The sequence below is a fragment of the Uranotaenia lowii genome, chromosome 3 (genome assembly GCF_029784155.1).
Source record: "Uranotaenia lowii strain MFRU-FL chromosome 3, ASM2978415v1, whole genome shotgun sequence".
NCBI lineage: Eukaryota > Metazoa > Arthropoda > Insecta > Diptera > Culicidae > Uranotaenia > Uranotaenia lowii.
Genome location: NC_073693.1, coordinates 185,435,062 through 185,686,235, shown reverse-complemented (window position 1 = coordinate 185,686,235; position 251,174 = coordinate 185,435,062). Strand labels below are relative to the sequence as shown.

General features: G+C 36.3%; 8 protein-coding genes across 10 annotated transcripts; 3 read left to right on the top strand and 5 right to left on the bottom strand.

Moving 5' to 3' along the window:
• Positions 1 to 25,404: 25,404 nt before the first annotated feature.
• On the bottom strand, positions 25,405 to 26,382 carry LOC129752917 (uncharacterized). Its single transcript, XM_055748707.1, has one exon. The coding sequence runs from the start codon at positions 26,380 to 26,382 to the stop codon at positions 25,405 to 25,407; it is 978 nt and encodes a 325-aa protein (XP_055604682.1).
• A 7,117-nt stretch (positions 26,383 to 33,499) lies between these two features.
• Positions 33,500 to 165,072, bottom strand: LOC129752916 (uncharacterized). Its single transcript, XM_055748706.1, has 20 exons — positions 164,833 to 165,072; positions 159,119 to 159,168; positions 158,485 to 159,057; positions 152,628 to 154,016; positions 151,611 to 151,929; positions 148,752 to 151,412; positions 148,466 to 148,552; positions 99,864 to 100,400; positions 83,773 to 83,919; positions 83,531 to 83,707; positions 83,368 to 83,469; positions 42,538 to 43,392; positions 42,144 to 42,453; positions 40,103 to 41,281; positions 39,788 to 39,939; positions 39,578 to 39,721; positions 35,611 to 35,719; positions 34,457 to 34,705; positions 34,043 to 34,317; positions 33,500 to 33,800 (listed from the first exon to the last, which is right to left on the bottom strand). The coding sequence occupies exons 1-20, from the start codon at positions 164,998 to 165,000 to the stop codon at positions 33,711 to 33,713; spliced, it is 9,573 nt and encodes a 3,190-aa protein (XP_055604681.1). The 5' UTR covers positions 165,001 to 165,072; the 3' UTR covers positions 33,500 to 33,710.
• LOC129758405 (heat shock protein DDB_G0288861) lies at positions 59,219 to 66,783 on the bottom strand. 2 transcript variants are annotated; one of them, XM_055755904.1, is made up of 2 exons: positions 65,010 to 66,783; positions 59,219 to 59,438 (listed from the first exon to the last, which is right to left on the bottom strand). In XM_055755904.1, the coding sequence occupies exons 1-2, from the start codon at positions 66,565 to 66,567 to the stop codon at positions 59,224 to 59,226; spliced, it is 1,773 nt and encodes a 590-aa protein (XP_055611879.1). In that variant the 5' UTR covers positions 66,568 to 66,783; the 3' UTR covers positions 59,219 to 59,223. The 2 variants fall into 2 exon arrangements, with proteins under 2 accessions (XP_055611879.1, XP_055611880.1); XM_055755905.1 differs by having other exon boundaries at positions 59,219 to 59,426; positions 65,010 to 66,778.
• Positions 165,073 to 186,767: 21,695 nt separating the features above from the next.
• On the top strand, positions 186,768 to 187,659 carry LOC129758156 (cysteine protease ATG4C-like). The gene is made up of 3 exons (XM_055755617.1): positions 186,768 to 186,834; positions 186,900 to 187,528; positions 187,592 to 187,659. Exons 1-2 carry the CDS (start codon positions 186,807 to 186,809, stop codon positions 187,412 to 187,414), a joined length of 543 nt encoding a protein of 180 aa, XP_055611592.1. The 5' UTR covers positions 186,768 to 186,806; the 3' UTR covers positions 187,415 to 187,528; positions 187,592 to 187,659.
• Positions 187,660 to 201,216: 13,557 nt separating this feature from the next.
• Positions 201,217 to 208,540, bottom strand: LOC129755668 (lysine-specific demethylase 3A). Of its 2 annotated transcripts, none has more exons than XM_055752283.1 (11): positions 208,302 to 208,540; positions 207,844 to 208,251; positions 207,481 to 207,759; positions 207,034 to 207,273; positions 205,440 to 206,337; positions 205,269 to 205,376; positions 205,152 to 205,207; positions 204,836 to 205,086; positions 204,536 to 204,750; positions 204,069 to 204,199; positions 201,217 to 204,007 (listed from the first exon to the last, which is right to left on the bottom strand). In XM_055752283.1, the coding sequence occupies exons 1-11, from the start codon at positions 208,317 to 208,319 to the stop codon at positions 201,689 to 201,691; spliced, it is 4,923 nt and encodes a 1,640-aa protein (XP_055608258.1). In that variant the 5' UTR covers positions 208,320 to 208,540; the 3' UTR covers positions 201,217 to 201,688. The 2 variants fall into 2 exon arrangements, with proteins under 2 accessions (XP_055608258.1, XP_055608259.1); XM_055752284.1 differs by having other exon boundaries at positions 207,844 to 208,224.
• Positions 208,541 to 209,820: 1,280 nt separating this feature from the next.
• Positions 209,821 to 215,581, top strand: LOC129756124 (uncharacterized). The gene is made up of 3 exons (XM_055752897.1): positions 209,821 to 210,219; positions 212,154 to 212,616; positions 212,691 to 215,581. The coding sequence occupies exons 1-3, from the start codon at positions 209,922 to 209,924 to the stop codon at positions 214,612 to 214,614; spliced, it is 2,685 nt and encodes an 894-aa protein (XP_055608872.1). The 5' UTR covers positions 209,821 to 209,921; the 3' UTR covers positions 214,615 to 215,581.
• A 413-nt stretch (positions 215,582 to 215,994) lies between these two features.
• Positions 215,995 to 220,656, bottom strand: LOC129757129 (uncharacterized). Its single transcript, XM_055754254.1, has 2 exons — positions 220,484 to 220,656; positions 215,995 to 220,412 (listed from the first exon to the last, which is right to left on the bottom strand). The coding sequence occupies exons 1-2, from the start codon at positions 220,517 to 220,519 to the stop codon at positions 220,023 to 220,025; spliced, it is 426 nt and encodes a 141-aa protein (XP_055610229.1). The 5' UTR covers positions 220,520 to 220,656; the 3' UTR covers positions 215,995 to 220,022.
• A 1,990-nt stretch (positions 220,657 to 222,646) lies between these two features.
• Positions 222,647 to 226,127, top strand: LOC129752890 (ubiquilin-1). The gene is made up of 5 exons (XM_055748677.1): positions 222,647 to 222,806; positions 223,105 to 223,774; positions 224,806 to 225,041; positions 225,105 to 225,546; positions 225,607 to 226,127. Exons 1-5 carry the CDS (start codon positions 222,708 to 222,710, stop codon positions 225,681 to 225,683), a joined length of 1,524 nt encoding a protein of 507 aa, XP_055604652.1. The 5' UTR covers positions 222,647 to 222,707; the 3' UTR covers positions 225,684 to 226,127.
• Positions 226,128 to 251,174: the final 25,047 nt, after the last annotated feature.

Here is a 251,174-nt window from a genome sequence, read left to right as displayed (position 1 = left end):
ACGACCCCCGACCAGAAAAAATTGAAAAAAATTATTTTTTCCCAAAAATTTTCAAGTTGAAAATTTTGCGTGATTCAAAATATTCAAGGTTTTTCGCACGACCCCCGACCAGAAAAAATCGAAAAAAATGATTTTTTTCCCGTAAAATTTTCAAGTTGAAAATTTTGCGTGATTTAAATAGTTCAAGTTTTTTCGCAAGACCCTCGACCAGAAAAAATCGAAAAAAAAATGATTTTTTTCCGAAAAATTTTCAAGTTGAAAAATTTGCGAGTTTCAAAAAATTCAAGGGTTTTCGCACGACCAAGGACGCAATTCAAGGTTTTTCACGCGACCCCAAACCAGAAAAATTTTATGTTTTAACAAAAAATTTTCATGTTTAAAAATTTGCAAGATTCAAAAAATTCAAGGTATTTTACGCAACCCCCGACCACAAAAAATTGGAAAAAAAGATTTTTTTCACGAAAAATTCTCATGTTAAAAATTTTGCGTGATTAAAAAAATTCAAGGTTTTTCGCGCGCCCCCCGACCGGAAAAATCGAAAAAAATGATTTTTTGCCGAAAAATTTTCGAGTTTAAAATTTTGCAAGATTCAAAAAATTCAAGGATTTTCGCGCGCCCCCCGACCGGAAAAAATCGAAAAAAATGATTTTTTGCCGAAAAATTTTCGAGTTTACAATTTTGCAAGATTCAAAAAATTCAGGGTTTTTCGCGCGCCCCCCTATAAATTGTCTGTTAATCTTCGCGCACTAGATTTTATATTAGACTGATAACGGTCCAGCGGATTCGACAGGTCCCATCAATGGGAATCGCACGGCGCGCACAACATAAGGATGTGATATGGTAGCCAACTGGAAGCGAACCAGTTGGGCCAAGGAAAAGATATTCTTGTATCGTTAGAGTAGTCGGTGGTTCTGACTGGAGAGTTCCAGCAGGGTCGAGCTCTAAAATCAGAACTAATTGTTTTATTGATTCCTTCAGTTTATATAGTCTTCTTCAGTTTTACAAATTGTATGGTCATCAAAAATGAGTTTATAGTAAATCCCTTTGGAGGAGTGAAACGACTGGAGTGACAAAAGAGTTCATTCAGCAGCATCGATAATTTGTTTTGATCGATGCCGTTCGATTCTGCTCAACTGCGTGCGCGGGGAGATAAGGAAGATGAAAATAATGCGCTGTCGATCTAGTCACGAGTGGCTACTGTATGTGCCGTTACGATCATTGGCTATAAGATGCTTATGTTTATATTTTGATTAATTGGTAATTAGGGATGCTACATCTTCCCCCTTTTGGAGAATAATGTAATGAAATGAAGTTATTCAAAATTATTGTCTCTCTCCAGTTGTCCCTTACATTGTACGTTTATTTGGGATTTTGTGTTTATTATTTATTTTACTTATTTATTGGTAGTTCTAACCGAATTTCGCACTCCTCAGCATTAGCTGGGAACTTTCACCTACCTCTTCGTTTTACTTATTTTTTGAGTTTATTATTTTTTGTGAGAGGTTAGGCTCGGTGGAACTCTACTTAAGATTTTTTTTTTTCTGAGTTTAGCCTTTGATAATCTTATTCTTGTGTATTACAACTGATTTTCCTGTTTGTAAGTGTTCGATTTCACAATTTGGTTCGTTTACAGATATTATTTTATATGGTCCAACATAGTATGAATCCAACTTCCTTCTATTTTCATTTTTTAAATAGACTATATCATTAATTTTGAAACTTATACTGTTTATACCTTTAGAATTGAGTTGATCTTGCCTTTGACGTTTGTGCTCTATTAATTTAAATTTGGCTATTTCATAAGATTTCTGTAATTTGTACTGTAGTTCATTTTTGAAGGTGTCAAAATTGTATATTAGTTCATTTTTTAATTCAATGCTGTCTTGTGGTAAATTTGCTTTTCTTCCGAATACGAGTTCAAAAGGTGTAAAATTATGATCTGTATGCGGGGTTGTATTGTATGTGAATTCATAGTATTTAATCCAATCATCCCAATCTGATTGGTGCTCGTTAGTGAATGATCGCAGGTATTCATTTAGACACCTGTGATTTCTCTCTAATGATCCAATTGTTTCAGGATGATAAGGTGTTGAGAAATTTTGTCTGATCTGTAATAGATTACATATCTGGTCAAGTACTTCATTTTTATATTCGGTTCCTTGATCAGATCGCATTTCTAGGAAGTTTCCATAAATAAGAATAAAGTTTTCAACTAAAGCTTTCGCAATAGTTTTAGCTTCTTTGTTTGATGTTGGTATAATTACTATGTATTTTGTTAAATCGCACTGAACTGTAATGCAGTAACGATTGTTGTTAAAAGTAATAGGTAATGGTCCTACAGTGTCTATGGAAATAACTTCGAAAGGTTTTGATGGGGTTGTAGTTATCATTATTGGTTCTTTTGTGTGTTTGATAATTTTGTTTCTTCTGCACAATTCGCAGGCCTTGACGAATTGGGCAATAGATCCTTTCATATCACGCCATTTATATTTTTCCCGAACACGTAAGTACAAACGATGTTGTCCTACATGTCCTCCTGTTGGGGTATTATGATGATTGTGTAAAATCATCTGTATTTCATTTATGTTATCTATAAATTTGGGTTCCTTATATATAATAATTTGCAAAAAATTGAGTAATTTGTTTGCAATTATTTTAAAATAGTTCATTGGTACCATTTTGAATATTAAATCGTCTGCAGACAGCGCTAATTTCTTTGTATTATTAATTTTTGCGTATTTTTCAATTTCTGGAAGAGCATTCTCTAAAGCATGACTTCCATTTCTAACATCTTGATGCACTTGTGCAACTAGTGTTTTGTTATTATTCTTCATCATCATGAATTTGAACTTGTTGTCTACTACGGCTGTCGACAGTTTTATCATTTTTCTTGTTTCCGTAGGACTCTCTGTTTCGTATACTGAGAGGTGATCAATCTCTCTTTTTTCAATTTTATTTTCTTTTTTTCTTTTCTGTTGCTTGCTTTATTTTTCTAGTCATAGACCTAGTATTTACAAATAATATACTAGATTTTTTCAATTCTTCAGATGTAGTAACGATACGCGATAATGCGTCTGCAGCCACATTATCCTTACCTTTAATATAGACAATATCGAAATCAAAACCTTCAAGATCGACACGCATTCTTGTCAGTTTTGATGTTGGATTTTTTATATTAAACAGATAGACTAATGGTCTGTGATCTGTTCTTATAGTAAAACGTCTACCATACAAATACGATTCAAAATAATTGATCGCCCAATGTATGGCTGTTAGTTCTTTTAGTATAGTTGGTTTATTTTTTTCAGCTGGAGTAAAAGTTTTACTCGCAAATGCTACCGGTTGGTCTCCACTATTTGTAACCTGCGACAAAACTGCTCCACATCCAATATCGGAAGCGTCTGTCGTCAGTATAAACTGCTTTGTAAAGTCTGGGTATTGAAGTAATATTGGTGACATCAACTGATGTCTTAAAAAATCAAATGCGTACTGGCATTCTTCTGTCCATTTAAAAATTACGTTTTTCTTCATTAATTGGTTTAATGGATAAGCTATCTTAGCAAAATTTTCGACAAACCTACGATAATAATTGCAGAAAGCTACAAATCTTCGTACGTCGTCTGAGTTTTTCGGTATAGGATAGTTTTTGATAGCTTGAAATTTAGACTCATCTGGTAATATTCCTTTGTCAGTTATTTTATGACCGAGATAAGTTACCTCAGTCCTAAGAAATTTACATTTTGATAAATTTAGTTTAAGATTATAATGTCTTAAACGTTCGAAAACAGTTTCCAAGTTTTCCAAGTGATGCTTCAAAGAACATCCGATGACTACAATATCATCTATATAAATAAATGCACGTTCTGGTGTTAAACCAGCCATCGAAATCGCCATCATTCTCTGAAAACTATTTGGACTGATATTTAATCCAAACGGTAATCTTTTGAATTGATAGTGATAGTGAAAAAGCTGTGTATTTTTTAGAATTTTCATCTAATGGTATTTGATGAAAACCTGACATCAAATCTAATGTGCTGAAATATTTTGCTCTACCAAGTTGGTCTAATATACTTTCAATTCTTGGTAAAGGAAATTTATCAGGCATAATCTTCTTATTAAGTTGGCGAAAATCTACAACTAGTCGCCACTTTTTATCTTGATTCTCCGATTTTTTTGGAACTAGAAGAATCGGTGAATTATAAGATGAAATTGAAGGTTCAATTATCTCTTCATTTAACATCTTCTGAATTTGTCTTTCAATTTCTTCGCTCTGGGCGTGAATTGTTTTGTAATTTGGAATATACACAGGAACATTGTCAGTTAAACTAATGTTCTGTGTGTAAAAATTATTAATTGTTAAAATATCATCATCCATGCTAAAAATATCTTCGTATTTAGTAATTAATTTTTCCAAGCCCCTCTTAGCAGAGGGAGTCATTTGTTGAATATTAATCTGATTTAGTATCTCTTTATTTCTTTTTGCTTTACTTTCAGAATAACCATTAGATGAGACTATATCAAAAAATTTTAATGGTTCCATTTTGGGCCTAAAGTTTGAATATGTTAATAACACTGACTGATTAGTGGTGTTAATAAATTTAAATATTGGTTGTTTAGAAGATATGATGGTATTTCCACAAAAAACTCCAGATTGAATTTCCTGAGAACAAACAACCATATCTTCTTTCAAATCTTGCATTGGTATGTATCGAACTACTTCATGTCTTGGAGGTAGGAATATTGAGTTTCTGAAATTATCCTCTATGGGTATTGATATTTCGTTTTGATTTATTGTAAACGAAAGTATCCATGGTTCATAATTTATGTTGCATTTATATTTTGTTAAGAAGTCCCTACCTATGATTCCATCTGTCGGTATTGGGAACTCATTATTGACTATGTGAAATTTATGTTCGATTTGAGTGGTTTCAAATTTTATTTGTGTGAATGTACTACCTAAGGAATTAATGCCATCTTGACCAATTCCAGATATAATACATTTTTCGTCTGGATAATAAATTTGCGTCGCTTTAACTTTATTTGCCTTTACAATAGAAATATCAGACCCAGTATCTACTATAAAAGTACATTTTGAATCCGATAAGTCTATATCTAAACATACATAGTTAGAGATGGACGCGTTTATTGTGTACGCGGTCCAAATTGGGATTCTAAAAAATTAGGGTTAATTGGCTGTTGTGAATTCATATTTTGTTGTTGTACATTAGCATTTTGACATTGTTGTACTGGTTGTATGTGCTGTTGCATCCCCGGTTGAGGTTGTGATTGTGCGAAATATGTCGCTTGTTGTTGTTGAGGATTATACATAGAAGGTCCATACCTTCCCCTTCCTCGATTTCCTTGGCCTCTTTGATGATAAAATCTGTATTGTTGTTGGTGTTGATAATTTGAGTTTTGTGATTGTTGATTATTTCGCCAATCATTGTACCGTCTGTAGTGAGAATTGTTGTATGCTCTCCCACTGTTGAATCTACCACGTCCACGACCACGGCTACGCTGTGGGTGGTTGCCTCTAGCTACTAAAACTTGAGCTTGTGTGGTTTTAGTTTGATCACATTCCTGAACCTTTTGTGTTGCGTCGTTTATATTTTCGAACTTTCCGGCTCTAAGTATAATTTTTGTATCATTATTATTTAGACCGTTAATAAGTGTTTCAACACCTTGCCTCGTAGCCATTTGTTTTGCTTTATTGGCTGGGATGTCTTCGTTGATATATGCTGCTGCGAGGCGCAGAGTTAAATTCTCTACTTGATCGCAAAAATCGTCCAACGACCCTTTTTGCTTAAAAGTTCCAAGCTTAGCTTTAATGTTATCTGAATTTATTTTGGAGGTACATTGCTCCTTGAGTTTATCCAAAATTTCATCCAGGGTTTGTGCTCCCGATATAGATTGGCGAGCATTTCCCGTAAGCCTAGTTTTAATAAATTTTAATGTTATTTCTGTTGCTGTTGCTTTTTCAGCTGGGGTTGCTGCATCAAATTCTTCCAAGACGGTGTCGTTAAAAAGAGCAACCGCGTCAAGAAATGAATTTAAGTTATCAGGGGTCCCATCGTACATCTGTACGAGGGTTGTCCCCAGTTTTATGTCCACTTTCGGCATTGTGTTTTGTAAAGTTTTATGATTTTTGTGTTTACTAGATTTGTGCACTATGCTTGAACTACTTGAAGTTGTTCTGATTATAACTTTTGGACTCTTTATCCCTGTTTTTCTATGTTTATTTTGATTATGTTTTAATTTTATAATTTCATTTATCTCAAAGTGCCAGAGTCTGGCTTGTTTACAAATTTTATTAAATTCTGGTGCTGCTAGCTGTTCACTATTTTCAGCTAGGAAATCTTCTAAGGATTTATGTAGTTGGTCATTAAGTACTTGTTTTTTCAATAAAGTTTCCTCACTTATATTATTATTTATAGATTTTCTTAAGTTGTTATAAAGTTTTTTCAAAGTTTCATAGTCATTCATATCCAATAATACACATTAAAATTATATAGCTTCTCGTTTTGGTTACACAACATGGGTTATTACTTGTTTGCAGACAACATAGTTTCTTAATATTCTTGAAAATACATATATATATATATGTATATATAATTTTTTTTACCTTATATGGATATTTCTGGTTAGTATGCTACTCCGATTAATCGTCCTCCGATTCCTTGTTGCATGGCCTTGTGGTGGGTCATCAATCCCTTTTTCGTAGTAAGTATCACATGACCAGTGATGGAAGGTAACAACTTAGCTGCTACCGTTGTTAACTGCTTCTTACTGACGTTCCACAAGCCAATAATTGGGCTGAATCCTACTGCTTCCTTTGCTGGTTCCACTGTAATCTCTTATCCAATACACTAATGTAATCAATTGCACACACACAAAAAAAAGGAATAAGTCTTGCTATGAACAACATTGTCTCATTTTTATTCACATTTTGGGAAATTTAACTATTTCTTCCGGCATGTTGAAAACCTCACGCTTCGAGCACTTTTTTTTTTTTTTTTAGCCGATGCTTTTGATTTATTTTTCAGTTAGGACTGACGTCATTGACATTGATTGTTTAATAGCTTCTGTTGTTTTTAGCCGTTCGTATTTGATGATGGCACGTATAACAGCGTATGCTGTAACTACTATAATTGTCGCGATAACAACGTATGCCAATACCGTTGTTGCATTAGCAGTTTTGTCTAAATGTGCCGTTTGTTGCACATTAGAATTTATTATTTTAATAATGTCTTCATGACTTTGAGGTGGTTTGGGCGTAGTGTTCTGATTACCCATTTTGAACACTTTTACACTTAATTAGCAGACTAATTAGCTTTGGATTTGACTAAACACTTTGCTTTACTCTCTTCTGATAGAATACGATCCCATCTCTTTCGCTCTTCTTCACGAAAACGACGTTTTTGCGTTTTTGTTAATTTCGGTGGCACTTTTCTAATAATCTTCATGTTTTCCACTTGCGGAATATATGGTGGGTGATTGTAATCATCCCAACACTCTTCTTCCATTTTCATTCGAATACACAAATGTGTTCAGTATTTCCACTAATTTTTCAACAGTCCATTAATTTATCGCACAATATCACTTTTTTCGAACATACAAATGTGTTCAGTATTTTCACTAATTTTCCAGCAGTCCATTAATTTATCGCACAATAACACTTTCTTCGAACATACAAATGTGTTCAGTATTTTCACTAATTTTCCAGCAGTCCATTAATTTATCGCACAATATCACTTTTTTCGATTCTCAATCTCGAAGATTGCAAATATATTCACGGTCGCCATATAAATTGTCTGTTAATCTTCGCGCACTAGATTTTATATTAGACTGATAACGGTCCAGCGGATTCGACAGGTCCCATCAATGGGAATCGCACGGCGCGCACAACATAAGGATGTGATATGGTAGCCAACTGGAAGCGAACCAGTTGGGCCAAGGAAAAGATATTCTTGTATCGTTAGAGTAGTCGGTGGTTCTGACTGGAGAGTTCCAGCAGGGTCGAGCTCTAAAATCAGAACTAATTGTTTTATTGATTCCTTCAGTTTATATAGTCTTCTTCAGTTTTACAAATTGTATGGTCATCAAAAATGAGTTTATAGTAAATCCCTTTGGAGGAGTGAAACGACTGGAGTGACAAAAGAGTTCATTCAGCAGCATCGATAATTTGTTTTGATCGATGCCGTTCGATTCTGCTCAACTGCGTGCGCGGGGAGATAAGGAAGATGAAAATAATGCGCTGTCGATCTAGTCACGAGTGGCTACTGTATGTGCCGTTACGATCATTGGCTATAAGATGCTTATGTTTATATTTTGATTAATTGGTAATTAGGGATGCTACACCCCGACCGGAAAAAATCGAAAAAAATGATTTTTTGCCGAAAAATTTTCGAGTTTAAAATTTTGCAAGATTCAAAAAATTCAAGGTTTTTCGCGCGCCCCCCGACCGGAAAAAATCGAAAAAAATGATTTTTTGCCGAAAAATTTTCGAGTTTAAAATTTAGCAAGATTAAAAAAATTCAAGGTTTTTCGCGCGCCCCCCGAACGGAAAAAATCGAAAAAAATGATTTTTTACCGAAAAATTTTCGAGTTAAAAATTTTGCAAGATTTAAAAAATTCAAGGTTTTTCGCGCGCCCCCCGACCGGAAAAAATCAAAAAAAAATGATTTTTTGCCGAAAAATTTTCGAGTTTAAAATTTTGCAAGATTCAAAAAATTCAAGGTTTTTCGCGCGCCCCCCGACCGGAAAAAATCGAAAAAAATGATTTTTTGCCGAAAAATTTTCGAGTTTAAAATTTTGCAAGATTCAAAAAATTCAAGATTTTTCGCGCGCCCCCCGACCGGAAAAAATCGAAAAAAATGATTTTTTGCCGAAAAATTTTCGAGTTTAAAATTTTGCAAGATTCAAAAAATTCAAGGTTTTTCGCGCGCCCCCCGACCGGAAAAAATCGAAAAAAATGATTTTTTGCCGAAAAATTTTCGAGTTTAAAATTTTGCAAGATTCAAAAAATTCAAGGTTTTTCGCGCGCCCCCCGACCGGAAAAAATCTAAAAAAATGATTTTTTGCCGAAAAATTTTCGAGTTTAAAATTTTGCAAGATTCAAAAAATTCAAGGTTTTTCGCGCGCCCCCCGACCGGAAAAAATCGAAAAAAATGATTTTTTGCCGAAAAATTTTCGAGTTTAAAATTTTGCAAGATTCAAAAAATTCAAGGTTTTTCGCGCGCCCCCGACCGGAAAAAATCGAAAAAAATGATTTTTTGCCGAACAATTTTCGAGTTTAAAATTTTGCAAGATTCAAAAAATTCAAGGTTTTTCGCGCGCCCCCCGACCGGGAAAAATCGAAAAAAATGATTTTTTGCCGAAAAATTTTCGAGTTTAAAATTTTGCAAGATTCAAAAAATTCAAGGTTTTTCGCGCGCCTCCCGACCGGAAAAAATCGAAAAAAATGATTTTTTGCCGAAAAATTTTCGAGTTTAAAATTTTGCAAGATTCAAAAAATTCAAGGTTTTTCGCGCGCCCCCCGACCGGAAAAAATCGAAAAAAATGTTTTTTTGCCGAAAAATTTTCGAGTTTAAAATTTTGCAAGATTCAAAAAATTCAAGGATTTTCGCGCGCCCCCCGACCGGAAAAAATCGAAAAAAATGATTTTTTGCCGAAAAATTTTCGAGTTTTAAATTTTGCAAGATTCAAAAAATTCAAGGTTTTTCGCGCGCCCCCCGACCGGAAAAAATCGAAAAAAATGATTTTTTGCCGAAAAATTTTCGAGTTTAAAATTTTGCAAGATTCAAAAAATTCAAAGTTTGTCGCGCGCCCCCCGACCGGAAAAAATCGAAAAAAATGATTTTTTGCCGAAAAATTTTCGAGTTTAAAATTTTGCAAGATTAAAAACATTCAAGGTTTTTCGCGCGCCCCCCGACCGGAAAAAATCGAAAAAAATGATTTTTTGCCGAAAAATTTTCGAGTTCAAAATTTTGCAAGATTCAAAAAATTCAAGGTTTTTCGCGCGCCCCCCGACCGGAAAAAATCGAAAAAAATGATTTTTTGCCGAAAAATTTTCGAGTTTAAAATTTTGCAAAATTCAAAAAATTCAAGGTTTTTCGCGCGCCCCTCGACCAGAAAAATCGAAAAAAATGATTTCGCCGAAAAATGTTCAAGTTGAAAATTTTGCGTGATTCAAAAAATTCAAGGTTCTTCACGCGACCTCCGACCAGAAAAAATCGAAAAAAATGATTTTCTCCGAAAAATTTTCATTTGCGTGATTCAAAAAATTCAAGGTTTTTCGCGCGCCCCCCGACCGGAAAAAATCGAAAAAAATGATTTTTTGCCGAAAAATTTTCGAGTTTAAAATTTTGCAAGATTCAAAAAATTCAAGGTTTTTCGCGCGCCCCCCGACCGGAAAAATCGAAAAAAATGATTTTTTGCCGAAAAATTTTCGAGTTAAAAATTTTGCAAGATTCAAAAAATTCAAGGTTTTTCGCGCGCCCCCCGACCGGAAAAAATCGAAAAAAATGATTTTTTGCCGAAAAATTTTCGACTTTAAAATTTTGCAAGATTCAAAAAATTCAAGGTTTTTCGCGCGCCCCCCGACCGGAAAAATCGAAAAAAATGATTTTTTGCCGAAAAATTTTCGAGTTTAAAATTTTGCAAGATTCAAAAAATTCAAGGTTTTTCGCGCGCCCCCCGACCGGAAAAAATCGAAAAAAATGATTTTTTGCCGAAAAATTTTCGAGTTTAAAATTTTGCAAGATTCAAAAAATTCAAGGTTTTTCGCGCGCCCCCCGACCGGAAAAAATCGAAAAAAATGATTTTTTGCCGAAAAATTTTCGAGTTTAAAATTTTGCAAGATTCAAAAAATTCAAGGTTTTTCGCGCGCCCCCCGACCGGAAAAAATCGAAAAAAATGATTTTTTGCCGAAAAATTTTCGAGTTTAAAATTTTGCAAAATTCAAAAAATTCAAGGTTTTTCGCGCGCCCCCCGACCGGAAAAAATCGAAAAAAATGATTTTTTGCCGAAAAATTTTCGAGTTTAAAATTTTGCAAGATTCAAAAAATTCAAGGTTTTTCGCGCGCCCCCGACCGGAAAAAATCGAAAAAAATGATTTTTTGCCGAAAAATTTTCGAGTTTAAAATTTTGCAAGATTCAAAAAATTCAAGGTTTTTCGCGCGCCCCCCGACCGGGAAAAATCGAAAAAAATGATTTTTTGCCGAAAAATTTTCGAGTTTAAAATTTTGCAAGATTCAAAAAATTCAAGGTTTTTCGCGCGCCTCCCGACCGGAAAAAATCGAAAAAAATGATTTTTTGCCGAAAAATTTTCGAGTTTAAAATTTTGCAAGATTCAAAAAATTCAAGGATTTTCGCGCGCCCCCCGACCGGAAAAAATCGAAAAAAATGATTTTTTGCCGAAAAATTTTCGAGTTTACAATTTTGCAAGATTCAAAAAATTCAAGGTTTTTCGCGCGCCCCCCGACCGGAAAAAATCGAAAAAAATGATTTTTTGCCGAAAAATTTTCGAGTTTAAAATTCTGCAAGATTCAAAAAATTCAAAGTTTGTCGCGCGCCCCCCGACCGGAAAAAATCGAAAAAAATGATTTTTTGCCGAAAAATTTTCGAGTTTAAAATTTTGCAAGATTAAAAACATTCAAGGTTTTTCGCGCGCCCCCCGACCGGAAAAAATCGAAAAAAATGATTTTTTGCCGAAAAATTTTCGAGTTCAAAATTTTGCAAGATTCAAAAAATTCAAGGTTTTTCGCGCGCCCCCCGACCGGAAAAAATCGAAAAAAATGATTTTTTGCCGAAAAATTTTCGAGTTTAAAATTTTGCAAGATTCAAAAAATTCAAGGTTTTTCGCGCGCCCCCCGACCGGAAAAATCGAAAAAAATGATTTTTTGCCGAAAAATTTTCGAGTTAAAAATTTTGCAAGATTCAAAAAATTCAAGGTTTTTCGCGCGCCCCCCGACCGGAAAAAATCGAAAAAAATGATTTTTTGCCGAAAAATTTTCGACTTTAAAATTTTGCAAGATTCAAAAAATTCAAGGTTTTTCGCGCGCCCCCCGACCGGAAAAAATCGAAAAAAATGATTTTTTGCCGAAAAATTTTCGAGTTTAAAATTTTGCAAGATTCAAAAAATTCAAAGTTTGTCGCGCGCCCCCCGACCGGAAAAAATCGAAAAAAATGATTTTTTGCCGAAAAATTTTCGAGTTTAAAATTTTGCAAGATTAAAAACATTCAAGGTTTTTCGCGCGCCCCCCGACCGGAAAAAATCGAAAAAAATGATTTTTTGCCGAAAAATTTTCGAGTTCAAAATTTTGCAAGATTCAAAAAATTCAAGGTTTTTCGCGCGCCCCCCGACCGGAAAAAATCGAAAAAAATGATTTTTTGCCGAAAAATTTTCGAGTTTAAAATTTTGCAAGATTCAAAAAATTCAAGGTTTTTCGCGCGCCCCCCGACCGGAAAAATCGAAAAAAATGATTTTTTGCCGAAAAATTTTCGAGTTAAAAATTTTGCAAGATTCAAAAAATTCAAGGTTTTTCGCGCGCCCCCCGACCGGAAAAAATCGAAAAAAATGATTTTTTGCCGAAAAATTTTCGACTTTAAAATTTTGCAAGATTCAAAAAATTCAAGGTTTTTCGCGCGCCCCCCGACCGGAAAAAATCGAAAAAAATGATTTTTTGCCGAAAAATTTTCGAGTTTAAAATTTTGCAAGAATCAAAAAATTCAAGGTTTTTCGCGCGCCCCCTGACCGGAAAAAATCGAAAAAAATGATTTTTTGCCGAAAAATTTTCGAGTTTAAAATTTTGCAAGATTAAAAAAAATTCAAGGTTTTTCGCGCGCCCCCCGACCGGAAAAAATCGAAAAAAATGATTTTTTGCCGAAAAATTTTCGAGTTTAAAATTTTGCAAGATTCAAAAAATTCAAGGTTTTTCGCGCGCCCCCCGACCGGAAAAAATCGAAAAAAATGATTTTTTGCCGAAAAATTTTCGAGTTTAAAATTTTGCAAGATTCAAAAAATTCAAGGTTTTTCGCGCGCCCCCCGACCGGAAAAATCGAAAAAAATGATTTTTTGCCGAAAAATTTTCGAGTTTAAAATTTTGCAAGATTCAAAAAATTCAAGGTTTTTCGCGCGCCCCCCGACCGGGAAAAATCGAAAAAAATGATTTTTTGCCGAAAAATTTTCGAGTTTAAAATTTTGCAAGATTCAAAAAATTCAAGGTTTTTCGCGCGCCTCCCGACCAGAAAAAATCGAAAAAAATGATTTTTTGCCGAAAAATTTTCGAGTTTAAAATTTTGCAAGATTCAAAAAATTCAAGGTTTTTCGCGCGCCCCCCGACCGGAAAAAATCGAAAAAAATGTTTTTTTGCCGAAAAATTTTCGAGTTTAAAATTTTGCAAGATTCAAAAAATTCAAGGATTTTCGCGCGCCCCCCGACCGGAAAAAATCGAAAAAAATGATTTTTTGCCGAAAAATTTTCGAGTTTACAATTTTGCAAGATTCAAAAAATTCAAGGTTTTTCGCGCGCCCCCCGACCGGAAAAAATCGAAAAAAATGATTTTTTGCCGAAAAATTTTCGAGTTTAAAATTTTGCAAGATTCAAAAAATTCAAAGTTTGTCGCGCGCCCCCCGACCGGAAAAAATCGAAAAAAATGATTTTTTGCCGAAAAATTTTCGAGTTTAAAATTTTGCAAGATTAAAAACATTCAAGGTTTTTCGCGCGCCCCCCGACCGGAAAAAATCGAAAAAAATGATTTTTTGCCGAAAAATTTTCGAGTTCAAAATTTTGCAAGATTCAAAAAATTCAAGGTTTTTCGCGCGCCCCCCGACCGGAAAAAATCGAAAAAAATGATTTTTTGCCGAAAAATTTTCGAGTTTAAAATTTTGCAAGATTCAAAAAATTCAAGGTTTTTCGCGCGCCCCCCGACCGGAAAAATCGAAAAAAATGATTTTTTGCCGAAAAATTTTCGAGTTAAAAATTTTGCAAGATTCAAAAAATTCAAGGTTTTTCGCGCGCCCCCCGACCGGAAAAAATCGAAAAAAATGATTTTTTGCCGAAAAATTTTCGACTTTAAAATTTTGCAAGATTCAAAAAATTCAAGGTTTTTCGCGCGCCCCCCGACCGGAAAAAATCGAAAAAAATGATTTTTTGCCGAAAAATTTTCGAGTTTAAAATTTTGCAAGATTCAAAAAATTCAAAGTTTGTCGCGCGCCCCCCGACCGGAAAAAATCGAAAAAAATGATTTTTTGCCGAAAAATTTTCGAGTTTAAAATTTTGCAAGATTAAAAACATTCAAGGTTTTTCGCGCGCCCCCCGACCGGAAAAAATCGAAAAAAATGATTTTTTGCCGAAAAATTTTCGAGTTCAAAATTTTGCAAGATTCAAAAAATTCAAGGTTTTTCGCGCGCCCCCCGACCGGAAAAAATCGAAAAAAATGATTTTTTGCCGAAAAATTTTCGAGTTTAAAATTTTGCAAGATTCAAAAAATTCAAGGTTTTTCGCGCGCCCCCCGACCGGAAAAATCGAAAAAAATGATTTTTTGCCGAAAAATTTTCGAGTTAAAAATTTTGCAAGATTCAAAAAATTCAAGGTTTTTCGCGCGCCCCCCGACCGGAAAAAATCGAAAAAAATGATTTTTTGCCGAAAAATTTTCGACTTTAAAATTTTGCAAGATTCAAAAAATTCAAGGTTTTTCGCGCGCCCCCCGACCGGAAAAAATCGAAAAAAATGATTTTTTGCCGAAAAATTTTCGAGTTTAAAATTTTGCAAGAATCAAAAAATTCAAGGTTTTTCGCGCGCCCCCTGACCGGAAAAAATCGAAAAAAATGATTTTTTGCCGAAAAATTTTCGAGTTTAAAATTTTGCAAGATTAAAAAAAATTCAAGGTTTTTCGCGCGCCCCCCGACCGGAAAAAATCGAAAAAAATGATTTTTTGCCGAAAAATTTTCGAGTTTAAAATTTTGCAAGATTCCAAAAATTCAAGGTTTTTTGCGCGCCCCCCGACCGGAAAAAATCGAAAAAAATGATTTTTTGCCGAAAAATTTTCGAGTTTGAAATTTTGCAAGATTCAAAAAATTCAAGGTTGTTCGCGCGCCCCCCGACCGGAAAAAATCGAAAAAAAATGATTTTTTGCCGAAAAATTTTCGAGTTTAAAATTTTGCAAGATTCAAAAAATTCAAGGTTTTTCGCAAGACCCCCGAACAGAAAAAATCGAAAAAAATGACTTTTTCCCAAAAATTTTCAAGTTGAAAATTTTGCGTGATTCAAAATATTCAAGGTTTTTCGCACGACCCCCGACCAGAAAAAAATCGAAAAAAATTATTTTTTCCCGTAAAATTTTCAAGTTGAAAATTTTGCGTGATTTAAATAGTTCAAATTTTTCGCAAGACCCTCGACCAGAAAAAATCGAAAAAAAAATGATTTTTTCCCGAAAAATTTTCAAGTTGAAAAATTTGCGAGTTTCAAAAAATTCAAGGGTTTTCGCACGACCAAGGACGCAATTCAAGGTTTTTCACGCGACCCCAAACCAGAAAAATTTTATGTTTTAACAAAAAATTTTCATGTTTAAAAATTTGCAAGATTCAAAAAATTCAAGGTATTTTACGCGACCCCCGACCACAAAAAATTGGAAAAAAAGATTTTTTTCACGAAAAATTCTCATGTTAAAAATTTTGCGTGATTAAAAAAATTCAAGGTTTTTCGCGCGCCCCCCGACCGGAAAAATCGAAAAAAATGATTTTTTGCCGAAAAATTTTCGAGTTTAAAATTTTGCAAGATTAAAAAAATTCAAGGTTTTTCGCGCGCCCCCCGACCGGAAAAAATCGAAAAAAATGATTTTTTGCCGAAAAATTTTCGAGTTTAAAATTTTGCAAGATTCAAAAAATTCAAGATTTTTCGCGCGCCCCCCGACCGGAAAAAATCGAAAAAAATGATTTTTTGCCGAAAAATTTTCGAGTTTACAATTTTGCAAGATTCAAAAAATTCAAGGTTTTTCGCGCGCCCCCCGACCGGAAAAAATCGAAAAAAATGATTTTTTGCCGAAAAATTTTCGAGTTTAAAATTTTGCAAGATTCAAAAAATTCAAGGTTTTTCGCGCGCCCCCCGACCGGAAAAAATCGAAAAAAAATGATTTTTTGCCGAAAAATTTTCGAGTTTAAAATTTTGCAAGATTCAAAAAATTCAAGGTTTTTCGCGCGCCCCCCGACCGGGAAAAATCGAAAAAAAATGATTTTTTGCCGAAAAATTTTCGAGTTTAAAATTTTGCAAGATTCAAAAAATTCAAGGTTTTTCGCGCGCCTCCCGACCGGAAAAAATCGAAAAAAATGATTTTTTGCCGAAAAATTTTCGAGTTTAAAATTTTGCAAGATTCAAAAAATTCAAGGTTTTTCGCGCGCCCCCCGACCGGAAAAAATCGAAAAAAATGTTTTTTTGCCGAAAAATTTTCGAGTTTAAAATTTTGCAAGATTCAAAAAATTCAAGGATTTTCGCGCGCCCCCCGACCGGAAAAAATCGAAAAAAATTATTTTTTGCCGAAAAATTTTCGAGTTTACAATTTTGCAAGATTCAAAAAATTCAAGGTTTTTCGCGCGCCCCCCGACCGGAAAAAATCGAAAAAAATGATTTTTTGCCGAAAAATTTTCGAGTTTAAAATTTTGCAAGATTCAAAAAATTCAAAGTTTGTCGCGCGCCCCCCGACCGGAAAAAATCGAAAAAAATGATTTTTTGCCGAAAAATTTTCGAGTTTAAAATTTTGCAAGATTAAAAAAATTCAAGGTTTTTCGCGCGCCCCCCGACCGGAAAAAATCGAAAAAAATGATTTTTTGCCGAAAAATTTTCGAGTTTAAAATTTTGCAAGATTCAAAAAATTCAAGGTTTTTCGCGCGCCCCCCGACCGGAAAAAATCGAAAAAATTGATTTTTTGCCGAAAAATTTTCGAGTTTAAAATTTTGCAAGATTCAAAAAATTCAAGGTTTTTCGCGCGCCCCCCGACCGGAAAAATCGAAAAAAATGATTTTTTGCCGAAAAATTTTCGAGTTAAAAATTTTGCAAGATTCAAAAAATTCAAGGTTTTTCGCGCGCCCCCCGACCGGAAAAAATCGAAAAAAATGATTTTTTGCCGAAAAATTTTCGAGTTTAAAATTTTGCAAGATTCAAAAAATTCAAGGTTTTTCGCGCGCCCCCCCGACCGGAAAAAATCGAAAAAAATGATTTTTTGCCGAAAAATTTTCAAGTTTAAAATTTTGCAAGATTCAAAAAATTCAAGGTTTTTCGCGCGCCCCCCGACCGGAAAAAATCGAAAAAAAATGATTTTTTGCCGAAAAATTTTCGAGTTTACAATTTTGCAAGATTCAAAAAATTCAATGTTTTTCGCGCGCCCCCCGACCGGAAAAAATCGAAAAAAATGATTTTTTGCCGAAAAATTTTCGAGTTTAAAATTTTGCAAGAATCAAAAAATTCAAGGTTTTTCGCGCGCCCCCTGACCGGAAAAAATCGAAAAAAATGATTTTTTGCCGAAAAATTTTCGAGTTTAAAATTTTGCAAGATTAAAAAAAATTCAAGGTTTTTCGCGCGCCCCCCGACCGGAAAAAATCGAAAAAAATGATTTTTTGCCGAAAAATTTTGAAGTTGAAAATTTTGCGTGATTAAAAACACTCCAGGTTTTTCGCACGACCCCCGACCAGAAAAAAACGAAAAAAATGATTTTTTCCCCAAAAATTTTCAAGTTGAAAATTTTGCGTGATTCAAAAAATTCAAGTTTTTTCACCCGACCTCCGACCAGAAAAATCGAAAAAAATTATTTCGCCGAAAAATGTTCAAGTTGAAAATTTTGCGTGATTCAAAAAATTCAAGGTTCTTCACGCGACCTCCGACCAGAAAAAATCGAAAAAAAATGATTTTTTCCGAAAAATTTTCATTTGCGTGATTCCAAAAATTCAAGGTTTTTCAAGCGACCCACGACCAGAAAAAATCGAAAAAAATGATTTTTTGCCGAAAAATTTTCGAGTTTAAAATTTTGCAAGATTCCAAAAATTCAAGGTTTTTTGCGCGCCCCCCGACCGGAAAAAATCGAAAAAAATGATTTTTTGCCGAAAAATTTTCGAGTTTGAAATTTTGCAAGATTCAAAAAATTCAAGGTTGTTCGCGCGCCCCCCGACCGGAAAAAATCGAAAAAAAATGATTTTTTGCCGAAAAATTTTCGAGTTTAAAATTTTGCAAGATTCAAAAAATTCAAGGTTTTTCGCAAGACCCCCGAACAGAAAAAATCGAAAAAAATGACTTTTTCCCAAAAATTTTCAAGTTGAAAATTTTGCGTGATTCAAAATATTCAAGGTTTTTCGCATGACCCCCGACCAGAAAAAATCGAAAAAAATGATTTTTTCCCGTAAAATTTTCAAGTTGAAAATTTTGCGTGATTTAAATAGTTCAAATTTTTCGCAAGACCCTCGACCAGAAAAAATCGAAAAAAAAATGATTTTTTCCCGAAAAATTTTCAAGTTGAAAAATTTGCGAGTTTCAAAAAATTCAAGGGTTTTCGCACGACCAAGGACGCAATTCAAGGTTTTTCACGCGACCCCAAACCAGAAAAATTTTATGTTTTAACAAAAAATTTTCATGTTTAAAAATTTGCAAGATTCAAAAAATTCAAGGTATTTTACGCGACCCCCGACCACAAAAAATTGGAAAAAAAGATTTTTTTCACGAAAAATTCTCATGTTAAAAATTTTGCGTGATTAAAAAAATTCAAGGTTTTTCGCGCGCCCCCCGACCGGAAAAATCGAAAAAAATGATTTTTTGCCGAAAAATTTTCGAGTTTAAAATTTTGCAAGATTAAAAAAATTCAAGGTTTTTCGCGCGCCCCCCGACCGGAAAAAATCGAAAAAAATGATTTTTTGCCGAAAAATTTTCGAGTTTAAAATTTTGCAAGATTCAAAAAATTCAAGATTTTTCGCGCGCCCCCCGACCGGAAAAAATCGAAAAAAATGATTTTTTGCCGAAAAATTTTCGAGTTTACAATTTTGCAAGATTCAAAAAATTCAAGGTTTTTCGCGCGCCCCCCGACCGGAAAAAATCTAAAAAAATGATTTTTTGCCGAAAAATTTTCGAGTTTAAAATTTTGCAAGATTCAAAAAATTCAAGGTTTTTCGCGCGCCCCCCGACCGGAAAAAATCGAAAAAAATGATTTTTTGCCGAAAAATTTTCGAGTTTAAAATTTAGCAAGATTCAAAAAATTCAAGGTTTTTCGCGCGCCCCCCGACCGGAAAAATCGAAAAAAATGATTTTTTGCCGAAAAATTTTCGAGTTTAAAATTTTGCAAGATTCAAAAAATTCAAGGTTTTTCGCGCGCCCCCCGACCGGAAAAATCGAAAAAAATGATTTTTTGCCGAAAAATTTTCGAGTTTAAAATTTTGCAAGATTCAAAAAATTCAAGGTTTTTCGCGCGCCCCCCGACCGGAAAAAATCGAAAAAAATGATTTTTTGCCGAAAAATTTTCGAGTTTAAAATTTTGCAAGATTCAAAAAATTCAAGGTTTTTCGCGCGCCCCCCGACCGGAAAAAATCGAAAAAAATGATTTTTTGCCGAAAAATTTTCGAGTTTAAAATTTTGCAAGATTCAAAAAATTCAAGGTTTTTCGCGCGCCCCCCGACCGGAAAAAATCGAAAAAAATGATTTTTTGCCGAAAAATTTTCGAGTTTAAAATTTTGCAAGATTAAAAAAATTCAAGGTTTTTCGCGCGCCCCCCGAACGGAAAAAATCGAAAAAAATGATTTTTTACCGAAAAATTTTCGAGTTTAAAATTTTGCAAGATTAAAAAAATTCAAGGTTTTTCGCGCGCCCCCCGACCGGAAAAAATCGAAAAAAATGATTTTTTGCCGAAAAATTTTCGAGTTTAAAATTTTGCAAGATTAAAAAAATTCAAGGTTTTTCGCGCGCCCCCCGACCGGAAAAAATCGAAAAAAATGATTTTTTGCCGAAAAATTTTCGAGTTTAAAATTTTGCAAGATTCAAAAAATTCAAGGTTTTTCGCGCGCCCCCCGACCGGAAAAAATCGAAAAAAATGATTTTTTGCCGAAAAATTTTCGAGTTTAAAATTTTGCAAGATTAAAAAAATTCAAGGTTTTTCGCGCGCCCCCCGACCGGAAAAAATCGAAAAAAATGATTTTTTGCCGAAAAATTTTCGAGTTTAAAATTTTGCAAGATTCAAAAAATTCAAGGTTTTTCGCGCGCCCCCCGACCGGAAAAAATCGAAAAAAAAGATTTTTTGCCGAAAAATTTTCGAGTTTAAAATTTTGCAAGATTCAAAAAATTCAAGGTTTTTCGCGCGCCCCCCGACCGGAAAAAATCGAAAAAAATGATTTTTTGCCGAAAAATTTTCGAGTTTAAAATTTTGCAAGATTCAAAAAATTCAAGGTTTTTCGCGCGCCCCCCGACCGGAAAAAATCGAAAAAAATGATTTTTTGCCGAAAAATTTTCGAGTTTAAAATTTTGCAAGATTCAAAAAATTCAAGGTTTTTCGCGCGCCCCCCGACCGGAAAAAATCGAAAAAAATGATTTTTTGCCGAAAAATTTTCGAGTTTAAAATTCTGCAAGATTCAAAAAATTCAAGGCTTTTCGCGCGCCCCCCGACCGGTAAAAATCGAAAAAAATGATTTTTGCCGAAAAATTTTCGAGTTTAAAATTTTGCAAGATTCAAAAAATTCAAGGTTTTTCGCGCGCCCCCCGACCGGAAAAATTGAAAAAAATGATTTTTTGCCGAAAAATTTTCGAGTTAAAAATTTTGCAAGATTCAAAAAATTCAAGGTTTTTCGCGCGCCCCCCGACCGGAAAAAATCGAAAAAAATGATTTTTTGCCGAAAAATTTTCGACTTTAAAATTTTGCAAGATTCAAAAAATTCAAGGTTTTTCGCGCGCCCCCCGACCGGAAAAAATCGAAAAAAATGATTTTTTGCCGAAAAATTTTCGAGTTTAAAATTTTGCAAGATTCAAAAAATTCAAGGTTTTTCGCGCGCCCCCCGACCGGAAAAAATCGAAAAAAATGATTTTTTGCCGAAAAATTTTCGAGTTTAAAATTTTGCAAGATTCAAAAAATTCAAGGTTTTTCGCGCGCCCCCCGACCGGAAAAAATCGAAAAAAATGATTTTTTGCCGAAAAATTTTCAAGTTTAAAATTTTGCAAGATTCAAAAAATTCAAGGTTTTTCGCGCGCCCCCCGACCGGAAAAAATCGAAAAAAATGATTTTTTGCCGAAAAATTTTCGAGTTTTAAATTTTGCAAGATTTAAAAAATTCAAGGTTTTTCGCGCGCCCCCCGACCGGAAAAAATCGAAAAAAATGATTTTTTGCCGAAAAATTTTCGAGTTTAAAATTTTGCAAGATTCCAAAAATTCAAGGTTTTTCGCGCGCCCCCCGACCGGAAAAATCGAAAAAAATGATTTTTTGCCGAAAAATTTTCGAGTTTTAAATTTTGCAAGATTAAAAAAATTCAAGGTTTTTCGCGCGCCCCCCGACCGGAAAAAATCGAAAAAAATGATTTTTTGCCGAAAAATTTTCGAGTTTAAAATTTTGCAAGATTCCAAAAATTCAAGGTTTTTCGCGCGCCCCCCGACCGGAAAAATCGAAAAAAATGATTTTTTGCCGAAAAATTTTCGAGTTTTAAATTTTGCAAGATTAAAAAAATTCAAGGTTTTTCGCGCGCCCCCGACCGGAAAAATCGAAAAAAATGATTTTTTGCCGAAAAATTTTGAAGTTGAAAATTTTGCGTGATTAAAAACACTCCAGGTTTTCCGCACGACCCCCGACCAGAAAAAAACGAAAAAAATGATTTTTTCCCCAAAAATTTTCAAGTTGAAAATTTTGCGTGATTCAAAAAATTCAAGTTTTTTCACCCGACCTCCGACCAGAAAAATCGAAAAAAATGATTTTTGCCGAAAAATGTTCAAGTTGAAAATTTTGCGTGATTCAAAAAATTCAAGGTTCTTCACGCGACCTCCGACCAGAAAAAATCGAAAAAAATGATTTTCTCCGAAAAATTTTCATTTGCGTGATTCAAAAAATTCAAGGTTTTTCAAGCGACCCACGACCAGAAAAAATCGAAAAAATGAATTTTTCCCGAAAATTTTTCAAGTTGAAAATTTTGCGTGATTCAAAATATTCAAGGTTTTTCACGCGACCCCTCGATCAGAAAATTCGAAAAAATAATTTTTTCCGGAAAAATTTTCAAGTTGAAAATTTTGCGTGGTTAAAAAAATTCAAGGTTTTTCGCACGACCCCCGACCAGAAAAAATCGAAAAAAATGATTTTTTGCCGAAAAATTTTCGAGTTTAAAATTTTGCAAGATTCCAAAAATTCAAGGTTTTTCGCGCGCCCCCCGACCGGAAAAAATCGAAAAAAATGATTTTTTGCCGAAAAATTTTCGAGTTTGAAATTTTGCAAGATTCAAAAAATTCAAGGTTTTTCGCGCGCCCCCCGACCGGAAAAAATCGAAAAAAATGATTTTTTGCCGAAAAATTTTCGAGTTTAAAATTTTGCAAGATTCAAAAAATTCAAGGTTTTTCGCAAGACCCCCGAACAGAAAAAATCGAAAAAAATGATTTTTTGCCGAAAAATTTTCGAGTTTAAAATTTTGCAAGATTCAAAAAATTCAAGGTTTATCGCGCGCCCCCCGACCGGAAAAAATCGAAAAAAATGATTTTTTGCCGAAAAATTTTCGAGTTTAAAATTTTGCAAGATTCAAAAAATTCAAGGTTTTTCGCACGACCCCCGACCAGAAAAAATCGAAAAAAATGATTTTTTGCCGAAAAATTTTCGACTTTAAAATTTTGCAAGATTCCAAAAATTCAAGGTTTTTCGCGCGCCCCCCGACCGGAAAAAATAAAAAAAAATGATTTTTTGCCGAAAAATTTTTGAGTTTGAAATTTTGCAAGATTAAAAAAATTCAAGGTTTTTCGCGCGCCCCCCGACCGGAAAAAATCGAAAAAAATGATTTTTTGCCGAAAAATTTTCGAGTTTAAAATTTTGCAAGATTCAAAAAATTCAAGGTTTTTCGCAAGAACCCCGAACAGAAAAAAAACGAAAAAAAATGATTTTTTCCCCAAAAATTTTCAAGTTGAAAATTTTGCGTGATTAAAAAAATTCAAGGTTTTTCGCACGACCTCCGACCAGAAACAATCGAAAATAATGATTTTTTCCGGAAAATTTTCACGTTGAAAATTTTGAGTGATTCAAAAAATTCAAGGTTTCGCACGACCCCCGACCAGAAAAAATCGAAAAAAAAATATTTTTTCCCGAAAATTTTTCAAGTTGAAAATTTTTCGTGATTCAAAAAATTCAAGGTTTTTCGCACGACCCACGACCAGAAAAAATCGAAAAAAAATGATTTTTTCCCGAAAAATTTTCAAGTTGAAAATTTTGCGTGATTAAAAAAACTCAAGGTTTTTCGCACGACCCCCGACCAGAAAAAATCGAAAAAAATGATTTTTTCCCGAAAATTTTACAAGTTGAAAATTTTGCGTGATTCAAAAAATTCAAGGTTTTTCGAACGACCCCCGACCAGAAAAAATTGAAAAAAATGATTTTTTCCCAAAAATTTTCAAGTTGAAAATTTTGCGTGATTCAAAAAATTCAAGGTTTTTCGCACGACCCCCGACCAGAAAAAATCGAAAAAAATGATTTTTTCCCGTAAAATTTTCAAGTTGAAAATTTTGCGTAATTAAAAAAACTCAAGGTTTTTCACGCGACCCCCGATCCGAAAAATTCGAAAAAATATATTTTTTGCCGAAAAATTTTCAAGTTTATAATTACAGCAATCCGCGAATCGACACTAGCAGAAGAAATAACTTGTCAAGTTCGACTCTACGAAACCTGCCATTCGTTCGCGTCCCAGTGTCGCTGTTAACAAAGGAGGCAGGAATTTAGGTCTGTTTATGGTGGCTTTAAGGCTAGAAGGCTTTAGGGTGAGAACATTTGATTAACCTTGCTGATTCGGAAACAATCAGACGTCTCTATATCAACTCTTAGGCATCTGGAGACGAACCCAGCGAAAGCGCAGACGGAGGACAGCGCCGAGCTCGAAGGAAATAACAGTAAAAAGAAGACAATAGAAATTAATCGTACAGTAGAGTGAGTAAATGAAATTTTCGTTGTTCGGGAGCTAAAGGCACTCAGTCGGTCGGACCAAGCCGGAACAAATCCAGCCGGAAGCAGTCAGCGGAGGTGTTCCGGGCCTTCACCATGCGCCCGTTGAGCAGTGCAACTAGGCAGGGTTGACAGAAACCGTGATATTCAGCTGGGATAAACCTGTGCCGTCCGAGCTGTGATATGATTGTTGCTATTGTTTGGATGTTATGGTAGGAAACGGGCCCATGAGCATATCAGCACATCCAGTGCAATTTTGCATTAGAACATCCCTTCGAGTGCATTAGCCTGAGTCGATTTGGGGTCATTTTTTTATTTTCCCAAACCCTGGGGTCTTAAAAGCTCCGTTTTGTAAAAAAAAAAACTTTTCCATAAATTGAACATTTTGTACTGAAAAATCAATATCATTTTTGTTTCTTCTGTGTAACAGAGCCTTTCAGAGCTTTCAGTTTTTGCGCCAATTTATAAATTTCCTAATGGAAATTTTCCGCAGAACAGCTTTGTCGAAGACCGTAACTTCGTATTTATTACACAAAAAAGTTATTAGGTGTTAAATGGGGATATGTCTTTTGGCATTGAAAAATAACGAATTCAATTGACATCACTGCTGGAGCCTAGCGAGGTAATGCATGACTAATTTTCATGCAATACTTAGCGAGGCTCCAGCAGTGATGTCAATTGAATTTATTGTTTATGAATGCGAAAAGACATTCCCCTGTTAAACAGCTTATAACTTTAATGCCTTATGAGATACAAAGTTACGGTCTTGAACAAAGATGTTCAGCGGAAAATTGTCTTTAGGAAGTTTACAGAAGAAACAAAAAAGATGTTGATTTTTTAGTACAAAATATTCTATTTTGCCATACAAACCTAAAAGTTCAAATTTATTCATGTAAACGTTACTGAAAATTCTGCTAAAAATCATGAATGAGTTTTAGACCAAGACAAAGCTTTTTAAACCCCAGGGTTTGAGAAATTTAAAAATGACCCCAAATCGACTCAGTCTATTGTGGTGGTAATTTTTTGCCAATCCGGAAAAGCTTTCTGCAGGGTGAACTCCAACAAAACTGTGTTGGAAAACTACTTCGAAATGATGAATATGAGCCTAATCAAATCTGGAAAATCAATATTGAGCTTTAATTTGGTGTTAACTGTAGGTTTTTTTTAATTCTTTTTTCTCAGGGATTTTAAATCAAGTAGGTTTATTCATCCCGAAGTGGAGCGTTTCAAGTAGTTTTTGGACTTTTGAGTTTCTGGTTTCTGTTTTCAGTTATAGTTGATGGATGAAGTTCGATGCTTTGAGAAAGCTGATCAATTTTTTCTCCTCGTCGGGGCAAGGGGCGAGGATTTGGCGGAGTGATGTAGGTAGGGAGCAAGATGATCTGAGAGATTGGTATGTCGAACAGGAAGTAAGTATATGTTTGATCGTGATTTGCACGTTGCATGATGGACATGTGTGTCGGGTATGTCCGATCCTGATTCTGGTTAGTGCTCTCCTTTCTGTTGGGCTGGGTCGGTCATTCCAAGTCTCCGTTGTATTCTTGATTTCCCGAAGTTTGGCTTGCAAATTCTCAGACCACTCGATGGCCCAAGCGTTGAGTATTTTGCTTTTCATGTGGAGCATTGCGTCCGATTGGGATAAGTTGATTGAAGATGGGAGGTTGGTGCCTTCGGAAGCTAAGCGATCAGCTACTTCGTTACCCGGTATCCCCGTGTGTCCAGGTATCACGCAGAAAGTAATGTTTCGGTGGGGGGCTTTATTGGAAATGGCATAGATCCATGGGTGTTTGACGTTGCCAGCGGCTATGGCTGATAGAACGCTTGCGGAGTCAAAGAAGATGACTGAGTCAGACTCCGATCTTTCGGTGACTTCAAGTAGAGCAAATGCTTCTGCACTGAAAACGGTACATGCTTCGGGGAGGCCATGACTCCTACTAGAGACTCCGTCGTAGATGCCGCAACCGACTTTCCCAGAGTTACTTTTGGACCCATCGATGTAGACGTGTGGTTGGCGGTTGTATTTGGTATGTATAAGTTGATTGACGTGTGGTAGGACCGTTGTTCTGGGGTCACCTGCTCGGATGTGTTGTTTAAGTGACATGTCGACTTTGGGTGGTTCGTCGTTCCAGTCTCGGACCTTGGGCCCCGGCCTGATGCATACGGTGGGAAGAGTGTAACCAACAGTTTGGAGCAGAAAGCTGTTAGTTCTTTTCACCATTAGTGAGTCGTTGTTCCGTCCATTTGCCATTGAGCGAATGGCTTTGGATGATAGGTGCTTTGCCACGAGGGATCGGAAAGGAACCTGCCCGCTCTCTGCCATGAGTGAGGGTATTGGGCTCGTGCGAAAAGCAGAGCTTATGAGTCGTACGCAGTTATTGAAGAGTGGCTCCAATTTGGTTTTCATTACTTCAGATGCCCTACTTACAAAACCAATGCCGTACAGCATGGATGGTATCAGCCATCCATGCAGGAAACGGAAAAGTGATTCGCGGTGGGCGAGGCTGGTCTTGTTGGTAAGTATTCGCAGGATGTTGATTTTGTTGTTGGTATTTTTTCTAACTTGGTTCAGATGGCACTTAAAGTTGAGTCGGTCGTCTAACCAAATACCGAGTAGACGAGTAGAGTGGGCAAGGGGAACAGTCTTGTTGAGCATGACCAGAGGGGGCAGGTTTCGGAGTTTTTTCCGGTTGGGCTCAAGATGTAAAAGGCTTGAGTTGTCGGGAGAAAACTGGAAGCCAACTGTGGGAGCCCATTTTTCAACCAGTTGGACTGCAGCTTGCAGCCATCGGCGCTCCACGGTAGCAAAAGGTGAAGAGGAGATGAGAAGGATATCGTCGACGTAAATGAAAGTTGAGATATTGGTGGGGATGGTCCGGAAAAGGGAGTTGATGGCTATAAGGAAAAGGGTGGGGGCGATGACTGAGCCTCCGGAACTCCGCCGTGGACGGGTTTGATTTGTGATCGGATTCCATTGATGAGTACGTGTATAGATCGGTCAGTTTGAAAGTTTTTTATGTAGTGCAGCATCCGGCCTCCGATGTTCCATTTGATCAGTTGGTTCAGTATGGCGATACGATCGACTCTATCGAAGGCTTTCGAAAAATCGAGGGAGAGGCATTCTAGGTGGTGTTGCTGGTTCAGGTGAGTGTCGAACAGGTATTCCAGATTATCGAAATAATCGTCGGTCGATTTGCCGGCTCGAAAGGCATACTGCCGAGGGTCCAGGAGTTGTTGTTTATCTATGTAGGTATGTAGACGGCGGTTGACTATTCTCTCCATTATCTTCCCCGTGCAGTCGAGAAGGGTAATGGGGCGGAAGTTGTCAATGAGATTTGGGTTCAGTTTGGGTTTCTGTATAGGGATTACAAGAACGATTTTCCAGCTGTTAGGTAGGGATCCTGCTGACCAGATGTTGTTGAGTATGTCTACGAATGTCATTTTCCCGAGTATGGATAAGTTTTTGAGGCAGGGGTATCCGATATCGTCTGGACCGGCTGAGAGTTCCTTGACTCTTCTGAGGGCGAACTCTAATTCGTTCATAGTTAGACTACTGTTGTAGTCTGCGTCATTGTTGTTTAGGTCATAATAAATTGGAAGCAACGTAGACTGTGATGGTGCTGAGATGGATGAGAAATGTTCGCAGAAGGAGTCGGCTAGTATAAGGGGGTCATTGGCGTATTGTTGGTTAAGTAATATGTGATAGGCTTCGTTACGGGATCCTCCGTTAAGGGTCTTGATTTTGGACCATAGGACTGTTGATGAAGTGTTGGGATGGATCTCCTCGGTGAACTGTTGCCAACATCTTGATTTCGCATCCCTGACAGTCAGTCTTCACGAAAACATGTACCGAGTTCAACTTGAGTGCGGAAATCCAGGCGCAAGTTTTTTCTGAACTTGCACACAAGCTTGTACTTGGGTTTAGTTCGAACCTGAACTCGAGCACATTTATTGTACTCGAGTGCGCGCCCCGATGTTCGTACCCTGGTTCGCTTCGGGTTCGTACCGAGTTTTGTACTCACAGTGGCTGGCTGAACTGAGATTGAATGTGTCTGCCTGTGTATGCCTGGGTGTTGAATGTGGTATGAATTATTTTCTTCAGTTAGTTTTTCTATCGTTTGTGCGTATGTAAATCAACTTAAATGCTGTTTTTTTAACATTTTTGGAGTTATGTATGGGGTGGTAAAACCGATTCAAATATATATGGTTGATTCTTAAAAATTGTTATGAAATTTTTTTGTCTGTCTGCCAAAAAAAAAGAAGAAAAAAATTTTACCGAAAATTTGTTTTTCTGGAACTAGGTTGTTTTTCAGAAAACCGGTGATTTGATAAAATGTTTGGAAATTACCATTGCAACTCTCGCTCCGCAAATCTCATAAAACAATGTTTATATTTCTGAGGCATTAAAAAATGCAATCATAAAATGGATAAATCATCGTAGGCGAGTAGAAAAAATGTAAAATTTTGAAAAAATTAAAGGAAAAAAAATGAAAAAATTATCAAAATGACACAAATGGAAAAACGACCAAACATTCAATATTCAAAATAGCTAAATTGACAAAAAAAGATGAAAATTAAAAAATGGCAAAAATATAACAAATGACATAAATGAGCAAAATATTAACCTTCCAAAGCTGTTCGCAAAACATCCGTTTCTGGGAAATTTGAGTTGCAGTTTGATGACGTTCCCCCGGCCGTAAATGTTATCCGATTTTTATGATATTATATTCATTATGTAGGTTATAATTTATTCAAGCTACTCAACATTCCAAAATCAAGGCGATATGTATTACAAGCTTTTAAGAAACTGGTTCAGAAAAAAGATAAAAAAAAACTATATTTTTAAAATACTCATAACTTGTGACAGCTTTTCTGTATTTGAATGTTTAATTGATGTTTGGACTTAACAAGAGTGTACATCTATCCGACGATGTTTAGATATGTTGGGATGCAATGAATGTTTTGACCGCCATTTAGAATCTTCCGCTTGAAAAAAGTCTTACTTTAAAAAACGACATCCAATTTTGGCTTTGCGTAGCTGTATTTCTTTTTTGAATGAACCGATTTTGATAAATTAAATTTTAGTTTTTTGTCGTTAATTTGGTTATCATTTTGATAGAACATAGTTGGTCTTTCAATAATCCCAGTTTTTCAGTATATTGGCATGATGTTCATATTGACCCGAACAACTTTGGAGGGTTAAAAATGACAACAAATATTTTCACTATGAAACTGACAAACTAGGAAAATAAATAAAACTCATAATTATTTAGAAGATTCGTTGGATGGATTTCATTGTGCTAACTTACCACTGGTAAGATGTTAGAAAATTGAAATACCTCATTTAATTGAATACCTACCAAATTGAGAATTACTTATATTTTTTTTATTTGTTCTATAATAAATTTGTTATATGAACTTTATAGGCCCTTTTAATACAATTTTTATAAATTGGTTTTTCAGTTGTATTTCGCATCATTTATTTATTATATTGATTTTTTACACAATTTCTTTATAGAAAAAATATGTTCATCATACTCAAAAGCTCATAACAGGCCGTACTAGATAATTCGAGTGTTTGTAGACTGAATTAGTCGTACGTGAAAAAATGTTTTTATCGTTCGTCTTTAAAACTTCGTTTAAGTTTTTAATCGTTTCATTTATAATTGATCATGATTCCATTTATTTTTAACTAATTCACATAAAAATGAAATCAATCATTTCAATGTGTTGCTCAGTTATATGGAAGTTGAAAGAAAATTATTGAAATAAACATCGAAACTATGCAAATTTTATAATCATTTTTCAAATGAACGATTGAAACTATTTTCATTTTGTTAAATTTTGAGATACAACAAACAGCGAATTGAAAAGCGAATTTTGAAAATAAAAAAAAAACGATTTATTTGTAATCAAATTTTTAAAAATTTCGGACTGCAAAACATTATTTTTGAACTTCTGTTTTGTACGTTGAAGGTGAACAAACTTGTACTGATCATCTGAACATCATTTTAGCGTGTTGATTTTTTTTTGTAAATTATTTATTGGAAACGGTAGGTGTTGATGATAATGATGAATTTATGAACGAAAAAACGATAAAAACCGGATTTTATTTCATCGACAGAAATTTTATTGATGGTTTTAGATTTGGATGGTAACATTATAAAATTGTTTGTTTTATACGGAACTCGAATGTTGTTATAAAACAAAGATTTCAAGTGATTATTTATCATAATCGGTTGAAAATTGTAGAAGTTATGGCCAAGGTTGCCAAAATCACAGAGTAATTTATAATTTCCGAGCTTTTCGAGCATATTTTCGTCACAGATAAAATGCAGTATTCACAGATTTTTGAAATTTGATATGTCTTTCAAAAAAAAAATTAAATCCATATTTACTTTGGGATGCTGACTCAAATTCATGAAAATGTTGTAAAGTTAACATTTTCGATATTTATTGTAAAAATAAGCATATAGGACTTTTTTTCAGGGAAAATCGTATTAAAACATTACAAAATCGTATTCAAACATTACTTTACGATAATAATAATAATATTAGCAATTTCAAATGATTTAACAAACCACAGCGAAAAATAGAGTTACTAATCTTAGTATAGGAAGAATAAAATATGGTAAATCTAACCCGCTTCGAACTTAAATTAATCATTGGCTTACCAGAAGGTCACTATTTTAACTAAGCAAAATCTGACCATCGGAAGGGGTTGAGATTGAGCCTCAAGCGTGAATGAGATAAAAAAATATTTTGCTCGGAAGATGCACAAAAAACAAATTTTTCATTAATAACTTTTTTCCCCACTAGCCGATTGATTATTTTAAATAATTTTCTCAAAGCCTAAATCAAGACAAATATTTTACCCGAAGACAACATCATGATTGGAATTGAAACAAAAAAGTTACCTAAGATGGTCAAGCGCTTACACTTTCCGCATTTCTTTTCCTTAATTCTGAACATGGATGCGCGCACACGGGTTCGCACCCGGGTTCGAACACGAGCTCGAACTTGTACCCTGCACTTTGAGTGCGGTGAGTTTAAATGGGTGCGTGTTGAACTTGCGCCTCGAAAGTTGTGTGCAAGTAAGTGCAAAAACTTGCGTGCACTTCGAACTCAAGTTGTACCGTGAAGACTGCTGACAGTACATCTGGTCAGTGATCGTGCTGTTTTGAACTCGTCCAAGGCGGTCAGTTTGAGGGGGCTGTCATTGGGGATTCTTTTGAGGGCTCGCAATTTTTTTCGCCGGTTCTTCAGGACGTCGCGCACCATCAGACCACCATGGGACGGAACATTTTCCGGGGATTCCACTGGTGCGGAGGATACATTTTGTGGCAGCTTCGATGATGATTTGCGAGAAGCATGACAGGGTGGTTGGTTTCTTCTGGGAGACGAATTTGTCTACGAAGAGTTGGTACTCAGGCCAGTCGGCTTCGGTGTATTTCCACCTTGGTCTGGTTGTAACTTTAGGGGACGGGTGTTGAATTTTTATGATGATAGGGAAGTGGTCACTTCCGTGAGAGTCCTCTAATACTTTCCAGTTAAATTTCGGTCCAAGTTCCCAAGAAACAAGTGAGATGTCTAGGGCAGACATTTCTCCAATTGTAGGGTCAATACGTGTGGGGTGGCAGTTATTGAGAAAGGTTAAATTTTTGGTGATTGCAAGGTTTTCCAGAAAAAATTCCCTTGTTGGAAGTGTAGGTGCTCCCCCATGAGGTGGAGTGGGCATTCGGGTCTGACATTACTACAAGCGGTGGTGGAAGCTGGGAGAAGAAATTCTCTAGTCTGTCGACAAAATCGTGGTAGAGCATTTGCGGGGGTATGTATAGGGAGACTGTAGGATAGTGCTGCCATCTATGAATTGAAACTGGAAAAAAGTGTGCTTTACTGAAAAAAAACTAAGTTTTTGAATTCCAACCTGTTTTTATCTGGTTCAAAATAAACCCAGAATATTTGTTTAATCATTTCACGTCATTTTGATGAAGAAAGTAAGTAGATTGGTAAAGAATTACAGCTCAAATTTCTTAATTCTAGAAGAGCTTCTTTAATCTCTTTAATCACACTTTTAATACCCTTGAAAACCTTTAGAATTCTGGAAAAAACCTTAAAATGCAGTTATCTATTCAAATAATTCGTATAAGCATTATTATTCACTTTTACACAGTAAACTTTTAGAAATAATCTTTTTTGGTTGAAAAACACAAGTGGTACTATTCTTATTTGGCAACCTTTTTTTCATATTTTTGGTTCCCAACGCCAATTGCTACGTCCGAAAAAGTATGCTTATGCTTGATTTAACCGTTAAAAAATTCAAAACAAACTGTAGAAGAAAATTTTGATGATTTACAGTCATTCATATTTTAACAAGCAAAACACATAGTGGTACTATTCTTATTTCGCTCACTGTATACAGTGCGTCCAGTTTTAAGATGAACTATGCTTTACCATGTTATTCGATTATCAAGATTCGATCTCAAGACAGTTGGGATAGAAAACAAAGATGCTTCGACTACGCTAAGGCTTGCTGGCTAATAAGGCACTAGGATTATAGGGTGAGCTCAACTTTTTATAATTGTCGTGGAAATGAGAACCATTTCCTCGGAAAAGCAAAAAAACATATCGTGCGCAAATGGTGTTCTGGATGTGACAAAAAAAAGTGGAATCCCCTCGCAGTATCGTCCATCGTGCCAAGGTAAGAATGCGTCTAATAACATATAAGAAGCAGAAAAAGTTGAAGCTTAGTCAAAACCAAGAGATCGTAAATTATATGATCAACTACTGTGTGGCAAAATCATCGACGACGAAACCTATTACAAGTTTGATTAAAAAACACTTCCAAGACCGACCGAGCCCGCTTGTCTAGTAAAAACAAGATTGACGGCGAAGAGCTGGAGATAGTCGAAGACTTTGTCTATCTCGGCTCACTTGAGACCGCAGACAATGACACCAGCCGTGAGACCCGGCGGCGAATTATCAGCGGAAGTCGTGCATACTAAGGACTCCATAAGCAACTGCGGTCGAGAAGACAGCCCTCGCACGAAGTGTAACCAATACATGACGCTCATTAAACCGGATAGGGGTTCGCTACGAATCCTGCAGGAACGAAACAAGCAGGGGTACAACGAGCGTGGTGGTTGGACCAAGTGGAGCGTAATCTGGCGAATGTGGGATGTCCGAGAAATTGGAAAACGGTTGCCAAGGACCGAAACTGTCGTGCGAATACATCTTTTTACAGTAACCAAAGTTTTTACAAATTTCTCAAAATTTTATTCATGTTTGGCTTTGATTCCACCCAATATAATATTCCACATATGGTCTTGTGATATCCTACGTAATTTAAAAAAAAACTAAACTTTTGTAATTTTCTCGTTTATGTTTAGTTATGGTACAGTATATCGTGCTTGTATCAGGTAATCAACAACTCAATTTTTTTTCTCTCCGTAAATAAATAACCGTTGAGTAACGTAGATAAAATCAACATATAGTTGCCGAATTGGAAGTCGTTATATTAGAATTGTTGTAGGAGTAAAATATAACCTATTTATATATATATGTACACAAACATACTTTTCACGTTTCGAAGTGCTTGTAAATGGCTGTAACATAGCCCATTACCTGTTGCCAATCTGGTCGTTCCATCTGACACATTTCATCAATACTCTGTGAAAAACAATAAAAAAAAGTATACATCAATTATATGAAAAACAAAACACAACTATTGAAAAAATGAGTCTATCAGGAAGGAAAATCTACAGAGAAACGAAAAATGTTTCTACAGATAAAAAGAATTTGACGAAATGCCAACTAGAGATTTTGTTCTCAAAATTTATTCTCATTTTTTTCAATAAAAACATCAAGGGCGATATCAAATTGATATTTTTTTAAAATAAATAACAACTTACTAAAGATGTTGCAATCCCGACACTCTCAGCCGCGGCAAATGCTAGGCTAAAGTTTTGCCGTTTGTCACTGGGACTAAGTTTGTCGTATGGAATCCGATCGGGTAGATAAGAATGCATAATTGCACAAAGAGCGAGACCATCGTTCCATGACGAGCTAAAATTGGTTATGTCAATATTCCGATAACCAACTGATTTGTTCTGACACCACTTCAATAAAGCGTTGCGTTTCGAGCCTCCATTTTTCACGAGAGCATTTAATGGATCTTTCCTATCACCTGAAAAGAGATGGAAATATTTATATATCTAAAAACACAACAAATAACGTAACATCAATACTACATAGTGACAATCAAATGATTAAAGTTAATCTGCAATTAAATAAATAATATAGGATAAACAGATACTAAAACATACTTATATCGCCGTAGCTGTTCCGTCGAACGTAGTCCATTGCTTTGTGGGATAATATCGAAGCAGTAACATGATCGTCGGTTTGTTGTTTGAATAGTTTTCCATGGGAATAATTATTACTTATCAGGGTGGAAGATTTGTTGCAATTTATATTATTATTATTGTAATTACTATTGTTATTATTGCTACTGTCAACATTATTACAGCTGCTGTTTGCGATGAGGCTTTGATTTTTTTTCAACAAAACTGAATCTATAAGTGAAATAAACGAAAAAAAAACAGTAGAAATCAAAACAGAGAAATAAATTTAAAAAAAAACACTCAACACAGACGATATTAAACTAATAATAGAGTTAAAAAAAAAGTACAATAACGAACATAGGAAATTAAAACTATTGTTACTCACATGCAATGCCGTAACTAAAAGAAAGATTAAGTTACTCAATATCAGGACTTGAGGTTATAGACTGTGCTCGAAATACGCCCAATAGACTATCTTTCCTATCACCATCACAAAGGCCTGTGAACATAACAGCAAATAGTGCATCGAATCCTGACCTCTTTCTGCCCCATCATTGGTTGGTGTGTCTTACAAGTCAAAGTTGAAAAATTGGACGCCAGTGGAGATCGAAAACATATCTTAGGAAAATAACGACGAACTGTACCCATGTCAAAATACACCAACTAGCAATTACCAAAGTCTGCATTAATGTACGTATTGTGGTGCAATCCATTCTTTCATAAGGAAAATTCTTTACTGGTGAATACCAAAAACTTCTTTTTCTCAGATGGGGGATAAAAAAATTACTAAACATAGAAAGGATCGATGACATTGTGTTTTTGCTTGATAAACGAAAATGATTGTCTAAACACAAGTTGATAAAGCCAATACTGAAAATTTAATTATGGACGTTTATAAAGGATATGGAGATTCTTTTATAACAAAAATTCTGACTTAAAAAATTTAGTTTTCAGCTACGTTTTAAGAGAAACACTATACAGGAAATCACATGGATGGGGGTTCTAAATGTTTATTTATTTGTTTATTCGAATAAAATACAAAGTTAGTATGTTGTTAACCAAACTCGAAAATAATACATCAAATTTATCTACAATCTAACTACGTTAAAATTTCTCGAAATCAAACACTCGCTTACCTGTAACATTGTTTTTAATATTGCTGGTAATGTTGCTATTCGTTGTTGGTTGTTGCTGCTCTCGCAATGGGCTCTTAGCGGTGACCGACGATATCAGTGTAAGGTTCAACTATAAAAAAAAAAAGTGAGGTGATGAAAGATTCATGAGTTTGGATATATTTTCTAATTAGAACCGAAACGAAGAAAATCATAAGCCTCAGGGTGCTGGTATTAAGTTGTTTTTGCCAATTTGCATTCGCAATCCTATTCTTACAATTCGATTGGTGAACTGCTTTTGAAAAAGCTTTCATGTTTCGAATTTGTGTACGCATGCGCACGTAGGTCTATCATGTTTTCATTCGCAAAAAAATCGTAGTCTCACGTTTTGACACCACAAACCTTAGCTTTCAAAACTTAAACAAAAATATTACCTATTTAAAAAAAAATCCCATTATCCTCTCAATAAAGTTTGTGGAAGAAAAAGAGAATGGATGTCTGATGAAACTTGGAGAATGGTCGATGATCGGAGAAAGGCAAAGTCGGAATTGAGCAGACATGTACCGGGTCAGCCAAAGCAGCCGCCCGCTTACAATAAGCGGAGCTGGAAAAGGCAGTTAAACGAGCTTGTAGACGAGACATAAGAGCCTGGACAAACTCCCAAGCCGAAGAGGGAGAAAGAGCCGCCGCCAGTCGAGATATCCGATTATTTTAAGACATTTCTCACCGCCTTGCTCCACACTAATGCTAGAATGCCGCTAAAAGACCGAGCAGGTCAATTATTGACCGGTGAAACAGATCACCTCAAACGTTGGACTGAGCATTTTGAACAACTCTTTCGAGTCACAAATAGCGATGGCCAACAGAACCCGCAGCTCGAGGCGCCAACAATAAATAGCATTAATGACGTCAACTCGAAAGAACTTTCGCTAGCTGGAACAGAAGCGGTAATCAAAAACATGACATCCAACAAAGCGCCTGGGATCGATTGCATCCCTGCTGAAATTCTGAAAGCCAACCCTGCCTTGTCAGTACAAATGTCGCACCGTCTTTCCGCTGACATCTGGTATATTGCAACATTCCCGGCCGACTGGATGCAGGCTATCCTCGTAAAGGTCCCGAAGAAAGGAGACCTGACACGACACAGTGCAGTAACTGGCGAGGCATAACGTTGATCTGTACAACCCCTCAAAGTACTCTGCAAAGCAGTGGTTGTTTTTGCATGAGTATGAGTTGATGAACCTTAAACCTCGTTCAACGCTTTAATCGAAAGCAAAGGTTGCTTTGAGGCAACGAAAACGATGAAAACCGCCGAAGCAAAACTCCTCAACATGACCCTTCTTCATGAAGCAATATTCATTCGAGACAGCGAAACCGAAAAACAATTTCAATGACAATCACTAATCTCCTATTACAAGCTTGAGGTAACCGAATTCAAAAGGCATAGCATACGTCTTGCTCCCTTGTTTGTCCCTGGATCGAATGCCCGAGGATTTTGCTATTGCTGTTATTGCACAGCAATCGCAGGCAGGCGGCTCGTTTTGCGTTTCTTTTTCTTCCCTTCTCTTTGCATCTTAAGTTGCGCGAGCTTTTGCAATGCGAATAGTTCGGATGTTGTTGTTGTTCCCTCAACCTTCGCGGCTAGCTTGAAGATGTTTTCCTCAACACCAGTGTCATGAATCGTGTAGCAACCGAATGTTGAGGGAGTCTGTTCGCAGCAACAAACGAATAGTGTCCGTCGGAGAAGATACTCCTCATGATGGGAGGTTTGAAAGAATGTATAGGTATCGTTTCCCGTTTGCTATGCGAGGCCTCGGAGCGTGGTTTTTGAATACCTCTGAGGAGAAAATGATTTATAATTTCAATAACTGCTGCAAAGTGATCCTGGAGAAAATTGACGCTACCCTCCGACGACAACAAGATGGATTCTGATCCGGACGACCACATCACAACTCTATGAATAATACTGGAACAAATCAATTTCGAAAAAGCACCGACTGCACCACGAAAACATCTGAGCTGCGCTAAGACGACGAAGGGTCCCAGAGAAACTAGTGATGAGATATCATAGCACAGTACAAGGCATTTTCGTGCAAGGTCTTGCACGACGGTGTCTTGTCCGAATTAATCCCGGTAACTGCTGGAGTGAGACAAGGATGTATCTTATCACCGCTACTTTTTCTAATCGTAATGGATGAGATTCTGACTGGATCGATCGACAGTGCACCGAACCGAGGATTACCGTGGAATCCTTCAACAATGGAGCAACTGAACGACCTTGACCTGGCTGACGATATTGTTTTGCTCGCCCAAACACAACCGGATATGCAGAGCAAACTCTAGGACCTCACCGAAAGATCCAAGGCAGCAGGTCTCAAAGTCAATGTCGGAAAGTCCAAGTCGATGGAAATCAACACAGGAAATCCTTCCAGTTTCAAGGTAGCTGGGCAACAAGTTGAGAAAGTGGAGTGCTTCCAGTATCTTGGTAGCCAGATAACGCCTGATGGTGGTACCTGGAAAGACATCGAAACCCGGATCAGAAAGGCCCGATTTGCGTTTGCGAGTCTCCGAAATCGAGATCGATTTGCGAGATCTCTATACGAACGAAAATCCGAATCTTCAACTCAAACGTCAAATCCGTATTGCTGTACGGGTGCGAAACTTGGTGCACATATGCCGTAACGACGCGAAAACTTCAAGTATTTGTAAACCGCTGCCTGCTGAATATCATCCGCGCTTGGTGCCTGGCAACTGGATCTCGAATGAGAAATTACATCGCCGGTGTCATCAAAGGGCGCTAGAAATCGAAATTCGAGAACGTATGTAAGTGGAGATGGATTGGGCACACGCTGCGAAAGGATGAAAACGAGATTAGCAGAGAGGGGTTAGATTGGAATCCACAAGGTCATCGAAGAAAAGGCAGACCCAGAAACTCGTGGCGGCGAAGCCTAGCCGCTGAAATCCGAACTGTCGACGAGAATCTTGACTGGGACCAGGCGAAGACGCTGGCTCCGGATCGTCAGCAGTGGAGGTCTTTCACTACGGCCCTATGCACCGGAGGATCGGCGCGGGATCATTAAGTAAGAAAGGGCATTAAAAATGGTTTATGAACATACTCCGCATGTTGAGAATTGGTACAAAAAAGGCGTCGTACACAAATTACGTAACGCATGAAGGGGGGGGGGGAGGGGGGTTGAGTCTGCGTTACTTGTTGTTACATAGGGGGGGAGGGGGGTAATTGGTTCAGTTACGTAACAAATTAAGGGAAAAAACATAAATAAAAGAATTGTAATTTTCTTTTATTGGCGAGCCCCAAAATCTACGATCGCAAGACGAGGAAATGAGATGCTGATGGAGGAGAATGATGAACTTGTTTGGACCGATTATGACTCCAACGTAGAATAATGCATTACAGTTCCTGTCATCACAGTTGATCAACACATAAATCCAACTTGGACCGATGCTGTTATTTAATATTTTTTTCTTTTGATATTTTTCACTGTAGTATAAGAACGTTTCAGAATAAAAATGCATCAAATAAACTTTTGTGTACTTTTACTTTTAATTTCAAAATTGAATATGGGGGGGGGGGGGTATTTGGCGTTACGTAACTATAGAAGGGGGGTCCTATCAAACGTTACTTATTGTTACAAAGGGGGGGGGAGGGGGTCTAAATTCTAGATTTTTTGCGTTACGTAATTTGCGTACGACGCCAAACAAGCAGTTTCGTTGTTTCCCGTTCATTTTGTGTGACACTGTTGTACTTCCACACAAAATTATTCCAAGGGTTAACTTATTCTAACATAACCGATGATGTTCTGAAACCACAGATTTGAATTTCGGTTGTTGAGCATTGAAGATGGTGAAAATTTTCTATCTCTATCGAAAAAAAAACGAAAAACCTGCCTTTCCTGGGCATTTAAAATTGGATGGAACATGCTAAATGAGACAAACAAAATTCCGATACACACAAGTTGGTTCAAATACATACCGTGTTGTTGGATTCGTTCCCGCTGTGAACGTTTGGTGTTTTTGGAACATTGTTTACTGGAATTGATGAGTTCATAATAGTATCCTGTGGAATGCTATTGATGCTGGAATTGGAACTGCATCGCGAGTCTGCTGTTACCTTCGCCTGTGTATCGAAAAAAAAATTAGAATTAGAACGGACAACCAATAGACGCATCAGCGTGAATCATACCTGCTTCGCAGAATTTTCAATACTTTCGATAAGACTTTTTACGGATAGCCGGGAATCTTGTCTCTGAATGCTGGACTTTTGCTGCCGCCGGACAGCCATCTCTTGTTGCACAGTGTTGAAAATCGATTGGTGTGATTCAGTGGATGCGACTACTAAAATGACAAAACCTTGAGTCAGTAACAATTTCACGCATTCACGTTTGATATGTTCAAACACACATGAACAAACAGTAAGCTTATAAAAACGCTGACCAGTTTAAGCAGCACAGACGAAGGAAACCCCAATGAAACGAAGTCACGCTTAAATTTCACTTACAAGTGTTACTAGAATCATTGCATCCCTTTGTCATCGTGCGGTTCTTGATTCCATTTTCATGTTTGTTCAGTACGAATGACGTTCTCTTCAACTCTTCCCATTTTGCATCATCATAGACGTTAACGCTATTCTCGTTCTTCCCACGCAGCTTCACAGAAGGGTTTGGTTGAAATGATTCCGATGAACATTCTTCGCTAAGTACGAACTCATTGGTGGATTTATCAATAACATACACCAATGTTTTTGTGGACCCTCTGTTCTCGCTATCGGTACGTGGTAATGGTAAAGGTTTCTTGCTCGTATTCGAAAGTTGTTTCAAATTGTCAGCTTTACCGGGTTTGAATTCTATGTTCGCATATATCGATTCCTGATCATCTTTCAAGCAGATGTTTGATAAACTTGTACTTCCGGATCTATTGTAACGGTATTTTTTAAATTTTGACAAATTTGTGGTTCGGCTCATCCCATCTATATCAGGGAGAATTAAATCATCCGTGCTTTTAGATTGAAACAAGCTGTCCAAACTATTCTGCTTCTCAAAGCTCACAGTGCGCAAGTCTTGAATGCTTTTTGATTTCAAAGGCACAGGTTTCACAACTTCGAACCCATGAAGACTCAAATTTTCATTGCTTCTGCTGACAACTATTGGTCGGAATATCGGATCTGGTGATACTCCATTTTTCGAATCAGAATCTTCATCATAAGATTCTTCAGAATTTATCACGGTTTGGTTCCACTTATCGCTGAAAGCTGGTGTAACCTTGCGAACCGTTTGTTCTTTCTGCCAGGGCAGAGCATTTATTTTTTCTATTTCGTACGAACACCGATCAGCTTCTCTTAAACCGGAGTTTGTATCTTCATCCACATTTTCCTGATCTAGGAAGCGAACAGTCATTTTTGGAGGTTTTGAAACAGGAAGTGGGGGTATTCCTTCACCTTTTTGTTCTTGTTGGGGAATATAATCATCTAATCGATCATCATTTTTGTCAATGGATTTCCCAAGAGCGAATGAATTCATTTGATGACGCAGAAGGTTGACTTGATTTGAGAACTCATCAACGTTTCTATCATACGTATCTAAACTGTCTATAGATGCAGTTAGATCTTTTTTTATATCAAGAATTTTGTCATAGTTTATGAAAAGAGGACTTTGCTTATCCACCAAGTTTATATGATTTGCTGTGAAAATTGCGTATAAACTAAATTACCGTTTGTTGAATTTATTGAAAAACAAATTGTGTTCATAATGATGAATTTATAATAATGACTGTATATCCCTATGAACCACCTTCTGAATCAGGTTTCGCGATCTGCAAGCTAGGAATGTCAAGTACAGCATTTCTGGCTCCAAACCAAATACGAAGGCAAAAAGTAAAAACTTAATAGAACAGTGGCATAATATTTCGTTATAAAGACCATACGGTGTTTGATGTACAAGGATTCGTTGTATGTGCTACTAAACATAGATTGTTTAGTTTGGACACTCAGTCCCCTCTGACTAAAATCCAATGCATAACACAATTTGTGAATAGGAAAGGAAAAGGTGTTGCCTAAATGTATTAAAACCAAACTAAATATTTACAAATCATTTCTTCAAAGCTTGAGATGTGAAAAATTCAATTGCATTCCGTTCGATACTAGAACAGTGATTTCCAAAGTAATCTCTACCATCCCTGGGGGGGTTTTGAGAGCCTACAAGGGGGTGGTAAAAGAGGCTACCAATTTGTGTTATACAAATTGTTATAAAATACTCCTAGGGGAGTGCTGAAAAAAAAATGTTTGGAAACCACTGTTCTAAAAGAATGTAAGTTCAAACAAAGGCTTAATATACAGAAAAAATAGTTTTAATAACAAACATCTTAGAGAGGCTGCTCTCATTGGACATCATTGTAATGGAAAAATGATCGATTCCAACAAATCGCGAAAAACTAGAAAAAAACTGAAAAACAACAATTCATAATTCAACATAACCAAATTTTATATTAAATGCTATTGTACCTATTAAAGATGACCAGTGGAAAGAAACTTATGATTTACTTACGTTTGTTAAGTTTCTCTACTTGTTGCTCCATGACGCGTATTCGTTCTCGCAACGCCTTGTTATCTAATGCTAGCTGCTCCCTGGCGTTGTGAGCCTCCGTTTTAAAATCGTTAGCTACCCGTACAGTCATCAATAGGTCAGATTGGAAACGTTCCCATTCTTCGCTCTCTTGCTTTCTTAAATTAGTCTGTTGGTTTAATTCATCAGTCTTTTCCGCAAGCAGTCTTTCGGTTTCTCCCAGATGTCTCTGGGTTTCCGACAAAAGAGCTTCCAATTGGGCTTTGTCCTCGGTTAAGCATTTGTTTTGAACCTGTGACAATGTGATTCGAAGATGACCATGAAATAAAAAAAGGCTTTTCTCTATTATACCCGTGTAAATAGCTGGTTAACTTACCTGCAATTCACTCACGCTTTCTTGCAATTGCTGGCAATCTCCAGCCATTTTAACTTTTTCCTGTTTTATTGTTTCGTGTTTGTATTCCAAGTCGGAAATCACACATTTGGCATTATTGCGCACAACCTTACATTCTTCACTCATTCGTGCAAGTTGATCCTTGAGCTTTTGAATCTCACATTGACTAATAGAAAGTTGTTCTTGGAGCGAAGCCACTTGAATTTCAAGAGCATCCTTCTCTTTTCTTGCTGTATCCAAAAGTTCATCTAAATCGGACTTATCGCCCAAGGCCCGGTCTTGCTCCAGTTCCTCGATTTTTGCCCGAGCATTTTCTAAAAGTGTCGTCAAACGACTGATCTCAATCTGCTTGACAGATCCGTCTTCTTTGGACTGTAAAAGCTGCGAATCAGTTTCAGTTCTTTCGGCATTCATGGCATCGATGGTCGAATCCAATACTCCGATTCGTTCTACCAGTCTCATATTTTTATTCGTTGTTTCCTCTAAGGCCACTTTGAGTTCATTCATTTCCGAGTTTAATTCCTCCTGTTTCAACATCAAAGATTCTCTCTCATCTTGAGCACTTTTCAATAGCTCTACCAGTTTTTGTTCACGCTCAGTCGAAACACTGTCCTGTTGATCGGGCTCACGCAAAAGCAATTTCTGCAGTGTCCCAATTTGCGTACGAGAATCTTCGAGTTTTTCGGTTTGTCGGCAGAGTGATTGAAAGATGACATCTTTTTCCTCTGCCAAACGTTCGTTATCGCTCTGAAGCTCAATGATTTGAGTTTGGAGATCAGCTAATTCTTGGAGAGTAGCTTGAAGTTCTTCGTTGGTTGAGTAATGGGTCTCTTCCATCTAAAATCATGTCTATATTACTCTATGCGCTTTAACAAATGATGTGGAAATGATGTTTTACTAAAATGCATACGCTATAAGGGTCAAATTACTTAAATTGGTGTTGTAATGTGTACTTCATGTCAAGCTTCGATGTATGAGTTTTACATCGCAAATTATTATTAGTATTCATAGTTTCACCGCGATCTACAAATCATAAGTGATCGAACACTGAAGTTGAAGAATTATCACATAGCTACAGGTTTTGTTTTTCCTTCATTTTTTTTTATTAAACACACGTACTTTGAGAACCTAGGATTACACGAGCTACAACCAAAAATTTGTAGAGGTTAAAACGACCTCTTGACCTCGTGGCCTAACTTATATACGAAATAGATAAGAAGACACCACAGTGCAATGTCAGTAAGCCAAGAAAGAGATTCTCCAACTCATGTTGGCGAGGGTTTCGATGGTCTTAAGGAAGATGGAAGATAAAGGACAACTATCTGTGAAATAATTTCTCATCTCATCTCAAACATTGTGTTTTTTGTAAAAGTTTTTCCCACTGAGTCATAACACCCATTATTCTTCTTTTTTTCTGAATGATAACACTAGGCAACCTAAGAGTTAAGAGCTGACTTTGACTAGAAGTTTCCTTATTATTTATTTTTCCGAATTCTGCAAAATACGGGAATTTCGACAAAATTTTTAAAAGCTTTTAAACCAAATTCAATCTTAGATATCTCATAAAGCATAAGTTAAGACGGTTTACAATCTTCAACAAAGTTCTTAAATGAATTCAAAACTTCAATATCAAATACTCAAAGACTTTCATCAGCGATGTCAGAAATAGTTGGAAAGTAATCTATTCAAATTAAAAAAAAAAGAACTTGATTTTTTTTAATGTGTTGTATCTCTGAAAATGGAATATCTAGGCAAAATCCGAATCCTTGAATCTGAAAGGAAGATAACTTGAATCTGAATGGAAGATAATAAATAGGTTCAAAATCAATTTTTGTTTTCCATGAAGGTTTGTTGGTTCATCAATTATAATTGATAATGATTAATTGATTACTTATAATGATCGGTTTTACAAAAAATCGATCAATTTATAAGTTTCTCACCAAAACAAGAGCTAATAGACAAAAGCAAACAAATGATTCAAAATCAGGACGCCAAAATCTTCCAAAAGCAGTTTTCACAACATAGGCATCAGTATAGTGTAATGCTGTCGATAAAAACAATGCGATAACACATCTTCAAACATCTTTTCGTTTCTTCTACCCGAAGCGCTCTAGCTTTGACCACCTAGTAGTTTCATCATCTTTAAAAAAAATAGTTTTACTTAGTTTCTATAAATTTGTTGAAATGTCAACTTAGATTAAAATTAAATAATATTTCCGCGGCGATCAAAATAAGATTACAACATAGGCACCAAGTATGCTGTTCCCTATTTTAATAATACTTTTGAGATGCATGGTATAGGGCTCTTGCTACACACACTTACAAGAGTAAGGTTGCCAGATTGCCCGGTTTTATCCGGGTTTGCCCGGATATTTAATAATAAATTTAAGAACAGTCCGGCCCGGCCCGGTTGCCCGGATTTCATTGAAAAATGCCCGGATTTTGCTAGGATTTTTTTCACTTTATTTGGAAAATTAAACAAAAAAAAACAACAAACACCTCAAAATCATGAAAGGTTTTTTGGAAGCTTAAAATACGGTTCAAAATCAAACGATGTTTTGATGAGAAAAAAAAATTGTTTTTTCATATTTTTTTCTTGATTTTTGTTGAGGAATTTCTGAGTTTTGACAAATTTTTCCCGGATTTATGGTCGTCAATTTGTTGAAATCGAATGCCTTGATTTTGCCAGGTTTTTATATAAAAACTGCCCGGTTTGTCCGGCCCGGATAGGTGCTGAAAAAATTTTGGCAATTTTATACAAGAGGTCTGTTGGGCACTCATCTGCTTAACAAGTGGAAATTATTATGTGGATATTTAATTGAAGATTAGTCCGGAAAGAAGCAAAGCAAAATTGAAAAAAAAAACTCCGATCATGTATAAAGCGCAAAGTCTAAATTTACTCATGTAAACGTTACTTAAAAATTCTGCAAAAAATCATGGATAATTTTTTTCCCTGTTCTCTTAAAAAAGTGAAAAAGGGATGATCTAGACCTAAGTAAAGAATTCTAAACATACAAAACGAGTTTGGCTGGTTTGAGACGTTTATTATTTTTTTTTTTTTTGGATTTAAACTTCTTCAAGATGAGCCGTTTCAAATAAAGTATTTACAAAAAAAATTTATAAGCTTTAAATCGAAGCGAAGCTTTTAAAACCCCAGTGTTTGAGAAATTCAAAAATGTCTCCAAATCGACTCAGTCTGTATGTATGTATTTAAAGCCACCAATCTCTGATAGGTCGTCTGACCCGTGTCGGTATCTTTAGTCTCACTAAAGATGACCAATTCCTCAATGCTTAACTCATTGACCAATACGCATCCTTGTGAGTGATCCGTTATCACTGGCTTGGGACAAGAGGTGACCATTAGACTGAGTCGATTTGGGGTCATTTTCGAATTTCTCAAACCCTGGGATCTAAAAAGCTTCGTTTTGGTTCAAAACTCATCGAGGATTTTTTGCAGAATTTTTGAGTAACGTTTACATGAGTAAATTTGAACTTTTAGGTTTGTATGGGAAAAATAAACATTTTGTACTGAAAAATCAACATCATTTTTGTTTCTTCTGTAGAACCGAGCCTACTAGGTTTTTGTACAAATTTATAAATTTACTGAAGGAAATTTTCCGCTGAACAACTCCGTTAAAGACTGTAACTTCGTATCTTATTAGGCATAAAAGTTATTTGCTGTTTAACAGGGGTATGTATTTTCGCATTGATTAACAATAAATTTAATTGACATCGCTGCTGAGCCTCGCGAAGCTTTGCATGAAAAGTAGTCATGCAATACCTCGCTAGGCATCAGGTAGTGATGTCTATTGAATTTATTGTTTATCAATGCCAAAAGACATGCTCCTATTCAACACTTCGACAAAGTTGTATGCGGAAAATTTACTTCAGGAAATTTATAAATTGGCACAAAAATTATCAGCCGACACAATTCTACAGAAGAAACAAAAATGATGTTGATTTTTTAGTACAAAATATTCTATTTTCCCATACAAGGCCTAAAAATTGAAATTTAATCAGGTAAACGTTACTTCAAAATTCTGCAAAAAAAATTATGGATGAGTTTTTGACCAAAACGAAGCTTTTAAGACCCCAGGGTTTAAGAAATTCAAAAATGACCTCAAATCGACTCAGTCTAGTGACCATTAAATTTTAGTTTAATCAATCAGTTCATGCTCGATGTCAATTTCGTTATTTACTCAAGAAATTCTGAAAAATTCTAAATTCTTCTTCTCATGGCGGATATTTGAAATTTTTGGAGTTTTGTATTGGCGATTTGCAGCTCGAAACGACACTCAGAAGGCGCTGCGATCAAAAGGATGATATTATCGTTCGAAACGCCAGTAGTAATTTTCCAAAACAAAAGAGAAATTTTTGAAATTTCGGAGTTAAAATGAAAATTATTGACGATTGGATTATAGAATAAGGTAAGAAAAAGTGAGCTAGGCAATTTTTCATACCTTTAAAACCCGGGTAGGATTGTTTGATATATGTATATTATTTTTCAGTTTGCCAACCGAAATCAGCTTCTAATGCAGAAAATACCTACTGAATTTTTAGAAATGATCAAGAAATAACTCGTAAGATGACATTCTTCAACACTAATTTATTGAATAAATATGTTTATAAAACATTTTTAGATATGCGCCGATTTTGCATCAAATGTTTCTGATCAAATAATTAAAATTAAGCATTCTCATTATAAAGACTAAAGATTGTTTACGGAACTGGCAGTCGCTTCCCAGCTTTCAAAAAGTAATAAGAATATTGGGAAAGTGCGAAAAATTCAGCAGTTCGATCGATAGCAGGTCCATGATCTTTACTTCTCCAGCAATGTAATAAATTAACGACTCGAAATGTTATGTAGTATTTTTATACGAAGAAGTTCCCAGCAAAGCGATCAAAGAAATAAAATTGTAACATTGAATAATGAATCCAGGTCTGAGATGTAAAATGATTTATAATAGTTCAAGATATGAAAATTGAATTTCAAAATGGAAATATCCAAAAATAATCCGACAGAGAAATTGGAAAAAAGTCTTCTCAGAGTAGGAATGGAAAAAAAAATTAGGAGAACAAACTCATAATAATGCAAATTTTTGTACAGTTTGTGTTCCAAATTGTTAATAATAAATTTTCAAATCTTTAACTTAAATATTTCAAGTATTAAACGCAATATTAAGAACTTTACCGGGAAATCACCATGCATCTAAGCCTTTTAATTCCCGATGACTTGTTGAGCCCTCCAATTCATATGAGTTTGAATAATCGTTATCAATAATTATCAGACAAGAGAGCTGAACCGCTGGAGATGTGAATAGCTTCGTAATGGGCATCGGGTGAAAGCAAATTTCAGGTTTAAAATATCAATGTAATGATTTTGTTTTATTAAAGACCTTTTTTAATATTCGGGTTCATGTCATGATTTAATAATGTCTCAAAAATCGATCTCAATTGATGCTGCGTTTTCATAGTTTGAAACTAATTATTTTCCTAATCTAATTTTATTAGAAAAAAACATGGAAAACTCTACTTGTTTCAACAGAAAGCATTGCAACCAGTAAATTTCATGTTTTCTTACAAAATTCAGTCATTGTTAGTGTCTGAAATTTCGTTATTTCCGTACAAATCATAAATTTACGAACAATTCGTACTCACTGCCGTGTTGAAAATCAGCTATCATCACCTTTTTGTTAGTTCCGTATGTGAAAATCAGTTGGCGCTGCATGTCAAAAAGTTTTGCTGCAAATCGCCAATAACAATTACTAAGTTGGGTTAGAAAATCTCCTTTCTACTAATTTTAATGATTTTCGCAAAAGCGAATACAATTTTTATGGTTTTGCCTTTCTTTCAGAAAGGTATAGTTATCGGTCGATTTGGGAGATCATTAATTATGGGTCTTAGATATACCTTTATAGGTACCTATCGAATCAGCTCGTCGAGTTCAGACGATGTCTGTGTATTTGTGTGTATTGGTGTGATTTTTTGTAAACTTATTTTGCACGTTTTTGCGAAACTGGGCAGTACAATAAAAATGATTTTTAGCTTAAAAAATTTGATTTTTTTTCTTCTTCGTCCTATAAAAGAAAGAAAAAAAAACAAAATAGTTTGAAAAATAAATTTTCATAGTAATTATCATCAAATCATCACTCCAAAAAACGTGTCAATTTGGCTTGCTAGCCTCAACCAGCAATCACTAAAATCAAGATTATCGTGTCTATGACGTCAAATTATACGTGACGTCATAGATAGGCGCATGCTATCTACAAGTATGGATCTGTCGATGTGTGGAAGGGAGAACAGACAGGCTTCACTCCCACTCAGGTTTGATGTCACCGTGACAAAAACCGTGTGGGAGGAAGACGACAGTTTAAATTTTCCCGGCCAACGGATGTAATTAATTAATTTTAATGGTTCAGTTTGAAACCGAACCATTCCAAAAAAAAAACTGATGTACCATATATAAACATAAAAATGGTTTTCACCAAGGGGTACGACCCCGAAATTTATGAAGTCGTTGATGAGTACGTCATGCCCACACTGCATGGTACGAAAGTGATTGTAACTTTGAGACTTAAGCACGAACGACAGGAGAGAATTTCGCCCGTGGAAGCAAATTGAATCCAATAAGACAAAGGCTTCTCAATCCTCTCGAGCTTTAAGCTCTCGGGCTGGTTTTTTTGTTCCCTTTTCTCTTTCCTCTTAGATCTAACGTTGCGCGATGAAAGCTTTTCGTTCGCATTTAAAAACCCTGTGCAATTGTTGCGTTGCTGTTGTTGGGGTTGGTGTCTAGGGATAGCGGCTTGGGAGTCAATCCGAACTCTCACTTGCTGAAGTCAATGGAAGATATTAACCTAACAGTAGCGCCACCAAGTCCTCCATAGTAGAGTTTAAAGCATTTGGGATTGATGACCAAAAACAAAATTGACGAAATTGACAAAATTGATAAAATTGACGAGATAACAAAATCGACAAAATTGACAAAATCGACAAAATTCACAAAATGGGCAGAATTGACAAAATTGAAAAAACTAACAAAATTGACAAAATTTACAAGATTTACAAAATTGACAAAACTAACCAAATAGACAAGATTCACAAACATGGCAAAATTGACAAAACTGACAAAATAACCAAAAGTGACAAAATTGGCAAAACTGACAAAATTCCCAAAATGGACAAGATTGAAAAAAAAAATGACAAAAAAGACAAAACTGAAAAAATTGAAAGCAGTGACAGAATTGACCAAACTGACAGATCTCACAAAATTGACAAGATTGACAAAACTGTCATAATATACAAAATTTACAAAATCTACAATTTCAGTAAAATTGACAAAATTGAAAAAATTGACAAGATTGACATAATTGACACATTGACAAAATTGCAAAATTGACAAGATTGAAAAAATTGACAAAATTGACTAGATGAACATAATTGACAAAATTGGGAAAATTGACAAAATTAACAATCTTCACAAAATTGAAAAATTGACAAATCGGACAAAATTGACAAAAAAGACAAAATAGACGAAAATTACAAAAATGACAAAATAAACTAAATTGACAAAACTGACAAAAATTATAAGAGTGATAATGATGACAAAAATGATAAAATGGACCAAACTTACAAACTTGATAAGATTGAAAAAAAATGGAAAAAATTGACAAAACTGACTCATTCGACAAAATTGACGAAATTGCCCAAATTGACAGAAGTTGACAAAACTGAAAAGATAAATAAAATCGACAAAATAGAAAAAAATCACAAAAAGACAAAATTGACAAAACAGACAAAATTTAAAAAATAGACACAACTGACCAAAATTGACAAAAATTACAAAACTGACAAAATTGGCAGAATTGAAAAAATTTACAATATTGATAAGATTAAAAAAATTAAAAAAAAAACTGACAAAGTAAATAAGATTGACAAAATTGACAAGAATAACAAAACTGACAAAACTGACCAAATCGAAAAATTGACGCATTTCACAAAAATTACAAAACGAAAAAAAATTAACAAAATGGACAAAAGTAACAAACATGAAAAAATTGACAAAATCCACAAATTCATTGATTAAGATAGATTAAACATAGAAATTTAACAAAATTAACAAGATTGACAAAATTGAAAAAGTTTGACAATATTGACAAATTCAAACAAAAATGACAAATTCGGCAAAATTGACAAATCTGACAGAATTGATGAAATTGACAAGATTAGCAAGATTGACAACTTCACTAAATTTAGAAGATTTACAAAATTGAGAAAATTGACAAAACTGATAAAATTGACTAAATTGTTAAAATTGGCAAGATTGTGAAAGCTGACAAAAGTTATAGAAATGACAAAATTGATAAAATATAAAACCGTCAGAATACATAAAATTGACAAATTTGAAAAAAATTACTATTTTGACAAATCTTCCCAACTTGACAAAAATTAAAACTGACAATTTGACCGAATTTGACGAATTAGGCAAATCATTCCTATCATTAGGCAGTGATGGCAAAATTGGCCAGGGAATTTTTATCCAGTCCAACCATTGTTCGAACCGAAAACTAAATAATTCAAGCATAGATTAATTCAAGCATAGGGACCTGACCCTCACATCGTCAATTTCGATAGTGGTAGCAAGTCCCACCCTGCGCCCAACGGTAGATTCTCAATCACAAATGATCTCTTTTTTTCCTAAGCACGAACGACAGGAGAGAATTTCGCTCGTGGAAGCAAATTGAATCCAATAAGACAAAGGCTTCTCAATCCTCTCGAGCTTTAAGCTCTCGGGCTGGTTTTTTTGTTCCCTTTTCTCTTTCCTCTTAGATCTAACGTTGCGCGATGAAAGCTTTTCGTTCGCATTTAAAAACCCTGTGCAATTGTTGCGTTGTTGTTGTTGGGGTTGGGGTCTGAAGCCAATGGAAGATAATAACCTAACAGTAGCGCCACCAAGTCCTCCATAGTAGAGTTTAAAGCATTCGGGATTTTTTTTGGAATATGCATATAAATCCGAATGAACCATTTTAACCAGGATGACCAAAAACAAAATTGACAAAATTGACGAAATTGACAAAATTGACAAAATCGACAAAATTGACTAAATCGACAGAATTGACCTAATTGACAAAATCGACAAAATTCACAAAATTGGCAAAATTGACAAAATTGAAAAAATAACAAAATTGACTAAATTTACAAGATCGACAAAATTGTAAAACCCGATTTAATACACTTAACAGTGGATTGTAGCCTTTCTTACAGTTTATAAATTATATTTGGATACACATGACACAAAGTAGGTAATAAATAAATGATAGATTTATAAATTCTGAGTAATGATTTAAGTATTTCGAACGTAGTAAATCCTAAATGAATTTAAGAAATTAAGATTCAAAATTTTTCAAAGGATAAAGTATTTTGAAATAATTATAATTTTCTCATAAAGAATAACATAATTTTAAACTAATTGATTATTTTTGAATGATTGAATTCTGGCATATCTGGTATGATCCCGTTTCTATGACATTATAATATTTGAATTAATTCAAAGGAGACCAGTATATGCAACAGCAAATGGAACTGAATTTTATTCAACTATGGCAAGATTGACAATTTTTTATTTTTCAAAAATTAATAAATTTCCATTTATTTATTTTTGAAAAAGAAAAACTGACCAAAGCGACATAATCGACAAAAATTAAAATTATACTCTTAATTTTTAGACCTCTTCTAATTTATAGATATAAGATCACAATGTTTTAAAAACCGGATCATAAAAGATATTCCAGAATTCAATCATTCAAAAATATTCAATTAGTTTACAATTATGCTATTTTTTATGTGAAAATTATAATAATTTTAAAATACTTTTATCTTATAAAAAATTTTCAATCTTAATTTCTTAAATTCATCAAGAATTTACTACGTTCGAAAAACTTAAATCATTACTCAGAATTTATAAATCTATCATTTATTTATTATTTTGTGTCATGTGTATCCATATATAGTTAATAAACTGTAAGAAAGGCTACAATCCACTGTACAGTGTATTAAACCGGGTTTTTTCTTATAAAAACTTATTTAAAAATTTGAATCACCAATTCCAAAGCTGGAAGAAAACTACAATTGAAGGAAATGTATCAAAAAATCTGGTAGGCATATTCTAAAACCGAAATTTGCTTCCAAGGTATGTAATTAATAAATTAGTAGATAGTAGTTTATAAGTTTTATTCATTAAACTTTTTATCGATGTCAATTTTCTAAGTTGAACAACTATTCGTTTATTTCTGGGGAAAGAGAATTTTCTTTTCCTTCAAATAGGAAATTTTCTTTGAAACTCCTATTAGAAACTATTTGTTCTTGTAAAATGGCTAAATATATAAATATTCAGACGCAAATTCTTTGGATATTCAATTAATGTTTATTTCAAATATCGATCAGAAATGAAGTTTTTCTAACATGCTTTTTTTTTTGTCTATTTGAATAACTTCCGTCACTTGAAAAACTATCAGTTGATCGTTGAAAGCACCTACGTTCGAACCAAACCTTCCCCGTTTTTTTATCTGACATTGTTCATATCGCACTGGGATTCTTCTGATCCTCAAAGAGTGGTAACATTGATATGCTTCAGCTACTGGAGTTGGAATACTAGGTGATTTGTGGAATCACTGACGAAATTTCTCAACCAAGTACATTTGTATCCGAAAAAATGATTGATTCCGGGTTCTGGATCTTGGTTCCACTACAAGATATTCCGAAGTAGCTGGATAAACACTTGGCCCTCCAGATTTCAAAGAGAGAGCATTTGGATGGATTTGGTTTCAGCGTCATGTTAACTCCGAATAGGTCTTCCGCGCTGTTGCATGTTAGCAAAACACAGCTTTTTCCGCAAAACTAAAAATTAATATATATTGAGCCATAAACGGGTTTTAAAAACATAGACGATTGTGAAGTTCACTTTTTCTTACCATATTCGCCAATAAAACCTTGAATAATATTTCAATAAACACTGAAATTTTAAAATTTTCCGTTCTGTTTTGGAAAAGTTGTACGCACAATGACATTTTCAACCATAATATCATCATTTTGATCGCAGCGCCTTCTGAGTGTCGTTTCGAGCTGCAAATCGCCAATTGGATTGATCTCATCGAAACTTCCGAATGGAAGCAGCTTTGCTACACACAAAATTTCCGAGGCCGGAATTTAGCAAAATTTTGCTCAAATTTGACCAGCTAGAAATTTAGCAATCAATTTAGCAATATTTTTCTGCTGAAATTTTAGCAAACATGCGAAAAATTAGCCGCCGGAATATTTCACTAAAATTTTAGCAAAAACGGGTGAAAAATACCGCGCAGAATTTGAACCTACAAAATTTATTACTTTTTCTCTGAAACACAGGGAGGGTATCAGATTACCAATAATATACACAATTTGTTTCACCTTCACTTATTTATTATTATTTTTTCTAAATGTACACACTTTGTTACTTCAATTTTTAAAACTTTTCTACGGTGGGTGGACCGGGTTGCTCTGGATGTGAAATTCTGCCGTCAATTTCCGGATGTTCCTATTCGCCGCGAAAGTTCCGTTCTGCTAGGACTTGACAACCGCCCCAGACATTTTGTGGCATTGATGCTTTTCCTTACTGCAGCGGCAACCTGGTAAAATAATAAATAATTTTACAAATTAAAACCGTAAAATATGTCTGCTTCCAGATTTATTCTTACCTGTATGCTTTAATTGTCGATGAGGCCACCACTCCGTTGTCCATTTGATCAAAGGCTCCGCCGGAATCGATTTTTTTATTAAAAACACTGATTGTTTTCTTAGCGGCGGCAAATACGGCTGCCACCAGGAAAAGAAAGCGGCTAATAAACTTAGTTTTTACTAAAATCAAGCAAAATACGCTTTTTGCTATCGTGTTAGTAAAACGAGCTCAATTGCTAATCGAAAGTAAACGATAATTTTTGCTAAGTTGAGGCTCAGAAATTTTGTGTCTATAGTGTTCATTTCAGGCTTTCAGAATTTTTCATCGCTTAGTGAAATTCCTAAAGCATGGATCACGACAAATCTGGACGCACTGTTTATTATACCATAGCGCTCCTAGTTGTCGAATCTGGAATGTTTTGACAGTACTTTTTTTAGAAATGTTTCCTCTATCACTGCTGAAAATTTCATTACGATTCGTTTTGTTTCAAAAAAGTTACACGTTATGCAAACCACGAGACGAAAATTATTGTTGGACACTCACGTCAAAAACCCGACGTGATCGGGTTCAAAAATCGAGAAATCTTTAAAAATGGTCAAATCAACCGTGTGCAGCGTTCTCAAACGTTTCCGTGAGATGCATACTATCGATCGGCAGGTCCATACCAAGCGTCATAGTGGTGCATGGTTCACGTTTTTTGGTACGTTAGATCTCACAAAGGACTAGTAAAGTTTTCACCAGATTTGGCAAGCTTCCACTACAGCAAAGAGGTACTACAGTGGTTTCGGGCCAACAGGTGGATTTTGTCGAAAAGGACATCAACCCACCCAACTGCACTCAATTTCGCCCTGTGGAAAAATTTTGGGTAATTGTCAAGCAGAAGATGAAGAAGAATGGCAGGACGACTCGGGATGCAACAGAGATGAAGAGATTGTGGAACAAAATGGCCGTTGAGGACAGCGAATAGGGTGTCCAAACTATGATGAGTGGTACCGACGAAAAGTTCGAAAATTCATCAAAACAACATCGGCATAATTTTTTTTTATATTTTTCCTTTAAAGTGCAAAAAAACCCTACATTTTAAGTACAAGACATTTTTATTTTGTTTACATAGCTCCGAGATAGACCCGTTTTAATGCGTCCAGATTTGTAGTGATCCATGCTGTATAACATCCTCCAGCTGTTTTCTGAACACTTGTTTACTTTATTCTAGCACTGACACTCAACATTGTTAAATAAGTGTCCAAATGAATATTAAAATTAAAATTTTCTTACAAACCAAACTTTTGGGAAAATTTTCAGAGGAGCCTTGTCATGGATGAGTTGTTCATTACTTCATAAATTATTGAAGAAAATTGCACTAATGAGTGTCCTTAAAATCCTAGTAGTTACAATTTAATGAATAAATCACTAGAAATGTTATCAAGGGCTATCTTCCTAGATGCTGTTATCATTCATTGCTGTTGGGCATGTGATATAGCTCAGTTGGCAAGTCTGTTGCTTCCTAAGCCGATGTCCGCGAGTTCGAACCCAAGAGTAAATATCGAACACAGTTGTACCGGATAAGTTTTTCAACATTTGTCCGCCAACTGCAACGTTGATAAAGTCGCGAATGCCATAAAAAGATGGTAAAACGACTATAATCAAAACAAAAAAAAAATCATTGCTGTTGCAGATTATGTTTTTTATTGACATCTTTAGAACTTTGGAATGTCTTTTGTGTTCAACGATTTAAGTTACTGCAAGTAGAATTTGTTAAACGGTTTACATATGTCATTGTCATTGAAAATGAAACTCGCATATACTTTACATTAAGAGACGTATACCAAAGTAAGTGTATGCGTGATTTGTTTTAGGACATATTTATTATTATAGATTTTACCTAATTGTTTGACGCATTGAATTAGCTGAATTATCTCATTTGATGTTAATAAAAAAAATAAAACTTCGTTGAAATGATGTACGGGATTCAAATAGTTTGAAATTCGAATTGATAAAAAAAAATAGATAATTTAATCTCGAATGTTTACCCTTTATAACTTACCTCTTTCAGATACACGACTCGTTGAGTTCGGATTTGAAAAATGAAACACTTTATGCATATTTAATTGTAATGTTTTGTAAAAATCTTGGTTTTTATTGTCCCGTGATATCACGGCTAACATTTGGATCTATGATTGATCAATTGAAGAGAAAAGCAGAAAGATACATATCTTTTTCTGCGAATTTTTGGTGAATACGGTATTGGTTATTCGATGAGGTTTGTAATAATTTAATATAACTATTAAAGATTCCTTACCTAGCTTTGTATCCTTATCACACCCGCAAAAATGATGTGCTGAATGGTCTCTTATAACGCATGTAGCAATTTGACTGAATCATGGGGAAATATATATATATGACCCATTCCAAGCACCCCTCAACTGGAGAACCGATTTTTATTTTTCATTATCCAAAAATAAATTACATAGCGTTAGAAAGGTTATTTCTTGAGTGTCATTTTCCATTAAAAGATTTTCAGCTACCTTTTTTTAGAATTGAGTATGTTTACGTTGAAATTTAAAAATTTTAGTATGAAATTAAATTGATTTTTGCAAATATTCTTTATTTATAACATAACTTTGTCGAAAATCTAGCTATGTCAAAAAAAAACTACTGCAAAATGATGGTAGAAAAGCCATCTTCTAAGCATGATATAAGATAAATAACAGCTACAGCAAGTTTACGCTCTAGAATCGTTGATAAAGGTATCTATTTTTAAGCGTTGTGACGTCACGAAAATTCTACTGTTTTTAAATTTATGATTTACTGAAATTTCACATATTGTCGAAAATTGGAGATCTCTTCAAACTTTTTGAGTGGAATTTAATGCAATTTTTGGATTGAAAATCGGTTCAGCAGATTGTGAGTTGCACCCGGGTAAATAATGCGTTGTGACGTCACGAAAATTTATTTACTTTTTTTCGAAAACGTTCAAGACTTTTTACTTCAACACTATGATAGTATTTCTTCAATACAAGTTCAACACAACAATGTGCTTCAATAAACGAATTCTATTATCAAGTTTTTAAAGAAACTAATTTTTTTTTGCATTAATTAAGTTGTTTTTTAACATTTCTAATAAAACATATAAAACAGCGCTTAAAAACGCTTGATTTAAGAATAAACAAACTACCAAACAAATGAAATCCTCATCGATTTTGTAAAAGAATATTTGTGAATCATAAAGCAGATAGTTATCTGTGATTTGAATAAAAATCTTGCAAAAGATCAAGTTCTTCATATATCTATGTTAGAATGAAAAACACCGCTAGTAGCTTCTATTTCTTTCTGGCATTATGTTTAAACAAAATAAGTTCCATGAAATAAATGTAATGAGATTCAAAAAATCTGTGAACGTGGTTAACTTAATAGATTAACTTTTTTTATTCAAAATTTCATAAGATTTTCATAGAAAATTATTTAATAAAACTGCCTTTATTGAAATTTCCACATCAAAGAATGTAACTAGAAAATCCAAATCGAACCCCGTGTTCACATGAAATCTCACAAAAGAGATTTTGAACTGTATTACAAAATTAAATAAATTCAAATATGTACTAGCACAAGGTCTCATGCAAAATTTGGGTCAGATTATTCTAAGTGAAGGGGTTTTCTTTGAATTTGAGTATTTTAAAGCTTTAAAGCTGACAATATTTCATCTGTGGAACGCGTTCCGATTAGAGCTATCATAAAACAGCTATAACGTTCAAAATTAGAGTCGATTAACGATCATTCAGGTATTTTTTGTATTTGACCCATCAGAAGCTAATTTTTGAAACTCAAAAACCTTTTTAACTAAACCATTGTCGAAATGGAATCTTGAGATAAACTATTTGTCATAATGAAAGTTTTGTGAATGACTATAATTAAAACAAATCAGCCGATAGGGACTTCAGAAATTGGTGCATAACTTGGTTTTAATGTCCTTCCAAACCCAATTTCTCATAATTCCATACAAATTTTAGGCTCATTGGGCCCTCTATTTCCGTGGGCCAATCCCCGAATTTGGCACTGGACTTTGTGTTATTAGGATCTATTTGAGCTTGCAACTTATAAGATTTTCATTAGATGGCTGATTTAGGCACTCAAGTGTCGATTAACTATCTTTGAAAAGATCGAAAGCTTTGAAATTATCATTTATTTTTCCTTTCCTTTGCAATTAAAGATTAAAAAGATTCAGAAACACATTTCAACGCTTTTACGAATAAATATTTCCTAGTTTAAGTTTTGTACTATATAATATTCACATGATCGCACAAAAAAACTTCGAATAAAATTGATGTGAGCAGTGTTGCAAAGCTTATCTGCTTATATGGGCCTTTGAGATTTAATTCCTTTCAATTTTTGGGAATAAATGGATCGATTTCATCACCAAACCAAATTATTTATTAAGTTTTTACGCATTTTAACTAAATTAGGCATTCATTTTAAGATTATACTTTGATTTATTTCATGTAGCTAACCATAAAATTTCGTGACGTCACAACGCTTTGCAAAACCCTGCTTTAAAAAAATGGTGCGTTGTGACGTCACGAAACTGATTCGCTCTAAAATAAATTGAAATCAAAATTTGAAAAAATCAAAAACAGCGATTTGTTGGTTGTAATGAATCGATACTTTCCTGAAATTTTCATAAAATTTGGTCAAATAGAAGAGCAGAAAATTGCGGCGTTGTAAAAAAAACTGAAAAGTGGGAAAAGAGGCGCGTTGTGACGTCACGATTCCTTGTGCTTATATTTTGTTAACTATTTATTCTATACATATACTTTTGGTTTCAAATTGTAGAGAATTAAATTTTGACCTTATAATGTACAATTTTTAACAATGTGCGATATGACCTGTAGAACTTACATACAATATACCAAAAAATTGTTTTGCAAACGTTGTGACGTCACGCTGGAATGGGTCATATATATTGATCAACAAACATCAACACGATTGTCCGGTGGCGGCGAGCGACACCAGCGGGATGTTACGATTCCCAAACTGATCAGCAACAGCGTCAACGATGAAAGCCCCAGAATGATTCCGGTCGTCACATCGTGCAGCGGCGTACCCGGAAACGGATGAAGTGTCATCAGTATAAGTTGAGCACAGCAGTTTAGCAACGAGAAAACGGTGACTAGGATATAACCTGATTAATGAGAATTGTCTTTGTGTTTTTCTTCTGTTCAACAATGTTTAACTTTTAAAGTGGGATAGGGAAACCATTCGTTGATACAAATTAAATACATCGTTCATAAACTTATAATTTTTTTTTAAATTGCTTCACTTGAATAATTTATTACGACACAGAACTTTTTTTCAACGCCCAAAGGCTTTTCATTTCGAAAAAAAGGACTAACAACAAATAAAAAAAAGAGCAGAGAAATAAGTTCTCTAAGTATTCGAACCTGCACCCACCCAGAATCGAAAAAAAAATGACATTTATAAAACCTAGATATCTGATGCTATTTCAAAATTGCCCTAAAACAAAATTGAAATAAATTATGGGGAAAAGTGAGGAGATTTGATCCCTGGGGTGACTTGATTCCTGAGCTATATCTCGTAGGCGGATTCTTTTACAAAGATCACATGTTCTAGAAAATTGTATCAAATTGAGCAAAACAGTTACGCTGTAACCTCGTAAAATTTCAATAATATATTATTTGAGTTAAAAAACTTTGTTTGAAAAAGTTAACAAAATGTGACTTGAAGTTATTTTTTCATCATTTTCAAATGTTTCTAAATTGCAAAAATAATAACCACAATATTTATTCCAATAAGTTAATCTTTGGAATATAATATGAACTCGATCATACCAGTTTTTTCAAAGTATTTTTGCAAGTTTTTGATAGCTTAAAAATAAACGGGCTTTTTGGTGAAAACATTTTTTAAGTAAAAGTTTGTTTTATTTTTTCCAATAAATAATCGATGACAAAAGTTGGTAACCAAAAACAATTTCTAACATCATTTTGTTTTTTTTTTTTTTTCATTTATTTACAAGGTCGAAATTCGACATCACCATCTTAGCCAACGTTATACGAATATACATTTTTTTCTAATCAATGATAAAATAATGTCCAAGCCGATAGGCTCTCGATGTTCACTGGGCCATCGTACTTTAGACACATTGTGACTAAATGAAATATAAGTTAAATATCTTAGACATCTTGAGATAAATATACAAAACCGTTCCTAGTTCTTCAGAAATGAGATGCACGCACATAGCCAATTCAAATAAGAACTTTTAAATCTGATAATTTTTTAGTTTAAATTTTATATTAAAAATATATCAACTATCACACTCTCACGAAATTTGGCGTTTTCTTAACATATTAAGGACCACAAAGAAATCTTAACCGAGAAAAACCAAAATTCGGCAATCAATATCTGGAAAGTCACTGGACAAAATTTTTCAAGTTTAGTATCCTTAGGTTACCGAAAGTTAAGAATAAAACATTCGTGAGGAAGCGTCGATGTGGTCTAGCGGATAGGCTGGCGCGGGTTTGGTTATTTATATGCCAGGCGTACTGGGTTCAATTCCCGGTATCGGCAAGAAAACTTCTGGGCTCAAATCCCATAACTGGCCGACAGGTAAATATGTGTTTTCTCCTCTAACTGACTATATAATAAGAATGTTCAATCAGTTGCCACCTGGCCAGGTATATACACGAGTGCGGAATACCTGTCGTAGATTCGTAACACTGCGCACACTTTGGCAAAACTGCGGTGAATCCGTGCTCCCATGGTGGATTATCTACATACATACATACATATACATACACCGCCGGCACACATATATATATATACATACACCGCCGGCCAAAAGTTTGGGATCGCCCGCTAAAAAACATACAAATTTTTATCGTTCATATCTCAGCCGTCTTGGGATATATTGCAAATTCTCTGATCTCATTTAAAAGATAATGAGCAATAGCTATTTCGTAGGTATTTTGCCAAGAAATAATGTTTGAGTTTTGCATCTTAAACCTAACCCAAAGTTAGAACGTTTTCAAAAAATCGCACTCAATGTTCAAAGCCAATCATCTCGGGATAGGGTGGACCAAATTTCAAAATTTGAGTATCATTAGAATCCTTATTCCTTTCTTCTTAATATGCAATAAAAAAAATTGTGCAAAAATTTAAAAATGAACTTTTAATAAATAAAATAGATACTTAATTTATCGTCCAAAAGTTTGGGATCACCCCTTAAGTATGGTGTATCGATCAAAAGTTTAGGATCATTCTTTTAAAAACATGCAAATTTATCTCATTCATATCTTTCTCATCTAACATCGTATTGCAGATCTGAAGGGCTCAGCTGGAAGCTTAGAAATTGTTGTTTTTTCATAAATTTATTCAAAAATTATATTTCAAAGTGATGACCATAAAAAATTCAGAATCATAAGTGTGAACTTCCAAAAAACAATTAATTTCAGGTAATTTTTTTATGGTTATCACTTTGAAATATAGTTTTTGAATGAATTTATGAAAAAAACAACAATTCCTAAGCTTCCAAATCTGCAGTACGATGTTAGGTGAGGAAGATATGAATGAAATAAATTTGCATGTTTTTAAAGGAATATTCCCAAACTTTTGACCGATACACCATACTAAGTGGTGATCCCAAACTTTTGGACGATAACTAAAGTGTCTATTTTATTAAATAAAAGTTCATTCTTAAATTTTTGCACAAAGTTTTTTTTTTGTGTTTTGAGAAGTAAAGTATAAGGATTCTAATACAACTCAAATTTTGAAATTTGGTTCAACCTATCCCGAGATGATTGTCTTTGAACATTTAGTGCGATTTTTTTGAAAATGTTCTAACTTTTGGTTTAGTTTGAGGTATAAAACTAAAACACTATTTCTGGACAAAATACCTCCGAAATAGCTATTGTTCATTATCTTTCAAAAGAGATCAGAAGATTTGCAATATATCCTAAGACGGCTGAGATATGACCGATCAAAATTTGCATGTTTTTAGCGGGTGATCCCAAACTTTTGGCCGGCAGTGTACTTCTAAGAGTAAAACATTCGTGGCAAGCGAGAGACCTAAATTTCTCGTATTTTGTCCGCAATGTTTTAACATGTTAGAACCTGAGATTTAGTAATTCTACGAAAATTGAACTTTTTGGTAAAAGTCCAATTTTCGCATTGGAATGTATCAGAAGTTATGCATCGTTTTTCTTTGAAATTTTGCAGGAAGATATTTGAAAAATGAAGAATGAAGGTAAGAAGCTGGTTCAAATGTTAGCTGAAGAACACTCTTTTTAGGGTTGAACTGAAAAATGCGATTTTTTTAAATTGTGGACGGTTCACTGGAACAATATATTTTCCATTTCCTAATCAGTCAATAATTTCATGTAAAAAGTAGTAACGAAAAAAAAAAGCACGAATGACATATCAGCGGTTCTTATTATTGTATTTTTGATTGACATTAATTCACAAGGTCTTGGATCGAAAAATCGATTTTTATGTGCCAATACTAGTCCAAAACTCCGTAGTAGTAATTGCATTTCTTGGTCCAAACCTAAAACATTGAATCTCGCGATATGTTTATTAACCTTTTTTCCGAAAAAAAATTCCAAAGTTTCTGAGGTGAAGGTCCAAAAGTTTGATTTTCTCATTTTTATAGAATGTTGTTGCGCACAGTCAAACTAGAATTACTTTTTTGTATGCATTAAATTTGCATGAAATATGATTAAATTTTGGTAAAATAAAAAAAAAATTACTAGAAAATTGAATTCACTTTAACTAATTCATACAATTTCGTTCAATAATTTCACTTCTAACTTACTTTAATATTTCAATTCAAATACATGCTGAAGCAATGTAAGAGTTAATGTTTGAAAATGTTTTTCTAACGCAAACACGGCAAAGTTGTCGCCTTTCCAAAATTTGATTTATTTTTCTTCCAACAATTTAGAAATTTTTAAACGAACACAAACACGCATTGGATCTCAATGAATTTTATGGTTCCTCGAAGAGAATCCAATAACTTCCCGAACTTCTATAGCTAAATTATACCTAATTTTTCTATCAGTAAAACGAGGTATCATTCTGCCCAAAAAAAGGTGGTACAATGCTAACATTTTGTCTCACTTTTCATACATGGATACCTTAATCATGTCAAGTGTAACCACAGTCCAAAACGCGTTTTGAGAGCACAATGATGCCACTTTTTGACACCGATTGGATCCAAAATTTGGCATCGGTGTGCTTTTAAAATTTCTTTCAAACGGCTGGCAAAACGAGGTATCACTTTCCTGTCGAGGAAACCAAAATATGGCATAAATATGCTATCTGCAAGTGAAATTCAGAGACCCAAATTTTGGCAGTGTACTACCTACATAGGGGCAAAATGATCCCAAATCTTGCTAACAAGGCATGATAGCAAAAATTAACATAATTCAACTATTAAAGTTTGTTTTGTGAGGTAAATCGCAATGAATTACTGAAATCATCTGTATTGGGATGAATCATCCAATAAGATGAAAATCTCTGGAAAAATCGCCTGTATTTGAGCAATCGTCCGACATTACACTAGCTATATGGGATAAGTATGCATCCCTAGCAAAAATCGCCATCACTTATGCATTGTGTATGATACTTATCATGAGAAGATAGTTTCAGATAAATTTCTACCTAATGTGTTGATATTATAAGCAAATTTTTAGGAGTCCACAAATCTTCTGAGATTTCAGTTTATCGACAAATTAAAAATCAGAAAATCTTGTAAAGCAGAAATATTGAAATTGGAAATATGTTTTTTTAATGAAAAATCCATTACATTATTTACTATGTCTGGCTACGCTTGAATTTATATTTTGAAAATCTTATTGTGTTTAAAGTTCTCGTATTACATTTACGTTTCTGTACAAAAAACGTGATGATTATTGATGGAAACAAATTATTAAACATTATTTTTTCCTCGTCCAAATCATTGTGCAGGGATTTAAAATGTGTTTTAAAGTGATGAACCTAGTTGCAAAATCAGATTTATACTTTTTTAACTGTTGTTTCTAATGGATTTGGAATTAAATCATTTAATTTTGTATTAATATGATTAACACTAATTCGTATATCTTTCGAGGATATGCTGGCAAGCATCTTACAATTTTTTTATATCTTACAAGTGCTAACACCACCAACCCACACCGTTGGCTTAGAGAACTTGAAGGTTCCTCTACGTCACGAGCGGCGGCGGCAAACTCCCAGGATTTATAAAAAAAAAGCACAAAAATGTTTGTCATAAAACAAAGATTTCCCAATACAACAGAGCTTATCAGAGCTTACCCGAGGTGACGCTGATTTTTTAATAGTTATTTATGCAACAAGTTACAAAAAGTGGATTTTTCAACACGAGTTGTAAATTTATTAACGAGGCTTGCCGAGTTGGATAAAAACGTCGAATGCTAAAAGATCGAGTTTTGAAACGAGTTACATACACAATTTTGCTGAGTTTTCTATGCAACTCGTTGCAAAACTCATTTTTTTCAGCACTCGGCAAGCCTCGTTGGATAAATTTACGACTCGTGCTGATAAAATCCACTTCATACAACTTCTTAGATAAATAATTATTGCAAATCATTTATGAATTTATTATTTTGTTTCAAGTTATTTCAGATGGTTCAACGATATGTGGGTAGTGATAAAGTGCCTTATCTTACAACGAATGGTTTCCCTAGTCACCAGGCAGGATCGATCATGGTTCCAATTTTACCTGATATGTAGTTCCGATTCGGCAACCAGTCGCAGCGGCGTGACTTGAACCCCAAAATACCGAGCGCAATTGCCGCAAACCCGGCGAAGATGGTAGCATCCAAATAGTACTCGCGGCCGACCTTCGAGGTGAAGTACAAACTTAAGCCCGAGTTCATAAAACCGCACAGGATCAGCATGAGCGAGACGGCTCCGATTGTTGCAGTAGCATGTGCTACCTTGTGGAAACTCGCATTCTGCCAGGACTTGTTTGTGTGTTGGTCTGAAGTTGTTGTCTCCCCGTAGATGCCATTCCCGACATTGAGCCGTGGCATAATAACAGCTGTCGTTCGTGCAGCTGCCTCTAGTTGATGTTGAGTTTGCCGCTGTTGTTGTTGTTGTTGCTGCTGCTGCTGCTGTTGGGTTGGCTGGTGAGCGCGTGCCGGTTGTCCGGCAAAAAATGCCTGCTGCTGCTGCTGGGCGACCTGATAATGATGATCGTACTGCAATTTTTGTGGCTTAAATTCACTTCTTTTAGGGGTGCTGCATACAATTCTTGGTTGGGGAGAATTTTTCGGTGTCAACTCTTGCCCTTTTGGGGTGCTAAGAATTTCATGCAGCATCTGGGTGGCAGCATTGTGTTGATGATTCCTCTTTGGAGTGGATGCAGGGGTTTGAATTTTGTGCGGTGTGAGGTTGCGCTGTGAATCCCGTAAGTTCTCACGGGAGAAATCTTTTTTCGGAGGAGGCGGAGGCGGTTTTCTAATGGTTTCTTCTGTTTCGTCATTAAGGCAGGTTTCGTCATCTTCCGAGGGAATTACCGCGTAACGATGTGCTTTTCCGTTGTGCATTTGGATAATTTCGTGGTTTGGGTCTACCAACTCTTCGTCGTCTTCCGTTGGTACCACTTCATATCGCTGATTACTTTTTTGGTCGTACAATATAAATGATTTACTGCCAAAGTCAGAAGAAAACGCATTTTTCAGTCTGTTCTGAGTGATTGCTGCGGGAGGTGAAGAAAGTGGCGGCAGACTGCAAAATTGATCAGACAAATTGGCAGGTTCATCGTTTAAGTCGCACGTACTTGAGTAACGGTCTAAATTGTCCTGACTTTTTACTATTCTGGTAGGAGTTTGTTTTACAACAGGATGTTCCACGGGCAGAATGGCGTATCTTCCTTTGTCTGTGGTAGGAATTTCTTCAACCGGAACCAATGCGTAACGGCCACTTGATTGTTTGCTACTGAATGATGTATCCAACGCTGATGCAACGGATCCGTAACGTGCGCCCACAATCGATGTATTTGAAGCATATTGATCAATCAATCTAGCTCCTCCTGGTTTAGGTCCTGGTTTTGGGAACACGACACTGCTATTTGATCTGTCCGGTCCATGGCACGCGAAACTGTTCTGTCGCACAATCGTAGAATTGATACGATTGTAAGATCTCGTCAATTCACTTCTCGTTATCTTAGCCGGGGAATTGTAAGCACTTTTTGATACATTCTGGTTAAGTCTTGCTGAATGCTGAAATTCACTTTGTTGACAAAACGCGGGATTTGTGTAGTTATGGCGCGACATTATGATTCGTACACCGTTTTAATCAATTGGTAATGATAATCAGGGATACAAATACAACATAAACGCACACTATCAGTAACATCAGATCCGATCAACGGAAAACGTTTCAAGCTGCTCGCACGACCGATTCGTTGGAAGTTTCGACTGCATCTGCGCGGCAGTTTCAAACCGACAAAGTTTTCTCCCCCTTTCCACATTCATTTTTACGAAAACCCAGCCTACAGTCGAACACAACCACTATATATGTAGGAAGGTGCAAACGGATGGGAAGCTTTCCTCAATGTGATTGCAAACAGCAAGGGGGAAAAGTCCGTTAAAATTCGTCGCGTGCTCAGGAGCATAGTTTAATGGTAAAATGGATCAATTCGGTAGCGTTGCACCAACATCAGTGTTTTGAATAAACGTCGTTTTAAGTTTACCGGCTCCTTCATCGATAAAAAAAATCCCACGAGAAAATCAATGAACTTATGATGTTTTATTGATTGAAAAAAACCATAAAACTACTTGATCATATTTCTTTGAAGAATTCTAATTAACTGTACTCTAAGGCGTACATCTTTCAAGGATATGATGGCTAGAAAGAGTAGGTACTATATATGCCGTGATAAAGATAAAATCTAATGTTTTTACAATGGTTGCCTGCTGATGGTGATCATAAAGTAATTTTAAACAAATTACCCAGAAAATAAACTGAACTTTTTTATCAATTATCTTGATATTTTCAAATCAAACGTGAAATTTTCTGTTTCCATAAGACACTCTTATGAAAAGCAATAAATTCCCATTGAAGCAGGTGTTCATCTGAAGAATTCATTCGCTTCATTAGGCTACCTCGTGAATTATCACTTTTCTTATGGCATCTCTTCATAAGAGAATCTTATGGTATACATAATAGTATTTTTCTGAGTGTATTGTCGACAAACTTTTAGAATTCTCTATATCTGAAGCTCGGTTTACAGTTCGAGTGAAAATGAACGTGAAAAAATATTATTTTATCAATAAACACATTTTTATTTTATTATATCTCGCGTGCGCTTCCGTTATGGCGTATGAAATGAAATGTAAACAAATAGTTTTATTACGAAAAAGTACAAAAACTTACATAAACTAGTTGCAACTTCTTTTCATCTAAACAACATATTCTTTATGTGAAATACAAATTTTAAAGTTTTTTTCCTATTTTTAACAGCAATTTTTTCTGAATTCTTAAGACTTTTCATACGACGTAATGAAAGCTCACCCGAGATATTTCAAATTTATCATGAAATTTGATCCAAATTTAAAAAAAAGGCCAGAACATGCGCTTTTTAAAAATTTAAGTCCTTTTTTACATATTTAAACCGATTACAAACATGGAAAAGTCACTCATTGATAAATCCCAGGAAAAAATGAAGAAAATTTACACTTGTTTGGATAACTTGCAACTACAAAGTATAACCCCTTTTCTGATATCTGTTGACCCATCAAAGCCAAACGTTAAGTTGAAAATGTTTCTGAACGATCTATAAACCCATCTATTTTTATTTTGTTTATTCAGATTGATTTGTACTATTTATGAAACACATTTAGACTTAACACAAAGATCATAAAAAATTCAAAAGAAACTCCATATGAAATACAATAATAATCTGCTAATAAATGTTAGAATTAAAAAATAGTTGTTTCAAATTACTTTATCAAATTGTTCCCAAAGTTCTGTCCAAATTCCGAAAAATGCATAGATATATTCAATTTTTTGAAGTCATCCTGGAATCCGGACCAAAATTTAAAAAAGCGCAATCAGGGCTAAAAATTCGTTTTTAATTTTATCCTAATCCCAAACAAATGTTTAAGGTAAGTGATTTTTATTTTTTTTTTAAGTTATCCTGAATTTCAGTTTATATTCCGAAAAACGCAATTCAAAATCCTAACATTCATTTTTATCATTTTATTGAAATGATACAATCCCAATTCCAAAAAAAAGCTGATTAATGCTAGAAAGGTTACTTTTGATTTGTTTTGAAGCGATCCTGAAATTTGGCTCAAATCTCTTAAAATAGCATAGAAAATAATGTTTGTGAAAATTAAGGAAACGAGTTCTTCATTCTCCTGGATGCATAAAACTTTTGGCCATGTTGATTTAAGGAAAAAGAAGAAGATGAAGAAATAGAAGAAGAAAAGGAAGAAGAAGGTCAATCCAACTTTCTAGGACAAGGGTTTTAAGTATCATTAATTTTTTTTTATTGAATTTACCTCAAATGAACCTGAAATCTGGTCCAAATACCGAAACAACTTTTTCTGGCTGAAAAACGCCTTATATTTTTTTTTTACGTGATCCCAAGATTTGGGATCCGTAACGTAAATATAATCTTTCAGTGACATTTCTGTCGCAATTGCGGCTTCAAGGAAATTAATTTAAAAAAAAAAACAGTAGAGTATCATCAAGAAAATGGATTGATTGTTGTTATGAAAATCTAGGTGAAACTTTTGGAAGAGCCATTACACATTCAATTTTTTTTTTCATAAAAAATGCTAAATATTAACTGGACATATTTAACTTGCGAAAGATTATGAGAACTTTTTAAAAGTTTAGTTTTATTTTGCTGATGATCAAATAGGTTACCAAACACTAGACCGCTCTTCTTCTGAGCCCTTCATCAGATATATTTTTCCAGATAGTATTTAAATGCTCGACGTACCTATACGGGAAGGAAAAGGGAAGTAACGAAAAAGTTGAACGAAAGCAAAGAACGAGCTGAATGAGAGAAACAACTTAGGGGCAGGAAAATTACCAACACTAGTTAAACGAAAACAAGTAAACGGAGGCGCTGCGCTACACCGGAGACGGTCGCATATCCTGCTCATGTTTAAATATCCTAGACTAGGACTCCTGCCGAATAGAACAGACATGTGGGAGGGATAATGAAAGGTGATCAGAGACGAATCGGAAACGGAATTCAAAGGATATTTCTAACGGCCTTTCTGAAGTGATGAATATGGAACATATGTTTTCCAACAAGGCACGTGCGAAATGAAAAAAGGGAGAAAATATCAATACATAAAATACAAATGCATAGCTGTATTATTTATGTATACCCATCCATTTATTATTGTTGTGCATATTTAATATCTGATTGTGCATATTTAATATCTGATAAACTTTTCAGTTTGGTGTATACTTTTCATTGTAGAAAAGATCAATCCAAAGCTTCTATGGAATGTGTGATAGAGAATTTTACCAGATAAGCACAACATCATCTTATCAGTTTTCGAAAAATGTGCGCATGGATAATCAAAATATATACATATCACACGGCATTAGTTTTGCAAACACAAAACACCCTTTGATTACATAGAACACCAATAGTGTTTAAAGCTATGATCATTTAATATCTGGCCACTTTATTTCAGTGATAGCTACGTTACTAGAGCTTGGATATGCAAAAAATTAGCAGCGTTGTGTTGGTTATAAAAAGGACTATCTTGCCTACTTTTTTTAGATTTTTAAGTTTAAGTTCTGTCAGGCAAAAAGTGTTACCTGTCTAGTAGACACCCAGAAAATAACTAAAAATGAGCAGTTCCATGGATCGCAATCTGTGCGACCAGTTTTTACGCAATGTGACAGATATGTTCTGATGGACAAAGAAATTCATGTTAAAATCGAATTTAAAAGGTCAAATTCTTCAAGATGCCTACTCATGGAAAGGTTCCAACCAGATTCCAATTGGGTTTTCCAGGTGAATTTGTGTAAAATATCATGATTTGTGTAAAATATCATGATTTGGCAAAGGTTTTGCTTTTGTGGTAAAAATAATAGATCAATACATGACTGAAAAAACTATGCGAAAATAAAAAGCAGTGCAAAAAGTGTGCAAAAGAGATTTTATGATAAAGTAAGAGTATTTCTTGAAATCATCTGTAAATTATTTCTAAATATTTTTACATTAAATATCATATTAACACCTTCATTTCCTTAATAGAAAGTTTTTCGATCAAATCAATAGTTTTTAAAATACACACGTTTATAACTGCCCGGATTCTAAATGATCATAACCTTAGCTTTTCGAGTACGTTGATGATCAGCATTTCCGATAATGTCAAAATGAAATGATTATGAAATCTCCTCAAGATTTTTATAAAACGTGACAATTACATTTATAAAACATCTAAGGAGTGTACTCGAAAAAATGCAACACTTTCTTTTGTGGATAACTTTTGAACGCATGGATGGACGATATGAACTAGTTTTAGAGATTTTTGAGAAGTTCATTGACAAAATTTTTGGGCAGAATCGTGGAAAAATTTGGAAAAATCCTAGTAGAGGACACATAAAAAGCTGGAAATCGACTATTCGACCAAATCCATGTGGCAAATCGTTCGAAGAGACCTAGAGGATCTAACTGTGAGTTAAAATTTGAATTAATTTGAAGATGAGCACTGGTGGTAACAGAGGGTGCAATTTTTTGTCTGGTACCTTTAGCTGACAAAAAAGTGGGGTGAAATTTTGAAAAAAATAGCATTCGACTGCTAAACCAAACTTTTAAGCGGGTACCTGACAGAACGTCACTTCGAAATTTAGTTTTGACAAGTCCCGCTCAGATGTTCTGGAGAAGAACAAGGACAAAAAGTTGAAAAAAATGGCCGATGATCTGTGGAAGCTGCAAAACAGTAATTGGTACACAAAGATTGACACAATTAACGGTCAAATACACAGAAGGATGCCTTTTAAAGCAACCTCTTTCCTTCCATAGCACTTGCATAGGTTCCCACAACGTTGATACTCTGTTTTGGTTGGATCTGGTGTTGGCCATTACGCGAAAACCGTGGTAGCCTAAAAAAAAATCTACGGTTTGGGTTTAGTGCAGAAGGTGGAAATCTGCTATCTTCGTCATATTTTCGATGAAATAGAAAATTTTTAGTAATATGGAGCTTCAACTTATTATAAAAGATAAAAAGAAAAAAATAAATGGAAAGGTTTTCTACATTTTTATGGTATCATAAGGATGTTTTTTAATTTTTAAGTAGATACATTAATTTCTCGAGTTCTGACTGTTTTAAAAAAAGGTTTTTTTTTTATTTTGAAAAACTGTGGGGAAACGTGGGCCACCAAATCTAAATTGACTAGATATCGTTCAAAGTTTATAAGTCGATCCAAAACTGAAACTTCATAATTCATTTAGTTATTTTAAAGCAATTTCAGATGTGGAAATAAAAAAGAGAGTTGTGAATGATTGAATAGTTCCTAAAACCTGGCTCGCGAACGGCAAAATTCCTTATATAAGATTTATGTTCGTCTCTATCGCATTAGAAAAGATGGACAACACATTTTCAATAACTTTTCATTTGGCATAAGAAAACTCTACAGATAGTTATAACGTATTTTAAGTTCTGAATATGTATAAAAACACCAAAATATCCCACAAAGTGTGGCCCACGATTCCCCACAAGCAATGATTTGCAAATTGGTTGCGTTTGTGTGTCTTATTGATGTTTCATCAAAAATTCCTTTTCCACATGAAAGAACATAACAAGATCATAAGCGTATGAGCATATTTTTGTTATGTACTTTAGATCTCCCACGGATGCAATTTTGCGGGTGGTTGGTTAATTATGTAAGTACATTTTTCTAGGCTAGTTAAATAAAAGAAGGGGATGATACGTACATAAGTCAACAACATATCGAAAAACATGCTTACGCAAAGCGACAACGATGACAGTTGGATTGAGATTTTTATCTCAACACACAGCTGAGATATTTAGAGTGGCTCACGTTTCCCCATAGCCCACGTTACCCCATTCTCCCCTACAAAAAAGAATTAAATAAAAAAATAAAAATTATTTGAAAATATTTGGAAAAACTTACAACTCACTTCGATTTTTCTTTGAACGATCATATTTCAGAAAACCCCTACAAAATGTATATTGGCGTTAACAACAAATTTCAAAGAATGCAATAATATATTCAAGCTCGAGGAAATTTGAGGCCAAGTTGTGAAATTCGGATCAGTGGTTCAAAAGTGGTTGCTGTTTGAATTTCTATATTACCGCCTTTTTTGACGTTAGGCTTTAAGAGTAAAAACGTACAAATTTGTTCATGAGAGTTGAAAAGTTCAATTTAAACGTTTGGCTCTTTACATATTTTAATTATTATTACTACACGGAAAAAAATTGCATGGGCTTTTCAAATACAGAGTCATGATAATTTTACTATATCCATCATTTAGTATTTTCAACCATGATTTAGAATTTTTTACCTAAAATCTGGGCGATAATACTATGACGTAGTATTTTTACTATGCAAACTTTGACAGCTCATAGTAATTTTCTCGTGTCTTAATTACCATGCGCATGATATTTTGATATTACACAATTCGTGTTCTTGAAATTACTATCCCCATGGTAATGTTGAAACACCGTCATTTGTGTTGTCAAAAATACTATGCGCATTATAATTCATAGTAATTTTACTATGTGCTTCGTTCGAGTGTTTATTTTGTACGGGTCAGCCGTTCGCGATTTCGGAACGCGAACAAAAATTATCGGATTTTCGGTTTGTCGGATCGGGAAATGTATTCTCTCAGGTGAGTAAATTGTGTTTTTTTGTTACTTCTAATTAATTGCTTATGAAATATGCTAACAGAACAATTTTCCTATATTGTTGACGAAAGATTTCCCTGATTGTGTCGTCGACCAGCTGGAAAGGGCCTCAACGAGCCTTTGAACCCGCACCCGGAGCGGCACAGCAGATTAGTCTGTCGGCGAATGCGCTCGTGTTCCTCAACCTCCCTCGATTTCGGATATTGGACAACGTCGGAGGACATTGTGACGATAGCTGCTAACCGGTGAGCTGGCGTACTGTTTGCGGAACGCAATTTCAGCACATCTGCCGGGCCGTTAAATGCAGGCTTTCAGGTGAGTGAAATTGTGTTTTTATTTTCTAATTATTTTACTGCTTGTTGAACAAGCAAACTGAACAGTTATTGTACGTTTTCGTATTTCTTATAATTAATTGTTTCCCGTTTTTTTCATTTTCATTTCAGACGCTAAGTGTGAAGCCTGTGCCCCATTCGTGGGTGGTGTACCATAAATTGAAGTTTTAAGAAAAATAATTTAAATAAATAAAAATTTCAATTTGTAACAAATGAATTTTATTTCGAGGTCTTTATACAATGCCGCATGGTAATTTTGTGATGTATATCATGATAGGGTACTCATTTTAATGTGTTATTACGATAATGGAAAATTGCAATTTTACAATGCTCGAAGTAAAAGAGCTCATTCTATCATTGACAATTTTACTATGAACGTAGTCAAAATTACTATGCGCAGTCAAAATTAACACAAAGTAAAATTACTATGTGCATGGTAATATCAAGAACAAAACATTATTGACTCAAAAATATGGTTGCGTGTTGTTCATTTAAACCACGGATCTAGTAATTTTACTATGCTTTTTTTTTGTGTGTAGGATATGTATTGTTGGAGAAGGGCGCCTTCAGCATGCGCTTTACTGTAAATAAGTTTTATTCTACAGAAAAGATAAATTCTGTAAATGATTTAAAAAAATCACCTTAAAAGCGTTAACCTTCAGTGTTGCCTTGTGCCGTATGTTCACATTTTTGTCTTTCTAAACCACTGTACAAACGTTCAACATTAAAAAAAACCCTTATTTTTTGATTCATATTGAACAATTCAACCTCGTGTTCCGTAATTTCAGAGTTATTACGGTTTGAATGGAGAATGTCAAAACTTTAATTCGAACTTAAGAATAAGAATTTGTACAAGAAATCACTTAACCCTTTGTTTCAGATAGTGTATATCACATGCAGTTGATGTAGGATCTAGTTTTGTGATAGTTGTTAAACAAAGTTTACACTTGCGATATTTCTTTGAATTCTTTCAAATAATAAGAAAATTTGACAGAAGCCATTTTGATTTATTTTTAATTTTAATTTTGACCGACCGAGTCCGCTTGTCCAGAAATAACATGGTCCCGATCGACGGCGACGAGCTGGAGATAGTCGATGACTTTGTCTATCTCGGTTCACTGGTGACCGCAGATAATGACACCAGCCAGACCGACCGGGATTCGATCTCATGAACGTTGGCTTAGAAGACAAGGATGCTATCCTCTAGGCCACGATCTGCTGGCTTATAGACGGATAGAATGTTAGAAGAAATTAATGATGGTGAAAATGAGCGGATAGAGTTTAAAAAAATTTAAACTTTGGATCAAATAAAAAACACGGCAACATAGCATCGGTCGTAGTCCTCTACTATACTATTGACCGTCACGTTTCGCAACCAAACTCCGGTTGTAACGAACGCGATGATAACAAACTGAGAAGGCTACACATCGATAGATCCATTTCTGAGTTAAGGGAGCTTATCTGAGCGATCACATACCGTCTTTTTGTTCGATTCCGCTTCCGCTTATGGGGCGAACCACGCTTGGCCTACTAATGTGTGGTGGTAGATGAAACTCTATCTGTATTGAGTAGTTGACCCGTGCTGAACAAAAAATCGGTATGTGATGATAATGCTTCTAAATAAAATTCTACCCGCTCATTTTCAACATCTTTCATTTCTTCTAACTTCTAACAAATTCTTAAGATGTACTTACTAGAAATGACATAACTTTTCACCGATAAAAACTAGAATTCAACATTTTATACTGCCTTAACGTATAAATTAACCTTCCTAGGCCGTTCGCAAAATTTTGAACAAATTATTTTTCGCTGGTTTTGACTAGTAAATTGATTTCGTTCCACTGGTCACATATCTTGACCGATATTTAAGAATTTAGATTCATTGTTTAGGTAATTTATTCAAGATTTTAAATATATAAAATTTAAATCGATTTGACTTAGCAGATGACCTATAGAACGCTTTGAACAGAAAAAAGACATCATTTTAAAATTCTTATATCTGCAGTATAGGTTTGTGTAAAAATTTTTTTTATATGTTTTAAAATTGTGAAAAATAAATCTTTTTAAACATATATAAAAATTTTAGGGTCCCATGGTAGTTTTGGTCGAGATCTTGGAATTACCGGAAAAAAAAAATCTCACTTTTCAAAAGAGGTAACATTTTTTCTTAGCAGCGCTGTATCTCATTCATAAGAGCAAGTTCACTGGTTGAGATGGAGTTGGAAATTTCGAAGGTTTACATCACATCACAACACATTTGCCGTCCATCGGTGTTGGGAAAATCTGATATTCGAACAGTTTCGCGCTGCAAAATTTGTATCGTATAACACTTTTTGGCGGAGGGTGATAGAAAAACATGATGTTTTGCAACACCGAACCGAGTGATAGAGTCGGCGTTGCAATACAGTATTCGTGCATGAAACGCTTCGGTGCTGCCATCTAACTTATGCTCAAAACATCAGTTGAGGGGAAAATAAAGAAAATTGAGCAATTTCAGGATTTAAATATAAAGTGATATTTTCTTTTTTTTTTTTATCTTTTATCATTTAAATTGATACGAATTGCAATGAAGTTAACCAACTCTTTCAAACTTACAGCCAATTTTTTTCATGCCCTTGCCAATCGAATACATTTTGAGGCGCAGAGATGCCAGATAGCTGGGTGAATAAATAAATTCTGTTTGTTTGTTTTGTTTGAGCGGTTTTCGGGAGTAGGAAATTGTTTCGTTTTTTTATTTGAAAAAGATATTCCGTCGGAATGTCCGATAACAAATTCGGAACGCCGCCTTTAATGGGTCCATCATCTTTAGAAAACGGAACCCTCGCTGTTAATTCGACAAGTGTCAATCAGATCAAACGTAGGCGTCGAATCGGGAGTAAAATTCAGCTTGTGTCTGAATTACCTATACTTTTTATACGTCACTTGCTTAATTATCACTTTGAAAATGATTTAGGAAGAGTTCAAAAACTTTACATATAATATACATATAAATAATAATCGGGATGAATAAGCCACAAAGATGCTTAAAATCCCTCGAGAAAAAAAATATATATAAATAATAAAATTTTCATATTGACACTAGGTACTATATTTCAAGTTAATGATCAAGTAAAATGAATTTGATTTCAATTTTCAAACGGTGAATTCAAAATTAAAAAAGTCAGTAAAATTACTGAAAAGCAAATTCAGTTGGCATCGCTGGTTGCTTTCGATGTTATATCTTCGTATTCTATCACACCGGTGGACGGCCAACATTTTTGGTCTATATTTCACGATAGAAAAATTCCCATCTGTGCTACAGACGTCAAAATTCCTACCACTTTTTCCCAACACCATTGGACTTGCTCTAATTGGACCGATTTTCAAAATTTAAATTTTAGTTTTATTTTGATAATATGATTATCATTTTCACTGAATACACTTAGTATCTCAAATATTACTGTTGTTCGTAATACGACAATGAAAACAAGAAAAAAAAATCGTGGTTTTCGAACCCGTCTGTTATGATGCGCACATTTCTCATTTTGTTATCGTGATTTCTCAAAACTTTTCATCAAACCTGCCCATTTTTTATATACCCAATGATAGATTTTAATCTCTACAATCGATTGATATGCTGTTTATGTAGTTTTTCAAAAAATCGTAGCAACGTTTTCCGAATTTACTAAAAGATATCGGAATTCGTCCAGATTTTCAAAAGTTTTGTAGCAAGCAAGCACAACCCCCCGGGAGAGCGTAAATCGAACAAAATCCATGGCTCTCCCGGTCGTGCTCTCAAAATCTGCCGTCCTATAGCAGACTGAAGGAATCGCCCGCATGGTTACTTAGGGTGGTTTGTGCTGATACGTATGAATATTTTTACGTACCTAATTCATAGCTAAGTCATTGTCTTCATCATTTTGATTGTTTTTCAGCTTTTCAAAGTTACAGAGACCTAGTTCAGAAATGTTTTGGAATTCTCATTTGGCAAAATAATTTCGGTGGCATCTTCTTTGATTTTTATTTGTAACATAAAATTTACATACATACATAAGACTTTTACACAAGTGTGAATGATTTCGATGTTAATTTTTGAATTATTTCAAAACAATACGTATTAAAATAAGATTTGCTGTTTATATTTCAGATTACAAATCTGAACTTCAAATCCGAATGAAGAATAAAATTTTAGAATAAATAATTCAATATTCATGATTAATTTTTCTATGTTCACAATTTTTTTTTCTGAATTCAAAACTCTTAAATCGAAATTATAAAATTGTTCACAATACTAAGCTTCTAATGGTGAATTTTGAATAAAAAGTCCACAATTTTCAATTCTTTTTTAAACCCTTATTTAAAAAATAAAACAAACTCACGATTGAAAACTCGTACTATAAAATTGTAAGTTTCATATTTATGATACTAAAATCGAAACTATCAAATTTAAATTTGAATTCTAATTTTTGTTGGGTTATGAATTTGAAATTAAGAATAAGCAATTCTTTTGTCTTAGTTTTCAATTACTTATTTATCCATTATCCATCAAAATTCATATTTGGGAATTCAAAAATTAAAATAATAAAATCCGAAAAACTGGTTTAGATCTCACAATTCGAAGCACAGCATTATGAATCCATAAAACTATTTCTGAAGTTTTAATCATAAATTATTTATAATTTATTTGGAGTTTTTTTTTAATCCTAATAATAAGTTCAAATTATGAATCTTTTTGAAGAAAACATGAGTAAAATCATAAAAATCACACTTATGTAAATGAAGAATATCTATTTAAAAAAATATCACTGAAACAAAAGATTTCGCTGACAATTTTCTGGAACATAATGTCTTAACCTTTTTAAACACGACTGTTTTTAAATTGATATAGCAATCACTAATTCATTCAAAGCTTCTTTTAATTCTCATAACACCACGATGAGTTCAAATTATGATTTAAATCACTTTTATGAATATTTTGTCTTATATTTCACATGTAAATTAAAACTCGATATTTATAGTATTATAAACTTAAAGATTTAAATCGTTGTAATATTGGTTGTGATTGTTTTTAATATAACAATATCCACGCGCTTCCGAAAAAATTTAAATAAAGTGTCGTTTTGAAACCACACTATGCATTAAAGATAAAATAAATTCTGAACTAGGTCTCTGTAACTTTGAAAAGCTGAAAAACAATCAAAATGATGAAGACAATCCCCCTTATTCTGCGCCGCGCGTGAGGTGACGATAGTCGAGTCATCCGATTCCAGTAGTCGCTTGAGGCGACAAACGTCTTTGAGAATGAACTTTTTGAGTTCTTATCCTAATCTAGTAGTCACCGTGAGTGACAAATCGTATGCTCTGTCACATCGGCCTCGGAAATAAGGTGACAAGACTCACGTGACTCCGACTCGACTCGACTATCGTCACCTCACGCGCGGCGCAGAATAAGGGGGAATGACTAAGCTATGAATTAGGTACGTAAAAATATTCATACGTATCAGCACAAACCACCCTACGTAACCATGCGGGCGATTCCTTCAGTCTGCTATAGGACGGCAGATTTTGAGAGCACGACCGGGAGAGCCATGGATTTTGTTCGATTTACGCTCTCCCGGGGGGTTGTGCTTGCTTGCTACAAAACTTTTGAAAATCTGGACGAATTCCGATATCTTCTAGTAAATTCGGAAAACGTTGCTACAATTTTTTGAAAAACTACATAAACAGCATATCAATCGATTGTAGAGATTAAAATCTATCATTGGGTATATAAAAAATGGGCAGGTTTGATGAAAAGTTTTAAGAAATCACGATAACAAAATGAGAAATGTGCGCACCATAACAGACGGGTTCGAAAATCACGATTTTTATCTTGTTTTCATTGTCGTATTACGAACAACAGTAATATTTGAGATACTAAGTGTATTCAGTGAAAATGATTATCATGTTATCAAAATAAAACTAAAATTTGAATTTTGGAAATCGGTTCAGTTAAGAATGAGATACAACACTGCAAAGCAAAAGTTCATAAAAAGAACCTTTTTTTCAGAAATTCCACGCTAGCGACCAAAAATTCCATACGACCATCAATTTTTCTATATGTTTAAAAAGATTTATTTTTCATAATTTCAAAACTTATTAAATAATTTCAATACGTCAAAGCAATTATAAGATATGGGAATTCTGAGAAGACATTATTTTCGGAGTTTTTTCCATTCGGAGCAGAATCCAGACGTTCGGATAAGTTACATCAACTGAAATTTTATACATTCAGAAACTAGAATAAATTTCCTAACTAATGAATGTAAAATCATGAAAATCGGTTAACATATATCATCAGCGGAATGCGCGCAAACTCTCGGGTCATATTGACCCGAACGGCTTTTGTGTAACTTTTTTTTTCGGCTTGCCAGTTGTGGCATTTCCGGTGGTCATAGGAAGTCGCTTTTTCTACAGGTTATGTATCTCGTGGTTTTAGTAATATGTTCCAAATTTCATATTTTTCCGATTTTTTTCAAAAGAGTTATGATGATTTTAAAGTTCGCTTCGGGTCATATTGACCCGAACGGCCTAGGAAGGTTAAATGAAACAACTAAACCCAGTCCAATAGTAAGTGTAAACAATAAAGTAACAACGAAAAATCGTTCGAACATACATACAATATGATGGACTATCGAAAAGCGCTTAAATAGCGATATACAATTATTACAATGAAATACAGATAGAAAATTGGGAAAATGAAAAAGTTTTGAAAATGGGCGGAGAGACATTTTCTTACATGTTGGTTTTTTCAACAACCAACTACATATTCTAAAATGGAACCGTAGAGTAGACTGACTATTCTACCGGGCTAATTTATTTTAATTTAAGTGAAATTAGACTTCCATTTTTCGAAGGAGTGTTTTTCTTAATCATTCGGAATTATGAAAACTTTACTCATAGAAATGCTACATCTTCGTTGTCGTTTTTTACCTTTACGATAGGTTGTCGGGCCAACAAAAATTAAATGTTTTAATTATTTTTCAGAAAAATATGACCCATTCCAGCGTGACGTCACAACGTTTGCAAAAATTTTTTTTGGTATATTGTATGTAAGTATTACAGGTCATGTCGCACATTGAACAAAATTATACCATCTATGCTCAAAATCTAATTCTCTACACTTTGAAACCAAAAATATTTTTATAGAACAAATAGTCAACAAAATATAAGCAAAAGGAATCGTGACGTCACAACGCGCTTTTTTTTAACTTTTCAGTTTTTTTTACAACACCGCATTTTTCTGCTCTTCTATTCGATCAAATTTTATGAAAATTTCAGGAAAGTATCGATTTATTACAACCATTAAATTGCTGTTTTCGATTTTTTCAAATTTTGATTTCAATTTATTCTAGAGCGATTCAGTTTCGTGACGTCACAAAGCAGAGTTTTGCAAAGCGTTGTGACGTCACGAAATTTTATGGTCAGCGACATGGTTTATTTAAACCAAAGTATAATCATAAAATTAATGCTGAATTTACTAAAAATGCTTAAAAACTTAAAAAATAATGTGATTTGTTGATGAAATCGATCCATTTGTTCCCAAAAAATAAGGGGAATTAATTCTCAAAGGCCCATATAAGCAGATAAGGTTTGCAACACTGCTCACATCAATTTTATTCGAAGTTTTTATGTGCGATCATGTGAATATTATTTAGAAAAAAAACTAATACTAGGAAGTAATTATTCATAAAAGCGTTGAAATGTGTTTCTGAATCTTTTTAATCTTTAATTGCAAATGAAAGAAAAAATAAATGATAATTTCAAAAGCCTTCGATCTTTTAAAGTTAGTTAATGGACACTAGAGTACCTAAATCAGCCGACTTATGAAAATCTTATAAGTTGCAAGCTAAAATAGATCCTAGGCCTAGCACAAAGTCCAGTGCCAAATTCGGGGATTGGACCACGGAAAAATATGGAACCATGAGCCTAAAATTTGTATGGAATTATGAGAAATTGGTTTGGAAGAAACATGAAAACCAAGTTTTGCACCAATTTCTGAAGTTCCTATCGGCTGATTTGATCTCATTAAAGTCATTCACAAAACTTTCGTTATGACAAATAGTTTATCTCAAGGTCCCTTTCAGACAATGGTTTGGTAAAAAAGATATTGAGTTTCAAACATTAGCTTCTGATAGGTCAATTACAAAAAATTCTTGAATTTTTTTTTTTTTTTCAGGGATTTTCATCCTGTTGGATGATTCATCCCATAAAATTCTTGAATGATCGTTAATCGACGCTTAAATACCCGTTTCGAACGTTATAGCTGTTTTATGATAACTCTAATCGAAATGCGTTCTTCAGATGAAATATTGTCATAATTAAAGCTTTAAAATACTCAAATTAAAAGAAAAATTGGTTGAAAAAGACCTAAACTGTTTTCTTTGGTCATACCGACAAAATCCACATAATTCCATACAAACTTCAGGTGTGTTGCACAACAAGGTTCCTCAGAATAATCTGGCATAAATTTTGCATGAGACCGTGTGCTAGTGCATATTTTAATTTATTTAATTTTGCAATTCAGTTAAAAGTCTCTCTGAGATTTTAAGTGAATACGGGGCTCGATTTGGATTTTCTAGTAACATTCTTTGAGGTGGAAATATCAATTAAGGAAGGTTTTTATTAGAATAATTTAATTAATTTTATTTATTAATTTCTATGAAAGTCTTATGAATTTTTTCATATAAAAAGTTAATCTATTGAGATTACCTTGTTCAAAGATTTTTTAAATCTCATTACATTTATTCCATTGAACTTATTTTGTTTGAACATAATGCCAGAAAGAAATAGAAGCTACTAGCAGTGTTTTTCATTGTAACTTAGATATATGAAGAACTTGATCATTTTGCAAGATTTTTATTCAAATCACAGATAACTACCTGATTTATGATTCACAAATATTCTTTTACGAAATCGATGAAGATTTCATTGGTTTGATAGTTTGTTAGTTCTCGAATCAAGTGTTTTTAAGCGTGATTTTATTTTTTTTATCAGAAATGTTTAAAAACAACCGAGTTAACGCCAAAAACTTAGTTTCTTTAAAAACTTGATAATAGAATTCGTTTTTTGAAGCGCATTGTTGTGTTGAGCTTGTATTGAAGAAATACTATAATAGTGTTGAAGTAAAAAGTCTTGAACGTTTAAAAAAAAAGAAAATAAAGTTACGTGACGTCACAACGCATTCTTTACCCAGGTGCAACTCACAACCTTCTAAACCGATTTTCAATCTAAAAATTGCATTAAATTCCACTCAAAAAGTTTGAAGAGACCTCCAATTTTCGACAATATGTGAAATTTCAGTAAATCATAAATTGAAAAACAGAGGTATTTTCGTGACGTCACAACGCATAAAAATAGATACCTTTATAAACGATTGTAGGGCATAAACTTGTAGTGACTGTTATTTATCTCATATCATGCTTAAAAGATGGCTTTTTTACCATCATTTTGCGATTATTTTTTTCAACATAGCTAGGCTTTTAACAAAGTTATGTTATAAATAAAGAATAATTGCAAAAATCAATTTAATTTCCTACTAAAATTTTTAAATTTCAACGATGACATACTCAATTCTAAAAAAGGTAAGTGAAAAAAAACAAAAATATATTTTCAAATTTTTTATCATTATCATGATCCCCCAGCTTTAACTATATGAATGAATATTTGTTATACCTAAATTCTTTTTGACAAATTTTGAAAGTTGAAAAACTGCTTATTTTTACGGAAGATGACAAGTAAATGGTATACTCACAAAATTTGTTCTGATATCAAATTCAATTAAATGAGATCATTATTGATTTGATTAGTGTTTACATTATTTCCAACATCATTTACACATCGTTCAATGCTTATCGAGTAGAAATTTACTTACCTGAGTTATCTTATCTTGCAGACATGCTACCGCTATTTCACTGCTAGAAGACTGCTTGTCCCAATCTGGGGTGACGCATGGTGTGCCTTCCATATCCAAATTCTAGAAACAAAAAATGTAAGGTAATTTTTTTGGAACTATCTCTTAACTTCGATTTTCTTACATTAGGAAGTGCTATCGACGCCGGAGCTGAACTGTGTAATCGTTGTGAATCTTTGATTATCTGTTGTTTCTCTGAGTCGGAGAGTGGCGAGTGAACAACAGTTTTCAAACGATTTCGTAAACTTTCATTTTCTTCCAGCAGCCGTTGTATCTCACTACTGCCCATTTCTTGTGACGACTGCAATAAAAAAATAAATGTAAAGATCACATTGGTTATAACATCTATCTTAACTTTCTAGTTACCTGTAATTTGGATATTTCCTCCCGCAGAGCCTCCACTTCATTTTGATAAACAGACATTTCGAAGACTTTTTCTTCTAAGGCGGCATTATCTTGGCAAAGTTGTTCTAGTCGAGCTTTAAGCTCATGCGATCTGTTTGGTTTTACCGCCTGTAATGTTAAAAAAAAAGAAAGAAAATAACATTTTTTTAGTAAAGTTCATATTTGTTGATAGAGTGATATGGGTACAAAAATTTTGATATAAAATCTAATTCTTCCGTCAGTTAAAATTTACTACTAATGAAATAAAGAGCCGTCTGTTAGTAACTGAGGAATAGATGACATTATAATTCTAAAAACGTAGAGTCTGAGACAGATTTTTAATGCCAGGCAGTGATGCCACATTTCTATCGGTATTTTGAAACCCAAAAAAATCTTTTATCGGTATGTAAATCCTAAAAATCGGTATGAAAATCGGTATTTGAGGTGGATTTTCAAAAATGCTTACATTTTCAACTTCCTAACGTATTTTTCTTTAAATAGATGCTTGCAATAAACAGCAAGTCTAAGAACTCTTATGAATGTTCATTTTTAGTTCAAAACTAGCTGACTAAATGTGTTTTAGCATATATTATTGCATTTTCTCCGTAACTTGGTTCTAGGTAACACTAGATTACACAAAATGACGGTTTTGAAATTTTAACAGAACTTTGTGTTTGTTATGACTTGTACATTTTTTTTAAATTTTCAAACTATCTGCTTTTGCTGACGAAAGCAAAAATCACAAATGAAAATTCAGCAGAAAATCCGAAATAAGTGTTTCTTTCCAGTACTCAAAACTGAATGAAAATTTATTTTAAAAGTTACTGTTTAATAAGAAATATAGGGGCATGGCGAGCAACTTCAGGTTACACGTTGGTTAGGCATATAAATGAAGTAAAAACTTGAGACTTTGATGTTTGGCTAAAGTGGGACGTAAATTTGATAAATTCGATAAGGCAATAATAGAACCAGTTCAACCTAAAGGAAATTTTAATTTGGTAAGCACTTACAAATCCAATGGCTTTTTGACGTTCGAGGTGAATATGGGCCAAAGTTGATGGTATTCGTTTTATTGATGGATTTTCGCCAATCTGGCCAATTCAGCTTTTAGTATTAGATATGAGTTCTAGCGATTAGAAAAAGAAATGATTGCAGAAAGTTGAGAGAGTTATTGCTTCATTTATAGCCAATAAAAAATTAATTTTATTTTATGAAAAATCACGCATTAGCGAAATGAAAATCCAAGAATTTGATGCGAAAATTAATGAGAGATGTGCTCTAAAAGAAGGTATTCTTCCGAAAAAGATTAAAAAACACATAGTTTTACTATGTTTTGCCTGGCGTGTTCTTTTATTCTGCGATCTCTGCAGTTTAGGTACTTATGAGTTATGATATAATTTATTTGGCTAACAAGATGTAGAAGGATTAAAGATTATACCGATGATATTACCCAAGCAACATTTTAAACTCTGAATGGTTTTATAAACAAAATTAGTTGTTGTATAAGGGATTTATAAAGTGTTGTTTGCTTTGTAGCGTTATTTATTAAGAACTCTATATGAATGCCCTTTAAGATAGCTTAAAAGCCACTAAATAATCTGTTTATAGAACTCCTGTCAAATTTTGTGTTGGTTTTATAACCATTAATTTTTTTTGGTTTAGAAGAGCTCTAAAAAGCAATTATTAAACCTCTCTAGAAAACCAACCTTGAAGAAAACCACAAAAAAGAATGTTTTATAACCATCAATTTTTTTGGTTTAGTAGAGCACTACAAAGCAATTATAAAACCTCTCTAGAAAACCAACAAAGAATGACAGTTCAAATCCGATCAAAATATGAACAAAAATGTGTGTGTGTGGAGTATTTGAATAAAATTATTTTCCCCCGGTGAAGGAAAAAGCTGTTTCGGGAGACGACTAAGATCAATCTTTTTTCACCAGGTACTACAAGTAATATCCTAATATCATCGAGTTTTCTCCTGGAAGTAGCTTCATCATCAACCCCATCGAGTGCCACTTTGTTTGGGAATCAATCATTCCATCGCAAAACAGAATGGATCAGATACTAAGTCAGCGAAAGTTAATTTCTCAAATAGTGTGGCGCCTACCTATTGAAACAAACATGTACATATCTGATTAAAATTTTGCTAGCAAACTTGCAATTTACGTTATCGCTACAGAGATTACAAAATTGCAAGAAAAACTGTCACTAACCACCCACCGAATCCCGTCAATTATCATCATCGGGAATTAATCAATTCTTTGCTAACCAGAATGGATGCGGTACCACAGCCAGCGAGAATACGTTCCAAGTTGCGTTTCATCAGGGACCCCTCCCGGACCGACTCTTCCCAACAAACCATACAAGACATTATGTAATGCTGATGAATGGTTCAGGGATATAATATAAGGATTTTGAATTTTATTACAAACTCAATCTCCCGGATATGCTCCCGCATTACACAAAAGAAAAAGCAGATTGTACAATTCATTGCATATTATTTCACTACATTTTATAATCACTATCAAGATTACAGTATTATTTCACAAAAAAACTTCACTTTGGTTTTCGTAAAAACTCATTACGTCCTTCTTTTGGGCCTGCCGGATTCGGAACATGTAGAAAGACTTTCCTTTCGTTTCCAGCTGCGTAAATGCGTTCGTGTTGTATATTGAAATTTCACTTATCGCTCGTAATCAGCCGTAGCCTGGGAATACATGGGACGTTCCTTCGATCGATTTCGTGTCGTGACGAAATGATGCAGTGTCCTCCTAGTCGCTTTGAGTTTAAGCGCCTCCCGGTGGGCGTTTCGTTTTTCCAACATTCTATATAAAACTGAATCTCGAGTAAAATATTGCAGGCCAACCTAAGATACAGAGATTCTGTTACTGCGGTTCCTGTATTTTGAATATAGAACAAATAGAATATTTACCTGGACAGTCTTCTTCTTCTTCTTCTTTCTTTTAAATGGCCAGTTCGTGTGTTTGTTTACGAACTATACTGCCAAGTTTTGTCAAACGTGAATGTGGAAGTGTTGTTGGGCTACATTGTTGCCTCTTTTTTTATTTTCTCGAAAGTTGTTGGATTTTAGTGTTGAAATGGCAGTTGCATATTTATTATTGGTTGATTATCAATAAAAGATTTTGAATCGGCACTGGCTCAAGTGACTCAGAGCGAGATATTATTAAGCTTAATGAATCTTGTTACTTCTAGGTAAGTTTTTCTGTTTTTATTAGTTAATAGTGATTGTAGATTGTCGTTGAGTATAAGACTTGGGAAGTTATTTCTTGATAACGTATATTTAAAACATGTAAAAAGTATATGTTCGTTATTTTCAGTCGTATTGCAGATTTCGCATTTGTCATTTTCGGTCATTTTCCAAAGGAAAAGTTTCTGTTTGTTTAGTGTGTGGAAAGTTCTTAATCTTCCCATCGTGACTATTTGTTGTGTTCCCAAATTTAAATCCGAGAACCAAGGCTTTAGTATCGGCATTTTTAGTATTTCAAAGTGGTTTTTCCCTTTATTACGTGAGATTTCTTTATATTCTTCTTGCCATTCTAACAAGGATTCTTTTTTTGCCAGGTTAAGTGCGTCCATCAGGGGTATTTTTGTGTATATTATTTGTTGTGCATTGCAGCCTTGTTTCGAGAGTTGGTCAGCGATTTCGTTCCCAGAGATGTTGCAGTGTCCTGGGACCCACTGAAGTTTAATTATTTTATCGGTGATTTCTAGTTTATTTAATATTTCGTTAATTATAAAGTTATCTTTAACGTAACCATTTTTTAATGATTGAAGCCCTGATTTAGAATCGGTGCATATCACGAACTTATTTTCTGTGCTGGAAATGATTTTATCAATGGCTGTATTGATTGCTAATAGTTCTATGTTCATTATAGATAGTTCTTTGTTTACTCTAGAGTTAAATTTATCTTGATTGTGTTCAATGTATATTCCTATGCCGCTACTTTCACTTGTTTTTGAACCATCTGTATATATTTTTTGATAATTAGCGTATTTGTTTCGGAGAATTTCGTTTACTATGATCTTAATTGATTTTTTGTTTAAATCTTTTTTATTTAGATCTTTGATGCTATCATCTATGTTTTTATTTAAATTAAATTGTTTGATTGAGTTAGGGTTATAATTTAGATTGTTGGCAGTTTGTACTATGAGATAGTTGTTTTGATACGTTGTTATTTCTAATAATGTAGCTTTTTTAGGAAGGATATCAATTTCTAGAAATTCTTTTAGGTATTCGATAATAGGTTTGTTGTTGGAGAATGCTTTGATTGTCTCTTTTTTCGCTAACCATTGTGCCCTCTTTTTTATAGGCATTTCTCCTGCTTCTGCGTATAGCACGTTAATCGGGGTAGATTTCAAAAGCCTTAAGCAGGTTCGAATAGAGTCATTGAATGTAGTGTTTAATTTGATAAGGTTAGATTTTGCTGTACCACCATAAATAGTTATACCATAGTCCAATTGTGACCTGATGATAGCCTTATTTATTTTTAGAGCGGTTTGTGGATGTGCTCCTTCATTTTTCTTACATATTACTTTTAGGACATTGATACGCTTTTTAATTTTATTGTTGAGGTAATTTATATGTGTCTTGTTTGAATTTTTGGGGTCAATCATGTATCCTAAGTATTTATGATTGTTCACCTGTTTTATCGTTGTGTCATTAATTTTTATGTTGATTTGTTCATTTATTTTAGCGTCGAACAATATTGCAGCAGTTTTATCAATATTTATTTCTATTTCTAGATCTTTTAGTTTTTCTGTGAGGTCTATTAAGGTGTTATTGCATTCCTCTTCGGCTGCTTCTTTCGTTTTATTTGAAATGGTCAGTACGAAATCATCCGCGAATTGTAGGATATTTTTGTTTGAATCGTTAATGTTGTGAAGTTCTTTTGTATAAAAATTGAACAGGATAGGAGATAACGGACAGCCTTGAGGTAGTCCTTGATTATTTTCTCTGATTATAGTGTTGCTATTGGTTTGTAGTAAAATTTTTCTAGATTTTAAATATTGTTCTAGCCAAAGTATAATTTTGATAGGTATTTTATTATTATCTAAGATTTTTAATAGTTTGTTTGTTTCGACAGAGTCGAAAGCTTTCGACAGGTCTAGAAAAATAGATATTGTTCTCATTTTTTTTCTTTTGGATTCCATGATGATCGAATTCAAGTGGTTTATGCAATCTATCGAAGAATATCCTGCTCGAAACCCATATGAATATTTTGGAATTAGTTCATTTTCGTTTGCAAATTTTTCAATTCGGTTTTTGATTTCCGAATTAATTATTTTCAAGTTGGTATTGATTAGCGCTATTGGCCTGTATGATGTTTCTAATGTTTTGTCTTTATTCAATTTGTGAATAGGGATGACTTTAATTTTCAGCCACTCTTCTGGGATACTCCCCTCCATCCAAACTTTATTTGTTAGTTCTAGTATTCTTATTAGAAGATCTTTATTAATTCTTTTTAGGAGAAAATATGAAAGTTTGTTTTCTCCTGCTGCTGAACGGTCCTTTTTCTTTTTAATATTATTTATCATTTTTATAATCGGTATATTCCCGGTATATTTCTCTTCTGCCGTTTCAAAATTATTCGATTGAAATCTTTCTATATTAACTTTGTTGAAATTAATTTCCATGAACTTATTTGCTAATAATTCATCTGTCATGATTTCTAAGTTATCTTTGTGTTTGAAGTTTCCCTCAATAGATTTAACAATTTTCCACATTTCATTTACAGGTGTGTTATCGTTTATTTTCTCTAGCATTTCTGTCCTATAATTTTTAATTTCTTTCTTAAATTCTCTCTTGAAATTGGTTTCTGCTTTTTTGTATTCTTTTTTATTTTCTAATGTTAAATTGTTTCTAAAGATGATATGTTTTTTGTTTTTGATTTCATATAGTTCCTTAATTTTATCGTTCCAATACGGTCTTATTTTCTTGTTTGCATCAGGTTTTAATTTATAAGTGGCATTTGAGATTGCCTCCGAAATTTTAGAGTTCATTTCTTCTACATCTTGTAAACTATTTGGATCAATTTCATTTAAATATTGAATGGCTTTGTTTTTGTTTATTAAATTTAGTGTACTGTTATTATCAAATTTGTTATACTCTATCAGATTGCATTCGATAAGTTTGTGATCTGAGTCGAAATCTGTATCTTTTATCTCCCAGTTTATTTTTGCTGCTAATTCTATCGTGGATAAAGTTAGGTCAATTGCTGAAGAAGAATGATTGATGTCAGCCCATGTGGTATGTTTTCCATTATTGAGAAAAATTAAATTATTATTCGCTAAGAGATCGCTTATGATTGTTCCTCTTCTATTGAGCTTATTCGAAATAGAGTCCCATGTGGGGTGGTACGCATTGAGGTCACCTCCTATCAATACTTGAGTTGGGCAATTTTGTATAAAATTGAATAGGTTGTTAATTTGCTGTTCAAAGTGTGTATTCGTTATTTCAGGGGGTATATAAATTGACATAAAGATTGTTGGGTTCTTAATGTTCTTAATTTTGATTGCAATTATTTCTAAATCAATGAAATTTAGATTGATTTCTTCTAGAATGAGTGAGGGATGGACTAATATTCCAACTCCGCCGTATCCTTCTGGGCGACATTTTTTTATGAACTTGTAATTTAAAAATTTGTAATTCTCCGAGTCCTTAATCCATGTTTCTTGGAGTAAAAAAATATGGATTTGATTCTGTACTAAGTATTTTTTGATCATTTCTCTTTTTTGTAAAGGTCGTAAACTGCGTATATTTATTTGTGAAATATTTAGATTATGTTTAAAAATATCCATTTTTGAAGTGTATATGTATTAGTATTTTGTTGAGGGATAAGATGAAAAATATGCCTTTAAATAATTGTTTTTTTTTTATGTTTGTATTTCTGAGTCAGATGTATCTTTGTGTTTTTGGTTAATTATATTGTTGATTATTGTTCCTATTTTAATTTCTAACAAGTCTGTTTCAATGTTGGTTATATTTTTGTTTAATGATGTTACTACATTCATCACTTGTTTTGTTGCTTGATTAATGATTTCAGTTGTGACTTTTTCGAATTCAGTTGTCTTGTAGGGGTTATTTTGAATTGGTTCTGACGGAAATTCAAAATTTTGAACTTTTTCAATTCGTTTTGGAATTGGTTTTTCAGTATGATAAGTTTTTTGTTTTTGTGTTTTATAGTTTTTGATTATGTTTTGATATTGAATTGTTGTGTTCCGATCTACTTGTCTGAATCCTTTTTGTGTCGTACCTAAGCGTTCCAACTCAGGGAATTCGCCAGTAGACTGCAGTAAGGAAAAACGGTTTGCTGTTTTGGGGTAGTGCTCTTGTGCTTCAAGGAATGTTAATTTGTTAATAGTCATCATGTTACTTATATTTTGTCTCCTGATTTTTTCCGGACATTCTTTAAAACTTGGGAGATGTTCTCCTCCACAATTTTTGCATTTAGGTTTTTTGTTTTCGCAATTTGTATGTTTTTCGTCTAGTATATTACCGCAGTTTTGACAACTCTTTTTACTTTTACAGGCTTTATCCTTATGGCCAATTCTCCAGCAATTTTGACAAATTCTTATAGGAAATAAATAAATTTCAGGTTTGTTATTGACGCCGAATATCTGAATGTTCCTAGGAAGTTCAGAACCTTCGACAGTAATTTTTACCGAATTAGTATCAATAAGTGATTTTCCATTTTTCCTTTTAATTCTATCAACGTTAATAATTTTTTTGTCCGCGATAGCAAATTTGAAGATTTCATCATCGGTAATTGAAGTTGGTATATTTCTGATTACGCCTATGGTCTCTTTCAACATTTTAGGAATCATTGCCCTATAGTTATTAGCTTTAAGAATCTGGGTCGCGTTTAAAATAGGTTCGGCATCTTTGGGTGATTTATAGGTTAGCTTGTATCTGAATTTACCCGCTTTCTTGATTTCAGCGAATTGATTGAGGTTAAGTCCAAAAAGAAATTTACCGATCTCCATTGCTTCCAGAAGATTTTCTTCGGGTTTTGTGGAGATTGGTTCGATAAAAATGATGTTGTATAAATTATTTTTGATCCAAATCTTTTCTTCAGGTGAAGATTTTTTGTTTGGATCGATTTGGTTCATTTTTGGTTTTATGGGGTTCATGATGGGGGAATTTTCTTCTGTTTCCGATTCGCCGTTTTTGTATTTTTTATTAGTTTCTTCGCCTTTTTCCAATTGCCTTTTCCTGGATTTTGATGTATTGGATGGTCCTTCTTCTGGGAACCCTTGAAAATCCGATTCATCGTCAGTTGTGGAAAGGTCTGGTAGCGTTATTTTGTCGGGTGGTATTTCTGGTTTTTGTATGTCGTCGTCCATTTTGTTTTTAAGTCATCTAAATTATGAACCTAACCTAACTTACCTAGTTTCTCTCTGATCATTAATCTTAATAAATCCCTTCCTTTTTTTTAAGTTCAGGCTTTTTCTCTATCTTATTCTAATTAATTATTTTTACTTATCTTTAATTTGTATTATCACTGGCACTGCCAAATCAGTTTTAACTAAAATCCGAAAACTTTATATCGCGCGTTTATAAAGAAAAACTTCCACTTCCACTTATATGACCGTCTGGCTTCACGGCTTGGCGTCGTATGACCTGGACAGTCAAATGCGTAGAGAATCTTTGCTGCATTCTTTCTGCTCTGGTCCCGATCGGCAGTAGTGCAGTCTTCAAATCACCGCAGATCATCGTAAAACTATTATAATCGATCACAATTACGATCCGAGCGCAGGAGACTAAGAAAAACTAACTTGTTGGGCAATATAATTCGTTTTCGGAGAAGAAACTTTCCATTTCAATCAAGTTCTGATTTTGACTTTTTTTTTCTTTTGTTTTGGCTACGACTGTCAACTGCACTGAAATAAATATTATTTATTTATTTATTTATTGCAAACAGATACATAAAATTAATACATTTTAGATAGTACTCCAATGGCTTCGCCGTTTAAGGAGTTGTTATTGATCTTAAATTCTATAGTCTATGATCTAATCAATAATAAAGCGATAAAAAAAAAAAATATGTACACAAATCATGAAATTAAACTCAGCAATGAAAATAACTTAAAACTAAATGAACAATAACATAAATTCGAATATATACATGATGCAGGTTAATTTTGATATAATGAAAAAATATTGCACGATTTTAAAAGTGTTGATGATACATTGGAATTAAGAAGAAACTGCTTTATAGAATTTTTGAAATGACCATTATTGCGAAACGGACCACACTTTTCTTCAAGAAAATTAAAAAGTTGTACGCCTCTGAAGGCTAAAGAACGTTCTCCAATAGTTGTACTGACCGAAGGGCGGGTTAACATATTTCTATTACGGGTTAAGTATTGATGATTGGTACGATCAAAATATACATTGCAGTGTGTGCTATTTGTAATGCTCAGATAAATAAAACAACAAATTTGAAATATGTACAGGCCTCTTACAGGAATTAAGTTATTATTTACATTGTAAAGTTCAGCAGAACGACTGCGATATGGAAGATTATTGATAAGACGTAGTATTTTATTTTGTGCTACTTGAAGTTTATTAATTCGAGTATTACAAGCATTGCCCCAAGAAGAAATAAGGTACATTAATAAAGACTGAAAAAGTGAATGATAAATTATATGAAGAATATTAGACGGAATCCTATGTTTGACTTTACAAACTAGACCTGTTACTTTGTTAAGTTTTTGTAATAAGTTATCGATATGTAAGTTCCAATTCAAACAGTCATCTAAAATAACTCCTAAATATTTACAGTCAGTTACAACTTTCAAACTAGGAAAAACAGATTTAGTAAGAATTAAGGGATTAGAATTTTGCCGTTGAGAAGTTTTGAAAGCTATGATGTTAGATTTATCTATATTTAAAGTTAATTTATTTATACGAAAAAAATCGATCAATAATGTCATATCGGAACACAGGTTATTGTCATTTTCTTCTGAGCTGTTATTGTTATAAAATAATGCAGAGTCATCTGCAAATAACCGGAGAACTCCTTTAAGTGGCAAAGCAGCCATATCGTTTAAATAAACTATAAAAAACAATGGTCCAAGTACAGAACCCTGGGGAACTCCAATATCAATTGATGATAAACTACTGCGACAACTATTTACATTAACATATTGAAATCGGTTCGTAAGGTAGCTATTGATCAAGGCTAATGGAGCTCCACGTACTCCAGCAAAATTAAGTTTTTCAAGAAGGATTTTCCTGTCAACCGTGTCAAACGCTTTGGATAAATCCAAAAATAGGCCAAGAACGTCTTCTTTTTTATCGAGGTTCAATTGGATGTTATTAATAAGCTCAATAACTGCATTATTTGTGGAAGATTTTTCTCTAAAGCCATATTGCATGGAATAGAAAAAATTGTTGCTGTTTAAAAAGGATTGTAATCTTTTCGCTAATATTTTTTCTAATATTTTGTTAACTACTGATAATATTGAAATAGGACGATAATTATTGCAAAATGAAGGATTTCCGGATTTAAAAATGGGTGTTACTTTTGCTATTTTGAGACTATTAGGATAAATACTACGTTCAAAACAAAAATTAAAAATATCAGATAGAACAGGACTTATGATGTCACTAACGGACTTTAGGACATAGACACTAATATTATCATGACCTGAACTAGTGTGATTGCAAAATGATTTAATTAGGGAGGATATTTCTATTTCATCTGTAGGTGAGAGGAAAAATGTGCTGGCAGAACTGGATAGAGTATTATACTTGTTAATTGTATCATTACTATTTAAGATAATTTTGGATGCCATATTTTTTCCGATGGTTGAAAAATAACTATTGAAATTATTAGCTATGGATTGTTTGTCTGAGATAATTTGCATATTGTTGTCATGAAGTTCATGTACTAATGTGATGGAATTCGAACGACCTAGAACTTCGTTGATTGTATTCCACGTTTGCTTAGAATTTCGGGAATTAGCAAATTTATTTTCATAATATTTATTCCTTAAGGTTTGAGAATAAAGTTTGATTCTATTTTCAAGATCACGTATTTTACTATCAATTTCATTAACAAATCTACCCAATCTTAACAGTTTTCTTTTTTTATTTCTCAAATTCCTATTAGATTTTATTAATGTAAGAAGTTGATCGGTCATCCATGGGTTGATCTTGTATTCATGAGATTTAATTTGAACTTGTTCTGTGCATTCGGCTAAAGTTTTAGTTAATGTATTGTGAAAGTAATTATAAAAATTATCAGGATTATCAAAGGTACCCATATATGATGGAGAGAAACGCATGGTAAGAAGTTGATTGAGTCTCGGAAAATCTGTTTTATGTCTAAATTTAGGCGTATTTTGAGGTCTTTTGATGTTATACGGAAAATGTGTTAGGATAAAATTATGATCGCTTCCGGAGAAAAATATTGTATCATTCAATATGGGATATTGCTCGAAGCTGTTAAAAAGAACACTTATAAAGATCTGTGACAGGATCTTTTGGTTTTATAAGGAGCAAAACTGATGTTCAGAAGGAAAGATAGCTCCTAAAATGACATTCGTCCAGAACATTCGGACTCATTATGGGTTTCTTCAAGTGAGAGAGGCATTTCCAATTATCGCCATTTTGTTCATGCAATGATGGAAATTTTAATTCTTTTACCGTCGAATATTGTAATATATCTCATTATTTATCATAAATTACTCCAAATAAAACTTTTTGAACTGAATACTACATCGAGTACTGACTTTATGAACTAAATATGGACAATAAAATCATCCAGACTCATCTAATATTTAAAAAAAAATTATAACAATCTTCTATTTTAGAAAATATTGGAGGTAAGTAAAAGTAAGTAAAGTAAATTATGAGTTTTTTGAAAAAATAATCGATAAAATTAATAGCGCATAAACATCTGTCATGAAGGTAACGAAAAAACCGATCATGATATTTGAAAGATTAACATCATATCTTGGTAGAAAAAAAGTAAATTAGATTTTTTTGAGTCAGATAATTTTATTTTATTTAATGCTATTTCAAAACCCTTTTACGAAAAAAATATTTCATGAACATTTTTGTTTGCTGCATTAAGAACTCGTTATCTAGAACAAGCTTTCGGGAAAGAACTTTTGAGCCCATCTGGTTGTATAAGGTCATTATAAAGTATTCTCCAGAACCTCCTGTAGGTGGGCCTTTTTACACTTGTAAGTGTTTTAAAGATGTTTTAATGGGGGTTATAAAACTAAACGTTGTTTTATAGCGCAGTTTGGGAGTACCCTTCCAGTTTCTTATAAAACTAAAATTGTTACTTGGGTTACATACCGTGTATCCCATTGTGGCGACAAGTTGAACAAGGATTATGATTATATTCAAACGGTGTATGTATTTCCTTAAAAAGTAAGCATCTCACGAGACAAGAGCATTAATGCGATCGTCAATTGAGATTGACCTTGAGGAACTTCTATTGGCAGTCGCAGAAGGTCAAATATCAGCCTTGAGCTTAGTCCATTGGCTTTGAGGTTGAGTACCATAATAGTGCATCATTTGACAGAACAAAGGAACAAAACAGCACGAACAACTGAACGAATTATGAGAGTGAGCCGTGGAGATCTTTGCAGAATACTTTAAAAGTTGTACAGATCAAAGTTACGCCACGCCAGCTACCGAACTGTCTTCTTTCTACGGGATTTTTACGAGGATAGCTTGAATGAAGTGGAAATGTTGAAGTGGAATGAATTTTGAGTTCAAATCTTAAAAATCGGTATGAAATCGGTATGTTTTGCCAAAAATCGGTAATCGGTATATACCGATTCTTGGTCAAAATTTTGTTAAAAAATCGGTATAAATACCGGAAAATCGGTATGTGTGGCATCGCTGATGCCAGGTAAAGCAGCAACCAGATTAACCCGGGTTACTGTGATCAGGGATGTTATTTTGTCCAGTCATGTGGAAATTTGAAAAAAGTTTTTCGCATATCGTGGTTTTCAGATTTTATTGCGATTAGAGCAAGTTGTCACTTTTTACACATTTTGAAAATTTTGCCATACAAAAACATTTTCAAGATCTGTGGCCTTCAAGTTTTTCTACAACACGTGTTGTATTTTCGCATGCTGTGATGCAAAAATAGCAATATATCTATCACATACGGCTGAAATAGAAAACAGTGCTGTAAAAAAATACAACACCCAGAGATCTTGAAAACATTTTTGCATGGTAAAATTTTCAAAACGTCAAAATTTCTACCACTTTTTCCCAACACCAGTGAACTTGCTTTTAGTGTGGTATATCGATAACGATGTTTGTTGCTTAATTTGTAAAATAAACGATATAATATTAATATTTATATGGAGAAAATGATCCATTAATATTTTTCCCGAGTTTACTTAAAAACTACAGTTTTTCTTGTCAACCTGGTTCAAATATCATACAAGGATTTTTTCCTTCTTTCATAGCTTATATTCCCAGCTATGAAAGAAGGAAAAAATTATTGTATGATATTTGTTATGGAACTGATGCTGAAACCAAATATTAGTTCTTACTTTATCACACTTTTCATCAAAAGAAAGTTTGATGAATTTTATGTCTGAATTAATGCTGGATTCAGAATTATGAATTGATTTACAATGTGGAATCTTTATTCCAGAACTCGAATATGGATTTGAACTTTATTTGGATAAGAAAGTGGATTACAAATTAAAATTTTGCTTCGGTATTTTTGAATTCAGTAAAATTTAACAAATTCTATATCCCGATCCTTACTTTGAGTCTAAATCCTGAGTATGAATAGGGATGAATTCAACCCCTGACCATGAATAATCATTTTAATATTTATTGTTTTGGTTTTTTTTATGTGGCTTCTCCGGAACTTGTCCTTCTATAAAGATTTTATGGGAAAACTGAATAACGAAAAATTCGTGTGATCAAAAAAACATATTGTAATACTGATTCTTATGATTTTATTCATGATTGAGTGTCGGTTTGGTCCTTCATAGAGCAATAAAAAGGTAGGAAGGAGAGATAAGAGCATGATAGCCACCTTAAGAAGAACGCTTATTTAACCACAGAAAACAGCTAAAATATGTAAGTCACATCATTGCTTCGTGTTTAGACACTTCAAAAGTCTACTTCATAACTGGCTGAAACTTGAAAAAGTAGATCAAAACGTTTAAAAATGCATTATAATTTTTTTTGCCGAAAGCTGAAAAACAGTCACTGTGGGGACATAAAGAGAACCCCCCTCCCTGGGGCAGTACAAGCATCATTAATCGGGGCACGATGAGCGTTTTTTTTTGCCGTACAATCTTGTAGCGAATTCAATTCGATGAAGTCAACTGTAATATAGAGCTACAGCTTGACTATTTTCATCTGACGATTTGACCTATTGGTAAGATGTCGGAGGGACATTCAGTTAACTCGAGTTCGATTCCTAGCCAAGGCGATTTTTTTTCATTTTCATCCGGCAAACATTCCTTTTCATCATTTTCAATTGAAGGCTTGATTGAAAAATTACGCTGTAATATTTTGAATTTAAGGAAATATTTACTTAAAAACGCTTTGAACTGTGGATTCCTGATTAGGAAAAATACCATTTTGAACTTGGGAGGATTTATTTTAAACATATGGGTACAATAGAGTGCCCCAAACGACCCGACATTTGAAAAAATTATACGCTGGAGGCTTAAATTGATCCTAGGCCTAGTACGAGGTCTCATGCCAAATTTGGGCCAGATCGGATCACGGGAAGGGGTCGCGTAACGAGCCTAAATTTTGTATGGGATTTTGAGACATTTTGTTCGCCAGGAACATGAAAATCCAGTTTTTCATGAATAACTTTGGCCCCCTTCGGCCGATTTCTTTTGAAAACGGTTTTTCTTAAAGCTTAAACTATGACAAATATTTCATGTCAATACTGCATTTCAATTCAAGTTGAGACACAAAAGTTATAAAGCTTCAAAAAATAGTTATCTTTTTTAAGGGTGATATTGATCACTATTAATGAATGATAGACACTACATCGAGCATTTGGCGCAGCATTGACAGTGATGAATATCTCCCTGAAAAAAGTTCCCCCATTTTTTTAGTTTAATAACTTTTTTATCATAAGACTCGAAATGCAATCTTCGGATGAAATATTTGTCATAGTTCAGGCTTTAAGAAAAACCGTTTTTAAAAGAAATCGGCCGAAGGGGACCAAAGTTATTCATGAAAAACTGGATTTTCCTGTTCCTCCCAAAAAAAATGTCTCAAAATCCTATACAAATTCGGCATGAGACCTTGTCCTATCAATTTAAGCTTGCAGCGCATAACATTTCCCTAGCTTGAAATTTCTCAACCAAATTTGGGGCAGTTTAGGGTACAAGGATTTAATTTAATTTGATCAAAAGAAGAAAATCAATTTTATTTCAGGAGTTCCAGTAATTTTTCAGGTTGAAAATTCTTTTAGTTATTAAAATAAAGGCTAAAAAAATTCATTTCACTATAATAATAACCTCAGATATCTATAAAACAACATGTTCAATTCATCGTTGAAAGCTTATTAATACTTACAGGTTGGGAAATGAGTGATTTCTTGAATCATGAATAAGAAACTAATAACAATAAGAAATTTTAAAATTTGTTGTAAATATTGAAAGCATAAAGGAAATACAAATTTAAATTAAATTTTCTATAGATTAAAAAAAACGAACGAAACGAACAAAAAAGGATAATTTTAAAGTAAAAAAGTGAGTGAAACGTTAATAAATTTTCAAGCGCGGGTTTTATGTTTTTTATTTCCTTTCATTTTCACTCCGGTCACCATGAAAACGTTATTCTCAAATATTCATTTTCAGTGAAAACGGTATACGAATGAGTGTGGAGGAAACTGAAAAAAGAAATTTCGAATTGGAATAGAGTGTGATTTTCATGAACGCACCTCTAGTTTGTTTATCATAAACCGCGGGAAAAAAACTGGGTGACTGAGGTGTTATTTCAAAATTCGGCGTTGTCAGGTAAATGAAAACGAAAATTTTCAAGACTGCTCCCCAATACCAAAAAAAAAACTACAAAAAAATATACATACCTCCATAGGTCCATCAAAGTTTATGGCCGTCAGGTCCTTAGGAAGTACTATCTCCTCAGTAGCACTCGAATAGGCATCATCGTCTCGTTGATCCAAATCGCTCCGATGAAGCGGTTGAGTGGCCGCCCCTTGAAACGATTCTAGCGGCGAGTGCGGTTGCACGAGAGGCATTTGATTACACGATTTGGAAATGATTCGAGCGCCACTGCCCTTTTCTTTGCCGAAACCTTTAAAATCGTTCAGCTTTTCTTTCGAGCCTTTGGAATGTGGTAGGTGGTGGTGCAGATTCGGACCACCGTACTGGTCGAGCTTGTCCTTGGACCCGTGGAATGCACGATTATTTTTGCCGTTTGATTTCGGCGCTGCAGCTACGCCCACGCAATCGAGGCTCGAAACCGATGAAGCGCCCTTGATGGTGGCGCCATTGGCCGACGCGATGTTGTTAGCCGATTGCGATGAATGCTTCGATCCCGAAGGACCTTGACCTCTACGGAATAATGATTTCAGTTTGATCATGATACCGACCGGATACACTTCCTAAACATATACACGCACACACACACACAACTAAACTAGAATTATTCTGCTGGAATGGCAACAACAGTGCAATCACTGCGAAATTCTTCGAGGCGAACTTGAGTTTTTCATAATTTCAAAATATATGAATCATTGCACACTGAAAGCGTAGCTTATTTAGCGCTAGAAAGATAAACAGAGATAATTTTCATTGGCCTGTCTTATGTCTTCACAGCGCGAGACGTAGATTAGCTGTATAGCATTTAGCATCGATGGGTTAACGATTGTTTTCGTGAATTAAATAGTCTTCGCGAGGGAGCAGGAACCGGGGAAGCTATAGAGTTTTTATGCAGTGTATATTTTTAAAATATGGTTTTGGTATTACAGATGAATAGAGTGCTCAAACGGTTATTTATGCAATTCAGTGCTAAACAATGAAATTTTCGACACTGAAAACAACACTATCGAAAAATGGTTTTGCTTAGAACTTGGAATGCTTAGAACTTTTCGATACTGTCCCCCTCCTTTCCAATAAAATTCTTTAAATTTTAATCTTCCTCACTTCTGATTTTTGGAAAATTTAGGGGGAGGGGGGTTTGCCAAAAGAATAATTTGTAATTTGTTCCTGCCTTATTGAAAAAAATTGTATGTTTTAGATGAAATCTCAGTAAACCATCATTGGATTCTGCTTATCATCTTTCTGCACGTCAGTGTTTTTATTTGAGAATACATAATTATGAACACATGTTAAATTATTGAACATCGAATAACCACAAATAAAATATTTTATTTTAAAAAATTACGAGTTTTGTGCAGATCTACCGAGCAAAAACTAGTGAATGGATTTTCTTCAAATATTGAACAAATTGTCAATGCATCTTCATTAGAGTGCCCCAAATGACCCGACTTTTGAAAAAGTTATACGCTGCAACCTAAAATTGATCCTTGGCCTAGTACAAGATCTCATGCCAAATTTGGGCCAGATCGGATCACGTTTAGGGGTCGCTCAACGAGCCTGAAGTTTGTATGGGATTTAAAGACATTTTGTTCGGAAGAAACATGAAAATCCAGTTTTTCATCAATAACTTTGGTTCCCGTCGGCCGATTTCTTTCAAAAACGGGTTTTCTTAAAGCCTAAACTATGAAAAGTATTTCATCCGAAGACTCTATTTCGATAAAAGTTAAGATAAAAAAGTTATAAGGCTTCAAAAATGGGCTAACTTTTTTAACGGTGGTATTCAGCACTGTTAATGAGGCGTCAATATGTTCGACCGCCTCGACTCATTAACAGTGATGAATACCATCCTTAAAAAAGTTAACCCATTTTTGAAGCCTTATAACTTTCTTATCTTAACTCTAATTGAAATGCAGTCTTTGGATAAAATACTTTTCATAATTTAACCTTTAAGAAAACCCGTTTTTGAAAGAAATCGGCCAACGGGAACCAAAGTTATTGATGAAAAACTGGTTTTTCATGTTTCGCCCGAACAAAATGTCTCAAAATCCCATACAAACTTCAGGCTCGTTGAGCGACCCCTAAACGTGATCCGATCTGGCCCAAATTTGGCATGAGATCTTGTACTAGGCCTAGGATCAATTTTAACCTGCAGCGCATAACATTTCACAGGTTTTGAATTTCCCATACAAATTTGGGGCAGTCTAATCTTCATTCATATATTGTCTATGCAGTTGGAATCCGAAGTTTTCGCGCTGGGGATTGGCGACCTTGCGAACCAGCGACCATGAAAAATTCATCAGACACCTTGGCAATCGGCAAACCTTTCTTTTGGTTTGGTTCCGACTAGAGATGTTCCAAATAGTGGTATTCGGCGAACGGCCAAATACCGAATATTGACCGTTTCAACTATTCGGCCAAACGAATATTCGGTCGAATTCAAATATTTAATTGAGTTTTGAATGAAAAAAAATTTAAGCGATTATTTCAATGCTTTCTATTTCTTCCATATCAATGCCTCTCATGTTTTTGAGTCGATTAATTTCAACTAGATGATATTATTACAAGATAGTTTTTAAGTAGGGGTCTTTCTGATTTTTAAAATGTTACCAATAACTGGAAAGACATCAGATGACTAGTCGCTTCTAGGGCGTTTATCACCAAAGAGATTGTGTTCCTGTGAAATCTGGGACAAAATGTGTTGAAACAGGTTCTATTTGAAATTGCTTCTTTGATAATGAATTAGAATTTGAGTAAGATATCTTCAAAATAGTTGTTAAAAAGAAAAATTATATTCAACCTTAAGAACACACATACTTTTAACCACACGGTCAGGCATTCAGGACGATTTTTGAAAAAAAAATTAAAAAAGGGCAAAGTTTATGTTTATTGTAAAAAAATTGAAAAATCGTTATTGAACGCTAAATCTATTTTTTTTATTTGAGTTTTTTATTTGATTTAGCAAATAACCTGAATAAACCCGAGCGAAATTCGGGATGTTTTGAACAATATCTGGACACTCCGGCCAGATTTGACTTATCTGGAATCTAAACTGGATTTATGAACAAGCTTGAATATATCCAGAAAATCTGGAATAAACTATAATCAATGTATAAAGCGATACTTGTCAACATTTTCCTGCACGATCTACAGTGAAAGATACACCTTAGATGTTTTGCTGAAACCATAAGTTTTAATTATTGTGTAGCTTTTACAACATTACTTTTGGATATTTTGTAAATTATCCCAAATCATTTGAAAAATTTTAGTACACTCAGAATCAAAACAACCCAAAATTAAGAATGCCCGGGCATCAAAACAAAGTTTAGCTGCCGTTCTTAATTTTGGGCTGCTGTCAACACCCCAAAATCAAAGTTCACAGTTTGAACTGATGCCCCCAAAAACTTATCGTTCAGAATTTGTTTCGTTTCTTGCCGCCGCGCTGTTTGTTTTTGTATAATTTTTTTTTCCAATGAAAAAAGCGTAAGTATACTTATAAAACATTGAATACAGTCATTAATTAGTAAAAAGTGTAATTCAAAACCATTTTTCTCTATTTCCAGCAACATCAATTGTTAAAATTTGGAAAGAATTGTAGGAAATTGGAGGAACGGACCAACAAATTGAACGGGGATATCACCCAAAATACAGATAGGTAAGTCTAGAAAAAATTGTTAACAGAAGATTTGTAAGTAAGAATATATAATCGATTTTTATCAATATTTTATATTATCAATTTCTTTAACAACTCAATGAATATCGCATACTTTTGTTTTGTACTTAATCATTATATTTTTTTATAGATTTATCTTTTTCATTCTAATATTTTCTTTTTTCTTTGTTTTCCATTCTCATTACAGAGCTCGAAAAATTTCACCATGATAACACACAATTAAACACAAAGTGGTAAAAACTAAATGAAATAAGAATTAAAAAAACCTTCAAGCAACGCATTTGTCTTTTTTGAATAAATATATGTCCATTTGAAATGCTATGAGCGGCAAATAAATATCGTTTTCTCGTCAGAATGGCTTTCTCGATTTTGGGGTGTGAGAAAGAGCTCGATTCTCAAGTTTGGGAAAACCCCTCCAAACTTATTTTCGTCGGGAGCCAGTTTCATCCGATTTTGCGGCATTACAACTTGGTTTTGGGTTGTATCCGCTTAGAGTGTAGATATTTGATCTGTACTAGATATTCGGCCTATTCGGCCGAATACTTAGCTCAACTATTCGGTGAGCCGAATATTTGGCTTAACGGTTTTTCGGTGGTATTCGGCCGACAGAATATTCGATACATCTCTAGTTCCGACACTTGGAAGATGTTTTGATAGATGTCTGGTCAACATGAAATGTCGTTAGTGATGTCGTTGATGTTGATGAAAACTCTGGTTTGGGGATTCAGCACCCAAAATAATTTTAAAATAGTGAGCGACAATATGTACACTGGGAATGGTGTTGATCCGAAATGCCCACTACAAATGCGAGCTTTGCAAAGTTGTGGATCACTTGCGCTAACATGGTAACGAAAGGGTTAAGATGCTTTCTAAATAAGTCAAGGATCAAGTCATAACTTATACCTACTGACATTGTTTCTGATTATAGACCTCCAATATGAAACCTTGTGTTTCGCTTAGCAAGTTTAGAGCAGGAGTGAGCAACCTTTTGAACCATGGGGCCAATTTAAATTTGAAATCTTGCCGGCGGGCCGCACTTAAAATAATTTTTTTGTGATAATTATCAGAGAGCTGTTTGTAGAATTTTGTGGCAACAACAACATGGTGATCGGTGGATCGCTCTTCCCCCATCGACCAGCACATAAGGTCACTTGGGTATCCCGAGATGGCCGAACAGAAAATCAAATTGACCACATCTGCATCAGTCGAAAATGGAGAAGGAGCCTTCTTGATGTCCGCAACAAACGAAGCGCAGACATTGCATCTGACCATCACCTCGTCCTTGGCGAGATACGACTGAGAGTTGCGCGTGTCCAACGGCGCGAGCAGAAAGTCGGGTGTCGATACGACGTCCGCCGGTTGGAGAATCCAGAGGTGAAAAGGGCATAGGTTGAACAGCTAGAATCCCGAGCCTCGGAGTTGCCGACAGACGGAACAGTCGAAGAACAGTGGTGTGGAATCAAGAATGCCTTTATCACGACGAGCCATGGTACTCTCGGTAAAGTTTGTGGAAGACGAAGTGAATGGATGTCGGATGAAACCTGGAGGATGATCGATGATCGGAGAAAGGCGAAAGTCGGAATTGAGCAGGCATGTACCGGGTCAGCCAAAGCAGCCACCCGCTTACGATATGCGGAGCTGGAAAAGGTAGTTAAACGAGCTTGTAGACGAGACAAGAGAGCCTGGACAAACTCCCTAGCCGAAGAGGGAGAAAGAGCCGCCGCCATTGGAGATATCCGATTATCATATGATATCTCTCGCCGCCTTAGTGGTGCAAGGACTAATGCAAGAATGCCGCTGAAAAACCGAGCAGGCCAGCTGCTGACAGATCGAACAGATCAGCTCAAGCGTTGGACTGAGCATTTTGATCAACTTTTCCGAGTTACAAATAGCGGTGGCCAACAGAACCCGCAGCTCGAGGCGCCCACAGTAAGTCGCATTAATGGCGTCAACTCGGAAGCGCCCTCGCTGGCTGAAATAGAAGCGGCAATCAAGGACATGAAATCCAACAAAGCGCCTGGAATCGATTGCATTCCTGCTGAAATGCTCAAAGCCGACCCTGCCTTGTCAGCACAAATGTTGCACCGTCTTTTCGCTGACATTTGGGATACTGCAACATTCCCGGCCGACTGGATGCAGGGTACCCTCGTAAAGGTCCCAAAGAAAGGAGACCTAACAGAGTGCGGTAACTGGCGTGGCATAACTTTGATCTGTACAACCCTCAAAGTACTCTGTAAAGTGATCCTGAACAGGATCCAGGAAAAAATCGACGCTACACTCCGACGGCAACAAGCTGGATTCCGATCCGGACGATCATGTGTGGACCACATCACAACGCTACGAATAATACTGGAACAAATCAACGAATTCCAGGACTCTCTTCTGCTGGTGTTCGTTGATTTCGAAAAAGCATTTGACAGACTGAACCACGAAAACATCTGGGCTGCTCTTAGACGACGAGGGGTCCCAGAGAAACTAGTCCATCTCATCGAAGCACTGTACGAGGCATTTTCGTACAAGGTCTTGCACAACGGTGTCTTGTCCGAACCAATCCCGGTAACTGCTGGAGTGAGACAAGGATGTATTTTGTCACCGCTGCTTTTTCTAATCGTAATGGATGAGATCTTGACTGGATCGATTGACTGTAGACCAAACCGAGGATTGCCGTGGAATCCTTCAACAATGGAGCAACTGAACGACCTTGACTTGGCAGACGATATTGTTTTGCTCGCCCAAACACAACAGAGGCAGAGCAAACTCGACGACCTCACCGAAAGCTCCAAGGCAGCAGGTCTCAAAATTAATGTCGGAAAGACCAAGTCGATGGAAATCAATACAGAAAATCGTTCCAATTTCGTGGTAGCTGGACAACAGGTTGAGACAGTGGAGTGCTTCCAGTATCTTGGTAGCCAGATTACGCCTGATGGTGGTACCAAGAAGGACATCGAAACCCGGATCAGAAAAGCCCGATTTGCGTTTGCGAGTCTCCGAAACATCTGGCGGTCACGCCAGATCTCTCTACGAACTAAGATCCGAATCTTCAACTCAAACGTCAAATCCGTATTGCTGTACGGGTGTGAAACTTGGTGCACATATGCGGTGACGACGCGAAAACTGCAAGTTTTTGTGAATCGCTGCCTGCGGAACATCATCCGCGCTTGGTGGCCTGGCAACTGGATCTCAAACGTTGAACTTCATCGCCGGTGTCATCAAAAGGCGCTAGAAATCGAGATTCGGGAACGTAAGTGGAGATGGATTGGGCACACGCTGCGAAGAGATGAAAACGAGATTTGCAGAGAGGCGCTTGACTGGAATCCAGATGGGCATCGAAGAAGAGGCAGGCCCAAAAGCTCGTGGCGGCGAAGTCTAGCCGCTGAAATCCGCACAGTTGACGAGAACCTTGGCTGGCAGCAAGTGAAGACGCTGGCTCCGGATAGCCAGCAGTGGAGATCTTTTATCTCAGCCCTATGCGCCGGTCAATCGGCGCTGGACCCTTAGGTTAGGTTAGGTAGGATTCACCCAGACTCTATTATTTAATTTTCGTAATTTTCGTCAATATTCAGAAATAAAAAATATACCTCAAGTTTTTGGTTTAATTTTGAATGCTATCAGCACAAGCCTTTTAAAAAAAAAATCTTCATGAGCATGAGCATTAGCATATTTTTTATCATTCAACTTTATTTATGCTTGAAATGCAAATAGTGATTTTACTAAACGGGCTTCGAAATTCCTTTCATGATCATGTGTAGGTTCCGATTTTTGGCTGTTCTTTCGACAATGGATTTTGCTTTCAACGTGGAAGGAGTTAAATTATAAGGAAAAAGTATGCTGAGTAAAAAAAACACTCCAATATTACGTTATGCCAATAAACAATATTGCATTTATGCATTGAACAGAACATAATAGGGGAACTGGGTATAAAATGCGCAGTCGGGACATGATGCGCCACCATCAGTATTTCACTAAACAAACATTGTTCAACATTTCTGAAAATGCCAGTTTGTTCTATTTACATTTCTATGCGTTTATAAACATTTGTGGACCTTCTAAGTTTTCTATGTTGCGTAAATTTGACGAAAAACAAAACCAATTTTTTAAGGAATTTTTCTTGCATTTTTTCAACTTTTCTCGTAAGGAATAAAGGAATCTAACAGCAAAACATTTACCTGGCATCTGGTCCAATGATGAACATTGGTCTTGACAATCATCACACAACGAAAAATTTCTTTATTAATTTTTTTCCTGTTATTTTAAACAATTTTTAATGAACATGTCTAAGCAGGACAAAACGCGCCATGTCTGCTTATCTTTAACCATGTTTCATGTTTGTTTAAATTTATATGCAGTTTTCATCACAACAATTTTAAAGATATTTATATGTTGAATATAAATATGTTGAATAACATAACTTGAATATAAACCAATATATTAAAAATTCCTTAATTTAATATAGATTTCATTAACCATTCACAAGAACGTCAGTAATGGAAAACTGATATCGAAGAATATATCCCTTCCTTTTCCCTTATTTAATTTTTTTTAACTGTTGAGTCGCCGCGACTATTACGGCCCCCTCCCTACTAACCAGTGATACAAAGACCCTCGGCACATTTAAACTTTGTAAAAGTAAAAGGCCTTTAATAAACTAGTTGTAAATAAAAAAAAAAGAAAATCAGTATATCTGGCAGCACTGCGCGTAGCAATACATTTTACCATCTGTGAAGTAGAAAAGAAGTGTTTTTACCTGGCAAACACTTTCGGAAGCCCTTGAATTAATAAACACTTATTAAACGTTAAACGGCTCGTTTGGGTACACACATATGCGCACTTTGCCCCAAACGAAATGGAAGTCATACTTTAGAAAGCCTTTCAAAATTTTGCTTAGCTTAGCTTAGCTTGAATGACTACTCACATCCACCTTTCAACATCGAACCCGAAATGCTTTATTAAAATTTCCTAGTACTAAATTATAAATGAACAATTCCGTTCAATTTCTTCAATAGGCTTTCTAACTCTTTATTGGTTAAATGCATTTCGAATCCCATGATCGCAGGCGTGGCTCAGTAGAACAAATTCCACATCGCCAATGGTTGCTACTCCGTGGTTGACCGAGGCCACCAATTTTGTTCAAAGGTCAAATGAAAGGTGTCTGGGATTGACAGCACATTCACAATGCCCAAAACTGATGCACTCTCTTTAATCATCAATAACGGCGCCAGCCACGTCCTAGTAGTCAATAGATAGATTGGAAAAGAGAGAAAGGGATGAAAGAACAATGTTGCGCTTTAGGACCGAGGTCACCTCTGCATCCTAGCAAAAAAAAATTGGGTTGGAGCGTTGGGTGAAAGGATATGATCAGGAGACACTTTTGACTAGTGTAACGATTTAAGTTTTCTATAATTTAGAAAGCCTTTCAAAGTTTAACGATTAAGACGTAAATAATTGGTAAAGTTGTTCCTGTTTGTATATTTCTGGTGAAGAATAGTCCCCTTTTTAAAACTATTGTCGAATTTACTGGATTGCGTTCTTCATTTACGAGTAATGAAAGATTCTTCTTAACGCGGGCGTCTTACCCCCAGCTCCTCTAAATGCCAGAGTTATTGTAAAAAAAGTTAAGGCATAAAAATTTGAAAAAACCTTCGCGGGCCGCACACAAAGGTCTCGCGGGCCACATGCGGCCCGCGGGCCGCGGATTGCTCACCCCTGGTTTAGAGCATAGTTTTCTGCGCACGTACATACATGCAGCTTTCAGAATCTTCATCAAATTCGTTGTTACATAAAGCTTCTATTTGAAAGAGTTTATCAAATAATGCTTCTTCGATAGTAATAATATCACGCTCTCAAGGGTAACCTGTTGTGCACAATTAATATCACAACAAATCGCCGTCGATTCATCTTTTATAACTCAAAAACATACTTCGTCAATCAAAACTATCAGCTACGCCTAAACTAATAGCCACAGGCTCTTGAAACTGTAAATCAATTTTATAGCTCAAATGAAGCCGGTTCAGGCGCCCATAAGCGACGGAAATGTAAAACCTGTTTTTTTTTACTTTTGTTCTCGGTTTTTGCCGGCTAAATCGTTGAGTTTGTGTTGGTCGCCTAGTAGCGCAAATGGCGAGGCGCTCGGATAGTTGTCATTGCACTTAAATAGAAGATTTTATATCTCGTTTGGTGCACTTGTTACACCTTTAAGGGTCGTTGTTGATCAATCATACGCATGTTAAAAAACCATGACGGCAATACGATACCAAGTAAGGACGAACTGTTGCGAAAGCAATTATGAGCACTTTGCTTTACTACATTATGATGATTCTTTTTATAAGTTTTATTCTCATAGGGAATTTGATCATTTGTACAAAACCAAGTTCAAAGTACATATGTGAATAGCCTAATTTTGCCCCGTTAACATTCGTTGCGGCCTTGCAGTGCTAATCTAACTAAACTAACAAACTTCATTCTAGCATCAGTATTTGCTTTCTGATAATGCGATAACATTTAATTACCAAATTGGACCAATTTGACTGTATTGAAGACAGTACTGGGTTTTATCATTTAGATATTAGGTGTTCAAACCGACGGAATGCACACGTTCGCTGGCGACTTAAAAAGGTTGGAAAGGCCTTTCATGAAGCCGTACTTCATTGTTATCGATAAAATGACGGGATTCACAGGTCACGGGATTTCTGACGATAACACAAGGCCGGGTGCTCTTGCGTAGTGGTAAAATTAACTGTCTGTTTAATATTATCAAATAAGTTCTGAATACATAATACCAATATCAATCGACTTTTGTCGATCTGTTTATTAACCTTTTAATGCATGACTTTTCTTAACCCTCATCCGCATTAGAGTGTCATTTTGACACTATTGCAAGTTTGAATGCTTGTAACTTTTTTCAGAAGCTTCAAAAAAGAAAAAAAATCTTCGGGGACCCTAAATGAATTCAAAAGTTCTTTAATATTGCATCTTTACTTTATTTATGGACGAACCCTGGAAGCCTGGACAAAAAAACTCCCTTTTCCGACTTAGAGTGTCATTTTGACACTCCAAAAGTAAAATCTATTTTATTCGTTTTAATTATTTTGAACTTCATACGAAACTTATATCAATAGAAACCTTGTAATATCAGTAAAATATGTTTAGAACATTATATAAAGCTAAGGCTTCTAGTTTTCTCGTTATTCAGCATGAAAGAAAAAAAATCCGAAAACATGCCTCAGGAAAACTGCTGTAGTTCATATATTACACGTCCAAAAAAATATTTGTCTTATGCATATGAAAGCTGAAGTTAATGTCTACATCATGAAGCCAAGAAATATTTTTTTAAATTTTTTTTAATGAAATGGTCGCAAAAAGTTACAAAAAAAGGGGTCTGAAAAACCTACTTTTCATTCGATTGCTTGTAAATACTGTTTGAGCGATAGTAGAGTTTTTTTTTAATATGACTACAAAATCTATTAAAATTCTAACATTTTGCTGTCTTTAGATTTTCCATGCAACAAAAATTGAATTTACTGGAATTTTTCAAAGTTCACTACTTTGCGCGATTTTTTTACAAATTGAAATTTCATCTGTTTTTGTGGTCCACCGTCAGGTTGTACCCGGATTTTCAGTGCTTTTACTTTGTTTAGACCAAAAAAAAAGAATGTTCATTGGAAAGCACATTTAATCTATATTCTAGTGAGGTGCAACAATGGTTGCTCTCCGAGTAGGTACGGTGGGTGGTGATTTGATCAGAGAGCGAAGCCGACAGAGGAAATAATGATGCGTGTCGTGACAAGCAAACGTGAACTACTATCAATAGAAAATTGCGTAATAAAATGCATATAAACAAATTAATTTGAATTTCAAGTTGAAGGACAAGAAAAAGTGGCGACTTTAAACACTGTTGAAGATTTTACCCAATATTGTCGTTTACCCAATATTGTCGAAAAAATGTACAACGATTTCAATATACTAAACTTCACGTATTGATGATTGAAGGCGAAACGAAGTTCGTACGGGATCAGCTAGTATTATATAAAAAACTGCCCACGGTTTAACACAGGGATGAGCAACCTTTCGAACCAACGGGCCAATTTGAATTCAAAATCTTTTCGACGGGCCGCACTCAGAATAACACTTATTTCAAAGCTTCATGGACAGCTTTAGACAAGTAGGTATTGATATTCAATACATTATTTACTTTTGACGGAAAAAAATGAAAAAGATTAAACGAAGATTCATTTTTTCTTGGAATCTTTGAAGAAAACTTTATCACTGTTTTTAAATGCAATGTGGACAATACCAGTGAAATCGATTAGGCATATCATAGAATCATAGTCAATAGTCAATTCTGAATAATATAAGAATTTCTTGCAAACATTCCTTTTTCCAAACAAAGCCGTCATTTGCTACGCTTTTTTCTATCAAAAATAAAAATTTTGCAAGGCCTCTAAAAGGATCATAAAAGAGAAATTAGGAAAACTTCTTTCTTATTTAAACCGGTGGTACCATCCATCATCCTTTTGTCTTTTGGAGCTATACAGCAATAAAAAAAATACAAAAAACCCAACTTTTCACTATATTACTGTATTTTTTCGTTTTTTTTAATCACTTTCTTTTCAGCATTGGGCATTACTAAAATTGTTGACTGAAATTTCTTTTTGCTTTGCATGTTTTTATAATTTGTATTCTACCATTTTAATTTGTCCTCGAAGCCTTGACAATCCTTCCCTACAAACGGTGAAAAACTATTTTTTTTTATTCGAAATTTCTCATAAAACCATTTCATTGACATCATGGGTAAGGATATCAAAGTATCAGAAAAATTCAAAATTGTACAGATTTTTAAGCGAATTTCACCAAAGTTACAGTTTTTTTTTTTTTTTGTAAAATTCATAAATTTTTGTGATTTAAATTGGATACCGACCACTGGGATAGGATTTCTAGAGCTGTTTTATGGAAATCTTATGAGATTGGTTATGTGAATTTCAAATTTTCAAGTAAAATTACTCATTTTATCGAATATTGAAATTACTTTTTAATGGCTTTTATAAAAATAGTATCACAGATAACCGTTATTGACTTAATATCAGATCACAAAATAACAGATATTGTTTTTGCCTAACCTTTTTCTCCTCAACTTTGATGCTGAAATCTTAAATCGCTCACTAAGGCTTCATAACAGTTTTCCCGTGCTAACGGAACTTGGCTTTCAATCAAATTCGATAAAATAATGAAATTTTCAAAAAAATATCTGCTGACAACTTTCTCCACTGGATTTAGAAATGGCTGTGATCATATGAAGCCTTTCGATTTTTTATTTGCTCTTCCGACCAGCATAATGGATTTCGTATCTCAAAGTGGTAATAAAAATTTCAATTTTTCACAATAATATTGCCTTTAAAAGAATACAATAGATGCAAAAAATGCTAGAAAAAAAGGTAAAAAATCTGAACAATCAAGGGAGAAATAAAAATAGACACAAATAATGTGCTTATTTGTTGAAATCACCGACATATATATTTTTTTGTTTAATATGCACTCGTATTTCATTATAATTGACAACACATCGTAGAACAAGTCGAAAGATAAATTCGTTTTGAGAAAAGCTTCGCAGGCCGCAGAAAAGGGGCTTCGAGGCTCATCCCTGGTTTAACAAATTGTTTTCGTTAAATTCGCAAGACGTAAACCGCACCTCAGACAGTTCATATACTAGCTGATGTGATAAAAAAAATAAGGGGAAATACCAATGTTAATGTTATGGAATACAGTTGATAGGATAGATACATTCTTTTTTGGGACTTTTATCCTATTCTCCTTCACAACTTTCCCAAGTACATTTGTGTCCACCTCTCATGAACTCAAAGGCGTGGTCGGCATCGTTATTGATTGTTGGAAACAAAGCCCCTTTTAATCAATAATTTATTAATGATTTTTATGAACTTGCACAAAAAAAATAAATCTGTTCATCATAACCTTTTGAGATTGTTCTAAAAATGTTTTAAAAAAACTTTTGAGGTATTATGACCTAAAATCACTGATTCTTCGACATTCGTTCAGACATTGCTGAGGCACAGATATTCATTGAAACAACACAAATATTACAGACGTCAATGCTACGTTATTTCTAAGTCCTGTGAAGGTTTTATAAAAGGTGTTTTTGCATAAATTATTCTCCATAATGATCGTTGTTGTTGTTGTTGCTCTTGGGAAGTAGCTGTTGTTTACATAGTTCCGCAAAACATTCGATAATTTTGTGCAAACAAGAACTGTTTATCTAATAAAAAGTGCGAATCCCGTCAAGTAGCGCCGGATGTATCCGTGAAGTTACGATCCCGAAGGAATATTACTCGGATTAAAAGAATATTGTGCATACAAATTTTTACAACCAGCATCGCGTTATCCCCAAAATCCATTTTGTTTTCCCTCGCGATCCCGTACTGAGTTGTTCGGAAAAGCTCAATATAAGCTTTTTTCAAGTGTGAATGTTCACATCTCGTCAGCTGTTCGGACTGTGTTGAAAAAAAAAACAGCATAAGTAAACTCTTGCGTCGCCAAAATGGATGTGGATGCAATTATATGTGCAATTTGTGAAAAACACGAGAAAGATCCGACCAAGGTGTTAGAGTGCGTGCAGTGTTATAAGAGCCACCACTTCAGGTGCAAAAATATCCTCGGAAACGCCATCGGAAAGATGAAGAAAAGGGACTACTTTTGCTCTGCTGATTGCCAGGCGATGCACTACAGAAATAACGGAGCAAAAATTGCCGAAGAACGGGTGGTTGCAGAGATGCAGAAAATCATAGGAGAGATAAAAGAACTCAAATTGTCTAATATCAACATGCAGGATGCTCTTAAAAATACAGTCATCGAAATTGAAAAGAGCCAAGATTATTTGGCGAACAAATTCGATACCATCATGAACGATTTCGGCGAGTTGAAATCGAACCAAATTTCGATGAAAAACGATATCAACGATGTCCAGGAAAACTGCGCCGAATTGCGTGAAACTGTGGAAAATTTGGAAAAGGAAGTGGATCGTCTGAGCCGGAAGGCACTGGACAAAAACGCAGTAGTACTTGGTGTTCCGGTGAAAGGTAATGAGTCCCCGAAAAGTGTGTTCACCGCGATAACAAAGTTACTAGGCTGCGAGCTTCCGGATGATGCCGTAGTGGACGCAAAAAGACTGCATGAACCGAAACCGAACGCAAAAAATCCGCCGATGAAAGTTGTCTTCAGGAACGAGGAATATAAGGAAGCTGTTTTTAGCAAGAAAAGGGAATATGGTCCAATGACAGTCTCGGCTTTAGGCGGCAACTACGATGGATCAGGGAAAATTGTTATACGGGATGAAATGACATCGAACGGACTAGCCCTCTTGCGCGAAGTAAAAAGTGCACAGGAACAGCTAGATGTGGAATTTGTCTGGCCCGGCAGAGATGGAGTCATCTTGATCAAAAAACGTCAGACTTCAAAAATCCAAAAAATTAGGGACATAAGCGATCTTCGAAAGCTACTCCAATCAGGCACCAAACGTCCTATGGCCTTTTCTGTTTCGGATTCCTCGATTCTGTCCTCGTCGGTTATTGAGCCTCCAGCCAAGCGTCGCTGAAATAAAATGCGAACTTTTTCAGTAACCTGTAAACACAAACATCTTCACACCTAATTTTAAGAATATAGTTTATGAAAGCCAAAGCGATTGTTTTATTAATAAAAATATAAGGAACAAATGTGGTCTTAAACTTTTGCAGTGGAATATCCGGGGTATGAATAACATGGATAAATTCGACACCCTCAAACATTTCCTCGATCTTTATCACAGCCAAATTGATGTTCTAGTCATAAGCGAGACTTGGGTAAAACAGGGAGACACGGATATTTTTAAAATCCGTGGTTACGATAGCTTCTTTTCTTGTCGTTCTACCTCGCATGGAGGCTTAGCTGTTTACGTCCGCCTCGATAAAAAATGTTGTCTGGAAAAGATCGATTCTGACGACGGCTTCCATTATATTCAATTAAAAATACATATGTACGGCAAACAAATCCAATTGCACGCTGTATATCGCCCTCCATCTTATCGCTTCGCTGACTTCGCTGAAAAATTGGAAACAAATCTTAGCAGCAACAGTACTAGCCAGAAAGAATGTGAACATAAGTTGTTACTGGGTGACACAAACGTTCCAGTGAATACGCCAAATCACAATACCGTCGGGGAATACCTGCGCATTCTCGAGTCCTGCAACATGTTTGTAACAAACAATGCTATAACACGACCATCTAGTGGTAATATATTAGATCACGTAGTCTGCTCGGGTAGTCTCCATTCATCAGTCTGCAATGAAACGATTCCCACAGAAGCAAGTGACCATTCAATAATTGTCACCACACTGTACTTCAATCAACCACGTTCCATCCAAACTCTCAGTAAGCAAATAATAAATCAGCAGCAATTGAATACTGAACTAGCAGCGGCTCTGGAAAGTATACCTTCAGGAGCTGACGCAAATAGAAAAATAAATTACATTATTGAAAAGTATAATGATATCAAGAATAGAGCTAGCAATACGGTAACCATTGAAGCCAAGGTAAAGGCCCATTGTCCATGGATGACTTTAGACGTTTGGCATCTCATGTCCGCTAAGGACAATCTGCTGAAAGCAAGTAGGCGAAACCCCACAGATCAACGACTAAAAGAACTATTAAAACAGGCTTCCAAGAAGCTCAATGATAAAAAGAGGCAGTGCAAACAAAGATATTATCTTAAAATTTTGCAAACTGCTACCCCAAAAAAGTCTTGGGAAGTTCTAAATGAGGTCATGGGCCGTAAAGGCAAAAACTCGCGAAATGTGTCTCTAATAGTAGACGGAAACATCATAACCGACCAAGCGCAAGCGGCAAATAGCCTTAATGACTTTTTCTGCAACATTGGGCATAACCTAGCCTCGGAAATTGATGGCGACAAGGACATCTACAAATTTGGCACGTTAAGACCGCATCACTCGTCGCTGTTCATGCGACCTGCATCGCTTGAGGAAATTATCGTCCTGATCAACAATCTGAACACCAACAAGGCATCGGGGCCAGACAACATTCCTGCATCCATTATTAAAACCCATCATCTCGCCTTCGCAAAAATCCTGAGAGATGTCTTCAACGAGATTATCGAGACCGGAGCCTATCCAGAAGCTCTTAAGCTAGCACGGGTAACACCAATCTTCAAAACGGGTGATAGAACGATCTTGTCCAACTATCGTCCCATCTCAACACTGTCTACTATAAATAAAATATTGGAACAGCTGATATCTAGCAGGTTGAGCAACTTCCTAGAATCTCAAAATCTTCTAAGCGACAGACAATACGGATTTCGGAAGGGATGTGACACACTTACAGCGACCGGAGAACTGTTGGAGGAGGTCTACAATGACCTCGACAATCGGCGCTACACTGGGGTATTATTCTTGGACCTCAAAAAAGCATTCGATACGATCAACCACGAGTTGCTGTTGAAGAAACTGGATGCTCATGGCATACGTGGACCAGCTCTCAAGCTGCTAGAGAACTACCTCTCAAATCGGCTGCAATTTGTATCCTGGTGCGGTAAAAACAGCGACAGGAAATCCCTCACCATCGGAGTTCCGCAAGGAAGCAACCTGGGGCCTCTAATGTTTCTCATCTTTATTAACGACCTATCAAAACTGCAACTCAATGGGACACCGCGCATGTTTGCTGACGACACCTTGATCTCCTACAGTAGCCCTGATCCCGTTCAAATCGTCCACTGGATTAGTAGAGACCTGGTAGCTTTGAATGAGTTCTTCAACTGTAATTTGCTTTCGTTGAACACAACAAAAACAACATACATGCTATTCAATTCCGGACGTCGCGTCATTCCTGAATTGCCAACGATCAACCTTGTTAACACCGAAATACATCGAGTCAGGGATTACAAATACCTGGGATTAACACTCGATGAAAATCTAACCTGGAGTGTGCACATCGAGCAGTTAAAAAAAAAGTTAGCACCAGTCTGCGGCGCACTGTGGAAAATGTCCTCCTTCATTCCAACTGCATGGCTCAAGAAACTTTACTTCGCGCTCTTCCACTCGAGACTGCAATACATGGTATCACTGTGGGGAAGCTCAGCTCGGAGTCGTATTAGGGAATTGCAGTGCTTGCAGAACCGTGCGTTAAAGGCTGTATTCAGGAAACCCTTCCTGTACCCTTCAGTATCGCTGTACAATGACCCCGAGGATTCAATCCTACCAATCCGCGGTTTACGGGAGTTCCAGAGTGTCACGTTTATACACAAACTTTTGACGAGCCCAAACACGCATCGCAATACAGTGCTGAACAGAGTGACATCGGCTCGAGCGTCACGGCAGATCAACAACATTCGGTTACCCAGGGTCAACACCGAATTCGGTAAAAGGAAGCTGAGTTACTTTGGTAGCATGATGTACAACAGCCTGCCGGAAACAATGAAACAAGCCTCAACAATCCATAACTTCAAAATACAGTTGACCTCAACCTGCAAACAACATATCAGTCGCTACCTCCGCTGAAATAACAGCCATACTAATACCTCTGTATACCTCTTTTTATTTACCACCTCTCCGCCTAGACCACCGCCGCCTCAACACACCACCGCCTCAACACGCCACCGCCGCAGCATACCGCCATACCACCAAACCTCCACACACCGATACCTTCACTGCAAAATCTATGTCATCGCTTCATCGTCATGTATCCAGCTATACACGAACTATGTAAACTCATCCGAATAATATAGTAACATAACAACGTTACATTCCTTTAAAAGAGCAATCACTTGCTCGCTAGGAATGCTATATCATGAATTCACTACCGATGCCTACAAATAAATCTAATTCTAATCTGAATGATTACATGGAACATTACAGAATTTCTCACACTTTTTTTCTAGTTTGTAAATATATCTTCTAATATATAAAGATGAGTTGGACTATATATGTTTGTTTGTATGCACCTTATACAAAGCCACACCGCCTAACCGATCAGCCTGAAATTTGGTACAGTTATGTGTTTGGACCATGGTAAGGTTTTAGTAATAGTTTTGAGCCCCTCTCACCTAAGAAAAGGGACCCTCCCATAAAACTTTCGTTTTTATTCACACGAATCAAAAGTCATGGCACCCATTTTGCCAACCGTTTTTAGTTTCCTTTGGCGAGGTTGTTTTCACCATCACCATGGGCTGGGCATTAGAAACGACCATCCAGAGTTCACGTGTACTGGATAGCAAATCAAAGCCTGCTAGCGATTTAAAAATTCATAGCGAAGTTTTTGGCGGGTTTTTTTCCTTCTACTGTTCTAAGCACGTGGTACTGGTACGAGGTATTTGATTGCAATAATGAGCCTTAATTAAGGATTGAAAAATACAATTACCCTTTTAGGAATATATTGACTAGAATTTCAGTGGTTTTCAAGTGTTCCCTACCGCCGCCCGGGGGCTTTGAGTGTCTACAAGGATACACAGTGAACTGAAAATTGAACAGTGAATAACTATTTGGACTGGAGGCTGAAAAACTAATGAACAGCGTTTTCATAGATCCCAGCTTTTAAGAACCAACCATTTTCATATTTTTAGGACTCCTTATAAAAAAAGAAAAATTAATAAGATTCAGAGTTATACGTTGAAGGCTGCAATTTCAATGCTTTGATAGCCACCGGGAAATTTAAACGGGGGAGTAGAAATTTTATTAGATGATTAAATCTGAGGTTTTAAGCTTTATACAATTCTATTTCATTGACCAATTTTAACTTTTGATTTATTTTTGGCCATCAATGTATTCAATTCTACCATCCAATTTGGAAAAAAAAATCGTTTGGTAATGCGAGTTCAAACAAATGATATCAAAGAATTTTAACATTGATCACTCTTCAAAATAATAATTAGAATGATTGTGTCCGAGGATAAAAAAAAACTTGAATAGAACTCAAATAAGACCATTTCCATAACATTAAAATGGTTATTTCGGTTCAGAGATGATTTATTTTTGATAACTTCAAGAAACTTTTAGTAAAACTTTCTACATTTAAGAAAAACTAATCATAAAACAGTGTTCAATTAAAAAGCGAAAAAAGCACACATACAATTGAAAACATGCAAAATGAGCCTTAAACATAGTTCAACAAGGTTCGGAAGTGTTTTCTGGAAATTTTTAAGTGAATAAAACGTAAATATACCATTGTACAAGTAGATCATCCATCTTGAAAAGTGGGATAATCTCCAAAAGAGATTTTCATCGAATGGAGGATGGGAAAGATAGAAAATTATTTTATCATTTGCATTTAAAAAATTAAAGGCCAAATCTATTCGAGCAACTTAGAAAAAAGGTGGGTTAAAAAAAAGTTTTTCGTGATAGGGAAAGGGAAAAAAAATTATATTGAAATGCTATTGATAATCCTCAAAACTATATGCTTCTTCAAAAAAAAAAAAATCGATAAACACAGTGAATAATCTCAATAAAAACTTTCAAAAGACTTACAAAACATACGTGGCCAAACATGAGCCAAATTTCTTAAAATGATGAATATAAAGCTTCCAACATTTCGAAAAATCAAACGACTCATTTTGATTTATATTTTTTGTGAACCCGAGCAAGGCCGGGTAAAATAAGCTAGTAATATATAGTTTCGAAGTTATGATTGAACCATAACCAAAATTCTAACAATCCGGTTCAATAGTTTAAAAAGGAACAGTCGGTCCAAACCTTTCGTAAAATATTGGCCACTCCAGCCGAGATTGAATTGCATTTGATACCTACACGTTTTTTTTTCATACTATGCTTATGCAGTCACAGAAATGCATTGCCATCAGGTATATCTTCTTAGACGAACGTATCATTAGATACCGTTGACGGCAAACAGTGCGACGTGCTTCTGCCTTAGTATTGTTTAATCAGATAAATTAATGTGATTCACGGAGGCCCTTGGACCTCTCCTTGTAGATATATGCGAACCACCCACTAGACAAATGCATTTACAGTTCAGTATCTTAATGCAGCGTTGACTCAAAAGTAGTAGTAGCTCCACAAACAGGTCGTAAATTGTTTTCACGCTCTACACACCACTCTAGAGAGCATCTGATGCAATTTTCTTCACAACTGAACAGATGGATGAATGAGACACATTTTTAGCCATCATATGTAGTAGAAAAAAAAATGAATGTTTTAATATTGTTTAAGCAAAAAAAAAGATCAATCAATGAATTGGTAATATACGACTTGTTTGATAAAAACATACTGCGTATGTTAGAGTACTTTAGCAGACGATGACATTTAGAAAGCTATTCTATAAATTCATCGATTTATTTTTGCTCGGAAAGTGATCTTATATCAATACTCGACACAAATAGCCTGTGCAAATGTTATCAAAAGCTAAAAAAATACATTTTTTTTAAACTTTTTTCAACATTAGAACATTCTCAGTTCCATAATAAACTGATAAATTTAGCAAATCCATTAATTTGGACGGCGCGTCAGAAAAAAAACCTGCAAACGTATATGTGTTTAGTTTTGATATGCTCCTGATCGTTTTTTTTTTTTTGTAACCTGTTATCAAGTTTCAGTCCAATTCATGAACCTGTTCTTCCTCCACGAGTGGTACCTACATACATACGTATGCATTATTACGATTCAGTAGAACGAGATGAGAAGTACAAAAGAGAAAAGATCGAAAGAAAACCTGTTTTTTGCACCAGCTTAATTTATTAAGTCTCGATATAAAAATAGAGAATAAACTTCGCCTGTCAAATTGCAGAAACAAAACCAAGGTTAAAGCACTGTACTAAGCGTCGTAGGATCGAACTGGAAATGTAGGTGGAGAAAAATCACGTCTATCCCAAGTCTCCTATGAGCTAAAAAAAACTTCCCTGAATGTGGAGCTCCACGAGGAAATTACACTTTGTTAGCTAATCGGCGCAAAAGAATAGTTTCTCGTTTCCATCGAGTTATTGGTATTGCAATTTCACCGACACTTCATAGAGGAAGTTTTGGCACTGACAAACATGAGACTGAAACTTGAGACAAATTGTTGTCAAAGATCGTAACTAAATTGACAGAATTGAAGCATCCCGAGTTCCAGAAAATAATAAAAGGTGCAATTTTGAATACGAACGTTCAAAAATGGCAAGATGTTACCAGAGAGCTGATTTGATGCTATCTTATTTGATTTTCTTGCACCTAAAAATAGGGGGAAGTGTTCGTAAATGCGCATATTGGGTAATATGCGTATTAGACCGCTGCAAAAAATGACTTTTTGCTCCCATTTTTTTTTCGATGCCTTTTGGGGCACCAAGCATCAGGGCAAAATTTGAGATGATTTGGTTGATTTTTCAATCAGCGCAACGCGTTTCAATTTTGTATGGAAATTGGTATGGAAGAAGAAATTTTTGCACATTTAATCGTCAAGAAAATTTAAATAAGCTTGAAATGAAGTTGGTCATTGATTTTTGGTTTTGACTATTCTTATGCTTCATTTTTTGCTAACATGATAAGCAGCTAAGCATTTCATGAAAAAAGTAATAAACATTTCAAAATAAAAAATCTGGATTCAATGAAAAGCATTTAGAAAGGGCAGACTTCGCCTTTGGCTTGCTAAAGCCTTTAATAATTTCATGAAATGTTTTTTCAAAGGTCATATAAATTATTAAAAATTTTGGCTATGCAAAGCAGTTTTTTGAGAATTTTCATTCTCATGCTACGGTTACACAGCTTTCAATTAAGCAGTCAAAAAGGCTAAAATTCAATAAAATAATTTTGAATTATTTTTTCGTATAACATTGAATATCTTTTCTGGGGTATAAGTTAGGTTTGTGCTTTGTTCACATGAATTGTACTGCAAGAATCATGGAATCATGGAATATTTTTCATCCAAAGTTATATTTTTAGGAACTTTTATTACATCTCTGGCGATTTTTGAATGAAAATTATTGTTTTCCCATATAAATTCCCATACAAAATTAAAACTCATTGCGCTAATTCAGGACTGGATGGATCGCTTCCGAAAATTTTATTGCTATTTCTGGCAGCAAAAACAACCAAAAAAAGGTATGGGAGGAGTAAAAATTTAAGAATTTGAAGTTTCCATACAAAGCTTGCAGCGGCCTAATGCGCGTACAGCCGATTGACGATACGGCTGGAGATTCCACATATCTAATCAGTGTAGTTTGCGGGTAATACGCTTTTGACACATGGCATAAAAAAAAATTATGGTTGTATTAAATAAAATTTAAAAATTCAAAAAAGATTGTCAACAAAAATGTTAATGGTTTTTTTATTATTCATCTGGAAATCGGAAATTCAACAAATTGAAGCTTTTGTCAAAGTTGTAATTGATAAGATATTTGAATAAGAGACAGGTTTTGAACGCCCGTATCAGGCAGATTAAATGCCTATATCAAGAAAAAATAGATTAGTCTAATAAATTTTTGACTTTCAGCCTTGACTTATGCTTAACATCCGTTTCTACCATTTTCAATTGAATTAAGGTACACCGGGGTAAGTGTGGACGCGGGGTAAGTGTGGACGATGGCTATTAAAACAGTACTGTGCACTATTTTCTTAAACTTTTAATGCAGAATGTTCAATTTACTTGTAATCTATCCGATAACTGTAAAAAAGATAGATTCAGACAATAACGGATGTTTACAGCGACCTTTTCGGAATTTTCTATTTTCAACTACGATGTCGAGTTGATGCGCATCTTTTTCAATTGCAAATTTCTCGTAAACTAGCTGGCTCTCGATGAAAAACTCTACATTAAAACAATCCTTACATTCAAATAACCAGTTAGGAAAAGAAAAGGCGGTTAAAAATGAAGAAAAAAGAGTTTATTTACAAAAAACTGAAATTTTGTCTCCAACCCCTGCCTGGGGTAAGTGTGGACGGCTTTAATAAGACTTGATGTTTACACATTTTTTTTTCAATTTTCTGTCCTTCATCCTTCATGAATTGTATTATTTAGCTATATTTAGCATTCGGACCATAAAAAGTTGGGTAAAGTACTTGTTTGTTCTGTGTTTTTGATAAAATCGGATCTCGTGTGTTGCAACATAAATTACACACAATAATTATTGAAAGATGCCTTACTTACAGTATCATTAACTTATTTTCAAAATTTTGGACGGTTCGAGCAATAAAATAACGTATTCAACCAAGAAAACAATTTTTTTTTGAAAATTTCCTGAGAAATCTAATGGAAAATCTACCGTCCACACTTACCCCATAAAGCGGGGTAAGTGAAGACACCAGCAGTCCATTACAATTTACGTGATACCTTTTCTCGCTTTGCTACTATCGAGCTCATCTCTTCAGCGTTTGTAAACAACATGTTCTGCATCACATTGAATGTAATTTTATGAAAATTGCTCCACTGCTGATTTTTCAATGATTTTTTAAAGTTGAACTATACGAAAAACCGTCCACACTTACCCCGGTGTACCTTATATGAAAATATTGCAAGTGGAACTGAAATATAGCTTTAAAAATAAATATGTGCATTTAGCCGGTTTCAGAAATCGGCTATTTTTGACTACTTTTATTATAAAATTGTTTTCACATAAACTGTTAGAGATTTTAACAGAAAAACTGCTATAACGTATAAAGAATGGATCACTACAAATCTGGACGCACTATTTATTTTACCATAGTGCTCCTAGTTGTCGGATCTGGAATGTTTTGGCAGCACTTTGTAGAGGAATGTTTCTTATACCAGTGCTGAAAATTTCATTACGATTCGTTTTGTTTCAAAAAAGTTACACGTGATGGAAGCCGCGAGATGAAAATAAATTTTGAACACCCACGTCAAAAACCCGACGTGGTCGGGTTCAAAAATCGCAAAATCGTTAAAAATGGTCAAATCAACCGTGTGTAGCGTTCTCAAACGTTTTCGTGAGATGCGTACTATAGATCGGCAGGTTCATACCAAGCGTCATAGTGGAATTAAGGATCAGAAACTGCATTTGAAGGTGTTGAGAACGATCAAGGAAAACACAGGGTAGTCGGACTGTGACATTGCCAAGAAATTCAACGCCGACCGGTGCACCGTCAGCAGAATTCGTCTACGCGAAGGAATACGATCCTATCGGACCAGTAAGCAACCAAACCGGACATTGAAGCAGAATTTAGTAGCCAAAGGACGTGCCCGCAAGTTATACAAGAAGATTCCAACGAAGTTCGACGGATGCATCCTCATGGATGACGAAACGTACGTGAAGATGGATTTTGGGCAGCTTTCTGGCCAAAAATTATGTAAAGCCACTGCAGTGGTGCACTGCACTGGTCATGGTGATGTCCCCGGCAACTTCAAATTCGTTTTTGCTGATAAGTTTGCAAGAAAGTGTTTGATCTGGCAAGGTATTTGCAGCTGCGGACGAAAAATTCCGGTTTTTGTGAAAAACAAGACCATGGACTCCGAAATTTACAAGGAGGAATGCCTGAAAAACTTTTTTTTGTACATTAGATCTCACAAAGGACTAGTTAAGTTTTCGCCAGATTTGGCAAGCTGCCACTACAGCTAGGAGGTTCTACAGTGGTATTGGGTCAACGGGTGGATTTTGTCGAAAAGGACATCAACCCACCCAACTGCCCTCAATTCCGCTCTATCGAAAAATTTTGGGCAATTGTCAAGCAGAAGATGAAGAAGAATGGTAGGACGACTCGGGAAGCAACAGAGATGAAGAGATTGTGGAACAAAATGGCCGCTGAGGTCAGCGAATAGGGTGTTCAAACTATAATGAGTGATACTCAACCAAAAGTTCGAAAATTCATCAAAGCAACATCGGAATAATTTTTTTATTATTTTTCCTTTAAAGTGCAATAAAAACCCTACATTTCAAGTACAAAACATTTTTATTTGGTTTATATAGCTCCGAGATAGACCCGTTTTAATGCGTCCAGATTTGTAGTGATCCATGCTTTACAAAATAGATGTCCGCTCATGTGCATATAGTTTTCATATTTCTATCTATTGTAATATGGGAGAAAATGAGTACTGTTCTTAATATGGGCATTTAGCCCGCCTCTCCCCTAATCCGGCAGTTAGTCTCTAAAACAAAGTCAAAAATTGCTTAACACTTTTAATACCGATCATACATCGATATTCCTCTGTTTTTGCTTTATAATACTCGTCACGAAAGGTTTTTTGTTTGCGTTTGTTAAGAGATTTCAGCCCAGCTGCTATAAAAATATTTAAAGGCCAAAAGGATAACCAAGGTTCGGTAAAAAAAATTACGTGTCACTGTATCAGAATGGAGGTAGGCTTAATAGCGGCAACTTATCCAAACATACGGGAAAATTGTGCCTTTCCTTTTTTTATCCAAGATTTCATCATTCATGTGAGAAACCTGAAAAACATATAAAAAAAGAAATAAATTCAATCTATATCTATGGCATAAAGCCTATCCACTTAAGAATTTTTAGCAATAAAGCTCTACATTCGACATTCGGTAAGGCAATGATAGTATGTATTTCAAGTTTAATTTCCTAAACTCAGACTCGCCTCTAGCGTAAGATCCCAGAGTACGAAAACGTAGTAAGATGGAAGGGATCTTACACATCCGATTCACAACTACCACATTCTGAAGATTCATCACACTGAATGTTGTGCGTGTGATAGTTGAGTTTACAATGACCGGAGAGTGCTCTGATCAAGATGCTGCAATGAGATTTACTTGAAGTTAACAGATAGGAGATGGTTTTTCTGAAAATAATTTAGTTTGACACTATCCCAGTATCCAACACTTCCCAGTATCGTTCATGCTGGTTAGAGGATTAAGTTTGGATTTGGTTTCGGAACCTACATGGCGATATTGGGACAGCCGGCTCTGGCCCGCAAAATTCCTTTTCCGGTCCAGCTGTCGCGAGTTCATCGGCGCACTCGTTTCCAAAAATTTCCTTATGTTCGGGTACCCATAGTAGCTTTAATCCGTTGCCTTCAGCAAGTTCTTCGATTGCTTTGCGGCATGAGATTACCAGTTTTGACCTAGAACTAGAAGCACTAAGTGATTTGATAGGAGCTTGGCTATCTGAACAGAAATAAATTGTTTAGAACATAATTTTCTTTTGGAGTGCAATTTGCACTCCATGTCTAATAGTATATCGCTCAGCCTGGAAAACTGTACAATACCTACCTAGAGGTTGAGCATATTCTGTGTTCAACTCGTGACAGTAAATTCCTGCACATGCACGGGCGTTTGATTATGAACCGCCAGTATAGAATACAATATAAGAGGACATTTGGTCCTCTACGAAACCTGATAACCATTCTTGAGGAGAAGGAAATTTGACTTTAAAGCCCATGTAGGGAAAACTACCTGAGAGTTTGGAATCGTTGGCACTAAATTAAACTCGTTTAATCTAACTAATTCAGGCCACACATTTGTATGAATCGTTGATCTTTCAATATTTCCTGACAGCCAGAGACAGAAAGCACACGAGAAGGGGTCCTGTTTTAGGGATCGGTATGAAATTGGCTTTCTGATGTATATAATTTTTTTCATGGTTAGCAGAAGATAATGATTTAATAATGAAATAATGGTCCTCTGAAAAACTTTAAATTTTGCTGTCCGGCCATAGACAATTTTTCTCTAGTTTTTTCGAAACAAATATTTTATTGTGGATTGTCAAAAAAACTTTTATGAAAGGCTTCATAGAATGTTCAGTATTCAAAAACCCGTACTCACAAGACCTATGTAAGTGATTTGAGCCATTTTGCTACGTTTTTCTGGGATTGGTGATAACTTTGGTCTAGTAATTCTTAGTGTCACATACACAACACTTTTGGAAATGTGTAAAAACTAACATAAATTTATTTCTCTTATCACATGAATATGTTGTAAATTATTTTTTTTTCTAATATTGTTTAGTGATCATAATATTAATACTCTTCAAATCAGTAGAGGAACCAATATTTACAAAAATAAATTTTTGAAGATATTGCTAAAAAACCTGAAGTGTCCGGTAGTATACAAGTGCCTCCTCTAATGCATCTATAAACCAAAAATAGCTATGTAATTCTGTTTCTTTAAACTAGAAAACTGTTATGAAAAGGGCCAAATTTTTATATCAATTCCAGTTCTTCAGATTAAATATTCAAGATTTTGAACATCGATAAACTAAACTGAACTGATTTTTAAATGAAAGCAACTGGGAAGCTACAAATATAGAGACAAATGAATGTTATTCGTGTATTCTTTCATACGTTTTTAATTTATTTAATTTATTTTTGTGTTTAAAGCGGAATTGCAACTTTTGATGTCGCTAACTAAATATAAATGTCGAAAACAAGATAATCTAGAACCTTTAGGAAAATGTTGATAAAATTTACTGATCAGACTTCTGGCCAATAAAAAAGATCGAGAATGAAGGAAATGAGTTTGAATAGGAAAATATCAATCAATGAATTAATTTAAATTTTTCCTAACAAAACAAGCAAAAACTGTCGAAAACTAAAAAAATGAAATTTTTGTATTTAATGTTCCACTTTTTCGAGGAACGTTTGCGACAACTCAACCAACTCAACTTCATAGTTTGGAACTATGTTTTTATATGTATAAACAAATAGCCTCCTTTTAAATTCAATAACTTAGCACAATCGATTCATCCAATCGTCTAGTAGTAATATTAAAATCACTGCAATCTTTCTTCATATTTTAGTCCACTTTGACATGTTATTATTTTTCCCAGTTCGCATTCGTCTCGATGTGTTGTTTTATGCTTCACTTTCACTTCTGGTTTCGAGCGAATGGAGTCTTCCCAGATTCCTGCACGATCCCATTTTGTTATTATTTCTGCAACTTCTTCCACATAATTATTCAGAACTTCAAACCCCATTTCTGTTATCTTGAAATTATAACCACTAGAATTTGAGATAAACTTTCTATTTAAAATATTTGTATCACGAGTTTAATCCAAGCTTGGATAACAGCTTCAAATCGCGACATGTTGAAAGCACCAACATTAACGCACACTAGATACAATACGGTAAAAGAAGAAAACTTAAGCGCGAACAAACGAAAACAAACTCAACCCGAACCGCACGCTACTTACTCGCACTCAACTGCGCCGACGGTTGAACAACGACTGATTGAGAGACTGGAACTATTTGGCAATGAACCGAACGCTGTTTGTAATTTTGACTTCATGTTTTCTTTTGCTCAATGGGATTTTTTCCATTCATTGCCGTGCCGTGCCGTCGTCGTCATCAGGGTTGCCAACTATTTTTCAGAAAAGTCTGGAAGATTTTTAAAAAATGTCTGGAAATTTCTGCAAATGTCTGGACACCTAAGTTTTGAAGGTGGCTACCTTTTTTTTTGGTCCTCAGTTCTCAATGTTACAATAGTATTTTTCTGTCACTATATCAGTCACGTGCTCTGTCTGAGTCTCAATTTAACATATCCTCAAAGCATTTGCCAAGGTTTCAAACCCTTATTGAATTCATAGTTCATAGGTTCTACTAATCATTTCCTCAGGGTGGCCACTCGAAATCCATTTTGGATTTCCCGCATTTTTCCCGACTTTTTCCCGCATGTTAACATGAAATTCCAGATTTTGTAAAACATGAAACAAAATATTTATTTTTGAAACCACCTACCTAGACCAAGATTTCTAAGATTTGCCTTTGTTTTTATATTTTTTTTTAAAATCGTCCTGAATTGCCCGACCATGTAGAAACGTGTGATGGAAAGTATGGTATTTTGAAGTTAAAAATCATCGTTCTTTGAAACTACTGTTTTGAAGATATTTTGCTCAAATTCGACCTTCATATAATTCAATATCAAATAAGCAATTTCAAATTGCTTAGCACCTGCTTTGACATGTTTTGTTCCAGATTTCACAGGAACTAAATATCTTTGGTAACCAACGCCCTAGCAGCGACAAGTCATCTGATGTCTTTTCAATTCTTTGAGACATTTTGAATTTCAGAGAAACCCCTACCTGAAAAAGTCCTCGTAATACATCATATGGTAATATCATCTGATTGGAAATGATCGATTCAAAACATGAGGGGTATTACAATGGAACAAATATAAGGAAAATGAAATAATCGCTCTTGGTTTTATAATTAAAACCGAATTCGACCGAATATTCGTTTGGCCGAATAGTTTAAAAGGTCCCGACTTTTCGGGAGAAATTCCCGGCTTTTTCCTGCATTTTTCCCGGTGGATTCCAAATCCCGTCTTTTTCCCGCATTTCCCGAATGGGTGGCCACCCTGTTTCCTGCCATATTACACCATGACAAAATTGAATTTTCATAGAATCTTAGAACAATTTATGTCCAAACACAAAAGTCTGGAATTGTCTGGAAAAAATGCCAAAAGTCTGGAAGTCTGGAAACCTAAAAAAATGTCTGGCCAATTTCCAAAAAGTCTGGAAGATCCAGACAAAATCTGGAAGGTTGACATCACTGGTCGTCATCGTAACAAAACAACAACAACAACACCACATTTTAAAAGAGTGTGAGAGAGAGAACAGCACAAAAGAGCTGAGCGAGCAAAGCTCGATCGATCAATGAATGAGAATGATCATCAAACAGAAACAAATCCAGCACTCAGCTCAGCAGCAGCAACAGCAACAACCAGCGATGCCACACATACCGATTTTCCGGTATTTATACCGATTTTTGAGCAAAATTTTGACCAAGAATCGGTATATACCGATTACCGATTTTTGACAAAACATACCGATTTCATACCGATTTTTAAGATTTTAACTCAAACTTCAGTCCACTTCCACATTCCCACTTAATTCAAGCTATCCTTGTAAAGGTCCCGTAGAAAGGAGACAAAGTGCAGTAGCTGGCGTGGCGTAAGTTGATCTGTACAACTTTTAAAGTACCCAGCAAAGATCTCCACGGCTCACTCTCATAACTCGTTCAGTTGTTCGCGCAGTTTTGTTCCTATGTTCTGTCAAATGATGCACTATTATAGTGCTCAACCTCAAAGCCAATGGACTCAGCTAAAGGCTGATATTTGACCTTCTGCGACTGCCAGCAGAAGGTGGAAGTTTCTAAAGATTAATCTCAATTGACAATGCTCTTGTCTCCTGAGATGCTAACTTTTTAAGGGAAAATACACACCGTTGGAATATAATTCTAGTTCAACTTGTCGCCAGATGTGGTATGTCAAGATTTGAAGTGCAATCAGATATACGGTTTGTCATATCATCGGTATAATATTCAATCCTTCTCCATCTTGTTAGCCAAATATATGATATCACATGTACCGAACTGCAGAGATCGCCAGGCCACGCCAGGCAAAATTTGTATTTTCAGTTTTGGAAAAACTAAGTGTTTTAAAAATATTTTATTTTTTAGGAACACCTTCTTTTAGAACAAATTGAAGCGACAACTCTCTCAACTTTCTGCAATCATTTTTTTTTTAATCGCTAGAACTCATACTTAAGGATTTGAAAGCTGAAATGGCCAGTTTCGCAAAAAAAACATCAACCAAACTAAGAACATTAACTTGGGCCCATATTTACCTAGAACATCAAAAAGGCATTGGATTTGTAAGTGCTTACTAAATTAAAATTTCCTTTAGGTTGACCTGGTTCTATTGCCTTATCGAATTTATCAAATTTACAATTATACACTTTAGCTAAACATCAATGAAAGAATCAAGTTTTTACTTCATTAGTATGCCTAAACCACGTCTAACCTGAAGGTGATCGCCATGCCCTTACTTTTCTTATCAAACGGTTACTTTTAAATTAGATTCTCTGCTGAATTTTCATTTGTGATTTTTACTTTTCGTCAGCAAAAGCAAATAGTTAAAAAAAATGTATAAGTCGTAACAAACATAAAGTCCTGTTAAAATTTCAAAACCGTTTTTTTATGTAAACTTTCATTAACTAGAACCAAGATAAAAAAGGAATAATATATGCTAAAACACACTTTGTCAGCTAGTTTAATACCAAATTTAACATTCATAAGAGTTGTTAGACTTGCTTTTTATTGCAAGCTTCCATTTATATTGAAAATACGTTAGGAAGTTGAAAAGGTAAGCATGTTTGAATGTCCACCTCAAATACCGATTTTCATACCGATTTTTAGGATTTCCATACCGATAAAAGATTTTTTTGGGTGCCAAAATACCGATAAAAATGTGGCATCACTGGCAACAACTAAACACAACAGCCCAAACAGCATACATTTTTCGTTCTCTTATAAAATTTGTCAAGAAGAGAATGAAGGGAAGAGAAGGAACTATGGAAAGCGGAATGCGCGAGAGAAAGGAGGTGGTATTGTGGTTACTGGTATATTTTCTAACCACGCGGCGGTTGGCGTACGGAAGGCTAGCCGGAACAGTAAACACAGTTGAAAAATAGTAGGGAAGAGTGTGGAAATGTGGGCCACTCTAAATATCTCAGTTGTTTGCTTATTTTTACAGTTTTACAAGAAATACAAGTAAAAAAGTAATTATTGGTAACATTTGTACACAATGTTTTGTACAGCTGATTGATCACACTTCTTGGCCGCAGCATTCCAATTTTTCTTGAATACCGCCATGCTCCTGTTGACCTTACCATCCTTCTTGAAAACTATCTTGATGATAGCCCGATATCGTTCTATGGGGCGAAGTTGGGGACACTTTGGTGCGTTAATAGGGTAACGGACCTATTTTGGACCGCTTTGGGAAGTGGCTATGCAATTTTTTGGAATAAAAAAGCATATGTTACAATTTTCTTCTATTACAGCTTTTTCTATCGAAAAATATCGTCGTTTGTTGCAATGTATCAAGATTCACGCAGAAAAATAGAAATTAGTTTCAAAGGAAAGTGCCACGAAAACAAAGGATTTTTTCCTTTGATTTTGGGACAAATAAAAATTACTTAGATTCAAAAACATTTTCCTTTGTTTCGAAGAAATGTTTTCCTTTGAATCAAAGAATGTTTCTTGATTCAAAATCTGAAATACTTTGATTCCAAATCTTAAATCCCTTGAACCTATAGCATTTCCGTTTGATGTCATAACATTTTCCTTTATTTCCAAGTTATTTTGATTTTAATTCGAAAACATTTTTTCTTTGTTCTTATTATTTACTTTCGTTTCTGCCACAGGTACCACAAATGTTTCATTTCGAAGAATAATAATACATTTTATTTTTCAAATAATTTATTTATTTAAAGTTTTGTTTCCGGAAGTCTACCTGTAAAGAAGAGGAAAATAGAAAAAATTCAAATTAATAAAACACAAATGAATGACATAAATATGTTCCCTAAAAACATTGAATGAAATGTGAGGAAGGAAGTTAAGCACTAGCAATTTAAAGATTGTAGTTTGACAATATATAATATTGAAGGTACTCACATTTCAACATGCTAACATTGATCTGCAGACGAATTTTTGGCAAACAAGCGGATCATGTTATAAACTGGGCAACTTGGAATTTCGCAGCTTTCAATTCGTTCCTTCTTCAGAACTAGTCTTCGTCGGCTGAATAGTTGACCTAAAACTAATTAAAAAATTTAATAATTCACTCCAGATATATTTAAAGAAAACTCACCAAAAATCCTCCACGGCATTGAGAACTTTCCGCCACAATGTTTTCCAGCGTTGTTGGTTTCGAAGAAAATTTAAACAAAATCAAAGAATTTTTTCATTGATTGTAGCACGAATTTATTGTCTTTTGATTTCAAGTACAGTACATCAATTCAAAATTCATGTACACCAACTCAAAATAATTTTCTTTCCTTTTGATAGAAAAAAAAATTAAATCAAAAAAATAAGATTTAGATTCCAATAACACTAGAACTTTGATTCAAAAACGTATTTCTTTTGTTTTAAAGGCACTAGTTTTCTCTGCGTGTTGAAGCTTTAAAACACGTTTCTTCAATTATTACTCTGGTCAGTATTTTGGACCACCAGGTTTCTATTTTGGACCACCCTTTGGACCTATTTTGGACCACCCTTAAACTAAATAAGTTTTTTTTTTTCTAAATTTTGCTATATTTCGACAGCGATTGATGCGTAATTATGCGATTTTTTCAGATAATTTTGTCTTTTCTTATTGTTATACACTAGTCATGTTTTGTTTGTTCGATAAGAATAGAGTAAAACAGTTAAATCCTTGTTATATAGTGTGTTCCAAATGTTATGCAGTTCTGTAAATAGATTCAAAAAGATAAAAATGTGCGAAATTTATGCTATCTTTTTAGCCATCTAAAAGCCAGATTTTTTATCACAAAAATTCAGTTTTAAGTTTGATACTAACTTTGTTCTAGGATTAAATTTATCGTTGGAGTAATTTTCCAACTTTTTTTTTATATTGCATAACCACAGGGGCTGAAAAACTAGATTTTTAGTACTTTATCGCTTGTAAAATTCACACGTTTCAACCACCTTTTCCCAAGTTTTTAAACATATATATCTATAATTGAATATATTATTTGATAAAATTGTTCTAATATCAACTGAGATATTTCAACAGTTACAAAAATTAAAATCGTTGCATATTTGACGATTTGTTGTCGTATTTTTTCAAACCCCTCCTTTAGGCGGGTTTTATATTTCGTTTCTTCTACCTACCCAAGTTTTTTTCCTCGAAAATCATTAAAGTGATTCAAAGCATAGTGCACAAAAACTAAGTTAAAACTATGATTGGCTTGGTTTTATGCCGATTAAAGTGAACCTCGTCTAATGGCGAGTTTGGGCTTTGGCGAGTTGATTAAATAAAATCATGCTTAAATTCCAAGTTTTATTCATAATGAGTTATTGAAATAGTCTGCATAATTCTTTCATATCGTCGTACAACGTCTTATTACGTTTATGAACATTTAACAGCAAGTTAAATACCCAGGTTATGTTGAGTGGTAGGACCTATTTTCGACATGGGTCAAATTGCTATTAAAACCAGTTATTTTGCTTTTTCGAGCTTGCAAAATAGTTTTCACGTGTTTTATCATAGCTGTGAACATGTTTGTATTTGTAAAAATCATCACAGCTATGCAGCAAACCTCTTGAAAGTTGACTCCAATAATGGCACGTCCTCCTGAAATGGCCCTGATTCGGTACAACTGTGAAAAATCAAAACTTTATTTTCAATTTTCTCTCCGTTAACAGCTTACTTAAATAAAATTTAGATGTGATTAGAATCTTAAGAAGTAGCTTTAACTATATTTGTTCAAAATTTTTATGAATAACATGATTTATGAGAGAAATATTGGCAAAAAGCTACAAGGTGGTCTAAAATATGTACCCGGTCCAAAATAACCCCATCTTTCTCAACGAAATCTACATCGCTATCCTCAAACCACCTAAGAGTGGATTTACACGGAAAATAAAAAAAAGGTTAAATTTACCGAGATAGCAAAGGTGAACGCTCGTGAAAGCCAAACAGGTAACTTCTACCTCTTCGAGGTGAAACTCACCTCACAGCGAGGTAAAATTTACCTGAATCGAGGTTGGAAAAAAGGTACAATTCACCGAGAAAAAAGGTGAATCAAAAAAAGGTAAATCTCACCTCGTAGCGTGGTGAAGTTCACTTGAATTGTGCACAATATGTGAAAATCGGAACAAAATGGTGTAGGGAATATAGTGAGGATAAATATCTCTACAAATGGTAAGTGTTTTCTAAGATTTCATTTAGTTGTGCTGGTTCTCTTCATAATACTTTGCTTTTGTTTCAGATCGGCCCACAGAGCTTCGTGTTGTATTCCCGTCAGCCTTTAGATATTATTCCAGAAAAGCCGGACCTGACAAGCTTGGCGAACAAAGGACTTGACTCAACAATTTTTAAAGAACACGGTGATATATTTCAAAAATAAATATTAGGTAACAGTCTCTATTTATTTCAAATAAATACCATTTTTTCATGAATTGTGTTTTTTTTAAATTAATTTTTATTGAAGAAACCAATCAAACAAACTAGCGTTTACCTTTTAAATCAGTGAATCGGAAAACGGTATTATTTACTATTTTGCTAGGTGAATGAGAAAATGGTAAAATCTACCTTTTTGCTAGGTGAATTGAAAAAAGGTTTTTGCTAGGTGAATGAAAAAAAGGTAAAATTTACCTCAAAAGAGGGGTGGAAAAAATTCACCTCGCAAAAAGGTAAATTTTACCTTTTTTTTATTTTCCGTGTAGCGTAGTGGGCTGACACCAAATCCGGCCAGCACAATGGTGGAGTCGTATGTTTTTTCATACAGTGGTAGCAACCCTTTCTGCAAACACTCCTTTTGGTAGATATTGTTCCTTTTGTAAAGAAACTCGCCGACTTCAATCCGCAGGAGCAGATTGCCTGCCACACAAGCACTTTCTGGCCAAATTTTTCCACCTCAATCGACTTCTCGTGGTCACTCACATCCTCCCCAATAGCTGGAGTGTAGAATTGTGGTTCCGGAAGAGTACTGGAATCAGTCTTCCGAAAATCACTCGGAAGAAACGCTCATGATAGGTTTCTAGTTGTTTCTAGTTTCATTCAAAGCCGATTGCTGCTGCCTGTTGTTCCCTAGAGAATCGGCAGAGCGACAATGCGAAGTCAATGTAAACAAGATTCAAAAGCGAGAGCAGACTCGCATCTAAGTCGATCTCTCAAGCTCACTACCTGGTGTATCAGAAGTGATTGAGACACTGACTGATACAAGATCCAATTCGAAAATCCACTCACTCACTCAATCAATGCGGCCTTGCATCGGTTCATACTGCCTGCGCACTTTCTGGCAAAGCGGCAGAAACATATGTTCATTAGACTAGTTCACTTTTCGGCTTTTTTCGCTGATCACAACGCCACTTACAGGGTTTGATCCTCATTCATTTTCAAGAACTCTGGCCGAATTTGAGCTCATTTGAGTATGTTTTCAGCGTGCGCTAGAAGTTTTATTGAAAAAAGTCCATTTTTTTGGAAAATTTTCGTAGATGTGTTCTAGCAAGCTGTTGTTAATATAAAATGATAATTTTATAGTGCTCGGTGATTGGTATGACAAGAATTCGTATGAACCTGTTTTAGATAGTTGACTAAATCAAACCGAAAAAATTTAAAAATTCATAAACTACCAACTTTTACAGAAAATTTACTTACAAGTTAAGAGCTTAAAATCAGTAGTAAATAGAAAAAAAATATTTTCGATATAAACTTTCCATAAAAAGATAGCCTTATTTATAACCTTTAATTTGATGTATAACACTTAATTATCGCAACAGTACAAGCAAAGATATTCAAACATTCACATCACATTCTTTGAATCATAATGTTGTCTCCATTCAAGTTTTAGCATCATGCAACCCGCAAAACGTGGCATCAAGAGGACTTGCTTACAACTTGATCAAAGCGCGCGCTTTTTTTAACTCCTGGCCTCGTCATGGGGTACTTGATTGAATAAAATATCCTTTCTTGTGCACAAGTTGGTGTGGAGCAAACTTGAATGAAAAATATTTTATCAAATCAAATTTGTTGCATAGATATTTGAATAACTTTGCTAGCACTCTTGCGATCATTAAGTGTTATACATAAAATTAAAGGTTATAAATAAGGCTATCTTTTTATGAAAAGTTTATATCAAAAATATTTTTATTTCTATTTACCACTGATTTTAAGCTCTCAACTTGTAAGTAAATTTTCTGTAAAAGTTAGTAGTTTATGAATTTTTAAATTTCTTCGGTTTGATTTAGTCAATTATCTAGAACAGGTCCATACGAATGCTTGTCATACCAATCACCGAGCACTATAAAATTATCATTTTATATTAACAACAGCTTGCTAGAACACATCTACGGAAATTTTCCAGAAAAATGGACTTTTTTCAATAAATCTCTTAGCGCACGCTGGAAACTTACTCAAATGAGCTCAAATTCGGCCAGAGTACTTGAATATGAATGAGGATCAAACCCTGTAAGTGGCGTTGTGATCAGCGAAAAAAGCCGAAAAGTGAACTAGTCTAATGTTCATACGTACTGCCTGCGTGTTTGAATGACTATTTTAATCCTCCCCAAAAACAGCAACAACAAAGCAAGATGTATCAGGCAGACATCATTCGATCATCGATCAGTAAACGAGTGAGTGAGTGAGTGAGTGATTGAGCAAGAAAAGTTATTGACTGAAAAAAGAAACTGAAAATCAGGTAGCTCCTCACTCAGTTGAGAATTCCAACTGGAGAAGAAACGTCTCTCATTCAAATTTTATTTCTTTGATTCTCGGAGCAGCGCTGTCGAACACAATCTTTGCCCCACTGGGAGATAAACCAACCGACAATTTAGGTTTTGCTTTCGCTGTTGAAAACGTTTCAGTGTCTCTCATGAGAATTGAGTGATATTCGGAACACTGACTGGAATCTTCTTTTACATAAGTTTCATGGTCGCATCTGGCTTCTGCAAAATCCGATGATACAGCTTCCGAGCTCTGGTTTTGGCTCGTGATTTTTGTTCAGCCGTTTGTTTGGACACTTTCTGCTTCTTGTTTGTCTTCAGGTTGTTCTGCTTCTTGACCCGCTGTACCATTCCGATCGATGTCCTAGCTTTTTTCGTCAAATCTCGTATGGACATCGATCGATTCCGGTTGATGAGGTTGTTTACCTTACGGTTCAGATTTGGGTCAGATGGTCCTGGTTTTCTGCCTCTTCCTGGCAAATCATCGAACGCCTTATCGAAAACCTTATTCTTCTTGAAAAAAGCTATGTTCAAATCCAATATGCTAAATCTACCCTACCAAGCAAATTGAAAGGTTATTGTATGGATAAAAAAAATTAAATTTTCGCTTTCACCAACCTCAAATCCGAGAGTAAAATCAGTCGAAATTATCTGGTTTTATGTGAGCTAGATGGTTGCCATCAGGGTGGCAGTGGCAATTCCAGCAATGCACGAAGGACAAATTCCATCATCGAATCTCAAAAGCTTCCATGTACCTACAGTTAATTTTTGCGACCCAAAAGATTATCGGTGAACATTTTTAGGTCAATCGAATATTTAGACCGATGAATCAAATCAAACGAATATATGATGACTCAAGGTTAAAATTGTAACCCTAAAATTTTTCCTAAATTTGGAAGTGGATTTTTTTTAATTTTCAACTAACTTTAAAAAACGTCGAGATCCGATAAAATGCTACCTAAAAAGCTTACTTTTTCCTATTCTATAAAAAAAATCAGGGCCACCCCTTCAAAAAATCTATTCTAGAACGATGTGAATAAAATAAGAATTAGTTCGACATAGGGTGGCTCTAAAACTAACTAATAATAAAATATTTTTTTAAATATCACAATATTTGCAGAAACAACCAAAATGACAAATTCACTGAGGTTCAAATGCACAAACATGACAAAAAATGAAAAAAAAAATCTGACAAAATGAAATTGGAAATTTTGTTGAAAATTTTTGTCATTTGATTTTACTAGGCCACTGTAGTTTTTTTTTCATTTTTAAGCTATTTCATATTTAAAAGTTTTGTTATTTTTTGTAAGTTCTGTAGTTTTTGGTTATATTTTTTTTTAATGTTTCAAATATAATCGTATTTGTCATTTTTGTCATATTTGCATTACTTTTGTGTGTTTCATTATGTTTCTTTTTAATTTTTTCATCTTTGTTTTGATTTAAGACATGGCGGACCAAATATGAGAAATGTGGATTCACGTTTTTTTTTCGCTTGCCGCGAATGTGCTACTGTAAGAAGCATAACTCAAATGTTAAACATTTAATAATAAAACACTTTCCTTCAAAATGTAACACAACACTTTCGGTGACTCAAAAATACATCTGTCAGGTTTTTTGATAAAGTTTACGGCGGTTCTGAATGTGTTAACTGTATTTTATTATTGTGATTAATTTTCATTTTTCGACTATAACCGAAACGAAAAAAAAATGGTTTTGTCATATTTATCTTTTTCATAAATATTTTCATTTTAAACAGTTTTGGGAAAATTGGAACACAAATAGAGCCCAACCAAATGAAAAATCATTTTAAAAATGCCTTACGAATCATTAGGAATTGGGCCTTGGGAATCATTTTAGAAAAACTATTCACGTCTTAGTCTTAGTCGCTGCAAGAAGACTTTCGACTAAAAAAAGTTTTCGTGTTAACAACAGATCTCAACGTTTTACAGTTTACATTTGGTAAACATTTTATATCTGGGATCAAATAAAAAAAATCAAATTATGTTTTCATGAAATATGAGTTTCAGGGTCAGAACCAACGATTTTCTTCCATGCATGGCTTTTCCCGGATTTTCAATTATAGATTCTCTCGGATAATTAATTTGAGAGATCATATCTATTATTCAATCATTTTTCATGTAGGCCAATACTTTAAAATTCGCCAATGACAAACACAACATTGTTTTGTCAGATCTCTAACCCTCACACTGTTATATCATCGCATCGAACTGAAGCAGGAAGAAAGATGAGTAGGGGTAGTTCTGCATGGAACAGTACATTCCTCCGCTACTCAGTGAAATACGAGTTTAAATTTAAGCAGCGGATAATTAGTTTATTTTCATGAGACACGTATACGGTCGATGATAATTCTCTTTAATCCTTTCGCCCGCATGGTTTATTTTAATCCACTTAGTATCTGATGGTAAGTAAACTTGACCGTTCTATCTGTGGCTGGAGTGAGTTTTGAAGGAATGTATTCGTTTTTACACCCATTTTAATTACCTACTATACTTTTCACTTTGAAGGTATGTTCTTTTCTGTTATGGCCGGTGGAAGAAGGTAGTCTTGATCATCACATGACATAATAAGCAAAAGAAGGTATGTTCCAAGAGATTTACGTTAATGGTACGAAACGAATACCTACAGCAAATTTTCAATGATATAAAAAAAAATTCAAATAATCTTGAACCATCATCATCATTTACAATTATTTGAAATTTTACGGCAAAAAATTACCTTCTCGTGAATTTATACCAGATACATATTACAGATTAACAGAGCTACGATATTTGCTAGGTTTTGATTAAATTTTATGGCAGTTTCTATAAGCGAACAGTTAAACGAAACGAAACTCAGCCGGCTTTATCTGTACTCAAAATTATTTATTTATTTCACTCTGTTAATCGGTTATTGAATTATCGAAATTCGTAGGTTTCTTATTTTAAAATCTACCTCCTAGCGAGTGTAGGGGGAAGGGTGTTGTGAAATATTTGTTGTATCACATTTTATGCGTGCACCATGCATAAGAACGAACTGACGAATAAAATAGTAATTTCTGAGATAAACTGGTAGTTCGAGTATATCTAACAGTATAAATTTTGACGTTAGCAGTTTATTATATGGCTTTTTGATCATTTGTTTTATTTTAAATTCATAAATTATAACTTCCAAAGCTAGAATCTCCTAAAATTTATGCTGAATATGCCTTATGTTGCACCTTAAATATTGAAAAAAGGAACTAGCAGACAGAGTTAAAGATTTTTCAGCAAGTTAACAGCTTTGGCGTGAACCCATGCAAATTACAAAACTTATTTTACTCATCTGTGAAAGATGTCAAAATTCACGATAGTATTGATGAGGACACAAATAACACTGAATATTTTCAGAGTGAAAATGTGTTACTCACCGTTCACATTCATCATGAAAACGAGCAAGGAGACCACAAAAATTGCACTACCAGTAGTGCACCGGTGCGAAACTGAACGGAAACGAATACGGTATTAGTTCGGCATTTCGTCCCCAACCTTCAACAAAAGTTTTCAAATGTGTCCAACCTCGAATGCCCATCTTCGTCCATTTTTTTTTTGTTAATTTCAATATTCAAATTATTTGGTATCAGGAAATGTTTTGTGTTTATTTGTTTATTCAATTCCAATTCCTCGATACAGAAAATGAATGACCACGAAAGTTAAAATCCTCTTTAAATAAATAAAAATAGAATAGAATAGAATAGTTTATTCAATCAACAACTAAAGACATAGAATAAAAATTACATGTTTCTGGGTTTATGAGCGCCTGGCTAGTATATCTTAGAGTCGGATAGCGGCAACAGAACCCGAGAGTCCTGAAGCACCAGTTGGATAAAGCTTTAAGATAGTGCTCGACGTGCGACGGTTGGTAGGCCCCATATGAGCTTCGAGTTAACCTAACCTCCAATTGAATCAAGCAGTATATAGCAATGTCGTATCTAGTATTGCTCGAACTTCAGGAAAAGATCGATCTCCAAGATCGAGTCAGTTAAAAAGTCGAAGGATCGATCCACCCTAAAAAATTGGAGCTGGAGAATCGATCTTTGATAGATAGATCTTTTCCAGTATTCACAAGGGAGAGCTACTTTTATTAACATTTCAATTTAGGTTCGCACGATGTATCGAAATCTGCATACAAAAACTCCACAAAAGCCAATCAAACTCCAATGTCGAATTGATTAAAGTTGCCAGAATTTACCCCGCGCGTATCCGGGCCGGACTAAAGGGTGATACGGTCAAAACTTGACGTATTTCTTTCAATTTTGCATTAAAAAAACTTGAACACCCCTCATTTTAAAGGTGTGTGTGTAGAATGTTGCTCCTATTTTGATTTTGGAATTCACTCTTCAGTTGTCAAAATTCCGTCCAAGGAAGAAGAGCAGCGTATCAAAATTTTGCTCGCGCATCGCGAAAATCCGAGCTACTCGCACGCATAGCTGGCAAAATCGCAAAAAGTTGCCAAATCAACCGTTACAATTGTAATTAAAGTGTTTGGGGAAAGTTTGTCGGCAGCCAGGAAGTCTGGATCGGGGGGGAATCGAAAGAGAGTTGCTGGTAGTTTCAAGCGAAACCCTAACCTCTCTCTCCGAGATGCCGTAAATAAGCTGGGTGTATCGTCTACAACCGTGCATCGAGCCAAAAAACGAGCCGGACTATCGACTTACAAGAAGGTAGTGACTCCAAATCGCGATGATAAACAAAATACGACGGCCAAAGCGCGATATCAGAGGCTGTACACGACGATGCTGACGAAGTTTGATTGCGTGGTAATGGACGACGAAACCTACGTCAAAGCCGACTACAAGCGAGTTTTATACGGAAAAAGGAAGGGGAAAGGTAGCAGATATTTTCAAGCACATGAAACTGTCGAAGTTCGCGAAGAAATATCTGGTTTGGCAAGCCATCTGTACCTGTGGCTTGAAAAGCAGCATTTTCATAGCTTCCGGGATTGTCAACCAAAAAATTTACGTGAAAGAGTGTTTGAATAAACGTCTGCTGCCTTTCCTGAAGAAACACGGTTGTTCCGTATTGTTTTGGCCGGATTTGGCATCTTGCCATTACGGTAAAAAGGCCATGGAGTGATACGCCGCCAACAACGTGCAGGTGGTTCCCAAGGACAAGAACCCTCCCAACACGCCAGAGCTCCGCCCAATTGAGAAATACTGGGCTATTGTCAAGCGGAACCTAAAGAAGACCAAAAAAAACTGCTAAGGACGAGCAGCAGTTCAAGGCAAACTGGCTTTCTGCGGTGAAGAAAGTGGACAAGGTGGCTGTATAAAATCTGATGGCAGGGGTTAAGCGTAAGGCCCGGCAATTCAGATTTGGAACAGCGGAAGTCTAACTGAATGTTTTTCCTGAATCTTATACTAATTAAACTTGAAAAAGAAATTTAATTTGATTTTTTAAATAAACGATTTCACCGATTTACACGCGTTTTCCCTTGACCAAATTTTGACCGTATCACCCTTTATTTCATCTGAAAACCTGAAATATAAATGCAAATTTCACAAGCTAAAATTCGGGGACACATCCAGGAAAATTTGAAAATTAAAAAAATTGAAATCCTGTCAACAGATATTTTAAATCGTACTTTAGGCGCAAAATTTCATTTCTTTTTTGTTTATCTTTGCAAGTAAGGAGAATAAATCCTGGCAAAACAGGGCTTTTTCAAGGAAATTTGCGCAACCGAACCATTTTCAAATTTAGTATTAAATATTTGGGCAATAATCTAGCAAGCTTAGACTAGATGCTCAATAGTTGGCACTGTTTGACATTAAGTCGATAATCTAAATCGGATGTAATTATCTCGGCTCAGCGAGAAAAGGAATCCAAAAGTTCGAAAGATTGAATCGAAAATAAACCGATCTAATCGATTGTTTCAATGCTAAAGAATCGATCCAAAAAATCGAAGATCTGAGTTGAAAAAATCGATCTTCCAAAGATTGATCCAAGATCGACCAACCCTAGTCGTATCAAATAAATGATATCATATGCTAACGTCTCGGTATCATTTTCAAAAGCTTTCACTATCTTACCGTAGTTGAATTTTCCCTACTTGTTATCTAACCTTACTCGTTTCAATAAGTACGAATCCCTAAATTTCCTTAATTCGAAAAATGACACTTTTTTGTCCACGTGGAACGCCCCCTTAGTTTGTAATTTTACTACTAAGATGATATTGAAATCGTTTTCGAAGAGAAATAAAAGGTTTGAGTTTTTCAATGAGGTATCTCGTAATTGGTCTGCAATGCGTTAGAAAAGCTAGAAGGAAAATGTGGAATGCGAGAGAAAATTCTAATTTAAAAATCCAATTGATACCACAGAGAACAGACGTACAAGCTAGCCCACGAAACTTGTGTAAAATTTCCAGCGGCTTTAGTTTAATTATGAGTTCATATATACGATTACGCCTTTTCGAAAACTGTACACTTGAAAATTTGATTTGTAACTTTTGAACGGCGCAATAGGTGCCACTGTTTAAAGTCAATTTTCAACATATTTTTTGGATGTCTGCATTTGAAATTTTACACACTTTTTTGAAGATTTTTTGTTCGAGCTTGTACGTCTGTTCTCTGTGTTTATACTTCTTCAAACAGAGAATTTGCGGTTCAAAACATTCATGTATAAATAGTCTTCAAATGATTAAAAAAAAACATGCGTATACAAAATTTTATATTCATATTCATATATAAATACTTCTACAAATCATTAATTTAAATTTTAATGATTTTAGAAATGAAAAAAAAAACTGAAAATTTACTACCCCTTTTTTTTCAAACCCAGTTGAGCACTAAGTGCTTTCATTGCGTTTTTTATATGAAGTTGACAGCACTTAGTGCACAACTGGGTTGTCACCAGGATGAAAAAGGCTGTAATTTTAGATATATAATCTCCAACCCTCAATTGAATCCAATTCTGATCAGATTTCCAGTATATAGATAGCTACAATAAAAAAGTAACTTACAGATTTCTTTAATTAATCAATCTGAACACTGGATATAAAATTTGAATTTGAATTCAGAATTTGGGTCACAAATGTGAATTCTGAATCGAAATTTTGAATTTAAAAACCGGCTTGATGCATTTACTGCATCAACATAGTTTCAACAAAAACCATATCTCGCGTGAACTTTCATTACGTCGAATGAAACCGAAATACTGAGAACTGAGAAAAACGCTTCTGCAAATTTGAAGAGTATTTTTCAAATCCTATTTTTATTCTTCGCCGATAACCCTTTAAAAAATAGGCAATAACCAGGAAACTAATTGTGTCAATTATCCCACATAATTAATTTAATATTCTACAATTTTTAGAGCTATTTTTTAATCATACAGGAAAAATACGTCATTTTCGAACACAAATAGTTCGTATGTATGTATGTATGTATGTAAATAAGCCACCATGGGTGCACGGATTCACCGCAGTTTCGCCAACGTATGCGCTTAATTGCATTCTTTAGATTATAAGTACGGCAAATCTGCAATGCAACTAACCACATACCCGACACCATGGTTTGGTGTGAACTGTTATGTATTGAGTGCTTGATGTGTAGGTGTATGTGTTTGTTGGATGAACGAGTCAATCATTTACGCAACCGTTTTAAATTTAATAACATTTTTAATGTTTTTAATCTACGACAGGTATTACGCATACGTTTAGATACCTGTCCAATTGGCAACTGATTGGTCGTTCTTATATTTATATATTGAATGAAACATATGATATATAATAATGTTATCTTACCTTTACTTGAATCTCAAATCTTACCATTTTAATCCCAGTTTTACCTTAACTCAAATCATACCAATGCACTCTACAAGCTTTTTAGTACAATGGAAATTATTTCCATAACACAAACGGCAAATTTCTTTGCATCCATTTTAATTTCTCCTGATTCACTCACATTGTGGAAAACCACTTTTTACCTTTTCTCTGAGCTTCCTTCTTCTCCCCGAATCATTTCTTTATTTTTTTCTCTATGTTTTCTTCTTACATCTTTGCTGGAAAGCTTCTTCTCTTTCTCTTGAAGCTACCCCTACCACCTTTCACAGTACGCATTCATCTATTTGAACATAATCTGGCTGCCACTACCCTATTCACCGTTTTATCTTCTATCAAAAACCAAAATCTGAACAGAGCATCTTATTCAAACTGGTACGGAATTAAGAATCAACCTTAAGGACTTAAAATTTAGAATAATGGTTCTAAATAATGTCAGGTTTTCGAGAGAATTCTTTCAAGCTGTGTGAACTCGTCAAATACGGAATTCATATAACATTTAATTTGCAAGCTCACTAGAAACGTAAACGTTTTTCACAGCACTGTATATCTTTTTTTTCCTCATTCCCTGTGTTCTTGTTCCCCGCCAAAGCAACGGATTTAGCGTTCTAATTTGAAAGTTATCGTTTTGGGCCGTAACTGCCAGCTAGCTCAACCGGTACTTACGTGCTCTCAGGGTCGCTCCTAACGATCTCGGGGAGAATTGGGACGACCAATCGCTATTATAACAAAGTGGAACATTCACCGACCAAAACAAGATACTAGGGACTCACTTAAAAGTTATTTAGACGTTTACAAAATTAGAATTCATTTTACTTTTATTTGACTTTCCAGTGTGTTGAAATTCCATCCGTCCAAGCCTTTGGGAATAGCCGGCCAAGCTTACGGTCGTGACGTCTAGAGCAGCGAGGTTCTTTTTCCTGGATTTTGGAGCTGACCAGGAAGATCTTCGGGATCAAAGCACGGGTTCTTCAAAGGGTAGCCGATTCGATGTTTACAGTTGAATCGGTTCCACAGGGGTGGGACCCGTATCAACTTTCAGGAACGTTCAATGTTGGTTGTTACTGTCCGATAGCTCTACCACGTGGGTTGGTTTCCAGTGGTGTAAGGTGGGAGCTATACAACGGAAGCCGTATTGGCGGGCTTCTATCGAGTGTGGCCGGGTTCCAAAATCCGACAAAGCGCCTGGAAGCAGCGGAGCGCTTTTCGGAGCAGGTGGGGATGCTTCAAAATCCCTTCACTTCGACACCATGTGCCAATCACTTCACACCCGATTGTATATTTTTGGTTAGGACACAGTCCAACTTTTTGCGTGGTGTTTCACTTCCAAGACCCGACAACAGTGACCGTCTTCATTATCCCAGACTCCTAAGAACCCTTTCATGGTAGCTCGTAGATTCCTCTCTCAGAGTTTCTCTCTCGCCGTTGAGCAGTTCCGGTATGATATAGTCGAAACCAAGGTTTTTTTTATATATCTACACACCTTGGTCGACGCAGCTGCTTAGGAATAACTGGCATAGTCGACGACTGGTATAAATTTCGGTATTTCAAACTCGAGCGAAGTCAAATAAATAATAAGCTACTTGAATGAATGTAAGTGAGCCAAAACTATTGATAAAGATAAAACTAAACAGAAAAACATGCAATGAACGATGAAATGTTGCCGATTTTGCCAATATAGGAGTGAATCGGTAACAATTCTCCCCCAGTTCGACCAGAAAAATTTCATTTTAAGTGAAATTTTTCGTGCAGTGTTTAAATTATCCAACCCTCATTCAGCTTGCTTCACATCTTTGCTCCTTGGACCATTTTCCTTTTTTTTTTTTCAATTCAGTCGGTCGGTTCCACCAAAATAAGCCCTTCTTGACGGTCCCGCCTATGTGTTTCTATAGACACCCTTTTCTTAGGATTATCCCCTTCGCGCTGTTTCAAATCCATTCAGAACCACGTCTGACTCTACTTATACTTTGCCAATTGCATTACACTTCTCTATTTATGACAGAGAAAGACCTAGCCGTTAACCATTTTCACACCATTCATTCATTCTTTTCCCTTTCATTGGACGCGTCCTCCATAACATTCATTCATATAATCATTCACTCATTCATTCATTATCCATTTTATTATAAATCTATTCTAGAGACAATACTTCATTTCTGCCTCAGAGATTCTGTTTTTCTACTTAAAGGCTCTAATGCCTTGCCACGTTGGTGACCGACACGTTATTTGAGTCCGGGGCAGAAGCGGGGTCATAGGGCATCAACGTTGTTATCAACTCCGCTCAAATTTCGCGCATGGCTCTGAATCGAGCCACCGTGTACTGACCATCAGCGTCGCGATGACTCCGGTCTCCAGCGCAACGCCCTTTGGAAACAAAAACGATCGGTCGAAAAACTGGCATAACTTGGCTTCTGCCACTTAATCAATTCTTTACAATTGAAACCTAATTTCAATGAAAGTTACAATTACACCGTTTAACCCGCTTCTTCTCGATATAATTTCCTACAACGAAAGAGCGAACAACTAAACGCACTTTTTACCTATTTAGAGAACCACAGGGCCCATAGTGGCCTAGTCGAAATGAAACTAACCAAGATCGGTTCAGCTGTGCAAACTGTCATATAAACAAAACCAAAGCCATCCTAGGCAGGCAGAGTAAATTAGCTACTTATTTTGTTTGCAGGTAATATTAAATTGTTCTATTATTAAATTAAAATACTTATTCGAATCTACGGTACTTATCCGAACAGGTAAAGCGTGAGGAATCAACGATGGGGAACTCCGGGAGTATAAAAGGAAACCGACGTGTACTTTCTACTAGGGGATGGTAAGTTTTCTCTCCTGTGTTGACCACTTTGGTTCACCAAGGTTTCTTGCCAGGAATGCCACAAGAAGACTTTCCGGTTCAGTTCCTTCGGCCTTGGGGATGATCAGGACCGAATCAGGAGGAAGAGACCGCTGTTAAAATCCGTGGAACTACTATCGACACTGTTAGTAAGTATTTGTTTATTATTATTATTATTATTTTTTTCATTTACTAACTGGGAAATGATTCGGTATTCTAGGATACATCATGATATCCGAATCCTCTGGAACAGGAGAACAAGCTACTAAGGCGGCCCAACCTGCCTACGACGGAGGATAGAGAAAGGGAGCAAATAAGGATAACAAGTTTAAATTTCCTCATTACCAGTTCAGTGTGTTACATACAACCGACTCATGATTGGAGGTGCTGGTCGAGTGAAAAAAACGCTGCTTGAATGATAGGATAGGCACTGTTAGGGATAGCAATAAATTACCCTGGCTTGAGGTGGGCGCCGGGCCACACCCCCAGGGATTTACCATCGGTTCCTTCCAGTTCATATGAGCTGGTTCCGATGCGTTTTTTTATTCGTGCCGGCAGGTATACAGGACCATATTTGGCGTTGTACCCTTCCGCGGCACTGGACTGTTTTGTGTTTCTTTTATAGACAAGTTGGCCAACCTCGAATGGCTTTGCGCTTCGCCGGTGGCGCAGATTGTAGCGATGCTTAGCTGACTCGTGTGCCTTGGTGAGATTAGTTTTCACAAGGTCGTAAATTTTATCAAATATTTGTTTCTGATGTTCGATTCTTTGATCAGGAATAGTTTCGTCATTGGATCCGAACCATTGATGGTCCGATCCCTTCGCGAAGGCCTCGTGGCCATGAATAACAAAGTACGGCGTGAATTCGGTCGCGGAATGTCTAGTGGTATTTAACACAGTTTCGATCTCCGAGATCCTACTGTCCCAGAGTCTCTGATCTTCTCGAACATAGGTGCGTATCGCAGCATTGATTGTTCGATTAACTCTCTCCACCGGATTGGCTTGAGAGTGGTATCTCGAGCTCAACCAATGACGCACTCCAAACTGTTCGAGAAAATCTTTGAACTCTCGGGACAGGAAGACAGACGCGTTATCCGAAATAAGTGATTCAGGAGTTGAGAACCGGAAGAACCACTGGTCCCGCAGGTGAGTACATAGTGTAGTGCTATTGATTTTCTTCACAGGTATTAATATACACCATTTACTAAAGAGGTCGGTGACAACTAGGAGGTGTTGATTGCCTCTTTTGCTACGTGGAAGCGGACCAATGTAGTCAACCGCTATTATTTGCCAAGGATGTGTCACCATCCTTTGTTCACCCATTGTGGGTACGACTGGGATGCAGGCTGGTTTAGTTTCCTTGCACAAAGAGCAAGCTTGAATATATTCCCTTACATCCTTGGCCATTTTTGGCCAGTAATACTTCAGCCTAACTTTGGCCATTGTTTTGTCCGTACCGATATGCATCAAATCGTCATGGCATTCTTTGAGCACTGCTTTTCTTTTCTCGGGGGGAACTACAAGCTTCCATTCAAACCTGTGGTCGTAAGGCTGAATGGGAGTTGATACGAATTTATAAAGGGCGCCATCCATTACTTGGAAATCAACATAATTATCAGGTTGATCTGAAACTTTTTTAATAAGCTCATCATACCATTCTGAAGTAGGTGCAGCTGTTACCACAGCAACACAACGTGACAAGGCATCGGCTACCACGTTATCCTTTCCTTTCCGATGCCGTATTGTCATGTTATATTGCTGTAGGGAAAGGCTCCACCTACTACAGCGGGAGGATGTCTTCCACTTTGTACGGAGAATATGTGTGAGGGCGGAAGAATCTGTCACTATCGTGAAGTGGGAACCCTCAATATATCCACGGAAGGCCTCGATGGACAGGATTGCGGCCAGCGTTTCTTTCTCACAAGCGTGGTAGTTCCTTTGGGGAGTACTAAGCTTATGAGAAAAATACGCGATGACCCTTTCTTGTTCTTCGAGGACTTGCGTAAGGACGCCAGCGACTGCTACATCACTAGCGTCGGTTTGAATTGTAAATTCTTTTGAAAAATCCGGACTTACGAGGATTGGTGAACTGATTAACTTTTCTTTTATCGCGCAAAAAGCTTCTTCAGCCTGGTCGGTCCAGGAAATAGTCTTGGCCTTAGTTTTAAGCAGATCCGTCAAAGGGGCAGTAGCTCCGCTGAAGTCCTGTATAAATCGGCGATAATAATTGGCCATTCCTAGGAACCGGCGTAATTTGGTCACAGTTGTTGGCCGTTCATACTCGACGATTGGTTTTATCTTTTCAGGGTTCGCGCGTAGGCCGTTGGTTGAGAGAAGGTAACCTAGGAATGGCAGTTCATTTACTCCGAAGTGGGATTTGTCAAGGTTTATGGAGAGATTAGCATCCCGTAATCTCTTGGCTACCTCGGCTAATAGTTGTAGGTGGTGTCCAAACGTTTCACTCACTACAACTATATCGTCGAGGTAGACAAAGACAAAGGGTTCTAATTCTCCATTACCTAGAACTAAATCCATCGTCCGGGCCAGGCGACTTGGACTGTTTGCTAAGCCAAAAGGGCATCGGGTGAATCGGTACATCCCAGAACCTTGAATACTGAACGCCGTGTAATTTCGAGAACGTTCCTCCAGAGGGATCTGAAGGAACGCCTCGGATAGATCGATAGTGCTTAAGTAGCGAGCTTTGGGTAGCTGTCCCAGTATCCGTCCCGGATGGGGGAGTGGATACGCATCGCGAACCGTGCGTTCGTTTAGTTTACGTGCGTCTAAGCAGAGGCGGACTTTGCCCGAAGGCTTGATCACGGGTACCACCGGGAGCGACCAATCAGACTGACAGCGCTCAATGATACCCACTTCCAGCATTCGGTCAAGTTCGGCGACCACCTTTTCACGTGTTTTGGGCGACATAGTGTAGGGGTATTGCCTGACTGGCGGTTTGGATTTCCATTCGTCAGCAATCTCGATTATGTGTTGGGTAACAGAAGTCGTGGGTAAGTATCCCGGTTTGGCGATCTGAAACATGAGTTTTATTTTCTCTAGGTCCTGGGCTTCTGTAGGGGTAAGCATACATTCAGGAGCTATCGATTCAATGTCACTCTCTTCTTGTAATAGGGCACATTGTCGAATCTGAGGGTAGATTTTAAACTTGGACCAGAAGGTCATTCCTAACAAACATTCTACAAGTAAATCCTTAATGACTAAAGTGGGAACAATTTTTGTTTTATTTTCGAATTTATATGGAATCATTATTTCTCCTAGTATTAATAAATTTCCGCCGTCTGCGGATTTTAAATCTAAATTTAACGATAAAGGTTTCAGTTTTACCCCGCGTAAACGCGAGAACAGCTTATCACTGATAAGCGTTCGATTACTACCTGAGTCTAGCAATCCTTTGACGCGTAGATCATGGACGTAGACCCAGGCGTAGGGTCGATTATCAAAGCTAGTTGGGAAGGTTATTTGCAGGACTTCGGGGGTATTGGTATTCGCGCGACCCGAATACCACTCAGACAGAACTGGCTCATAGTCGAGAGAGCTCAGTTCAAAACCGGGGACTCTCACGCGGATTCTTCCGACGTTCGGCGATTTTCGGTCGTCGGCCTGCCGTTTTTTTGGCAATAGGGACAGCGAGTGGTGTCGTATCCTTTGAACCCACAAATATAACACAACAAACCGTTAATAGACCTACAATGTTGTACTTGATGGTCGGGTTGGCGGCAATTAAGGCATACGTTTGCAGGTGGCGGCTTGTACCCTTCCACGAGATAGTCCATCGGGCGACGAGATTGAGATGGCCCCGGTTCTGGCTCTCTAGGGGGGATCGATTTTGGTCCAGGGGCGTTTCTAGCATCGCGATAGCTATTCGTAGGTCGTGGGTTGTCGTTTGATGATTTTCTAGCGGGATTTTTCCAATTTTCATTTTGATTTCGGTTTGAACGAGTTGAACGCGAGTTATCAGGGTTGTGTGTAGGGTTATTATTAAGGGTTACAGCATTTACCGTACGGTCCTGACCGAATACCTGATTGTACATCGAGAAGTTCGACGAATCGATAATGTGGCCAGCATGTATAAGCTGAGGTAAGTCTAGAATTGGTTGCCATAGAAGGGATTTTTTATAATCATTGCGCAAATTTCGTTTCATGATTTCAAGTTTTTCGCGGTCTTCCATCGGAGTCATCATACTTCGGAAAAGTTTATCCATAGCAAAATAATACTCCTGGAAAGTCTCGTTCCTTTGCTGTCGTCGTTGATAAATTTGGCAACGTAAAAGTATGTCTAGTTCAGGATGAGCAAAGTTGCGCTTTAGCTCCAAGATTAAATGCTGCCAGTTGAATAGTCACCCTGGGTGCGGGTGTCGCATGGACATGTACCAACTTTTCGCGGGGCCGTCAAACAGATGAAAGGCGGAGTCGAACAGCTCATGTTCAGACATTCTTTCAGACTGGGCCAACTGTTCCACTAACGCGAGAAACTCATTCAGTTTGACACCACGATCTGTGCCGTTATATTTTTCAATTTTCCACAGTGAGACGGGGAGGGATCTGTGAGAAACAGTGTTGTTTCTTTCTGGCGGGTACGCGTAAGGTGAGGTGCTATTTGAGGCAAAAGGATTCGCAAATGAGGCTGGTGGAAATGCGCTTGACGCGGGGAACGCGAACGTGGGTTGAGGCGCAGCAACAGATGAATACGGTCTAGATACGCCTGCAGTCTGGGAAGGATGTCCAATTGATTGGGGTAATTGGGGCGGTTTAATTGGAGGTGGCAAGTGAGATGTGAGTGCGTTCGAATGAGTTGCAGAACTTTGGGCACTATTTGACGTAAGGTTAATATATGGTGCTATCTGCTGCGAAGAATGAAACACAGAATTTTCCAGCTCAGTAGGGGGGAAAGATGTTACATGGTTAGCCTGACTGAAACTGGAATAGGATGGTAAAATTTGAGGATATGGAGTCGTATTTTGATTTCTCGTATGGATCGGTAAGTAATTGGAAGTATATATGGATGTCGTCACCATTGGGGTAGTTACAGGCCTCGAGTATTGGCTGGTAACGATCATAAGATTGCAAGCACCGTCTGATGTCTTCGGAATTGTTCCGGTGTAGGTTTCGATGTTCCCCGTGCTCAAATTAGAAGTGCCAGAAGGCTCAGAGGAAGATAGTCTACTTCGCAGCACGGTAAGTTCTTTCTCCAACGCTATTAAAGAATCGCGGAAAACGTTCGCATTTGGTCTATCAAGCTCCCCGGAGATAACTCCCATACGTTTCAAGCACTCAATAGCCTCCTGTTCGGCAACCGAATCTCCTACTACTCCTCCCTCTGCCTTGTCAAACAAATTATCAATAATATCCTGATCTGGATTCGAATCTGCTGAATCCGTTTTAAAGTAAATATCAAGTTTATCACAAACATTATTTAATAAATCAATAGCTTCTGTACTCCCCGCAAAATCTGAAACGTGACCTAACACCGCTAACCGATTCGCTAAATGTAACAACGCATACATATATTTAGGCGCCACTTTGCTAGTAGTTAGCACCGTATGAAACTGAAGCACTCTATTACGACAAAGAATTAATTCCTGTTCGGGTATTCCCGGAACAATCATTTCCGGTAAGCCTTCTTCTTTCTCCTGCCTCAACAAATCTCTCAAAATGCGTCGCCTACGGCTTATTGATTTATCGCCGGTAACTACAAATCTTCTCATTTCCAGTTCTGTATCTATGTCGGCGCTGTCTAATAGATCTGGACGCATATTTAAATATCGCTTTACGAATCTCTGCCGCAGTTCCTTAATAGATGGCCCCATTTTGAACCACAATCAAAAAACCGTAAGCAATAAAGAACTGTAATACAAAAGGCAATGAATAAGTAGGTCAGAATTCGTGATCCTGTAGGTAAGAAACCACAAGGCGACGCACAGAAACAACCGGCAAGAAATAGCTGAAGTTAGGGCCCCCAACACGACTGAACCCGCTTTGACTCTTTTTTAAACGGAAGTTACTCCGAATATGAAGCAAGCTGAAATAAAAGTTGAACAATCAAGACAAGCCACTGATGGTCTTGAGTCTCCCTGAGATACGCCAAAATATTCTAGTCAGTGACGAGTCAAAGACTAGAATATTTTTCCTTTCCGAAGGATCGCCAATTGAAAGTTATCGTTTTGGGCCGTAACTGCCAGCTAGCTCAACCGGTACTTACGTGCTCTCAGGGTCGCTCCTAACGATCTCGGGGAGAATTGGGACGACCAATCGCTATTATAACAAAGTGGAACATTCACCGACCAAAACAAGATACTAGGGACTCACTTAAAAGTTATTTAGACGTTTACAAAATTAGAATTCATTTTACTTTTATTTGACTTGCCAGTGTGTTGAAATTCCATCCGTCCAAGCCTTTGGGAATAGCCGGCCAAGCTTACGGTCGTGACGTCTAGAGCAGCGAGGTTCTTTTTCCTGGATTTTGGAGCTGACCAGGAAGATCTTCGGGATCAAAGCACGGGTTCTTCAAAGGGTAGCCGATTCGATGTTTACAGTTGAATCGGTTCCACAGGGGTGGGACCCGTATCAACTTTCAGGAACGTTCAATGTTGGTTGTTACTGTCCGATAGCTCTACCACGTGGGTTGGTTTCCAGTGGTGTAAGGTGGGAGCTATACAACGGAAGCCGTATTGGCGGGCTTCTATCGAGTGTGGCCGGGTTCCAAAATCCGACAAAGCGCCTGGAAGCAGCGGAGCGCTTTTCGGAGCAGGTGGGGATGCTTCAAAATCCCTTCACTTCGACACCATGTGCCAATCACTTCACACCCGATTGTATATTTTTGGTTAGGACACAGTCCAACTTTTTGCGTGGTGTTTCACTTCCAAGACCCGACAACAGTGACCGTCTTCATTATCCCAGACTCCTAAGAACCCTTTCATGGTAGCTCGTAGATTCCTCTCTCAGAGTTTCTCTCTCGCCGTTGAGCAGTTCCGGTATGATATAGTCGAAACCAAGGTTTTTTTTTATATATCTACACACCTTGGTCGACGCAGCTGCTTAGGAATAACTGGCATAGTCGACGACTGGTATAAATTTCGGTATTTCAAACTCGAGCGAAGTCAAATAAATAATAAGCTACTTGAATGAATGTAAGTGAGCCAAAACTATTGATAAAGATAAAACTAAACAGAAAAACATGCAATGAACGATGAAATGTTGCCGATTTTGCCAATATAGGAGTGAATCGGTAACAAATTCAGCAATCCATGCTGCTTTGAATCGTTATAGTGGGGAACGTTACCATAGCAACGACCACAAATCGTGTAGCCCGCGTAATTTTACCAATCAAAGTAGGCAGCTATTTCACAGACACGTTTCATCACGCACGATACCTCTTTTTAACCATTCAAGCAGCTTTTCATCATCACTGAATTGAATATTAAAAAAATGTTAACTTCTAAAATAATTGGCACTCCAAATAATGTCTTCCGAAAAACTGCGAATCCCCCACGAGTAATAAATTAGCAACACGATCGTCGCCAACCTCTCGGCCTAACATCACACGTGTGAGTTCCTTTTTTCAGCTAATCAGACTGGGGGACATGTTCGGACCTATTTCGCGACTCATGATTTGGCTTCGATTGCTTTAAGCAGATCCCGTTTGAATAACTTCTAGGAATTTTTGACTTTGAACATCAGCTCTTCTTGACAGGATTAAACTATTCTTCGGTTCCTTGTAAATTTCACGTTGTATAACTTCGAACAACTAGTATTTCATCGAGATAGAAAAAAAAACACAAAAAACACAACCGCAACCACAAAACAGAAAAAAAGATTTCGAACACAAATAGTTCGTACCTCGAAAAACATTCGTCGCTTGGAGGGGAAATCTTCATAAATCTGTTTTCTTTCGTCCTTCGATTCTTTCAACTTGCACTTACGCCCGTATTTTTCTGAGGCGAATATCGGAAAATTTTCAATTTCCTTGGCTGTTGGTCGTTTGGAAGAAGGGACGTAAGCAACATCGAAATTGGCAAGCAAAGTTTTGTTTCATTCTTCATTTTAAAAGTCATTAATTTTATACATTAAAGGGTTTAAATTTAGGTCGAAATTGATTATTTTATCAATAACTAGTTCTTTTGCATGAAACATAGTTAAGTATGCCATATGGCCATATTTCATGGTAATATTTTGTTCAGATTGTATTTCTATCAGATCACTATGAAGTTCTTCTTTTTTCGCTGTAAGATCGTGGTTTGAGCGTAGATTTAATGTTTAAATGAAAGAAAGTAAAAAATTTATAAGAACAATCTATTTTTCTTGATATAGGCATTTAACCTACCTTGATATGGGCATTCAGAACCTGTCTGTTATTCCAATATCTTATCATTTACAACTCTGCCAAAAACTTCAATTTGTTGAATTTCCGAATTCCAGATGAATGAGAAAGAAAAACAATTAAAATTTTTGTTCACAGAATCTGTACGCACAATAATTAAAGTTCAATATATTATAACAAAACTGACAAAAATCTTGTTTGAATTTTTAAATTTTTTCGACTTTATATAACAATTTAATTTTTTCATGCCATGTGTTAAAAGCGTATTACCCTCAAACTGCACTGATTAGATATGATGAATCTTTAGCCATATCGTCAATCGGCTGTATGCGCATATTACCCAACATGCGCATTTAGGAACACTTCCCCCTACCACGTGCTTTGGACAGTAGAAGGAAAAAAAAACCGCCAAAAACTTCGCTATGAATTTTTAAATCGCTAGCAGGCTTTGATTTGCTATCCAGTACATGTGAACTCTGGATGGTCGTTTCTAATGCCCAGCCCATGGTGATGGTGAAAACAACCCCGCCAAAGGAAACTAAAAACTGTTGGCAAAATGGGTGCCATGACTTTTGATTCGTGTGAAAAAAAACAAAAGTTGTATGGGAGGGTCCCTTTTCTTAGGTGGGAGGGGCTCAAAACTATTACTAAAACCTTACCATGGTCCAAGCACATTACTGTACCAAATTTCAGGCTAATCGGTTAAGCGGTGTGGATTTGTATAAGGTGCATACAAACATATATAGTCCAACTCATCTTTATATATTAGAAGATACAGGTAGGTAATGCTATATTAAGCATTTTAAGTGAAAATCTCAGTGAAAAATAAAATTAAGAGAAAATGGCTTAAATTTTTCAAAAGTTTACAAAAAGTGTCAATAATTTTTATTTTTAAGGGGAGAAATGACCGAATTTTTTTTTACTTTTTGCTAATTTTGAGCGGCTTTATCAGTGAGTAGTGTACATGGGTAGAACATAGGAAGAAAGTTACTAAAGTGTTGAAAAAGAGCGAGGAGCATTTTGAATAGAAGCTTGTCCACATACTGAAATTTTTGTCCTTTACCAATCAATTGTATCGAAGAAGAAGTACCGAATGGAGCCGGCACTTCGTTCTGCGATGCAGTTGATTATGGATGGATCGACCGCCATGTGGAAACACATGTGCGGAAAGGACAAAAAAAGTCTTTTTTTTTTTGGGATTTTAAACCAATTGGTTTATTCACTCCCAGAACAAAAAAAAAGAGTCAGTATTTGGTTGCTTTGATAAACCTTCTATTTTGCATTTATCGTTCAATCGATGGCTAAGCCAATTTCTTTATTTCAGAAATGTTGGCTTAACTTTTTTCGATTCTTTTGAACGATATTTTTGATATTGATTTTTATTTTAAGTAGAAATTTAATTTAGTAGAGATTTAATTTTAGTAGAAATAAGGCTGGAACAAATCTGGAATCCTTTTGTCACTCGGGATTGAAACATCATGAGGGGTGAGGAGGGAAAGTAATTAAAAAATAATGCAAAAAAAAAATTAGACAAAAGTGTGTGTGCAACAAAATTGCATACTATGTAGGTACAATGCATGGAAAAATTGATTGGAGTGAGTTTAGATCGAAATTTTGAAAAAGTATGGAACACAAAAGGTGACAAATTTCACGTCAAAATCAAAGCTATCGATTGTTTCGTGCCTATACCTACTTTTAAAATGACTTATGCTTTGACTAACATATTGGCCGAAGCAATCAAATATTTGTAATGTTCGATATTTTTATATTTTAATTTAGGTAAGTAGGATTCATATATAACTATTTTCTTGATGGTATGCCATTCCAGCAGATAAATTTAGGTTTATTGGGTGGGTTTAAACATGGACAAAATATACTCACCGGCTTTTAGAACTGCTGGTTACCAGAACTGCTGGTTGTCGTTTTAATGTCGACTGTTCTGATATACTCGCATACACTGGCTCTTGCCGGGTTTGTTCTCGCTGTCGTTGAAGTAAGTTTTTTGAACGTGCTCCTTTGTCAGCCGGGGGTGGTACGACTGGTATGGGAGGAGCTTTTCGAAAAACTGGCTGCGTCGGAATAGCAGAGCTTCTGTTTAGTTTTTTGACGCTGCTGCCCCCTTGAAGCGAACTCGAAACACTGCTGATGGGTCGTGCCCCGACTAACTTTTTATTCGTTGAGACGGGTGCCCTCTTTTGGACAATCGTGTTTCGTAGCGAGTTCGTTTCGGCAGCAAGAGTGTTCGATTTCGGGTAGTTCGTTTTATTGCGAACGGTTACATTGCTCGAGAGGGAATTTGCTCGACTACCATGTGAATTTGAGGATGACTTCAAACGTGATTCCGTTTCGGCAGATTTGTTCGAAGGAATCCGTCGAATATTGACCAATGGGGCAACGGCATTCAATTGTGCTGAAGTAATCGAAGGGTTTCGGGTAACCAAAACTTGGCTCAATCTGAAATGCAAAGTTTTTTATCATTATTGGACACCATATTCAATGCTGTTTATAAACAAACCTTTGTTTATCCTTTGCAATTTTGGAGGAAACCTTGGTATTTTTGTTAGGCTGAAAAATATAAATATTCATTTAATTTTTTTAAATACATACATAATATTAGGTAAATATTTTTTAAAATAAGATCATCTATATATATATATACTAGCTGATCCCATACGAACTTCGTTACGCTTTAAATCATTGGTACGTCGAAATGAGTTTAGAAAATGAATTCGAAACATTCTTTCGACAATTTTGGGGAAAAAATTCAACAGTGTTTAAAGTCGCTACTATTACTATTACTTGAAATTCAAATTAAACGGTTGATTGGTTTTTTATTAAAATTTATATGAGAGTGTTTTCTTCTCGATTGGTTGCAAAATCTAGACATTATGGCAGAAACATGTACTATTTGTTTGTGTGCACGACTCTTTTGCTTGACCTTCACACTTAAATTGGTATCAATTAACTGCCTCCAACAAAATTATTGCACAAAACACTTAACTTTCAATGAAACCCTCTTTTTCTGTCCCATGGCCCGAAATTCGATAATAGAAACCAATTTTACGTTCCTCAAAACTCCCTTGTGCCATTTTTTCTTTTGAAATTATATGTAAAATAACGTCAGTAGGTGGTATGAGAAAAACCTAGCAATTGCTTTTGCTAAACTAAATCGAGCAGTCGAGCAGTCGCTTAAAGCAATTGCTTCGGTTGATATGAATAAAGTTTTTTTTGACAGCTGTTTTCTCTGTCAGGAGCTTTTACTTTTAGAACAAGCTAATTTGGTATGAATAAAGCCCAAATCTGAAGTAATCGCTCGACAAATCTCCTAGCAATTGCTTTATTTTCTAAGCATGCTCGGTAGCAGACTTTTCCAATAAAAAAATTCTTTAGCAATGTCACGAATTTATTAAATTAACAATATTACACTTCAATACAATTCAAAAAGGCATTTTCAACATGGATAAAGAAAAGTCGGAGAGATAATCCAGCTTTTTTTCATATTCCTGTCGTTGTATGAAATGATTCGTCTAAGATGAAACTTAACAAATCAATCAGTAAATATTCTAAATTAAAAATTCCGGCTATAGTGGAAGAAGTCCCAATCGGCTTGAAGTTGGAAGAAAATTGTAATAATGAAAACATAATTCAGACTTCCATATTTCTATGATTTTTTTATAATTCTAAGATTTAAAACAAAAAAAACAAAATTAAGATGCGCGCCTATTGCCTATTTTTTATACATCGGATTATTCCGATCCGAATACGTGTGGGAGAGCTATGATAAATGTTAAAGTTAGGCCATTTGTTGTTTGACTATATTCGAATATGTATTCATTTTTCTTTAAACATCAACATACGAGCACGCATTAACCAAAAACTTTTCGGTCGTTCTTACACCCACCATCCGCACCGTCGACTTCATGGCTATTTTAGCCGGACTTTTAAATTTTTTGATCGTCTTCTTTCATTTAACTTTAGAAAACTTCAGATTCTGCTGGTTGGATAGCTCTATTTTTCGAAGCAAAAGCTATGTTCTAAGACTTTAGTACACATCCGCTAAGCAAATGTTTATTCATACCAAACTAAGCAAATGCTTTGGGCTTTTGCTTTGCTTGATTTCGAGCTAAGTAAAAGCTGCTGAAGCAATTGCTAAACCTTATTCATACCACTAAGTAACTTGAAAACAGTGATCAGTGAATATAGACGCCCCTTTCGCGGACCCTTGACACGAAACATGCTACCTGGAGTCAATTGCTCATAGTTTATAACCCTCATCTGAACATTTTCATCTCAATCCGATGCATGATCACGACAATATCGCGAAAACAGTGAGCAACTAACATGGACGGCCATTTTTTGACCACGATTCAAAACTTGACACCTGAAATTAATTATCTTTTCTATTAAACTCCCATGTGCCAATTTTCATTACAATTCTATGCTCAATCAAGAGAGTATCGTAAAAACAGTGAACAGATAATAACCCCTTTTGCCGACCCCTGAGTCAAGATTTGAAACCTGAAAGCAAAAGAGCGTCCCTCAAAACTCCTATGCGGAAATTTTCATCTCAACCCAATGTAGAATAACGTCAAAATCGCAAAAACATTCAAGTTGGGTATGGACGACTCCTTCAGCCGACTTCTGATCCGCAATTCGAAACTTGGAATCGATTGCTCGTCTTTCAAAACACTCATGTGCAAATTTTCATCACAATCCGGTGTATAATAACACCAATATCGCAAAAACATTAATCAGTGAATATGGACGACCCCTTTGGCCGACCGCTGACCCTGAATTTGATAACTGTAATCGATTGCTCGTCTCTGAAAACACTCATGTGCAAATTTTCATCACAATCCAATGTAAAATAAAGCCAATATCGCAAAAACATTAATCAGTGAATATGGACGACCCCTTTTGCCGACATCAACTCCTAAATTTGGTAACTGTAATCGATTGCTCGTCTCTCAAAACACTGATGTGCAAATTTTCATCACAATCCGATGTATAATAACGCCAATATCGCAAAAACATTAATCAGTGAATATGGACGACCCCTTTGGCCAGCCCCTGACCTTAAATTTGATAACTGTAATTGATTGTTCGTCTCTCAAAACAATCATATGCAAATTTTCATCACAATGCGGTGTATAATAACGCCAATATCGCAAAAACATTCATCAGTGAATATGGACGACCTCTTTTGCCGACCCTTATCCCTAAATTTGATAACTGTAATCGATTGCTCGTCTCTCAAAACACTCATGTGCAAATTTTCATCACAATCCGACGGAAAATAACGTCAATAACGTGAGAACAATATTTGTCTTGTATGGACGACCCCCTTCAGAAGGGGTCGTCCAAAAATCTAAAAACATTTTTCATCATTCCTGGTCCTAATGAGCATCCATGCCAAATTTCAGATCTCTAGCTCTTAAGACGGCTGAGTCTATAGAGGACAAACAAACAAACAAACAAACAAACAAACAAACATACAGATAATTGCTTTTTATATATATAGATATATAAAGCAATTTCTGTGTGTTTGTTTGTCCTCTATAGACTCAGCCGTCTTAAGAGCTAGAGAGCTGAAATTTAGCATGGATGCTCATTAGGACCAGGAATGATGAAAAATGTTTTTAGATTTTCGGATGACCCCTTCTGAAGGGGGTCGTCCATACAAGAGAAATATCGTTTTCGCGATATTGACGTTACTATTCGTCGGATTGTGTTGAAAATTTGCACATGAGTGTTTTGAAAGACGAGCAATCGATTTCAGTTGTTAAATTTTGTGCAAGGGGTCAGCCAAAGGGGTCGTCTATATTAACTGTTCGCTGTTTTCGCGGTATTGACGTTATTATTACATCGTATTCAGATGAAAATTGGTACACGATAGTTTTGAGTGACATGCAATCGATTTCGGGTATCAAATTCTGCCGGCAAAAGAGGTCGTCCATATTAACATTTCAATATCTTAGTGAAATTGACGTTTTTATGCATTTGATTATGATGAAAATTTGCACATAGGAGTTATTAGGGACAAACAATTGATTTCACTTATCCAAATTAAAGTCAGGGATCGGCAAAAGGGGTCGCCCGTATTAACTATTCACTGTTAATGCTATATTGTCGTTATTATACAACGGATTCAGATGAAAATTGGTACACGAGAGTTTTGATGGACGGGCAATCGATTTCAGGTATTAAATTCAGTGTAAGGGACCGGTAAAGGGGGTCGTCCATATTAACCATTCAATATTTTTGCAATATCGTTGATATTATACATCGGATTGGGATGAAAATTTGCACACGGTAGTTTTCAGGGACGGACAATCGATTTCAGATATCAAAGATTGTATAAGAGGCCTCCGCAAAGGGTTTAACTTTTTGGCAATAATTGCGTTGTTATGCAACGATAACGTCGAAACTTATACCCAAGGGTTTTTGGCACGATCAATTGATTAATGATTTCAAATTTAGTAGCAGACGACAAAAAAAGGGATCATCCACTATTTTTGCTATTTTTATTTAACAATGAATTAAGAAGTGCATCTGGAAAATGCTTGGCAATTCACTTTCATACAAATTGTTCATGAAATATTCCAAGTTGAAAGCAAAACGGAGTTCGTATGGGATCAGCTAGGAATAAAGTAAAAAAAAATATTTTTTCACTGAGAAATGTTAACAAACCACTTGTTTTTATGTGTAGATAAACTTGGAAAAAATATTGTTTCCAATTTTTTGCCGAATCAAAAACAATTAATTTATTTTCACTGTGAATATTGTGTTGTTTTTGAGTCGTTTTGATCCAATGTTTTGGAGCATCATTTGCATACACTGGGGCGTTAAACATCCAATGATTTCAAAGGTTGCTTTTAAACGCGTTTGTAAGAAATCGAAGATTTTCATACTTTTTACAATAAAAAGTAATATTAAAGAATATGAGTAGAAGATAGAAATACGAAGCACGTGTTGCAATGTATTCGGATGTTCAGCTTGAGTATTCCGCATACTCGGTCATTTCCCTTAGGAGGTGCATATTCCTCCGAAATACCCTATTAACATGTGAGCCTATTATTGTGTGATGGTAGCTACAATTCTATCTGTATCTAATACCACTGCAGAGTAGTAAGCCCGTGAGGATCAAAAAGATGAAATGTGTTGAAAAGTTTTTCTAATTAAAATTACCCTTCTGCTCATTTTCAGCATCTTTCATCTTCTTCTAATCTTTTATCCGTCTAAAATCTTTCAATCCTTAAATATTCTTTCTCAAAAATATAAAATTTCACCGATAAAATAATTACATAAAATAGTTATTCATTACAATAAATCCTTTTTTTTTGTATGTAAAATCTTGCATGTGAACCAAATTTCATGAAAATCACATGAAAGTTGCATAAGTTTTGTCGTTTTTATGTGATACCCCCCCCCCCCCCTGGGGGGGGGGGGAGGTGTCAATCAGTCCGTAATCATCTTATTACGTCCAAGCCCGCTCGTGAACTATTTGTTATGAAAATCACTTGAAAATCGTTCGATTTTTTTTGTGCCATACTTTATGTTGATTTTGTATGGGAGCCCTTCCATAGAACGCAGAATAACCCGTTTCAAAGCTATGGTGTCACAAGAAAATCGTTCTCACTTTCATATATAAGATTTTGAATCTTCAGAATCTTCAATGTTGAATTTCAATTTTTTTTTAAATGCGTATTTTCAATACTGAATCTAAGTATCCCCAATTGTAAATTGAAATCAAAGCCATGAAATTTCAGCACTTCCCTTATACAAATTAAAAAAAAAAAAAACAAAACAAAAACAAAACCTTCCACAAATTGAAAAAAAAAGTAATAGCAATAAATAATTGGCTTATTTTTAACTGAGAAACGCCAGCAAAACCAGCATCAGCAGAATGAAAACAAGTTTGAACACCGTGAATACACATATAGCTGAACAAATCTTTGAAATCAAAAGATAACGATAACATGCCAGGAAGTATAGGTAGAATTAGTAAATTTTAGGTGAAGACACATTTGCACTTTGAGTTGATTTGCTTCTCCGCTCATGCCATAATTTTGAATTTTCACGTTCAAATTTTCGTTCAACCCACAACATAAAATTATCAACCCTTGAACGAAAACAAACACTAGGCGCGCACTTGATCTGCAATTGATAAATTCGTCAGCTCACAAATTACAGCTAGTGTATTCAATTCAATTTTCAAGCAATCAGCACCTTCGATTTGAACAGTTTTGCTTTACTGGGCGATGCGTTGAATTGCTGAGAGCCGTTGTTATCGTCAGTTGTTCCGATGTTATTCGCCACATCTGCACTAGCTGCGAATTCGTAGCTATCGTGTTGCCACGAAAAAACGTTCCTCAGCTTTTCTGTTATGCTCGGCATTTTCAACACTACAAGATACTATCGAATTTAAAGTCTGTGTTTTTTTACTTTCAGCTGTTAAACGTATATTATTTTCAACCAGTTACTTTCGCGGATTTTGTACAACTAACTTGAGAAGTCAATAAAACGTAAATGCGAATTCAAACTGATAAGGATGGTTGGTATTCTACATAGTGCATACGGTATACCTACGTCTGTTGAGGTTGTTATCTTGAATGTTTATGATTGTCGGGCAAAATTAACTTATCGTTTTCTAAAAAAAAAAAGCTTAGAAAGAGAACTTTTCTGTAACGTTCAAAAACATAACTGCGATAAGTTCCCAGAAATATATAAAGGTAGAAAGTTTAAGAAATATTTAAAGTGTATGGTACCTAAACGCTTCTTAAATCTGTCCCAATATTTTCAGCTTTGAAAATATTGCTGGAAATTTAAAATCCATAATAAATACGTCAAAAACTGATATTATACATCACAACCTCGTGGTCAGAAAAACTCAGATTTTGTATGTATGTTAGGGTGCCAATGGATACTTGGTAATAATTTCATGAAGGAATTTTGAAAACCGACCATATACCCTAGATACATTTTGTAGATTGGCTCAAAACACTGACCTGTGCAAAAATTCATCTCAATCGAACTTGATTTAGGAGTGCCACAAAGCGCTCAAAGCTTCGGTTTTTTTACCCTCAAAAATCAACAGAGTGTGGTGGATAGTAGTAGATAAGATAAAAAAAATGATGGACATACAGAATTTATGTTAAAACCATCAAAAAGTATGTTTGATTAAAAACTCCTAAAGTCTGACTAATAACTTTGTATCGTGTGCGTTTCCCACTGGGTTTATTTCGATACGTGATCAACTTTTGAAGAATAAGCGTGCATGGATCAATGAATTCATTCTCTCAACGAAGTTTGAGGATAGTGGTTGGCTGATGTTTTCGCGGTCGTTTGAGTTTGAGTTTGTTCGGAGAAAAGCGAATCATATGATCGGAAAAATCGAATTTTTAATTTGAATGCCAAATAAGTCATTTTTAAATTAAAAACGCAAAAATCAACTTTCTAAACTTTGAAAAACCGACTGTTTTTCGGAAAACCGATTGAGTCCCAGAAAGTCGATTTTTGGCCAAAATTTGTTTTTCGAGATAACACCAGAGATCTCGACGTTTTACGCAGAGTTAAGTCGTTTCTTGGATACGATTTAAACACTACTGCTGCTGTAACTGAACGAAAACTTAAAAAAAAAGTTCTCAATTTATGCTAACGAAACCAACAAATGGAAACAAATATGGCATGGAAAGGTATTTGGTTAACTATATATGTTTCTACGATTGTTATAGACTCTTACCCTTTAAGGTGCATTTACAGTTCTTTCGAACGTGAAAATGGAAATACTTATATTTCTCAAAAACTCGACTATGCTGCATTTCATGGCTGCGAAACTGGGTGGAATAGATGCGGAATGGTTGATAGAATATTTTTGAACTGATTTGCTTGTTCAAAACCCTTTAAAATTTGTTTTATTCCATTTCCCCCGATTTTCACTGCGGAATATTTTTTCCGCGTTCACTGCAATTCCGCTCGAAGTGTAGACGCACTGAGCGAACGTGAAAACGGAAAACGAACAAGAGTGGTGAATATAAATTCCACGTTCATTTTCACGACTGAATGGCAATGTGCATTCTGAAAACATTTTTCACCGATGACGGAAAATTTTTGCTCTATAAAAATTAGTTTTTTTTTTTAATTTGCAAGCACATTTGAAGGCAATTAAAGGCTTAAAATACTACGAGTTTGAAATGAAACGCATACGATTTTTTTTAAACTTTAAAACCCGCTTGGGCATCATTTAATTGCACCTGTTGGAAGATATTCTCGACGAATAAATGTACCTGTCGGAAGAGCTTCTCAACGAATAAATGTAAATGAAGATCATCGAATGGCCAGATTCCATTGATCAGTTTTTTAGCATAAATCCAGAACATATCAAGCAAAAACAGCTCGATTTTTTTTAGCTAGAATGTTTACGTACAAATAATTTGAGAGCCTCATTTTTCAGGGCAAAGCTTAAAGAAAAAGATTTAAATCTTATCAAATTTATAGATGAAAATTCAGAAAATTAGTTTAAGTCATCTTTGTATTGCAATTCGAAACTCCAGCTGCAGCTCTCATTTTAAAGCGGTTGCTTATGAATTTGATTTAAAATAATGCCAACAAAACAATAAAAATATAAATTATTTCTGAAAATATCATTTGTTTTCGAAAGGTGTAGCAAAGCACACTGGGTCAGCTAGTCTCAAATAAATATCATTTTTTGAATAAATTTTGTTTTTGTTTTTATTTTATTGAAGAAACCAACCGAACCAACTAGAATTTACCTTTTAAATCAGTGAATGGGAAAGCGGTATTATTTACTATAATAGCAAAATAATTTCGCTAGGCAAATGCGAAAAGGAAATTTTTTCCCTTTTGCTACACACTAAGAATGCAATTTCTCTCCTCGGGATAATGACTCTCTGAACCACAGGGAAACTGGTTGATTCATACGAGCTTCGAAAGGGAACTCTCCCGAATCTCGAGACGCTTGACTTTTCCTGAAATCTGGGACAAAAATTCCATGAATGCACAGGTACTCGAACAATCGTCCTGTAGCACGGGGAAACTTCAGCTGTCAACCGTTTTCTTTCGCGCTTTTTTTCTTGCATGTACCGTTTTTATTTCAATCGGGTGGCCGGTACTCGCGTATATAGTTATAATTTCTTGGATGAAAGTAAAATCGGTGAACAGCACAACCTAATTAGGAAGGTGCTTATAGGCAACCGGGACCGGGAAAATTACTGATGCAGCTATGGTAATCAACAGGAGCGCTATTCGAACGAGGCTAGTTTAACTCGGGCCCAAGATTCCTTCCTCCGTTTTGGTATTTTGGTTGATCAAGCCGCTCACAATGGCCCCGGAACGCAAGATCTTGAATTCCAGGTTTTCACGGCCATCGGTAGGTTTCACTGTCAACAGGCGTTTAGTGAATATTACATCAAAATATTTTTTTTTACAGAAAAAGTGTCCCGCCTGTATGTTCTGTTGCGGTTGTTAACGTGTCGCATTTTTTTTTTTAATTCGGAACGTAAAAATGTGTAATACGTTGATAAAAATATTTAAAAATAAATTTCTTTTTTTTTTTTGTGACAATTGTGTTTTTTTTAATTATAAAAAAAGAAGCAGGGGGAGGATGCCTAAATTCACAGAAAATCCCAGGGGAACGCCGTTTCGAACGCACAGAAAAACTTCAAAAGTCCTGCAAATTACAGAAGAACACGGATTCGAGCATACAGGCCAATTTGACAGTTGTTTTCCTGAGCACTTTTTCTGTCCCGAGATTTGTCCTGTAATTTCAGCTGTTGAAAATACAGGACAAAATCGTCCCGACCACAGGAGAAAAGATTAAGTGTGTAAGTGAATTGAAAAAAGGTAAAATTTACCTTTTTGCTAAGTTAATGGAAAAAAGGTAAAATTTACCGAGAAAGATGGAGTTGAAAGGGTGAAAAAAATCACCTCGCTTCTCGGTAAATTTTACATTTTTTTTATTTTTGGTGTGGTTTTGAAGAAAATCAAAATCGTCCTGACCGTTTATGGTATAGAACAGTAACAAAGTTTCGGGCTGTCGAGGAGTGAAGCGCATCGTTAAAATAATAATTTTTAATATTTTTTTTTATACAGGATTTTCATATACTTTAATAAGATAATCGGTCCTAGGTGACTATCTTGGGGCACTGGCTGGAAAGAGAGCCTCCAGTGCGAACTGTTAATCTACGCGTTAGAGCAAGTTCACTGGTTGAGATGGAGTTGGAAATTTCGAAGGTTTACATCACATCACAACAAATTTGCCGTCCACCGGTGTTGGGAAAATCTGATATTCGAACAGTTTCGCGCTGCAAAATTTGTATCGTATAACACTTTTTGGCGGAGGGTGATAGAAAAACACGATGTTTTGCAACACCGAACCAAGTGATAGAGTCGGCGTTGCAATACAGTATTCGTGCATGAAACGACTCGGTGCTGCCATCTTTCTTATGTTCAAAACCTCAGTCGAGGGGAAAAAAGGAAATTGAGTAATTTTAGGATTTTAATAGAAAATTATATTTTAATGTTTCAACAATACATTTATCACTTAAATTGTTACGATTTACAAAAAAATAAATCAACTCTTTAAAACTTAAAGTCAATTTTTTCGATACCCTAGCCAATGGCGTGCACCATCACTTTTCTGAAACGCAGAGATGCCAGATAGTTGAATAACTTCACGATATTGTGATATTCATTTATTAATTGCATTGATGCAGAGACCGAAAAATTTATCATCGGGAACATTGATCGAGCAACCGGTGATTGTCGGAATCCGTCCGGACAACCCTTTTGAGGGAAAATCAGTGTTGGTCAAGTGATATCGGTACTCGATTCAAAGCAAGCCAACCATAAACAAATGATCCAATAAGTAAGTAATTATCACAAATTGCAAAAAAAATACTTGAATCAAAATCACATTTTTTCAATTTTAGGTTGTCCCTGTTTTATCCTGCGGCCCAAGTCAGCAGTTGAAACAAGGGCACACGTTCAAGGCAAACAAATAAGGAAACAAACTGGATACAGCCGGAAAGGTGGCTCGTTTTCATCTACCAGCAAAAAGGGAGGCTGCGGATCGGATGCTCCCAAGAGCATGGAATTTGCCCAGAAGGCTTGCTGCAATCGGTCCCAGGAGATGCCGAAGAAATGCAAATTGAATTAGCGCTTCAAAAATGATTATTTCGGAACAGTTCAGAAATATAATCAGCTTCTAATGAACTCTAAGCTTCTAATTACCCCGGTGTAACTTACATACATAGTGGAACTAAACGTACATACTAAAACTTTTATATTCATATTATTATTTGCAAGTCAATTATCAAATAAAGTGAATTTGATTTCCATTTTTAAACGGTCAATTCAAAATACAAAAAATTAGTAAAAATACTGGAAAGTAAATGCACTTCACGCAGCGAAAGATTTTTTATTTCAAAGGAAAGTGCAGCGAAAACAAAGGAAAATTTCCTTTGATTTTAAGATAAATAAAAATTTCTTTGTTTCAAATGCATTTTCGTTTGTTTCTAAGAATTTTTCTTTTGAAAAATCTTTGATTCAAAATATTTATACTTTGAAACAAAAAACAGTTTCTTTTGATTCGAAGTTGCTTTCTTTTGCCACAAGGTAATTTAATTTAGATTTAAAAGCATTTATTCATTGAACCATTTTTTATTTATTCCAATTGGAAGCATTATTTTCTGTTGTTCTGAAATTCCTATTAGGAACTTCGAATAATAAAAAGAAAGGATTTCAAATTTAAAATTTATTTTTATTCACAAATAAATGAAACACTGGGTCACACACTGGTTCACTTTAATCGGATCATCCGGTTTAAATTTTTGTGGACCTGATCGCTGGATTGGAGCGGTGTCACCTCGGTTGAGGCATCCAGGGACTTGGAAAACCATCTATCGGCCGTGGTCCTGTAAAATTTCAAGCACTTATTGAAAATCTTCAATATTCATTCTTTAATTAACATAAACTTACCATACTTTATCCTGAATCCTCCTAACTGAGCTAACTCTGATCCACATTTTCACACGACCAGCCAAACCGATTTTTCGTTTTAAATTCTTCTTACTCAATGCAAAAAATCTTCTAAGTTTGAAGTTTTTATTTTAAGAAATTATTCCTTTGCTTAGAATACATTTTTCTTTGGTTGAAAGAAAATTTACTTTGTTTCCAAATAAATATGCAATTGAACAAATGTCTTTTGAATCAAAAAATTTGTTTAAAATCAAATTCCAAAATTATTCGATTCAAAAAATTAATTCATTCTTTTAAAAATTATTTATTTGAAACGAAGCCATAATTCATTGATTCAAAGAAAACAGGAGATTGAATCGAAAAAATTATTTTTTTTTAATCAAAGTCAGTTTTGTTTTGTTTCAAAATCCAAGTTTTCTCTGCGTGTTGGCATCGCTGGTAGCTTTCGATTTTATTCCTTCCCATCAGTGCTACAGCTGTCAAAATTTCTACCACTTTTTCCCAACACCATTGGACTTGCTCTTAATAGTACAAAAAAAATCGGATCCATGACGACTAATTCGAATAGTTTGGAGATTTCACATAAAACTCACATACACTGATCACACTGACATATGACACTTAGAACAAAATTCAACCATTTTCTGTCTAACTTTTGATTGACGGATTTTGCTGGTTCGCAATACCGACGGCAGGTGGCGAACCTGAAAAATTTGACAAAAAATGCCCTGTAGAAAAAATGTACCTGTTTAGCCGGATTTTATCGTAGAAATTGCCTGTTTTTCAAGGTGGGTGGCATTTCCTAACTAGGGTAGCATTTCTTCAAATCGATCGATGCGCACTCTGGAATCGACATTGCGTACTGTTGTATTCGTACTAATTATCCAGAAAACGAAATCGAGTGTCCAGTTAGTATGGTCAGTGTTGGTACACTGATCACACTGAAATATGACACTTAGAACAAAACTTCGACCTTTTTTTGGCTATTTTTTTGTCAAATTTTGCAGGTTCACAATACCGGCGGTAGGTGGCGTAGGTATTGGGAACCTCCAAAATTTGACAAAAAAAATTCTTGTTCCTTGGAAATTTACCTGTTTAGCCCGATTGTATCGTACATTGTAAATTTTTGCCTCGATTTCTAGCAAAAAAAAATTGCTGGAAACGTTCAGCAATCCAAATTTTTGCTGGAAACCAGCAATCGGTTTTCGAATTGCTGGATTTTTCAGCATTCGGTTATGTGCTTGTCATTTTTGCTGAAAAATCAGCAATCGGTTTTCAAATTGCTGGACTTTCCAGCAATTGATCCAGTTTGCTGGAAAATCAGCAATCGAGTTGTCAATTTGGAGTTTGTTTTTGTTTCGTACGCTGAAGTAAGGTGAGATTATATTTTACGAATTAAGGTTAAATTAATATAATTATTTTATTTTCCTCTATATTCTAGCAACCAGGCATCAAGTCAAGGGTAAGTTTTTATTGTACAGGTAGATATTCCATAGAAGATACTAATCAAAACTATTTTTACAGGTGGCGGATGATCAACATTTTGGCACAAAGCGGCCACGCCAGAGCCGGTGTTAGAAAGTTGTGAAAAAAAAGTTTTTTTTGGAAAATAAATTAATCCCTTATTGAAAATGAGAGAAAATAATTGTTTTTATTGCTTATTATATGCACAGCCAATATTAAACTTTAATTTTGAATTGAAATATAAATTTCATACTAAATACTGCCGGTTGTGCTGAAAGAAATAGCTGGTTTCCAGCAATCTGGATTGCTGATTTTCCAGCAATTTGAATTGCTGGAAACCATCATTACCGTTTGCTGTTTTTTCCAGCAATTGAAATTTTGCTGGTTTTTGTCCCGCTGACTTTCCAGCAAAATTTCCAGCAATTTCAATTGCTGGAAAAAACAGCAAACGTTAATGCTGGTTTCCAGCAATTCAAATTGCTGGAAAATCAGCAATCCAGATTTCTGGAAACCAGCTATTTCTTTCAACACAACCGGCAGTATTTAGTATGAAATTTATATTTCAATTCAAAATTAAAGTTTAATATTGGCTGTGCATACAATAAGCAATAAAAACAATTATTTTCTCCCATTTTCAACAAGGGATTAATTTATTTTCCAGAAAAAACTTTTTTTTTTCACAACTTTCTAACACCGGCTCTGGGGTGGCCGCTTTGTGCCAAAATGTTGATCATCCGCCACCTGTAAAAATAGTTTTGATTAGTATCTTCTATGGAATATCTACCTGTACAATAAAAACTTACCCTTGACTTGATGCCTGGTTGCTAGAATATAGAGGAAAATAAAATAATTATATTAATTTAACCTAAATTCGTAAAATAGAATCTCACCTTACTTCAGCGTACGAAACAAAAACAAACTCCAAATTGACAACTCGATTGCTGATTTTCCAGCAAACTAGATCAATTGCTGGAAAGTCCAGCAATTTGAAAACCGATTGCTGATTTTTCAGCAAAAATGACAAGCACATAACCGAATGCTGAAAAATCCAGCAATTCGAAAACCGATCGCTGGTTTCCAGCAAAAATTTGGATTGCTGAACGTTTCCAGCAATTTTTTTTTGCTGGAAATCGAGGCAAAAATTTACAGTGTATGAAGAAACTGCCTATTTTTTTAAAGTTAGATGGCACTTTCTAACTGGGATAGCATTTCTTCAAATCGATCGATGCGCACTCTGGAATCGATATTGCGTACTGTTGGAAAAATTATCCAACAAACGAAATCGTGTCAGTTTTGGTACATGACAAAAGAAATCTTAACATTATTTTAACATGGGAAGGTATTTGAGTACGAGATTTGTTCCTATGAATGTTCCTTCTGCATTGCAGTGTGGAGAAGGGAGGGTTGGGGGGAGTTCCAAAAAAAATGCGTGAGCCCTTCTCGCATTGGAAGAGGGAGGGGGTGGGAAGTCCATATCAATAAATCATACATTTTCACATAATTATAAAATCTATGAAGCTTATCAAAACAATGTAAAAGTTTCTAAAAAAATTTTTTTTTTGTTTCGATTATAGTCGTTTTACCATCTTTATGGGGTTGTATACTGTTTACCGGAATTCCATTTACCGGAAGTACCATTTACCGGAATACCATTTACCGGACTGTACTATTTACCGGAATACCATTTACCGGACTATACCATTTACCGGAAAACCATTTACCGGACTATACCATTTACCGGAAAACCACTTACCGGAAGTCCCATTTACCGGAATTTCTTTGATACGTATAAATTTGGGTTGTACCCCAATTCCCCGAAAATTTACCATTTCTAAAAAAAAAAAATTCGCCTGAAGGACCATTTCCCAGAGTATTGAATATTTCTATACAAACTGGAATCCGAAAAAAAGAACTTGTTTCTAAAAAAGGGGGTTTAAAAATATTATTCTTTGCGGCAAAGCCGCAACCAACGAGGATGAAGGGGCAGAGGCGGCACAAAGCCGCCGAGGCTCCCAAATCCGAGGTGGCCGCCGACCCGCCGTCGGAAGCGGCGGCCCTATTACATTGGTCTAGGTATGTCGGGGCTTCCTAGGTCTGCGTGAAAGCTAGGGGTGATCCCTTAGCCCCGTCCGCCACGCGACAGCGTGAAGGACAATATGTCTTTCAAGTTCGAACGCGCAGCGTGAGGAGTCGAATACTAAAAACAAAAACGGTTTTAAAAACCACACTCACTGGTTATCATGAAATCAATTAAAGTACCCAAATCTCGACCAAAAATCATTTTGGACAAAAGTTCACGGGTAAACGGGATGCAATAATAGATTTTTTCTTAAAAATTCTTATTCCGGTAAATGCACACAAAACTTTCGGGGCTCCACTTAGCAAAATTTCACTGTTACTTTCCGTTAGCAAAAATATTTTTTTACTTTTGAGTTAGCAAAAAGCTAAATTTACTTGATTTTAGTAATGAAAAAGGTCATTTTACTTGATTTTAGTAAAACGAAGGTTTTTCAGCCGCTATGTTCACAGACTCCAGCCGCCGCGCCAGTTGGGAGAAAATTAAAAAGCTGTCGCGATTAAGTGCGGTTCCGGATGTTCGTTGCTGGTGGTTCTTGTTGGTGGGCAACTTCACGAAGAAACGGTAGCTAAATCGACACCGGATGCTTACAGGTAAGGTCCAATCTTAAAGTGTTTTGATTCTCCAATATTTTAATTTGAAATTTGTGTGTTTGTTTTTTTCCTACCAGGTTGAAAGTGCAACACGAAACCCGCAACAGTCCGGCAATGAAGAAGGACCACAACTGGAATTTCAACGAGCTGCATCCGGAAAACACCCCGGTGCTTTCTTTGATGAAGATGGCATGGCATTTTGCTCGCCAGTAGGTGCGTTCCCAGGATCGAACCTTCCGTTTAACGAAAAGTGTGAAAAAAAATTAAAAAATGTGAAAATTAAATTATAAGTGAATGTAATTTGTGTATTCTATTCAATAATCAAATATTCCCCTGATTTTCCAAAGAAAAAATAACAAAACATGAAATTACGGGTCCCAGCCATCTTTTTCTCCGGTTTTTGCTAAAAATTTGAGTAAAAATTGCGGCGGCTAACTTTTCCTCTCGTTTGCTGAAATTTTAGTAAAAAAAAATTGCTAAATTGATTGCTAAGTTTCTAGCTGGTCAAATTTGAGCAAAATTTTGCTAAATTCCGGCCTCAGAAATTTTGTGTGTGGCATTCCGGTAAATAGTACATTCCGGTTAATGTCAGTCCGGTAAAAGGTTCATTCCGGTAAATAGCAGTCCGGTAAACGGTTCATTCCGGTAAATGAATTTCCGGTAAATAGCATTCCGGTAAATGGTTTTCCGGTAAATGGAATTCCGGTAAACAGTATACAACCTGTTGCGTGGGATTATAGCCCACAGATTGGGTTTCTAGTTTGAGCGTGTAGGAAAAAAAGCGGTAAACGTCAGATGAAAAATAACGGATTTTTATTGTATTGCTGGATCTCGTCGCAACGTGTTTTGTAAACGTTTACTAAGTTCCAAGTGCTTTAGCTTTTCGCGAATTTGTGGTGGATATTAGGTTTCTGATATCTCCAAGTAAGTTAAAGCTTTTAATATAATCGCCTTCAATACTAATTGAATGGTTTTCCAGAATCTAGCGATTTGTCGCTCGAGGTTGACGTGGAGCGTTCTCGTTGAACATTCCGGTTTCTAGGGCCAATTACACTGTGATTCAGCTCAAGTTGCCCGTTTCCATGTAAGTTTTTTATATGTAGAATTGGAACATTTGTTAATCTAAACATCTTATCAGACGCTAGGCAATCTGTATCCGGAACGCCGGAACGTAGCACTCGAGTACAGACGAGTTGGGAAAGGGGACTATTTGTAAGTAACCGAATTTGTTTTTGTTGTACCTGGATTTTAAATAGAAGTGCCTTTGCAGTTGAGTCCTGTCGAGGACAGTTTCCCGTCATTACGGCATTAAGTCTATCCGAGACAGACTACAGAAAAACCCAAACAAGCTCAAAAATAACCTGCGGAATGAGTGCTACGGATTCCAATCAACATAACCTGCAAATATCATCCCAGCATAATTGCGTAGGATGCACGCAGCCGGATGAAATCCAGGATATGGTGACATGTGACGAGTGCTCCCAGTGGTGGCATTATAATTGCGCCGGAGTCAATGCCTCTATTGCCGACAAATCGTTCCGTTGTGCCCAATGTGCCGGAAAATCCAGGAAAACGAATACTTCTTCGTTCCACACAATGCGATCCACTTCCTCAAAGCATTCAACATCTTCGCTGGCCAGGCTCCGATTACAACAGCTGGAGGAGCAAAAGCAGTTGGAAGATAGATTGAGGAAAGAAAAGGCAGAAAAGGATCGCTACTTTCTGGCGGAAAAGCACCAACTGGAATTGGAATTGCTGCGCGAGGGATCTCAAGCGGGAAGCGAACGTAGTTTCGAGTCACGTGAGCAGCTGACCGAAAAGTGGATCCAAAGTCAGGACATCGGTAATGAAAACCTGTTGGCTTCATCCACTCCTGTAGCGGCGCCGGTACATACTGGTGCGGTGCCGAAAATCTTACAGCTGCCAGCGATAGAGGAGGAATATTGTTTACCGGAAGATTCACGAATAGTCCAAGGAAGGCGACCACAGACAGCAACTAACAAGAAAGGCAGCATAGGTTACGCTAAACTTCCCCCAGCAGCACTGGGCACAAGGGAGTCTAGTTTTTCTCGGAATTGTTGGCCAAATTCTGATGTTCAGCGTCATTCTTCGCATCCATTCAGTATGACAGTGAATCAAAGTCCCCAGCCGATATCTTCTTATGCAGAACTATCAGAGCTGGTAGATGTTTCCGGAAGTTCGTGGTGTCGAGAAAATGACCCCCCTCCAAATTCTCCACCTCTGTTCAACAATCAACTCGTTCAGCAGCAGCCTGTACTGCTCAATGCCCAGCAACTCGCAGCAAGGCACGTCGTATCCCGGGATTTACCCAGATTTTCGGGTGATCCATTAGAATGGCCGGTGTTCCTTAGCACTTTCGAATCGACCACGGCCATGTGCGGAATTCAACCAGACGAGAACCTGGTTCGCCTTCAAAAGTGCCTGGTAGGAAGTGCGAGAGAAAAAGTTCTGAACCTGTTCACAATTCCATCAGCGGTTCCAGAAATTATTGCTACCCTCAGGGAAGAGTGTGGCCGACCCGGTCAATTGATACATTGTATGCTGTCTAAAATTCGCCGTGGCAGTCTGCCAAATGCGGACAAATTGGAAACTCTCGTTAGCTTCGGACGTGAAGTGAGGAATTTGGTGACGTTCATTGAAGCTGCTCGTTTGCAGTCCCACCTAAACAATCCGGAGCTCCTTTCCGAACTGGTGTTTAAACTGCCTCCAAATTTACGCCTCGAGTGGGGAAAGCTCCTAGAAAACATTCCGGAGCCGTCGCTAAGAGATTTCTGCAATTATGTGTCATCGCTCAGAAGAGCTGCCTGCAAAGTCATTCCACCAGGCGACCTTGCAATGGATGGTCAAATTCGAAGAAGAACCAGCAAAGAAAAAGAGACAGGTTTTCTCAATACTCATCAGGAGGTTTTCTCGAAAACGGAGAACACTTTGCCGAAGCAGAAAGGAGATCCCAGACCCTGTTTAGCGTGCGATAGGAAGGGCCACAGGGTCCGCGACTGCGAGAGATTCAAGAAATCTTCGTTGGACGATCGTCTGAAAGTAGTGCAGGAGAAACAGCTGTGTCGACGATGCTTGGCACCACACGGCAAGTGGCCGTGTCGAACGAGACAACCCTGCGGTGTGGACGGTTGTCAGGAAATGCACCATATGTTGCTCCATTGTAAGCCATCGCCATCAACCTCGTATGGTGCATCCGGAATTGTAACAACACATCGACACAAACAAAATTCCACGCTCTTCAAAATCATACCGGTTATGCTACATGGGAACGGCAAGTCTTTATTGGTCCACGCATTCCTCGATGATGGGTCCGACATGACTCTCATCGAAAGCAAAGTCGCCGATGAACTGGGCCTAGACGGAGTAGAAAGACCTCTATGCATAGAGTGGACAGGTGGCGTAACACGAAATGAAGATTCTTCTCGTGTCGTGCAGCTGACGATATCCAAGCCGAATAGCGGAGAAAGACATGCCCTGACGAACGTGCGCACCGTTCCTGATTTGGGATTGCCGAAGCAGTCGTTGAACTACAAAAAAATGGCAAAAGATTTCCCCCATCTTCGTGGTTTACCGATTTGCAGCTATACCGATGTTACTCCTAAAATATTAATTGGAGTCGACCATGCAAGGCTGAAGTTAACGCTAAACAGAAGAGAGCGAAGTGCTGGTGAACCCGTGGCAATAAAGACGAGATTAGGCTGGGTTATTTTCGGTGGACAGAGTGCTACGAATAATCTCGCCCGAACCATGGTCCACACATGCAAGTGCAACAAAGACGACGAATTGCACGATCTTGCCAGAGGGAACCTAGCAGCCGCACCTAGTATGCGCATTGCCGAACATGCTCCGCCAGAAACCAGCGAAGATCAACGTGCCCGAAGAGTCTTGCAAGAGACTACAAAGCGCACTCCGTCCGGGAAATGCGAAACGGAAAAATGTTCCGCTCAATATGCGAAGAGTCTGAACGCTTCCGAACATCATGACTGTTATCCAGAAGCAGCAGCTGCCATCGTAGAAGGCACGTATGTCGACGACTTTCTCGATAGCAGGGATTCAGCGAGAGAAGCCGTCGAAATTGCGCAAGGAGTGGCCACAGTAAATGGTGCAGCTGGCTTCCAAATCCCGACGTGGCAATCGAATTCCATCGAGGTTCTTCGAGAGATCAGCAACGAAGGCGAAAACTCCACGAAACGTTTTTCTGTGGATAGAATGACAGCAACGGAGCGAGTTCGTGGGATGGTTTGGCGGCCAAGCCCAGACGTCTTCGTATTTGAAAATGTATTTCGTGATGATCTTCAGACACTGCTAACCGGACACATTATTCCCACCAAACGTCAAGTTCTTCAGGTGGTAATGAGCCTTTTCGACCCCCTGGGAATAATCGCAGCCTTCACCATCCACGGAAAAATCCTCATGCAGGATATATGGAGGTCAGGTGTGAATTGGGACGAGTCTATCCGGTTGACGGATTTTGAAAACTGGAAGCGCTGGATAGGAGTGCTTCCCGATTTAGCAAAGGTGACGATTCCAGGATGTTATTTCCCGAACTACGATCCTGTTAGCTATGATTCTCTGCAACTGCACATCTTCACAGATGCAAGCGAGACAGCTTACGCTAGCGTAGCATTTTTTAGAATCGTCGATCGAGGATCACCGAGATGCTGTCTAGTGGCTTCGAAGGCGAGAGTTGCTTCGCTTCGACCACAGTCGATTCCTCGGAACGAGTTGAATGGTGCAGTCATTGGAGCACGACTAATGGAGTCCATTGTGGACAGTCACCGGTTGAAGATATGCAAGAGATATTTTTGGACCGATTCATCCATAGTGATTTCGTGGCTTCATGCCGACCCACGAAAGTACCGGCAGTATGTAGGATTCAGAGTTGGTGAAATCTTATCGAAAACTCAAGTCGACGACTGGCGCTGGATAGCGTCAAAGCTGAACGTTGCGGATGCTGCGACAAAGTGGGAATCCGAATGGCCGTCACCATATTTGTTTCATTTTTACCATCGCTGTCGAACCAAAAATAGAACTGAGAGTACCATAACATTTGTGCCGCTGGACTCTCCGAATGATCCTGTACTTACTCCTAATTGTTTCCTGCTTATGACATCGAGTGGTTCCTGTGCACCGAAGGTGGAAATGGATTCGACGAGTAACCTGAAAGCTAATTGGAGAACAATGGAAGAAATATTGAATCAATTTTGGAAACGCTGGATCGAGGGCTATATACCAACGATAGCAAGGCGGACCAAATGGTACCATGATGTTCGACCGTTGCAGGAAGGAGACCTTGTTGTAATCGTGGACGAGACCGTGAGGAACGGATGCTTATCCAGGATCTGATGGGCAAGTTAGGAGAGTAGACGTAGAAGCTAGCTCAGGTGTATTACAGCGAGGAGTTGCCAAGGTAGCACTGTTAGATCTAGATGTGACAGGTAAAACCTACTAGCGTAAGGTGTTACGGGCGGGGGTGTTGCGTGGGATTATAGCCCACAGATTGGGTTTCTAGTTTGAGCGTGTAGGAAAAAAAGCGGTAAACGTCAGATGAAAAATAACGGATTTTTATTGTATTGCTGGATCTCGTCGCAACGTGTTTTGTAAACGTTTACTAAGTTCCAAGTGCTTTAGCTTTTCGCGAATTTGTGGTGGATAATATTAGGTTTCTGATATCTCCAAGTAAGTTAAAGCTTTTAATATAATCGCCTTCAATACTAATTGAATGGTTTTCCAGAATCTAGCGATTTGTCGCTCGAGGTTGACGTGGAGCGTTCTCGTTGAACATTCCGGTTTCTAGGGCCAATTACACTGTGATTCAGCTCAAGTTGCCCGTTTCCATGTAAGTTTTTTATATGTAGAATTGGAACATTTGTTAATCTAAACATCTTATCAGACGCTAGGCAATCTGTATCCGGAACGCCGGAACGTAGCACTCGAGTACAGACGAGTTGGGAAAGGGGACTATTTGTAAGTAACCGAATTTGTTTTTGTTGTACCTGGATTTTAAATAGAAGTGCCTTTGCAGTTGAGTCCTGTCGAGGACAGTTTCCCGTCATTACGGCATTAAGTCTATCCGAGACAGACTACAGAAAAACCCAAACACAACCTCTTTATGGCATTCGCGACTTTATCAACGTTGCTCTTGGCGGATCGTTATTGAAAAACTTATCCTGTACAACTGTGTTCGATGTTTACTCTTGGGCTCGAACTCGCGGACATCGGCTCAGGAGACAACAGACTTGCCAACCGAGCTATATCACAAGCCCCGCTTCCGAAAATAATATTTAATCATTATTGTACTGAAGCTCAAAACTCCATTTGCAACTCTTTTTTAAAAGCGGTTGCTTCTAAATTATGTTGTATGTAATTTAATTCAAAATGCTGCATACGAGCTAAAAAAACTAAATTTCAAAAGTTTTTACATATTTCAATTATTTTTGGAAGGTGTAGCAAAGCACACCGTGTCAGCTAGTATATCTATAGGTACAAATGTGTACCTACATATTATCTCTGTTGATGGAGTCCTATCTTATAGGTTCTATGGCTTCAGAGTCGCGAGGCAACCAAGCGAGACGGAATATCATCTTAGTAAATGAATCAAACAGTACATTTATGGGCGGATATAGGCTTTTCATACATATGTACTCCTAACAATAAATATTAAACATAGTTGAAATGCATTTCTAATCGCTAACATCGGTAGATGCATAGCTATGCATCTGAATAAAAGTTAGAATAATTTTAATTGTCCTTTATTGATTAAAATCCCTAAGTATAACATAGACATGGTTACATGTACAAAACATGTTTAGGCAACTTAGTATTCTGGGGGTTAAACAAGCCTTAAAAATTTAATAAAAAACCGAAATATGTCCAATAATTTGGTTGAGTTGGAGCTTCAATGGTTGTAAAATAAATCCTATTTGGAAACATTTCTTAGCAAATATTTATAGAGAACTCAATGAAATGCTAACGGGAACAACCTAGAAAGGAAACGAAATTTAAAAAAAAATACTTACATTTGTCAAAAGAAGTTTAATATGGACATCTAATTGCGTTCAAAATACTGGACCGTATTCCAACATATAGAACAATTATATAAACGTCTGATTAAAAGTGAATTAATATACATTTTCCGGCACAGCTTGTTGTCTGTCTGTAAACTCTTTTCACTATTTCAAACTTGAAGTTAAACGCCACTTTTTATTCTCATTGAAGTCATTCCTTACAAACCAATCTTGTAAACGGATTGCTATACGTGTTCAATTTCGATCGGTTAAATAATAGCAATTAGCATTTTCATTGGTTTCAGATATTGTTTTTCATATAACTGATTAATTTCACGAAGAAAACCGAAATTAACGCATCAAGCAAGACGCATCAACAAACAACACCACAAATATGAAAGGAAATAAACCGGGTCACTCACAAACCGGGATGCCAGATTTGTTGGTGATTTATTTAGAAATTGGCACACGCTTAGAATGTATAACTCACTTTACTTCAAAGAAAAAAAAATAAATTTAAATTTAAATTTAATTTAATATAAATATTTAACTGACGGATTTTTAAATAGTACACTCAGAAACAAATTAAATACAAAATGATTTTTTTTCTATGTATCCAGTGATTTTTAGATGATAAATGATTCCAATCATTAAAAAGTAACCCACGTGCTATGGGATCATTCAAATATTACGTAACGCTTTTAGGGGAGAGGGGGTATAGCCAAGATAGGTTGAGAAGAAGGTAAAACATTGCGCTTAACCTCAATCGACAGAGCAGTGTAAACGCAGGGTCAAAAATAGTCATGGAATTTCGAACGATACGTATGGGATTTGAAACAAAATTACAATTTATGGAAAATTGCGAGGTTTTATTGTTCAAATAAGTATACAGTCGCATTCTTTGAAATAACATGTGTTGAAATTAGTAAAATTTATGTTGAAATGCTTTCAATATTCTGACTTCGAGACAGTTATTTTTGGAAACTTAGCAGTATTTCTGCAAAACATTCGAATTCCGGAAAGCATTTTTACAAATATTGTTATAAAGATATGCTAAAAAATGACTTGTTGCAACTTGTAATGAATGCTACTTTATTTTAGGTCCAACAAAATTTAAAAACAATCAGCTATTAGGAATTTAACAAAAGGCATTTTTTTAACTCATCATTAAAAAATCCACGTAAAAATTATGTTTTTCAACCGCATAAGCGCTTAATGAATTGTAAATACATTGGTTAACATTTTTATATTTTTTGCAGAATTTTAAAATTAGTAGTTTTTCTAGTAAACCAAGTTTAAAAAAATTCCATATATTTTTGTGGAATTTCTATAACTATTTTTTTGTTGGCCTATAGGCATACACGCTCATTTTTACTTAACCATATTTGGTTCAAAAATAACCATTTTATGACATTTGTCTCAAAACTATCAAAATGGTTATTTTTTATGAATTTTTCCAAGATCAATTTTAACCATTTAGGAACTTTTCGAGTATAAACCATAAAATGGTTGAATAATTTGACGTCTTTTCATCGCCATTTTGGAAGCGACCAATGGTGCAGCCGAACGCGTTTGTAAATATCTATTTTTCCCCGTAACTCAATCAAGTTATCGAGTTTATCATATAGAATCCGTAGGAAATCATGAAAAGTAAGTGATTTGCTATAAATTTTCGTTATTACTTTAATCTAAATAACCACAAAAAAAACAATTTCAGGGCACCGGATGGACATAGCTCCAGGTCCAATTCAAAAACTAATTGTATCGAAACAACCAGCTTGCGAGGATGCATTAACGTTACCTGGCCACAGCAGCAGCAGACGCAAGAAAAAAAACATCAATAGCTCTACGTGAAAGATTTTATGTACCTTATGAAATCGTGGACTGGAAGATACATTATTTATGAAAAGGTGATAGCCCCCAGGATTAACAAGGTTGGTTACTAAATGATTTTTATTTGTTTTTCAGAATGCGTCAGTAGCGCCAGATGATTTCAACCACAACAAACTAATTATCTACTGGAACCTTGAATGACACCATCAAAACGCTCCTACTAATCCTCCGTTAGGGCAATCCAATAGTACAGATCATCCGACCTTCCTCCGGCAGCAGCAGAAAAGTTTTTTTTCCTTACGAACTGTTTTTACTATCCGGAAGGAGCTTAAACGCCATCACTTTTGGAAACACATCACCTGCCGGTCGTAGATGAACCTCCTCAAATAACAGCAGATTATGACAGCCTTTCCGCTAGAGCTACGGCTTTACAGAATCTCACCAAAGTACACGAGATCTCCACTTCCGTCACGGGAGAACTTCTGCTACCGCTGGTGTTAAGGCTGTGTTGAGCCTGAGTTTTCTGCTCCCGTTTAAATATTTATTTATTTTTTATTTCGGTAAAAATATCTTTTAATTAAAGTGGAAAAAGTATTATTTATAAGAAATAAAGAAACAAATACAAAAAACCGTATTTTTCCTAATTATGTCGATAATTGAAAAAATGCAGGTTGCTAAAAACTGCCCTGTAAAATACGATTGAAAAATAACCATTTTTAAACTTCTCCCCCAGAATCTCATTCGGTTGAAAAATAACCATATTCGAACTTCTCCCCTAGAAGTCATTTTATGGCTTCTCAAGGAGAACTCATAAAATGGCATTTCCGGGAAAAGGTCAAAAATGGTTATTTTTGAATCGTAAATGGTTTAATAGTTTCTAGCGTGTACGTATTAATATTATGCATGCAGAAAAAATCCAAAATATGAGCGCTAGTAATCATAGCAGCTGTGCCTACTAGCGACACGTCACATACGTCGCGACGTTGAAAATAATAACGACGCACCTCGAGTTTCCTAGGAGACTTCAAGCATGCGATTGATGGCCTAAGGAAAATGTACAGTAAATAACATAAACAATGTTCGAGAACTACATCGAAATCGCCTACTGGACTGCAAAAAGAAAAACAAACCTGCGAATGACACAAATCCCGCTAGTAAAAAAGCGTCGCTAGTCCTACTGTCGCTATTCGGTTTGGTGCTATACACATAATACATATGCAAGCAACGGAGTAGCATACCTAAAGAATCTAGCTATCCTGGGGTATAGCAGCAGCTTGTTACGCTTTGTGAATTTTGCTAAGAAATTTCAAGACGAATGTGTTACGTTGGGGAGCGGGGGGGAGTGGGGGGGGGTTGAAAATTCTCGAAAATTGCGTTACGTAATATTTGAACGAATTATATTTTATGCACTGGAAACATTTCATATTGAGAACCCTAATAGTAACGAGCCTATAGCACAGAGAACAGACATCGGGCCCCGAACAAAAATTTGTTGAAATCGTGTGTGAGAATACCCACCTAAGTTTCAAACCAAATTCGTAAGTGGACTAACATCCATAAGATGTCGCTACCAGTACACATATTTTTCCATTTTTTCGACACGCTTAGAAATTAATACTCATAGCTTATCTCAAATGAGGCCATTGCAATGTATGAGAGTAACACAACTTTTTGTGTGATAAATTTTAAGAACTTCTTGATTTAAAAAAAAATGCAAATCATATTTCAATCATACTTTAATCGCTGTCATATGTCCCAGCATATGCCCCATATTGTTCAATTAATATTGGCGCTGAATTGAAAGTTGAATTCCAAGTTTTAAAGTATGTCTGTCATTAAATAGTTTTCTATAACAGAGAATGTGAACATAAGTGTTATAATTGTTAATTATGGGTCGGTATTCCGGTTGATGGTATCTTGTTTATAAACAACTTAAATCATTTCTACTGATAACTAACCCTGAGTTACAAGTCCTCATATATCGATCTCAGGTAACATCAACCAGAATATCGAGTCATAGTTTACAAATATAACATTTATGTTCACATTTTCTGTTCTAGAAAACTGTTAACTGATTGTAAAATCCCAACACATACTTTAACACATAGAATTCAACTTTCAATTCAGCGCCAAAATTGTTTGAACAATATGGGGCATCTGACAGCGTTCAATTGTGATTGAAATATGATTTGCATTTTTTTTAAATCATGATGTTTTAAAATTTATTACACCGAAATTTGTGTTACTGTCATACATTGCACTGGCCTTCTTTGAGATAAGCGATGAGTATTAATTTCTAAGCGTGTCGAAAAAATGAAAACAAAAATAGGTGTACCGGTAGCGACATCTTATGTATGTTAGTCCACTTACGCATTTGGTTTGAAACTTAGGTTGGTATTCAAACACACGTGTTGAGCTCCAGCTCGAACTCTGTTCTCTGTGCCTATAGTAAACAAAGAGACGAAATGTACTGCGCCTCTTTGTATGTAGTCTCTTTATCTAATAGGATTGCACCGTGAAAAAAAAAACATGAATTCACAACTATAAATTGTATGGTTTACACAATGATTATTATCGTCCTCGATACCATGAATGCACATTGTTTTGATAAAAAAAATCATGAAAAAGGGGTATTGTTATGCAGCGTGACCATGTAAAAATACGATTTTCCATACATTGAGAAGTCCAAAAATATAAAGTTCATGGTTAAAAAAGCTTCCAGTTTTCCATGATAGAACCACTGATCATTTTTAATTAACCATTTTTGTTTAAAAAATAATCATATTTTGGTTTGTGGCTTAGAACTGCTAATATGGTTATTTTTTAACGTTTTTTTACAGAGAAAATTCAACCACCAATGAACTTCTCAGATAAAAAATCAAAAGTGGTTAAAAAAATAACATCAAAAATAAATCGTTGTTTAGACGCCATTTTGACTGTGCGTATTTGGGAGTGAAAAAACAAATTTTGCTGCTGATAGCTGATTGATATTGATGAATCTGGAAAAGAAACGATGGCCCGACCCGGACAAATTCGACTGATGCTAAAGTAAGTTGTTTTTTCCTGTTTTTTCTATTGATTAAGTTCTAAAAAGCATGTAAAGGTGGAAGGTAATATCCGGAAGAAACTTCCAGCTGTATATACGGCAGTTGAAGTTTTAGCACTGGTTTAAGTGCCGCTGAAAGTTCCCATAGAACTGAGGACGGGAAAATGGACAGCAATTGTGACGATGACATGGGTGAGTGTAATTAATTTGATTACAAATAAATCAATATCAATTAAAGATTTCAAACTTTTTTTCAGCTGTATGCTCCGGGGAAGCTCTGACTGCCTGCCAAACACGAACGAACTTCCATTTGAAAAATTATCTTTCTTTTCACTATCTGGGTCCTGATTTCGAAACGACATCGGGATTTAAATGGACCAATTTTTCGAAGGAACAACCGCTCTGGCTGTTGGGACGATGTTACCATCAGAAATCCACCCCCGGCCCAGCGTTGATGGAAAACTCCGTAGAACTGACCAGTGCTAGTTTGGAAACCAATCACATAATTTGTGAACAGCAGCAGGTTCAGATGAGGCAGTCTCCCTCGGAAATTTATGTGGAAAGCCCTGCGGAAGAAACGGGGACCGATGTCATCGAAGACAGCAGCCCGGAAGCAATAGTGGAGGAAGAAGGTTGCATGATCCGATCGGGTCAGATGTTGGTGGCGCAAGGTTTAATTACGCATTTCTTAGGCTGCAGCTGGGATTCGGTGGCTGAGCAGTTCAGATTATTGGTTTCTCTGGGGAAGGAATCTAGCAAAAAAACCGGGTGACTGGTACCAACCAGGGGCAGTTGCTCACCAACTGAGACAAGCGGTTAGGTTAGCGGCACAAGAAATAACCGATTTGGATGGATTTCACGTAGATGATAGCACAAGATTGCGCCGGTAAGTTATATTGTTTCCGATCGTTGTGAACAACCATGAGAAATAAATAACTTTTTCTTTCAGTATACATCCAGCATATTCTGGAAGAATGTACGATTACAACTGCACCATCCGTGGCATCATGGCAAAAGAAAGCATAGGTAATCAGCGAAACGATTCAGGGAAAGATGGCGGCTCCTCTCCGGCCACCGTTTCGCATTCTCATGAAAAAAAACTTCAGCCATCGATTGCGCATCAGAAGCTATTGCCGGACACTGGAAAGCGTTAATCTTGTTGGTACCTCTGCGACTAGGAACGGAAAAGATGAATACCATCTACGGCGATTGTTTCAAGCCAATGCTTAGTTTGGATAACTGTATCGGTATAATCGGAGGTCGACCAAAACATTCACTTCATTTTATTGGATATCAAGGTTTGCATCTATATTGTACATACTGTAAAAAAGATATCAAATTTCAATATTCTTTGAAAATTATCTTTTTAGAGGATAAACTATAATCCATTTGGATCCGTACTACTGCCAGGACAACTTTGCAGCAGAGGAAGAGAAAAAGGTTCGAGTCATCGAAGAAGTCGGGGAAAAGCCAAAATTTACAAAAAAATCTGCGCAAAGCAGAGCCAGCTTTGCTTGTCGTACAACAGGCCTTGGATACCTTGGACAAAAAACAATCTGACTGAGCTGAAATCCTTCGGATCTCCACCAGAACATGTGGTGAAAGTTTGCTCTGCCGTGTTGGTTCTATTCTCACCGAAAGGGAAAATTCCCAAAAATCGTAGCTGAAAGGCATGTAAACTGATGATGATGATAATTATCATCATCAGCTATGTCGGTTGCTTCACCAGACGGTACCAAATCGAGTTGCAGGAGAAGATGTGGATCCCGACTTTCCTTCAAGATTTGCGGTTCACATGTACATCAGTCGATGTTTTTTTTGAGTGGGACAAATTGATCTTTATGGCGCTTTTTTGGATTAAGTTTGAAGAAAATTAAATAAGCTGCTCTTAAACCCGCATCATTTTTCTTTTTCCAATGAAAACATCCCAATTCTAGTATTTTATAGAAAAAAAACTACCTGTTTCCCTTCCATTCTGCGATATGGTTCGAAATTAACCGTTTTTCAACTTCTCCGCAATAATTTCTTGCGGTTAAAAAGTAACCATATTTCCACTTCTCAAGAGAAGTCAAAAAATGACTTCTATGGAAGAAACCAAATAATCACTTAACGCGGAAAGGTGTGAAAATGGTTACTTTTTAACGATAATTGGTTAATTAATTTTGAGTGTGCACAGTAAAACCACTGACCACACTGATAAATCATTTCACACATTTTGCAAAATAGTTTCACACATTATTGGCAAATGTATGGAGCTGTCAAACTGGAGTAAGATTTTTACACACCGTGCAAGTTGTGAATTTACACACTATCCGAATTAGCAGCTTAAGAAGAAAGTGTGTGAAAATGGCCTATCCAGCAGTTTGAAAACCATCAAAGGGACAAAACCAGTCGAAAAAAAAAATGTTTGAATAAAATTGAAAACTGCGTCGTTAGAAGTAATTTTGGTAAGTTTCCGACATAAGATCAACATATAAAAAAATCATTAACAATTGATATTAATATTTTTCAGATCGTGTCTATCGGGGTAGCTGCCAACAGCCGCTTGGGGGAATAAATCCTGGACTTCGAAAATATCTGCACTCTCCTCCATGCAGATTTGCAGCGAATTCTTATATTCAGCATAAAGCAAATAAAAATACTCTGAAAAGCATGTCTTTCGAATATTCCATTTAATTTCGAATCATAAATCAATATTGCGAACTCCCTGAACTAATATTTCACACATTTGGCCCGTTAATTTTTTACATTTCACACATTTTCTCATTTCAAACGCTTTTCGCATAATGTGTAAAACGCTCACATTTCGTTTCCTTAAGTGATGTTTTACATTAATGTGCAGCAGTACCTTCACACATTTAATGTGTTGGTCTACTTTTTTCCAAAATGTGTGAAATTTGACACACTAAAGTGTGAAATGATTTGTCAGTGCATGTAAAACCACAGAAAACAGACGTACACAGCAAAAAATTTCTAAAAGTATACGGAATCTAAAAAACGGGTGATCTATTTTTTCTTGAGTGTAATTGCAAAAAGATGTAATTTTAAACTCATTTTGATGTAATGTTAGACTTTTTTCGAAAATAGGATAGAAATAAACTGTTTTGATGTAATTTTACATTGCGTCATGCAAAAATCAACCGGTCAATGAAATTTATGTCACAAACAGTGTAAAGTTAGATCTGTTTGATTTAAAATTGAATGCAAATATTTAGCTTCTGCCTTTTTATATTTCGTTAGTTTGCGCACAAAGTAAACAAGTCGAAAAATTATTCGGAAACGAGTCGATCAAAGGCGTAGCTACCTACAGCAGCACTTCTAGAGTCTTTTAAAGTCGTAAGTATACGTGAAATGAAGAATGCGGTTGAAACTGACTAGTTTTTTTCTCCATTACAGCAAGGTCAGATTTTTTCGCAGAGGCTGATATCCGGACAGTTATTATCCGGAGAAACTTTTGTCAGATCAATTCAAGTGTCCAAGTGCTGACCGAAAGATCATGATGTTCCGGAACCATTCGAGGATACTGATGACGCTGAACTGTAAAAACATCCCCGTGCTGGGAATCATCGGATGCAACAACAATTCCAGCTTGACGCTTTCCGTGATGGTGTTTTAATTTTCAGTTTTGTAAATAAATGTAAATTAAAAATAATACATGTGGGCGTATTCATTCGAAGACAAAAGCAAAAACCTGAATATTTAGCAAAAATATAAATATTCACGAAATAAATTAAAAAATTACATCCCTGTGTATTTTTACACGACGGCTTTTGTGATTCGATCTCGTGCATTGATTTCAATCTAAATTTACACGTCTCAAAAATTACATCCTGGATAAAAATAAACCGTGATAGAATTTTACATCGAAATCGATGTTCCGTTTTCGTGCATCGTTTTCGATCTAAATTTACACGAATTTTTCTTGCTGTGTACACTCAGGCAAATTCTTATTATAATTTTTATAAGATGCATCTTATGAACCGCTTTTAGAGTGTAAAATAATTTTTCATAAGAGTCTTATGAAATTCTTTCAATTTTCATACGACGTTCATATGAAAAAAAGAAGAAACGGCATTGTGTGAAAGTAATGAACACATTCGTTCATTTCAACAGTTTTTTCATCATCTAACAGAACGAAGCAATCGCAATAGTTACTAGTTTTACTTCAAAGATAAATGATATTGTCATTTCCGGAATGGTAAGTCCGATTTGTTGTTTCTGATGTGAGCGACATATTAGTAATTTGAAACACATTTTTGTTTACTTTTCAGCTATCTGATCTTACCAGGACGAAGATTGGGATGCGACAAAAAAAACTTTGATAGAAGCGTCTGTTGATGCACTGCTGATGGTGACCATAAATGATTTGATTTCAAACAAATTTGGCAAACAATAAAGAGAATGTTTTCAGCATGAAATATCTAAAATTATTCTTATTAGAAAGTGATTTACTGTTTCCATAAGAACCTCTTATGAAAAGCAACAACCTCTCATTGCAATAGGCGTTCATCTTCAGAATTCATTCGCGTCATAAGACAATCTTATGAATTTCAATGATTTTTCTTATGGCGCCACTTCATAAGAGAATCTTATGGCATACATAATAGTATTTTTCTGAGTGTAGCGTTGGTTTGGGCAGTTGAGAGATTCTCAACCTATCTACTTGGCCGTAAATTTGAGTTGGAGACTGACCACAAACCCCTGGAAAACATATTTGCGATAACCTCAAAGCCTTGCGCACGTATAGAGCGATGGATTCTGCGTTTGTAAGCATATTCTTTCACCGTTCGGTATCGGAAAGGCTCTGGCAACATAGCGGATCCATTTTCCAGATTAGCTAATGTGAATTCGTGCGAGGATTTTGATGCTGACGGACCATTCTTGATATTGGCTATCCTGGATGTCGTGACTGGACGTTTTCCGTGTTTAGCTGCACAACCTTCTGTGTCAAAATTCGTTTCTAAACTGACTGGATGATGGAGCCTTTCCGACTTCGTTAAGCTACATTTTTCTCTTTTTCGCTCGTGCGGAATTCATCATCGTTTTTTTCTCTCTCGTTCTTACATAAACGAAACCCGAAAGCGAAGACGTGTGTGTATATACAGTTTCTACCTACCGTTCTGCAAATCTTACCAACACTTCTGCATTTACCTTTACCTGACTGTTGCACCGTGTCAAATGCGCAAGTTATATTTTCATAAATTTTCTTTTAATTATCTTTCTTTGCCTTATACTCTACATCCTTCCTCTCCCCTACTCTTGTAAATTGAAACTCATTTACTTAACAGTGACATAAAATTTGGCTCTAGGCTCACAATTTTAATATTTAATAATCTTATATTTCCAGAATAAACCATCGAAAATCACACACTCTCTACCAGATTTGTCTCTCGGAGCAAAATATTTTTCTTATTTTACTTGAATTACCCGTGATTCATTCAATTTTGTCTCTGAGAGTAAACGATATTTTCCAAAATTGACTGCTCGAGGTTTATTAGAATCACTCGGGAATTTGTTAAATTGGCCTATCAGAGCAATATATATGTTTCATAGCCGCTCGAGGCCTACTAAAATCATTCCTAACTCTTCCAATTCAGCCTCTCAAATACATTTTATAATTTTCTTTCCTTTCTGTAAAATGGCCTATTGAGCCCTATCATAGTCACCCAACCAAATTTGCCTCTCGAAGCAAAATACTTTTATATAAGCATCCACTCGAGACCTATAGAATCACATGAGATTCTCCACCCGAGGAAATCATTATTTTTTAAAATTACCGCTCAAGGCCTATCAAATCTCTCTCTATTCTATGAATTCGCCTCTAGGAGCAACATTTAATGGCCGCTCCAGCATTTAAGGATCAGAATTCTTTCAATGTTGCCTCTCGGAGCAAACATATTTAATGGCCGCTCGAGTCCAATCAGAATCACTCGAGATTCTTTTTGAATTTTGCCACTCGGAGCATAACTAAAAATTTAGTTTTTATGCATGAATCACTCAAAATTTTTGGTACTTGCCACTCGAAGCAAGTACTTGGCCACTCGAAGCCAATTAGAATCACTCGAGATTCTTTCAATGTTGCCTCTCGGAGCAAACACATTTTCAAAATAGCCGCTCAAGGCCATTCAGAATCACTCGAGATTCTTTTTAATTCTGCCACTCGGAGCAAAATTATTCATTTCTTATCCAAGAATCACTCAAAATTCTTGGTACTTGCCACACAAAGCAAGTACTTGGCCACTCGAAGCCAATTAGAATCACTCGAGATTCTTTCAATGTTGCCTCTCGGAGCAAACATATTTTCGAAATGGCCGCTCGAGGCCATTCAGAATCACTCGAGATTCTTTTAATTCTGCCACTCGGAGCAAAATGATTCATTTCTTATCCAAGAATCACTCAAAATTCTTGGTACTTGCCACTCGAAGCAAGTATTTGGCCACTCGAAGCCAATTAGAATCGCTCAAGATTCTCTTTTATTTTGCCACTCGGAGCAAAACCTGTGTTCTTTCTTACCTCTATTCGAACCTACCAACTGTGCCATTGTCGTGACTGGACGTTTTCCGTGTTTAGCTGCACAACCTTCTGTGTCAAAATTCGTTTCTAAACTGACTGGATGATGGAGCCTTTCCGACTTCGTTAAGCTACATTTTTCTCTTTTTCGCTCGTGCGGAATTCATCATCGTTTTTTTCTCTCTCGTTCTTACATAAACGAAACCCGAAAGCGAAGACGTGTGTGTATATACAGTTTCTACCTACCGTTCTGCAAATCTTACCAACACTTCTGCATTTACCTTTACCTGACTGTTGCACCGTGTCAAATGCGCAAGTTATATTTTCATAAATTTTCTTTTAATTATCTTTCTTTGCCTTATACTCTACACTGGAGTCAGTAGCAATTGACACCAAAGAACTCGAAGTTGCTTCTGAATGTGACGAAGAGCTAACTGCTGTCCGAAATAGCCTTCTAAGTGGAAAGTGGAATCAACCTCAGTTGAAACCCTACGAAATATTCCGAGACGAGTTAGGCGTGATTGGACAGGTGCTGATAAGGGATACGAAACTCGTTGTTCCAAATAAGTTGAGAGAGCGTATGCTTATTTTGGCACATGAGGACACCCAGGAGAAAGCGTGATGAAACGTCGTTTAAGGGATCGAGTATGGTGGCCAGGGATGGACCGAATGATATCGACTTATGTTTCCAGATGCGAAGGATGCCGATTAGTGTCGTTGCCAGATAAGCCTGAACCAATGCAACGTAGATCGCTTCCTACGAAACCATGGGTAGACATTGCTATTGATTTCTTGGGACCTCTGCCGACCGGAGAAAACCTGTTGGTTGTAATCGACTACTATAGTCGATACAAAGAAATCGAAATCATGACAAATATTACGGCAGAAGAAACAATAAAGCGTCTACACGGTATTTTCACAAGGTTAGGATTTCCAATCACGATAACGTTAGATAACGCCAGACAATTCGTGAGTAATAAATTCGAAACGTATTGTAAGAACAACGGAATCCATTTGAACTACTCCACTCCATACTGGCCCCAAGAGAACGGCTTAGTCGAGCGACAGAATCGGTCGTTTTTGAAACGACTCCAGATAAGTCATGCGATGGACCGCGACTGGAAGAAAGATTTACAGGATTATTTACAAATGTACTACACTAGTCCGCATTCCATCACTGGAAAAACTCCAACCGAACTGTGTTTTGGACGGACCATTAGGTCAAAAATACCATGTCTGGCAGACATAGAGTCGGCGGCAGTAGATGAGGAAGTTCGTGAAAGGGACAAACAGCGTAAAGAAGAAGGAAAAATACGGGAAGATAAGCGACGTGGTGCGAAAATCTCTGAGTTGAAAGTGGGTGACACGGTGTTAGCGAAAAACTTAGTTCGTGGGAATAAACTGACACCGCAATTCAGCCCACAGGAATATGTCGTTAAGAATAGACAAGGATCGCGAGTAACCATTGAGAACAAAGATAATAATAAGCTTTATGACCGGAAAACAGCTCACCTCAAACTGGTACCTAACCCGATCTCAAACACTCCTACTACCAGCTCCACAGAAGATCCTCCAGATAACAATGAATCTGATTACCTTTCAAGTGAAACCAAATCTGGCAGTAATAATCATAACTCTGAACGTTCCAGATCAGGCCGCACTCGTAAAGTACCAGAAAAACTAAAAAACTATATCCTTAATGAATTTGACTGATAGAGTTGGCGGCTTAGGGCATCCGCAGCAATCGCGAGTATAGTGAAAATGCTCACACGCCACCATCACTCTGATACCGCACCGGGGGTTACTATATGGGTGAGCAAAATAGGGCCGTTGCCGTCGGGACCGACAAAGTCACCAAATTTGCTCACAAGAAAGGGGCGGGAGCAAACATGCACTGAAAAAAATCCACCGTTTAATGCTTAGTTAAACAAACGACTTTCAGCGTGTGAAGTTTGTTGACATTTACATTTTGCGCATCGGATCGAACCGTCCTATACTGCCCACAGAATACCGGCCGTAGTGGAACCGGCAGATTCGTTTGCTGTCGGTGTTTTCGCTTGCTGCATTCGCTGCAATAAAGGATCTTCCAGCTTAAAAGGCGACGTTGCACAGGAAGAGCGGAAATTGTCCCAATCAAGGTGTATCTCCGAGGGTTAACAACAACGAAACTCCGAAGCAGAATCGAGGCCCTCATCAACAACACAATCAATTTTCGAACCAGCACAGGGCCCCGGGGGATCAGAATCAATTCAGTGGTGGCTTTAACCAGGTTACGCTCCTTCAGATGCTAGCGAGGCTGCAGGGAATGTTGGAAGCGAATATGCAAACGCTTATTACCACAGGTCCATTAACAGCACAAGATGAACAAATCGCATCAAGGCCAGCAGCAACAGCAGAGAATTTGATCGACAAGTTACGTCACGTAAAGTTGGATTGCCTGGGTATCCCGACACGAGAGTGGAACATTCGATTCAGTTTCTACCCGATCTACGACGATGGTTATGCATCGCAACATTCAATGATCGATAAGTATTTTGATGTATTTTAAATTGAAAATATATGTTTCAAAAATTCAGAATAAAAACTTACGATATTAAAAAGTTGATTTTTTTTTTCTATTCTGATGTTCAATTAATTCTTTATTTAATTTTAGGATACCCGCAGCATTCATAAAAGCACAAATACCTAACTGGAATAATCTATGCAAAGTGATACCTATATACAAATGGAAAACATGCTAATATCTGTATCTGTACAAGTGCTATTAAAATTGTTATTAAAACATTTTCACACATATTATCTATTCATCACATAAGGCATCTGACGAATTTTAAAGCGTTCCGAATATGGAAGGTGAAAAGCGGAAAGCGATAAATTTGTGCTGGAATATCTAGTGGTTCGAAGATGTTTTAGTTGAATAATAAAATAGTTTATTGTTATATAATTCCTCATACTGTGCGGATCCCGATTTTCTATGACCAGCTCGTCGATAATTGCCAAAACATCCGCCGAGGTGCCTCCGGAGATCGAACCGCTACGACATTTTGTTCCGCCGAACCCGCTGGAGCAGCAGCGAACTTTATGCGTTGTCCAGCTTGTTGGACGAAAAATCCATCAGCCGAAGGTCTTTGTTAAACCGCAGTGCCATGTGAGCCTGTGATTTAAGTACACAGTAAACGAAAATTACCGAGTTCGGTAATTTTTTTACCGAAATCCTAACATGTGGAGTTCGTTAAACCGTTCGGTAATTTTTCTCATGGCAGAGAAGTGACAGCTGTCAAATATTACGGACCTTTTTTGGTAAAAAATACCGAAACTCGGCTGATCATGTCTAAGTTCATCTGTCAAAATATTGACAGTTGTCAACGTGACAGCTCGTTATATTACCGATCCACCGGTATTGTTGAACCGAAATGCCTGTAATTAACACCGAAAAGCCGGTAATGTTCAACCGAAAAGCAATAAAAGCTCAGTAATGTATACCGAACAACCAGTAGAGTTTACCGAAACACCTGTAGTTATTACCGAAATACCTTAAATTATTACCGAATACCTGTAATTATTTTTGAAATACTTGTAAATATTACCGAAATACCGTGTTTTTTTTACCGAAAAGCTGTTAAAGTTCGGTAATATTCACCGAACAACCGGTAAATTTTACCGAAAGCCCGGAAGTTTTTACCGAAATTTTTGCAATTATTACCGAAATGCCGGTAATATTTACCGAAAATTGTAAAATTTTCGGTATGTTAATCAATTTATTGGTTTATCGGTGGACGTTATGTTCTTTTATTAAGAACATTCAAGATTTTGAAAATTACAGATGTGTTTAAAATAAGCAGAGATCAAAAGACCTTGAAAATTAGCGAATATAATTTTATTTAGAGGCATTTTTCATCACACGTCATGAATTTGTTTAACACCGATCAACTATTTTGAAGTAAGGTTGTCAGAAAGAGTTAACCCCACCACCCCAAAGTAGTTGACAAAGTGTGGTTTTCCCAGCAAGTGTAGCTTTCAGTGAGAACGAATGATCACATGTCATGATGAAAACGCTTCTGAATAAAATTCTACTCGATCATTTTCAAGGTCTTTTGATTTCTTCTAATTTTAAACACATCTGTAATTATCATAATCTTGAATGTTCCTAATAAAAGAATATAACTTTCATCGATATGGCCAATAAATTGATTAACATAACCGAAAATATTATAGTTTTCGGTAAACGTTACCAGTATTTCGATAATAATTAAAAAAATTCCGGTAAAAGGTATTTGGAGTTTATATAAAACAACTAAACTTATATGGTTATATTTCTGAATAAACATTTGCCTTTATTAATGATGTGTATGATAATCCATGTTGCGGCCGCCACTATATTAATTTCCATTCCGGTAGTAGTGTCGTTCTGCTCTGGAAGAAACGGAAATGCAAGTAAAAAAAGGGAAAAAGGCGCGGATGTTCGGTGATTGGGACATTCCAGCTGCCGTGCACTTTTGCTCCAGCTGGACGAATCCTATTGCAGCAAGTGTGACGACTTTGCTAATTTTAGTGAGGGTGATGGGGCACCATTAACTATTTCATACTCACCATCAATTTGACGCTAAAATAAACAAATTCACAAACAATTCCACGCACTCGAACCGACGAACATGGCGACCTTTGCTTACAAAATTATTTGGCGGACGGCTTCTCAAGCACACGATTGAACACGGTTGCAAAAGCGAGAAGGGGAATGAGAAATACTGCCATCGAATTTTGACGTTTGTCTTGAAAGAGACGATATTTTCAGTTTTACTTTACAGTTTTCGGCGTTTTTTACCGAAAATATATTGCAAAATGATTTGTTTACATATAAATTATCGAGCTTCGGTAATTCTAGATATGAATTAATGAAGATCTGTAAAAATAGACGTCAGTTTATTGAATTACCGAAAATTTTCGAATTACAGAACTGTTTCTGTAAAATAAATTACCGAACTCGGTAATTTTCGTTTACTGTGTAAGAGAATTTTTTAGATTTTCTTGAAATCTGCTTCTACCATGGCTTATTACACTTCCAATAGGAGATATTTATTACCTGGTAGATCAGAGCCAGCACAAAGATGACTCCCTCGGTGAAGATTGGGTTCAACCGTAGATCCAAACGGCGTATTGGTCGCTTCCTGATGAGGAGCATAAACACGAGAATGCATAAAATACGCTTAAACCGGGGAATTATGGAACACGGTCTCTCATCTCGCTGCACCAAAACGGGCGGGTCCGCCTCACTGAAGCCGAAGTCTGTGACCAGCGGCGAAAACCTCCTACTTGATGATGGGACTCCACAGCAGCTGGTATATTTTGCACAGGTTCTGCTGGCTTTGATTCGGGTTGCTGCTGCTCGGAAGTTTCGGCTGCAACCTCCACCGGACCAGGTTGTTGGTTGGTTGAAGCTGCTTGGCCCAGCTGGTGCTGAACGGCATAAACCCCCAGGATGTCTACTATGACGTCTCGGATAGCAGCTGAACGAGCTAAATTTTTCGATCTACCATTCTAAAAATCACCATCAATCGAATTTTAAGCGAAAACTCTCACGGCTCAGAAAACTTACTCGATCCGTATAATTTTTTTATCAAGATTTTCTGCTTATGTTTTCTCAGTGCAATGCTAAATGTAAAAATAATTAAAGCTACCGCCTGGTGCGCGAAAGGGTGTATATCCTAAAACCGGGCCGCTGAAATGAGCAAAACCGGGCCGCGTATACTCACTTATTGGTGCGTTTGCTCTTATAGAAAAGGGGGGATGTGATACCGGGCTCTACTGACAGAATGGATCCACTTGGTCTGAGAGAGAGAATAAGAGAAATAAATAACTAACGTGCGACGCGTGTTGAGGCTAGCTTGGCTTTGTTAACTGTCCCGTAATAAAATAGTTATAAAGTGCAGTGAATCTGTTTCTTAACTACTCCGAAGCACCACAACTCCCATTCATTGTCAACTCCTCAAGTGAACACCCCATCATCATCAACCCCTCTCGAAAAAGCTAACGAATGCCTCAAGCTGCCGCTCGTCGTCAGGTTAACCAACCTGAATCGACGGGACCTTGGGTATTTTATATCCGGTCCAAACCGAATGGGAAATCACCCAATGTGATTTCAATCGCCCGGGACCTTGATCGATCTTATCCTTCCGTAATTAGCTACCAGCCGATGAGACCGCACAAGATGCGCATTGTTGTTGGTAGCTTGAAGGTAGGTAGTTTACGTTCTTGCTCGTGACGTGGAAATCGACAGAGTGGTAACTGAAGAGGGTTTGACCGTCGGTTACCTAATGGAATCAGGGGTTGGACGATTCAAGGATCCTGCTCTTCCAACGGTCAAGGTGTTAGACGCGCGACAATTAAAATCAGCATCTGTGCGAGGGGGAGGAACGAACGTTTTCCCTGTCGAACTCTTTTCGGGTTACCTTTTCCGGCACTGCACTTCCTGATCACGTTGCGATCGGGAAGGTTCGTCTACCTGTGAGAGTTTATGTACCTTCGGTCATGTTCTGCCAGAATTGCAAGCAGTTGGATCATACGGCCGCCTACTGCTGCAATCAGGCACGCTGCTCTAAGTGCGGGGAGAAGCATGTGGAAGCTTCGTGTACAATGGGGAAGCATTTCATGTTCTCTTGGCGTGTCCGAAGTACATATCGCGCCGGGAAAAAATCAAGACTTCTCTAAAAACTCGTGCTCCAAAAAGAAAACGCACAACTAACACACAGCCCCTATTAGCTGCCAGCAAAATTAAAACTATAAAAAAAATCCTCTAAGTGGAAATAGTAATTCTTCCCCTCCTATTCAGAATCCTTTGGGGTTTAACCTATCCCCGAAGGACTTCCCTCCACTTTCTGGGAAGTCAAAACCTCAGGCTTCCCTTCCCTTCATCCTGGACTTTTTCAGTGTACCAGCAAGATGGAGGACTATGATTAATATGTTTGTACCCCTTTTGAGAGAAATTTAAAAAAAGAGAGCTCTCACCATGACCCTCATTTCAGAAACAATTGCTTTTGATTGCTAATTCATTCAATGAGCGAAGAGAAATTGTTTCTGTATTATAATGGAACTGCAGATGTATTCTACCAAAATTAGACTCTTTTCAAGCTTTGGTACACAATTTGAATTGTGATGTGTTCGCCTTATGCGAAACTTGGCTCTTTCCAAACGTAGATTTCTCCTTCCACAGCCACAACATTATTCGCCTGGATCGTGATGGTCAAAGAAGGGGCGGCGTTCTTTTGGGGATCTTAAATGCCATGCACTCTTTCTATCGTATTCCACTACAACCATCCCCAGGTATTGAAGTCGTTAGTTGCCAAGCTAGAATAAAACGTCAAGACCTTTGTCTAGCCTCGGTTTATATTCCGCCATCTTCAAGCGTTAGCCGGAACCAATTGGCGAATATTATTTCACTTCTCCCAGAACCCCGGCTAGTTCTTGGAGATTTTAACACACATGATGATGATCGTACTAACATTATTTATGAGCTGTGTGACGACTTCAACATGACTGTCTTAAACAATGGGGAAGTGACTCGAATTAATGGATCCCAATCACAGCATAGTATTTTAGCACAGCATAGGTACACATATTGAATCAAACGTTGTGGAATTTCAAGTAGAACATCCGTCGGGGTTTTACGAGGAAATAGCTAAGTTAAGCGCTTTGACCGGGAGACAAATTTGGCTACTTTAGGGTAGCCTGCCTGTCTCCACGTTGCAAAGGACCGAGTAACCTTAACTACTCAACCAAGGTGAAAATGTGTAATAAGTTCAATCTTGACACGTACAGCAGTGATGGTGGTAGACCACTTTACAGAGGAAAAGATTCACATAGGTGTTAGCGACGCCATCGACTCAACGGACGAACTACCCTTGGAGGCAGAGTACAGTTTCATTTCCGGGACAATTGTGGACTGTGCAATCGGGGCACAGTTTAGTTGAGTCATCGGAGTTTATTTTTGAAGTCACCCAGATTAGTATTTTTCAAAGAATATTACCTACTTTAAAAACCTTTTAAAAAAAATTTTTTTAATACTTTTATTGATAATTTTTTATTTGACATTCTCTTAAATTATGTTTATTACTTAGAACTAAAATTTTTATTTCCGCAAAGCATTCTTTAGCATATTAATACATCTCTGCAAAATTGAATTGCTCGAAACTTTCTTAGTTGCGACTTTGTTTTAACTTACAATATAATTTCGCAAAGTTTTTTTTAACTGCTTTTGATTACCAGGTTTTGGTAACACTTTTTTTCGGATTGATTTTTCTACTTGGAATTTTTAATCTCTGTATAACCATTCTCTAATGATCAAGTCGCTGATGGAAAGTGACTATTTTTCATCATCAAGTGATCGTTTTTCGACTGTTGTTTGATCCAATTGGAAGTTTTTGATTCAGATAAAGAAAAAGAATATTCTTTAACTAATCATTTACGCTGTTATTAACTTTAAAAATTCGATCGGGAGAAAAAATGAAACCAATACAATCTTCGTTACAATAGCAAACAACATTTAATCTAGATCTATTTTATCTTTAGTCATTATCAGAGGATTTGTTAGACAGGAAACCGCGTCCTTCACTGTATGGTATATTATATTTTTAATTTGTAATTTATCTTCGTGATTCGAATGCGTATGGGTTAAGTTCCGGAATTCGTTTGTAAGTTTAAAACAGTAAGAAATGTTTTCCGGAGACACGAAATCCTCCGCTACCTTGACACAATTATGTAGATTTCTCACTTGATGAGGTGCTCCCGCTGGAATGAATATGGCATCTCCAGCGCATTGTACAATCGTGTATCCTTCGACTTTGTAGTCTTGCAGAAGTCGTTTTCTTAAATTAGCATCCAAGTACCATTTCTGATCATGAATGGGATCGTGGTTTGCCTTGATGCTACCCCCACGTTCGACTTCAATTTTGTTCAACAGTGATCGAATGTGATCGGCATCTTTTGCATGGTAGATATGCCATAACGCTCCAGGTAGTTCACCTTCATCTCTTATACGTTTACGAGTGACCTCATCGCATTCATCTGCATCAATTGCATCAAGCACTTTTTGTCTGTATCGGTTTTGCTCCACATCTTTTGGTATTCCAACGTACACCATGACGTTAACGGCATCTGATACATCCAAATGAAGGTTGGTTGTACCTTTGGAAGGATGCTGTGCCGACCCATAGGCACTGTACATTTTTGGCCCCAAATCAGGACGCACAAAGAAGCTGTTCAATCTACTGGCCAGATTCAGACGACCTTCGCGTCTGGTGTATTCTGCTAAGGGTAAGCATTTCATGAGGTCGTTGAACCTAGTTGGCATCATTTCTGCAAAATCGTCTCCGGGTGGCCAATCCTTTAATTTCAACATCATAGGTCTGTCTCTCTCGTCCAGTAAACGATATCCGATGCGTTGGAAACCATCCCAAAAAACTTTCATCTTTTGCCCTTTTACCAGCTTGCCATTTAAGCAATTTATTAAATCATTTTCTTCCTCTCCAAAATCTCTGCCAAAAGATTCTGGCATCCAGAGTTCCATGTTCATAGCATTTGATACCGCTGAAACCATAACCGGTTGACCACGTTCCCATTGATCATGAAAAGCAGTATAGTTTTCATCGCTCAGAGGATCAAGTAATCTCAACAGTCTTCCATTACAAAGCCATTGGTGTGCAACCTTAGGGTATAGGATTTGTGAGTCGCTTAAATTCATGATACGTTCTCCCTTGTTCTGGAATTCAATGCATTTTTTCATGTATTTGTTGTATTCCAATATTTGTACTTCATCGGTCAAGTTATCAGAGTTGTTTTGACCAGTTAGGAAAACAAACTCGCTTAGAAAATCTTTAAGGAAATTTTGGAGATTTTCATTATTTATTTTAATTTCAGCTGTGAAATCAACCAGGAAATCTGATTCTGTGCATTTTTCATCTAAATGTTTCTCAAAAAGTCCTGAAATATTGATTGATTTGTCAAACTTGAGCAACTGTTTAGCGATCATATTAAATGTTTTCCAATCCAATTTGGGGGATTCTTTGAATCTGTGCTCTTCGTTGTAAGATTCATTTTCTGACATTTTTTTAATCTCAGTAGAAACTTTGTCCGATTTACTCCCAGAACTTAATTCTAATGGATCGCAATCTGGTTGCGCATTTAACTCTTCTGATTTTTGTTCAGATTTTTCATTATTTTCCTGTAAACATGGCTTCTTATCTTCTTCTGAGTCGTTCATATCTTTTGATATATTTTCATCATTTTCATCAGAAACATCTTTATGGGTAAAATCTTCAACACTTTCAATCTTGATATCCTCTTGAAAACCTTCGAATGAATAACTCTGCTTTTCCTTGCGCTGTAGCATTTCAGTTTCAGGATTTTTGTTTTCACTCAATTCTCTGCCAAAAATAACTTTACAACAAATAGTTTCCTTATCGTCCTCACTACGTTTACTTTCAATTTGTTTAACCGATATAGAAATCATCTTTGTTGAAGTGGATGTTTCATCGTCTGTTTGTTTAATCTCGTTATCAACAATAGATTTTTTCTCACATTTATCAACCTCAAATGTTATAGGGTAAATAAACTCCAGCTTATCTTTTACTTTTCGGAACAAAGGTTCCTTACTAAGCGGACATTCGCAGTTCAAAGGAATTTCCAATAACGCACAGATTCCATGCATCTGGCGAACTAACTTGTATAAACCGTTGCTAGGAATAATCTGTGTAAGCATTAATTTTTCTTGATCATGTGGATCCTTATTTGTACAGTGTAGCCACATGTACCCGTCGCGATCTTTGGTTCCGGTATCATTTCTACACGCACCGTGCTTGCGACCCTGGAATGAGCATGCAAATTTCAATACCTACAATCCAAAGGAAATAATTTAGTAACATTACCTTATAACAGTCGATGCACACGACAAAGCCACAGGTCGAGCAAACCCAATGATAATTGAAAAGAGTCGTTGAACACACATCGCACATTTCGCGGACACCCCAAACAGCTTGCTTCCAGGCAATTGTTTTATCTGTGAAAATCAGAAATTGTCGTTTCAATTATTCAAATCGGTATCGAATTTCGAATACGGCGAATGCGCCACCATCACTGTTACGAGAAAAACGCGTTCAAAGTTTGACAGCACCATAATAAGCTCCCAGCTAAAATATTCTTTTGTTTTCTTGATTTCTCGTAAACCAAACATCCTTCAAATAATTTTTTACAATCAAAATGTAGGCCTTCGAATGTACTATTGCAATAGGCTAATAAATCTACTTGTTTACATTTGGCGCATTCGTCATTTTTAAAATTCATTACCGAAATGTTTTATAGTAAGTTCAGAATTTAGATTTAAAAAAAAACCTACCAGCTGACATATGTTCAAAATATGCTTCCTTTTCCTGATGGAACAGCTCACAAAATTTGTAGCCAACTTGACCGAGAAGAAATTTCGATTTTTCCACAGACAAATCGATGGGAATCTTGGAGAGATTAGCGTTCCAAAGACTGAAATCTGTTTCACTAGGGTCATTATTAGGATCTGCGAAACCAGCCACTTCAAGAAACCCTTGATCGTTGTACCTTAAAATGAAAAACAATGTGTGAGGGCTCTCGAAGATGATGTGCCTTTATAGGTGAATATTTTGCGTAATTTCAACCAGCCTACCTCAGCTTTCTGAAAGCGATGAACCGACAAAAAATGTTTTCGGCATCCCTTGATCGAGCTGCGGCAGAACGGCCACATTCGCGGCATTTGGGCAGTCGTGGTGCAACTTCGTAGCAAGGGCGTTTCTGCAACTGGGGCACTGTTGATCGCTTTGGTCGTTTGATCTTGCTGCTATCGATTCTTTTAGCGGGATCTTTACGTTTCAATGTGTTGTTTGACTTTTCTTGCTTTATGGCCAGAGGATCGATAAGCTTCAATTATAAAAATAGCTTGGATGAGTTAGATGAACACTTTAAAGAATCTCAATATACGATACCTTTGTAGGATGGGATGAACCTGCATTGGGTATACGATATTTATATAATTCCATATCTGAAAGAAGAAGGTTGTTTTTAAAGGTTTTGATAAAATTAAAACTATTCCTTTAACTGACTTGGTTTATTTTGATGCGTTGCCCCTGTTGATGCACTCGCCATTGTTGGCTGAGTGACTTTACTCTGAGAACAGGCCTTTGGAAGGTTTGCGTTTTGCAATAACTCCACTGCATAATAAACAAAGTTAATGAAATATAAAAAAAATGTATAGAAACTTATAAATTACTCACATAGTTTCATTTTTTGATCATTTATGCTATCATTACTTCCATTAGTGTTTTCCTGTTTCACTAGCTGTTGTTCTTTCCATAATACATTTTGCTGGAATTTTACGGCAGAGCTTTCTAATGAAAGGTTTTGTTTACTGTTACCTGTTGTATAGTTGACCGGTTTTTGGATTTTTACAAGTTTCTGCAAGTTATAGAGTGATGTTGCTCTATCCCCACTTGTACAATGGTTTGAAGAAGATTGCAATTCTGTATTACCAGAAGATGCATTTTTATTCGTATGCTGTGGGGTTGGACTTTTCGTATCTAAATTCAAAATTTCATTACAGCTTGATGATTGATCCATATTAATCATGGGTTTTGATATTGTAGCAGTTGCTGTATTTAACGGAACCTGAGGCATCGGAGATTTTGAGTGTGCAGGAGGCGGTTCATTGAATTTATAAGTCGCATTTTGATTAGACTGTAGCTTCGGTGTTTTGTTTCCCGATGGTGGTTCAATAGATGTAATGTTTTCTATAGTAGAGACTATGTTGGGTTTTCCGTAAACATGCAATGGTGCTGGTGTTGTAACTTTAGGTTTGGTCACAATTGGTATATCAGGGCGATAACCGATATTCGGTAGCGGCGTAGAAGTTGATGAAGGCACTTCAACTAATGAAATGGACCGCGGTGGAGTGACAAACAGCAATGGAGAGTTTGATCCTGAAGTTTGGCTTTGCACATGAATGTTCAGTCCTTCATTGTTTACAGTAGGACTTATAGTATTACTTTTAACAGGAACTGAGCCAATAGATGTGGTATGCAATCTAGATTGGTTAGCATTTGCTGCCATCATGGTTTCTAGAGATGGCAGTTTAGATGATTCTGGAGTGTTGCCGACACTGCGATCTAGCTTAATCTGCAAGAATATTATGTTGAATGGTATACTTTGCGATTTGTTATTAATACGTTCGTCGCCAAGAGTGGGTGACGCAAAATACGTCTAAATTTAAAAAGTCAAAGCACCAATTTGAAGCTTAATTTTTATTATCTCGAATTACAATCATATTCTCCTCTGTTCTCTATTATAAGATATTTCCTGTTGATGTTTTGACTTCTCAAAAATGGAACTTTTTTGAGTGGGTGACGCTTGGCGACGAACGTGATAAAAAATACGAACTTTAAAAACAGTGTTCGGAATGTTCAAACCGAATGAATAAAAAATCGGCTTTAAAGTGCTAATATTATTGTGCCAACACATTATATATAGGTAGGTATTATATTCTTGTGTCTGTATGTGACACAGAAAAATAATGTAAGATTTCGTTTAAGGAACAGTTTTAACTTTCGACGGCTGATCGATGACCTGGCCACCCCAGATGCGTCGCCTTGCCACCGAATGCGGCAGAGACTAAACATAAAAAAATGTAGGCATTTAGGTACATTTTGGGTCTAAATCGAGGTTTGCTGATGAAATTGAAAGTAGGTACCTACACGCTATACCTATTTTGTATACATTTTTTTAAATGATTCAACCGCTATACTTTGTAGTTGGCCATGACGAAGTGTTTGTCAAAACTGTCGTTTTTTTTTCATTTCAAATACATAAACTTACCAGAACATTTCTTTTCTGATTTGAGGATGAGGATGCAACTGATGCATATGTTGGTATCTGAATTTTTTGCTTTGCATTCGATGCCTGACCTTTGCCAAACGAAGAATGAGATTGATTCATTTTTGGGCTTGTTGCGTGATTAGCTAAACCCACGGGTGATTGCGAAGCTCCAACAACAACTGATCTTGAAGCTCCAGTAGATTGATCAAACTGTTGTCTGTAGGCATTGCTTGCTGCTTTCTAAAATAGAAAATTGTCATACTTTCTCAGTTAAATTAAAAGCAAATTTTGGTTTTAATTTTTAGCCTGAAGGTGAAAATCTGATTCAAAATTATGTCAAAGAATTCGAAAAGGATGAAATGTATCAAATAAATTTGATAACCATTTTCAACCAGACATTTTCTGTTTCCCGTAGAAATGCTTAAAATATAACCGAAGAATATTTACCTGTTCCACTGCGTTTTTAGTCAACTGTAAAAGATGATTAGCGTATGCGTTTGCATATGTTTGATGGTATTTAAATTTTTCTTCCAATAATCGTGTATCCGGCAGCTGAGATGTAACAGGATTACTTTGAACGTTACTATTCGACGTGGTTGGCAATGCTTCCGCCGAAAAAATAAGTCCTCTGGCGGGATTAAAGTCATAGCTCGGACTGCGCTGATTCTTGAGCAGTTCAGCCAAGTTGATGGTATTAATGTTGTATATAGTTGTTTTATATTCACCCTGAAAATTTCAGTTTATATGAGAATAATAGTTGTTACATTTATATTAAATTAATATTAAATTGATTTTAATACGAAAAATTACCTGGTTCGCCGTGGGCGATTTAAGCGCCGCATTCTGAGATGGCCCAGTCAAATTTGCAACAGCAGTCATGCCCGTTCTATCCGATGCTTTCGAACTGACTCCAGATGATCTATGCAGCTGCTTCGAAGGTTGATTCCGAGGAGCATTGTTTTGTGTGGCTGCTGCATTTATCCGCTCAATAGCTTCCCTATACGCCTGCTCGAATGTTTTTTTCTCGACCCTGGGTTTGACTGGCGGAGCTGGGGGCCTCGGAATTGTTCCAGAATTTGGCTGCTGAACTCTCCCAGGTTGAAGATGTGCTGGCTTGTGTATAGTCGTTGCCGGCGGCTCCATATTTGAGTACTGCAGCTTAAGCATTTGTTTCTGCAAGTCTTGGTGCATCTGTCGGAATAGGTCATACGGAATATCCTGAACACCCAACATACGTAACCTTTGCTTGAATTTTATCTAATTTTTACCTTGGGGTTAGTTGACATTTTATTTTTTTATTCCAATTTCAAGGGGTTCGCAAGAAATCTCCGGATAGCGTTTTATTCGAAAGTTTATGATTGAAAGCTAGTCTTACTGTGGCCAATGCGATATCGAACTACATTTTTTCTACTTTTTCGGTTAAACTATCATGAAATTTCAACAAAAAACACGCTAAAACTTTAGGACCTCCACATTTAGCAAACTACAATTTGTTTATAAGCTTTCGTAATGACAGGAATAAAAAGTGGTTATATTCAGGGATGCCAGGTTCACAGTTCCTTCTCGGTTTAACTAAGTTTTAAATGTGGCAAGGTTGGCATAAACCCACACAGTAAAAATTTTAAAAATAAGTACCTATGGCCGATGACATTACATATAGCGCACGCGACCGCGAATGTGATGCGAACTGCAGGGGAGCTATCGAAACCTGTTCCCATACACTTTACCATTGAAATCGCTTTGAGCTGACATAGTAAATGCGGCGAAGCAGATGCCGATTTGTTCCGCCGCTCGAGTTCGTCATGTCATCGGCCTATGCTTGATTTACTGTATTAATAAAAAAACAGTTAAATGAAAAAGCTACGTGAAAATTTAAAAAGCAATTACTTTTGCCATTATACATATTTTGCGTGAGCTTTTATAACGTCGAATGGAACAAAATTAAAAATATCAGATTTTCACTTAAAATGCTTTATTATAGCATGATCTACCTATATTATTGATAACACAATCAATTTAAACCCTTTTTATATATAACATTAATTTTATACATTAAAAGGGTGGCAAGCAAGGTTTTGTTTCATTTTTTATTTTGAAAGTCATAGGAATAAAAGAAGGATTTGTAAATTAATCTTCAAATTTCAGAGGCCTTCTCTCGGTTCGGTGTTTCTGTTTCATTTGACGTAATGAAAGCTCACGCGAGAAATATTCTGCGCTGATTAAAACTTTCGGGCGAGCGAATTCTGTGTTTCTGTCGGTCCCGCCCGCAACGGCCCTATTTTTCTCACCCTCATACTAACCCCCGGTGCGGTATGAGAGTGATTAGGCGCGTGAGCATTTTAACTATACTTGCGCTATATGCGGATGCTCTTAGAGCAAGTTCACTGGTGTTGGGAAAAAGTGGTGACATTTTGAAAGTTTTACCATGCAAAATTGTTTTCAAGATCTTTGAGCGTTGTATTTTTTTACAGCACTGTTTCTATTTCAGCCATATGTGATAGAAATATTGCTATTTTTGCATCACAGCATGCGAAACTACAACACGTGTTGTTAAAAAACTTGGAGGCCACAGATCTTGAAAATGTTTTTGCATGGCAAAATTTTCAAAATGTGCAAAAAGTGACAAAATTTTTACCACTTTTCCACCAGTAAACTTGCTCTTAGTAACAATATAAATCTTTTGGCTTACCTTATCAACCATACAGTGACCTTGAGCTTTCAAACAAACCTGTCGTATTACAATAACATTGCTTTCTATGGAATCAGCCAGCAGTCTCTTCTCCTTGTGTTAAGTTTCGTAAGCTTTTTCGTATCCCTTGAGCGCAAAAGTTGTGAAAAGTGTTTTATGTGTTTTAATGTCGTGAGCTGCAAATTTTTGCCTATTTCAAATGTCGATCGGAATAAATTTGCGTGTGACGGGGCACACTTCGATTGGAGGTCGCAAATATCAAGAAGATTTCTTTTCCGTCGCCTATCAGCAAACGGAAAATGATCGTAGTCTTGAGTACGCCTTTTTTGGGATCTACGACGGCCATGGCGGAGCAGAAGCATCGCTTTATGCTAAAGAGCACTTGATGGATACAATCGTCAGTCAAAAGTTGTTCTGGTCCGAGAATGACGACGATGTATTGAAGGCAATCCGGGAAGGATATATTCAAACACATTATTCTATGTGGCGTGAGCAAGGTAATCTAAAAATGAATGATTTCCATAATTTTTCAGTAGCTTTATAAAGTAAGGATGAGCGAGGGGTAGGAGGAATGACAGTGTTCGACATTTTCTTTTCTCGTCAGCTTGCTTTGTGTTTTTTCCAAAAGATGTCGCCTACGCGCGAACTCTGAAAACAAGTGCACAAAATGTTTTAAAAGGGGATTGAATTGTTATTCTGTACGTTTATTGTAATTAAGAGGTAATATGAATTTTTGAGTCATTTGAACATTACGCTGATATTCAGGAAAACGTTCTATAAAGATTGATTTTACGCGTCATTACGGAAACTTTCTACCGATGGAATTTCTATCACTCACACATAGGCATTTTTTGTTGAGAAAGGAAACGATGTATGTGTTTTGATGATTTTGATGGTAAATCTCTTGCTTTTCTGACGTATTGCATTTTTTCCTTTTCGCAATATACAACAAAATCTGCATAAAATGTTGAAAATAAACAAAACGTTGTTGAAAAAACCCCTGTACAATGGCTCCACTGTTACTAGTTAACAGTGTTCAGTAACTGGTACCTGTTCAATAACTCGTGCGTTTAATGTGAAAAAAAAAATACAGAATGCGGGATGAAAAAATCGGTTTTAGAAACTTCGGTAACAGTATAGTACATTTTTTTTTGTAATTTCTTTATTTGAAACGGCTTAAACATAGTACATGAAAAATCACAGGTAGGCCGTTGCGCTTAACATCACTTAAAAGCTTCGTGTATTGCAAACAAAAATAGTTATGAAAATTTGGCAGTTTTTGGATGGAACGGCAATTAAAATTATTAATTCCTCAGACGTTAGTCATTTGATGCTTTTGAAAAGTTCTTTATATTTAAAATTTATTCTTCGGGCTATCGAAAACTGTTTTTTGCATTGGATTTTTGAATCCTGGCCATTAATATTGAGCATCAAATAAAAGTTTTCATCGTCGTTTCTTTTTGTCGGAAGCTAGCAATATTTTCTCTTACCTAAGTTTTTTTTTTGTGGCGGGAGGGGAACTGACGCTTGAAATGAAGACTAGATGATACTTTGGAGAAGAAATTTTAAAGTTTAGAGTAGGCAGTGTAGAATGAGACGTAATAAACTAACCCCTCATCACACCAGTTGGAGGAATGACAAGGGGGTTAGAGACTGGCCTCTACATATTCCCCAAGCATACCCCCCTACATACTACTTTTTATTCTTTTTCTCGGGTTTTAAATCTATGTACGGTTGTTGGGCAAATTTAAAATATTAGAGGTTGTCTGAGTTCTTCCAAACTCGACGCTCATGGTCATCGTTGAACCAAATCATTTGCCTATTGTGCATGCTACGATACATGAAAAGAAACAGAGAACAAAAAGAAAAGAGAAAAAAGATTTTAGTTCATACCATCTATCAATATCAAGAAAGAAGCCTCCAACTAATAATAAATCTAGCTCAAATTAATAGTAAGTAGAAGTAAGCTCCATTACTCCTATCACGACATCACAGAATCATGCAATTTAACCAAAATATGGATATGAGAGCCTGTCTTACCGTCTCATGTCTCAAGTCTCAGGTCAGATGTCGCAGGTCTCATGACTGATGTCTCATCTTTCATGTATTAGGTTTCATGTATCATGTCTCATATCGCATGTCTCATATATCATGTCTCAGACCTTAGGTCTCAAATCTCATGTCTCTCGTCTCAGGTTTCAGTTCTCAAGTCTCATGTCTCAGATCTCAAGTCTCAAAACGATTCTAATTTCTTTGAAAAGGAATATTTTCATCAAATCCTGCGTAATTTTCGAAAACCGCCTTAATTCCCGAAAACCGCGCAAAAAACCGCGTAAAAATGCTTTATATTGAAGTTCCATTCGCAGTTCTGAATCTCATAACAATACGCAATACTTATATAAAATAAATCATATGTTTGTTTCCAATCCAGATAAATGGCCGAAAACGTCATCAGGTTTGCCCAGCACTGCGGGAACTACTGCCAGTATTGCTTTTATAAGAAAAGGCAAAATTTACATTGGTCACGTAGGTGACTCCGGAATAGTCCTTGGATATCAAAAGGATAAGGAAGCTCTAGAGGAAGGGGCATGCAAATGGGGAGCAACACCCCTCACTGAGGATCACAAACCTGAAGCATATGCAGAAAAAATGCGTATCATGAGTTGTGGTGGAAAAGTGGTTACCAAATCTGGTGTTCCTCGAGTGGTGTGGAATCGACCACGAATCGGTCACAAAGGACCAGTGCGGCGTAGTACACCTATCGACGAAATTCCATTTTTGGCCGTTGCTCGGAGTTTAGGAGATTTGTGGAGCTACAACTCTGCTATGAACGAGTTCGTGGTTAGTCCAAACCCCGATGTCTCGGTTATTGAGATTGACCCAAAAAAATACAGGTAACTTACTTGAAACTAAAGATAATCTTTTGATGTGAGAAATTGAATATTGTTTTTGTTGTTGCTTCGTCTAGATGTCTCATTTTTGGAACCGATGGCCTGTGGAATGTTCTATCACCCAAAAGTGTTGTGGAAATTGTACATGCAGCTGAAATGGAAAATATTCGAATAGCATTAGAAGGACGTCATGATTGGAAAAATCCCAGTAAATTATTGGTTAATGAAGCACTTAAGAGATGGAGCAAAAGCAATATGAAAGCAGACAATACGTCAGTAGTGATAATAATGCTGGATCCTCCCGGTCCATCTAAACGTGATGTTTTGCGTTCCATGAGAACATCAATACAACATATTAATTATGAAACATTAGATAATTTAAACGTTACTTTGTTTGATCACACAACGCGAGAGCTTATTGATTTATCGCAAGTCACCAACCCAGAGCAACACCATCCTGGACATCCTGAAAATGATAAATACCCAGAAAGTCCGAGTACTGCGGCATCTTTTCAAGATATGATTTATTCTGATAGCTTTGCAGAATCTTATAACACATATTTGAATACTACCAACAATAGCGATCATTCGTATACGAACTACGCAAGTCCTCAGCAGTACTCGGGACACCAGCAGCAACATCTGAATCACACAAATCCGCCACAAAACAATGTACCAAATCAATATTTGACATTTGTTCACGCAAACCATGATTCAAGTAACCTTGAGTCAGAAGAACCGTATTCGTTAACAAATTTACAAACCAAATCTGAACGCTTGCACTCTGAAATGTTGCAAGCTTCTACCTCAAATTCCTCGATCCAACGATATTCTGGAATCGGATCTGTTGGAAATTCTGGTATAAGTGAAAATTTTCACGATTATCCTTTACCAAGCATGCCGTACAGCCACAGTCATCATTCGCATGACATTCACCACTACGCTCATGTCGCATTCCAGCATCAGAGTCATCCAACATATCCGATGGAAAGATACGACTATCATCAAAATCATTCGAACAGCTACAGTAATGATCAGCATTACGCTACGCATGACCTTCCAGAGCAAAACTATTCACGCGATTTGCCAGAATACATGTATCCAGCAGTGGAGCATAATATCACTCATTGCCTTGACGATCAAGCAGATGAAGCAATTGATGATTTCGGTGAGTCTAGTAACTGTATTGAATCTACACGAGATGTTCACCAACATGAATCAGTTGAACTAGAAGAAAATTTTACATATACTGACGCAACGTGCAATGAAAATGAAGCGAGGGATGAGGACATCCAAATAAATGAAATATCATCATCAAATCTGAATGCTCTTTCACCTCCACATGACAGTACAAATCAATCAGATAGCGATAGTTGCACTAGTGGGGACGAAGCTAGTACTTCTTCATTAACAACTCGAGAAATATATGATACACCAAATAACAAAGCTACCAAACTTGACAAAAACTTTCCAACCAAAAGCAAAGGTAAAGTAAGGAAAACAATAAGGAACATTGTTAAAATTGTATATGCAACACGAAGTACACAGCGACCCCAGCGAACGAGAGGACAGCAAGAAAATGTTACGTCTAGAAGAAACAATAGTATGCGTAGTAGGTTGAACCGATTTCTGACAAAAAATCAACATCAGATCTGCAAGAAAACAAGTAAAATATGTAGTGCTCTGGAAGGTGACGAAGGCTCTGCCAGTAGTACTAACAATAATAATAATTTAGAAAACAGAAACTTAGACAAGCAGAAGAATACTTCAGTTGAGCGTCGAGTTTTGCGATCAGCAGATCAAGTTAAACCCGTAGCCGATAAACCTCACCAGCGATCACGCAGAATTATTGATACGGCTAATGTTATATGCACTCTGAATCGAAGTGCTGTTATGAAAACGAGAACAGCGACAAGTATTTCGGAAGGTACAAGAAAAATATCGAAAAGAAAAATTTTGATCCGAAAGGTCACGAGTGAAACTAAGCGCGTTAAACGCTGATTTTAGAGCGCACTGTTGTGATCCGAAGAAAATAACTTGAAGCAAGAGGTAAAGGGCTGTGCATCGTTTTCACAACCCACACATTCAATTCCTTCTTTTGACATGCAGAAGAGCGTTCAGCTTTGTTTTAAATTACGATACAGTGCGGGTTAATTTATTTTTTATACTCATAAGAGTTGAAAAAAAGATTTTTTTTTCACAAAAACAGAATGTTCCAGATTCACTCATAAAGCAGAGTAATTGATTGTGAATCTGAATTGACAAATATTATGGGTCCTGTAAAGAATAATTGAGGCGCTTGAGATCAGAGGGGTGCAAGTATATAAACTATATGATAGTTTCGAGAAAACGCGCATCAAAGTTGTGCAGTTTGAATTCAATCGAAAAAGTGTTAAAAAAAATTATAAAAAAATCGAGTTTTGCACTTAACTCAGAATTGATGATTTTGGACTTGCACCCCTCTGATGCTGAGGGCCTCAATTATGAATAATTTTTATTGCTTCAAAAATTTTATGATTGTGTACATGATGTTACCGAATTATTCTTTCGATAATATTATTTTCAATAATTTATGGCAAATAAATAAAGTGCCTATGACGATGAAAAAGTTGTATAAAGCTTGATTGGTTTATACTGTTTACTTAACCATAATAAAACTGATGCAATGTAATGAAGCATTGCTATTGGTAACATGTACTAGAAATGTGTAATGTCGTTTAGCTGATAATTAGCATAATTGTAGGTCAGAGAAAAGGTGATTAGAGGTTATTAATCCTTTGCTTTATAGTATAAAAAACGTATAAATGGATGTTTTGGTCAGTTTATGCCTTTAAAGGCATAAATGTAGTTTAAATCGAGTAATATATGTTTGTCGGAATAGTTGAGACATTGTAAAGATAGTCTATATGAGAAATAGATAATGTAGTGTATATTTTTGAGATAATAAAATCTTTATAAATTTTCCGAATTATGAATTTTTAATGAGTTGTGAAATATTCAACGATTACGAGTTGTGAAATAAACAATCGAATAGGAACCGAAAACTTATTAAACTTTGTTGTCTTATTGTTTTGTACACATACATATATTGAATAATCTGTGTTTTCGGAACCGTAAGAACAAATTCTGCATAAGATTTGAGTCTTTATTATCAGATGATTACAAATGCCGTGAATCGAAAATTTTAGTTTTATCATGACGTCCCATGGCTGTGATATCTGTAGGTAAAAATCAACATATCTCGCGTGAGCTTTCATTACGTCGTTCTAGGTACGTGAAATACAAATTTTAAATTTGTTTTGATAACTTTTGCAGCAGTTTTGTGTGAATTCTTAAGATGTTTCATATGACGTAATGAAAGCTCACGCGAGATATGTAAAATTTTAGATAAAACGGTTTATAATTTTTTCATAAACCAAATTCGAGCGACTAATCGCTATTTTTAAAGTCACAAAATATATTCGACCTATATTAGCATGTGATGATATTTTCTGGTGCAAAAAGGTACGCTAAATCTTCCTAACGTAGGAGAAACATTTATTGCTAGTATCCAACATCAATATCGTTTGCGTTATACATCTTGTTATACTTTACACTTAGTCTTAATTGAAGGAACTGATGCTACGAAAAATATTTCGCATAGAAAAGGTAAGTATAGAAATATCAGGTACAAAGACAAAAAGAAAACTTTCAAAAAAAGATCTTCTGTTAACGGTCACTTTAATGAAATTTTGTTGAAGTTGCAAAGAGCTGTATTTTTTAATTCAATGACTATACTGATTTAGATTATAGTGCTTTTAACTATTTTATAACAACTATTGATTAATGCGATAAATTTGTTTTAAAGGTATGATAATTCCGATTTCATACCAATTTAAGGCGTATGAAATTGTATCTAACGCAGTTCAACTATTATCGTTATTTCATACATAGTTTCAGACATGTATTTGTTTGTTAACACTAGGAACAAATAGTCAAAAGACAATGACTTTTCGTTATTATTTAACTAAATAAATGTGCGTGTGTGTGAGGAATCAGTGTGTATAGAAATATTATAAGATGAGAACGAACGTTTATGATGCTATAACATTTTCACACATCGATTAACATGCATTATGTCAATCACTTGGAGAAAATTTCAATTATGTGAATGAATTTATAAACTACTGAAATATTTTTTTTTTACTTATCCTAAATGATTTAGAATATAGTTAAGACATATATTTTTCACTGTTTTGATAATATTTCTACGCGATGGAGTGGAAGTAAAAGGAATGAAGTATGAATACAACAGCATCGATGACTAATAAATAGAGATGAGACATTTTTTAAGGATTCAGCTACAACAATGAAGCTTCGTCTTTTTTATGTTTGATTTTTTCTAGTTGATTTTAGAGAGACGAACTAACAATAGGTCTCAAGAAGAGATTAGAAAACTGATCTGTGGTTCTGTTTCTGATATGAAGAAAGATTTCTAAATAGGTTGACTTGCAAACAAGTTGACTAATATGAACAAGCCGAATTGTCAGCAACTACGGACACTGAACATGCTAAACAAATATGGGAAAATGTTGTAAGTAGGTATACATAATGAAAACTCGCTGATCAAAAGTAAAATAAAGCCAAACCATTTTTTGAAGCATTTAAATTAGCTTTGATAAGTTGACGTTGAAAGGAAAGTTCTAGAGTTTGTTTTGATTAGGTCGTATGAACCAATATAAACAAAACTGAGTTATTGGCAGCAAATGATTGATAAATATGCGTTCTGAGTTTGATAAAAACTTGGTTTCGTTTGACCAATGAATAACTTTCACAAAATGATTTGAATTTAAGTCGTATCACAACTTTTTTATTTTCGAGTGCAAATTGGTTTTTGCGACTTTTTGCATCGCCGTTTTTTACCGTGCATGCAAAAGGACACAAAATAATAATTCGTTGAGTTGGTTTTTACGTCGTTTGTGCATCGTCGCGAAAAATGCTTTGGCAATTGATGAAACTTTACGGTTAAATATAGAAAATTCAAAGAAAACTGCCTGCAGGAGTGATTTCAGTCGGTATTTAATCGGAATGGATGGCTCAATTTGTTGTTGGGTGAGTATACAACACTTTAATTTAGACTGTGCAATAAGCCAGTATTCTGTTTCCATTCCAGATACAAACAAAGCAAATTGTAGCAAAGGAAATCTTTCACATTCTTCGAACGGTCATCGGCGACACAGGTAGTGGCCTGAAATTTCCTAGTGAAGCCTCAAACAGAATCTTATAGAATCATATATGAAGCACCAATTCCGGATGCTCCTTGCGCGGAAACGTTTGTGCCCTATTTGAGTGGACAATGCTCCTCCAATCAATTTTGAATTACCTAGCAAAGTAATGAGCGATTGGAATGTGTTTCGGGAATAAAAATTGTAGATTGGCAAAATGTCGTTTGCACCAAACAAGAAATGCAATAGGACGTAAGTACAACTTTACATGTAAGCACTGAGCTGACACTCTTTTCCAGTACATTTGAATGTTCTCCTGCAATTTGAAATTCAACTTTCAAATTTCCTAATGATTTTGAGCAGTATTCATAAAACAGGAATTTAAAATGCGATAAAAAACTTCAACGGCGATTTTCTCAAAACTAGTCAAGTGGCTCTTACGACCTAATCAAAACAAACTCTAGAGTTTAAGAATTTACAGTTGAGGGAGGCAGCAAAGATTAATAAGCGATCTTGTGAGGATACTTTTGACAATTCGATCCATTTTCTTGTGAACAGCATAAAATAAGAAAAATGAACTTACTTTTCTCATAGGCCCAATAGGCCAGCATATTAGTAAATCTCTTAGATCACTTCCACCCAATTAAATTTTGAGCAATATGGGTCTCGAAGCAAAAATATACTACCGATACCGGGAGTTTGAATTCAGACGCTTGGCGTCATCAGACTTAAACAATGCAAACCGCTAGAACAATTTAGGGAAGCTAAGAAAACCAAACTAACCTTGAGACGTTACAAATTCTATTCTGATTGTTCAAAAAAACGCACCTATAAATGTACAAGTTTTTATACTAAGGTTTTAGAAACGTATTATAATTTGATTGTAGTTGTAATGAAAATCAGTAAATGATTGCTGTGTAAGATTGCCTTGCCTTGTTTGTAACATTGTTTTTTCTACTGTATTTTCTAACACTGATTTCTAATCAAGGAAACACTTAAATCAATCTTTAGAACCAAAGCCGGAACAACTTGCAACATCCAAGAAGTCTTGAGCGAGATTCTTTCCAACAACGAACAAAAAGAATCGAAACTTATCGAATACCTAAAACAAACCAAATTATTGCGACTGTAATTTAACTCAACTGTTGTACTTGGAATCAGACCCAAATTACCTCTGAGGTTTAAAGGTCTTAAATAAATATCATCCTCATTTAGAACCAAAAATACTATTACAATTAAGTGATGGATCCGAACTATCAAAGCAAAAAAAAAACAAATGAGGCCCGGGTTTTTTTCAGAGATGTTCATCCCGAACGATGGTTCATCCCTCCTTGTCACTTCAAATGTTAGTGCTAATGACAAGATAGTAGTAGAATTAAGACTGACTCTCAACTAAAATCATATGACATCAGCAGCAATATCAATCCGTGCATGCAAATGCAAATTATTTTGATTTAGCTTCCCTTTTTAAATTATGGCGTAAACGCAGATTATTGAAAAACATGTATACGGCATTTTTTTTATAAAAAAAAAAGAATAACATCAATCAACTTTAAAAAAACATGCAATGATTTTAACGATACATGACTTCACTCCACGTTTTTAACGTGATGTATTAGTGATGACATATTCAATGACTAGATATTGGTATCAGCATAAAATCTGAACAATTTCCACAAAAAATTATTCAATCAGTTGGAAAAATTGAAAAGCGACAGAAAATAAATGTAATTCGATACACAGTTATTGAAAAGAAGATCTGATATTAGTAGGAACATCTTTGAGCTACTAAAATTTACAGGAAAACTGTCCTAGTACTCATTGAATTTCGAAAGCACAGAAATGATCTATCTACAGCAAAAAAAAAGGATAATAAACCGGTTTCTTACGGTTTCAACATTGAGATATTCTTTTATATTGAATTTCCTGTCCTAAAGATTTTACTCAATAAAAATGCTAGCATGTTTCAAAATTGCGAAACCGGACCGTACGGGGTTTCTGCATATTCAGACGTTTGTTTTGAAGTTTTGAAAAAGCAATAATAGACAACTATAATATGGAGAAACAGGAATGCTGAGTTTTACAGATGATATCAAATACGTAACAAGCCAATCCGGAATACTAAAGAACATTAAAAAGACTATACCAGTCGATGCTGAATATGCGAGAAGAGAAACAGTTAATGGCATCTGGCAAAAGCTAGATTTAGTTTTTGTCTCGTTTGAGAGTTTTCATTGCCAGGTTATTGGAACCGGTATCTAGCTGGGGATTTGGCTTGCCTGATGATGTCGAGGACAAATGAGACGGTGGCAGTGTAGTGATATTGTTTGTCTCAATTTTCTTTTTCAGAACATGAAAAGTTTGCACCATGGTGCGCAGTTGATACCTTAGGGAACATGTCATCTCCTTCTGCAATTGTTGAACTTCCTGAAGATCTTTGCGGAGGTTCTTATATTCAGTGGTCACTTCTGTCACCGATTCAAGCAGCTCCATCATGCCATTCTCGAAGCCTTCCATATCGTTTTCATCCAGATTCTTTTCAACATCCGTTATTTTGAGAGCCAGTGAATCAAGTTGGGTACCGGTTGTATCCACCTAAAAAAAAACAACCATCGGAATGGTATACACCCACTAATCGATATTCATTTTACGTTTCTCAAACTTACACATTTTTCCAAATCACCCAAGGCGTTGTTGATCATTTCGATTTTTTTCTTACAAAGTGATGATTATTTCACATAACAGGGAAACTGTTCCCAAAGTTTTCACATTAATTTCAAAGTTTTCAGCGGAAGGAAAAAAGAATCGTTAGGATCCAAGATGGCCGCAACACTATATCTAGCGCAACATTTCAAAAGGGCTAAACTGCCAAATGTAAACAAATCGAGATAACGGTTAGGCCCAAGGTTGTTAGATCACAAGGTTCTCTGACTTATGCCATATTCGTTTCCATCCTGGTGGTGCACCGGTAGTGCACCAAGTGCTGTCAAAGCGTTTTTTTTATATGAAGATGACAGCAGTTGGTGCACTACCATCTTTCCACCAGATGAAAACGAATATGGCATTAGTCATACCGTATTTTGTTTTTTTCACCCGCAGGCAATCCAGAGACAACCTAGGTTCGCTCTAATGGCTGTCATCGTGCTCATTTATTGCTCTAGAGGCAACCTAGGTTCGCTCGAAAAACGGACGGAGTCGCCCTGAGAAGAAAGTCAGTTTTGCGAGAAGTTCACCAATACTCTCAACGTTGTTGTCAAAACATTAAACAGCTGTTTTTGGCTGAATGCAAAACAGTTGAAATAATGAACGGGAAAATGATTATTGCCGCGATTTTGAACCTCTCAGCCAAGCAAAATCGTACTATCTGCTGTCTAGTGCAATCCGGACACGGAAAAAGGCAATCCGGATGTGAAGAACCGAGTGAAGAAATCCAGAAGGGAGAACAAAATGACAGCTGCATGTAAACATTGCGCTCGTTCTCACGCACACCTACGTATGGAATAACTCGAAACCCGAAAGTCGTTTTTTTATTCGGACGATTCCAGAGCAAAATCCGGAATCAAAATCAGAAAGTAAGCGAGAAAAGCGCGGTGAGATTCAGTGAGTTTGTTTGTAAACATTGGTCAATTTGTTGAGCTGAGGGCTTTGTTGGTAAACAAACTCCACTAACTCCGCGGTAGCAAAATCAAAATGCACTGAACCTCAAAAATACCCAAACTTGAGAACTTTCCCCGCCAACCCGAATGAAACTCCCTCCCTACAGGTTTGGCTATTGGAGGCATAACCCAAAGTTAAGCTTTTAAAGGAGAACTCATCCCCAAAAATCTGATACCGCAATAAAATGGAAATCAAAATAATAAAAATTACTGCAGGTACGGGAATCACACCCATACCTGCAATGGCTCTGCGATTACCATCTCAGGATGCTAACCGCTCGACCACTGAAGAGTTGTTGAGAGAGGCAGCTACATCATCGTATATGCGAAACTTTCTGCGAATGAAGCGGGAATAAAAGTTATCCCCCAAAAAAAACAGTTCTTCGCTTTGAACTTACCCCCAAACCTAAATCTGCCACGATGGAGGTAACAGAATAAGATGCGCTTACAACAAAAACCCCCCAAAAAAACAGTTCTCCGCTTGAAGGACAAGTTTGGCGTATTGGCAAGCTGTGATTTTTTCACAAACTTAAGATGTCAATCTTGAACTTAGGTTTGGCGGGTGGCAGTTCTCAAGTTTGGGTATTTCGATTTTCAGTGTGGAAATGGAGAAATGTCCACGCTTGTCCACGGAGAGGGGGGTTGGGGTTTGGGTCATGTCCACGTGGACATACTTACTTTCAAAATATTTTCTAAAGATGAATGAATAGATATTGAGGTGTTTAAATCAAATTCTTGAAATGACATACCTTTCCAGTTTAAGTTTAAACAATATGTATAGGAAGTGATAAATATGAAAATTAAGAAATTTAAAATTTTTAAACCGCAAAAAGGCAAAAAGTGGTGTTTTCTAACTGTCAAATTATAGGTATTTAAAATAAAAACCTTTTCAATTGTGTCCACGTGGACATTCGGGGAGGGGGGTAGGGGTTTGCCAAATGTCCACGCTTGTCCACGGAGGGGGAGGAGGGGGTCAAAAATCTATTCTGTCCACATGGTATGTGAACGTCCCCCAACCATCATCGCTGTACCAGCGAAAACATAGAGAAAAAAATCATTGCCAACTGCTGTTTACGATTCTCGCCTATGGCCCGCTTTATGCTTTGCACAGTGTTTGTACATTTTCCGATATGGGAATTAGGTTACTGAATCAACTGTGGTGCGATGTCACGGGCGTAACGCCTGCATTTGGCAAGCAGAAAAAGGAAGAAGTTAGAAATCTTGCGTGTAAAAAATGGCGGAGGACAGTGGCAGCAGGAAAATCACGATTTCCGTGAAAACACCCAAGGATAAGAAATCCATCGAAATCGTAGAAGATGCGGAAATTAAAGAGGTATGTTTGAAGTATATTTTAAAGTATAAAATCTTTCGATTTGAGTGGTAAAAGCAAAAATAAAAAATGCTGAACATGACTGTCCGAAATGAATGAAGACGGCAGTTCGGTTCGATGGAAAATTATCTTGAAAAGACACTAATACTAGTGCATTTGGATTACGAAGCGCTGCTGTTTATTGATGAATAATAGTTTAGATAAGAACCTTGAATTTAGAAAACCCACGTCGGCCTTCTGGAACCAGATAAATTTTCCTATCATAATGCAAGACTCTTGTTTTCCTATATTCTGTTTGCAGCTTCGAGCTATTGTGGCCGAAAGATTTGAGGCAGACCCGGACTTGGTTTGCCTGATTTTCGCAGGAAAAATCATGAAAGATACAGACACTTTAAAGACTCACAACATCAAGGATGGGCTAACGGTACATCTGGTTATCAAGGCTGCTCCTCGTCCGGACGCTGATGGTCCGAGACGTCCACCTGCTGATGTGAGCCAAACTCCGTTTGGTTTGAATCAGCTTGGAGGTTTGAGTGCTATTGGTGCACTCGGCGGAAATCAAACCAACTTCATGGATTTACAGTCGCGTATGCAACATGAGCTTCTCGGCAATCCGGATTTGATGCGTACTGTACTGGACAATCCGTTAGTACAGCAAATGATGAATAATCCTGATACCATGCGCCAGATTATCACTTCGAATCCTCAGATGCAGGATCTGATGCAGCGCAACCCTGAGATATCACATATGCTAAACAATCCGGAATTGCTTCGTCAAACAATGGAACTAGCACGCAATCCATCAATGCTGCAGGAACTTATGAGATCACATGATAGGGCTATGTCAAATTTGGAAAGCGTACCAGGAGGGTATAGCGCTTTGCAGCGCATCTATCGAGATATTCAAGAACCAATGTTGAATGCTACGTCCAGGAATCCCTATTCCGGAACGTCAGATTCCGGAACAACAGGTAAATTCGAAGCTTTTTTTTTGTAAAAAAAAAACATCATTTTTGGGAAAAAAACTCATTTTAGCCATTGAATAAAACTTCGCTTGGCAAAACTCAAAATACAAAGAATAATTATCTATTTCATCTAAATTTGATGTTATACTGCCACTTGCAAACGTTTCAACAAATTTCAGTCAAAGTGAAAGGTTATTTCATTGATTGCCAACGTTAGGTGCATTGTTTTACTTTTGTTAAGATATGCAAATTTTAAAATTTATTAAGGTGAGAACGAAAAAATATCAATCATAGGTCACTTGGGTCAAACTCAAAATAAAACCTTTCTTTTTACAATTGGCAGAATAGTTTGAATTCCAAGACCTTTGTTTTGAGAAAAACGCATTCCAAGTTTCAAAAAATAAAATCAATTTCCTATTTAGCTGCGTACTATTATTTTCCTAAAAAAAGTCGCTAAAATGCTTTCAAATTGATTTAATTTCATCACCCGATCGATAAATATAGTTTTTCCGTACTAATTAATTCAAAAAATTAATAAATATTTTTGTTCGCGACGTAATTTTCAGGGAAAATAGGGCGAATGAACTGTGGGATTCCACACTCATAAAAAAGCTATTCGCCTTATTTAAAAAAATAAATTTAACTTCACTAAAATAAAAAAAAATAAAAGAAGATCATATTTTCGGATGTAAAATAAAGAGTTTAACGCATTTATGTAATTATCTGGATTTGTTTACAGTTGGCGCATTCGCCGTATTCAAAAATCGATACCAAATTCTTTTTTTTTTATTGTTGGATATCTCGTTCAATATCGTGTGTTCTGATTGAATTGTGTTTTTAAAATCCTTGTATGATAATTTTGTATTCAGCAGGTATCAATTTCTTTGTCGGCTTGTCGATTTGAGAAACTTGGTACAACAGATTTCACTTTGTCTTTCTGTTAAACAATATAAATAACAGAATTATATTTGCCCTTTTCCTGTCAGATAAATAGGTAACTTCTTATTATTATGTATTATTTTCTTCAATATAAATAGAAAACCCGCAGCAAGGATCTGAAAACCGAGAACCCTTGCCGAATCCGTGGGGTGGCGCTAGTGGTAATGCACGTTCGTCGGATAATCCACCACCGAATGTGTTGAACACACCATCCATGCAAAGCTTGCTCACGCAAATGGGAGATAATCCATCTTTAATGAGTAACCTGATGAATGCTCCATATACCCGAAACATGCTGGAGGCTCTCTCAGCGGATCCAAATCTGGCCGCTAATGTGAGTTAAAGAGTATGACACTAATTCCAATCAAAAAGTAACTGTAACAATTGCCCTTTCTAGTTGATGAGCCAGAATCCTTTGCTAGCCAATAATCCGGCTTTGCAAGAACAAATGAGAACTATGATGCCCCAGTTTTTACAGCAGCTTCAAAATCCAGAAATGCAATCGATGATGGCAAACCCCGAAGCCATCGATGCGATTCTTCAAATTCAACGTGGCATGGAACAACTGCGATCGGTTGCTCCGGGCTTGGTTAATTCGATGGGCATTCCTCCGCCGGCTCCGGGAGCTCCGGCCACATCGACTGGCACTGGTAGTACTACCACCAATGCAAACACTGCGGCTCAATCGAATCCGGCAGTTTTCTCTGATTTTATGTCACGTATGATCAACGGAATGGCAACTGGAGCTAATCCTAACTTACCCCCAGAGGAACGTTACCAATCACAGCTGGATCAATTGGCATCTATGGGATTTGTCAACCGTGAGGCCAATTTGCAGGGTATTAATTAACACTGGATGATATGAAATATTTTTTACATGTTTTATTTTTATCTTTCAGCTTTAATAGCCTCATTTGGAGATATAAATGGAGCAGTGGAAAGGCTACTTGCTCTGGGCCAGCTATCTTTAAGTTAACATGTTTGACTAGAGGTGATTGAAAATTCTATATAAGCTGTTTCCTATTTCTGACGAACTATAAAAAGCAACAAATATACACCAAAATTATATGGTATCCTTGAGGTTAAAAAGTGAAGCGTGAAGTCAAGTATATATGCATAGTGTACCATTGTTTGGTAATATTAGCGGCCGCGTCGGAGAACTGGATGGTTGATAACCCCTCTCGGTAAAGATGCTTGTATGTGTGGAAGTTCTTGAATTGCAGGTAAAAAGGAGGTCTGAAGTAAATGCATAGCATGGGATTTTTACTTTATTCCATATTTCGATAATTCAATTCAATATAGCTACTACCTACATGTTAAGAGAAAGGGAAAATATTTCTAGATTCAGTGTTAAGTATCGGCACGTAGGAGCAAAGAATGAATAAACGTATTTTAGTCAGTCACGTCACAGAAAACAGAAGTTCAATTGTAAGCTTCATTTAGAGAAATTTCCTAATCAAATATCTATGTTGAATACAAACTTTTTTTCACTGATTTTGATTCTGAAATCAAGCTCAGGGCAACTATTATAGTAGCGATCATGTCCTCTCTGATGATCAACGTACAACTGTCATAATCAACCATTATTTGATCAGGAGCTATATTTTTTTTAAACTTCATTTACTTTTCAAGTGAAGACACATACAGTGATACAGACACTTAAAAGATTCCCAACATCAAGGATGGGCTAACGGTACATCTGGTTATCAAGGCTGCTCCTCGTCCGGACGCTGATGGTCCGAGATGTCCACCTGCCAGCGTTGCCAGATTGAAAACCGCTCAAGTCCGTAGATTTGACAAAAATCGAAAAATGTACTGCTTTTGGCAAAATAAAACTTGCTGACCTTTTTTTTTTTTTTTTGGTCGTCAGGTAGAATTTTCATTTATCCGCAGGATTCCTTGAATTTTTGGATAATCCGTAGAAAATCCGTAGGAAATGCTCAAAATCCGTAGATTCCGAGCATCGATCCGTAGCTCCGTAGAAATGCTAAAAATCCGTAGAACTACGGAGAAATCCGTAGATCTGGCAAGGCTGCCACCTGCTGATGTGAGCCAAACTCCGTTTAGTTTGAAACAGCTTGGAGGTTTGAGTGCTATTGGTGCACTCGGCGAAAATCAAACCAACTTCATGGATTTACAGTCGCGTATGCAACATGAGCTTCTCGGCAATCCGGATTTGATGCGTACACTCAGCCGAAAAGAAAACGTTAAATTCACCTAGATTTTCACGTAGGCACTTATTACGTGAATTTTTGCTTGGTTTACGTGAAGCACTTGGAAGCTAATACGAAATCACTTAATCCTTACGTGAAATTCCCATAGTTGTCATGCACGCACGGCCATATTGAACCATAAATGCTTGAAAAATAACCATAATCGAAGTTTTGTGGGTTAAGTCATTTTATGAGTTTTTCGTGAAAACTCATAAAATGGGATTTCGAGGAGAACTTGGATTATGGTTATTTTTCAAGCATGATCAAAAACTGTGAAAATGAGCAGAAATTCAGGAAACAATTATCATAATGATCGAAGAACACAAGAATCAATTAGAGTTTTATCAATAGAACTTTTATTTTAGAATCCTGTTTATTGATGTGGTTATGAATATCCATCCTGAAATACTTGTGGAACTTTTGGTTTTTAATTTTATTATCGTTTTCCTCTACTTTTCGTTGTTCGACTCCTCTACGTCTCTCTCTCCTATGAATGCGAAGTACCCGATCCTGCTCCTGCATATTTTCACTGGAAGCTCCTGATCCGGATTCATAGCAACCTGTGATCCGCAGTGCGATGGTAGAAAATTTCTTTGCCCGTTTGTTCTGTTTGTGAGAAAAAAAATGTTAGTGTCGTGGGAATAAGGAGGATGTTTGAAAAATATGTTTAATTTTTACCACTTTTGTTTAATCTAGTTGACTTACAAGCTTTATTATCAGGTGATTCTCATGGAGTTGGAACTAAAATTATCTGTCGATTTTACGCGCAGCTGCCGAAAAACAAACAGGTTATCTGCGCGTCAAAAGATGGCGACTGATATTTTTTACATATTACGGTTGAAATTTAACCATTTTCATTATTTTTCGTTAGAACTTCCGAAATGCTTGAAATTGAAACGTATACTATGGTTGAAAAATAACAATTATGGCAGTTCTTTCGGAAATCTCAAAAAATGGTTCAAGAAAAGCCATTAATGGTTAAAAAAATATGAGCGTGTGCTTCAAAACAACGACACGTTCGATTTACGTGAAAATCCAGTGAACCACCAATCACAAACGGGTTTGTTGAATTTTATGTGATGTTCACTTAGCTCTGAAGGGCTCATTTGCGTAAAATCTATGTGAAAGAATAAAGATACCCAATATGGCGCGCGCGAATTCAAGTGCTATCGACTGTCGTAAAGAGCAGTTTTTATTGCGTTGGAGAAGCTGTATTTTTGTAAGTAGTAAAAATATCATTCTTTGGTTGTTGTTTACATATTTTGCCATTTCAACAGGATGCAGAATTGGAGCAGCTGGGACGATCAGCCAACCTCTAAATGAAATACATTTTTAGAGACTTTGTGACATGAAGAAATGTGAAGTGAAGTTAAATTGTGAAAAGTTGTGTATACTCATTTATGCGGGTAACTAAAAAGTTATTGTGATGTGATAGGTATAAATTCCGGTAAATAAAATCTTTTTTTTTCCGAATAAATCATTTGTTATTTATTTCATTGATGCGAAATACAACACAATACGTTCATATTTTAATTAAATCTACGTGAAAAGTATGCAGTAGATCGAATCCTTATTCACATCCAATCTAAATTATTTTCACGTACGCTTCACCTACAACTCATATGAAAATTACGTGAATTCTGCCTGCTGCGCGAGCTCTGTGTGCTACCTGAAATTCACGTAGGTTTCACGTGATTTTCATGGTGGCAAAAATCTATGTACACCGAAAAAACTTTTCACATTAACGCTACGTGAAAATGTACATAGATTTTTGCCACCATGAAAATCACGTGAAACTTACGTGAATTTCAGGTAGCTAACAGAGCCCGTGCAGCAAGCAGAATTCACGTAATTTTCATATGAGTTGTAGGTGGTGCGTACGTGAAAATAATTTAGATAGGATGTGAATAAGGATTCGATCTACTGCATACTTTTCACGTAGATTTAATTAAAATGTTAACGTATTGTATTGTATTCCGCATCAATGAAACAAAAAATAATTTATTCGAAGAGAAGATTTTATTTACCTACATGAATTACTTTCACACCATTCATAGTTACACTTAACTATATACACAATTTTACTTCACTTTTCATTTCACTCACTTCACAACGTCTACGAAAAATTGTATTCGGCTCCATATAGCGGTTGGCTGATCGTTCCAGCTGCTCCAATTCCGCATCCTGTTGAAATGGCAAAATATATAAATAACAACCAAACAATAATATTTTTACTACTTACGAAATTACAGCTACTCCATCACAAAAAAAAACTTCTCTTTTTGGCAGCCGATAGAACTTGGATTCACGCGCGCCATATTGGGTACCTTTTTTCTTTCACATAGATTTTACTTAATTGAGCCATTCAGAGCTACGTGAACATCACATAGAATTCAACAAACCCGTTTGTAATTGACGGTTCACTGGATTTCCACGTTAATCGAACGTGTCTTTGTTTTGAAAGCATGACAACCATGGGAATGTCACGTAAGAACTAAGTGATTTCGTATTAGTTTCTAGGTGCTTCACGTAAACCAAGCAAAAATTCACGTAATGAGTGCCTACGTGAAAATCCAGGTGAATTTAATGTTTCCTTTTCGGCTGAGTGTACATTTTCACGTAGCGTGCATATGAAAAGTTTTTTCGGTGTACTGTACTGGACAATCCGTTAGTACAGCAAATGATGAATAGGGGAGAGGCGGGCTATATGCGCATATAGCATATAGCCCGCCTCATTTTCTCCCATATTCCGATAGATAGGAGTCTGAAAACTATATGCACATGAGTGGACATCTGTTTTATATACGTTAGAGTAATTTTTCTGTTGAAATCTCTTACAGTTTTGTGAAAATAATTTTAAAATAAAAGAAGTCAAAATAGCTGATCTCCAAACCGGCGGGCTAAATACGCATATTAATTTTTTCAGCTATATTTCCTTTACACTTGCAATATTTTGATATTATTTGATTGAAAATGGTAGAAACGGATGTTAAGCATACGTCAAGGCTGAAATTTTGGTTAAATTTTATACATCACTAGTTCTTTTGCATGAAACATAGTTAGGTATGCCATATGGTAATGCTAATGGTAATGCTTTTTTCATATCGTAATGCTTTTTTTCATATCGTAATGCTTTTTTCATATCGTATTTTTTCAGATCAATATGAAGTTTTTCTTTTTTTGCTGTAAGATCGTGATTTGAGCGTAGATTTAATGTTTTAATGTTAATGATAAAAAGTAAAAAATTTATAAGACTAATCTATTTTTTCTTGATATAGGCATTTTACCTGCCTGATATGGGCATTCAGAACCTGTCTCTAATTCTAATATTTTATCATTTACGAATTCGCCAAAAGCTTCAATTTGTTGAATTTCCGATTTCCAGATGAATAAGAAAGAAAAACCATCAACATTTTTGTTCACAGAATTTGCACGCACGATAATTAAAGTTCAATATAATTTAACAAAACGAATCTTGTTTGAATTTTCTATTTTTTTTTGGCTTTATATAACAATTAAATATTTTCATGCCATGCGTCAAAAGTGTATTACCCTTAAACTACACTGATTAGATTGAATTGAATTTCCAGCCATATCGTCAATCGGCTGTATGCGCATATTACCCAATATGCGCATTCTTCCCCCTAATCCTGATACCATGCGCCAGATTATCACTTCGCATCCCCAGATGCAGGATCTGATTCAGCGAAACCCTGAGATATCGCAAATGAATGCTAAACATCTCACTCCATAAATTTTTTTTTGTGTATGACATTTGCGACAGTTTCAATTTAAAGCCTAGTCCACACTAGGAGACGGTCTCGAGACGGTCTCAGCGTCTCCCATTTTCTTCGGGAGACACTGATACCGTCTCAGGTTTCCAACAACAACAACAGACAACAAAGTTCGTCTTATAAGAAAAATCGCAGTTCATGTTGCCTAGTGTGGATTAAGCTTAACAGTTTTGAACACGGGTGAAAAAAACCGAGTACCTACACAGTAAACGAAAATTACGGAGTTCGGTAATTTTTTTACCGAAATCCTAACATGTGGAGTTCGTTAAACTGTTCGGTAATTTTTTCGGTAAAAAATAAACGAACATCGGTAAATCAATTCTTCATTTACCGATGTTCGTTAATTTTTACCGAAAAAATTACCGAACAGTTTAACGAACTCCACATGTTAGGATTTCGGTAAAAAAATTACCGAACTCGGTAATTTTCGTTTACTGTGTAAACCTCCTGCAAGACAAAGTACAATAGACCTCTCGTTCCTCTCATTCTATCATTTGATTGCCAGTGGAAGGTGATCCATTATCCTAATGGTATAGTGAATTTAAATAAAATTTTTAGAAACATCGCTGGTGAACTGGCAATGAAACACAGACTTCCGACAATCTAGTACTTTACTTTTCTTTGTCGGAAGTCTTTCGCTGCCGTTCTAAGCAAGATTGTCCCATGTGGAAAAACGTGCAAACGAGAAAAACGCGATTGAAATATCAGCTATATTTCCAATTTTTCTCTCAAACTAAAAATTCACCGACAGTTTTTTCGTAGTGAACAGTTCAAGTTAATCATTTTGCAATGTTTTTTGCCAAACAAAATTACAATTAATACAAAAAAAAAACAGCAAATTAGAGCCAAAAATGCTCCGTGTGACACTTTTGCGTAGAATCAGAACGCATGCCAATGCTAGTTCTACGAAAATACTCCAGGCTTCTCGCTCCTCCTCTGCCCTCTATTTTAGTGTTCTTTTCAGTGAATAACATTAAATTCAACAGTTTGAACTCATCTTAAGACAATTTTTTGATAAAATTTGCATTTTTCATAGAATTTTCTCTAGTGTGACATTCTTGCGTAGAACTATCAACATAGAGACAACCACCTTGATGAAAATTTCGTATAAGTTCAAAACAAAGTATACTTGTTTGTGTTTTTATTCGAAAGTTAACACTAAAAGAGACCGTTTCCAGCAAAAAAGTGAAAATGACCCAAAAGTCACATGGGACATTCTTGCTTAGAACGGCAGTTCGGAAGGCGGAAATCCGGAATTCCGAAGTAAAATTTAGTGCTGGCGCTATTGTGAATTTAAATAAAATTTTTAGAAACGTCGCTGGTGAATTGGCAACAAAACACAGACTTCTGACAATCTAGTACTTCACTTTTCCTTGTCGGAAGTCGGAAGTCCGGACTTCCGAAGTATTAACGCGCCAGCACTAAATTTTACTTCGGAAGTCCGGACTTCCGACTTCCGAAAGACTTACGACAAAGGAAAGTGAAGTACTAGATTGTCGGAAGTCTGTTGCCAGTTCACCAGCGACGTTTCTAAAAATGTTATTAAAATTCACAATAAAATTTAGTGCTAGCGCTATTATAATCACTTGCCTATCGAAATAATTTTCCTGTACGACGGTACGACAGGTAAGAACCTGATCCAATCCCGGTAACTGCTGGAGTGAGACAAGGACGCACAGTAAATTCTTGCCTCGATTTCCAGCAAAAAAAATTGCTGGAAACGTTCAGCAATCCAGATGAAACCAGCAATCGGTTTTCTAATTGCTGGATTTTTCAGCATTCGGGTGTGTTCTTGTCATTTTTGCTGAAAAATCAGCAGTCGGTTTTCAAATTGCTGGACTTTCCAGCAATTGATCTGGTTTGCTGGAAAATGAACTCGTACCTGAGACATGAGACCTGAGACATAGTTTAGGTCTCAGATCGCATGTTCCATGCCTCATGTCTCATGTCTCAAATCTAATGTCTCATGGCTTAGATCTCAGGTCTCACGTCCATGTCTCAGGTCTGCAGTTTCGTGACTCAGGTCTAAGGTCTCAGGTCTTATGTCTCATGGCTCAGGTCTCATGTCTCAGTCTAAAGTCTCTTGACTCAGGTCTAAGGTCTCATGTCTCATGCCCCATGTCTCATGTCGCAGATCTCAATTTTCATGTTTCAGGTCTCATGTCTCTTGTCTCATGGGTCATGTTTCAGGTCTACGATCTCATGTCGCATGTCTCAAGTCTCTTGTCTCATGTCTCAGGTGTCTAATGTGACAGGTCTCTGGTCTCAGGTCTCAGATCTCATGTCTTAGGTCTCAAGTCTTATGTCTCTTGTCTCAGGTCTAAAGTCTCGGGTGTTGTGTCTCATGTCTCGTGTCACAGATCTCAGGTCTCGTATCTCAGGTCTCAGCTCTCAAGTCTGTAAAAATCCGTCCACATTTACCCCAGGAAGAATCTGGAGTCAAAATTTTAGGTTTTTGTAAATAAACTCTTTTTTATTCATTTTTAACCGCCGCGCCGTTTCTTTTCCTAACTGGTTGTTTCGAATGTAAGGATTGTTTGAATGTATAGAGTTTTTCGTCAAGAGCCAGCCAGTTTACGAGAAATTTGCATTTGAAAAAGATGCACATCAACTCGACATCGTAGTTGAAAATAGAAAATTCTCAAAAAGTCGCTGTAAACATCCATTATTGTCGGAATCGTATCTTTTTCACAGTTATTGGATAGATTACAAGTAAATTGAACATTCTGCATTAAAAGTTTGAAAAAATAGTTCACAGTATTGTTTTAATAGCCATCGTCCACACTTACCCCGGTGTACCTTAATTATAAAAAAATCGGTTTAGTAGTTTCGGTGCTGTAGTCAAATAGTGGGACATGTTCTGCGTGTCACTTGAGAATTTTCACTTCGTCGTCTTGACTCCAGAAAACGCTTCTGGAAAGAAACGTGAGTTTGGATGTGTGGTACCCTCCCTTCAGTCCATTCGCAACACTTTGTACACTACAGGACCACTCAACACAGCACATTTACTAGTTCCTGATTGTTACCCTATTCTGCGTGCCACTTACATAATGCACTCCACTTTCGGCCATGTTGAACCATAGCTCTCTATGCCTGGAGTGTCGTCATATAAAAGTTGTTCGTATGCCTAATAGTTTTCCATAGCTTGTATTCACATATCACCACATCTCCCTTTTTATAAAGATTGAAATGTGAGTATCCTCCGATGTAGTACAAAACTCCAACATCACCATCGTTAAGTAAAACAAGATGTTTGAAATAACTGTGTCCCAAAACTGAGGAATTACCCAACACGTTTACGCGTGTTGGACACTCAGTGTCATACTCGAGGAAATCGTTCCAACTGCCAATGTTCGTGGCTGCCCAATCACTCAAATATCTCACGAGATCCTCGTGCTATTCCCCATTGGCAAGGTACCTACATGTGCAGAAAAAGGAACAACGAATTTCAATATTTGAAACAACACTCAACACATTTATCTTCTTTCGATTTTTTCAACAATCCTGAAGATGGTCTCATTTCCTTCCAGAGTCCTCTCGCCAGTGATTGCCACTTCGAAATCGGCTTGACAAAAGGATTTTTATTACATCCCAGCATAATCAAATCTTAACTCGAAAACGCCGCTTCTATACTCTCTGATGTTATGACTGTTAAGCTAACAGTTGAATAGTTGGTTTTAACCCTTTTTTTTTCGCCTAAGAAAGTAACGAAGTTGAACTAACCTCCAGATCCTGAGCGCGTAACCGACAGATACCGTAAGGCAAACAAGTAGAAAACAGAAAAGAAGGCAAGGCATCCATAACCAGCTTCGCAAAATGAATGAAAACTAAGGATGGACTTCGATGTCTTCGACCTGTCTACAAGGTCAGCATTCTAATTTTGCTATCCACCTCAACGGCTTTTAGAAAAAACAATAGTTTTAAAATGATCCGACATCCAGGCCTATTTACTTGCGTCTAACGATCAACCCATTGAATAAGTGGGATCGCTTATCATCTAATATGTTAAATCTGTGTATGTGTGTATGTCGAATTTGTGGACTGGCTAAGGTCGTAATGCATTTCCCCGTTCTAGTGGTCGAATCTTGACTCTTACACATGGAACGACCGACACCATGAAGATAATTCGAACAGAAAGTGTTCCAGCGTATACCAATACGCTTGAAGAATACTCCAGAAGATTCTATGTTCAGAAAGTTCAGTTACTAGCATGTTCCATTATAGAAAGTTCCAGAATATTCCATTACTATTTAGCATGTTCTACCATAGAAGGTTCCAGAATGTTCCATTCCTATATCATTGTATTGCCGATGTTTCTAGAAAGTTCCATTATAATTCCTTAGAAGAATCTAGAATATTCTATACTTAATTCAGTGGTATAATTCCGTAGTTTCCAGAACATTTCATTAGCATATAAATACAGAGTCGAGTAATTTGTGAGTTAGTATTATTCCGCATTTCAGTGAGTATAATTCTGCATTTGAGTGAGTATTGTTCCAACCTTCAGTGAGTATAAGTGCAAATAAAGTGTTTCCAAATACAAAAAGTGGTTTTGTGAGTCCAAATACCAAGAAAATAATCCCTATCGACGTCAGTGAAGTTACTAGAGCTTTGGACTGTTGTCGATGTTAGAGTTACCAGTTCTCTAACCAAGATTTCATATCAACGTTCGAGCTTTCCGTTTCCTGCAACGGAACATTTGGTCCTTCGAACCGGATATACAGTGCGGAGATACAGTTTATAGAGAGAAGAAAAAGTTGAGATAAAAGTGTTAAGGAAAAAGACAAGACAGAAAGTGTGAAGTGAAAAGATAAAAAATTAAGTTCAAACGACAAAGTGGAAAAGTAGTGATTAGTGATTATAGCAGAAAAGAAAAAGAATTTTTGAAAATGCCGATCGGACGCTCACCGACAAGAAAAAGCAGCGACACAGCCGGTGTCGGGCTCGAAGCAACTGAAGGGTTTGCTGGATTTTCAGATGCATCATTACAACGCATGGAAGGGTTTCCAGAATGTTCTTCGGAGCCAGCTGATGTTAGAAAGAACGCAGGTGAGAAATGTAAAAAATATGAAGCGCTTCTACGGAACCGAGGACTAGTATTTGCAAAGGTTCAACGCATTGAGGCCGCCGTGCGAAATCCACGAATTCATCTGAATTTAGCTCAGTTGAGGGTGTACGTTAAGTGTCTGGATAGGGCGTATCAAGAGTTTGTGAGTCTGCATAACGAGCTCAGCGAATATCTAACGGAAGACGATTTTGGAGAAAACGAGATATTCTATGGATCCTTTGAGCAGATGTATCAAGAAGTGTCTGCTATTGTAGAGACATATATTCTGGACTTTGCCGAAAATACAACCGCGAAACAGCCGCAAGTAGTCATCCATCAACAACCTCTTAAGGCGCCTATCCCAACATTCGATGGTAAATACGAAAACTGGCCTAAATTCAAGGCCATGTTCTTCGATGTGATGGCCCAATCTCACGATTCAGATGCTATAAAGCTATATCATTTGGATAACGCTCTGATTGGTGCCGCAGCAGGAGTTCTTGATGCTAGAACCATAAACGAAAATAATTATGAGCTCGCTTGGAAGATTTTAGAAGACCGCTTTGAAAATCCTCGGATAATTGTAGATACTCATATTCGTGGACTCCTTTCATTTAAGAAAATGACTTCCGAAAGCTACCGCGAGCTCAGACAACTCTTAGATGATTGTACCCGCCATGTGGAAAATCTCCGTTACATGAATCAAGAGCTCACAGGTGTTTCTGAAGAAATTGTAGTGTATCTGCTGACGTCTGCTTTGGATCCCAACACTCGCAAGCAGTGGGAATCAACTATTCCTCGTGGAAGGCTTCCAAGATATGAAGAAACCATCGAATTTCTAAAGAAGCAGTGCAGTATCCTCGAAAGCTGTGAATTTCCAAGTTCGAGTGAACGAGATGAGCTGAATAGCCTGATATCCAAACACAATTTGAATGTGAAATCGACAAATATGAGATGTTTCACGACATCAAAAGAAGTCCTATCAGATACATGTGATATTTGCCACAGTCTAAAACACAGAAATTATCAGTGCCCAGACATACACGATATGAATGTTGTCCAGCGCCTTGAAGCAGTGAGCAAACATCAATTGTGCTACAACTGTTTACGAAATGGTCATTTCTTACGCTATTGTCCTTCTAAAAAGAGATGCCTCAAATGCCGTCGAAGACATCATACTCTGCTGCATGAAGGTGAAGAATGTGGAACAACCCCTGATATTGAGAAAGCTTCGAATACCCAAGTCATTCTAAATAATCATACGAATGGAGTACTGTCATCGCCTCAGTCGAACTCCAAGCCTGCCTATCAAACCAAATCTGAATCCTTAACCCCGAAGGAAGCCACAACCAATCAATGCTTACTTGCTATGACCGCGCCAACATACGAAACGTTTGTCGCGAAACCAAAGTATGGAATATGGAATATGCCCTGCAGATACGCTCAGAGAAGTAATACTTATCACAACCAGAGGGAAACCAATTCTCAATCCAAGTTGACCCGAAGAAACCTGATTGAACACATAGAAGGTGTGGTGATGAAAAAGGATAATCATCGATGGCCCTCTTTGCGTGGAAGCCGCAGATATCAAGATTGGTCACCAGTTCCTCCGCATCAAAACTGTTCAACGCCGGTTTGTCGATGTCAAGTTTGGTCTTCAAATTCAAAGTTTGATAATTTCAAATTATCAGCTTCCAACTCTCGCGGGCGGAGTATGTTCCAGCGTATACCAATACGCTTGAAGAATACTCCAGAAGATTCTATGTTCAGAAAGTTCAGTTACTAGCATGTTCCATTATAGAAAGTTCCAGAATATTCCATTACTATTTAGCATGTTCTACCATAGAAGGTTCCAGAATGTTCCATTCCTATATCATTGTATTGCCGATGTTTCTAGAAAGTTCCATTATAATTCCTTAGAAGAATCTAGAATATTCTATACTTAATTCAGTGGTATAATTCCGTAGTTTCCAGAACATTTCATTAGCATATAAATACAGAGTCGAGTAATTTGTGAGTTAGTATTATTCCGCATTTCAGTGAGTATAATTCTGCATTTGAGTGAGTATTGTTCCAACCTTCAGTGAGTATAAGTGCAAATAAAGTGTTTCCAAATACAAAAAGTGGTTTTGTGAGTCCAAATACCAAGAAAATAATCCCTATCGACGTCAGTGAAGTTACTAGAGCTTTGGACTGTTGTCGATGTTAGAGTTACCAGTACTCTAACCGAGTTTTCCTATCAACATTTGAGCTTTCCGTTTCCTGCAACGGAACAGAAAGTATACTCAGGAATAGCTTTCTTATTACCTGCTGACTCACCAAAAGACAATTCCTGCTTTCCCTCGCCGCTTCTCTCAACAACCATCTATCCAATCAAAACACATTAAACAAAAGGACGCCGTCACTTTGTTAAAAGTTGAAAAACTTGCTACACGCAACGTCGTGTTGTTCTTCAGCCATAATTTCCTTCTTTGTGCTTTCTAATCATAGAGAAGTCTGAGCGAGTCTTTTCTTGCTTGCGAAAAAATTCACTGTATCGGCAACTCTCAAATGGAAACAAATACTAAGTACGGAGCAACAGTTCCATGGAGTTCAACGCAACACTAGTGCGGAGCTTGTTAGTTAAAGAGACTACATACATGTTTACATACTCGTCCTCAGAACAACTTATCAATATACAATCCTCATACAAGGACATGCGTCCCCGACCTCCCGAGTAAACAAACACGATCACACATTCCTCGCTCTCTCAGAAAGTTTTGTATCTTATACCGTTGTTTTCTCCCCTCGTTCAGTGTTGCACTTAACCTGATAAAAACAAATACAAATCGAGCCAGTGTATTGCTACCTCACTCATTCATACGCTCTCTAGCAACATAGACAAAATTTCCAGAGCACTACCGCCCGATAGCAGTGCGACACCAGTGCAACACTGCCCGAATAAACAAACAAGATGACAGCACTTAGTGGTGCACCAGTGCAACACTCGGAATTAACCAATACGGTATAAGCATCTTCCAAAATCTAGTAACTTGTTGATCATTTCGTGGCGCTTCATCACTTCTGGTGATATTCATAATATCTAGTCACGTTCCAGAAAATAAGCTTACAAACACCGAGAAACATTTCGACCCGAGGACTAAACACCGCTTATGCAAATAATAAGTCTTCGCTGGTCGCTCACAGAAACATTTTTCATCATCCAAACAACAACAAACAAGCTTCTCAACCGTGTTCGAAATCATGAAACTTTGAGATTGGCTATTTACCTACAGAGTCAATCAGTATCTGCACCATTTCTTCACTCCAGAACCGATAGTGGATAATAGTTTAGAAAATATAACTGATATCCTCAAATATATTTGGTTCCACAGAGTCATTAGTTGACTGCGTAAATATTTTTCCAAGTGTTTTTGCCCTTACCTTTATTCAGACTGATATTTTTACAATGTCTCCTCCACATCTGAAACCACTCTCACTGTATAAAACTCTGACCTCTGAACGTCCACGCCCGCCATGAATGGTCCCGAGCTCACTATGGTAAATGCTTACGACCAGGAACACTCCGACTTGTTCTGTGTTGACCGTTGTATTTGAAAAACAACGATTAAATCATCGAGTCTATTTTAAAAATCTCCTGAAAACCGACCCCAAAACTGCCAATACTATTGGCTACTCTCCTTTTCTTCTTTATCAGACGCTTTTCGATTTGAGAATCCTATAACCCTCAAAGAAGAAACGACTCTAGACTAATTCTCTAAAATAACTTCTGCAATTATTTTTTTTTTATATATATTCTCTGAAAACTGGAAGCGAACGTGCTTAAAATAATGAATTCTAAAATATTCAGATATGCATGAGCTTTATAGTTTTAAGTATCTCTATAATCAAACAATCAATCAATCATAAAGAAAATTTTAAAATCTCTAACGCGATTCAAGTTTTAGTGAATCAAAAACACCAAATTTGTTGAATTGAATCTATTTCATTAATCGTCTTCCGTTCCTATGTTATTGTTACAATACCAAACTAATTTTTTTTCTGGAATTTCGTTTTCGTTCAATTACAATTATTTTCCTGTTAATGAATACCCTCTTTCTGCTTTTGAGTTTGAGAATTTCACCATTCACCATCTCTAAAAAAACTACATTTGTGCTTTTACTCCTCTTCTACCTTTTTCTTCTGTATACTTACTTGAGCTGGATCCAAACCTCTCACAGGATAATTCCTGTCACCCTGCACGGTACAACATACCGGCCAATTGATCTGCCTCTCTCGGGCCCAGATCTCTCACAGGACATTTCCTGTCACCCTGCACGGTACAACATACCGGCCAATTGATCTGCCTCTCTCGGGCCCAGATCTCTCACAGGATATTTCCTGTCGCCCTGCACGATACCCATATGTATCGGCCAAAAACAATCCTCACAATTGTTTACTTCGCGAAAAATTCGCTCCCTGCACGATACCCATATGTATCGGCCAAAACAATCCTCACAATTGTTTACGTCGCGAAAACTTCGCTCCCTGCGCGGTATAAACACCGGCCATGCAATTTGTTTTTATTTCTTCTTTTCACACTCGATCGATATGTCGCATCCTAACCCTAATGCCTTCCGCAGTACCCACAACGCAACCTGTATTATTCACTTTTACTTATAGTGTTTTCGTTTATTAGCAGTGGCAACCTAGTTATGCACGGGTTTGTCTTAACTGCTGTTATTTTTTTTTTTTTTTTTTTTGTTTATGGGTTTATGAGCGCCTGGCTGACCCGGAAAGGAAAAACAGAACGGGGGACAGAAGAGGAAAATTTTAAATGAGAGTAGTATAGCTTAGAAAAGGATAGCGGCAACAGAGCCCGAGAGTTCTGAAGCACCAGTTTAGGGAAGCGTTAAGATAGTGCTCGACGGACTAGGACGGTTGGTGGGCCCCATATGAACTTCGAGTTAACCCAACCTTCAATTCAACCGAGCAATAGCAGTATGATATCAAATAATATGATATCATATGCTAACGCCTCGATATCATTGTCAGAAGGGTTCACTATCTTACCGTAGTTGAATTTTCCCTACCTGTCACCTAACCTTACTCGTTTCCATAAATTTGGATTCTTGCTAGTTAAATTTAAAAATAATCATTGATTTGCTAAGTAAAAGATATATTCAAGTGATTGATTTTACGCGACTCATAACGACGCGATGACTCAATTAGGATATCATAAAAACAGAATCTAAAAAAGGTGTCTCTTTAACTCATCAAACAATGAACTGTAAGCATAAATAGCTATATTGGTATCGTCCACTTATCAACGGAACAAGAAAAAAACAGTGCTGTTAATTAAAACCTCATCACTAATTGTGGACAACTTCTCTAACAAACTATAATACTCAATCTACACGATAGGGGTTCAATTCTAATAAACCGTGTGCCTGTTTTTCAATGCCCGAAATGAAATCTACGCATTCTTGCTTATCGAAATCATATTTTCTATTTTAAACTTCGATTTATGAATTTAAATCCTAACCGAAAAATGTATAAATCTACCAAAAGTAAATAAATAAATAAAAACAAATGTCGAAAGTGTATTACAAAATGAAATATCATATTTGTCAAAACAGCATTCCCGTCCAATGAGCCTCTAGCTCTTGTAAAATGCTTGATTTAAGAATAAGCCAACGAAATTCATAAACCGCAAATGCACACTTTCTAGAGCATTGGGGAGGCGAATACCATTACCTATACCTAACCTAGCAATACTTGAAACATCCTAATTCTATGAAACTAAACTAGCTAACTACCTTACCAAACAGATAATGCCCTATTGAAAAGTATCACTTTATGACAACAAATTGTGATATTTTCACTGCAAAATTTTCCCATTGTTCAACGGAAGGGAGGGCAAGTGTTTCAACTCCCATTCATCTTATCAGCATGGATCATGGAAAATTGGGACACCACTGAACCTACCGCTAATTTAATGAAAATAAAGGTGTCCATCGCGCCTTCTAATTTGAGTCATATTATGATCCATGCTTGACAAGATGTGTGCAACGACCCTCTCAGGACAATGATAGTAAACTATCATTATCACAAGCATGCACACCGCCGCCGTGACCCATGGGAACCCAGGGTACGGGTCTTAACTGCTGTTATTGTGTTCATTTATTAATTTAGAAGCCCACTAGCTTTGCTCCGCGCCAGTGGAAAAAACGAAAACGGCATAAGGTGGTAGCCTAGCCAAAATGCTTCGCGAAAATGTTCTGTAGTGACGTCACTTTTGTCATGGTAGCTATGTTTACGAAGGAAAAACTTGACTACTATCTTTGCAACGGTTCTTTCTCATCATCTCTCTTTCCATCTCATTCCCCACTTCGTACTGGCCAATATCACACACCATCAACAGGTTCAGTACATAGGGTACGCAGGAAATAAGCCATGAAGTGCCGAATTAAGGAGCAACTTCCTTAATTTTCTCAAATATTTCAACGAACCATGATTAGATCGTCGCAACCACACGACATGATGGACCTCCATGGTCTTAGCTGTCTTCGAGAAACACAATCCAAATAACAACAAACACACGCGATTCGATTGGATTCAAGAATATCAGTCTTACCTGAATCCCATCCTCGTCGCCAATTTGTGGTACCCTCCCTTCAGTCCATTCGCAACACTTTGTACACTACAGGACCACTCAACACAGCACATTTACTAGTTCCTGATTGTTACCCTATTCTGCGTGCCACTTACATAATGCACTCCACTTTCGGCCATGTTGAACCATAGCTCTCTATGCCTGGAGTGTCGTCATATAAAAGTTGTTCGTATGCCTAATAGTTTTCCATAGCTTGTATTCACATATCACCACACACACTCATTTGGCGCAACACCTTAAACTTGTAAAATTGACCCATTATTGCGAACAGCCGAGATCTGTCAAAAAAAGTGTCGTCTCCTCGAGTCAATTTTACACATTATTTAGAAAAGCTGGCTTACTAAATAAAGGGTAGTTTTTTAACTTGTCATTCAGAATATAGAACTCTTTCTGCCGTAACCGATCTCGTTCGACGATTCAATAATCGGTTAATGCTGAAAGATCAGTTCAATAGATTGAGTTGATTGAATATTTTCCTATTCTATAACAGGAGCATGAAAATGATTCCTTGCCGAATACAGAAATTCAAAACTAACTGATTTGTTTTTATTATTTTCTTTCCATACTTCTGACATTTTAAGGGCTAACATCAAAGGGCTGACATCGCAGAGCGAGCTTAGAAAATAATGTGTAGATTTTACATGCTTACATTACTAATTTTCACCTCTGCTTTGACGTACATGCTGTGTACACTATAAGGGGTACAAGGACTTTACATGAAAAAGGAGTTAACCCAGTCTTTTCCGATAACGGGTCAAAACTACACTATAAGGGGTTGCGCCAGATGAGTGTGCAGGATGAACCCTGAAGACCGATCGTAGCTCACTCGTGTTTTCTTTTCTAGCCTGGAGGGATTACTGGAATCTACGAGATAGAATTTGTAAAGTCACGCAGAATGAAATTAAATTGTCAAGTGTCTCGCAGAATAAAATTAACAAACTTCTGCTGCTCGATTGATTTTGAGATTGAGATCATTTGTAGATGTTTATTTTATTCGTATTTTAAGCTAATCATTTTTTTATTTTCCTTTTTCGTTCATATTTCTCTTCTTGTGGATAAAGTTCAAATGATGACCAGATGGATAAGCAAGACAACTGGAAGAGGGCGAGAGGTACTGCTAAAAGTTTCTACGATGTGTACAGGTGAGAATTACATATATTTATCTTGTTATATTTATTGAAGACCAATACATAATTAGAGAGGTGTGGTTGTTTAAATGATCTTTTAGCAGCCCGTTCATGGTCTTAATGGTGTCTAAGGTTATCATGCCTGCTATGCCTAATCGTTTTGCAATTTATAAAATATCGTGCGAGACCAAATGCAACGAGCATTTCAGGAAAAGAGCACTGAAGACTCATTAACATCGCAACGTGATGCCTACTTCCGGTCTTCTGGATGTATATGGTCCCCCAAAAGGGATCAACACAGAAACATAGGTGAGATCATTCCTTGTATTAAATTGAAAGAACATCATATTCATTCACCATTATATTCAAGTCGATCTTTTACTAGAAAGGCTAAGGTGATAATTTTCGTTTTAAGTTTACATTTGGCTAAATGAAAGGTAGTGCTTGATTTGGACTTCTCAACGAACATAAAAAGTCTAAACAAGAAGCAGATAACATATTTGTGCGTTCTAAGTACCTTAAAAAGTCCGGATATCAATTCGGCCTGTCTTGCTTTGTTACGAACTTCTTGCGAACTATTTGCTCCATGCGGAACTTCTTACGAACTTTTTGGTTCCATGCGGACTTCAGTGCGAATTGATTTGTGTCAAAATTTTCAAATGGTTTGTTTACATTCTCTTAGAAACTTTTTCGAAGGCGTTCTCCATATGTGAACAAAAAATGTACTATTAGATTTTAAATTCCTAACAGCTTCTTCGCTTAGCCAATGAGTTTTTCTACATATAGAACCATGGCAAAAACATTCCACGAAATTATTTGAAGCGCTAGCAAGAAAAACCTTCTTTGTATTAGATTCAGAATTTGTATTTTAAAATTATCATTACTTTTTCTAGGAAATACTAAGCTTGTACTAAAAAGACATTTTATTTCAAGCTTAGGGGCTGTCCATTAATGATGTCACGCAAAATTTGGAAAAAAATTACCCCCCCTCTCCCCTCCGTCACATGTTGTCACAAATTCCGTAACCCCCTTTTGTATTACGTCACGTTTTCCTAACCCCCCCCCCCCCCCCCCGGAGTAAAATTTTCAACTCATAGAAATTTGATAAAAATGTTGCTTTTTTAAATTCATCAGTTTTATTCAAAGAATTGAAAAAAGGTTAACAACTTTTAACAAGCCTTCAATCATTGCTTAAAACACATTTCAATCATGAGTCCAAGGATTATGTTGATGACTTTCCATATCAACGATCAAATCTAGTCTATCCAACCATCCAAATCTAGTTTCTCTTTTTCAATTCATTCGCAATCTAAATCTTCTCCACAGGTTAGAATAGCCAAGCAATCCTGCTCACATTTTGCCACAATTTAAGTGGGAAGGACTTTCCTGAGTGTTGCAGTGAAAGTGTTCTTGTGAACTTTCTTATGCTAATAAAATTTACCAAAGGTGATTACGTGAGTATTATTATTCATTAAATGAATGGTGCAAGTGTAGTTTTATTGAATTTAGGATGAAATTATTTGTTATTGTTTTGCTGTGTTTTTTTTTGTAATAATAAGTGATGTCACGCTCAAGCTGAGTCCCCCTCCCCCCCATGTCACAAATTGTCACAAAAATCTAAACCCCCTCTCCCCCCCTAACGCGTGACATCATTTATGGACGGCCCCTTATCTGAATTCTATGGATGAAACAATTTGCAAAAATTTCTTTTTAGCTTAGCTTGATTGACACTCACATCCACTTTTAAACATTGAACCTGAAATGTTTTATTTAAAATTTTAGTGATAAATTAATACTGAACAATTTCGTTGAATTTCCTCAGTATACTTTATAAAAACTCTTTATTTGTATAACAATGAAATTGAATAAAATGCATTTCGAATCCGATGATCGCAGGCGTGGCTCAGTTGAATGAATTCCACATCGCCAATGATCGCTAATCTATGATTGACCGAAAATTTGCAAAAAATTCTTCTCCATACAAAATAAAACTTTATGCATATGGTCATCCAAAAAGTATCGAAAAAAATACTGTAGGCAAAAGTCATTTTTTGCAGCTGTCTAGTGCCCACGGTTCGACGATACAAATTGTGTGTAAAACAATATTTCAATACGTTTTTTTGGTTGATATCCATCCCATGAGGAACAAAAATTGGCGAAGTCTATCAATCACGGGTGATTTCGGTCCACCCATAAAAGAGTTCTGTCGCCTGCTGCCCTTAACCCATTCGAGACGGCGACTTTTTTCGAACGCGTCCCCCAGGAGCCAAAAATTTTTATGCTTTGATTCGATCAATTTTTATCTGAAAAACATGAATACAATGAAATTTTCAAAATTTAATCGTAAATTTACGAAAAACGTCCATTGCACACCGTGTGTGTGCAGTCCGCTCCTCGAAATAAAATTATTTCGAGGAGCCGCATTGCACATCACACGGTGTGCAATGGGCAGAAAAATGGAAATACACCATTTAAAACATGATCAACCTTTTTTTCAATTTTTGTTTGGTTATAAAAGAAAAAAATATAATGCAAAGAATATTATGTAATGTGGTTTGAATCAACAATTAGTGTTTTGAAAAAATTTTCCTATGAAAATGTGTTTACTCTTGTGATTTATGACGATGGTTTCTACTTTGTCGGTTTCTACCCAATTTTTTCTCCTGTGGATTATTTTCTATCCAAGAACTATTTAAGTAGTCTATCTTTTAAACTCCGGTTAACTTATTCTTGTATTAATTTAGAACTATATTTCATAAAAAAATATGCAATGAAAAATTTAGTGTTCATCACATAATCTTCGTACATTTTTCTGAATAGCACCTTGGAATAAGGGTGATTTGTCCAACATTTCATGAAGGCACATCGAACGGAGCGTTCAAATTTTTTAAAATTTAATACAACATAAAACTAGAATTTCCTAGAAATTCATAAATTGATTGTTTGAATACATTTCATGAAAAAAAAAAATGAAATTCAATGATGATGATATTATAAGCAAACACTTACAGAGCTAAAGTTTATTCCATTTGGTTTTTTTAAATAAATTGTAAAAAGTAACCAATAATTTAAATTTTATTTGATCATTCGATAGCTACCGTAAATAATATTTTCAACTATAAGATAGAGATTTCAAGAACACCTTTGTGAAAGTAGAATCTACTAAAACTTCCCGCCAAGGGCTTAAGAACCCAATAGCACACTCTCAATCTTGATAATTTAAAAATAAGACTTTACAATACGGAATTCACACAAACGCTATACACCAGGTCCAAGATGCATATCAATTTCAGTTATTCTCTCCACACCATAACCTAAACAATCAACAACGCAAACTTCCAGAACAACAGCACAAATAGCCTGCAAATGCCCTATTGCCTGTATCGACAACAGTCTGTACGAAACAAAAATCTGTCTGCGCTGAATAATTTTATGCCATTTTCATCCTCAGATATTTTGAAAACATTTTCATTCACAGTGAAACCATTGTCAAATTATGTTTACCTATGCTTTACAGATTCTATTGGTTCAAGAACCAATAAAATTGGTCCACTAGTTTCATCAATATCATGAAAAAGTTAAAACAACTTCCATTGCACACACGGTGTGCAATCGGTCTTATAGCCTCGGAAAGTCATTGCACACACGGTGTGCAATCCGTCTCGAGTGGGTTAAGTAAATGCGTCGGCATAGACTTTTCTGGCAGCGAAATTCTGTATTTCCGCTTATTCATTTTGATATTTGGCTATAAGTTTTGAATGCATTTCAGTGATTCTACATTGAACAGTTATGTTTACTTACATGTGCTAAGTTTTGTGACGATCTGTCTAGTGTTTTTTTGAGATAGCGTCCAATGAAAAATTTCATCGACTTTAATTTTTGAGCGCCACGTGTGCCAGTAGGTATGTTTTATATTTAAACATATTGCACTGCCGTTGGAAGCATAATTGTCTGATCGATCTCATCGAAAATGGTCACCGTAAATTCAACGTGAAGTTAGCCCCTCAATTGTTGTCATGTTAGTGTTTTGCTGAGTGTTGCCAATTAATTGATTTTAATGTAAATTTGCCGTTATGTTTGAGCGGGAAAAAGTGTAATGGATGATGTATGTGAAATAAATGATCTCTTTCGTTTTATCCGTCGACTACAAAACAAGGTTCTGATTCGCATCCGAAACCCATCCAAAATGGTCTGCCCAAACATTTGGTGCCGTGACCAGGATGTAGGAGGCTTTCGCCAGGAGTTAATCACCCCTGCTCTGCGCTAAGCAATCCTGCCCTGGATAGCCCTACGACGAACCTAGCTACCGTACCTGATCATCGGAAAACATTTGCCTTCAGAACCTGCCTAGCGACGATCCAAACCACCCTCCAATCAACCGATAGCGCTTGTTCCTGTCCCATCATGCAACCCGGATGGATGGTACTGGTGTCAATGGTCCGACACCAGCCATCCGGGACCTGCCGTACTGGCTGCCAGTCAGTGCTTGTCCCGAAATTAAAAGCGCAAGGTGTACGTGTCCCAGAATCGGTTCGTTCTCATGATCCCTACCCAAAATTGGACCGCCGTTGCATCGCAGTTCCATCAACGTTCGAAGTCACTCTGTTGCCGACTGATCCTGTCCAGTTCCTGTTTTGCGTCCCGCTGGCTGCCAGCCAGTTCTTTGCCGTGAGTCGGTAACACGAATCGTTATACCCCTGACGATTGGTCCAAACTATCTCCCGCTTCAACGTTATTCTGATGCTGAGGCAGGTTGCTGATCGTTCCTGGTCCGTTATATGTACCTACCGATCGGGCCTTATGTTTTCGATGATCCGTGAGCAGTTTTTCAATCCAGCCTGTGAGTACCGAACCGATGAATCCATTTATCCACATCGCAGAAAATTCCTTTCCCACGACGATCGCGCCAAAGATAGCTGTAAAATGGTTTTGTATTTGTTGTGAAGATCATTACCAAAACAAATTTAGAGTTACCAGCTATAAAACAATCGTTTTAGGTGGCCGGTATGATCGATCTCATCGAAAATGGTCACCGTAAATTCAACGTGAAGTTAGCCCCTCAATTGTTGTCATGTTAGTGTTTTGCTGAGTGTTGCCAATTAATTGATTTTAATGTAAATTTGCCGTTATGTTTGAGCGGGAAAAAGTGTAATGGATGATGTATGTGAAATAAATGATCTCTTTCGTTTTATCCGTCGACTACAAAACAAGGTTCTGATTCGCATCCGAAACCCATCCAAAATGGTCTGCCCAAACACTCGCTTTGCCTTTTTGTCACATGTTACAAAAAGGCAAAGCGAGAAAAACGCAATTAAAGTTTCACTAAAACATTTTGCTGTTATCGCATAGTTTCGCAACTTTTGTTGACTTCAATACCGTAGATGTCTAAAGTATACTCCTACCATATGAGCCTCGATCAAATTTTTCGAAAATGAACTGTTTTTTCAATGAAAACCCTTGTGTGACATTTATGCCGCGAAATTCTATGAATAGTCGAAAAACGGACGCATATTTGTCACACCACGAACATTTTTTCAGTAGTTGTTTGGTTTGGAATTTCGTGCGTGGCTCTTGTGTTTTATTCGTAAATGGGAGCTTAAATTGAAAAAAATCAAGTCTGAATCGGATTATTCGAAAGCGTACATTATTTGGTGACAAACATGAAGTTTTTAACGGGTTCGATCAATAAAACGGCACGGGGAGCCATTTGCGGCGGCTCACTCACTGTACAGGAAGCAACATTTCTTCAACAAACTGTCAGCTGCCGTGCTGAAAATGTCGCAACCGCGAGAGTAACGACACAGAAGAGGACAATCAATCCGTTTGAAGTGAATACGGTCCTGGAACAAGTTCCGGATGAAGTAACTCTGGCGGCATACTTCGTAAACATTAAAAACATACATCTCCGGTATTTTGCGAGGTGTTTCCAAATAAATAGTCAAAGCAAAACTAAAGAAGAAATGGTCTGTTAAAACCACCGCAATCACTTATGGCCATCCTGGACAATTTTGGATTACAGTTCTACGGCGCCGGAAGAGTAATATTTGACTAATGTTGTGAAGTGGGTTTCGTTTGCATGCACTCTTCCAAGCGCCAGCAACGAACCCGAAGCAGTTTGCAGAGTTTTTCGTGCACATACTGGGATGTCGCGAAAACAGTGACCCTTCCCCCTCTTTATATTTCCATGATCCCCTCGCGACTATCAAAGACACGTATGCCAAGTTTGGTGAAAATCTATTTAGACATTCCGAAGTTATAATACACTCATTTCTAGAGTGTGACAAATATGCGTCCAATCGTCTCAGTGTGACAGTTATGCGTCCATTTGTCCCAGTGTGACAAATTGACTTTGAATTTTTCTCGAAATTTCTAGAACCAACTTTATGTTTCGACAAAGAATTTCAATAAAACATATCAAATTATCACGATTGGCATCAAAAAGTCAAAAACGTCGAAATGTCACATGTGACAGTTATGCGTCCAACGGCAGTGCAGTACATGAACCACCGCTTTTCGAAACCAAGGATTTCAAAAGTACCCTAAATTCTCGATTCGATCGAAGTTATGACAAATTGAGTAGATTGTTCTCCTTCTGCACAAAACAACATCGTTGACTTTTTATATCACTCCACCACAGTTTCCGCGTAATGGTACGACTCCAAGCAAAACAAATCAAAACCTATCAACTCTGTGGGACCTTATGAAAGTGCTATGCAAGGAAATGTGTGACTTTTATTAGGTATTCGTCTTTGTTTATTTGGACGTTTATTGTATTAATTGTTATGTAAGACTTTAGATTTGCAGCTTCCACGTCACGTACCTCAAGTACTACACAGCACACCAGCAAAATTTTACTGGATTTTGTTCCGCTGGCTTTCCTGCAATATTGATTTGCTGGAAAATCCAGCAAACTAAATTACTGGAAATCCAGCTATCTCAATTGCTTGAAATCCGATTTTTTTTTTCAAAAAACAATCAGAATTTTTGGCTTCTAAATTAGATTTTGAATTTAAACCTTCATGGTAGTCAGATTTATAAATGGAAATTAGTTTGTTAGTTTTTCTTGAGCGACATTTATTTGAATTTTTATTACAAAATAAAATGATAGGTATCTGCTAGTGGGTTGTCCACTTTTCGCCAAGTATTGGTAATCATGCTCCATCTGAAATAAAAATAAAAATTATAAGTTTCTTTAACGAAATACTTTATCCACAGCTTTATCGCTTCGGAAAAAATATACCTTTGGTTTAAATGCTTCATCACTGAAATATGAAGTCAAACACTTTTCGCGCGCAACGAAAGATATTGAGCAAAAACAAAAACAAATTCGAGTTTAACACTAAACGTACCGGAGGCGGTCAAATGACGGTTTTTAAACTTTGAATGATGATTACACCTTATATAATTTTTTTTTTTCGCAAATTTAACGACAGGACTATTTTTATTTTCAAAATGCAAGTATTTTTGCGTTTTTTAAATTTTTCTAAGTGTTGTGGTTTTCGAATAACGCATGTGGTATACCTATTCATACCGCGAGCGGTCAAATGACGGTTTACACTGTTTTCGCTAAAACTTTCTTGTTTCTCAACCGATTTCTTTAAAGTTTATAGTTTTGAAAAGCTTATAATGTG

Bases quoted from the DNA above. Each gene is read 5' to 3' on its own strand.
- LOC129758156 (XM_055755617.1), top strand. From the start codon at position 186,807: ATGGACAGCAATTGTGACGATGACATGG. The intron at 186,835-186,899 runs GTGAGTGTAATT...ACTTTTTTTCAG, and splicing joins CAATTGTGACGATGACATGG to CTGTATGCTCCGGGGAAGCT.
- LOC129756124 (XM_055752897.1), top strand. From the start codon at position 209,922: ATGTCGATCGGAATAAATTTGCGTGTGACGGGGCACACTTCGATTGGA. The intron at 210,220-212,153 runs GTAATCTAAAAA...TTTCCAATCCAG, and splicing joins TTCTATGTGGCGTGAGCAAG to ATAAATGGCCGAAAACGTCA. The intron at 212,617-212,690 runs GTAACTTACTTG...TGCTTCGTCTAG, and splicing joins ATTGACCCAAAAAAATACAG to ATGTCTCATTTTTGGAACCG.
- LOC129752890 (XM_055748677.1), top strand. From the start codon at position 222,708: ATGGCGGAGGACAGTGGCAGCAGGAAAATCACGATTTCCGTGAAAACA. The intron at 222,807-223,104 runs GTATGTTTGAAG...TTCTGTTTGCAG, and splicing joins AAGATGCGGAAATTAAAGAG to CTTCGAGCTATTGTGGCCGA. The intron at 225,547-225,606 runs GTATTAATTAAC...TTTATCTTTCAG, and splicing joins CCGTGAGGCCAATTTGCAGG to CTTTAATAGCCTCATTTGGA.
- LOC129758405 (XM_055755904.1), bottom strand. From the start codon at position 66,567: ATGTCGCGCCATAACTACACAAATCCCGCGTTTTGTCAACAAAGTGAA. The intron at 59,439-65,009 runs GTAAAATTGGAA...CTCATTAATCAG, and splicing joins GAATCGGAACTACATATCAG to GTTATATCCTAGTCACCGTT.
- LOC129752916 (XM_055748706.1), bottom strand. From the start codon at position 165,000: ATGCCGAGCATAACAGAAAAGCTGAGGAACGTTTTTTCGTGGCAACAC. The intron at 83,708-83,772 runs GTAACTAGAAAG...TTTTTATTGCAG, and splicing joins AGGAAATATCCAAATTACAG to TCGTCACAAGAAATGGGCAG. The intron at 39,722-39,787 runs GTATGATTCACG...TTCGATACACAG, and splicing joins TTGAAAATTCTGCGAAGCAG to GCGAAGGTAACAGCAGACTC.
- LOC129755668 (XM_055752283.1), bottom strand. The intron at 205,377-205,439 runs GTGAGTAATTTA...TTTATTATGCAG, and splicing joins TGATCAAAAAATGAAACTAT to TGGAGTTATTGCAAAACGCA. The intron at 204,200-204,535 runs GTAGGTTTTTTT...TGATTTTCACAG, and splicing joins TTTTGAACATATGTCAGCTG to ATAAAACAATTGCCTGGAAG.
- LOC129752917 (XM_055748707.1), bottom strand. From the start codon at position 26,382: ATGGCAAATGGACGGAACAACGACTCACTAATGGTGAAAAGAACTAAC.
- LOC129757129 (XM_055754254.1), bottom strand. From the start codon at position 220,519: ATGATCAACAACGCCTTGGGTGATTTGGAAAAATGT. The intron at 220,413-220,483 runs GTAAGTTTGAGA...GTTTTTTTTTAG, and splicing joins TGGGTGATTTGGAAAAATGT to GTGGATACAACCGGTACCCA.